At 42.9% G+C, this 257,556-nt stretch overlaps 8 protein-coding genes across 11 annotated transcripts; 5 read left to right on the plus strand and 3 right to left on the minus strand.

The window, feature by feature from the left end:
- The first annotated feature begins 419 nt into the window (after positions 1–419).
- Positions 420–18,648, plus strand: VIL1 (villin 1). The gene is made up of 19 exons (XM_068968117.1): positions 420–494; positions 804–878; positions 1,804–2,000; positions 2,600–2,708; positions 2,883–2,993; positions 4,486–4,688; positions 4,804–4,882; positions 5,061–5,159; positions 5,859–6,012; positions 6,585–6,685; positions 6,770–6,907; positions 7,490–7,648; positions 9,696–9,875; positions 10,902–11,047; positions 11,698–11,842; positions 12,294–12,482; positions 14,061–14,129; positions 15,507–15,647; positions 18,535–18,648. The coding sequence occupies exons 1-19, from the start codon at positions 420–422 to the stop codon at positions 18,646–18,648; spliced, it is 2,484 nt and encodes an 827-aa protein (XP_068824218.1).
- A 5,346-nt stretch (positions 18,649–23,994) lies between these two features.
- USP37 (ubiquitin specific peptidase 37) lies at positions 23,995–101,205 on the minus strand. The gene is made up of 23 exons (XM_068968142.1): positions 101,050–101,205; positions 97,495–97,666; positions 94,232–94,332; positions 91,515–91,693; positions 91,118–91,195; positions 81,242–81,339; positions 78,613–78,697; positions 70,855–71,016; positions 59,413–59,544; positions 59,130–59,253; positions 58,111–58,301; positions 56,524–56,641; positions 55,250–55,329; positions 51,810–51,974; positions 50,283–50,348; positions 47,408–47,549; positions 45,156–45,411; positions 34,121–34,287; positions 32,066–32,126; positions 27,416–27,531; positions 25,458–25,527; positions 24,587–24,725; positions 23,995–24,082 (listed from the first exon to the last, which is right to left on the minus strand). The coding sequence occupies exons 1-23, from the start codon at positions 101,203–101,205 to the stop codon at positions 23,995–23,997; spliced, it is 2,946 nt and encodes a 981-aa protein (XP_068824243.1).
- Positions 101,206–111,230: 10,025 nt separating this feature from the next.
- Positions 111,231–142,125, plus strand: CNOT9 (CCR4-NOT transcription complex subunit 9). Its single transcript, XM_068967897.1, has 8 exons — positions 111,231–111,255; positions 124,743–124,922; positions 126,113–126,228; positions 128,600–128,709; positions 133,223–133,332; positions 137,900–137,998; positions 138,429–138,520; positions 139,859–142,125. The coding sequence occupies exons 1-8, from the start codon at positions 111,232–111,234 to the stop codon at positions 140,025–140,027; spliced, it is 900 nt and encodes a 299-aa protein (XP_068823998.1). The 5' UTR covers position 111,231; the 3' UTR covers positions 140,028–142,125.
- Positions 142,126–153,011: 10,886 nt separating this feature from the next.
- On the plus strand, positions 153,012–175,819 carry PLCD4 (phospholipase C delta 4). Its single transcript, XM_068968585.1, has 16 exons — positions 153,012–153,114; positions 158,345–158,400; positions 158,535–158,693; positions 159,901–160,129; positions 161,232–161,367; positions 161,924–162,155; positions 167,267–167,468; positions 168,403–168,547; positions 169,358–169,510; positions 171,156–171,323; positions 172,814–172,970; positions 173,301–173,417; positions 173,653–173,825; positions 174,586–174,721; positions 175,050–175,199; positions 175,301–175,819. The coding sequence occupies exons 2-16, from the start codon at positions 158,379–158,381 to the stop codon at positions 175,405–175,407; spliced, it is 2,286 nt and encodes a 761-aa protein (XP_068824686.1). The 5' UTR covers positions 153,012–153,114; positions 158,345–158,378; the 3' UTR covers positions 175,408–175,819.
- A 1,124-nt stretch (positions 175,820–176,943) lies between these two features.
- On the minus strand, positions 176,944–192,714 carry ZNF142 (zinc finger protein 142). Of its 2 annotated transcripts, XM_068967914.1 has the most exons (8): positions 192,329–192,714; positions 189,597–190,196; positions 188,196–188,327; positions 186,237–187,061; positions 183,772–183,949; positions 179,896–182,821; positions 179,035–179,140; positions 176,944–177,645 (listed from the first exon to the last, which is right to left on the minus strand). In XM_068967914.1, exons 1-8 carry the CDS (start codon positions 192,609–192,611, stop codon positions 177,176–177,178), a joined length of 5,520 nt encoding a protein of 1,839 aa, XP_068824015.1. In that variant the 5' UTR covers positions 192,612–192,714; the 3' UTR covers positions 176,944–177,175. The 2 variants fall into 2 exon arrangements, with proteins under 2 accessions (XP_068824015.1, XP_068824016.1); XM_068967915.1 differs by lacking the exon at positions 189,597–190,196.
- A 3,551-nt stretch (positions 192,715–196,265) lies between these two features.
- BCS1L (BCS1 homolog, ubiquinol-cytochrome c reductase complex chaperone) lies at positions 196,266–199,997 on the plus strand. Its single transcript, XM_068968648.1, has 8 exons — positions 196,266–196,356; positions 197,562–197,925; positions 198,024–198,163; positions 198,376–198,570; positions 198,791–198,854; positions 199,085–199,254; positions 199,483–199,600; positions 199,745–199,997. The coding sequence occupies exons 2-8, from the start codon at positions 197,606–197,608 to the stop codon at positions 199,995–199,997; spliced, it is 1,260 nt and encodes a 419-aa protein (XP_068824749.1). The 5' UTR covers positions 196,266–196,356; positions 197,562–197,605.
- Positions 199,998–200,559: 562 nt separating this feature from the next.
- RNF25 (ring finger protein 25) lies at positions 200,560–208,674 on the minus strand. 3 transcript variants are annotated; one of them, XM_068968615.1, is made up of 10 exons: positions 208,634–208,674; positions 206,205–206,279; positions 205,879–205,981; positions 205,724–205,791; positions 205,557–205,626; positions 203,199–203,270; positions 202,957–203,100; positions 202,534–202,623; positions 201,363–201,497; positions 200,560–201,158 (listed from the first exon to the last, which is right to left on the minus strand). In XM_068968615.1, exons 1-10 carry the CDS (start codon positions 208,672–208,674, stop codon positions 200,583–200,585), a joined length of 1,374 nt encoding a protein of 457 aa, XP_068824716.1. In that variant the 3' UTR covers positions 200,560–200,582. The 3 variants fall into 3 exon arrangements, with proteins under 3 accessions (XP_068824716.1, XP_068824715.1, XP_068824717.1); XM_068968614.1 differs by having other exon boundaries at positions 202,534–202,626; XM_068968616.1 differs by lacking the exons at positions 205,724–205,791; positions 206,205–206,279; positions 208,634–208,674 and having other exon boundaries at positions 202,534–202,626; positions 205,879–205,950.
- Positions 208,675–209,627: 953 nt separating this feature from the next.
- Positions 209,628–240,155, plus strand: STK36 (serine/threonine kinase 36). The gene is made up of 26 exons (XM_068969078.1): positions 209,628–209,711; positions 210,634–210,774; positions 210,889–210,966; positions 212,104–212,234; positions 212,474–212,723; positions 215,678–215,771; positions 216,053–216,222; positions 216,388–216,575; positions 217,081–217,180; positions 223,066–223,209; positions 228,120–228,299; positions 229,124–229,221; positions 229,675–229,780; positions 231,811–231,961; positions 232,434–232,561; positions 233,400–233,504; positions 233,861–233,959; positions 234,046–234,134; positions 234,413–234,476; positions 234,661–234,771; positions 235,933–236,007; positions 236,445–236,616; positions 236,881–237,028; positions 237,222–237,369; positions 237,894–238,640; positions 240,012–240,155. Exons 1-26 carry the CDS (start codon positions 209,628–209,630, stop codon positions 240,153–240,155), a joined length of 3,945 nt encoding a protein of 1,314 aa, XP_068825179.1.
- Positions 240,156–257,556: the final 17,401 nt, after the last annotated feature.

Genomic DNA, 257,556 nt, shown 5'->3' on the forward strand with positions numbered 1-257,556 from the left:
AATTCTTTTGAGCATGTATACTTTTCAACCCTTGTTTATTCTTTGCTTAAAAAAAAAAAACTCTGTATGATATAATATATAATTTTTAGCCAGGCATGACTTTGGTCAAAACTTTTCAGGCAGAAAAATCGTTTGGGGCTGCATCAAGAAGGGCCTTGCGTGCCAGGCTTAGGAGTGGGACCTTTTTTCAGTAGGTGATAGGGAGTCAGGAAAGGTGTTTGAACAAGAGTGACAAGATCAGAGTCAGGTGGGACCACGCCTGGCCACTCAGGGCCCAGGGTGGGGACCTTCTCTCAGAGCCCTGAGCCCTGGAGAAAGAGGAGCTCTCCAGGGCTGGGCTGGCAGAGTGGCCCCTGGAAGCCAGGGTTCCCAGGTCCTCTTCTTGCTCCCACTCCACTTCTCCCCTAGGCTCATCCGCCATGACCAAACTGAGCGCCCAAGTCAAAGGCTCCCTCAACATCACCACGCCCGGAGTGCAGATATGGAGGATCGAGGTGAGGATACTGCCTGGTCACAGGGCGGGCTCTGCAGGCCGGGGATGGACTGAGGTGAGGAAGGCTGACTGTCCTCCACCCTGCCCTGCTGGCGTGCGAGCCCCTGGTGCCATCCCCGCCCCGTCCTCAGGCATCGACCCCTCCTCCTGCTCCTTCCTTTCCCCGCCCTCCTCACATCCACCCTCCTGGTCGGTTTTCTTGTGCTCTCTTCCTGGCTCTTCCTTTCCCAACTCTCCGTTTGGTTAAAGGGAGGCACAGAAGCTGGGGGTCCTGGGTGGTCAAGCCCTCTGACTTCCCTTCTCTCCTTAGGCCATGCAGATGGTGCCTGTTCCTTCCAACTCCTTCGGCAGCTTCTTTGATGGTGACTGCTATGTAATCCTGGCTGTGAGTGGGGAATGGGCAGGGGAGGGGGCGCAGCAGAGAGCAAAGCTTAGGGCAGCAGCAGGAGGAACCATGAAGCTGGGGGCAATGGGAACTGCTGCCCAGCTTCATCCCAAGATAGTGTTCAGTGGGTGTTCCCAGCCTAGCCGTAGCACCAGAGGGTCAGAGATACAAGAGCCGATTGTTGCCTTTGAACCACTGAGCTCCCAGCTGGGGTGACCCTCTGTGGATTTACAGTCTTGGGGGAGCTTCTGAACTGGTGGGATGTCACCCTACTTTGAGTCCATGTTCCCAAAATCCAGTCAACTTCATTTGACCATCTTGGTTTCTTCTGCATCCTGTGTCATTAATGCATTTGTACTTTTACTGATTCACTTTTAAAATTTAAATCTATTTATTTAAAAACTTAACTCGGTGTCATTATCACGAATGGAAAGCAGTGTCCCGTTTCACAAACAGAAAGTAGCTATAAAATATTTCCATAATCAGGGATTTCCTGGAGGACCGGTGGTTAAGACTCCACACTTCCAGTGCAGAGGACATGGGTTCTATCCCTGGTTAGGGAACTAAGGTCCCATATGCTGAGAGGGGTGGACAAAAAAAAATTTCCAAAGTCATTTCACTGTATACTACCAAGTTACCTCCTAGACCTCTGATGGTCTGTGCACATAACTTTGGAAAATGCTGCCGTAGTCCAACCAAGTTATTTCCAAGGCCCAGGGGAAGACACCTGCCCCATGTCTCAGAGGGTCTGAGAGAACTACAACACGATGCAGGGCTCCTGACCGCTCGTCCCTTGAACTTCTCCGTGCCAAGCTCCCCTGTGGTGCTGGCCCCGCACGTTCAGGAGACCATTTGAAGCAGGGAGGCGGGGAGAGGGCTGTGGGAGCCCAGGGCCTTGGGTCCACTGGACATGTTCTCTCCCTAGATCCACAAGACAGGCAGCAACCTGTCCTATGACATTCATTACTGGATCGGCCAGGCCTCGTCCCAGGATGAGCAAGGGGCAGCTGCCATCTACACCACACAGATGGATGACTTTCTGAAGGGCCGGGCCGTCCAGCACCGTGAGGTCCAGGGCAACGAGAGTGACACCTTCCGAGGCTACTTCAAGCAGGGCATTGTGTACGGAGGTGCACGCTACAGGCTCGGGAATGGAGCCAGGGCTGGGAGGGACACCTGAGGCTGGGGGGCAGACCTGGGGCTGGAAAGGGAGCCTGAAGCTGTGCAGGGAGCCCATGAAGGTAATTTTTGTTCACCTTTCCATTCCCCACCCCGATCTCTCCTGCTGCCCTGTCCTTGGTCTTCAGCCTTGAGTTTGGGAGGAGACACAATTCTGTCTTCAGCATTTCCCCTCTTCCCTTTGCTTCAGTCCTCTGTCTGTCCTTCCACATGGCCCCATTACCATGCACCCACCTTTTGCAGGCTTCTCAGCAGGGCTAGGACTAGGGTGAGGCAAGCGAGACGCCTAGGGTACAGATTCCAAGGAGGCACTCACTGCCAGGGTCATGCGAATGGAGGCGATAGAGCGACCTTGCACTTGCATGGCCCTGAGAGTGAGTGCCTTTCTGGGGTTTGTGCCCCCAAGGCCTCAGGCACCCCTTTACTCCCAGGTCCAGCCCTCAGATGGGCCCTGTGGCAACCAAATCCCCAGGATCTGGGAGGACAGGGGCCTGTCACACCTCCCAGCCCACTCCCTTGGGTCAGTTCACCTCTCTTCACAGGATACGGAAAGGGGGCGTGGCTTCTGGCATGAAGCAAGTGGAGACAAACTCCTATGACATCCAGCGGCTGCTCCACGTCAAGGGCAAGAGGAATGTGGTGGCCGGAGAGGTGGGCATCAACCAGGGCTCAGGGGGCATGGCCTCCTCGCCTCCCATCCACCGCCCTACCTGGGCGGAGGGCAGAGGCTGAGGAGGGGTGAGGGGCAGGGAAGGGGTTGGGGAGAGATTGATGGATGATGGACAAGGTCTGAGTGGGGTCTGGGCCTGCCCCATGGCTCCCCAGGTGGAGATGTCCTGGAAGAGTTTCAACCGTGGGGATGTTTTCCTCCTGGACCTTGGGAAGCTCATCATACAGTGGAATGGGCCAGAGAGTAACCGCATGGAGAGACTCAGGGTAACCCCGCCCTGTGTCCACCCCCCAAATCCCACCCTGCTCCTCCCTGCTCCTGCCTCCAGCACCTGGCCTCCCTCCCAAACTTGCCAGACTGCTGCCACACCTCCACCAGTCCCCATTTCCTCAGCGCTGCCTTCCCTGACTGTCCAGAGTGCTGTTTGAAGGTGGATCTGAGTCTCCATGTGTGTGCAGTGAGGTATGTGTGCTGGAGTCTGCATGCATGGACTGTGGTGGATCCACTAACGTCTGATGAGTCCCTCCTGTGTGGCAGACGCTGTACCCAGCACTGGGATCTGGTGGTCAATGAAATGGGCAGAGCCCTGCCCTTGCTCTGGTGTGCAGTGGGCCATCCAGGAGAGAAGACGGATGTGAAGGGAATATTGGAGAAGTGAAGGGTGGGGAGTGTGGCTCTCAGGGTTCAGAGGGGTCTAAGAAGGCTTCTGGGAGGAGGGCAGGTGGGGAGGAGAGGGCCCTAAGGCAGGAGAGAGGTGTATGGCAGGCAACATTCCAGCTCAGATGAAGCCCAAGACGGGGACTTTGGGGAGTTTGGAAAGGAGGGTGGGGGTGTCTCACAGGACCTGCTATGTGGTCAGGAAGCTGTGTGAGAGGGTTGAAGTTTGTTCTCAGTGCCTGGGATGCCGTTGAGGGGCACTCTGACTGCTGATGGGCGAGGGGAGTGGAGGGGCTGAGGGCACATGCCTAGGTGAGGAGGGGGCTGGGAAGGTGGAATCACAGGACGTATGTCAGGTTGAGGGTGACAAGAGAGGAGAGAGACAGAAGTCAAAGGTTGTGCTTTTTGTGGGGATAGGTGGGGTCCCATTTTCTGAAATGGAAAGATCAGGGAACAACAGAGTTGGGGAGAAAAGGTTGGGTTTGGGGCATCTTAAAATGGGGCTGTCTTGGGAGCTGGATAAATAGGGCTAGGTTGGAAACAGAAATTTGGGCCTGGCGAGGGTGGGGCAGTGGGGTGAAGGGAACAGTGGAGAGGGGAGGGGGCCGGAGTGGTAAGGCCGGGAACTGGATAGGAGATGCTGGGCTGAGAGAGTGAGCCAGGCTGTGTGTGTGTGTGTTTGTGCACATGTGTGTGAGCCCATGTGAGGCTTTGTGTGTGTGTGAGTATGTGAGGGTGTGTGTACATGGCTTTGGGACAAAGAGACAGGACTGTGATCTTCAGGGCTCACCTCTCATGCAAAACTTTGAAGCAAAATCACACATTTCAAACAATGTCAAAACTGAAGGCCTAGCAAGTTCCACCCCCCCCAACCAGACCCCCTCTTGCTCATGAAGAAGACTGCTCTTCCTGAGGTTTTAGCTTGGCTCCCTGACACACGTCTTAAAAGCCTGGTCCCCTCCTTGAAAGGGAAGCGCCAGCCAGGTGCCTCCCTCTTTGGGGCTGCTGGGCTACCCAGTTGTGGTTTGGGGTGGCGGATGCTGCCCTGTCCACCGCCCCCGCCCCCCGCCAGCCTTCATGCATCCCGGGGCCTCCCTGCAGGGCATGAACCTGGCCAAGGAGATCCGCGACCAGGAGCGGGGTGGGCGCACCTACGTGGGCGTGGTGGACGGGGAGGATGAGAAGGCCTCACCGCAGCTGATGGAGATCATGAACCACATGCTGGGCCAGCGGAAGGAGCTGAAGGCCGCCGTGGCCGACACGGTGGTGGAGCCGGCCCTCAAGGCTGCCCTCAAGTTGTACCAGTGAGTGCCCGGCTATGCGGGGCTCCTCCTGGCACAGGGGGTGCCTCCTGGGGGAGGAGACCCCAGGGCGAGTGTCCAGCATCGTCCTTGTCTATGCCGCATCTTTATCCTGCAGTGTGTCTGACTCAGACGGAAAGGTGGTGGTCAGGGAAATCGCCACGCGGCCACTCACACAAGACCTGCTCAGTCACGAGGTGAGAGGGTCCAGGGTGCCCCCAGCCCCAGCTCCCCATCACCCACCGCCCCCTGTCCACGCTCCACCACGGGCCTGGGGTGGTCGGGATGGGGTCGCAAGAGGCAAACGTCTGTGTCTGCAGCTCCCCCAGCCTGCGCCCTCAGGCTCTCGCCCTGTGCTTTCTCTCCCGCCTCCAGGACTGTTATATCCTGGACCAGGGAGGCCTAAAGATCTATGTGTGGAAGGGCAAGAATGCCAACACCCAGGAGAAGAAGGAAGCCATGAACCAGGCACTGGTGGGTCTGGGCGTCCAGGAGGGGAATTTGGAGGAGGGGCAGAGAAGGCCCCCCAGCAGGGAGAGGGCAGTGGGGGCCACAGGCCAGGGGTGGCTCTGGGCCTGACTTAGCTCCGGGGGGTCATCTTGGGGGTTCTATGCACCCCAGGAAGCCAACCACCCAGTGACCTCAAGAATCATCACCAAAAGGGAGCCTCCTCAGGGCTTGCATCTTGAGCTTGGCGCCAAAAAGGGAGGAAGAAACGGAGGCCAGCCTTCTTACAAGAAGCGGGGTGGGTCAGCATGGTGCTGAGGCCAAGTCAGAGTTTGGGGGTCATTGTAGGAGCTGAAGTCAGTAACCCTGAACTGGCTAGGGGTCAATGTTGGATTGGGGGTTGGGCTCAAGTTTGGAGATGGAGGCTGGGGTCAGGTTTGGGTCACATTTGACCTTGGAGTAGGGGGTCTGAAGTGGGTTTGGGGGTGTTAGATTCAGGGTGGAGGTCAGAGTTAGGTTTGAGGTGGAGTGCGGTGTGACCTGGGGTGGGAGTCAACTGGATTAGGTTTGAGGTCAGCACTGGGACAGCGATTAGAGTCTGGTTTGGGCATGGGGCCAGGGCAGGTTAGTGGTAGGTCTGATTGGGGTTTTAGCCAGGCTTCGGCTCCTGTTGCGGGGTGGAGGCTGGGGGAAGGACACACCCCAGCCTCTTCCTTCTCTTCCCAGAACTTTATCAAAGCGAAGCAGTACCCACCGAACACACAGGTGGAGCTTCAGAATGATGGGGCCGAGTCAGCTGTCTTTCAGCAGCTCTTCCAGAAGTGGACAGTACCCAACCGGACTACCGGCCTAGGCAAAATCCACACCGTGGGCTCCGTGGGTGAGGGCTGGCCTGAGGCGGGGTGGGGCTGGAAGCGGGCAATGGGGCCAGGAGAACGCTGGACCCGCCCTCTGCCCTCCTTCTCGAACACTCCTCTGTGTACACTTCACTCTGACTCTGGGCTCCCCAGGTGGAGGGGCGTGGACACAAAGGGACTTGGATAAACTCAAGAGTTGTCACAAAAAGGGAGCTGAGAACAACTCGCCTTTCATTTGGAGTACTGTTGGGTCTCCTCAGAACCCAAACCCAGACATCTCCAGTCTTCCAGACAATATTTACTAAGGACAAGCTCCATGCCATGCACCCGGGGGAGGGGAAAATGTCCCTCCCGTGGCTGCTCTGGGAGGCCCCAATGAAACATGAGTCTTACAGGAAGGAGATAGGGTTCTGTGTTATAGCTCTGCCACTGGCTAGCTGTGTGACCTGGGATAAGCTACCAAATCTCTCTAGCCTCAGCTGCCTCATCTGTAAGATGGGTCTAAGAATTGCCGCTCCCACTCAGGGCTGTTGTGAGGACCTGGGGGAACTCAGCTGGTGACACTGGGTGTCATGATGTCCCCCCCTCACTCCAGCCAAGGTGGAACAGGTGAAGTTTGATGCCACGTCCATGCATGTCCAGCCTCAGGTGGCTGCCCAGCAGAAGATGGTGGACGATGGGAGTGGGGAGGTGCAGGTATGACGGGGAGAGAGGCCCGGCCGGGGGGCGGGGTTGGTGGGGCCCGTCCTGGACCTCACGCTGGCCTGGTACCGGCCCCAGATGTGGCGCATCGAGAACCTAGAGCTGGTGCCTGTGGACTCCAAGTGGCTCGGCCACTTCTTCGGGGGCGACTGCTACCTGCTGCTCTACACCTACCTCATCGGCGAGAAGCAGCACTACTTGCTGTACATCTGGCAGGTCGGGCCCCACGCCACCCTGCTCAGAGCTGGTGCTCAGCCCCCCTTCACCACGGCCCTGCCAAGCGGCCATCGCCCTTGTGTTGAGTGCCTCTGGTGGCGGCTGTCTTACCCCCTTTCCATTTTGGAACTGCTTTGCCTGGGAGACCCCCCTGATGCTGGGTACCCCGACACACAACCCTTCCCCTTCAGCTCTCTGAGTCTCCTTTCCAACTTCCGTGGCTTCCTGTGCCTTCTCTTCACCCGCTCTGACTGTGAGTTTTCTATGTCCAGATGCGAGGGGGCGGGAGATGTTTGGGGGTGCTGGGGGGTGAATGGGGGGTAGTCACGGTGTTTCCTCAAGAAAGGTGCAGTAAGCGGGAGAGGAGGTTGGGGGTCAGGATGGGTTGGGGTGGACTGAGACTGGAGAAAGATTAGGTGTGGGGCTGGGATCACAGCTGAGGTCTGGGTTGGGGGGGTGGATTTTGGTTGTGTTCAGGGTGGGCATTGGTGGGGAAGACAGTGGGGTTTAGGGCCAGTCAGAATTGGATATGAAGTTAGAACTGAGGGCTGGCCTCACCCCTCCCACCCTGCACATACCCAGGGCAGCCAGGCCAGTCAGGATGAAGTCACAGCCTCCGCCTATCAAGCCGTCATCCTGGACCAGAAGTACAACAATGAACTGGTCCAGATCCGGGTCCCGATGGGCAAGGAGCCGCCTCACCTCATGTCCATCTTCAAGGGACGCATGGTGGTCTACCAGGTGTGGCAGTGAGGTGGGGTGGGCTCCAAGAAACAGGGGAGAGGACGTGGGGTGGGGGACAGGGCTAGGGGACGGCCCACTCTTCCTGGGAGGGAACTGTTTGAGGCTCCATCACCTATGTGCAATGGAAATAGAAACAACTATTCAATGTTTTTAAAAATTCATTTAATAAACAATTAGCATGTGTAAGACTATTACTCTCCACACCCCAACTCCTCTTTAGATGAAAAAAAGAAGTTATTTTGGATAGATTTGCCAAATGATGAACCTAAGGTGCACTGACACCTTTTTTTTTTAAACTTTTTATTTGTATCGGCATGTAGCCGATTAACAATGTTGTGATAGTTTCAGGTGAATAGCAAAGGGACTCAGCCATACATATACATGTATTCATTCTTTCCCAAATTCCCCTCCCATCCAGGCTGCCAAATAACATGGAGCAGACTTCCCTGTTGAAATAGCCATCTCTTGCATTCCTTTAGCAATAACCTATTTATTGAACACTTACTAAGTACACAGCCCTCTGCAAAGCACTGAGGGGGAGAAGAATGCCATGCTAATGCTGTTTACCATCTTGCTGAACAAGCAGTGAATCAACAGTCCAAGGCAGTGTGTGCTTCAGTTCAGTTCAGTTCAGTTCAGTTGCTCAGTCGTGTCCGACTCTTTGCTTACCCCATGGATTGCAGCACCCCAGGCCTCCCTGTCCATCACCAGATTCTGATGTTTACTCAAACTCATGTCCATTGAGTCGGTGATACCATACAACCATCTCATCCTCTGTCGTCCTCTTCTCCTCCTTCCTTCAATATTTCTCAGCATCAAGGTCTTCTTAAAGGAGTCAGTTCTTTGTATCAAGTGGCCAAAGTATTGGAGCTTCAAATTCAGCATCAGTCCTTCCAATGAATATTCAGGACTGACTTCCTTTAGGATTGATTGGTTTGATCTCCTTGCTGTCCAAGGGACTCTCAAGAGTCTTCTCCAAAACCACAGTTCAAAAGCATCAATTCTTCAGTGCTCAACCTTCTTTATAGTCCAACTCTCACATCCGTACCTGACCACTGGAAAAACCATTGCTTTGACTAGATGGACCTTAGTTGGCAAAGTAATGTCTTTGCTTTTCAATATGCTATCTAGGTTGGTCATAGCTTTTCTTCCAAGGAGCAAGCATCTTTTAATTTCATGGCTCCAGTCACCATCTGCAGTGATTTTGGAGCCCCCCAAAATAAAGTCTGACACTGTTTCCACTGTTTCCCCATCTATTTCCCATGAAGTGATGGAACTGGATGCCATGATCTTAGTTTTCTGAATGTTGAGTTTTAAGCCAGCTTTTTCACTCTTCTCTTTCACATTCATCAAGAGGCTCTTTAGTTCCTCTTCACTTTCTACCATAAGGGTGGTATCATCTGCATATCTGAGGTTATTGATATTTCTCCTGACAATCTTGATTCCAGCTTGTGCTTCATCTAGTCCAGCATTTCTGATGATGTATTCTGCATAGAAGTTAAATAAGCAGGATGACAATATACAGACTTGACGTACTCCTTTCCCAATTTGAAACCAGTCTGTTGTTCCATGTGTGCTTAAATGCCAGAAATACGTTGCATTCAAAGGGGCATGTGAATACAGTGATCAGTGAACAGGCATAGAGTCCATGGTGGAAAGAGGGTTGGGAGGAGATTTTGGCATTGGGGGGGGGGGGTCAGAGCTCAGCGGGGGTCAAATGAGGGCAATGCAGAGGCATAGCCAGGACAAAGGCCCAGGGGAAAGCCCCTGTGGGGAACCATGAGAAGCTTGGCTGAGCTAAATGGAGGGTTTGGAGAGAGCTGAGAGTGACCCTGGAAAGGCAGGTTGCCTCCTCATGTGAGGCCTCAAATGACCCTCTGAAAGCTGGGCTCTGGTCTGTAGACCTAGAATGGTTCTAGTCTGAACCAAGCTGTCAGGCAGGGGAGTGCCCGTGACCAAAGCACTGTTTTGGGAAGACTAGTCAGGTGATGGTGTATCAGACGGCCACCTTTGCTAAGTTACTCCCGCCTGTCTCTCCTTGTAGGGAGGCACATCCCGGGCCAACAACGTGGAGCCTGTGCCCTCCACCCGGCTATTCCAGGTCAGAGGAACCAGCACCAACAACACCAAGGCCTTTGAGGTCCCACCCCGGGCCACTTCCCTCAACTCCAACGATGTCTTCATCCTCAAGACTCAGTCCTGCTGCTATTTGTGGTGTGGGAAGGTGTGTGCAGAGTTGAGCGGCCTCCCCCGCCAACTCCCCCCGCCCCCCCATAGGTCCCGCCTCCTGGTTTCTCAGTTGCCTCTGGCCCCGCCTCCCGCCTCCTCAGCACTGGATCTGCCCCCGTGTCTGAGTAGGTCTTTCTCACTCTGTTTGTCTCTGGTGACTCCTGTCTGTCCTTGTGTTGGCCCGTCTTCATGTTTTTTTTAAACCCTTGCCTGAGATCACCACGCGCACCATGCTGTATTTATGTATGGCTGCGCTGGGTCTTCACTGCCGCACGCGGGCTGCTGTCTAGTTGTGGTGCACAGGCTTCCCACAGCAGTGGCGTCTTTTGCACAGGCTCTAGGTGCATGGGCTTCAGCAGTTGCAACCCTGGGGCTCAGCAGTTGTGACCTGATGGGTCTAGGGCTTGAGGGCTTCAATGGTTGTGGCACGGAGGATCATTAGTTGTGGCTCTTGGGCTCCAGAGCTCAAGCTCAGTAGTTGTGGTGCATGTGGCGTGTGGGATCTTTCTGGACCAGAATTTGAATCTGCAGTCCCTGCTTTGACAGGCAGATTCTTATCCACGATGCCACCAAGGAAGTCCATTAAAAAAATATATATTTATTTACTTGACTATGCTGGATCTTAGTTGCAACATGTGGGCTCTAGGTCCCTGATCAGGGATCAAACCCAGGCCCCCTGCATTTCAAGCAGAGTCTTAGCCACTGGACTGCCAGGGAAGTCTCCTGTCTTTATGTCTTGGGCTCTCTCTCCCCCTGTGTGTGCCTGTTGCTACCTCCCCCTTTATCTCTGTCATGAGACTCAGTCTCTTGGAGGCCTCCGCCTGTCCACTGGGAGGGCAGTCTCCCTGGTCTCCTCTGCCGTCCTTTGGAGCGTCAGGGATGCTGGGCTGTGTGCACAGGGCCTTGATCCAGGAGAGCCTCTCAGGCCCGGGAGCTCCAGGCCAGTGAATGTGGTGGAAGGAGAGGGAGGCGGGGCACTGGAGGTGGACTCCCCCAGCACAGCCACCCCCTCTTTTGCCAGGGTTGCAGCGGGGATGAGCGGGAGATGGCCAAGATGGTTGCTGACACTGTCTCCCGGACAGAGAAGCAAGTGGTGGTGGAGGGGCAGGAGCCGGCCAACTTCTGGATGGCCCTGGGTGGGAAGGCCCCCTATGCCAGCACCAAGAGGTAATTCCCAGGTCCCTCGACCTCCAGCTCACCTTCTGAGGCTGGAGAGCCTCCCAGCACCTCTACCCGCATCACCCAGAGCCTGCAGCAGGCATGGATTGAGGACTCTGTGTGTTGGGCTTACAGGGCTACCAGATGAGGAAGGGGCAGCCGGGGCTCTGGGAGCCTCTTGGCACAGGGGCTGTGTCTATGCTATTTACTGTGAAATTCCTAGGGCCTGGGGTGGATAGTTCCTGTAAAGGGAGTGCACACCCAGAGGAGGCAGCTCAAAGAGAGGGGCGGGACTCTAGGTGTGCCCTTTGGGAGGAAGATGCCAGGGTCCCATCAGCCACTGTCCTTCCATGCTGCCACAGGACCAGATGCTAAGGAACACAAGTTGTAAGCTTATTTTTCTTAAGAAGGTCCATGGTCCACCATTTCCTCAGTTCAAAAGCAAAAGGCCATGTATTATATTAGCAGCAAGAGCAATAGAAGAAAGATATTAGGAAGAACTTCCTAACAGGACTATAGAAGAGCCCACTGAAATGCTTGTCCTGGGAGAGCAGTGGGAATTTTTCCTTTGGAGGGCTCCTGGACTTGGTGTGATCAGAAGAAAGAGCATTTTTCCTAGGAGATGAGCTTTCCGACACAATTTCCTTTCCGCCTTGCAGGCTGCAGGAGGAAAGCTTGGTCATCACTCCCCGGCTCTTTGAATGTTCCAACCAGACCGGGCGCTTCCTGGCCACAGAGATCCCTGACTTCAATCAGGATGACTTGGAAGAGGATGATGTTTTCCTGCTAGATGTCTGGGACCAGGTAGTTTTGAGGCCTGGGGACCTCCCTTCCGACCACCCTAATCCCCAGGGCCAAGAAATAGTGGCTTAAAGGATAGGTAAGGTTTGATGTTTTCTTGGCTTCCATATACATTCTCTCTGAGATTGGGGTTACGAACAGCAGGAGCATAAGAGAGAAGAAGGCAGGTCGGAGAGGAGGATGCCCAGTGGGGCTGCAAGGTGTGACGTGTACTTCTCCCAAAGTCCAGTTGATTTCATGAGGCAGAGGAGTTTCTGGGGGTCTTTGGCTCTGAAGAGGCTGGGAGTCACACATCTGCAGAATATCGAAGTAGAGGGCATCTGTCCAACCCCAATTTCCTGAGGCAAAGTTAAGGCTGGATGGGGCCTGCCCAAGGTCAGGGTCCACAGCAGGATGTCTGACCCTGGGTGAGCCGAGGGAGGGCAGGGGAGACTGACTCTGGGATGCTCCACAGGTCTTTTTCTGGATTGGGAAGAATGCCAATGAGGACGAGAAGAAAGCCGCAGCCACCACAGTGCAGGAATATCTCAAGACCCACCCCAGCGGCCGGGACCTTGAGACCCCCATAATTGTGGTGAAGCAAGGGCACGAGCCCCCGACCTTCACAGGCTGGTTCCTGGCTTGGGATCCCTTCAAGTGGAATGTGAGTGGCCCCAGCCCACCTGGTCCTCCCACCCCAGCACATCCTTCATGGCACATGCAAGGAGGCCAGGGTACACTCCTGGGTTTTTCTGTTCATTGGGATTGATGACCTGTGATGTATTTGTAAAGCGGCTTGAAGAGACTTAGAATGGACAGTAAGGCTGCAGGAAGACTATGAGGCCCCCTGGTAAGGGAGAGGGAAGGAAGTCCATCAAAAATTTAGGCTAATGACAGTGTCTTGCTTGTACACTAGATTTAGCTCAAAGCTCCTGGACATAATTGGGAAGAGCGGTATTGATTATTTAAATGCAAATGAATTGAAATTAAGCAAAATCAAAGAAGTGATTTCTCACGTTTCTCACTAGTCATGTGTGGCTGGTGGTTGCCATACTGGACAGCACAGAAAAAGAACGTCCATCATCATTGCGGAAACTTCTATGAGATGGCATTGGCGGGTCCTCCAAACACATCAGTTCTACATGTCTAAATATGTGTCTTCTAGCACTAAATTCTAAGCAAAATGGGTCCTATACGTGGTCCTGACCTGAGGAACAATGAAGTAGACTTCCACAGAATTTTCCTTAACAGGCCCCAGAGAGAAGCAGAGGGCAGGTCCTCAAAATGGAAAAGGCAATGGCAACCCACTCCAGTATTATTGCCTGGAAAATCCCATGGACAGAGGAGCCTGGCAGGCTACAGTCCATGGGGTCGCAAAGAGTAGGACACGACTTAGTGACTAAACCACAAATCACAGTGAAGGTTTTCTGCAGGAAGAAGGAAAGCTAAGGTAGAATGAGTGCTGCCCTGGTGGCTTTGGGTACACAAAATTGGCACAACAGCTGAGGTTAGGGAAACTGAGAGCTTAATTTTCTCGAATGCATTGAAAAAATTCAGTGTTTGATGAGCTAAGTTAAGTCTTGATGATGGATCCCAACAAATCTCAAGTCTGCACACCTAGATGTGTCCAGAACTTCTCAAACCCAGGTCAGTGTCCCACATCGACAACTCTGGCAGCTCTTCCCCCCCTCAGATCTGTGCTGGCTTCTTTCTCAGACTCATTCATTCATTCATTTACTCACTAGTTCGTGCTATCAGCATACCTGGAACTCATAATGTGGCATGCTTGCTGCCAAGTCCTGGGATGCGGAGATGGGGCTCCCCATGGAGCCAAGGTCCCCTCTATTCCTTTCACTCCTCTGTGACAGTGTCCCCTCCAGGCTCTGAGGGGAGCTCCCCAGTTCTCCAGGACCCCTGAGTCCCCCACAGTATGGGTAGGGTTTCCAAGGCTACGTGCAGCTTCTTAAACTCAGAGGGTGGGGAAAGATCATACTCTCCATCTCCGTGGTGGGCTGAGCGAGGCAAATAGCCCCTTGCCCCAGCCAGTTACCTGTCGGCCCTTCATGCTCATCCTTACCATCCAACCTCGTTTTCCAGGGACAGCCTCCAGCCTCCCCGACTCCCCCTTCCCCTTCTCATTGCCCCTCGGCCCTAGAGCAGCCTTCTTTCAATGCCTGAAGGAAAATGGTCCTGTCTCCTCTGCTGAAACCCAGGTCTAATTTGTCATTTACTTTATCTGCAGAACTCCAAATCCTATGAGGACCTGAAGGCGGAGCTTGGAAACTCTGGGGACTGGAGCCAGATCACTGCTGTGAGTATGGGGCAGGCGGCAGGGGCCCCCACAGTGTCCACTGACGGTGGTCAGACCCATGAAAGCTGAGAAAGCTCCAGAGAAGGTGCCAGGGTCTTCTGCTTTCTTTCCATCATTTTCTCCTTCTTCTCCTGGAAGTTCTTCTTGTTATTTAACTTCAATGTCTCATGTGGATTTGTCTCCTCCATTCCCTAGTGAAATGGCCCCCAAATTTTATCATGTGTAAGAGTCTGGGTCATGGGGAACTTGGGGGTGGGGGAAGAATATTGAAATGAAGATTCTGGGACTTCCCTGGTGGTACAGTGTTTAGGACTCCGTGCTTCCACTGCAGCAGGCAGAGGTTCGATCCCTGCTCAGGAAACTAAGATCCCACAAGCTGTGTGCCCCTCATCCACAAAGAAGGAAATCCCAAAGTCCCATTTCCTGAAATTCTGGTTGTAGAATTGGGTTGAGATCTGTTAATATGTGTTTTTCACAAAGGGCCCAGGTAATTTGATCCAGTTAGTCCTCAGACCGTGCTTGGATAAGTAATGATTTCTCTGCTATCATCACCCTTCCCCAGGTAGAAAAACCTTCTTCAATCTTTCAGTTAGTTCATAGAAATATGTTCAGCCTACAGGCTTACAATGTGGAAATATGAAATCAAAGATGTTCACAGGCTTGTAGGGGAGATAAGACCAAGTAGACTCTGCAGAATTGTGGCCAGTATGTGAGAGCAATTTCCCAAGCACACCGGGGTTATCAGCAGATAACATGTGGATTCCTCGGACCCACCCACAGCCTGGGAACCCCATGGCACTCAACTAACCCTTCTTGGTTGACTGATGGTACAGGCAGGAAAGTGTAGGTAGTTAGGTCAAGGCTAAGAGAATTTATGGTTGACAGTTTCATATCAGATAAGAGAAAGAAGGTCATAAATGTCCAAGGTAGACCTCGAGCATTAGGGGTAGCCATAGAGAAGTTTATAAGTCATAGAACAAAACAGTTTTGTTTACCTGTTTTTCAAAGCTGGTCATAGAGCCAACCAGCTTTTGGCTGAATATAGACCTCCAAGCTTTAGCTTGTGGATCCTGTCCAGAATGCCGTATTCTTATGAAGAGGGTATGTATATGTATGTGGACAGTGGGAGGCAGGGGTCATGGAATGCTTATATTTTTTTGGTCACCCTGCGTAGCTTGAGGGATCATAGTTCCCTGACCAGGGATTGAATGTGGGCCCTCAGCAGCGAACGTGCTGGGTCCTCACCCCTTGACTGCCAAGGAACTCCATACAGGGCTTCTTGAAGGTTCCCTAGGGTCATTGTTGACTTCAGAGAAAAATGCAGCCTGGGAGGCAGCCACAAACCAGCTGAAGTAACGTTTTCTGTCTCTTCCCTAGGAGCTCACAAGCTCTAAACCGGATGTGTTCAATGCTAACAGCAACCTCAGCTCCGGACCTCTACCCATCTTTCCCTTGGAGCAGCTGGTGAACAAGCCCATAGAGGAGCTTCCTGAGGGCGTGGATCCCAGCCGAAGGGAGGTGGGTCAGAGCCTGATTTAGTCAAGAGATTTTTTCTTGAAAGATGAATGGGAATTATTCAGGCAGAGTGGGATATTCTTGCAGAAGGGAAAAGTATCTATGGAAGCCCAGAAGTAGGATGTAAACACAGCTTGGGTGAAAGGGCAAGGTGGCCAGAGCAAGGGGTGTGTGGAGCTGGGGAGGGGCAGCTGCTGGGTGGAGGGGGCACTGGGCAGCACCTTTTTTTGTCAGGATGGGAAGGGTGGTGTCCATCCTAGAAGTCAAGGGGAACTATTATGGGTGAAGCAAGGGAATGGCCGTCAGGTGTACATTTTCCAAAGCCCACTCTAGTTGCTTAGTGAAGAATGGATTTGCTAAGTCTCCTTTAGTCGTGTCTGACTCTTTGTGACCTTGTGGACTGTAGCCTGTCAGGCTCCTCTGTTCATGGGATTCTCTAGGCAAGAATACTGGAGTGTGTTGCCATGCCCTCCTGCAGGGGATCTTCCCAACTCAGGGATTGAACCCAGGTCTCTTATACCTCCTGCACTGGCAGGCAGGTTCTTTACCACTAGCCCCATCTGGGAAGCCCAAGAATGGGTGCGGATGGGTGGAGATGGTTTAGAGAAATATTTAGGTTAAATCAGCAACACTTGGTAATGACTGGATAAAGGTCATGAGATGGGGGGTAATTGTGTCATTTTCTGAGATTAAAAAAAACCCTGGGTCACACCCAGCTTAAGACAGGGACAATCATGAGTTTAGTGGCACCAGGGAGACATCCAGGTTGAAATATCACTATGTGTATGGTGGGCTGGCAATTCAGAGGTGTGCCAGGGAGGAGACTAGTCAGCACAGGGTCCCTCAGGTAGAGCAGCTGCTGTCTGTGTGGACCACTTGGGGGAGAGAGTTTGGCAAGCAAGAAGGGCATGTTTTAGAAAAACACGTTTCTAATATTCGTTCTCTCTTCATGAAGATCCAAAATAGACTGCAAATCTAGCTTGAGAGGGTATTGAGAGAAAATTTACCCTGTGTACAATAAACCATAAAGAAGCCTTAGAAATGAATTAAGGAACCTATAGATGTGAGTTGGCTATTTCCTCCAGGAACATCTGTTATGGGTTTGGGCCCAATATATGCATAAGGGTATTGTTTCTAGAACATTTGCATCCTCCTGTCACCTTTAGACCCCTTTATGTATTACCTGTATCTTCACTGTAATATTGGGATGATCCTAATAGCATGTATTATTCTTAATAATATTACAAATATTATTTCCCCAGCTCTTGGTACATAGGAAGTGTTCTGTATGTGTAAGCTGTTATTGTCATTGCTTGTTTTACACCTGAGAAAACTCAGATCCAGAGCAAGGAAGTGACTTTCCCAGTTAGTAGCCAAGTCAGAGCAAGACTCAGGTCTTCTGAGTCCCACTCTTACTGTCATATCACATAACACAGAGAAAGTATTTCTAAAGGGAAGGGCAGCCAATATTATTGGGCCAGGTGATTAAAAGGAGGCTAAATAATGACAATGTACTTTGTTGGCAAGGCTGTGAACAACATATATTATTTTGCTGCAAGGGCAGAATGTTATCACCCCTGTAGAGGGGAATTTTGCAATATCTAATAAAATATGCATTAGCTTTTTTTTTTTTTTTTAAGATCAGTAAATAGATCACTAATTTTGAATATAAGAAACAGAATCAAGACAACTCCACCATGGTAGAAGCGGTCAGTTGCTCAGTCATGTCCGACTCTTTGCATCCCCATGAATCACAGCACGCCAGGGCTCCCTGTCCATCACCAACTCCCAGAGTTTACCCAAACTCATGTCCACCGAGTTGGTGATGCCATGCAATTATCTCATCCTGTGGTCCCCTTCTCCTCCTGCCCCCAATCCCTCCCAGCATCAGGGTCTTTTCCAATGAGTCAACTCTTCGCATGACGTGGCTGAAGTATTGGAGTTTCAGCTTCAGCATCAGTCCTTCCAATGAACACCCAGGTCTGATCTCCTTTAGGATGGACTGAAGGGCTTAGTCTTTTAAAAATTTTGTTGTCATTGATGATTAAGTTGTGGTAGTAGTATGCATTCTTATAGAAGAGCTGAGGCTCTCTGGCTGCTCCAAACTCAGAAGGGAGGGCCAGTAACAGTGAACAGTGAGGTGGTGGGTCTCGCTGCAGGCAGTAGCAAGAAGGACAATCCGAGTACCCATAAGTAAACCACAGAGGCGGATGTGGGCATGGGTGAGGCTAGTAATCAGCTAGCAGGACCGCAGGGTTCAAGAACAGGACCAGTGGAAAGATACAAGTCCACTGGGATGGGCAGTCCCTGCTATCTTGCCTGGGGGTCAGAGTCCAGAAGTCTCAACCAAGCTGCAAAGCCAGCTTGGGTGGGACAGAGGGAACCTAAAGCATTTGCAGACCATGGACACAACCACCATAGCTGTCAGGGAGCTTCTTCCAAAACAAAGTGCTCCACCACCCTGCCTGGGGGATCAGCGAGGGCTCCCAGGAACCTTGAGCAGAAAATGCCCAGAGGTGGGAGGCAAAGGGTAACAGGTTAGAAAACCAGAGCTTCACACCCACCTGAGTTTGAACTCCACCTAAAGGTGTTTACTAAGAAGCTGTTCCGTGCAGCCTGAGCTTGAACTCCACCTACAGGTGTTAACCGTAAAGAAGCTGTTAATTCAGGGCTCTCTGCAGGAGTCAAAGAAACTTTCTCCAGGGCAATCCTACTGAGCAGAACAGCCCTAGATTGAAAAGAAATGCCACCTCCTCCCTCCCTGTCCCTTTCCTGACCCTCACCACATTGCCTCTTTTTGCTCGTCATCTATTTCTGTGCTACACCTCTGTGACTCATCAGAGCTAACTCTAAGCAAGAAGCTGACCCTCTGGTCCCTCTCCTCTTCTAGGAGCACCTGTCCATTGAGGATTTCACCCGGGCCTTGGGGATGACTCCTTCTGCCTTCTCGGCTCTGCCTCGATGGAAGCAACAAAACCTCAAGAAAGAAAAAGGACTGTTTTGAGAAGCAAAAGTAGCTTGTCGTTTAAAGCAGTACCCTACCCTGCTTGCAGAGCTTTTTTGTTATCATTGGTATCAGTGAATTGAAGTGAAAACCTGCAGTCTGTGGTGATGCCGCTTGTTTAGTAATCTACCTGTTCCTCCAGAAAGATGATTCCTCTGTAAGGAGACTGTGGTCCCAATTTCAGCTCTCAGGAAGCTGGCTGCATTGTTTTTATCCAGGGGTGTTGCATCACTTCCAAAGCATTCTGCTCTAGTGCTTTCCCTTCTGAGGAGCAACTCAGCACTCCATGGAACCTTAGTTATGGTGAGCCTCCTCCAGGCTTTTATCATGGCTCATCTTTAATCATGGCAGGTGGGCTGAAGTGTTTTTCAGTTTTACATCTTTCCCAGAGTAATGGCTTTTCCTTTTCACATGTGTTTTCTTACTGCCTTCCTCAGGTGATAAGTTAAAGGGACTTGTTCTTTGGAAGAGCTGAATGGTCCAGGTGATGGCCCTATTTAGGAGGTTCCACAACACTCACTAACCAGTACCCAGTGATAGCCACATACCCACTGGGCCTGGGGTAGGGGCCTAACAGCAAGTATGAAATGCAAACACTATTTCACCTTCTCCCTGATACCCTTAATACTAAGGCAAAGGAAGAGCACAGTTTAGGCCAATGTCAGGTTTAAAAACTGTTATGCCGAACCTCTGCAGAGCTTCACAGGCTCCTCAGATGAAATGAGAAGGTTGGTGCTGACTCAGCCATACTAGGTGTGCGGTCCCACTCCCTTTAAGGTTCAACAGTGTTGCTTCAAAGTCCAAGTCAGAAGACCAATAGAATGTGATTTTCACAACTTCAATAACTGGTTAGGTGTCTGCAAGAATGTGTCCTTCTCAGAAATAAACAGTCGAACAACACAAGGTTAATAAAGGCTTTAATTTCACACACAAAAAAACTCTATGCATAATTTAAAAGGTAAACAAAAAACAAGAAAAATCTGTAAAGGGTACAGAGGAACAGTTCTGCTAAAACACAGATAAAGTGCCGCTCCATACAAAATAACAAAGAATCAGAATCAAAAGTCACTCCGAACGCAAAGAAAATCACCTCACAATGTGGCCAAAGCTGCCAGCAAACCTGGTAGTGGCTCAACTAGGTAAAGATTAAGAAGCTTACTTCTGTTCTCTCCGTAGCATAAATAAACAACACTGAGATAGGCCAGAGAAGTTGGAGATGAAGGAAAATAGAGTGGGGGTAAAAGACGAGAGGTGTGTCTCTCTTCCACATCTGTTCTAGAGACAGACCAGTTCAGATGATTGCTCGTTTTGGCATTGGACCCAATGAACTCCAGTCCCGATCCAGACCCTCATCTACTCTATTCAGAGAGCAGTGGACATCTACTTCAAACCTCTGTACTTTTTAAGTCCAAATGACTGAAATCAACTGCTTATATCCATACTGGCACATTTTTTAAACTTCAAAACCTCAGATACATAGCACATATGGAAAGGAAAATTTACTGTGTATAAATATATGTGATATAACAAAAGAGTCTGTCTGAAGTTCAGTAATCAAAGCATGCCCATAAAGCAGTCAGTGGTCGTGGTGAGACACAGCAAAAGAAACCTGTCACAAAATTCTCAAGGCCTAACGAACTATTGTTTTCCAATAAAATATATATATATATATATGTATTTTTTCAGATGTTAATTAAGACACTGATCGAGACAAAATTAGAATTCTGAAGTAACACATCAGAAAGATGTTCGAGGGAAGAAATCTGTTTAGTTTTTGTACACAACTTAAAGAGCATTATTTGGTGTAAAGCAAGATGGGGAGAAAGAAAAAGGTGTATCTGTTTTGGGGGGGACACTTTTATGTGATTTGCATCTAGTACTGGGTTGCTGGTGACTTTTCTGAAAATCTCCATGTATATACAAGATCCACTTGGAGATCCAGCTCTGCTTCCCTGATTTAAAATAAAAGACCACTTCAGGGGAATCACTTAAACAGGGCAAAAAGTACTGACTAAGAGCATCCACTATAGTCACTCCAGAGGACAGAGAAGAAAGAGGAAGAAGGGTAATTTTTACTTAGTATAATCTCTTTTCAGTAGATCACAAATGAGTTTACAAAGTACCTTTTCTTTCCCTGTCTCCAACCCCCATGCTCTCTCTACACTCGTCATGCTCAACTACATATGAGAAACTGCCAAGAATCTCTTTAATTTAGGTGTTTCCAAATAGTTTTCATTACACAACTACATATTCAGCTGTACATGTGCAGAGCTGTATTTATATAGATAAATAATGGTAACTGCAGTATGGAAGAGTAAGTAAATTCATGAATTCACTTGCTGAGGTCTTACAAGTTTTTCTTTTAGAAGAATTTTACACTTGATCAAGAGAAATAAAGAAATATCTAGTACTTGCCTCCCAGAGTTAATGAACTGATCTTTAAGTATCACTGTATACTTCTTAAAATGTAAACATATTTACATTTGTTATTGAGTCATTAAGTTAGGTCTGAAATTAACAGACCACGGCAAGTAAACAAGTAGCTCTTGGAATCAAAATATAAATAGAAGAATAATTCATGGATTTGCTTCTTATTCTATTCTGCTGAGACAAAACTTCAGAGTTTGTGCACACATACATATTCCCGACACAACAGAATCTATCTTCCTATAGGCCTAAATTATAGTTTGGACTTCTAAAATGATAGTAACATCTGGCCACATGCAACTTTCCAATCCTTTGTAGTAATACTAGGTGGTAAGAATTAATGTTTGAATTTTAGTTTCATTTTCCCTTTCAAAATATTCCAATTAAGATGAACTGTGTGTAAAATTAAGTACTCTCAAGTTTCAATTCAAAGTCATTTAAAGTAATGTAACCGTATTTGGTATTTTCAATAGGAATATTAGTTACTGTGCAAGCTGCCTGGAACTGAAGCACTCTGTTCTTATCTACTTTGTCCCTTTCTGGCATTAACATGTCAAGTGCCCCATCTCCTGATTCTGAGCAAACTGCACAAAAAATATAATCTACTAGTAATTTTAAAATAAATACTGTCAGCTCAAAAAAATAAAAAACAAACCCCATCAATATGGTTTGGCTGAGTTTTCCACCTGCAGTCATTAACCCTTCACTGAACCAAAATGAGAAATTAACTTAGTAGTGAAAGGGGTAATAGTTGAAGGAGTGAAGGGAGAAAGGAAGGCTGACCAGGCCAAAACAGACGTATCGTCAGGAAACTTCAAGTCTCAAACATGCAAGTATATGAGCAGTGAGATAACTCATCTCCTAGTTTGATCTAGTAAGTCCTGCCCGAGACATGAAGGGCAAATCAAATTAGGTTTAAGCCAAGTGTACTTCAAAACCATACACACAAGCTACGAAAAGCAAGTCAAACAAGGATACTTCACGGGCAACCCAGGCTTACGGCATCACTCCTATTTGTTTAAATGCCCTAAATGCACCCACTCACGTCAAATCATTCCCAATCATTTTTAAAAGCACCTCTCTCAAACTCTCAAGTATAGACACAGAGAAGTAATAAATAGCTAAAGAATTTGATTACCACTTCACTCATATATGAGAAAATAGTTTTTTTTTCCCAAGGGGAAAAAAAAGGCTCCCTAGTGGAAACAGAATTTTAAAAGCTAGCTTTTTAAACAAGTACTTTCCCCTGCTCTATACTGCTCCTGCATATCCTACCACCACACCATTCTGGAACATTCACTCCATTAACAGGTAGGTAAAACAGGTAGGAGACAAAGCTTTCCTCAGTAGTTAAGCAAAAGTGCTGGGGCCACTTACAGTTGAAAGATTCAGTATTTTAGAACAGGTTACTATGTCAGAACATATCCAAGTTTCAAGAGTAGGGCTGGAGCTCTCTTAAGGCAATCTTCTAGGAAAGATGTTATATCTTCTGTGATGATGGACTTAAAAATGAAAGAAAATGTTGAAGGTTTCATTTTGCTATACTTAACTCTGTGTGATCCTAATGATTCCTGGGCTCACAAAATTATTTTAGGAAGAGAATTCTACTCTCAAACTCATTCTTTATGTGGTTTCACAAGCTGCTTAACCAAGCAGGTTATGTCAGCTGAGTGATATAACTCACTTAAATGTTGCACCCCCATTTGACCTCAACTCAAAGCACCTAGAAAGTAATAAATCTATTATGCACCTTTGTTATTTGTTAGCTTCTGGAATTACCTAAACCTATCACATTTTAATTCTCACCCTGTTTGAATAGCAAGGCAAATGATTAATGGTTAAGCTTTTCCCGCAGCTCACGTGCTTAATTTCACCTTTGCAGCAGGGCTTTCAGCTTTAGAGGTCCAGAGTTTCAGCTTGACCACAAGAATACTCCTCCTGACCTCTCTATGTTTGGGAGACAGAGATGCTAGTATTCTTCATTTTCCTTAGGTATTCTTGCTGGGGAGTCCCAACTGGGACATCACTTTCCTACCTCTTACAGTTTTTGCTTCAGTCTGTTAGGGTAATGCTTGCTCCATGGAAGAATAACACAGAAGAAAAACAAAAGATTCTATCTTCACCACAATACAGATGATACACAATGAACATACTGTGTGAAGGATTCTTTTGAAAGAAAACACAAAGTGTACAATGAATATCAAATGTGGCAACACAGCACATTCCAAAGCACCAAAAATCCATTTCTTGGGACTGCATGTAAACAGCAAAAGCATTACAAATCCATGAAATATATATATTTTTTATAAAAGCTCCTCAAGTCAGATGGCAGAAATGCCCCTCCTTTGCCAGGAGGACAAACTGTCATTAGTGTAACATGGAGAGCTGGCTTTCCAGTGAACTTTACTAATAAGAAACACACATGAAAGATCAGACTTGAGTGAAATTACTCAAGGAACATAAGAGCTAAATGCCAAATGATATGTATATCTTCATACATTTCTCAGGTGAATGGACTCTTTGACAACTTTTCTTTTCCAAACTGCTGTGCTATTAATTTTGAGCAGGCATACTCTGGTGGCCTATTCTAACTCTTTAAGGCTCCATTCATTCCACAAATATGTGTGTATGTACATATATATATATATATATTTACAACATGTATTCCTAAGACAAAAGGAAGTGCCACTCTTGTAGGAGAAAAAAAAGGATAATCAGCTACAGATGTGAGACCAGTTTCCATAAAACAATTAATATGGAGCGTTCCGCATAATTGCAGTTTTCGTCTTTTGGTTTGGCCCTGAGCTGTTTGTTGCTCCCGCATCAAGTAGAGGTCCAAATTCTTCTCAGGCAGAGGAAAGCGAAGTGGGTGGCAGTAAGAGAGAATATGCAGTGCACACTGCCAACCCAGGGGTTTGCTCATGAAACCTGACGAGTGGTCTTCCCCACTTCCAGGTTAAGTGCCTGAGAGTTCTTTTCTGTTTCCAGCAGCTCATCAAATATCTCCCTTAAAATAAAACCCCAAAAAATTAAACAGGAAATTCAGTGAGCAAATACAAGGACAGACAGAAAAATAGACATTGACAAAGCCTGCATTATCCCATTTGATGCCTAAATTGTATTAAATAAGCAGCTCATTCATTTTATTATCAACTTAACCCCATGTGCTGATTCTTGAAAATACTTAGAGGGGGAATGGCAACAGCTAGCTTTGATAGAAAGGCTATGTATTTCCCATCTATGTAACTCAGATCTTCTAGCTGATATAATAAAAGACAATAACAGGACAGCTTCCATCATAATAAGCTCTATATCTACATTTTACTGTGAGATGAGTAGTTAATGCTGAGTTAAGAGAAAAAACATTTTGGAAATATCAAGATATGAGCCCTAATAAAAATAATAAATTGTCAACCAATTTAACTGATGGGTACATTTTATCCTTAAAGAAAAAAGAAAAGAGTTTAGCAGATTTTAAGCCAAAAACTTCAGACTGGGCAATGCTTCTTACTTGTGCATATAAAAGAAGATGTAGCCACTCCGATCTCGATCGCTCTGAACAGAAGCCTCTTGGATTTTAGATACCTCTAGGTCATTATATGTAAACCATGCCTGCTTCTTAATGTCATACACATCACTAATGTAGTGACCTGAAAGAAATAAAAATTAAATTTTTAAAAATAAAATACTGAATTTTTCTCAGGTACAGGAAATGTCAGAAACACCCAACCCCATTTCACCTTACTTCCAACAATATTTGTAAAACCCATTTAAGAATTACAGAAATTTAAGGGGGGAATACTGGAGAAGGAAATGGCAACCCACTCCAGGATTCTTGCCTGGAGAATCCTACAGACAGAGGAGCCTGATGGGCTATACTCCATGGGGTCGGACAAAGTCGGACACGACTGAGCAACTGAACAGCAAGGGGCAAATATGCTATGCTAGGACAACTTTTCTGATACATATATTTTGCTTAGAGAAATCTGCGTCACTTGTGAACAGAAAAATCAGAACAGCTGCACCTATTAACACACACAATGTGATAAAAGAAAATATTTCAAAGTTTTTCTTTTTTCTCAAAAGATTCATTTATTGAGCACCTTCAAGTGACACACCTTTGCTCTGGTGCCTCATGGCACCCCAGGATGACCCTGGGCTGGGTTCACTTCTGTGGACTTGGGCCCAATCTCATAGCTGGCGTTCTTTCCTCCTCAGCAGTCTGCCTCTTGGCTAAGGCTCTGAGAAGGGGCCCCCAGGGTTCAAAGTTTTCCATGATGCATTCAACTCACACCTCACAAAGCTAGGCTCAGAGAAACTCAATAAGGAGTAAATGCTGACTGGTCCATTTATAAAATACTGAAATTCTAATGTCCATTTACCTGAAGAAGAAGTGCTACCAATGTGACTGACAACACTGATGAGCCGATAGGAATGAGGAAGATTTCCTGTCTGGAAAACAGAAGTGGGCATGACTTTCAACTCTTAATTTGTATAAAAGCAAAACACTAAATTTATTATCAGAGCTGACATGGGAAGTTTCAATGTGTGTGGGGTTAGACTCAATAAAAAACTCAGTGATTGGTACTATTCATGTCCTTTGACCCAAGAATTATACTCCCAACTAAGAATTTATTCTAAAAAAGTAATTCAAAAGAAAATGTATATATATAAAACTATTCACTGTAGTATTATCTATAATAATGAATAACTGGAACTAAAATACGGCCAGTAACAGTTAAAGGTTACAGGTATTTCAACTCAGTTCAATATTATTCAGGTATTTAAAGAAAACAAAACAAAACAAAGCATGGTTCAGCAAAATGTTAACTTGTTTTTAAAACCTACATGAGCATACACAATATAACTATAGATCTATATGAATAGATAATGTTAATGGTTAAGTACTAAAAAACAGAATGAATTTAATGAAAAGAGTTGCTATATTGTTGTAGGGATTATGGATAAACTTTTACATTTTAAATATTTTAAGGAAAAGAAAATAAAACTGAAAAGTGATACTCATGCACTTCAGGCATTACTATACAAAATAATTTTGGGAAGAAATTGGAAAGAAATATAGCTATAGGTAGTCATGTATGGATGTGACAGTTGGACTGTGAAGAAAGCTGAACACCAAAGAATTGATGCTTTTGAACTGTGGTGTTGGAGAAGACTCTTGAGAGTCCCTTGAACTGCAAGGAGATCCAACCAGTCCATTCTAAAGGAGATTAGCCCTAGGTGTTCTTGCGAAGGAATGATACTAAAGCTGAAACTCCAGTACTTTGGACACCTCCTGGGAAGAGTTGACTCATTGGAAAAGACTCTGATGCTGGGAGGGACTGGGGGCAGGAGAAGGGGACGACAGAGGATTAGATGGCTGGATGGTATCACTGACTTGATGGACATGAGTTTGGGTGAACTCTGGGAGTTGGTGATAGACAGGGAGGCCTGGCGTGCTGCGATTCATGGGGTTGCAAAGAGTTGGGCACGAATGAGCGACTGAACTGAACTGAACTGAAGCCAGAAACAATTAAAATGTTCAAATACTCTGATGCAGTAATTTATTTCTGAGGATTTCCTTAAAGAAGAAAATCCTAAATATAGAAAACATTATAATCATACACAGTTCCTTAATATTACAATGAAAAAAGAAAATTTAAATGCTCAGTGTTAGCTAAAAATTATATAAAATAAACAGAAGTTAGAACAGTGAGATCTGGGTAATTAAAATTATAAAAAAAATTGGAAAATGGGATAAAAGCAATTATTTAGGGGGAAAAAAAGGGTTAAAAAAAGATTCCAAGAGCTCTAGTTAAAAGTTATTAATTCAACAGTTTTCACTGAGTAACAATCAACTAGTTTTAGTATTTAACCTTAAAATAGTTTTGGTAAAACTGAAAGTGATTTAACATATATGTAACTTTGAGAGCTATTACTAAGTTATTACCTAAATGGCTGGATGGCATCACCGACTCAATGGACAGGAATTTGAGTGAACTTCGGGAGTTGGTGATGGACTGGGAGACCTGGCGTGCTGCAATTCACGGGGTCTCAAAGAGTCGGACATGACTGAACTGAACATGTACATAAGGCTGTCAAGGATGTATTTCTGTTTTTTTTTTTGTTTTTGTTTTTCTCTTTCATTTTGTTTTGAATATTCTGTGTAAGTAATGAGAAGTAAAGCTCAAGAGAAAAGTGAGGACCATTTGATGGCTGCCAAAGGGGCAGAAATGAACCTGCAATGGACAATGACCATGTCCTTTGAAGCTAAGGAGCGGGAGGAGGAGTATTGATAACATGACCAGTTGTTTTACAAAAGGAATATAATGTCACCCACCTCAGCATTTCTTTTCAGTTCCTCAGCTTCAGCTTCTGTGTACTCCATATCTAAAACATCTTCATTTCCAGAGTCCTCATCAGAACCCAATGAATCCAGAAAAGAGTTGTTAAACTCTGAAGAACACAAAGACAAAGTCTTGTAAAAGCTCTCAGAATAGACACAAAGAGATACAGTTGGGAAAAGGAAAAACAGCTGGAAGTACATATTTATCATCCTAAGAAACAAAAGACATATTATTATTAGGGTTCCAACTCACCCAGCCTACTCTAGGGAATAACAATTCAGGCACCAGTTATCTGTAAAAGAAATGTTTCCCTTTGTTTTAAACATATGTGTATCAAAGAGGACAACACTCTTAAGAAAGGAATGAAACTGAAAAAGAGAATATAATTTGTTCAGTTCAGTCACTCAGTTGTGTCCGACTCTTTGCGACCCCATGAATCGCACCACGCCAGGCCTCCCAGTCCATCACCAACTCCCGGAGTTCACCCAAACTCACGTGCATCGAGTCAGTGATGCCATCCAGCCATCTCATCCTCTGTCGTCCCCTTCTCCTCCTGCCCACAATCCCTCCCAGCATCAGGGTCTTTTCCAATGAGTCAACTCTTCCCATGAGGTGGCCAAAGTACTGGAGTTTCAGCTTTAGCATCAGTCCTTCTAAAGAACACCCAGGACTGATCTCCTTTAGAATAGACTGATTGGATCTCCCTGCAGTCCAAGGGACTCTCAAGAGTCTTCTCCAACACCACAGTTCAAAAGCATTAATTCTTCGGCGTTCAGCTTTCTTCACAGTCCAACTTTCACATCCGTACATGACCACTGGAAAAACCATAGCCTTGACTAGACGGATCTTTGTTGGCAAAGTAATGTCTCTGCTTTTGAATATGCTATCTAGGTTGGTCATAACTTTCCTTCCAAGGAGTAAGCGTCTTTTAATTTCATGGCTGCAGTCACCATCTGCAGTGATTCTGGAGCCTCAAAAAATAAAGTCTGATACTGTTTCCAGTGTTTCCCCAGTTATTTCCCATGAAGTGATGGGACCAGAAGCCATGATCTTCATTTTCTGAATGTTGAGCTTTAAGCCAACTTTTTCACTCTCCTCTTTCATCAAGAGGCTTTTTAGTTCCTCTTCACTTTCTGCCATAAGAGTGGTGTCATCTGCATATCTGAGATTATTGATACTTCTCCCGGTAATCTGGATTCCAGCTTGTGCTTCTTTCAGCCCAGTGTTTCTCATGATGTACTCTGCATATAAGTTAAATAAGCAGGGTGACAATATATATACAGCCTTGACGTACTCCTTTTCCTATCTGGAACCAATCTCTTGTTCCACGTCCAGTTCTGTTGCTTCCTGACCTGCATATAGGTTTCTTAAGAGGCAGGTCTGGTGGTCTGGTATTCCCATCTCTTGAAGAATTTTCCAGTTTATTGTGATCCACACAATCAACGGTTTTGGCATAGTCAATAAGGCAGAAATAGATGTTTTTTCTGGAACTCTCTTGTTTTTTCGATGATCTAGCAGATGCTGGCAATTTGATCTCTGGTTTCTCTGCCTTTTCTAAAACCAGCTTGAACATCTGGAAGTTCACAGTTCATGTATTGCTGAAGCCTGGCTTGGAGTATTTTGAGCATTACTTTATTAGCATGTGAGATGAGTGTAATTGTGCAGCAGTTTGAGCATTCTTTGGCATTGCCTTTCTTTGGGATTGGAATGAAAACTGACCTTTTCCAGTCCTGTGGCCACTGCTGAGTTTTCCAAATGTGCTGGCATATTGAGTGCAGCACTTTCACAGCATCATCATCTTCCAGAATTTGAAACAGCTCAACTGGAATTCCATCACCTCCACTAGCTTTGTTCATAGTGATGCTTTCTAAGGCCCACTTGACTTCACATTCCAGGATGTCTGGCTCTAGGTGAGTGATCACACCATCGTGATTATCTGGGTGGTGAAGATCTTTTATGTACAGTTCTTCTGTGTATTCTTGCCATCTCTTCTTAATATCTTCTGCTTCTGTTAGGTCCAGACCATTTCTGTCCTTTATCAAGCCCATCTTTGCGTGAAATCTTCCCTTGGTGTCTCTAATTTTCTTGAAGACATCTCTAGTCTTTCCCATTCTGTTGTTTTCCTCTATTTCTTTGCATTGATCGGTGAGGAAGGCTTTCTTATATCTCCTTGCTATTCTTTGGAACTCTGCATTCAGATGCTTATATCTTTCCTTTTCTCCTTTGCTTTTCGCTTCTCTTCTTTTCACAGCTATTTGTAAGGCCTCCTCAGACAGTCATTTTGCTTTTTTGCATTTCTTTTCCATGGGGATGCTCTTGATTCCTGTCTCCTGTACAATGTCATGAACCTCTGTCCATAGTTCATCAGGCACTGTATCTATCAGATCTTGTCCCTTAAATCTATTTCTCACTTCTACTGTATAATCATAAGGGATTTGATTTAGGTCATGCCTGAATGGTCTAGTGTTTTTCCTTACTTTCTTCAATTTAAGTCTCAATTTGGCAATAAGGAGTTCATGATCTGAGCCACAGTCAGCTTCCGGTCTTGTTTTTGCTGACTGTATAGAGCTTCTCCATCTTTGGCTGCAAAGAATATAATCAATCTGATTTTGGTGTTGACCATCTGGTGATGTCCATGTTTAGTGTTAGACATATATAAATTATTTGTCTAGAATATAATTTGTTCTAACATATAATAAAAATATATGTTAGATAATTCAGATTCACTGAATACCTATAAGTATATGTTAGATTTAACACATTTGGTGCATATTATAGGTGCCACCAGCAAACATAAAGTATTCCATAGAAGAGAGACCATAGAAGAGAGACATCCTTTCATTTTCTTCAATATTAAACCATACTTTGAACAAAAATAATGGAAATTCAACATTTAACTAAGTTTTACCTAAAATACACTAAACAGATAAATAAATCCAAGGTCCATTTTTTTCTTTTCCTCCTTAATGATGTGCTTGCACTGGAAGAATCCATGTATACTAATGGCTTCAAATAAAAAATCCCAGGAGCATTTGTACAGAAACAAAGACTTGTTTTATGCTTGTTTAAAAGTCATGAACACTTAAGAATGGGAAGAACAGGAAGAGATTACAGCATCAAAATTCTGGAAGGTGGAATATACAGGGGTGACAGACTTAGCAGGCCTAAGATAGTCAAAACCAAAACCTAAGTCGGTAATAGAAAAGTTGAGAACCAATCCAATTTATATCACAGGGTCTTCAAAAGACACAACTTGGAAATACCAGGTACCTCTGAACCTGGAGGCTAAGAAGAGGATAAAAATAAGGATTAGGGAAAATGTTTGAGTTACAGACTCCTAGAGCCACCCCCCAACCCTACTTTATGCTGCTGGGCAATGACAGAAGTCTAGAGCTTTGCTCTCTGGAGAGTTGGTAAAACAGTCTCTGGATTGGCAGATTCCAGGCACAAGGGACTACCATACCGAACATGGAAGGAGACCACAGTGTGCATATTCAAAGATGTGAGTAATTCCCACCCTGACCCCCAGCAGGCCAACTATTCCTATACTTGGCTTCCAAAACTCTGGCAGCCACATCTTTTACCTTTAGGCAAAGGCATAAAACTAGAACACTTTCTTTAGGAATCTTACCAGCCCAAGGGGAGGCCTAAAATATTAATACCATCCCCTAAATAGCAAAATCCTATAAAACTCAAAGTTGACAAGCTCTAGCTATTCATATACCCAGAGCCTGAATAATCTTTTTAGTCCCCTACTCTTTTTTTAATAAAAAAGATTTATTTATTTTTTGGCTGTGCTGAGTCTTCACTGCTGTGCGTGGGCTTTCTCTAGCTGCAGTGAACTGGGGCTATTCTTTGTTCTGGTGCATGGGCTTCTCATTGCAGTGGCTTTTCTTGTTCACGGCTCTCAGGCTACAATGTGGGCTGAGTAGGTGTGGCGCACAGGTTTAGTTGCTCCATAGCAAGTGGGATCTCCCTGGACCAGGGACTGAACCTGTGTCCCCTGTATTGGCAGGCGGAATCTTACCCACTGGACCACCAGGAAGTCTTCAATTCCCTACTCTTAATCATGAGTTGACAGCCAAGGATTACTAGAGACTGAGGATTACTAGATAACTGAGGAAAGGTTCTAACACGGAATATAGAGACCAAAATAAACACACAGGACAGAGCAAAATGGAGAAAAGAGAATCTACTCAGGGAGATGAAAATGTCAAATGCACACAAAAAACTATGTTTAATATCCTCAGAGTTGAGATGATATTGCTTTCATGAACCACCCTACCCCAAAATCTTATAAAAAGTAGCAATCACAAACCAGTTCTTGAAAATTAGAAGTATAATAGACATAATATACTAAGAAAAGTTTGAAGTTGGTGATAATGTTGGAGAAACTTTCCAGACAGTAGAGAAAAATAACAAAAAGATGGAAAACTAAAGAGATGAGATAATTATGTTTGAGTGTTTGGTTTCCTCTGGGAGGGAGGGAACGGGTATACAAGTAACTTTTAAGGTTCTATTTCTTTACCTGGGAGGTGTTCAAATTTGTTATTGTTATTAAAAATGATAAAAACATTTGATATACTCCTGTGTGTGATACATTTCATCATACAAAAAAAATGTAATTAAAGTAATCTCCATACCTTGAAGACTTAACTCTGTAGCTCTTTTGAGGTCATCATCTTCTTTCTGTTCCCAAGCCTCCTAAAGGAACAAGGACAAAACTAAGGTATTTAAAGAAGTATTGATTAAACTTACTTAATAAGGATAAAACCAGCTGCTCTGAACGTATTTGCTAATAATGCTTTCTATAAACTTATGAATGTTTAGAATATGACCTCTTGAGAGAGATGGAGTTCTTCACTTTTTCCAAAACTGTCTTCCTACTATGGCCAGTTTTAAACTACCAATGTAACTCTGACTGCAGATTTGGGAAGAGCTATGTATAGTGGGCTCTCCTAAGCTGACAAGGAGCTGGCTCTACCACATCACTGAGCTTATATCTATGACAAGATAAAACAAAATTTCCACAAAATACTATTCATAGATTTCTATGCTTTTCTAATATATCTGAGGTTTTCTTTAAAGAAAAAAAGTACCTCTGAAAAGTCTCAACTAGATACTAATTATAAAAAGGAATAGGAAAATGTTGGCTACAAATTTTCCCTTTCATCTTGAGAGAAAAGATAATTTACAAAGAATGCATGAATAACGAAAAAAGTATAAAACTGTTTTTATACTTTTCTCAATTCTAGACTTGTTTTTAAAGTTAAATATATAAGAAGCTTAGAATGAGCTATTCTGCATTAGAGTCCTGGGAGCAATAATGCTGTGTTCAATAAAGTCACAGAGGTGTTCTGTAAGAGGAAATATGATTACTTAAATTTATCCAAGTATATAAAGTCTACATTGAGACAAGACGGTAAAGGACTCTTTTTTAGTAATTAATAGAATGATGCAGGCTTCCCTGGTGGCTCAGCAGTAAAGAATCTGCCTGCCAACACAGGAGACATAGGTTCAACCCCTGGGTTGGGAAGATTCCCTGGGGAAGGAAATGGCAACTCATTCTAGTGTTTTAGCCTGGGATATCCCATGGACAGAGGAGCCTGGGGAGCTACAATCCAGGGGTCACAGAAAGTTGTGTCCACAACTTAGTGACTAAACAAGAAAGTGTGCCAAACTAAAGAAACCTTCATCTCATTATCCTCACATCTGAGAAAAATAAGACAATTTTAACCAGGTCAGCTGACAAGAAAAATAAATCTTTGTGAAAAGGAGGGTTGCTGAAATTTTTTCTTTTTTTTTCCCCTTCTTTTCTCTGAATTTTCTCTTTTTCTGCAAAGGGCAACCCACCCCAGTATTCTTGCCTGGGGAATCCTATGGACATAGGAGCCTAGGGGGCTACTGTCCACAGGGTTGCAGAGCTGGACATGCCTGAGCACGCATGCATGCCCTATGAGGAACTATTGCCAAGAAATAAAATTTCTTTTCCACTGAAAGTAAGTTTTCTGAAACGATTACTATAAACAATTTGTAAAACAGTTTGACATACATATATTTTTGATGACATGGCAATTAGGGAGGTACTTTTTATAAATAAAAGGATACAGAACAGCTGGTTCTGAAACAGTTTTAAAGCAGCAGTTCTCAACACTGCCTGCACATTAGAATCATTGCTGGAAGTTTAGGAAAAAAAAAGAAGAAAGAAATCTAGTTGCCCAGACCACATCTGAGATCAATTATATCAGAATTTCTGAGGGATAGAACAACCCTGGCATCAGTATTCTTTTTAAAGCTCCCTAGATAAAATGCAGTTAAAATTGAGACCCGATATTCTTTGCCTTAAAATATTAATGATAAAATCATGATTGCATATTGGCTGTTTTAACTGTTTACAAAATAAAGCTGGACTAGGAATGATCTCCAATAATCCATCTTGCTTTAGCATGCAACAAATCATGGTAATAGGAGGTAACCAACAAGGCATTTTGTTGCACTTGGATTTTTTAAAAAAAATCAATAATTGTTTTAAACCAAAGGAAAAAGCCCAAAGCAAGTTTAATTTGTTTAGGTGGCTCAATGATTTACTGTATGTAAATCACCTGGAACAATGCCTGACATAAAGTGCTTAACAAATGTTTTTTACTATTATTATTGCTCTATCTCTTGGAAAAGACAGATATGGAGATATCTCTTACTTGCTCCTGGAGGCTCTGAGCCAATGCCTGCTGAAGCTCCTGTTCCTCCCTCTCACGCTCCATATCATACTGCTGGAGCCAATCAACCTCTCCTTGAGATCCTTCTGGAGTTTTGTTCTCTTTATTTTCATCACAGTCTTTAGTTATCTCAGTAAAACTGGCAGGATCTGAGGAAGCAGAACAGAACATCACTGGGAAATCCTCTTATAAACTGAAATCTCTGCACTAGAGTGATATGTATTATTCCAAGAGTAATGTATCCTAACCCCAGACATAATTTGCTTGGGACATACAATCTCCCCTTGCTACATCTAGATCAGGGCTTCCCTATCTCAGTACTATTGGCACTTTGGGTGGGATTTTTGTTTGGACTGGGGAGAGGGCTGCCCTGTATACTGTATAATATTTAGCAATATCCTTGACCTCTACCTACTAGATGCCAGTAGCAACCCCACCCTCTACAGTTGTGACAACCAAAAGCAACATGTTAAATGTCCCCTGGGGAACAAAACTGCCCTCAGTTGAGAACCAGTGACCTACAGTAATGGTTCTGAAACTTAACCAATCATTAGAAGCACCGTGGTTAAGGATGGAGACAAAAAAATAGCCATATTCATAGGTTATGTCACATGACCAATTACTAGGAATAAACTACTGTTTAGGGTAAATAAAGTAAGAATTAGGATAGAATGATTAGGCTAATCATTGAGATTTTCCCTTACTACACCGTATATCATGAGTGTTTTTACATTAACAATCATATATGCATATTCTAAATAAAAGAGCTACATAAAATATGTAATAAACATTTCATGTACAAGTGTATGACAACATATTATGTTTAAAACATTTACCCAGGGAGATAAGATAAAGATTAACCCTTCATTTTTTTCTGTTCATTCTCAATTTCTAGATTAGAGCCTCCTAGTGCTAATGCCCGGAGAAGGCAATGGCAACCCACTTCAGTACTCTTGCCTGGAAAATCCCATGGATGGAGGAGCCTGGTAGGCTGCAGTCCATGGGGTTGTGAAGAGTCGGACACGACTGAGCAACTGCACTTTCCCTTTTCACTTTCATGCATTGGAGAAAGATATGCCAACCCACTCCAGTGTTCTTGCCTGGAGAATCCCAGGGACGGGGGAGCCTGGTGGGCTGCTGTCTATGGAGTCACACAGAGTCGGACACGACTGAAGTGACTTAGCAGCAGCAGCAGTGCTAATGCCACTGCTTCATATGTCCAAACAACGAAGCATGATGTTCCGACCATTCAGTCAGTGCATGTTCTGAGTTCTAGTAGCATATCTCCTTACACTTACATGGATTGGAGGATAGCCAGTAGAGCACCCATTCATCACCATTGGACAATTAGCATCTATTTTATATTTTCTCCTTATTCTAGTGTTAGCCAGAATAAACAGTATAGGTATAATTTTATTCTGGTTACCTGAAATTTCATTGTAATTTTTAATACAGGTAAGAGTGGGGAGAAAAGCAAGGAAACTCCTTCCTTCTTTCCCTTCTCAAACATTTTACCAAAACAAAAACTTTAACCTCAACAAGTTAAGGAAGTTCTCATAAAAAAAAAGTTTAGCCAGTCAGTAAGAATTTTGACTTTACAGGCTTGTTTCATATACACTTTTAAAATTAGTGTATGCTCTTTACCTGCCCCAATACTGCATTGGAACCACTGAAATGCTAAATACTTTTCCATAATACAGACAACTCTGACGCTTACAGCATCTTGGTTTTAGACTAAATCAGCAACTAGTCATTTTTTAGTTGAACTGACTTACTGACTGAATTGGAGAAGGAAACGGCAACCCAATCTAGCATTCTTGCCTACAGAATCTTGTGGACAGAGGAGCCTGGTGGGCTGCTGTCCACAGGGTCACACAGAGTCGGACATGACTGTAGTGACTTAGCATGCATGCACGCATTGGAGAAGGAAATGGCAACCCATTCCAGTGTTCTTGCCTGGAGAATCCCAGGGACAGAGAAGCCTTGGTGGGCTGCCGTATATGGGGTAGCACAGAGTAGGACACGACTGAAGTGACTTAGCAACAGCAGTAACTGACTGAATATTTACCATTAAAACTAATTCTGAATATTCATTAAAAGAAATTCAAGATATATTAAGTGCAAAAAGCAGTATGATTCCAATTAAAACATTTTTTTTTACTCCTCCATTTTTGGAGAAACAATCATTTCCAAAGCCTGGAAGGGGTGGCTCTGAAGCATATAAAATCCTGCCTGTCCCTTTGGCCTTAGCTTACTGGACCAGGAATGAATATCTGAGAGTTAACCAGTTAGACCACTTCTGGAAATTTGGAACCGAGACATTCAAAGTTAGTTGATGTTAAGCACTTCAAGTGGAAAAAAGATTTGGGAGTTGAGGCTGCTATTTTAGGAAATAAGGTGAACATTATTGGGGATTCCCTGGGGGCTCAGAAGGTAAAGCATCTGCCTGCAATGTGGGAGACCTGGGTTCGATTCCTGGGTTGGGAAGATCCCCTGGAGAAGGAAATGGCAATCCACTCCAGCACTCTTGCCTGGAAAATGCCATGGAGAGAGGAGCCTGATAGGCTACAGTCCATGGGGTCGCAAAGAGTCGGACACGAATGAGCGACTTTTATTACTTTTATTCAAAACATACTCATAAAAATAGGTGACAGAGGCACAATTCTTAACCAATAATTTTCAGCACTCAATGTAGCAATATATCTCATACAATCCTAGAATTACACTAGCAATTAATGCATGTGATAGCAAACAGGTGTAAGAAAGTGAGATGCTAAAAAGCTCAATATACATTTGTCTTCAAAACAAGATCATCAGATGGATACAAAAAACACTTCAGATCTAGAAACAAATAAGACTATGAGATAAAAAACACACTTTAAAGGAACTGGCACAATGGATCAAAGAGGGTCCATATGATAAAAACTCAACATTCTTATACTAAGTAGATCATCTGCTGCTTCTCCCATCCCAAATGAAAGCTGCTGCTTCTTTTCTACATTCTGTATTTCAGTCAAGGGGTAAGTGTCCACCCAGTGTTTTTTTTTTTTTTTTTAAGACAGAAATCTGGGAGTCATTCTGACTTCTCATTTACCTGCTCATATTAGATAAAGTGTTATTTCCCATCTATCTATCGAATCCATCAACTGTTTTTTTTCCCAATGCCAAATGTTGGCTCAGGGTACATTAACTTTTGGTTTGGGCTACTGTATTAACTTTCTAACAGTTCTCACAGGATACTTTGGTTCTTCTTTAAATTATGCACTACACTGCAGTGAATTATCTTTCTTAAATACAAATCTTTATCAAATACCTTTTGCTTAAAATTATTCAATAACTTCCTAATGCTTTTGAAATAAAAGTCCAAACTTCTAAACATGACTTTAGGCCAGGTAAAAACTGGAGACTGTGTAACTCTCTAGGCTCATCTTTTGCTTTTTCCCCCCTCAACACTACGTTCTAGCCATGCAGATCATTCTGAACTTTTAAGGTTCATTAATTTACCATGGCCTTTCTCACATCTGGACCTTTGCACACACACTCTTCCCCCCGTCTTTGGTTAACAGTGAAATCTTATTTAACCAGTCTTTCTTTCCCTCTTCAGTTGATTCAAGAGATGAGCAATGTGACGCGCTCCAAATATTTACTGAGAATCAAGCTATGTGCCAGGTACTGCTCAAGAAGCTGAGGATATAGTGATAATTAAGGCAAGATGACCCTTGCCCTGAAGGAGCTAAAGTGCAAAGGCTTGGAGATGAAAATGAGTTTAGCATGACAGACACAAAGAGAGAATATCAGTATGGCTAAAACAGCAGAGTGAAAGAGCGGCAAGGTGAAGACAGGCCATAGTGAGAAGCCTGGATTAAGTGTAATGGCAAATCACAGTAAGTTCTAGGCAGAACGGTAATGTATGTTTTCAGAAAGATTACGCTGGCAGCTTTGTTCATGAAAGAAGGTCTGTCGTGGGGTGAGAGTGAAGGAAGAGACATTAGGAATCAACTGTAGTGGCCCAAGTAAGAGTTGGAAGATTATAGTTATGAAGATGTTGATAAGTGATTGGATTCAGGATATATTTTGGAGGTATAGTAGACTACACCTATTGACGGACTGAATATGAGGTATAAACAAACAAACAAACAAAAAAATCAAGGGAAATATATTTTTGGCTTGAACCAAAAAACGGTGGATGGTGATACCACTTGCTGATGTGGTACAAGGTTACTGGGGTTGGGGAGTGGCGGCTAAAAATCAGTCAACCAAATGGACATTTCAAGTAGGTATTTAAATATGTAAGTTTAAAGCTTAGGGGAGAGATCCAGGCAAGGATATGAATTTGATATTCCATCAGTATGTGAGGTTATGGGAACATGAGATCACTTAGAGAGAGAGTTTTAGAAAAAAAGACAGCTAAGGATAGTGTTTTGGGAATATTCCAACAGTTACAGTTCTGATGAGGAAAACAAAATCAAAACCAAAAAAACCCTAGGATGAATGGTTGCTTTAGTAGGAAGAAAAAACCAGGCAAGAGTAGTTTATAGAAAAAAGTTTATAAAGCTTTAAATGTTAAGGAGGGAGTGGTAGATTTTATGAAATATTGCTACTATAAACTTGATAAAGACCATTTTAGTGGAGTGGTGGGGGTAAAAGCCCATTTTGAGAGCATAGACAAGAGAATGGGAGATGGTAAGAAAAAAGAGAGATTGAGTAAAACGACTCTTTCAAAGGATTTTTCCAGGAGGGGAGAAAACAAAAGGGGCAACAGCTACAGGGAAACACAAGGTCAAAATAAGATTCTTTAAAATAGCAGAGTGATTTAGAAAAATGCATAAGAAAAACAGTATAACAGTATAATTTCAAGACAGTCTTTAGAAGGCAGAAGTAGATGAGATCCTGGATATGAATGAATGAAGGGACCGCCTTAAATAAGAATAAGGACATTTCCTCCATAACAAAGATGAAGGCACAGCTTTCATCTGATTGCATCTATTTTCGTTGAAAGATCTACAGCTAAGTTGTGAGCCCAGATCATATGTGGAAGGAGAACTATGGATTTAAGACATTATGGAGACCAAGAAAAGAAATTTACTAAGGAACTATAACAGAAGTGACAAGTAGAATTTAATGCCCATGTTACAATGTGGCTGTGAATTTGAGGAAAGTATAGTCATCACAGTTGTGTGATTTTTCTCCAGCAATCTTTAGCTGCTTGGGTGAAGATATGGAGTAAAAAGATGGTTGAGCTGGGAAATGGGATTTCATTAGGCAACAGAGGAACAAACAGAGGCAAGAGAGAAGAGAATCAGACTATGGCATATAGGCTGGAGAGGGAAGTGATAAAAGGGAGGTGATGAAGAGCCAAAAAGTAGAAGACAACAGATTGGAAGTCTTAATGAGATCAAGTAATTGTTGAAATAAGTTTTTGTTGTTCAGTCATTCAGTCGTGTCCTTTGTGACACGACTTGGAGCTCTTTGTGACCTCATGGATTGCAGCATGCAAGGCTTCCTTGTCCTTCACCATCTCCCTGAGTCTGCTCAAACTCATGTCACTAGTCAGTGATGCCATCTAACCATCTCATCTTCTGTTGTCCCCTTCTCCTCCTGTGTTCAATCTTTTCCAGCATCAGGGTCTTTTCAAATAAGTCAGCTCTTCGCATCAGGTGGCCAAAGTATTGGAGTTGCAGCTTCAACATCAGTCCTTTCAGTAAATACTCAGGACTGATTTCCTTTAGGATGGACTGGCTGGATCTCCTTGCAGTCCAAGGGACTCTCAAGAGTCTTCTCCAACATGATAGTTCAAAAGCATCAATTCTTTGGCATTCAGCCTTCCTTATGGTCCAACTCTCACATCCATATATGACTAGTAGAAAAACCATACCTTTGACTACACAGACCGTTTTGGCAAAGTAGTATCTCTGCTTTTCAACATGCTATCTAGGTTTGTCATAGCTTTTCTTCCAAGGAGCAAGCATTTTTTAAACTTCATGGCTGCAGTCACCATCTGCAGCCAGTGATTTCGGAGCCCAAGAAAATAAAGTCTGTCACTGTTTCCACTGTTTCCCCGTCTATTTGCTATGAAGAGATGGGACCAGATGCCATGATCTTAGTTATCTGAATGTTGAGTTTTAAGCCAACTTTTTCACTCTCCTCTTTCACTTTCAAGGGTCTTCAGCTCCTCTTTGCCTTCTGCCATAAGGGTGTTATCACCTGCATATCTGAGGTTATTGATATTTCTCCCGGCAATCTTGATTCTAGCTTGTGCTTCACCCAGTCTGGCATTTCGCATGATGTACTCTGCATAGAAGTTAAATAAGCAAGGTGACAATATACAATACAGCCTTGATGTACTCTCCTCAATTTGGAACCAGTCCGTTGTTCCATGTCTGGTTCTAACTGCTGCTTCTTGACCTGCATGCATACAGGCTCCACAGGAGGCAGGTAAGGTAGTCTGGTATTCTCATCTCTTTAAGAATTTTCCACAGTTTGTTGTCATCCACAGTCAAAGGCTTTAGCGTAGTCAATGAAGCAGATGTTTTTCTGGAATTCTCTTGCTTTTTCTATGATTCAACAGTTGTTGGCAATTTGATCTCTGGTTCCTCTGCCGTCTCTAAATCCAGTTTGAACATCTGGAAGTTCTCAGTTCACGTACTATTGAAGCCTAGCTTGGAGAATTTTGAGCATTACTTTGCTAACATGTGAAATGACTGCAACTGTGTGGTAATTTGAACATTTTTTGGCAGGAAATAAAAAGAATAAAAGAATGACATTACTTGAGCTAGGAGGAGAAAAGGGTTAGAGAAAGATATTTGAAATTAGTATTTCAAAGGTGATAGTTACTGATGATGACAAAAATCTAGGGAGGTACTTCTCAAACTTTAGCATCAGAATCAACTGGAATCAAAAGAGAGAATGCTGAGCCTCACCATCCAGAGTTTCTCATTCATTAGGTGTGGGGTGGGGGTCAAGAATGGCATTTCCAGCAAGTTCCTACATGGTACTGATGGCCTGGAGACATACTGTGAGAACTACTGGTTTGAGTTTCATCAGTTGTTAAGATGGGGAAAAAGAAAAGTTCTTTGGAACTGAGAAACCAGGTGGTTGATAGGGACGTTTAGGAGGATGCTGAGAGCCCTAAGAATGCTGATGGGAGTGGAATGACTGGAAGGTAAAAGATAGCTATAGAAAGAGATAATATGGCAAAGTCAGAACTTACACGCTTCAAACGAGCAGGGATTTTTTTTAGGATGAAAGGAGACAAGCAGTTGGAATTGGCAATGGGCAACAAAGAGAAAAACGATCCCATCTCCATGCTCTGAAGTTTCAGGGTATGGAGTGGGGGCGGGGGTGTGGGGAGGAGTCTAAAACAGCTGTTAAAGAATAGTAGGACAATTCATAATGGGAATTTTTCAAAGAAAAATTGGCCTTGACTAGAGACTAAAGGGACCTAACAACCAAATGCAGTGGGTAAGCTTTGGGTTTGAGTTTTTTTTTAAAGTGTAAAAAATGCGTTACAGATAAATGGGAAAATGTATATGTGGGATCTCTATATATGGAATCACTCTTAACATTCTTAGGTATGCTAACTGTTACATAAGAAAATTTCCATGTACAGTCAGGTTGAAGTGTTTCAGGGTAAAGTATTATGATACTTGCAATTTCAAATAGTTCTATTAAAAAAGAAGAGTGTGTGCATGCTCATTCTCCAAAGATGGCATCCAATGAACCATGCATATAGGTGTTCTAACTCTGTGTAGTCCAACTCACAGTGAACACTTGCAGATCCTGTGAGTGCTTTAAGAAAATGTGACAGAACTGATTCTGTCCTAATTTTGAGCCTATACATTAAGGGCTTCCCTGGTGGCTTAGAGGGTAAAGGATCTGCCTGCAATGCAGGAGACTTGGGTTCAATCCTTGGGTCAGGAAGATCCCCTGGAGAAGGAAATGGCAACCCACTCCAGTACTCTTGCCTAGAAAATCCCATGGAGGGAGAAGCCTGGTAGACTACAGTCCATGGGCTTACAAAGAGTCAGACATGACTGAGAGACTTCACTTCACTTCATACATTAAGAAGACCTGGCAGATGCCCCTTTTGTGTTCTGGGGAGCCCTGAGCTATCCTTTAAGACATTTGGCTACCATACTGAAGAGACCACATGGAAAGGGAGAGTCCCTGAGATTACATGAAGAGATGGAAAAGAGGAAGAGAAGAGGCCAGGGAAAGGGGACCAGAAGAACAGAGAGGCTATTTAGGCATCCCAGCTGACCCTTCTCACCAATACCACCAAGGTGCCAAGGTGAGCCATCTTGAATGTTACTGCCCAGTCAACAATACAGGGAGCAGAAGAACTACCATCTAAGACCAGTCAATCGTAGAATTACGACATATTAAAATAGCTGTTTTAAAGCACTAATTGTGGGGTAACTGTTGCACAACTACACATATACATGGGGGCGGTGTGGAAGGGAGAGGAAAAAGAAAGTGACAAAATGTTAATGAATCTAGGTGAAGGGTATAAAAGTGTGTATTTTATTTTTCAATTTCTCTCCGGACTGAAATTTTCAAAATAAAAACCTTATGGAACCCGTGGCTGATTCATGTCAATGTATGGCAAAACCAATACAGTATTGTAAAGCAAAATAAAGTAAAAATAAAAAATTAACAACAACAACAAAACTTTATGGAGGGTTTGATCATATTTGATCATTCCTTAGAATTATTAATTTTCAACATATGATAATGATATGGAAGATATGTTATTTTGAAAAGAGTTCTTATCTTTCAGTGATACTGAAATCCTTACTGATGAAATGGCCTAGTATCTACGATTCACTTCCAAAGGCAGTGATTGTTAGTTTAGTAAGAGAAGGGGACTTCGTAAAAAAATGTTAAAAAAAGGAAACATCTATATACAAAAATCATAAGCTTTTTGTTTCCAGTTAAATTGAAGGCATACTAATTATTTTGGTTGTATATAAAATTCAAAACTGACAAGGCCCTAACAACCCCAAGAATAAAAAAATAGTTCTATCATACACTAGTATTGTCTTCACTTCCAAAATCCTAGGCTTGACATACTGACACACATTAGCTAGCTATATAGATATAGATACTAAATCCTTAGTATTTAGCACCAGCAGAAAAAAGTCAGACATAGCCAGAAGGAGAGGCAGTAAAAATTTTTTACTTAAAAATCTTAAGATACCCATAGCGCAAGGCAAGGAGGTTCAGTTCTGTTGTTTGCAGTGACAACTTGAGAAACAACAAAATGTAATAATTACCACAAAAATATTTGTATCTGTATAGCACTTAACATAATACGTATGTATTATTTAACATTTTATTCCAACCACGTGAAGTACGTCTCATAGCTATCAAGGGGTTAAATCACTTTTTTAAAAATTTATAACTAGTAGGTGGTAGAGCTAAGACCAGAACCTAAGACCTGCTCTCTTAGTTCAGTGGTCTTTCTACCGTTTTAAAGGGATGAACCCAAAGAAGAATGGAGAACTTGATTTACACATTAAAACTTGGTATACGTTCAGATATGAAAAAATAAAGAAAAGAATTACACAAATTTCTGAGAGAAGTGGTAAGAAAAAAGTGACCAAAAATTGACACAATTATTAAATGCAGGAATACCAACTTTTCTTTTGATATACACCTACATCCGCTGGATCATCGAAAAAGCAAGAGAGTTACAGAAAAACATCTATTTCTGCCTTATTGACTATGCCAAAGCCTTTGACTGTGTGGATCACAATAAACTGTGGAAAATTCTGAAAGAGATGGGAAACCTCTTGAGAAACCTGTATGCAGGTCAGGAAGCAACAGTCAGAACTGGACATGGAACAACAGACTGGTTCCAAATAGGAAAAGGAGCACATCAAAACTGTATATTGTCACCCTGCTTATTTAACGTATATGCAGAGTACATCATGAGAAACGCTGGACTGGAAGAAACACAAGCTGGAATCAAGATTGCCGGGAGAAATATCAGTAACCTCAGATAAGCAGACGACATCACCCTTATGGCAGAAAGCAAAGAAGAACTAAAGAGCCTCCTGATGAAAGTGAAAGAGGAGAGTGAAAAAGTTGGCTTAAAGCTCAACATTCAGAAAACGAAGATCATGGCATCCAGTCCCATCACTTCATGGCAAATAGATGGGGAAACAGTGGAAATAGTGGCTGACTTTATTTTCTTGGGCTCCAAAATCACTGGCTGCAGATGGTGACTGCAGCCATGAAATTAAGAGACATTTACTCCTTGGAAGCAAAGTTATGACCAACCTAGATAGCATATTAAAAAGCAGAGACATTACTTTGCCGACTAAGGTCCGCCTAGTCAAGGCTATGGTTTTTCCAGTGGTCATGTATGGATGTGAGAGTTGGACTATAAAGAAAACTGAGCACCGAAGAATTGATGCTTTTGAACTGTGGTGTTGGAGAAGACTCTTGAGAGTCCCTTGGACTGCAAGGAGATCCAACTAGTCCATCCTAAAGGAGATCAGTCCTGGGTGTTCATTGGTAGGACTGATTTTGAAGCTGCAACTCCAATACTTTGGCCACCTGATACAAAGAGCTGACTCATTTGAAAAGACCCTGATGCTGGGAAAGACTGAAGGCAGAAGGAGAAGGGGATGACAGAGGATGAGATGGTTGGATGGTATCACTGACTCAATGGACATGGGTTTGGGTGGATTCCGGGAATTGGTGATGGACAGGGAGGCCTGGCATGCTGCGGTTAATGGGGTTGCAAAGAGTCGGACACGACTGAGTAACTAAACTGATCCGAACTGACACCTAAAGGGACAAGGAATACTGTACCACTAGCCTCTGACACTAACTCACAATATTCACTTCTCATTTCTGTTAGAAAAAGAAGAGAAAGAGCACAAAAATATTATAGCTCTATTATACAGATCTATCTCGTCTCCCATTATGTAGAAGTCATTTGTTATTATATTATAAAACTTTTAAGACAGCTGTGTCTTATTTAACAGATGTTTATCTTTAAACCTACCGGGCTCTGTGATTGTCTTCGGCTTCTCAGTTTCCACAGAGTCTGGATTTTCAGGCATTTCTTGAATATCATCTTCTGCAAATCCAGTATCAGGGCTGCTGGTTGGTTTATCATCATCTTCATGACTGAGAGATGGTGAGGCTTCTCTTTTACTTATCTCTAAAACAGCTGCTAGCAGTTCCTCTTCACTCATTCCGTCAAATCCCGAGTTTTCCAATTCAGATTTATCAGGTTCTATTCTGCATGATTTTGAATCCTAAAGAATAGAACTGCTTTTAGAAGAAAACAGAATGCCTATAAATACAGCAATCTTAGAGTTTAAAGTGATATGTTTTATTTCTAAAAAGTTTCCTTTCCTTTCTCTTTTTCTGGCTGTGCCATGTGGCATGTGGGATCTTAGTTCCATGTCCTCTGTAGTGGAAGCGTGGAAACCTAACCACTCATCTGCCAGGGAATTGCCAAAGTTTCCTTTCTTTGACATTTTGGGTTAACAACTAATAACGAATAAATAAAGTCACTGGAAAGCCTAATTTTCTTTTAATTCTTTATGTATTGACTACATATAAAGATACATGTTTACTTGCTTGATTATAATAAATGTTAAGTACACTCTTTGTATACATTTGGAAAATACATAAAAATAATAAAATAAACTCATTCAAAATCCACCACTCAGAGATATGTAAGTGTTTTTGGTATATTTTTTTCAGATATACATGGATCACACTGTAAATATTATGTCGCTATACCTAACATTCTTTTTAGAATGTGGGTAGCTCTCATTCTTTTTTGAATAGATGAAAAGAATAAAAACTATCAAGATTTTATAAATATTTATAAGTTATTTTATGAATAAATTTCTCTGATTTCTGGGAGAATTTTTCACTTTGTCATTTCTCACTCAAGGTCAGCAACCACAAACTACCTCTAACTTTAGACAGGAAACAGTCTGAACAAAAAATAACTACTGAAATAATTGTTATTTTAGTGAAATGAGGTTTAAAATCAGTTTCATGAGATGATGCAAACTCCTAAAAAAGCTTGTATCTTCAAAAACGTTAATTATCATTATTGTGTGTCAAGACTGAAGATGCTGTAAGTTGTGCCTTCACACCCATCAAACTTTTAGATTACCTAGTTGGCCTGTTGATGTAAAATATTTACTATGGTTCCCTCATATTAATAATTAGTATCAAAATAATCCAAGTAATTATTTGAGGACCTGGTGGCTCAGATGGTAAAGAATCTACCTGTAATGTGGGAGACCTGGGTTCAATCCTTGGGTCTAAGATCCCCTGGAGGAGGGCATGGCAACCCACTCCAGTATTCTTGCCTGGAGATTCCCCATGGACAGAGGAGCCAGGCAGGCTACAGTCCAAGGGGTCGCAAAGAGTTGCACATGACTGAGTGATTAAGCACACACAGCAATGTAAAAGTAGCTCTGAAGATTAATATTAATAGGAGGAAGCTATTTATTTACAACCACTTTCATTTCTTAAAGTATCAATCTTGGAAGCAACCTAAGTTTCTACTGATGGATGAATGGATAAAGAAGATGTGAAATGAGTGTGTGTATAAATGCTCGCGCACACACACGATGGTACATTATTCAACCATGAAAAAACTATGAAATTTTGCCATTTGTGACATCACTGAAGGACCCTGAGGGAGAGAAAGATAAATACTGTATGATTTCACTTACATATATAATCTAAAAAAAACAAACAAAAAAACTAAGCTCACAGATACAGAGAACAGACGGTGGCTGCCAGAGGTGAGGACTAGAGAGGCAATGAAATCAGTGACGGGGCAAAAAAGTACAAATTTCCAGTTATAAAATAAGTCATGGGGATGTAATTTACAGTTAATAATATTGCATTGCATATTTGAAAGTTGCTAAGTACATCTGAAAAGTCCTCACTCACTAGAAAAAAAATTTTTTTGGTAACTAGGTATAGTCATAATGTTAAATAGATTTCTTGTGGTGATCATTTTGCAATAAATATACACAAATATATCATGTTATACAGTTGAAATTAATCTCATGTTTTATGTCAATTATACCTCAATTAAAAAAAAGCCTCAATTCACGTTTAAACACACAAGTTTTGTAGCTACAAACAGCATACTCTTAAAATTGTTTGAACAAGTGCATTAAGCTTACGATCTATTGTATGTATTTAATCTGCCGATGTTGCTTATGAAAGGCATTTGTTTCTACAGTCAAGATATTTTGATAAGAAACCACTTACCTTTTCCAGCTCCTCCTGCTGCTGTTCACTGCCTGACATTTCACAAAGCCTCTGGGTAAGGGCCACAGAGCGTTTAAGCTCATCTTCACTGTCTGAATCAAGGCATAAAGCCAAAGAGGTCTTGGATTTGAAGGAGAAATTCCTATTATTTAAGAGAAACAAACAAACAGACAAGTCTATGTAAGTGATAAGTAAATATCTGTCCTTGTTATTTCTTTGAAGTATAAATATCAAAATAAAACAAGGTTTTTCCATTATGGAGAATGATTTAACAGAGGGAAAAAAAATATCAAAAGAGGTATATTTAAGCATTACCTTTGCCCTACTCCAAAAGAACCATGCTTTGAAAATCAGACAACTCTTATGTTATTTTATATTATCAGTAAACCAATCACTTTGTGCCTTTTTTCTTTTAATGATCAACTCCAAAGAAGTTTGTTACTGTCTTTATAAAGCAAGTACTCTACTGAATGCATGCAGACATAGCAATGAATATATGTTTTTGACAACAGAGTGTATGAGGACTAACTTTTGCTCTTTAAATTAACAGTAACATTCCACTTATCCATTTATATGCACGTCCAACTTCTGGCAACCTCTACCTTCTAGAACACAGAGACTCAAAAGGTTAAAAAAAAAAAGGCTTCTGAGGAAGGCAGTAGTTTCTAAGCTCATGAACTTTACTGTTTAGACAGGGACCCTTCTTCCCCAGGAAAAGGTGAATAAAATAATGTAGCAAGTTCATCAAGAAATGAGAGCTAAGAAATGAGAGAGAATAACCACCAAAAGGACAATAAAGAACTATAAAGTAATTTAATGTAAAGGCAAACTGTCTCATAAGAATTAAAGCCTCTGAGGGCATTACCATATTAAAACACAGTGTAATAATGGATACTTACAATGCTGGTTCTAAGTCATTACAATATATTTAAATTATCGTCAGTGTGTTTCATTTAATAATATAAGGAATTCTACAAGGTTACAGAGATATAACCATCTAAAATGGTTAAAACATTTTAAAGATTAAAATTAAAAAGGCAATGTTTTAAAAGGCAAGCTTCAATCATATAAAAATTCATTTATTTGGAATATGAAATATTATTTTTCAATGATACTAGATAAGTAAGGTGTTACTGTGTTGTCTTCTAAGTGAGCCAAAAATAAACTAAAGGAAAAAGTGGTAAAGGTAAAAAAGCACAAACTTTCTTTGATGAAGGTTAACATAAATTCATATGCTATACTAAAAAAAAATGTCAAATGGAAGTTAGAAAATGCAATAATCTAAATGTGAAAACTATAAATAAACATATAGAATGATGGCATCAAGAAATAAGAGGCCACAGTGGAAACCAGGAGGATGTGTAGCAATGTAGATCAAAGAAAAGAGGCAAGTGGTCAGCGATAAGCCCAACCATGGTCTTTGGCTGAGAGCAGTCAGGGTATCACTGCATTTCAGCCTGAACACTTGAATAGCCTCCCAATATGTATTTAAAAAGAGTTTTTAATATAACTTCGAAAAAGCCAATTAGCCATCTTAATTCTTCATTTCTGATTCCATGCTCACCAAGCAAAACTGAACATACCATTTATTTATTTATCTATGTAAATACTTTGCTGAAGGAGGGTGACACCTGGCTACTAATATACCAGGGTCAAATGTGACAAAGAATATTACAGAAGAACCAATGGTATTTTGGTTCATAATTCAGCCTCTTTTAAGTTTGATCGGCATGACAGGTCTTCTAGGGCCTAGTCATCTTTATTGACCATCTCTCAAATTCTCATACCAGTAAGACCCTGGAGAACAGATTGACCATGCCAAGTATAATGATGCCCAATGAAACCATCTCTTTCTTGAAACTATAGTGATTTGGTACATAAAGAGTGCATTCCATTAATAGTTACTATATTCACAGAAGGCAGCTTGCCTGTAGTAAGGAAAAATATTCATCCTGTAAAGGCATCACTTGCTCACTTTCTAAGCAGCCAAGTGGTATTGCTCATTTGTATCTTGAGAACGGGCAAGAGTATTCATATCGGTACCATTTCAGATTTCTAGTCAGTTAGTCATCTGGTTCTAATTGCACTGAAAAATAATTAACAGGAGGAAAAGAAAACAGCAGTTCCCAAATGTCATTTTATGGTTATATAAGCACCCCAAAAGCCCTTAAACAACAAAAGTGTCTCTTTTCTAAAAGTACTTTGGGACATCAAATCTTTAGAAAAATTAGTTTTAAAGTCAAATGACAACCAAGTCATTTAGAAATGTCTAATCAGGAACTGTAATTCTAGTCAAATCATCGAGGAGGTATATTAAAAAAAATAGATTTGTCTCCTTCTTGGACAAACTTCTGGTCTGAAGCAAAAATATATAAAATATTTGTAGAATAGCTACATTCTAGCATGTATTTGTTTTCCTGTCCCTTTTCAGAATGGCTCCAGTTCAGTGTCTAAGATAAGAAGTCCCACACTAGTTAGCAACAGGTGAAAAGATATTTTGAGATCTCCATGCGTGTATTTGAAGAATGGTGCTTTTTATACCAGTAAGGGTTACTTTAACCCTTCAATCCTAAAAATTCCTTGTCATCCGTCATTTCTAGAGTTGTAGGATGGAAATATTACATACAAAAGATGATCTAAGAAGTTTTAAAGCAAAATTTTGAGAGGATCATCAGAACTTGCTTCAGTGTTAAAACTTGATATACCCTAATTACAGTTCAAAGCAGATTTAGGAAAATTCCAAAATATAGTAATGCAGAGCAGTTATCATGCAAAAAGAGAAACAATATGAAAAGGGGAGGGGATAATCCTGGAAATTAGGGTAAGCCAAATCCTTAAAAATACAAATTTTGGGTACACAAGAAATATAACTCACTTTGAAGGTGTAGAAGGGCTGGTGATGCAGGAATTCACCATTTGAGAGGCTTTCAATGGTCTAGAACTATCAGAAAATTAGAAAATATATAATGTATATAATTACATTACTAAAAAAATATACACTTAACTTATAAAATGAATTATCCTGTATTACAGTCCCTTATATATCCTCTTGAAAAGCAAACAACTATACTTTTCAACTAATAATAGAGGCCAAAAGAGAAAACAAAATACTTTCTCTAGGTTTTGCCTTATCTAATGATCTAAATAAATAATATTGGAAATGAAGTCAAATACTGATACAACAGGAAAAAGAACAACTTGGGAAATTCTCTTTGTCTCAGTTCTTTTAAGCAATAAAATAGTAACAGCTCTCATTTATTGAGGACTTACTAGATGTTAGGCACTATAAGAATTCATACATATTACCTCATTTAAAGTTCACAACTACTGTTATTTTCCCTTCAGACAGGTCAAGGAATTTGTCCAAAGTCTCAAAGGTATTAAATTGTACAGTCAGAGCGCCCAGTTTCAGGCCTGTGATCATGAAGAGCCTTGTCTACTGGTATGAAATGGTAATATTTCCAGAAAGAGTACCAGCTCTACCAGTAGAGGGCAGTTTGCATCAAGCAAAGATATCCATTCTAAAGAAAGGCCATAAGAGAATATCCAGAAACACTGACTCTCTGGGAACATGTTATTGACTCAGGGAGGCGTTCAGTGTAAACCTATATGATGTAGAATATATTTCAAATATTAATCCAAAAGGGAAATAATTTTTACAAAACTTCATCAATTCATTTTAGCAAATGTTTATCACTTAGTGTGTAAGTATAAAATGGAACTACAACATATGGCTCAAAGTAATGCAAGTATGCAGAGGCAAAAGCAACATCTTAAGAAATCTTAAGGTTTTCCTAGGATTCATGATGATAAAATAAAAAGTTACTTCTTTTCTCATGGAAAAATTCTGAGGCACCACTGAAGTTCTTTGCTCAAACTGGTAATAATACTTTTATGGAGACACAATCTATTTTAAAGGTCCCAGCATAATATTTAATATACTGTTTCTCAAGTTTGCATACTTCAAAGAGTCAGCAAAGACATTCATTAAAAATACTGATTCCCCAGTCCTATATCAGATTTGCTGAAACAGAACTTCTAGGCAAGAAACACAGGAATTGGTAATTTTAGTGTTCAGGGGACTCTTAAGACCATGCAAATTTGGTTTGTATTCCTCAAATGTATAAAACTGTCTTCCAGTGATCTAAAAGAGTAAGGAGTACTTCCCTAAAAAGTAATTTATTATGAAAGGCAATTAATGCGCATTGAAAATTGTTATTAAAGCATTTTTTCAATTACTTAAATCACAAAGTAATTTAGCACAGAATCCTCAAATAAAGCAAAATTAAAATCTTCTTGGTATGATTTTACCTGGAGTCGTGTTATCTAATTCAGTTATTCTTCTGATCAGATAGTGAAAGTCTTTCTACTTCAAAAGGGAAAGAAATTCTCAAGGACTTACACTGCCATCTGTGCACTCCAACCAAGGTTAAAGGGTGGTTTCGTATTTTCAGTGCAATGAGATGAGAGGGTCAGGTATCTTGGAATGATGACTTGCTGCCCAATCTTGTTGTTAAGTGAGAGAGCAACATTGAAGCTGTATCGTTTCAAATGAAGTATGAGGATTCTGAAAAACAGAAGATGATGACACTACTAGTTCGAATATAACAGGTAACTCTTTTACAGCTAAGAGGAGATCACTTAACTGTGTTAGACAGCTTTTGATTTGAAGACTACAATAGGCCAAACTAAAGATCTGTCAAGGAACATTTACTGAATACCTGCCATGTGCTGGGCATTGTGCTAGATACTAAGAACACAAATAAAAATAAAACACAGGCACTGGGTAGTTTATTAATTGAGAGGTTTAGGTAAAATAATGTTACTAGAAAAAAAACAAAACATCAGTTCAGTTCAGTCCCTCAGTCGTGTCCGACTCTTTGCGACCCCATGGACTGCAGCACGCCAGGCTTCCCCGTACATCACCAACCCCTGGAGTTTACTCAAACTCATGTCCATTGAGTCGGTGATGCCATCCAGCTGTCTCATCCTCTGTTGTCCCCTTCTCCTCCTGCCTTCAATCTTTCCCAGCATCAGGGTCTTTTCAAATGAGTCAGTTCTATGCATCAGGTGGCCAAAGTATTGGAGTTTCAGCTTCAGCGCCAGTCCTTCCAATGAATATTCAGGACTGATTTCCTTTAGGATGTACTGGTTGGATCTGCTTGGAGTTCAAGGGACTCTCAAGAGTCTTCTCCAACATCTCAGTTCAAAAGCATCAATTCTTTAGTGCTTTATAGTCCAACTCTCACATCCATACATAACCACTGGAAAAACCATAGCTTTGACTAGACAGACCTTTGTTGGCAAAGTAATGTCTCTGCTTTTTAATATGCTGTCTAGGTTGGTCATAACTTCTCTTCCAAGGAGCAAGCATCTTTTAAACCAAAACATATCAGACAAGAAAACTGAATTTTAAAATACTGTATTGATACTGGGTCAAATCCTTAAATTATTTATTTCAGTGTTATATAGTTTGTAAAAAAAATGGGTGTCATATAACCATAAGGGTCTACCCTATAGCTCAAATGGTAAAGAATCTGCCTGCAACACAGGAGACCTGGGTTTGATCCCTGGGTCAAGAAGATTCCCTGGAGAAGGGAATGGCAGTCCACTTCAGTATTCTTGCCTGGAGAATCCCATGGACATAGGAGCCTGGCAGGCTACAGTCCGTGGGATCGCAAAGAGTCAGACACAATTGAGTGACTAACATTACTACTATATAACCATAGATGGTAATTTAAGTGTTAAACAGCCCTTATATTTGACAGTGAAAAATTTTTTAAGATGCCTTTTGATGAGAACTATTCTTATCTCTTCTCTAAAGAAAAGAGAGAAAGAAAAAGTTTTCTCCACATTCAAAAAAAGTTCTATAAGATGTACATGCCCAGTCTGGTTTGTGGATCTGAAAAGGCTTTTAGCTCCGTGGTGTTTTTAAAATTACTACTGTAGTAACAATTTTACCTCTAATAAAGAATATAATCACTGTTTAACGGACTAAACATATTTCACAGCCCACAAGAATACTTTAAAAATTGAATTTCAGAACACCTATGGGAATAATGTTTATGGAAAACTGTTTCCTTTCTTACTGTATATACCTTCACCAAAGAAACAACAAAGTCAAAAATCTGTAAACTGAAGTTACTGACTGTATTTCTGTTAAAAAGTATGCAAGAATTCATAGCCTTCAAACTCACAACTTGAGAGAGTACAAGAATCCAACTGATGTGAAGAGACTAAGATGAATGTCAAATGTCAAATATTTGACTAAACTTTCAAATGATCCCACCAAAATAAAGGGTAATATAAAACAGTCAAATTATCACTCATCTGTAAAGCTGACGTGGACTACAAATGAACAGATTTGATAACGATATCAGGGCCTTCAAGAATAAAACAGACTGATTTAATACTGAAATGAACAAAAATAGAGCAAGTCCAGTAATTAGGATTTATGACACAAAGGCTTGACTGATTTCCTTAGTGACAGCTAGTAACAATCAATCCTTTTTAAGATTTATTCCCCTGACTCTCTTGCCTTCCCTGATGGCTTGGGCTTCCCTGGTGACTCAGACAGTAAAGAGTTGCCTGCAATGCGGGAGACGCAGGTTCAATCCCTGGGTTGGGAAGATTCCCTGAAGAAGGGAATGGCTACCCCCTCCAGCATTCTTGCCTGGAGAATTTCATGGACAGAGGAGCCTGGCAGGCTACAGTCTACAGGGTCACAGAGATTCAGACATGACTGAGTGACTAACGTTCTCTTGCCTTAAAACACTCACAAATAGGAAAGAATAAGTCTCTTAAGGAAAAAAAGACAGACTATGGTCAACATAATACTGCTATGATTTAGAAAGCCATTTCTTTAAAAGAAATTCATTTTCTAGAAAGGCACAGATACAGAATGTATAAGAACTAGTCCCTAGGGGCTGGTTCCAGAAACTCCACATTCACTCATAGAAAAGTGAAGCTTCTAAAAGAAAGTAAGGCACTCTGAAGGCAAAGTGCCACATAAATAATGTTAATAATAATCTTGTTTGTGGTTAAGATCTGTTCTTGGAAAGAACTGAAAGCTGTTCTACAATCATATGATATATTTTTAAACTAGTTTGGCTTTATGTTTGTTTGTACAGATTAATACAATATAAATTAATTTCCTTCCTAATTCAGAATTCTTGAATTTCAAAAAGCTTCAAAATCTCTTGAAGCTTTTCCTGTGGATCTTTACCCCTATTTCTTAAGGATTTTTTGTTTCAGTTTTCTCTAGGTAATGATATCTGCCCCAAACTTTGGTCCTTTTAGAGCAGTTGTTCTTAGTGGGCTGTCACCAGAAGATTGAGTTCCATTATAAGAAAGGGGTAGAGTTATACCTAACAGACCAGGAACTCCGCCAAACTTACCAACTTACCCTCTGAAAAAAAAGAAAGCACAAATTGCAAAAAAAATTACTTTTATTTTCACACGCACATGTGTATGTGTCTGTAGCATATTTTTATTGAAGGCCTGGGGTTAAGAGAGGGAAATTACAGCATGACAGATTTTAACTGAGTGTTACACATATTGAATTAAAATTTTACTTTACTATCTCATTTCTGTCATTATTCCAAAATCTCATCAGCCTCATCCTCTTGCTGCCAACTTCTTGGGGCTCTCAGGTTCCCTCTTTTTCAACATTCCAAATTCTCTTCCTTTCTTATACAAGGGAATTCTAGCTTTCCATTCTCTATCCTCTTCATGTCTTAGCTTTGCTAACCTTCTTTACCAATCCATCTGATAAGCCTCACTTATGCACTAATATTTTTCAGTACTTTAAAGAAGAAAAAATGAAGAGACAATTAATCTTACCTGGGTAGCCTGTTAAATTTGTGCCTGACAAGAGCACATTTTCCACCACATTTCTCACAGGAATACTCAAGTTCTTCTGCCTGTTAAAAAGACAAGGGGGAAAAATTCCAGTTTAAATTTTGTGTCCAGAATCACAAGCCTTACTAAATTAAGACCTAATCCTCAAAATATAATGTAACATATGCCCTGTTTCACAACTTATAATTTCCTTTTTTTAACCATGGAAACAGCTCGATTTATGATAGTAACCACAGTAGCAGATTTCCGATGGATACCTTTTCCCCATGGATACACAAGAATCACTGCTAAGAGAATATCCAGATTTTAACATTTGGCCATAGCAGAGATAAGATCACCTTCAAGGTTAGGCGGAGTTCCTGGTCTGTTACGTGTAACTCTACCCCTTTCTTATAATGGAACTCAATTTTCTGGTGACAGCCCCTAAGAACAACTGCTCTAAAAGGACCAGTTTGGGGCAGATATCATTACCTAGAGAAAACTGAAACAAGATATCCTTAAAAAATGGGGGTAAAGATACACAGAAAAAGCTTCAAATTCTATGATAACAAAAGGAATAGTAAGGAATGATTAAAAAAAAGAGAAGCAGAGTATTTATCTCTGAGTGGAGCTGAATTTTCATCATTTCAAGAACAGAGTTTTTTTTGTTTTTGAATCTCAGAGTGATAACCTTGCCTATTCAGTACAACAAAACAAGAACCACTAGTATATAGACTAAAGGTGATCCTGGCACATTTCCATCAATTATAAGGACTACTACCCAACAGTTCAATTATGTCCCAGAAAATTTCAGAATATCTATGGCAGTGAATCACATATGCAAATATTTATCTATAGCTCTACAGCTCTAAAACAAACATGACTCCCCCTTTCTGTTTCTAACAAGGCACATATAACCTAAAGAAAAGCAGAGTATTTTTTCATTCCTCAGATCTTAGTATACTAACTCAGTGCCTCCAATTTTGATTTGCATTACCCAAATTTAGCATGTATCTCTCCGTATTATTTGTTTCAAGGCTGCCTAAAACACTTGCTGTTGAGTTAGATGTATAATCCACTTGAGCAATGAATTTTCTTCTACAGTCAGTTAACAACTGTATCTATTAAGCTTTTAAAAATACTATTTATAAATATTTCTCATTTGTTTCCCCTGCAAGTGTTTTGTCAAACTCTGCCTTAAAGAAAGCAACTTCAAATACAATTATCTATGATATATAAAATTTAGTTATGTGAAAATACCAAAAGACAGTATTTACTCTAAAGAAAAGATCAAGGGAATCTTGAATTGAACGAGGAGGGAGTGGCTTTTTCCTTCGAGGAAGGTCAATGGAGAGGTCATTGAACTGTTCTCTTTTGGGAATAATCTCTCCACATCTGCAAGAATAAAAGAAGATAAATGTAAGAATTCAGAAGCCTAACTGCAATACTAAATAAAAGTATACTTCAGAAACACTGTTCCCCCAAAGAATTTCTTATGACTAGGCTTGAGAAGGGGCTTAAAGTGTGGTGCTAGTGGTAAAGAACCTACTTGCCAATGCAGGAGACATAAGAGACTGCGTTGGGAAGATCCCCTAGAGGAGGGCACAGCAACCCACTCCAGTATTCTTGCCCAGAGAATCCCATGGGCAGAGGAGCCTGGTGGCTACAGTCCACAGGATCACAAAGAGTCAGACATGATTAAAGTGACTGAGCAAGTGTATGCAGGCATGAGAGATAAATGCTGAATTTTAGATTTTTTTATTTTCCCAAACCCCACATGCCCCTAAGCCAGTGTGCCCCAACTACTGAGCCTGTGCTCTAGAGCCCGAGAGCCACAATGACTTCAGTTCTCATGCCCCAGCTACTGAAGCCCACACACTCTACAGCTCATGCTCCACAACAAGAGAAATCACTGCAATGAGAAGCCCATGCATCACAACTGGATAGTAATCCCTGCTCTCCACAATTACAAAAAAGTCTGTGTAGCAATGAAGACTGAGCACAGTCAAAAATAAATAAATAAAATTATTTTTAAAATAATTAATATAAACAGAAAGAGAGAATTTGCTCTCTCTGCCTATCTACTTGAGCTGGACATCAGTAGTCTCCTATTCTGGGATTGGTACTTACTCCACTGGCTCTCTAGTTCAGGTCTTGGAACTGTGCATGCGTGTTCAGTTGCTTCAGTCGTGTCCGACTCTTTGCGACCCTATGGACTGTAGCCCACCAGGCTCCTCTGTCCATGGGATTTTCTAGGCAAGAATACTACAGTGGGTTGCCATGCCCTCCTCCAGGGGATCTGGAGGGACTGAACCCACATCTCTTGCATTGCAGGTGGATTCTTTATTGACTGAGCCACCAGGGAAACCCCCATATATAAACAAGATTAAAAAGCATTGCAAAAATTAAAAATAATTTATATTTTAAAGTATTTTATATATAACACATTTTTAATAAAAACAGTTTGGTTCAACAAAATAAACAACAAATAGGAGGGGGTCTTTTCAGGGCATGGGCACACACAAAAAGTAGAGCAAAATTAACCAGTCAGTCAGCACTAAAGCATTTAACAAACTATTTAAGTTCGCTTTAGTTCTCACCCCATCACACATTTTCATAGAGAATAGAGATAATGAACAAAGATATTTATATTCATGTTTACCCATGACACAGGAATGAAGAATTACACTCTTCTAAAAGAGTTTGGACAGAGAAGTCTAGAGGGCTACAGTCCCAGTCCATGGGGTCGCAAAGAGTAGGACACGACTGAGCAACTAACACTCTCAGAGAAGAGTTTTAGTCACTTGCCATGAAGAATTAAAAGGGAAAAGATGTGTTTTTTTTTTTTTTAAGAGATTACTTACACTTTACAGATGATGGAGTGCTGAACTTCAAACTCCAAATTAGTAATAACAGGGCAAGTATATACTCTAGTAGCTGAAATATCTGGTGAATTTTCTTCTCCAGGAACAGGTTCAATCTTCCAAGTTTTATTTAATTTTTCCATATCTTCTTTCAGCTGGTCTAAGCACTGACTTAAAAATTCGTGAGCATCCTAAGAAGGTATAATATCCTTAATCAGATCAAACCATTTCTTGCTACAATAATAGGTTAGTAACATTGTGATCTATAAAACTAAAGCACTTGGAAGTCAGTAACATATGTGGAAAAAGGTCAGATTTACTCTAGTGCTTTAGGGTACATATTTTGTGAAAAATGACAACAAATGACAGATTTTATGTTCCTAACTATAAGTTAGATTAGCATGACTAATAAGCGAATCATTCCTTCATTTGTTTTCAAAAAGAGTGATTTTTCTAAAATGGCCTTTGTAACTAAAATAGTCTAAGGTCCTACAATGGGGCAAATTACATCATTATTATTAAAATGATAAAATACACAGAGTCATATTGAACCTTACTGGAAGTCCTCCAACCTGTAATGAACACATGTATACAAATCTCATTTTAAAATAAAATTGGGATTTCCTTGGTGATCCCGGGGTTAAGAATCTACCTGCCAATACAGGGGAGATTGGTTCAATCCCTGGCCTGGGGAACTAAGATCCCACATGCCGGGGGGCAACTTAAGTCCGTGCATCACATCTATCAAGCCCGCAATAGAGAGCCTGTGCTAGAGAGCCCGTGCTCCACAATAAGAGAAGCCATCACAATGGGAAGCCTGCGCACTTCAACTATAGAGTAGCCCCTGTTTGCCATAACTAGAGAAAGCCCACTCGCAGCAACAAAGAACTTATGCACCACAACATACACCCAACACAGCCAAAAATACATAAATAATAAGATAAACTAAATTGGGTAACACACTAAAATCATCTAAATTTTCCCGATCTCTAAGGTACTTAAAAACAATTAGTACTCACATTCTGCATATAACCAGAGAATCTCTCTGCTGTAGCTGAAATAGCATTTTTAACCTTCTTGAGTAAATCTTTTTTGGTCTCTGAATTACAGATATCTTTTTTAACAAGCAAGTGTGCAAAGCGTCTGATAAAACAAGAGAGACGAGTTTAGCAGGTTTTACAAAACACTGGAAGGTATATTTTAAGGACTGCTAACAATGGCACATAAAATTTTAAGTATCTAAAACACCATTATTCTATAATCGATAGTTAAGAGGTTACTCAGTAAGTATATAATAATTACCTGATAAGTGCATTGAGTGGAATTTTCTTCCATGGGATACCTTGCTTGAGCAAGTCATTTGCAAATGATTGGAGTGAAAATAGAGATTGTAAAATAGCATTCATATAGCAGGTATTTCCCAAATTGGAGAAGCTGAAAATGAAAGAAATGGTACTTTTGAAGACAATAGGAGTTCCTAAAACATGTTCACTTGAGCAGGGGTCCTCCACTATAATATGCATCAGAATCACCTGGAAAGCTTGTTAAACTACATACTGCTGGGGCCCAACTCCAGAATTTCTGATTCTGTAGGTCTGGACAGGAAACGTGCAAAAATGTGCGTGTCTAAAAGGGTCTCAGTTGATGCAGATGCTGCTGGTATGGAGACCACACTCAAGAGAACCACCACAGTCTAACATTATTACACTTTAGTTTCAACTCAAGGAAAATTCTGTTTTCAAATGAATGCTAAAAAGGATAGGGGACTTAGTCAGAACATACGTATGCTAAATGGGTACTGTCAAATATTATTCCAAAGTACACTGTTTAAAAGTTTGAAAAAAACGTTTATTTGTAAATATTCTCTTTCAGAAAAGTTGCACAGAAAAATATTTTTTACCAGACTAATTTGTTAACCCTTTTGTTACTATATGCTTTATCATTTAACACCTCTCCTTATATATTTTTCCTGACCCATTTAAGAATAAGTGGCATAGATCATAGCCATTTAGCTCTAAATACTTCAGGATATATCTCATAAGAATAAGAATATTCTCTTATATAGCTAGAGTACAGTTACAAACATTATAAAATTTAATGCTAACATAATACCCTTATCTAATATACTAAAAACCTCTTGATGAAAGTGAAGAGGAGAGTGAAAAAGTTGGCTTAAAGCTCAACACTCAGAAAATGAAGATCATGGCATCCGGTCCCATCACTTCATGGCAAAGAGATGGGCAAACAGTGGAAACAGTGTCAGACCTTATTTTTGGGGGCTCCAAAATCACTGCAGATGGTGATTGCAGGCATGAAATTAAAAGATGCTTACTCCTTGCAAGGAAAGTTATGACCAACCTAGAAAGCATATTAAAAAGCAGAGACATTACTGTGCCAACAAAGGTCCATCTAGTCAAAGCTATGATTTTTCAAGTAGTCATGTATGGATGTGAGAGTTGGACTGTGAAGAAAGCTGAGTGCCAAAGAATTGATGCTTTTGAACTGTGGTGTTGGAGAAGATTCTTGAGAGTCCCTTGGACTGCAAGGAGATCCAACCAGTCCATTCTAAAGATCAGTCCTGGGTGTTTTTTGGAAGGAATGATGCTAAAGCTGAAACTCCAGTACTTTGGCCACCTCACGTGAAGAGTTGACTCACTGGAAAAGACCCTGATGCTGGGAAAGATTGAAGGCAGGAGGAGAAGGGGACGACAGAGGATGAGATGGCTGGATGGCATCACCGACTCAATGGAACTGAGTCTGAGTGAACTCCGGGAGTTGGTGATGGACAGGGAGGCCTGGCGTGCTGCGATTCATGGGGTTGCAAAGAGTCGGTCACGACTGAGCGACTGAACTGAACTGAACTAAATATACTTTCTTTAATCCAATTTTCTCAATTGACCCAATGTTTCTCTATGTACTGTTTCTCCCTAAGCACAAAATTCAGTCCAGGATAACATAATGCAAAATTTAGTTTTCATGTCTCTTTAGTTTTCTTTCATCTGGAATGATTCTTCAGCTTTCACTTTCAAGACACTGACACTTGTGCAGAATGCAGCACACCCCTCTGCTCCCCACACCGTGTGCCCTATCCATCCTGGTTAATGGAATGTTTCTCATATTGGGTTTGCCATTTCCTTATGATAAGGTCAGCTCATACTGAAGTCCACATAGTGATACACAGTGCTAATGTGTCCTTCCAAGGGCATCACATTCAGAGGCACATAATATTTCTGTGTTGCTAATCAGTGATGTCAATTTTAAATACCCTTAAAAACTTGCACTTCAGACTGTGAGAAAGTATCAGGATCTGGAATATGACACAAAGAAAAACTGGACAATAGGCAGCACAGGACTGCAATCCTTAAGAGAAGTCAAGCAAATACTATCAGCCCTACCATTTATGCAGAGTTTCAGCCTGGAGGCAATTTGTAAACTAGAGTTCAGGGGAGTTCAGGGAGTGGTACCTAAACAGAACCCAGAAATCTTGCTGAGTTGAGCTGAAAGAAACTGGAGTTTGAGATGCTGAAGTTGTTAAGGTTTCTGGGACAGAGAATCTGGGAAGAAAGGAACTGTACAAAGGAGGAGCTACAGAAATCTGCACAGGGGTCTGCTTGAGCATTAGACTGAAAAACCAACTTGTGCATGCATCAGGTGAAACCCCGAGATAGCATGCAATAAGAACTTCAAGGAAAAGAATGATTACTGGGAAGCTATTAGCCAAACACTTTCCAGAGCTCATGCACAATCTAAGAGTTTTTAGGTTCCCAACAGAGTAGAGAGATGTAGATGAATTCATGGAGCATTACTAGAGACCACAGAGGGCCCATGCTTCAAGAAAGGAATTAAATCAGCCTTAGAATAAAGGCCATTTAAGATTCGACCCCAAAGAGCTTAAACACAAGTCTTGAAACAAACCCAACAGCAGACAGGGATATTAGAACAGCTATTATAAATATGCTTCAAGGATGTGAAGTATGAGATCAGGATGTATGGGATCAAGGATGGGAAGTAAAACAAAAACACTAAGGAAAAAAATGAAGATATTAAAAACTGAATTTCAAGAGATGAAAAAAATATTTGAAATGAAATTTTATTGAATGAAATTAATAACAAATTAAACACTGAAGGAAATAGTGAGTCTGAAGATACAGCAACATGAAATATCAAAAAAGAATTATCTATTTATCTTATATTTAATATAAAACATATATTAACTTTATAATTTTAAATAATTTCTATACTTAAAATACTGAATATATTGTCTAACTATATTTTATATAGTACTTAAAATCTATATATATACATACACAAGCAAAGATACATGTCTTTTCTTATTTCCCCTTCCTTCTTACACAAAGGTAGTATACTAGTGTATACTATTCAGCAATGTTTTTTTTTTAACTTACCAAAACACCCTTTGTTATTCAGGGTTTTTTTCTGTTTCTTTCTAAATTACAGCCATACTAGTGGGCATAAAGTGGTACCTCACTTTGCTTTTAATTTCATACACCTACTTCTTATTTTCTTTACATTTTTTTTCCCTACAACCTCACAATTTTCCATTCCTTATAGGAATTTGACCCTTTCATCTAGTTATCAAATTTGTTGGATATTCTCTTTTAATCCTTTTTATCTTAGTAATGCTGGTGCAATGTACTTTCATTTTTTATTTTAGTCATTTGAGTCTTCATTCTTTTTTCTTTGCCTCTTTATCTAAAGATTTGTCAATTTTGTGGATCTTTTCAAGGAAGTAACTTTTGGTTTTCTCTATTATTTTTCTACTCTCCATTCTGTTGATTCTGCTCTAATTTTTAGTATTCTCTTTCTTCAGCTAAATTTGCGCTTCATTTGTTATTCTTTCTCTAGTTCCTCAAGAGTGTAAAGTTAGGTTGTTGAGGTCATTAAAAAAAAGTCATAGTAAAATACATAAAACACAATATTTGCCAAAAAATCATTAAGAATACAGCTTACAAGGGATTAAGTACATTCACCACCATTCAGCTCCAGAATTTTTCATCTTCCCAAACTGAAATTCTGTACCTATTAAACAATAATTCTTCACTCCCCTTTCTCTGGCAACCACCATTCTATTTTCTGACCCTACAAATTTGTCCACTCTAGGTAATTCATTTAAGTGGAATCATATAGTATTTGTCCTGTGGTGATTGGTTTCACCTAGCATAATGAGTAGGTTCAAGGTTCATTCACACTGTAGCATGTGTCAGACTTTCTTTCCTATTTAAGGATGAACAGTATTCCATTGTATGCATATATTAATAACATGTTTATCTACTCATTCATTGGCAGACACTTAGGCTGCTTCCACCTTGACTATTGTTATAATGCTGTTACTATTATGGATGTACAAACATCTGTTCATGTCATGGCTCTTACTTATTCCAGATATATGTGCTGGATCATATGGTAAGTCTAGTCTTAATTCTTTGAAGAACTGTTATACTATTTTCCATAACACCTGCACTATTTTACATTCCCACTAGCAATGTACAAGGGTTCTAATTTCTCCACATTCTCATAAACACTTTTTTTTAACGTAGGCACTAGCTGCTAGAAATCTCCCTAGGAGATTTTTGTTTTACCCTCTCTCATTAGTTCTGGTATGCCATTTTATCCTTCATTTGTCTTCAAGTAATTTTTAACTTCTCTTGTGATTTTATTCTTTGACTCACTGGTTGTTTAAGAGTATGCTGTTTAATTTTCACATATTTCCAATTTTCTGTTACTGATTTCTAACTTCATTCTATTGTGACTGCAGAAGATACTTTGAATGATTTCGATCTTTTAAAATGTATTGATATTCACTGTATGGCCTAACAGGGTTTCTACTGGAAAATGTTTCATGTGCATGTAAGAAGAATGCATATTCTGCCCTTGGGTGGAGTCTTCTATTCGGTTGGTGCAAACGTAACTGCAGTTTTGGACTGTGAATTTTAAATAACTAGGCTCAAATACCTGTATTAATCAAAACAGGAACCATTACAATCAACACGTTTGCCAGTGAGAAATAAGTCTGTTTATTCCTGTAGTGTAAAAATCTGTGCTTTGGGATTCAACCACCTCTTGGAAAGCAATTTCGCCTCCTGCTTATTGTGGAAGTGTTTTCCCTGCAAGAAGTTGTTGAGATACTTGAGGAACTAGTAGTTGGTTGGTGAGACATCAGGTGAGTATGGCAGATGAGGCAAAACTTTGTAGCCCAACTTGTTCAACTTTTGAAGCATTGGCTGTGTGATGTGTGGTCGGGTATTGTCATGGAGAAGAATTGGGTCCTTCCTGTTGACCAATGATGACTGCAGGCACCGCAGTTTTCGATACATCTCATCGAATCGCTGAGCATTAATTCTCAGATGTAATGGTCTTGCCAGGATTCAGAAAGCTATAGTGGATCAGACTGGCAGCAGATCACCAAACAGTGATCATCTTTATTTTGATGCCAAGTTGGCTTTGGGAAGTGCTCTGTTTGGGTTTGGGAAGTGCTCTGGAGCTTCTCCTAGGCCTAACCACTGTGCTACTCACTGCAGGTTGTTGTATAAAACCCACTTTATATCACAAGTCACAATCCAATTGAGAAACATCTCATTGTAGGGTAGAATAAGAGAAGATGACACTTCAAAATGATTTTCTTTTGATTTTCAGTCAACTCCTGAAGTACCCCCTTACACCAAGCTTTTTCACCTTTCTAATTTGCTGCAAATGCCAAATGACTGTAGAATGGTAGTGTAGTTTTAAGAGGATCAACTGGTTGTGGTCACCTTTCGATGGCTGACCACTGCACTCCTCATCTTGAACCACCACTGCACTGTACACTCGTTAGCAGTTCCTGGGCCAAATGGATTGTTGATGTTGCGAGTTGTCTCCACTGCTTTATGACCCATTCTGAACTTGTAAGAAAACTGCTTGAATTTGCTTTTTGTCTAACATCATTTCCCTAGTCTAAAATACATAATAAACAGCAAAACATAAAACAAGAAATGTGCATTAAAATGACGTATAACATAACCACATTTAAGAATGTATTCCAATATTGAATGGCAAAGTTCAACAATGCAAAACCGCAATTACTTTTGCACCAACCAACTACATTAGTTAGGTCTAAGCAGTTCACAGTGTTGGTCAACTCCCATATTCCCTTATTGACTTTTCTGTTTATATGTTCTATATATTACTGAAGTGAAGTATTGATGTCTCCAGCTATTATTTTTACAATTCTATTTTTCCCCCTCCAGTTTTCTTAAAAATTTTGTCTTTTAAACTAATGTCTCTAATCAAAGCTATGGTTTTTCCAGTGGTCATCTATGGATGTGAGAGTTGGACTGTGAAGAAAGCTGAACGCTGAAGAATTGATGCTTTTGAACTGTGGTGTTGAAGACTCTTGAGAGTCCCTTGGACTGCAAGGAGATCCAATCAGTCCATTCTAAAGGAGATCAGTCCTGGGATTTCTTTGGAAGGAATGATGCTAAAGCTGAAACTCCTATACTCTGGCCACCTCATGCGAAGAGTTGACTCATTGGAAAAGACCCTGATGCTGGGAGGGATTGGGGGCAGGAGGGATTGGGGGCAGGAGGAGAAGGGGACGACAGAGGATGAGATGGCTGGATGGCATCACCGACTCAATGGACGTGAGCCTGAGTGAACTCCGGGAGTTGGTGATGGACAGGGAGGCCTGGTGTGCTGCAATCCATGGGGTCGCAAAGAGTCAGTCACGAATGAGCGACTGAACCGAACTGAACTATGCTTTCTCAGGGATGGTTTCTATTAATTTCTTCTATCAGTGGGAGCACCTTGATAGGCTTCTTTTTCCTTCTATGGAAACTGGTGAAAGTATTTTTTACCTTTACTGGGATCAATTTAAATAAACTACTGATATTATTTTCTAAATCATGAACTTTTTTTATACTTTGTTACTGATCAGGTGATAACTGCAGAAACAAAAATCTGTGCATGAATACGTCTCTGGTTAATAATGTGTTAATTTACTATTTTTCAGTTCTTTGTTACATGCAATTCTAACTTTTATCTTTATTATTATCTTGCTTTTGTTTCCTTTTGGATTATTTTGTTCTTCTATACTCTTTGTTCATTTTGTGCTTGGAATTCATATTTTCATCCTTTCATTTGTATTGATACAGGTGTCTAGGACTAATTTTTTTCTGATCACTGCTATAAATGTATCCCATAGATATTGATAAACACTTTTCATTATCATTCATCTTCAGAACATCTGTTATTTGTTTTTGACTCAAGGGTCACTGGGAAAAGGCAATGGCAACCCACTCCAGTACTCCTGCCTGGAAAATCCCATGGGCAGGGGAGCCTGGTAGGCTACAGTCCATGGGGTCGGGAAGAGTCGGACACGACTGAGCGACTTCACTGTCATTTTCATGCACTGGAGAAGGAAATGGCAAGCCACTCCAGTGTTCTTGCCTGGAGAATCCCAGGGATGGGGAGCCTGGTGGGCTGCCGTCTATGGGGTCGCACAGAGTTGGACACGACTGAAGCGACTTAGCAGCAGAAGCAGCAGCAGCAAGGGTCACTTAATAGGGTTTTTAGAATTTCTAGTTGGAAGTTACATTTTTTATATTTAGTTTCATGTTTATTATCCAGTTTCATTTCACTGTGATCAAAAAAAGATGGTGGCTGTCCCATTTCTACTTTATGGGGTCTCCTGATTTTTCCTTTGTGCCCTAACATGTGATTACTTTTTGTGAATGCTCTGTATGTGCTTGAAAAGGTCTATACTCTATGATCAGAGTATGGCATTTACTGTTTTCTGCAGATCTATCTGATGATGTTTTTTGATGTTTTATGTCCTTAAATATTCTATTTTATCAGCTATTAGGACCACAACCTCTGCTTTCTTAACTGTTTCTAACAGACGGCCAAATTGCTTTCCCTCCCTTTATTTTACAACTTTAAAAATCACTGTTCTAGGTATATCTCTATTATACAGCACAGAATTGATTTTGCTTTCTGAGCTAATTTGAAAATATTTTTCTATTAGATGTGTCAGACCATTCAAATTTCTTGATGTGACAAATACATTTGGACTCAACTGTGTCCCATTGCTATGTTTTACTTATTCATCTGGTGTTTTAGAAATATCTCTTGATTTTTAAAAAGGTTTTTTTAAAAAGTAGTTATATCTGTATTTGTATTTTTATAGTGCTCGTAATTCTTTTTTTTTCCTACCTAATCTGTCCATTTTAAATAGTACTTTTTGACTTGCACTTACTACTGATGACAGTCAATTTAGTTATTTTATTTTTCTTTCTCTCTCCTTCCATTTTTAGTTACAATCATACTCCCCCAGAAGAGAGAATATCTATATGTCATCCTTATATACTGGTGTTTCCACCATTGTCTTATCTCTATAACTGAATATATGAAACATTCGCCATCTATCTTTTGCCAGTATCTCCTTCATTACCTCTTGGCTAGATGAAGCTCATACCCTATAGAGACCTCAGGAAGAGCTTATGTGTACATTATTCCAAGTTCTTCCACTTTAAAACTTATTTTTTCCTAGCCCACATACCTGACAGCTTAGATTGGCATATCTGTTTATCCTTTCTTTCATCAAGTTTCTTGAAAATGATGTTCTTTTTTCATCTGCTTTTAATGATGACTGAGAAGTCTATTTCTCTTTCCCTAACAAATTATCTCATCTTTTGACTCAAGGCACTAAGGATTTTATATCATCTTTAAAGTCTTATATTTGTACTAAGATGTGTCTTGTTCATTCAATATTCCAGGTACTTGGAGGGCTCTTTGAATGTATAAATTCAGTAATTTTATTTCTGAAAATTTTATTTCAAAGTTTTCTTGGGTTATGGTTATAAATACTTGTTCTGTTTCACTGTTAGGATTTTTTTTCTTCAGAGATTCTAATTATATGTGCCATGGGACCTTCCTTGCCTGTTTTCTAATTCAACCACTTCCTCACTGACTGCTTATACTTCTTTTTTTTTTTTCCCCGCTTATACTTCTTTATCTCATTTTCCTCCTTGTTTTTTCCTTCAAAGTCCCTTATTAAATTTTCATTTGAACTTATTTTCCCTTGGGGAACTTTCATTTAGACTTAATTTTTGATATGATGTTGCCTTTCTTCCTCTCTCTCTCTTTTGTGTTCAAGCAACTGTCATTTCTTCCTGCTTGCCCATTCTGATTGTGGGTTAGAATTATTGATTTATGGTGCTTTCTTCATATCTTCAAATGCTTATTTGAGGATATTTAATTCAGTTTTGAGTACTATATAACAATTTTTTTGCAGTTCATATTGGTTTTTGGGGTAGAATTTTTACTGGACTAAATATTTTGATACATATTTTCTGTTTTTCACTTCTAGTCTGTATAGAGGTAGCCTGTTTTTTAACATTTGTATTCATTTTGTGGATCCGGTGACTAATTCAAGCACATCCTCTTCTATTACTTTAACAAAGTGCACTTTCCTTAATGGGTGGTGGTAGAAGAATTACCAGATGATCCAGCAATCTCACTCCTGGGCATATATCTAGACAAAACTATAATTAAAAAAGACACATGCAGCCCTATGTTCACAGCAGCACTATTCACAGAAGCCAAGACATGGAAACAAACCAAATGTCCACTGACAGATGAATGGATAAAGAAAGAGTGTGAGTGTGTGTGTGTGTGTGTGTATGAATGGATAAAGAAAGTGTGTGTGTGTGTACTACTCGGCCATAAAAAAGTATGAAATAATGCCATATGCAGCAACACAGATACAACTAGAGATTATCACACTAAGTGAAGTAAATCAGAAAGGGAAAGAAAAATGCCATATGATATCACTCATATGTGGAATCGAAAATATGTCACAAGTGAACCTACCTATGAAACAGAATCATGGTCATAAAAAACGTCTGGTGGTTGCCAAGGGGGAGGGATAGAGTTGGAAGTTGGGGATCAGCAGATCTAAGCTATTATATACAGAAAGGATAAACAGCAAGGTCCTACTGTATAGCACAGGGAGCTATATTCAATATCCTATGATAAAACATATGGAAAAGAACATTTTAAATATGTGTAACTGAATCATTATGCTGTATAGCAGAAATTAACACTGTAAATCAACTATACTTCAATTAAAAATCTTCTTTTTCTTTTATATTTATGTAAGATGACTGATAGTCATTAAACTTACTGTGGTAATCATTTCATGATGTATATGAGTCCAATTATTATGCTGTACAATTTAAACTTATACAGTGCTGTATGTCAATTATACTGCAATAAAGCTGGAAGGAAAAAAATGCAAGAGGGCTCCAACTACCTAGATTCACTGTTAGTGTATTACAACACCTCAAGTAAGTTAATTAATTCCTCTAAGCCTTAGTTGTGCTGCACTGTGTATAGGCGCTTGGTTACATCTGACTCTTTGTAACCCCATGGACTGTAGCCCTCCAGGCTCTTTTGTCCATGGGATTCTCCAGGTAAGAATACTGGAGAGGGTTGTCGTGCCCTCCTCCAGGGGATCTTCCAACCAACGGATCGAACTCAGGTCTCAAACCCAGGTCTCCCGCCCTGTAGGCAGATTCTTTACCATCTGAGTCACCAGGGAAGACCAAAAATACTGGAATGGGTCGCCTTTCCCTTCTCCAGGGGATTTCCCCAACCCAGTAATTGAGCCAGGGTCTCCTGCATTGCAGGTGGATTCTTTGCCAGGTGAACTACCAGGGAAGCACAAGTCTTATTCCCTTAATCTACAAAAACAGATTTTTTTAATACATCTAGCTCAGAGAGCTACTGTGAGGATTTAAAGACAAAATTCATTGAAACACAGTTTCTGGACCATAACAAACACTTCAGCTATGACTGATATTACTATTACAGCTATTATACCATGATCTCATTTTTGTATGGTTAAAAATATAAGCATGAGGCTGGTAAAGATAAAAATAAAATTAATACTGAAGTATCTAAGGAGATGGACGAAGTATAGGAGATTTAAGAATACGCATTTTCTTCTTTATGATTTTTTTTATATATATACACATTTGGAGGAGCCTGGTAGGCTGTAGTCCATGGGGTCGCTAAGAGCTGGACATGCCTGAGCGACTTCACTTTCACTTTTCACTTTCATGCATTGGAGAAGGAAATGGCAACCCACTCCAGTGTTTTTGCCTGGAGAATCCCAGGGACGGGTGAGCCTGGTGGGCTGCTGTCTATGGCGTCGCAGAGAGTCAGACATGACTGAAGCAACTTGGCAGCAGCAGCAGCAGCAGCATACATTTACACAGAAACATACACACGCGTGTTTTGTTTTCAAGGTCCAAAAATTAGAGACTAGATAATGAACGGAACTTCATGGACATGATAAATCTTTAATAAGTGAAAAAATATTTGAGAACTATAATTTATGACTCTTTTAATCATTTTTTATACCAAGTGAAAGGGCTTCCCAGGTGGTGCTAGTGGTAAAGAACTGGTCTGCCAATACAGAAGATATGAGAGACCACTATAACAGATGTAAGAGATGTGGGTTTGATCTCTGGGTCAGGAAGATCCCCTGGAGGAGGGCATGGCAAGCCATTCCAGTATTCTCGCCTGGAGAATCCCCATGGACAAAGGAGCCTGGTGGGCTACAGTCTACAGGGACACAAAGAGTCGGACACGACTGAAGAGATTTAGCATGCACACATACCAAGTAGAACATACTTCAGTTGAATCACTTTATAAAAAGAAAGCAAAATAAAATAATTTACCTACCCCTGCAGTTGCTGCTGTTGGTGAGAGGAAAGGGGCACTCTTGGCTTGTTCCACCCAGTGTAATCCTGGTTACACCTCAGTTTTTTAACAGAAAGAGGAGCTGGCTGAGGAAGAAATCCCAAACTTCTTTTGGCAGATGGAGTTTGGCTTGAAATATTAGTCCTATAAAAAAGAAAATTTAACAAAGAAACAAAACAAATTTGAATGCTGCTTTCTTCCCCTACTAGATTCAGAGAAGTCAATGTCTAGGGGGAAATAAATATCCTAAATTTGAGGAAATATCAGTAATAATGATCACTTGGGAAAAAAATTTCACAAATATAAATTAGCAAATCTGGTGATAGGGAGCTGAAGAGGCAAATAATATGGTAATGTACAATCAAAATAAGCCAAGTTAATAGCTTGAGAAAAAATATAGTTTTACTTTTTTATTCATTTTTATCCACCTGATGGCTATCATACATCAGTTTACCTAGTCTTGAAAACCTTTAGGCAGTGAACTCTTTCCACTATTATGCAACAAATATTCTTACCCAATCTCCTTGAGAACTTACTCTAATTTATAAGCTTAGCAGTGAAAATGTTAGGAATATTTTTAATTTTCATTTAAAATTTTTCTAGCTAATGACTGTTTCCCAAAAATGCTGTACCAATTTATGTTTCCACCAATAGAGAATTTCCCCCAATAGACAATTTCCCCTTTTCACATAGTCTCCATTACAATATTATCCCTCTAATGAATGGAACATGATTTCATTGTTATTTTATAATTTCCTCATTATTACCTAAGTTGAACATATCAGTCTTTCTTTATGGTTTCAATTTCTATCTTAAGAATCATTCTATAAAGTAAGAACAGAGAAATGGTTTACTATATGCTTTTAACAATTTAAAATCTTGTTTTCCCTCCTATTCAGGTCTTTAATTTGCCTGGACATTTACTTTCTGCATCCTACAAAGCAGGAATATGATACACTTTTTTATAAGGAAAAGCCAACTGTCCTCGAACAACTTACTATGTGCCAAGGACATCTGTTAGCCAGTGTTTGGTTTTTTACTTAAAAAAAAAAAATTGTGAAATAGAATAGAAAAGTATATAAAAGTCCAATGTGTAGCACTGTTGTATAAAAATAAAGTGTGGAGCTTAACATATTTTTATAAAGCAAACACATAAGTAACAACCATTAATGTCGAAAACCTCCAAGTGTCCCTTCCCAATCACAACCTTGAAGTTATCATTAGCTTTCTATCAGCTTTATTCCTTACTATGTATTCCTATACACTGTAGTTTGGACAAGACACATGTACAATTTTTCATCCTTCTGCTTCCAACCTTTCTCCATCTTTATACTGCAATTGTCTTTTAAATAGCATATAAGATTATCATTCTTCCTTTAAAATCTAGTCTTTTACTGAAACATTTAGTGTATTTATACTTAGTGTCATTACTGATTTAGGTTAATAGCCTGATACCCTTGGTCTACTAATTCTATCCTGTGTCATTTCTTTTTTTTTTTTAATTTAACTTTATTTATTTTAATTGGAGGCTAACTTTACAATATTGTATTGGTTTTGCCATACATCAACATGAATCCGCCATATGTGTCATTTCTGAGTCAGTATTTATTAATTTTTCTCTTCCTCATGAGTTGTTTTTTCTGTTTCTTTGTACACTTCATAATATTTTCTTGGAGGCCAGAAACTGTGAAATTTTATCTTGCGGGGTATTGGATAGTTTTTATTTCTATAAACATTCTCAAATTTTGTTCTGGGATGTGGTTAGGTTACCCAGAAACAGTACAATGTTGGGTTTAAGGTTTGTTATCTGGGAGCAGAGCAGCAATTCGTCTAGGGACAGTTTTTCCTCATTAATGAGGCAAGTCTTTTTGGAGGCATTCAAACGGCCATTAGGAACAGGAACTATGCCTGGCTTTATGTATACTCTAAATATCATCCATTTAGATCCTTTAGGGTGGTTCTTTCCCTGGCCTGGACCAGTCTCCTCACCTGCACATGCTGCTCAGCACTCAAAATGAATACTCAAGGGGGACTCTCTGCAGATCTCTACAATTCCTTCTTTGTGTAGCTTTCCCTTCTGGTACTCTGCTCTGTGAATTCTAGCCACCTTGCATTCCCTAGATTCCTAGCTCCACTTCCTCAACTCAGGAAGAGCCCAGGACTGGCTCTGCCTGGTTCCCCCTCCTTGTGTGGCAACCTAGAAACTTTCACTAGCAAGCAAGCTAACATAGTCATAAAGCTAATTTGTTTCCCATCTCTCAGGGATCACTGTCCTTCACTGATTCATGTCCAATGTCTTGAGATGCAATGTTTCACATAGTTTGTCCAGGTTCTTGGTTGTTTCAGGAAGGAGGATAATGTGGTCCTTGATAGTCCATCTTGGACAGAAGTGGAAGTCATCTTTAACTTTTTAATATGTCTAAGTTAATGCCAAAAATGTCCTTTTCATCATAGGGAACTGGAAAGCAAAAGAAAGAAGTCAACAGATACCTAGAGCAACGTTTGGCCTTGGAGTACAAAATGAAGCAGGGCAAAGTTTAACAGAGTTCTGCCAAGAGAATGCACTGGTCATAGAAAACAACACAAGAGACGACTCTACACATGGACACCACCAGATGGTCAATACTGAAATCAGATTGACTATATTCTTTGCAGCAGAAGATGGAGGAGCTCTATATAGTCAGCAAAACAAGAATGGGAGGTGAGTGGCTCATATCATGAACTCCTTATTGCCAAATTCAGACTTAAATTAATAAAAGTAGAGAAAACCACTAGATCATTCAGGTATGACGTAAATCAAATCCCTTACGATTATACAGTGGAAATGACAAATAGATTCCAGGGATTAGATCTGATGAACAGAGTGCCTAAAGAACTCTATAGTTTGTGACACTGTACAAGAGGTGGTGGTCAAAACCATCCCCAAGAATAGAAATGCAAAAAGGCAAAATGGTTGTCTGAGGAGGCCTTACACATAGCTGAGAAAAAAGAGAAGCGAAAGGCAAAGGAGAACAGGAAAGACATAAGCATCTGAATAGAGTTCTGAAGAACAGCAAGGAGAGGTAAGAAAGCCCTCCCAAGGAACAGTGCAAAGAAACAGAGGAAAACAACAGAATGGGAAAGACTAGAGATCTCTTCAAGAAAGTCAGAGATACCAAGGGAACATTTCATGCAAAGATGGGCATAGTAAGGGACAGAAAAGCTATGGACCTAACAGAAGCAGAATATACTAAGAAGTGGCAAGAATACACAGAACTACACAAAAAAGATCTTCATGACCCAGATAACCATGATGGTGTAATCTCTCACCTAGTGCCAGACATCTTGGAATGTGAAATCAAGTGGCCTTTAGGAAGCATCGCTACAAACAAAGCAAGTGGAGGTGACGGAATTCCAGTTGAGCTAATTCAAAATCCTAAAAGATGATGTTGTGAAAGTGCTGCACTCAATACGCCAGCAAATTTGGAAAACTCAGCAGTGGCCACAGGACTGCAAAAGGTTCGTTTTCATTAAAATCGCAAAGAAGAGCAATGCCAAAAAATGTTCAAACTACTGCACAATTGCACTCATCTCACACACTAGCCAAGTAACGCTCAAAATTCTCCAAGCCAGGCTTCAACAGTACGTGAACCGAGAACTTCCAGATGTTCAAGTTGGATGTAGAAAAGGCAGTAGAAACAGAGATCAAATTGCCAACATCCATTGGATCACTGAAAAAGCAAGAGAGTTCCAGAAAAACATCTCCTTCTGCTTCATTGATTACGCCAAAGTCTTTGACTATATGGATCACAAAAAACTGTGGAAAATTCTTCAAGAGATGAGAATACCAGACCACCTTACCTACCTCCTGAGAAATCTATATTCAGGTCAAGAAGCAACAGTCAGAACTGGACATGGAACAACAGACTGCTTCCAAATTGGGAAAGGAGTACGTCAAGGCTGTATATTGTCACCCTGCTTATTTAACATATGCAGAATACATCATGTGAAAGGCTGGGCTGGATGAAGCATAAGCTGAAATCAAGATTGCCAGGAGAAATAGCAACAACCTCAGATACACAAATGACACCACCCTTATGGCAGAAAGCGAAGAGGAACTAAAGAGCCTCTTAATAAAGGTGAAAGAGGAGCATGAAAAATCTGGCTTAAAACTCAGCATTCAAAGAACTAAGAGAATGGCATTCGGCTCCATCACCTCACAGCAAATAGATGGGGAAACAATGGAAACTGTGACAGACTTTATTTTCTTGGGCTCCAAAATCACTGCAGATGGTGAATGCAGCCATGAAATTTTAAAAGATGCTTGATTCTTGGAAGAAAAGGTATGACCAACCAAGAAAGCATATTAAAAAGCAGAGCTATTACTTTGTTGAAAAGGTCTGTGTCATCAAAGCTATGACTTTTGCAGGAAAATCAATTCTGAATATTCATCGGAAGGACTGATGCTTAAACTCCAATACTTGGGCCACCTGAGACAAGAGCCGACTCATTAGAAAAGACCCTGATGCTGGGAAAGCTTGAAGGCAGGAGGAGAAGGGGACGATAGAGGACAAGATGGTTGGATGGCATCACTGACTCAATGCACATGAGTTTGAGCAAGCTCCAGGAAATGTTGAGGGAGGCCTGGTGTGCTGCAGTCTACAGGAACTGCAGAGTTGGACACAAATGAGAGACTGAACATCAACAAAGTTAACTGTGGCCTCCTCTAAAACAAAATAAGGAACTTAAAATGTTTTAATTTCCCATACTCTTCTCTACTCATTTATTGTAACCTCTTTTGGTATAATATTCTGTTAATCTTTTGTTTTCAATCCTAATCATTTTTATAAAAACTATCAAAATATATTTAGATGCATAATAAGTCTGGAAAGATATTAATAATAGCAGTCGCCGCCTGAAAGAAAATGAACAAGTAGGAGTTAGGAGAGATTTACTTTTCACTGTATGCACTCTGTAGCTTCTGAAGTTTCTACAATATGCCCTTATTACTTCTACAAAAGAATAAATATTAAAGGTACTTAATTTTTAAAGATGCTTAAAAATTTTTTTGCTCACTGATTTTTCTTACTTTTACTCCTTTCTTTGTTTACTTTTCTTCTTGCTAAATAAATTCTGTCCTTGCATTCTTGAATTAAAATTTAACTGGATGTGTAGTTCTTTGGTATCATCTGTTCCTACTGTTGCTGATGTCAGTCTGTTTTCATTTTATAGATGATATTTTTGTTTCTGGCAGCTTTTAAAAATTTCTTTACCCATCATCTTCCACAAGGTAGATTTAAAAAAATATGTATCCGCTCTTTGGCATTTGTTGAGGCTTTTCAGTGTGGACTTCCATCATTTTCATCCAGTATTTCTTTGACAAATTCCCTTCCTTTATTTTCTTTAGTCTATTTTTTTTTTCTCCAAAATGCTATTAAGACATAGTTCAGTTCAGTCACTCAGTCGTGTCCGACTCTTTGTGACCCCATGAACCGTAGCACGCCAGGCCCCCTGTCCATCACCAACTCCTGGAGTTTACCCAAACCCATGTCCAGAGTTGGTGATGCCATCCAACCATCTCATCCTCTGTCGTCCCCTTCTCTTCCTGCCCTCAATCTTTCCCAGCATAGAGGGTTAAAATACAAAAAAATGGATGGCAGACCAAGAAGCCCTACATAAATCTCTTTTTTATAAATTCATAGATTTTTAATGAATTTGAAATAAATTTTCTATAAATCTTTTTAAATAAAATTCATTTACATTTACAATCTCCTCTTTATCTATGCTACATCCTATGATCATGGATTTTTGCTTGTTTAGTAGCTGTCTCAGTCTGGACCTCTAATCTGCATAGGACTTTATATCAGGGGTTCAGAATTTTTGCCCCTACACAGGAACATTAAAGCAGATACCAACCAATGCAAACCCCATTTTTGGGTATTTGCTTTCTATCAGGCTTCCCCAGTGGCTCAGTGGTAAAGAAACTGCCTGCAATGTAGGAGACATGGGTTTGATCCCTGGGTCGGGAAGAGCTCCTGAAGGAGGGAATGGCAACCCACTCCAGCATTTTTGCTAGGAAAATCCCATGGACAAAGGAGCCTGGTGGGCTACAGTCCATAGGGTTTGCAAAGAGCTGGACACAACTGAAGTGACTGAGCACAAGTAGAAGGAGCACCAGGTAAGCAGCATATTAAGGTTCCAAATGCAGGCAGTTACATAGAAGTGTTTGGGCTTGGTTTACTAGCACAGTGGAGAGGGAAATGACAACCCACTCCAGTATCCTTGCCTGGAGAATCTCATGGACGGGGGAGCCTGGTGGGCTGCAGTCCATGGGGTCACCAAGAGTTGGGCACGACTAAGCGACTAACACTTACTTACTAGCACAGAGGGCAGTTTGAGATATCCAGCTTCATGTATCTTCAGAAAAGAAATCAAGTTCTGATTGGGGGTCAAGTTCAGTTTCCAACCTCATGTTGGTTTTGAAGACCCAGCCCTAAATACTTGACTCCAGTCTGGGTTTTAAACGTGCTTTATGGCTTCAGCCTTTACTCAACATTATTTTTCTTACCAGTCTGAAAATTTTCATCTTATCTTTGAGGGCAGTTTTGTATTAAAAGAAATTTTTATTTCTTCAATAATTCCTATGTGCAATGAATATGTTCATTCTATTACTTTGAAAAGAAATCTGCACTGTATTTAAACAGTTGAAAACCAAGTTTAGTTTTTTTTCAACTTGGACTCCTTTAAGATTCTTCTAGTAAGCAGAAATATATTAAGCTTCCTCTCTTAAATTCAAAGAGTTAACCATTAAAGTCATAAAGTGCTCGACAGATTCCACCCAAGGCTGAGTATATCTAAATATATAATATCAAATTCTTCAACTCACCTTAATCATTTAACACAAATAATCTAGATATTTTTACCACTTTGAATTAAATTCTAGCAAAAAATAAAATATGACTTAACTGGTCATTATCTATGAGTGATCACTATGCTATATAGTAGCATATTTATACTCTCACTTTTTACAACTGCCCTTCTGTGTGGCATTCTATGAACACATATATATTCATACTCAATAAACCTCAAAAATTTAACCTACATCTCTGTGTCAGTTGCTCAGTTGTGTCCGACTCTGCGACTCCACGGACTATAGCCCACTGGGCTCCTCTGTCCATGGAATTCTACAGGCAAGAACACTGGAACGGGTTGCCACTTCCTTCTCCAGGGGACCTTCCTGACCCAGGGATTAAACCTGGGTCTCCTGCATTGCAGGCAGATTCTTTACCATCTGAGCTGTATTTCTAGAATCACCAATTAAATTTCTGACTAGCCTTTTCCAGGAAAAGATACTAAGGTGAAACGTTTTGCTCTTTTAGGAAAACACCTTAAATTCTGGTAGGTAGCTTAACAAACATGCAAGCAATAAAGGCAATTTTAAAATGTCTCAGTGGGGAATTACTTTACTTGGGATGATGGAAAATACACTGGTCTAGAATCTGATCACACTGCAAGTCACAACCTGTGGCCTCAGTACAAGTCTTCCTAGACATCAGGTTTATACACGTGTTGAAAAACATAAAAAGCAATAGTTTGAACTAAACTAGAGTACCCTGTAACTAAAATGCCATGAATCTGTAATTTTCATCTATGTTGTTAAATCAATGTATTCATTTAGAGCACAACACATAGATCCTCCCATCATTAAATATTCAGAGAAAGCTCTTCAAGTTCTTCACAAGGCATACAGTCAATGCATACCTGTCTAGGTTAGTGCTGCCAGGAGTATAGTCCTTGGCTGCAGCTCTGCTACCATAAAAAGATGACGACTGCAAAGGTAGAAGCCCTAGAAAAATGAACAGACACAGGAAAAATTCAATTCCTAAGTCAACCATTCAAGTTCATTTAATAATAAAATTACGCATTGGGCTTGTTTATATTTAACTCTATTTTCCCCTTTCTTTTCATCAAAGTAATACCTACATTGCATGTCTGAAGATCAAATACTGTGACTAGTTTGTAAGAGGTTACAAAAGAATACTCTCTAGCCCTAAAGCTCCACAAATTTTTCTTCCAATTTCTAACCAATTTTTGAAATTCAGTTTCTCTGATTTCCTCCATAACATTAGGCATAATTTATATAACATTTGTATAATTTCTCAATTTATTAATTTTAAACAGCATCAGCTGGCTCTCTCAAGAAAAATTAGAAATAATTTCTCATTTATATCACCTCTACTCCTCTTCTCTCCAACCAATTATCAGTTGTGTTATTTTATCATTTTATTTATTTTTTTGGCTGTGTCATGTGGCTTGTGAGATCTTAGTTCCTTGACCAGGGATTGAACTCCGGCCAGTGACAGTGAAAGCACCAGGTCCTGACCACTGGACTGCTTGGGAACTCCCCATCAGTTGTGTTGAGTTCTACTGATGAACTTTGCAACATTAACACACTTAAAACTCTCTACATTTTGTTCCATGAAACTTTACCAGTTGACCTCTTATACTTTCCTCTCTCTCTCCTCTTCCACATCAATACTTGTAAGATGTACCATAACTCCAACAGTATTAAATATTAATGCATCTATTAAGTATTAATACATCTTTAAATATTCTGTATTCTAACTATAGTGAAAGTGAAAGAGATGTTGCTCAGTCGTGTCCAACTCTTTGCGACCCCATAGACTGTAGCCTACCACACTCCTCCGTCCATGGGATTTTCCAGGCAAGAGTACTGGAGTGGGTTGCCATTTCCTTCTCCAGAGGATCTTCCCGACCCAGGGATTGAACCTGGGTCTCCTGCATTGTAGGCAGATGCTTTACTGTCTGAGCTACCAGGGAAGTCCTTTCTAACCACAGGTTGATTGTAAAAGCTGAAAACCAAAAAACAGCATTTATATAATGAATTATTACTTCAGAGGTGTGAATTATATTAGAGCTTTCTCTTTCTGTCAGAGTCCAATTTATATGTAAGTCTGAACCCCTAGACGGAGAAGGCAATGGCAACCCACTCCAGTACTTTTGCCTGGAAAATCCCATGGACGGAGGAGCCTGGTAGGCTGCAGTCCATGGGGTCGCTAAGAGTTCGGCACTACTGAGCAACTGCACTTCCATGCATTGGAGAAGGAAATGGCAACCCACTCCAGTATTCTTGGCTGGAGAATCCCAGGGACGGGGGAGCCTAGTGGGCTCCCGTCTATGGGGTTGCACAGAGTTGGACATGACTGAAATGACTTAGCAGCAGCAGCAGCAGCAGTCCTAAAAGGAGACTGTTTCTAGAGTTCAGATGAAATGAATTCTCTCAAACTCCCAATTTATCAAAATCATGCCGTATTTTAGCTTTCTTCTATTTCAAGTTAAACACAATATTCAAATCAATACTAGATACATGAGTCTCTAAGAAGTTCAGAGCACCAGAGTGATGCTAAGTATAGGAAGCAGCAATAAAAATTCAGGGACAATCTTTTAGTTTTTGTTAAAAACAAGGTGAGCTTATACAACTCTTTATGCGATAATTACAAGATCTTCTGGAACTTCTAATAACCAGAAACACTGATAAGTTTTAATTTCAACAACTTTAACTCCTTGGATTCATTCCATGGTCCAGGTACTTTGACAATGAAAGAACTTAATTCTAGGTAGTTGAATAGGGAGATGTAAAGCTTAAATTCCTTGTAAGCAAAATAAAAATCCCCTTATAGTTCTAATATTTTAAAAAATATTTTAGCCAAGTACCAGGATACAAATTTGGAGAAGGCAATGGCACCCCACTCCAGTACTCTTGCCTGGAAAATCCCATGGACAGAGCAGCCTGGAAGGCTGCAGTCCATTGGGTTGCTGAGAGTCGGACACGACTGAGCGACTTCACTTTTGCGCATTGGAGAAGGAAATGGCAACCCACTCCAGTGTTCTTGCTTGGAGAATTCCAGGGATGGGGGAGCCTGGTGGGCTGCCATCTATGGGGTCGCATGGAGTCGGACACGACTGAAGCGACTTAGCAGCAGCAGCAGCAGGATACAAATTAGGTAGGGCTTCCAAGGTGGCTCAATGGTAAAGTATCCACCTGCCAAGCAGGGGACATGGGTTTGATCCTTGGTTTGGGAAGATCCCCTGGAGAAGGAAACGGTAACCAACTCCAGAATTTCTGCCTGGGAAATCCCATGGACAGAGGAGCCTGGTGGGCTACAGTCCATGGGGTCACAAAGAGTTGAACACAACTGATCGACTAAACAGCAACAACAGGATATAAATTCGCATCCAATAACTAGTACAAAATTTACACAGTGTTCCTAAATATGTGAGAAATATGCCCCAGTTTACATTTCTATTTCTAGTTAATACTATATATCATATCATAAACAACTATATTATGCAAACACCAAATACTTACCTGATGTCCTATTCTCTTCTGACTGTTTCAAACTCAGTTGCTTCTCTCTACTGCTGGTTAAATACTTTCTTGAGGGATCTGTCATAGCCTTGTTGTTCCTATAGTTAATAATTTAATTCAAACATATATGTATAAAGATATGATTCTTAATTTTAAATAGTTGTCATTAGAATTTACATTTCAATTGCTGAATTAATTGACATGCTTAGAAGTTACACTACAAGGTGTTAAAACCTTACGTAAATGAGAATCATAAAAACAAGCTTTTCATTACCTAGTCAAAAGTCAATCCAATCCAAAACCCTGGTTATTAGGCAAAAATGAAGGAGCAGTTCCTTTATAAAAAAGTCAAACCAGAGACAGCAAGAATATATAGGTTTTCTTTGCCAAAAGCAAGCCCAGATGAAATGAGTCAGCTACTAAGACCAAAAGAATCAATTAAGAACTAAAGTGAAAAAATTATAATAAAAAAAATTGAAAATAAAAGAAGCAAACCATTCGATCTTGATAATGAATAGCTCTAAAAAGTAAAATAAGCAAAATCCAAAATGTTCTTATAGTCTTTGTAACTGAATTGTTATCACTAAATGTCAACAACATTTCAATTCATAGTGACTAAACTACTTTAAGTTCATGAACATAAAGTTAAAATTTCTTAAGCCCCTTTCCCCTGATCTATTATTCCCAAATACCTGAACCTATATTAAGTAGAGGGTCCATTGAGAAACATGCTCATGCTTTGATTAAAAGAGCTTATTTTAGGAGATCCATCATGGATAAAGCCTACAAGCAGACAATGTAGATGCTCCACCCAGATTCCCTCTGGTCTTATTTTTGTATCCTCTCTTTCACACCAATTAAAGATTTTTCCTCCCAATTTTTTTTCCTTTAATATTAGACTATAGGTGGTTAACAATGCTTTGTTACTTTCAGGTGTACTGCAAAGTGATTTAGTTATGCATATACATGTATCTATTCTTTTTCAAGTTCTTCTATTTGGGTTGGTTTTTAAATTTTTTTGATAGCCAGTACCTAGGGTTCCTCTTCACAAGATTGTCCTCAAGCTACTAGAGCCTTTGCCTGCACTCTCAGAGTCAAAAGTAAGGTCAGGTGCTCAAGGATAGAAGTCAAGCTCCCCTGCCTTGGATTAGAACAGTTTTAAGGTGAAATGTATATAACAGAATTTCTCTCTGGGATTAGGATGAAGCCTAAACTCTGCATTTTTCTGATCAGAGATCAGATTTTTGTCTGAGATCACACTCACTCATTTTCTCCTGCACTGCAGTATCTTGCTTCTCCCAGTCCCTTCCTGGTATCCCCTGGGAATAATTCCTAACTAAATCACTGGACACTACTCTCCATTTCAGGGTTTGTTTCTAAGAAACTTGAACAACAGTTAGTGCTAGAAAAGGTCTAGGAAGCACACTCTAAGGACAAGATTCTGGAACTGGATCAATTATTTGGCAATGGTAGCAGAAATACCATTGGCTGGTGGTAAAATCTTTGGTATCCTAAAGTGTAATACCACCAAGACTTTTCATCTGTAGTGAACTGGGCTGGGACAAAGTAGAAGAGGATATAATTCCAGCGTTTGAAAAATGTGTTAGACTGCACAATGGACCTTACTGGTGTTATAGCAATGTTCTAAAACTGGATTATGGTGATGGTTGCACAACTCAAAAAATTTAGCAAAAATACAGAATTATACATTTAAAACAGGTGAATTTTATGGTGTATAAACTGTACCTCAATAAAGCTGTTAAAAAAAATCCCAAATTATTTCCTTCCTTGTATCCAAGCCCTCTATTATGAAATGCCATCTATTTCCCTATCCCTTAATAAGGCTGGCCTTGTGATTTCCTTTTCCCAAAAGAATCTAACAGACACAACAGTACCTGAGTCCTGATTCTAAGGCTACAGGCACCATGCAAATTTTCACTCATTCTTTTGGAACCCTACCACTGCCATGTGCTTAACTTCCGGGTAACCCTACCAGGTGAAAAAAGAAAACATGGCTACTCTCCTGCATCACCCCAACCACTAGACAGCCAATCGCCAGTCATACAAGGAATGCCACTGTGGACCAGCTAATCCCGAGCCAACTTACCAAATGACCATGCATGTATGAGAAAATGAGAGAATCCAGTCACAACTGGCCAAGACAGGCCTAGATAAACAGAACCACTTAAATGACCACTGACTTATAAGCAATAATAAACAGTTACTATTTTAAGTATATTGTTATACAGCACTAGATAACTGATATAGTGATATGGGGTAAATAATCATAAAGACTATGGGTCATCAAGGAACTATGCAACCAGAGCAAGCCATCATGAGCTGGGTGCTCTCACACCAATGAAGTTGTAAGATCAGGAAGCTACAGCAGTAATCCATCATAAAATGCGAGTGGTATATCCATGTAAACAAGAATAGATAATGAAAACAGATCTATGAGCATTCTGGTGACCAGACAGAAGAAGAAATAAACCTGTGCCTGATTCATGGATGGATCATCTCGGTACACTGATACAAGCTGAAAATGAACCGTTGCTGCATTGCAGCTCCACTAAGGGACTGCCCTGGAACACAGGACTAAGACGAAATCCTCCAATGCATAGAGTTTGAGAAGTGGACCTCACTGTCCATTTCGTATGGAGAGAAACGTGGGCCAGAGGAACCTTGGATGGTGGTAAATAGTCTAGATGGATGATCAGGGGCCTAGAAGGAGTAAGCCTGGAAAATCAGGGGAAAATGATTTATGGAAGAGGTTTATGCATAGTATGAACAAAGGGTGAAGATCTGTTTCACATGTTAATGCTCACAAGAGAACTTCACTGAAGAGACATTAAACAATCACCCATGTAACCTGTCTAGTGGATGCCAGTCAATCTCTATACTCAGCCATCCAAATACTTCCACAAAGGGCCCATGAGTAATAGGCACAGTGGCAGAGGTAAAAGCTCCAAGTGCACTCTAAAATAGGGGATCCCTTTTAGTAAGTCTGATTTAGCAACTTATGCTGATCAATGTCCAATTTCTCAGCTACTCTAGAGGCTGATCCCTGGCCCTTGAATGAATACTATCCCTTAAGGATCACTCATCTAGAGCCAGACATCCTGGAATGTGAAGTCAAGTGGGCCTTAGAAAGCATCACTATGAACAAAGCTAGTGGAGGTGATGGAATTCCAGTGGAGCTGTTTCAAATCCTGAAAGATGATGCTGTCAAAGTGCTGCACTCAATATGCCAGCAAATTTGGAAAACTCAGCAGTGGCTACAGGACTGGAAAAGGTCAGCTTTCATTCCAATCCCAAAGAAAAGCAATGCCAAAGAATGCTCAAACTATTGCACAATTGCACTCATCTCACATGCTAGTAAAGTAATGTTCAAAATTCTCCAAGCCAGGCTTCAGTAATACGTGAACCGTGAACTTCCAGTTCAAGCTGGTTTTAGAAAAGGCAGAGGAACCAGAGATCAAATTGCCAACATCTGCTGGATCATCAAAAAAGCAAGAGAGTTCCAGAAAAACATCTATTTCTGCTTTATTGACTATGCCAAAGCCTTTGACTGTGTGGATCACAAGAAACTGTGGAAAATTCTGAGAGATGGGAATACCAGACCACCTAATCTGCCTCTTGAGAAATCTGTATGCAGGTCAGGAAGCAACAGTTAGAACTGGACATGGAACATCAGACTGGTTCCAAATAGGAAAAGGAGTGCGTCAAGGCTGTGTATTGTCACCCTGCTTATTTAACTTACATGAAGAGTACATCATGAGAAATGCTGGGCTGGAAGAAGCACGAGCTGGAATCAAGATTGCCGGGAAAAATATCAATAACCTCAGATATGCAGATGACACCACCCTTATGGCAGAAACTGAAGAGGAGCTAAAAAGCCTCTTGATGAAAGTGAAAGAGGAGAGTGAAAAAGTTGGCTTAAAGCTCAACATTCAGAAAACGAACATCATGGCATCCGGTCCCATCACTTCATGGGAATCAGATGGGGAAACTGGAAACAGTGTCAGACTTTATTATCTGGGGCTCCAAAATCACTGCAGATGGTGACTGCAGCCATGAAATTAAAAGACGCTTACTCCTTGGAAGAAAAGTTATGACCAACCTAGATAGTATATTCAAAAGCAGAGACATTACTTTGCCGACTAAGGTCCGTCTAGCCAAGGCTATGGTTTTTCCTGTGGTCATGTATGGATGTGAAAGTTGGACTGTGAAGAAGGCTGAGCACCAAAGAATTGATACTTTTAAACTGTGGTGTTGGAGAAGACTCTTGAGAGTCCCTTGGACTGCAAGGAGATCCAATCAGTCCATTCTGAAGGAGATCAACCCTGGGATTTCTTTGGAAGGAATGATGCTAAAGCTGAAGCTCCAGTACTTTGGCCACCTCATGCGAAGAGTTGACTCACTGGAAAAGACTCTGATGCTGGGAGGGATTGGGGGCAGGAGGAGAAGGGGACAACAGAGGATGAGATGGCTGGATGGCATCACTGACTTGATGGACGTGAATCTGAGTGAACTCCGGGAGTTGGTGATGGACAGGGAGGCCTGGCACGCTGCGAGTCATGGGGTTGCAAAGAGTCGGACATGACTGAGCGACCAAACTGAACTGAAGGAAACCAAACAGACATTTGGTGTTAAGTTGATTATATTAGACTCCTTCCATCCCAGAAAGGGTAGCAATTAATTCTGGCTGGGACTGGCATATTATTTAAGGTTTGCTTTTACCTTTCCTGCCCACAGTGCCTTGGCTACACTGCTATCTGAGGGCTTTATAAGAGTATATGATTTATTAACATGAAATCTTACATAACATCATTGTGGAATGAGGAATCCACTTTACACAAAAGAAAAGGAGGTATATACAATAAGGGCATATGGACCAAAGGATCCACTGGTCCTATCGTAGATCATATTTACCTCAAAGCTGATGGCCACAGCCTTTAAAGGTGCAGATTAGAGATGATCTCGTTAGGAACTGGGTGCCCTTCAAGATACAATATATAACACAAACCAACAGGCCATTACATTTATAGAGAATACATGGGTCTGGAAACCAAGAAGTAGGAATGCCTCCACTATCAGTCTTAATAACACACTTGGAGAATTTGTGCTTCTTGTTTCTTCAATTTAGATTTTGTGGATCTAGCAGTTCTGGTTTCCAGAGGAGGAAATTTTTCACAAGAGAGGACAAGAAGAATCCCATTTAATCTAAAGCGATGGCTGCTACTCATTTTGGGCTTCTGATCTCACACGCTAGTAATGCTCAAAAATCTCCAAGCCAGGCTTCAGCAATACGTGAACCATGAACTCCCCTGATGTTCAAGCTGGTTTTAGAAAAGGCAGAGGAACCAGAGATCAAATTGCCAACATCCGCTGGATCATCGAAAAAGCAAGAGAGTTCCAGAAAAACATCTATTTCTGCTTGATTGACTATGCCAAAGCCTTTGACTGTGTGGATCACAAGAAACTGTGGAAAATTCTGAAAGAGATGGGAATACCAGATCACCTAATCTGCCTCCTGAGACACCTGTATGCAGGTCAGGAAGCAACAGTTAGAACTGGACATGGAACATCAGACTGGTTCCAAATAGGAAAAGGAGTGCGTCAAGGCTGTATATTGTCACCCTGTTTATTTAACTTATATGCAGAGTACATCATGAGAAACGCTGGGCTGGAAGAAGCACGAGCTGGAATCAAGATTGCTGGGAAAAATATCAATAACCTCAGATATGCAGATGACACCACCCTTATGGCAGAAACTGAAGAGGAGCTAAAAAGCCTCTTGATGAAAGTGAAAGAGGAGAGTGAAAAAGTTGGCTTAAAGCTCAACATTCAGAAAACGAACATCATGGCATCCGGTCCCATCACTTCATGGGAATCAGATGGGGAAACTGGAAACAGTGTCAGACTTTATTATCTGGGGCTCCAAAATCACTGCAGATGGTGACTGCAGCCATGAAATTAAAAGACGCTTACTCCTTGGAAGAAAAGTTATGACCAACCTAGATAGTATATTCAAAAGCAGAGACATTACTTTGCCGACTAAGGCCCGTCTAGTCAAGGCTATGGTTTTTCCTGTGGTCATGTATGGATATGAGAGTTGGACTGTGAAGAAGGCTGAGCGCCGAAGAATTGATGCGTTTGAACTGTGGTGTTGGAGAAGACTCTTCAGAGTCCCTTGGACTGCAAGGAGATCCAATCAGTCCATTCTGAAGGAGATCAACCCTGGGATTTCTTTGGAAGGAATGATGCTAAAGCTGAAGCTCCAGTACTTTGGCCACCTCATGCGAAGAGCTGACTCACTGGAAAGGACTCTGATGCTGGGAGGGATTGGGGGCAGGAGGAGAAGGGGACAACAGAGGATGAGATGGCTGGATGGCATCACGGACTCAATGGACGTGAATCTGAGTGAACTCCGGGAGATGGTGATGGACAGGGAGGCCTGGCACGCTGCGAGTCATGGTGTCGCAAAGAGTTGGACACGACTGAGCGACTGAACTGAACTGAACTGAACTGATGCTGGCAGAGCAACAGGCAAGGAAAGGAGTTACCATACTGTAACTGACTTAAATTATTATAAGAGGGCAGGGTAGCTGCTACATGATAAGGGCAAGAAGAATATGTCTGGTATAAAAGGAAATTCACCAGGGAATCTCTTGGTGCTTTCAAGCTCAGTTTTAACTCTGCATGGATAATTGCAGCAACCACAGCCCGACAAGTGCACAGTGACCACTGGCTCAGATCCCCCAGGGAAGAAGATCTCAGTCATACCACCAGAAAAGTCATCAACACTATCAGAGTGTTAATGAAAAATGCAGAAAATCCAGAATGGATCCTATAAGTAGATAATATCAGTTACAGCCTCAAGGCTATTTGTAGCAGTAAGGACAAAAAGAGCCACACCTCATCCCACTAATCCTCCTTTTTAAATATTCTCACCCAGAAATTGAAAAGCATCAATGTGAAGAACCTGTAATAAGATGGTGGGGCTTTCCTGGTGGTCTTGTGGTAGAGAATCAGCCTGCCAATGCAGGTCACATGAGTTTGATCCCTGTTCTGGGAAGAACTAGCTCAGTAGTAAGACAGAGGGTAAAAACACAGATATTACTGACTGGAAAGCTGGTGAGCACTGTTATATCTCAACAAAATAGTCACAGAACTGTTATCTGTAATGTTTTAGGAGGCAGAACTCAAAGGAAAAGACTGAGACAATTAAGAACACTGGTCTGTGTTAGCACTTTTTACTGCTCTCAGCAAGGTTCTATTCAAGACAGATAAATCTGGGTTAGAACTAGCAGGTTTGCAATCAAGGTTGAAAATGAATCTCTCTCTTTGTGCCAATGTCCTAGAATTAAAATTGTGTGGTAAGTGGAGGGCATGTGGTACTAAAAAAATCCAATTGCTTCTGATTCTCAAACTAAGGCAATGCTAAGCGGTAACTGGAGAAGTAGTTTGTGAAAAACTGATGTTAATATTAGGGAAAACTGGATGAGGGGTATACAGGTACATCTCAATATTATCTTTGCAACTTTTCTGTAAATCTAAAATTATTCCAAAATTTAAAAGAATCAAAATAATAACAAAAATACTGGCCTTAATTCTTTCTCAAGCCTATAAAACCCTGCATGTTCTACCTTTAAAAAAACTTCTAAAACTTTTACATTTCTAGACTTTTCTCAACTTCCAGGACTACATCAGCATCAACTAGGCCACAAAGCTGCATGGCTCCAAAGAACACAGTCTTCAAAACCCCCTTCAGCTATGGCCTTGAAAGATAACAGACAAAGGGAATCTGTTAAAGGGCAAAGCCAAGAGTCATATGAAGTACAATGAGCAAGGGCTCCTCCCAGAAGATCGGACAGAGACTGTTACAGGGGTTAATTAAGAACTTATTCCACTGCTTTCATTGTCTTCACAATTTCTGCCTAACAAGATTTTCTCTCTACTATAGACCAGTGACTCCTCAGTTCCCAATCCTTGTCTTTTCTAAATGGGAATTTTTACTGTGGTTATCCTGTGCTTACTCCAGCAATGTATAATAAATGCTATATGTGTGGAGACAGGAGTGAGGAATGCAGATTAACTTGCTTTTTAGTTTTTAGGTACAACACCACTTTGCCAACAAAGGTTCCTATAGTCAAAGCTAGTTTTTCCAGTAGTCATGTATGGATGTGAGAGCTGGACCATAAAGAAAGCTGAGCACAGAGGAATTAATGCTTCTGAACTGTGGTGTTGGAGAAGACTCTTGAGAGACCCTTGGATGGCAAGAAGATCAAACCAGTCAATCCTAAAAGAAATCAATCCTGAATATTCATTGGAAGGACTGATGCTGAACCTGAAGCTCCAATACTATGGCCACCTGATATGAAAGAACTGACTCATTGCCAAAGTCCCTGATGCTGGGAAAGATTGAAGGCAGGAGAAAGAGACGACAGAGGATGAGATGGTTGGATGGGATCACTGACTTGATGGACATGAGTTTGAGCAAGCTCCAGGAGTTGGTGATGGACAGGCAAGCCGGGTGTGCTACAGGCAAGAGGGTTGCAAGGAGTCAGACACAAATGAGCAACTGAACTGAAGTGAACAAGACCATGAGGTGTATGGTCCAAGGCACACCTAGACCTTATGGAAAGAACTGCACATAACCCAGAGATAACCCTGGACTCTGAGCTGGATATAATGACTAAATGAGATTTAGAGGCTGTCTCCATCAGGGTGAAGGTAGGGGTACTCTGCATATGGGAAGAATGATTAACAAAGGTAAATCTTTAGCTAGAAGGGTAAACTATGGGAGACTGTTGTCCCCAAATAACCACTGTACTCCTTTGTTGTAACAGTAGAATTTGGGCTAGGCATACTTCCCAGATCTCCTAACGTGATATAACCACATGACCAAGTTTTGGCCAATGTAATATGCATAAAAGTTATGTATACAATTTTCAGCCTACACAAAAGCTGTATGCCCTCCCTTTGCTCCTTTCCTCCTTCCCAGTAGGAATACAGATATGAGAGTGGAGGCTGAAGCTATCTTGGTTCATAAAAGGGAAGATACTTATTAAGAATGGCAGATAGAAGACAAAGGAACCTGAGACTATGGTGATTGTAGTTTAAGAGAACACACCAGTCTTATCAGCTACCTAGATTTTTGTATCTGTTATAGCAATAGAATCAAGAACTCAAACTATAAAAGTTTCTTTAGCTTTTTTCCCAACTTCTTTCTGGTGACCCTTTGGCCTTCAACACCAGTTAACTGACTACCAACTGACTTCTGTTAAGGTATTCACTGGCAACTAAGTAATAAGTTTTCTCTCTCAGAAGACAGACAAAATCCACAAGTCTCCCATTAGGAGGAAGAGGATTGTGAGCTAGGGACTGTCCTACTGCAGGTATGCTCTTTTGTTCAACCCCAGAAGTAGCTCTAAAGGACTGATGCTCCTTGCCTAGAACCTATGCTGGTTTTAATACCCTTTTACCCCTAAGGTAACTTTTCACATGAATAAGGTAAAAACTGTACTTCTTTTTTTTTTACAGGTAAAGGAAAGAAGGAAGGAGGGGCATTCATACTAAAAGAGCAGCAAACAAAAAACACTTATATAGAGTTCTTCAGCTCTATCCTTATTATAACTGTTGCAAACAAATAAAGCCAAGATGGGAGAAGTGCACTAAAACGAGCAAAGCAATACTAAAGGCCAAATCCTCTCTCTATTGAGCCTACAGTGTACTGTTACCAAAATACTCTAAATCCTGTTCTGTCTCTGAGATTCCCATAAACTGAAGACCATCCCAATTTTCTCTAGTGGTTGTAATTAGTAATGGAAGAAATACTGATCAAATGTTATAAAAGTTCTTAAAGTAACTTACGATGATGAATCATTTTCCTTAGGGTAATCTTCATTCAACTCTGAGCCAGATGACAGCATTCTTTTTCTCTTTTCAGTCCTACAGAGAACAGAGAAAAACGGTTATTTCACATTACTAAAAAGCATAAACCAACATACTCAAGAACAAGAACTGTGACTACTGCTATCTAACTCTATACACCACATTTAAATACACTGTGTATCTGCAAGCTCTATACATGTCACTAACATAAATCACAAAAGACAAATATTATCTCCAAAAAATGCACTTTACAAGTTGTTCTTTTAACTAGAAGTCTCCTCCTTTTCCCCAAGTTACTGGACTTTCTAAAAGGCTTAAAAGACATTTCTAAATAGGCAGAGCTAATGACTAAGAAAGAAAAAAAAATCTTTCATACCTATTTTCTAATAACCCTGATCTAAGAGGTGTGGATGTAGATGTCAAAGGGGGAATTGTCCGGGTAGGAGTTACTCCATTTCCTGCTGCAGCCTTAATTGATCCTCTACTTGGATTACCAAGAACTTTTCGAAACGGAGTATCATCTTTAGTTTCCAAACTTCCTCTTTTTGAAGAGACCTATAAGAATAAAGTTTAACATAGCTAATTTTTCACATTAATTGGCATATGTTTAGACCAGTGATCCTCATATACGGAACTTTTAAAAAATATCCACAATTGGAGACCCATCTCCAGAGATTCTAGCCTATCTGATCTGGGGGTAAGGTCCAATCATCAATACTTCTTTTTTTAAAGAACATTAGGTGATTCTAATCAGTGTCAGATATTGAGCTTGACATGTATTTTCGTATATTACTCTTGTAAGCTTAGAAATTCCACAGCATACCTGGAAGCAGAAAAGAATTTGCTCTGAATTACTGATTTAAAAAAAAGAAAATAACCTCACAGACGTAAGAGCCACATGAAAGTAGATCTGTAAGAAAGAAAATCCAATTATGACTAATTTAAAGTGAGCTTCCCTGGTGGCTCAGCTGGTAAAGAATCTGCCTGCAATATGGGAGACCTGGGTTCAATCCCTGGGTTAGGAAGATCCCTTGTAGAAGTACATGGCAACCCACTCCAGTATTCTTGCCTGGAGAATCCCCATATACAGAGGAGCCTGGAGGGCTACAGTCCATGGAGTCACAAAGAGCTGGACACAATTGAGTGACTAAGCACAGCACATTACAGCAAAGTGACATAAATGTGAGAAAAAGGAGCAACAATGACATTTAGTTGCCACAATTTAAAAGCCAAGTCACATGTACAGCATATGATTTTTGAGGGGGTTCTAGTATGGAGAAATGAAACAAATACATAAAATGATGGGGAGATTGAAGGTGAGACAGAACCTACTGGCAGAAGATGAATCAGAGTCTACCCCAAAACACAGCAAAAATATTCCGAGAGAATACATACTTTAACTCTATGGAAGACTTCTAATTACTTTCCACAGAATTACAATCTTAGAATAAAAAAAAAAGAATCTGAGGATATCTGGATGATTTAAAAAGTTGATTTTCAAATGGATAATTGATTCTCAAGATTAAAAAAAAAAAACCAAAACACTATTATAAAAGCCATATACTGAGAAGTCTCTTTTATCACCCCAATGTCATTCACTCAGTTCTACTTCCCATCCTCCTACACACCTTGTAAGTATTCTACATTTTTAAGGAAATGAAAATCAGTATTTTATTTTTCTAGTTACATAAATGGTAGCATGCTATATGCATACTGTTTTGCATATTTTTCAACCTTTTTTGACCATGACCCCACAGTGAGAAATATTCTACATCACAACCTATTATACATACATACAAATAAAACTGAAAATTTCGAAAACCAGTACTTATCCTTACTGTGTAGAATATGTTCTCTATTATTTTCTATTCTATTTTATTTAATGGTAGTCACAACACACAAAATTGATTTTATAATCCCACTATTAATAGAAATCATTATTTGTAGAAGTATAAATATTTGCCTCTACTAGATATATTAACACTTACAGTTTAAATATTCTAACACTTTAAATTTCTACCTGTAAATGGATGAACCTCAAAGTAATTATGAGTAAAAAACCCAAACAAAAAATTATACACTGATTCCACTTATATAAAACTCTAGAAAATGCAAAGTAATCTAGAGTGACAGAGGGCAATTCACTCATGGCTTAGGGATAGGGGCCAGACAGGGAGCTGGAGAGAAGGATTACAAAATGCGATGAAGAAGCTTTCAAGGGCTATGGCTATGTTCACTAGTTTGATTATGGTAATGATTTTGCAGGTACGTACATAAATCAAAACATATCAAACCGCACACTTTAAATATGTGCAATTTACTGGATATCAATCATGCCTCAATAAAAATGTTAAAAAAAACACAACACTCAACTTGTAAAAACAAACTAACAAAAAGAAACCTTATTCACTGACTGCTTAGTGCTTTAAGTAATCAACCCATCTCCACACAGTCAAACAGAATTCATTACTTACAGGAGAGTTTCAAAGTTTCTCTATACACCTGGTTTACCTTTGTAAGACAAATTAAGAGACAAAGCACTGCTAAGGTGCAATAGGGCAAAGTAAGTCTCAGGACTGGCTGAATATTTATGAAAGAAAAATTATTAAAAAGCAAATAGAAGACCTAACAAATCAGTCTAATATCGTATAGTATAGGTAAAGTTCATAATGTAGAACAGACTCAGAAAAGTATCAAAGAAATAGCAACAGCAAATATTTACAGGGTTGTTAGTACATGGTATTGGGGGCTAAGCATTTTTATAATACGCATTATTTCACAGCAACGCTTAAAGTATTTTTGCTGTCTCAATTTTACAGATGGGTACTAAGGCTTGAGATACCTAAGGAGGAGCTTCTCCAATGGCCTACAACTAGTAAGAGGCAGCATCAAATCTCAAACCCACATCTAACTTCAAAGCTATGTTTTCAAAAACTACACTGTGATAAATTTCAGGTATGTGTAAAGTATCCTTGTGATAATGCCAGAATTATTAGACATTACAATCTAAATTCTACTTCCTGCAACTACCTTATAGAATGTCTAAGATTATCATCTTTTAAAAAAAAGCTAGAAAGATTCAAATGAACATACCTGATTGTCCGAGTAAGAAAGCTGCCTGTTGGTTTCCTTCTGTGAGGTCCTGCTGCCCAGAATAGCTCCAAAACTACCAGAACCCTGAGAAGGTTTCATGGCTGGTGGGGGGAAAAAAAAAATCCAATCAATTACTTTAACTAAGAGATTTGTCATTATTATTATTTAATACTAAGGAAACAGAAACAGGAAAAATAAAACAAATCTAAGTGCTTATCTGACAGAAAATAATTCCGATATGTACAGTAACAATTTAGAGCTAGGATCAAGCAAAAAATTAAGTAACAATGCAAAAACCTGGAAATATGTAGTAGAAGGATAAATTTTTGAATGCTAGAGATTCTCCTGTATAAACATTTGGTAATTAACACTATAGCAAAGTCAGTCAGTGAACTAACTTTGCACACTGGATGCTAAGCACGTGTCAGAACCAGTGACAGACATATTTCTAATAATGCATACCCCAAAACTTTCTAAGTTCAGCGAACAGAATAAGTGGCTTCTTCTCTAAAGAAATCAATGCTAGTTTAAAGGACATGCACGGTAATGTATAAATATGGATTTTTATATACTTTAAAAAGTATTTCAAGGGAATTTCCTGGCAATTCAGTGGTTAGGACTCCGCGCTTCCATTGCCAGTGGCCCTGGCTGGGGAACTCAAGATCTCATAAGCTGCAGGTGGCCAAAAAAACCACCCAGTAGTCTATATTTTAATTTTGTTAATTTCCCACTGAAGATCATCTGGAATGTTTTAATTTATAAACACTGCAAATAATGCCAAACATCCTTTTACATATCTTCTTGCACTAATGCAACAATTTTCATAGGGTAAAATTCCTTAGAATAAGAATTATTGGGGTAAAGGATGTACAATTTTAAACTAAATTGATATTACCACTATTCCTCAAAAAAAACAAAAATCTCCAAGCTCCTACCAAGTATATTAGAGTGTCTTGCCTCCCCTCACACTACTGCCAATGTGATAATAAGAATTTGAATTTGTTTAATTATTGGTGAAGCTGAGAATTTTTTCACATTTATGAGACACCTGTTTTTCTTCCTGAGTTTTCCTATATGTCTATTTCTCTACTGAACTGTCTTTTTCTTACTGATTTGGAAAGTCAGTATTTATATACTAGTAATATTAACTCTGTCACTGTGACTAATATTTTCATCTTTTCTTCTTTCCTTGTCACAGAGATCATTTAAATTTTTTACACAGTCCAAGTTATTAACCTTTTCCTTTATTGATTCTGGTTTTATGTCATACTCAGAAAGGTCATTCCCATCCACATAATATGTTAAAATCCATTCTACTCTTCTAATAATACTTTTATCACTTTTTTTTAAACACTGAAATCTTTGATCAGTGTAAAATCTAGTTAGATGAAGGAGTAAGATAAGGACTCAGTTTTACTGTCTTCTTAAATAGTTAGCTAGTTGTCCTATTTATAGACAACACTGTTCAGCAACCATTAGTCTTTTTCCCATTGATTACAAACACCACACATTATACTTTAAATGTTTCAAAGTGTTCTTATATTCATTAGCTTACACTTTGGGGCAGTTACGACAACTTAGAAGATTAAAACAACTTGACCAAGAGTACAGAATAAGTTAAGTCCACAGCTAGTCACTCTAAAAGCAGTAATGACTTACTGTGTACCTATCAAATACGGGTTATGACTTACATTAATGAACTCTAATTTTTTATTAAGCACTGAAATTAAGGTAAGAAAACATTCATTTTAGAGATGAGGAAACTGAAACTCTTTAATTAAAGGAACTGCCCAAAACTGCACAGGATATAAGCAGGGCTAGGATTCAAACCCAAATCTGTTTAGGTCCAAAGTGTGTTTTTCCATTACACCATGTTGTTCAGACTCAAATCTGGGCCCCAGTCTGCTGTGCTTTCCACTCTAATGCATTCAGAGACATACTTTCTTATATATGTCAATTTTTAAAACAGTGGTTCAATTAATATGGAATAAAACAAAAATATAAACAGAAAATAATAAAATAAACAGAAAATAAAAATAAAACAGAAATGTAGACATAATCCCTAACATATTCTAAAACTTTTAAATGGCACTCAACTCAATTCTAAAATTCAGTATTTAGAAAACTGACATGGTTCATTCAGATTTGGTAACATGAACACATGATGAATATGAACCAAATGGCAAATAACCATAAAAAATTTTTTTTAAACAAGAAAATAGTTTATCAAATAGCTATTAAATACAAGCAAGGAGGCACTGCTACATCTTTATTTTCTAAACGCTTTTAATGTGTTCTATTTGTTAAAAAAAAAAAACTCAGCAGTTTGTTAACTATAAAATACCAGTAATAACAAAGTACTGATGATGACAGAGCTGGAGAATAATAAAAATGAGTGAAAAACTCATTTTGAGCAACAGATTACTCCTAAAAAGATGCTTATAAATATGTATTCTTTAAAATCAAAACATTTTACATGAAAGGGGTTGGAGGAAGTAGGGGAATCTGATCACACTACTTGAATTTCTACGGTACCTTCTGTTTGTATAGAAAAATAAAACCTCAGAAAAAATTTCATATAAAAAAGCAACTATATAACATTTATATGACAAGATAAGTTTTCCCAAATGTAATTTAAATCCTACTCCTTCCTTAGACACACACTCTTTTGTGGAATCCTTAGGGTGTTCTACATAAACAATCATGTCATCTGAGAACAAACGCAAATTTACTTCTTCCTTTTCAATTTGGATGTTTTTCACTTCTTTTTCTTGCCTAAGTGCTCTGCCTAGGACTTCCAGTATTATGTTGAATAGAAGGGGTAAAAGGGGTCATCCTTGCCTTGTTTCTGATTTTGGAAAACCTTTCAGTTTTCCATCACTGAGCTATTGGCTTTTCATATAAGGCACTTATTATGTTGAGGTAAGATAGATTCCTTTAATTCCAACTTTGTTTCCATGTTTCCATCATGAAACAAAGTTAAATTTTATCAAATGCTTTTAATGCATCAAGATGATCATGTGGTTTTTGTCCATCATTCTGTTAAATTTGATGTATCACACTGCCAGATTTTTCCCATATTTTAAACTATTCTTGCATTCCAGAAATAAATCCCACTTGGTCATGGTGTATAATCCTTTCAGTGTGCTGTTGAAAGGATAAAGTGTTCAAATTTTTGCATCAATATTCAAGAGGGATACTGGACTACAATCTAGTAATATTTTTTATAACTAATGTTAGACCCTCGGATGATTAGTGCTTACCTGCATTAAGCCTGTTTTGATGGACTGCATCTAGAAACAACCTCATTTCCTCTGCATCCTTACTTGGTACTTTATCAATAGACAAGAAGCTGTTATCTTGTAGAGTTAACATTAAGCGGCTTTGCTTTGCTCCACTGGGTCGAAGCACCACATTTTTAATGTTATGACTTAGCTGATCAACACAAAAGTAAGAGTATCATTAAAAATGAGTTATAATGAAGCATAGTAAGTTGTATAATGAATACTAAACTATACGTTCTAAGATACATTTCTTACTCTTTCCCATATTAATTTAGTTTTTTTTTTTTTACCCAATCAAAAAGAGTTTCCATGTCTTGATACATTTAAATCAAAGATTTCACTTCTAGGAGAGGCAAACACTATTAAAATTTTACAGAGTAATCCTAACACTCTTGACTTTTTTGGTAGGAACTGCATATTTTCAGGTATAGTTACAAAAACAGAGAAGTTAATTTTCTAAGCTTTGATGGTTATACCATCACCAGTTTAGAAAGTCATATTGGATTAGAAGCTTTTTTCCTTTCTAAACAAAAGCTTATAAAATATCTAGCAAGTGGTGTATGTAGCTGCAATGAAAAAGGATATTCTGATCCAAACTATAATCCTGAAAAGAATTCTATTTCTCAAAAACACATCAACATAAACCTTTACCTACATTAGAACATCTTTTTTATTTTTTTAAACTATCTAAGCAGGCTCAATTAACTTTCAATCACAAAGCTCGTAAGTTCTCTGGAACTCTCTTAGCTTACTTCTCCCACTCCCCAGATCTGGTTCAATACTTCTCTTATACTCTTCCAGACTCTGGATATATGCTATTAAGTGATAACTTTTATTTTTTCTTGAATGAAATTTTTCCAAGACTAAATCAATAAATCTTGAACTTTTATCTTAATAATTCTCACAACCAGTCATCCTTATTTTCTAACATTCTCCCTCAGCAAGCATATACAGAGGTTTCTAAAGTTGCCTTTTGCTGAAGACATACCATCTGAACAGCATAAAGAAGTAAAAGCATCTCACAATTTTTTAAATTAGGGATAATTAACCTTGTGACATTACTTTGTCAACAAAGGTCCGTCTAGTCAAGGCTATGGTTTTTCCAGTGGTCATGTATGGATGTGAGAGTTGGACTATAAAGAAAGCTGAGGGCAGAAGAATTGATGCTTTTGAACTGTGGTGTTAGAGAAGACTCTTGAGGGTCCCTTGGACTCCAAGGAGATCCAACCAGTCCATCCTAAAGGAGATCAGTCCTGGGTGTTCTTTGGAAGGACTGATGTTGAAGCTGAAACTCCAATACTTTGGCCACCTGATGCGAAGAGCTGACTCACTGGAAAAGACCCTGATGCTGGGAAAGACTGAAGGAAATCACTAAGGATGAGATGTGATGGCATCTCATCACCAATTGGATGGCATCACCAATTGGATGGCATCACCAATTCAATAGACATGAATCTGGGTAAACTCCAGGAGTTGGTGATGGACGGGGAGGCCTGGAGTGCTGCAGTTCATGGGGTCGCAAAGAGTCGGACACGACTGAGCGACTGAACTACACTGAACTGACCTTATCTTGTGATAATTTTTAGATAAAGATGAAAAAACAATTTACTAGACTTAATTTATATTTCAAATTTAAATGACAGGTTTTAGACTCAAGCAGGTCTTTCCCTCACCTCCCAAATTTAATGAGTTAAATCTTGAAATCTCTTGAAATCTGTATTTGCTTCCTTTTGCTTCTTCCACTGTCTTATCCTTTGCTCAAGACTTTCACTTCTCATCTGAACTCCCACAATAACCTCTTACATGTCCTTATTCTCCCACTACCTCTTGAAAGTCATCTACCTAGCTGCCAAAGGAATTTAAACTTAAGATTCTTGGCTCCCTAGTAACTAAGTTCCCTTTAGTATGACAACGAAGATCTGGATATTTCAAGATCTGGTTTCTATGTAGCTCTTAGCCTCTACTACTGCCATTCACGCTCCAAATAATTTTCTGGTTTCCTGAATGTTTATTCACACTAGCATGTATCTGTACATTATAGAAATCATCTTTACCTTACCTTTACTGTGTCTAGCAAATTCTTACCTATCCTTTAAATTCTCAGAGCACAGAACACTTCCTTCTTTATGTTACATCAGTATCTCTGAGGTATTTTTACAGCTGAGAATGCATTTGGTTACTCTTAAGTTTGAGAGGAAAAGTGCCTCACTCAACTCTGTATTCTTAGCCCAGTACCCATCACAGTAATCTACAGGTGGTTAACAAATGAATGCTCAATGCAAAACTGATCTAGAACTGAGATGTAAAGTTTAATCACAGGTAGACTCATCATGCTTCTAAAGATCTATGTTTGCTTAAGTATTTAAATTAAAAAAAAAAAATTTACTGAGTGCTAATTTGAGTTGAGGACTCAAAGACTGAATCTCTGTTTTAAAAAAATCTTTCATTGAGATGGTCACATATATATGAATGTGGTAGAAACTATTGTTTCTACTACGCATGTCACCACCTATAATCTATTTAAGAATACTTTTGATACATAAAAATCATAATCAATTTACTTTCAAAAGTTAAAAGCAAAAACAGAAATTTTACTTCAGCTCAAGTTCTCAAGCGTTGTTTTATAAATTACTCTTCGAAAGAGTACTTTAGAATATTACACTTTTATATAATCTAATTAACAAATATAGCATTTTTAAGTGCAGAAAACGTAAGATGTTAAATTCAGCTAATATCAACATAAGTAATTCTTGGCTGTACAAGACAGAAGTGAAAACAAAATTATTTTTTATAGTGATAAAATAACGAGGTCCTTCAAAAGTTAGCAGAAGAGGGACTTCCCTGGTAGTCCAAAGGTTAAGAATCTGCCTTACAATGCAGGGGACTCGGGTTTGATCCCTGGTCAGGGAACTATTATCCCACATGCTGCAAAGCAAACTAAGTCTGCACACCAAAACTAAAGAATCTCTGCACTGCAACAAAAGATCCTGCATGATGCAATGAAGATCTTAGACCCAATGCTGCCAAATAAATAAATAATTAAAAAAAAAAAGTTAACAGAAGAAAATGGCTATAAGGATGACCCTGAATATCATCCTTGAATGGTCCATACCACAACCTTTGGCAGGATTAATTAGGAAGACGAAATTAAAAAGACACTAATGAATCCTATTAAAAGCTAATACTAAATAGTGATGAATTTATCACATATGTTGGTTCCCAGGGGGTGGGGACATAACTTCATAACTGAAGTTATCCTAATGTGGTTTTAAAAATAGCTTAGACAGTATCCAGACTCAGTTTCTCCCAGCTTCCTCTTCCCACCAGTTTCTTTTCAACAATGGTGACTACTTTCTACTCTTTATTATATACCATCAACAATTCTGCTGAATAATTTTTAACAGTATCAGCGACCTGAAAATTAAACAAATAGTAATCTAGTAGGGGTACTATGATATTTAGTGTGGCAGAGAATAGCTGTTCACTAAAGGATGTCATTTGAAGGTCTATTCCAAATCAAAATTTGGTTAATACCTGAAATATCCTTGGAATCCCTCCAGTATTGTAGTGAACTACTAGGCTGACTTTATTCTCTTTTTCCACAACTTCAAAGGATCCTTCTTTCCATTTTGTAATCCCAGTCTGCATACTTCGAATTCTGATAGGGCCATGTATCTTCAGAGGAGACATATTTTCTTTAAAAATAAATTGCTTCTAGCCAAATTAAAAAGAAAAAATACACCTTCACCTGACACAGTCTAAGGAAGAAAAATAAAATAAAAAGTTACAACTTACTAGTGATTTAAAACAAGAGTTTGAAAGAGAACACTTAATGAACCATCATACGTCTTTTTCTCCGTTTTCAATAAACTACCTTTTATTAAATATCCTCAAAGGCTCTGATTAGCTGGATAGCACTGGTAAGAACAAATGAAGCAGTCACTGATGTTCAGTGACTGAATTTACCCACCTTTTATTTTTTCTGTACATGCTCTCTCCTTAGCCATGTACCTGAGTCCATTTAGTGTCTAAATTTTGCATTTTGCAGCATTAACAACCATACTGCTGTCACTGTATGACAATCAGGAATACTAAAGATTCCATTCTCAGTGTGAGTGCCCATGGCAATATGGCCAACTTTTACCTTCCTTCATGATTCTAAAGGATCTTGAATTTCAAATATAAGTAAAAAAAAAAAAAAATTCAGTCAGCTGATTCCATTCTTTAGAATTGAGTTCCTATTGAAACATCAAATCATATCACCTAAGCATATCCACATGTATAAAACATATTATATGAATAAATAATTGTGAGAATAATCAAATTAATTTAACCTCAACAACTACATTATTTGAGAAAATCATTTATTCTCTAGGGGAAACTAACCAAAAAACCCCTCTTCCTAAGATCCACCTACTATTTATGTTTTAACTCTACCATTCCTGGAAAGAATTTTTACCAATTTTATCTTTCACAAATATTCAAATTTCCCAAGTGAACTTCTGATACTTACAGATATGACAGAATGTCTAAGACTCTTAAAACTAGCTTAACAGATATCAGCAAGTAAATACAATTAAACAGCAGAAAATGATTATCAAACAGTGTTATACATATATACACAATCAAATAAAATTAAAACAAAATTTACACTACAGCCTTCAAATCTCTAGAAACATGGCCTCTAATACAGATTCTTAATTTAATAAGTTAAAAACCATTAAACTCTGCCTCTGCCTAAACAGCTCAACTAGAAAAGCTAAAAACAGTAATATATGTACAAAGGAAAAACATACTAGATCTAAGTATCAGGAGCCAGCTCTGTCACTTACTAACTTTTAACTTATCTTTCCTCACCACTAGTTTTCTCAGCTGTAAAACAGCAATGCTATAGTGTTGCAGAATTAAATGAAATATTGCTAAAACTCACTAGGCATTCAATAGACAGCAGCTTCAATATGAATGAAATTAGTGTCCACTTTCTGAATTTATTCCTTGTCTGCAACACCTCTTTCTCCAAAAGATCCCAGACAATTTGTTAACAACAGTCACCAACCAACTGCCTATAGAGGCTAAACAGGTGACACAAACGATTTAGACAGGCAAAATATGAAAACTTCTATTCAAATCTAGCCAGCTTTGCCATGAACCCAGCATTACCAGATCATCAAATTCTTCAAGAAAATGCAATCAAATTTTTATGTCAAACTGCCCATTTTAAATTTTGGACAATGAATTCAAAGTTTCAAATCAAACAAAACCCACCTAGAGGTAAGATATAGACTGGAGAACCCTAGTTCAAGGCCCCAAGGTGCTATATATCAAACACCTAAGAATAAATTTAAAGAGGGATATGAAAACACTTTGAATTGTTTAAGGTGTTTTGCATTGTAAGTCCTCTAGTATTATTCAGTGATTGAATTTTTGAGTGCCTAATTGTGGCCAGATTTATATACTCTAATTATCTGAGTGTATGAATCCAACAGAGTAATAGAGGCCACTACTGTTCACAGACCTGTCTGTTAATGTGACATTTTGTTCCAACTAGTAACTACAAAATCAGCAATGTGTTTGTAATGCCTTTTTTTTTTTTTTTAACAATTACTAATTTAATGCTTTACTGCTTGGATATAGCCTTGAGATTTTTTCCACTCTGTCTCATTGCACTGCCAAGAATATGTGATCCCTCTTCTACTCCAGTTGTCCATGCCAAAAACATGAGTTATCTTTAACATCTCTCTTGATGATTATTAGTATTGGACTGGAAATGGAAGGTAAATTTGTCAATTTAACCTCTATATACCTTCCAGACATCTTCATAATGAACTTCAGATCAACTCACATCACTATCCACAAAAACATTCAACAGCTCCCCATGTGGGCTGCAGTCCATGGGGTCACAAAGAGTTGGACATGACTGAACAACTGAGCACAACAGAGCACATGCCCTCACAATAAAATCTACTCATTCACATGACATAAACACCCTTCATGATTCATGCCCTGCTTACCCCTCTAACCCCAATAAACTCTCCAAATTCAGCCATCTACTATTTACAATTTTCCTTAAAAAGGCATGTATTCTCATGCTACTATATCTTTGCAGACTGTGGTCTACATCTGGAGGGTTTTTTTACCTATTCTCCCCATCTTCCACAACCCCCCCTTTTAAATTATCCTGGCTATAAAATCAAAACTCAATTTAGATATTATCTTCTCTAAGATGCCCTTTCTAGCTATCTTTCGATTATTCTCTCATCCCATATACACACTGAGAGCATTTAATGCTTTGCTCTTCTGCTGTACCCTGCATTTACCACTAGTAGGGCAGTCATCACATTGTATTACCAACTATCTATTTACCTCTTTGTCTCTCTCTTCTATGTGGGATGGAAGACAGGCCCAACTGTCCTAGACTTATCAGTTGGGGTATGATGGATGTTGAGAAGCCCACACCAGTGCTCCCTACAGAGAGCCACCAAATGAAAATGGAAAACTCTATTATTTGAAGACAGGGAATATGTTCTTTGTTTTTGCATCCCCACTAGGACACTGTCTGGCACATAAGAAACCACGTCATTATTCAAGAATAATAAACCAGCACAATCAATTTTATCATTTTACAGTTAAAATATACAGCAGCAGATACTAGAACCATAAACCCCTTTTATATGGCCAGTATAGGATTATATTTATTAAGCTCTTTACAGGAACATCATTCTGTACTATATATCTCATTTTTTGAAAACTACTTCCAGTCTTTTTCTATGTGCATCTGAATTTCTCCTAAATGCAAAGCTGTCCACGTATCAATGAGAAAAACAAGAATATGCAGTTACAGAATGCATTATTAAAACAAAAAACATCAGCAAACTTGTCTAAACTAGGATTCATATAATCTACTGCTCAATGAAGAAGCTATACTTTAAGAGGCTTATCAAATTATCTCATCTTTCCTTATACATTTAGGATGCCAAATTATAAGGGAATAGTTAAAACCCCATTGTCTCAGTGTTTTCCTTACAGACCAAAAAGTAAATAAAGGACATTGACCTTGAATTCCTCCAACAAAAACATATTTTAAAAAATCAGATTATTTAACAAGATTTGGAAATAAAGATTTCAAAGTTCAATGAAGTATGTAAGAAAAAACTTTACTGGTTACTTTTGTTTCCCTCTATAATTTTCTCTACATGTAATACATGATTTCTCTACATATAATTCTCAAATATTCTGATGCAGAGTTTTGGTTAAGTGTATAAAATTTTACTTCAGATATTGAACCTTTTCTTAACAATTTCTACTAGTAATCTCTTTCTGCTAAGAGAAAAAACCTAAAAGGTACAAGACATAAAATTGGCAGAATCAATACAATTTTTTCTTAATGTCTCAATCCAGTCCATTGTCTGCTCTTGCACTAAATGAATAAGCTGCATTTTCTTTTGTACACTGATCATATTATCAGTTTGCCCTATTTGGTTAAGAGAAAAAAACACTAAGTTTCCCTTCAAGTATCTAGCATGATCCAGTAACAGTTCAACTTTCTATGAACCTAACAAAGACAAGGTTTCATTAAACTCTGTAATGCTAATTCACTGTCAAAGTGATATTAGGAAGACAAAGTACAAGAAAAACCAATTATTCTTTAGGTACATCCAAAGAGATTTGCTTTTCCCTAAATTTCTTCACCATTTTTGAAATCACTCTTCAATTCTGAGCAATCTGTGAAAGCTCAATAACATTGGCAAAAATGTTTTTATACCCTCTATAGTTATTTAAATGCTCTTATTTCAGGTACTGCTTTGAAAATATTCTTATGCAGAAGGTATTCTGTGGCTTAAGAAAGCATGCTAAAACACAAAAATTACTACTACAAAATAGAAAATGGTCAGTTCTTGCTAGTTAGCATACTCTTGGAAACATATATCCAAAATAAAAATATTACTTACTTTTCAGAGACTTTTACTGAAAAACCCTATGTAATAACAATTCACCTTTATTCTGATCCTTGTGCCAAAGGCAATGCACTCTTCTTGGGGAACTACTCATATTCTGCAGCTATGCCAGTTCTCCAGGTGCCATCAACTCAGCTAAAGGAAATATAAGTGTGCTTTTTTTTAAAAAAACATCTCATTTACAAAATTACAATTTTCAAAATGTGCTCATTTACACAATGAAGATTAACCCTCTGACTATTTAAAACTCACAAACTACTAAAAACATTTAAAGTATAATGCTCAAGATACACTTGTACACATACCACACACACACACACACACACAGACACGGGCTCAACAACTTTAGGAATATATCTGCTGTGCAAAATGAGGGACTCCCAGAGCCTGCCCCTAGATCAATTCCTATCTTGGTTTATTTATTCCTGTTACATTTTGAAACTAAAAAGGCAGTATTTCTTTTGTTAACTTTACAAACATTGTTACGTATCATGGTTTTAAATCACCACTTTCAAAAGATGCTGATACAAATTTCAAAAGGTGGGTAAACTAGGTTTTTACTTTTCTTTCAAAACTAAATTCATGGGCTTGTTTCTCAAATTTAGGCCTCTTAAAAGCCTCAATTTTCCCTGAAGTTCTTCTACCCAAACACTTCTCACTATCTTCTTGACTGTTACAACATCAACTCTAAACTCCTTTGTTCACTTGGTAAAAAATCATTTATTGAGTTACTCCAATTTGATGGTGCTATGGTAGGGACACAAATGTGAGCATGACACAGTCCATGTCCTCTTTAAGAGATTCCCCAGACTTTCCTGCATTTATCTTTCCACTGTCATTTAGGCACAAAAAATCTCTGCATCAGCTTTAGCCTTGTTGTTATTTGAAACAGTCATTCATTACTACCACCCTAATTCAGAAACACATCACTTTGCTAATCTTTCCCACCTAATATTTATTACTCAACACTTACTAAACACAGTATGAAGCACCATACATGCAATATTTCATAATCTTTACAATATCCTGAAGAACAGGGATTATTAATATCACTAATTTACAAATGAGGAAACTGAGGCTTAGATTAGGTAATTTATCCATGGTTACTTAAGAGTCAGTAAGAAACACACCAGAACTCATGTTTGTAACTGCTACCATACTGCATCCTCAAAGGTTTGCAGCAACCACTTTCCAGTCTTCATTCTCTCAAGCTTTTTCTATGCAACAAATCCTTTATCCTATAATAACCTTTTCTAAGGACTTTTAAAAAATCTCTTACCAACTCAGGTGGTGCTAGTGGTAAAGAACCCGCCTGCCAATGCAGGGGACATAACAGACGTGGGTTTGATCCCTGTGTCAAGAAGATCCCTTGGAGGAGGAAATGGCAACCCACTCTGGCATCTTTGCTTGGAAAATCCTATGGACAGAGGAGGCTGGCAGGCTACAGTCCATGGGGTGGCAAAGAGTCAGACATGACTGAATTGACTTAGCACACCAACTAAAGAGTGCACTAGTTCTCTCAACTTTCTCTCTCAAGGAAAAGGGGGAGATGGAGGGGACCTGCCTTACTTTCTTTTTTACTCCAACAAAACAACAGGTACTTAGTAAATGCTAAAATACTTGCTACTGAGGCTAATTCCCCTCCCAAGCATTAAAAATATTTTTTAATCTTATTGCGGTAAGAATATTTAACATGAGATCTACCCTCTTAACAAACATTTAAGTGTACAATATAGTATTGTTAACTATAGGTACAATGTTGTACAGCTTATCTTTAGAACTTATTCCTCTTGCTTAATTGAAACATTCTCTCAAACATTTTAACAGCTCATCACTACCTATCAAATCCAAATGCTTCTGTGTTTGGCACTCGTATTTTTAATTTCCTATTTCTCTACACAAATTTTGTTCTACACACACAAATTATTAAATTTTGGTATTCTCTTCCATAACCACCACCGGCAACTTACTTAAACATGAAATTTTTCTTTACATATTTTTGGAAACTTCTTTACTGGTCTCGCAGTTTAACCTGTTGTTAAAATATGTAAATCACTGCTTTGATTTCTAAGGGCTTTCTTTCCTAAAATGAGCCATAAAACTAATGCACAAAGAGATAAAATTGTGTGGTGGCTGAAAATAAAGAGAGAAGTTGACCTCAATGAAATTTTTCTCCAATTCAAAGAACCTAAAGTCTGAATGATTCTATGACCTAGGAATAGGTAATATTGCCCAAAGAGGGAAACTTTGTCTTTTTGCATCTTTTGTCTGTGGAGTGAAAAAAGGCGCTTGCCATCAGTTGACAAAAGTATCAGTAAGCTGGTGTTTCCCAAAGACATGATGGTTCTTCTAGCAAGCTCCAATTTACTTATTCATTTCAACAAATTCTTGAGAAATAGAAATGAAATCATTTCTAACCCATATTCAAGTAGAAGAGAGACTTTAAATCACACAAGTAAATATATAATTAAAAGTACTGAATATGGTATAAAGTTCAGGGCATGGTGAGAAATTCTCACAGGGTACCTAATTTAGGATGGGTAGGGGGATACACCGGAGAAGGCGATGGCACCCCACTCCAGTACTCTTGCCTGGAAAGTCCCATGGATGGAGGAGCCTGGCAGGCTGCAGTCCATGGGGTCTCTAAGAGTCGGACATGACTGATGGACTTCACTTTCATGCACTGGAGAAGGAAATGGCAACCCACTCCAGTGTTCTTGCCTGGAGAATCCCAGGGATGGGGGAGTCTGGTGGGCTGCTGTCTATGGGATCGCACAGAGTCAGACACGACTGAAGCGACTTAGCAGCAGCAGGGGGATACAGGTTAGAGAGTATCAACAGAAGGCTTCTCTAAGGAAGTACCACATCAGGTGAAAATTGAAGAATGAGTTAATTGAGAGATAGTCATGCTGGAACAGTCCAGAACCACACATGCAAAGGTTCTGTGGTGGGAAATAACTTGGTGTAACTAAGCAAATGAAAAACATTGTGGCTGGAGTTTAGTGAGGGAAAAGAGAATGAGGTGAAATGAAGTGGGAAAGAATCAGGTTATGCAGAATCTTACACATCATAGCAAACATTTTTAATTTTATCCTAATGTAATAAATATTTAGTCATGGGAAATCCACTGAAGGTTTTTAAGCAGACAAATGACATGTTACTGCTAAATGGAAAAGTGATATGGTTGGTTTGGGTTTGGGAAGGAGAGTGACAAAAGCAAGAATGAAAGAAATTAGAACCAGATAGGACAGTACTGAAGTGATTCAGCTTATAATAACAATTACAATAATAGTTAATACTCACTGGCTATTTAATGTAATGTGCTTACCATGGTTATTTCATTTAATCCTTATAGCAGTCCAACAAGGTGATCATTCCCATTTTACAGATGAGACTATAAGGAACATTAAGTCCAGGTGAAAAAGTGTTGTGGCTTGAATTACAAAAGTGATAATGAAAATATACAGAAATAGATCCAAGACACATAATGGAAATACAATAAATAGAACCTGAAGAGCGTATAGATACATGGGATGATGAGAAGTCAAGATTGGTTTTCAAGGTTCTAGACTACGTAAATGGAAATACCACTTAATAAAATGGGATACTGGAAAATAACATATTTAGGTATGGAGGGGAGACTGGTTTCAGATTTGTTCTTTTGAAACTCTTAAGGAAAAAAAATCAAATTAAGATGTCCAGCAGACAATTAACTATTTAGACTTTGAGTTGAAAACAGAGGAAATACACTGGAAATAAAACTTCTCAAGTCATCTATTGTTGTTAAGTCACTAAATCCGTGTCCAGCTCTTTGTGATTCCATGGACTGCAGCACACCGCACTTCCCTGTCCTTCACCATCAACATACAGGTAGAATCTAAAGCTTAGGGTGGAAGGGAACAGTAAAAGGAGAACAAGACTGCACCATTTTATTCCATCAAACATCTCTCACTATGATCATCGATTACTCTGATGTCAACAAGCTTTTCAGTCCTCATTTATCTTTACCTTTCAACAGAATTCAACATCATTGATAACTTCTTTCACCTTTTCTGCAAAACTTGTACTCCTCTATCAGGTTACTAAACACCAAGAATCCCTCAGCGCTCCATCCTAGGTCCCTTTCCTTTTTAGCAATGCACTCTCCTCAGGCAATTTCATCCACATCCATGGCTTCAATTACTATCAATTACATCAATTACTATCAACTATATATAGGTGATGTCTATATATATATACACACACACATTTATCTATACACCCAGCTTACAACTAAGCTCCAACCCCAGTATAATCCAATTGCCTACTTGACATCCTCTGTTCAGACAGCTCTTCCAGTTAGAGGCATGTCAGACACTGCCACCCCCAAGAGGCATTTACACAGCGCCTAAATTTTGAAAGGATTACAAAACCACCCACAGACCAACTTTCTAGACAGAGGATTTTGTCATAAATTATTATTTCCTTTCACAGATCATGACCTAAAATAGGGAAACCTGACAACCTGATTTGATGGCTAGAGATGGGGAACAACCAAAGGCACGAAAAAAAATATAATCCATGCCTTTGAGTGAAAGATGACTAGGAGAGAGGTGAAGAATAGCCAAGAAAGTGAAACAGTATCATATCCCAAGGCCCGATGGACATGCGGCAACGGAAGTCACCTGAAGAGATAGCAGGCCTCGCTAAAGGGCGAGTGACGGACAACAACAGCCCCCAGCAAAGAGGGGCCAGGTTCGGGTCACGGAGGGGAGCGAGTGACAGTAAAGACCCGGTCAAAGGAGAGGAAAAGCCTGGGGGAACACACAAGTGGAGTACCTGTGAGGCGACAGAGGGCGTCGCGGGAACGGGGGTGGGCTGAACCGCAGCCGGTGAACTCCAGAAGAGTGAACGCCGAGTGGGCGGACCGCACGGGGCGAGAAGTGAGGGGCGGGGGGGGGGGGCAGGGTAAAACGGCTCCGTTGAGACGCTCGCCGGGCCCGCCTTACCTGTACCTGCGAGTCGGAGCTTTGGACAGGCCTGCCGGAAGCACGGAGTCCGCGTGGAGGGGGAGGAGCTGGGGGTCGCGAAGGAAGGGACGCCGGGCACGGAGAGGGGCCGCTCAGTCCCCCAGTTAGGGAGAGCGGCTGATGGCGGGAACTGTGACCACACGCAAACACGCACGCACGCACGCACACCCGACGCGACCAGGAGTAGCGCGTGCGCGCAAGCCTAGAAACTCCGCCCTCTCTACGCTCTCTCCCCGCCCCAGTACCGGGCGAAATCACACCGAGGTAGCCCCGCCCCTGCCCGGTCCGTAGTACGCACGCGCACTCTCTACTTCACGCACTTTTCTCCTTCCTACCATTTCCCTCCTACAGAGTCCAGTTGGGCATGCGCACTGTTGTCCTCCCGGTCTGCCCGGTTTTTCCCGCCCTTCACTGGCCTCCGGAGGAAGGTCAGAGTTCACGCCCTTCTCTGGAGATACCAGCTCCAAGCTGGGGATGGGGGAGACTAGCAGGAGGCGGGTGTCCTTCCGGTCTTGAAACTTCAGGGGCAAAACAGACTCGAGGCTTAACTCCAGGAGCTGGGGGGGTGGGGGCGGGAAGAGGTTGTGTGGGCGGGGTCAGAGGTGAAAGGTCAGAGGGCTGCGGAGGGGGCGGAGCGAGCCGGAGGCGGATGGCGGCTGCGGCGTGTCATCATCTTCGGCGGCTGAGGCGCTGAGGCTGGGACGCGGCTTGGCGCGTCCGGCAGTGGGAGGAGAGCGGCGTCCTCTCCCAACATGCACAGTCTGGCGACGGCTGCGGTAAGTGACTGGGCCGCCCAGCCTGGGCCCCAAACCTCTCCTCAGCCCCGCGTTTCGGCCTTTTCTCCTAGCTCCCTGTGGCAGGCCAAGAGTCCTCCAGCCCTCGACCCGCGAGGACCCGGCCCCCCTCCTCGCTGAGCTTGGCTGTGACGGAGCCTAACCCCACTCTCCCTGCCGGCCGGCTCTCGCGGCCTCTGGCTCGGTGTAGCGCGTTCTTTTCCGGCCCCGGGGCCTGGTCGCGCGGCTGGAGCGCCTCCCTTGCGGCCCAGAGGGGCCATTCATTGATTCATTGCTCTACCAACAGTTTTAGGCCGCCGTTTGCGTGCTTGGCGTTGGCGGGGACGAGGGGACTTCCTAGGTGCATCTGACCCTCCCTGCCTAGGCACATCGCGGCGGGGAGGAAACGGCTTCTAGCTTAAACCACTTGCTCTACAGATACAAAATCCGAGACCTGAACAAGTGACTAGTTAGGATGTCTGACTTACAGTTCTCTGCGTTTAAAACCTTTTTTCATACATCTCTTTTTACCAGCGTGATCTTTGATCAAGAAAAACAGTGTAAACTCCTAATAACCATGCACTGTGGCTCAGAGGGTAGAGTCTGCCTGCAGTGCGGGAGACCTGGGTTCGATCCCTGGGTCGGGAAGGTCCCCTGGAGAAGGAGATGACAAGCCAGTCCAGTATTCTTGCCTGGAAAATCCCATGGGCGGAGGAGCCTGGCAGGCTACATACAGTCCGTGGGGTCGCACAGAGGTGGACACGACTGAGCGACAAACACACAACCTAGCTAAAGTAATCCTGAGGTTTCCCGTTTTGTTGAGGTAAAACCCAAACACTTTGCATTGCCTGCAAGGCCCTCCCTGAGCGTTAATGTTCCTTACCCCTGTTTTCAGTCTCATCACATTGCTTTGCAGGCTCCAGCTACAACTGGCTGCCGTTCCATCTTTTCTACTTAAGCTTTAACCAAGTTTTGATTCATTTATTGCTTATTTGTCCCCCTTTTGAGGTCAGGGACAGGGATCATGTAGATCCTGTTTATATGACTACTTCAGTGCGAGGACAGTTCCTGGCACCAAGTAAGGGCTCAAATATTTTTGCTGAATGCTGGGGTATTGATGAGGGCAGTGACCACTGAGAGCAAATAGCCATGATGGGCAGACAGTATCATGTGATTTGAGCATACTCTTCCGAATGCTTATCCAACTTTTTTCAGTTGCATCAAGGCAAAGTGGCTTAAAGAGAGAATAATATACTGAAGTTGCATTTCCAGGTAAAATGACATAAATCCTTAATAGAAGACAAAAGTTAAAATTTAAAAGTGAGTTGGGTGTGACTAGGTTACAGACAGCCTTGTCATTTCCAGGGCTAGTGGCGTCTCTGGCACCTTCTTTCTAAAGTGTTTGAAACTTAACGGGGTGAGGTACCTTTTATATAATCTCTTAACTAGGTGACTGCAGTTTCTCCAGCTTTTTTGTTTCTTCCACATTTTACATGTAATACAACAGTAAAGAATCTGCCTGCAATGCAGGAGACCTGGGTTTGATCCCTGGGTCAGGAAGACCCCTTGTAGAAGGGAATGGTTACCCATTCCAGTATTCTTGCCTGGATAATTCCATGGACAGAGGGTTTGCAAAGAGTTGGACAGGACTCAGTGACTAACATGAGAAGAAGCCAGTCAGAAAATGAGGTTGCTGCTGGTTGGAGGGGACAGTTTAAACAAAGAATTCTAAGGTTGGCTTGTCTATGTCTCAGAATCTGATTGTGACTTCTCTAGGTTTTGATATCAAGCTGCTGTTTGCCCTGTGCCTCCCCAGTCTCTACCTATTCAACTTTTCTTTTCAGTTGCTCCCTAATACATCTTTCAAACAGCCATTAGAGCTCTGGTTCATTACTTAAAATATTCAATGCATGTTTCTTCAATTAAATTTACAGTGACTTACCTTTATTAAGAAATTGAACTTTTGGTGTTTTTTTCACCCGTTTTGCTATTTGGACTACACAAACGCTCTAAGTTCAATTGTACTATTTATTCACGGGAATATTTGGTTAATAAAGAGACTGAAGCAAAAAAAAGTTGAGCCACCCCTTTCCCAATCCTTAGTGCCTTCCTTTAGGCTACACTGACTGTATTGTTCTCATCTGGTTAAAGGGACACTGATGGTATATCAGTTCAGTTCAGTCGCTCGGTCACGTCTGACCCCATGGACTGTGGCACACCAGGCCTCAGTGTCCATCACCAACTCCTGAGCTTACTCAAACTCATGTCCATTGAGTCAGTGATGCCATCCAGCCATCTCATCCTCTGATGGTGTATATTCCTCACTAAAAATTGTGTCAATAAGACATCCAACAGTGCCTACAATAATCTAAACTGCTTGAGAAGATGCTTACTTTCTGTCTAACAATGAAAATTTGTGTTTGTGTATACCTTTTTTTTAAAAATTGCAAATAAATAATGACTTCATCTAGGGAGGCAGTAGTATCAAAGGAGAATGTGATCACATATGAAGGCAGTATGTTATTCACTGATTGGAGGAATTGAGATCATTTGGGATATCTTAAATATTGACTCTTGATATTTTATTATGCCAATAATTTCAAGTAGGTTGGACTCTTCATTCTTTACAGAATACTTCGTCCTAATGTCTTCATTATTGCCATCACAGAATATAATTACGTTCTCAAATCTAACAAAATAAAAACAGAAGTACCACACAGGATTGTATTAAATAAGAATAAGAAAGTGCTAGCCGGTGATGGACAGGGAGGCCTGGCGTGCTGCGATTCATGGGGTTGCAGAGTCAGACACGACTGAACAACTGAACTGAAGTGGTTGACTGGGTTCATTCACTGGTTAAATGACTTGCTCCCAGAATTCAGCCTTCGGACTCTAATTCTTGCATCAGCAAAGTAACAAATCACTTGCTATGGACCTTGAAGTTTGCTTCAGCTTAACAGAACCACAAATTTTCATGTATACCATGAATCTTCTGTAACGAATGTTATGCTAGTGATCTAAAATAGCCAAAAGTAAGCCTTTAGGAGATGCACTGTGTATGCTCTTTTTTAAATTTCCAGTGGCAGTTCTAACGTTCTTAAACCCTTGTTTTTCCCTCACTATGTAACTAGCAGCTGCATTAGTCATTTCATATCTCTGTTGAAGCAGTGCTGGACTCCCAGATACCCTGTTCTTTTGCAAGTAAAAAGAACATTATGCACTCTGAAGTATCTAATTTAGACACTGTCTCCTTCTTTGTCTCCTGTTGAAGATTTAAGCAAGTTGACCGAATTGTCTTTGTTTATTCACTTCCATTTTTAAAAGTTATTTTGAAGAACATTCTGGCCCTTCTTTTATAAAGATACAAATATTAAGCTAATTTGGTATTTCCCTTTGGCGCTGTTAAGAAAGGGAGTTTTCTTATTGTATCATCATTATATAGACACCAAAAGCCATGTGTTGAGCGTTCTCCAGACTTTGGAAAATAATCTCTATTTCAGTCAGAATACAGTCTGGAATACAAAATTCCATTTTGTATTCACTGTCATATATTCATCAATAAAGAAAACCAACTGTTGTTTTTTTGGCCCTTGAACATGAAATTTTGCTGATAGATTTAGCCATTTTCCGTTTAAGAGAGCCATCAACAACTTTTTAAAATTTACTCAAGAGGAGGGATCATATTTCTTTCCCATTTATGGGTAAATGTAGGTCTCTTTTAAGTTATAAATATCTTTCTCCTTTTCACATTGTGTTAAGGTTTTTTAGAAGTGGGAGACCAACTATCAGTATAGTTAATTGGAGTTTGTGACACTTGGAGTTAACCATTAGTGACTCACTTTGGTAAATGTCTTGCCTATGTTAGGCTTCATTGAAAGAAAAAATTTACTTGAAATAACATTTTCCACATATAAACCAATGGACAGGTAAGAAGAGAATGAGTTCCTCCTGAGTTTTGATAGTATGAACTTTAAAAAAAATTTTTTTTTCCTTTTAATCTATTAAAAGAAAAGGACCACTGACTTTAAGCAGGTTATATATGAGCATATAATTAAATATAATTGATCTTGTTTCTGATCTTGAAAGTTTTGAGGATAACTAATAGTCCAAATCAGACTTCTCATAGATGACTTTGTTTCTGGGTATGTTCATTGATCCCACTGTTTACTCAAATCCAACTGCAACAGAATATCAAGCTTAAAGTTCTATATTGGGTTCTTAAATATTAAATTTCTTCAGCTTGGGATATTTGTGATTTCAGTCCTATGGACTAAGTAGGGCTCACTGATTCTAGAGACAAGTGTTAGTAGACTAGAGTTTAAATGTAATTCTGCCATATACTTGCTTATGTGAACTCCAGTAAGTTAAATCCCCTGAACCTCTTTCCTTTTAGAATTTTGAGAATAATTTGAGGTAATCCACAGTGACTGGCACCTAGTATGTTCAGTAAATATTGCCTCCTATTAAAAGTTCCTAGAAAAGTCAAACCTAGTTTATGGAGGGCTGAATGTGGGGTTTACTGAAAGAAGTATAGAGAATTTGGGGGGATAATGGAGTGTCCAGTAATGTATCTTAATTGCAGTGGTGGTTACTCTGGTATATAGATATCTCAAAATTCATTGACATGTATACTTAAATGAGTACATATAACAGTTTTATTGTATGCAAATTATGCCTCAGTAAAATTGTTTGGTAGCCATTTAGTCTCTCACTTTAAAGAAAGTTCTGAGATTTTAGAGGCAACTACGACTTAATTATTTAATATAGTTCCCTCATTTAACCAGTGAATATTGAGGCTCAGAAAAGTAAATGATTTATCGTAGGTAGCACAATTCTAGAAATGGCAAAACCGTTTTGAAACCACTTCTAGCTCCCAGTCTAGTGTGCATTCCAGTTAGGTACTTGTGTTGTTACTTGCTAATTGAGGTCTTTCTGATTTTTTTTTTTCTTTTTAACTTTTTTTGGCCACACACGAGGCTCAATCCAACCAACAATTGAACCTGGGCCCCCTGTAGTGGAAGTGCGGAGTCCTCTAACTACTGGACCACCTGGGAAGTCCCAGGGTCTTTCCTAGTCTTAAACCTGATAAATAGGTTCTTAATCCTAGGTCTATTTAATGGATTATAGGTAGACTCTATGAATTCCCTGGAATTATTTGTAAATTTTAGGTAAATGTAAATTACATGCAAGACAGTTTACAATTGTGTATTTTTCTGAGGAAATGATCTAGAAATTTCATTTGATTCAGAAATTGCTAACCTCTGCTTGTGTGGTAGTATTCTGTTGTTAGTGTGTTTAAGTTAGATAGTCTCCAAAAGGTGAAAGTGAAAGTTGCTCAGTGGTGTCCAACTCTTTGTGTTCCCATGGACTGTGTAGCCTGCCAGGCTCCCCTGTCCATGGAATTCTCCAGGCAAGAATACTGGAGTGGGTAACCATTCCCTTCTCCAGGGGATCTTCCCAACCCAGGGATTGAACCTGGGTCTCCTGCATTGCAGACAGATTCTTTACCATCTGAGCCACCAGGGAAGCCCCGGTTTCCAAAAGGTAAGTTAGATGAATTTGCTTCTTTGTCACTGGATGGTATGTGCAAGTAGATTGAGTTTGTATCAGCCACAGCCTCAGAGGTATATTAGTAAATTATAAATTAGAAGAATTGTAGCAACTGAACTAAGAATCTTTAGAGGTGATCTTTAAATAGAGAACTGGAGGAGGGCAGAAATCTGCCCACTGTTTACTTATAGTTCCATCAGCTGTAAAATGAGGGTGATACCATGATGGTGTGATCGTTCAGTGAAACCATGTTTTAAAGAGTACAATTCAGGGCTTTCCTCGTGGTTCACTGGTAAAGAATCTGCCTGCCAATGCAGAAGACACAGGTTTGATAACTGATCCAGGAGTATCTCACATGCCATGGAGCAGCTAGGCCCACAGCTAGTGTGCCACAACTGTTGAGCCTGTGCTCTAGAGCCCAGGTACCATAAGTCCTGAGCCCACCTGCTGAAACTACTGAAACCCAAGTGCCCTAGAGATTGTGTTCTGAAACAGAAGCCCCCACCCTATAACTTGAGAAAGCTCACGAGCCACCAACAAAGACCCAGCACAGCCTAAATACGTAAACTAATTTAGAAAATAAGAGTATAATACAGTTCCCTCTCTTTCCTCATCTACCCTACCTTCTCTTTTACATCCCATTCCCTTTTAGGAAGTCATCAATTTTCAGATTCGTATTTTTGTGAAAGTGAAGTCTCTCAGTTGTGTCCGACTCTTTGTGACCCCATGGCCTGTAGCCTACCAGGCTTCTCCATCCATGGGATTCTCCAGGCAAGAATACTGGAGTGGGTTACCATTTCCCTCTCCAGGGGATCTTCCCGACCCAGGGATCGAACCCGGGCCTCCACCCGGGTCTCCTGCATTGGAGGCAGACACTTTAACCTTTGAGCCACCAGGCAAGCCCTAGTCATTTTTGTGAAAGGTGTAAATAGTCTTTGGGCTTCAGAAGGAGAGGCAGATGCATCGGGCTTTTAGTTAATATTGCCATCAGGATCAAGTGAGGACTTCCCTGATGGCACAGTGGATGGGAACCTGCCAGTGCAAGGGAAATTGGTTCGATCCCTGGTCCTGAAGGATTCCGCATGCTGTGGAGGGACTGAGCCTGTGAGCCACAGCTACCAAGCCCGAATACTACAGCTACTGAAGCCCACGCACCTAGAGCTCCACAGCAAGAGAAGCCACTGCAATGAGAAGCCCGCCCACTGCAACAAAGAGTAGCCCCTGCTCACTGTAACTAGAGGAAGCCCTTCAAAGCAACAAAGACCGAGTGCAGCCAAAAATAAATAAAATTAAAGATCTAGTGAGATGTTGGAGTTGTGCCTTGGGATTTTATTCAGGGATGATGTACAAAGTATTTCATCAGTTGTCTAGTAATATAAATTAATATGGAAATCAGTGCATAGTTCAAAATGTAAAAAGTAGGGAATGCCCTGGCAGTCCAGTGGTTAGAACCCAGCGATCTCACTTCCAGGTCCTAGATTCAGTACCTGGTCAGGGAACTGAAGATCCTGCAAACCTCAGGGTAAAAAAAAGGGGGTTGTAATATTTTTATTCTCCAAAAAACTAAATTTCCTTGTATGTTACAAAATTACTTGTTGATGTGTTGGTAGAGGTAGGGTAGGAATGTGTATGTTTGTGTGTGGGTGGATGTTGGTGGCCCATTAGCACTAGCTAAATTATGCCCATTTGAACCTTGATTTGATGTAGGGAATTATGTCAAACTATAATTGACCCTTCCCATTACAATGATGGTTATTAAGTACCTCAAATCTCATTAAGAAGAAAATTTCTCTTAGTATCAATGATATTGGGTGCTGCTTGTTTATCAGATTCTGCTGAACTAACAACAGTAGTGTTTTCATTTTTGTTTGCGGTTTTTATGTATTCCGTATCTTTATTGTCACAGAGTCACAGGAAATAGTTTTTTTGGAAAGTTTTCTTTAGATTAGACCTAATGACTGCAGCCATGAAATTAAAAGATGCTTACTCCTTGGAAGGAAAGTTATGACCAACCTAGATAGCATATTGAAAAGCAGAAACATTACTTTGCCAACAAAGGTCTGTCCAGTCAAAGCTATGGTTTTTCCAGTGGTCATGTATGGATGTGAGAGTTGGACTGTGAAGAAAGCTGAGTGCCGAAGCATTGATGCTTTTGAACTGTGGTGTTGGAGAAGACTCTTGAGAATCCCTTGGACTGCAAGGAGATCCAACCAGTCCATTCTAAAGGAGATCAGCCCTGGGATTTGTTTGGAAGGAAACTCCAGTACTTTGGCCACCTCATGCGAAGAGTTGACTCGTTGGAAAAGACTTTGATGCTGGGAGGGATTGGGGGCAGGAGGAGAAGGGGATGACAGAGGATGAGATGGCTGGATGGCATCACTGACTAGATGGACGTGAGTCTGAGGGAACTCCGGGAGTTGGTGATGGACAGGGAGGCCTGGCTTGCTGGGATTCATGTGGTCACAAAGAGTCGGACACGACTGAGCGACTGAACTGAACTGAATCTTTAAAGAAATGAGAAGCAACGTTTGCAAGGCAGTTAAGAGTATGGACTTTGCTGCCCAACCACCTGAATTCAGATTCTGAGCTTTGCCACTTAACTTTTAAGTAACTTCTTAGTTTTCTCATCTAAGAAATGACTGTGATAATAAGCATTTATTTAAGATATTGCCTAATAGAGTAAGCGCTATGTATGTGAACTCCCACTTTTAAAAAAATAACTATTTATCCCATAACAAATAGGTATTCAGTGGGTTTAAACTAACTTCTGCTATTAAATCTGGGGCAGAATTCATCAGGGGTGATGAAAAGGAAGGTCCCTACCTCAGCTGTTTTCTGGTACCAAACTGCCCTCACTGCCTCCTTCTCCTTGTTAGTGTGGCTGCAGAGCTCCTCTCTAAGCTTGTACCTGAGGGCCACATTATACTGACCTGACCTCCCGAGACCTTCTAGAACTAACCCCCAAAAAAGATGTCCTTTTCATCATAGGGCACTGGAATGCAAAAGTAGGAAAGCAAGAGACACCTGGAGTAACAGGCAGATTTGACCTTGGAGTACAGAATGAAGCAGGACCAAGGCCAACAGTTTGGCCAAGAGAACGCACTGTCATAGCAAACACCCTCTTCCAACAACACAAGAGAAGATTCTACACATGGACATCTATACATGGTCAATAACGAAATCAGATTGATAATATTCTTTGCAGCCAAAGACGAAGAAGCTTTATACAGTCAGCAAAAACAAGACCTGGAGCTGACTGTGGCTCAGATCATGAACTCCTTATTGCCAAATTCAGACTTAAATTGAAGAAAGTAGGGAAAACCACTAGACCATTCAGGTATGACCTAAATCAAATCCCTTACGATTATACAATGGAAGTGAGAAATAGATTCAAGGGATTAGATCTGATAGAGTGCCTGAAGAACTGTGGACAGAGGTTTGTAACACTGTACAGGAGGCAGTGACCAAGACCACTCTCAAGAAAAAGAAATGAAAAAAGGCAAAATGGTTGTCTGAGGATACCTTACACATAGCTGAGGAAAGAAGAGAAAAAGAAAAGGAAAAGGAGAAAAGGAAAGATATACCCATTTAAAGGCAGAGTTCCAAAGAATAGCTGCTGCTGCTAAGTCACTTCAGTCGTATCCGACTCTGTGCGACCCCATAGACAACAGCCCACCAGGCTCCACCGTCCCTGGGATTCTCCAGGCAAGAACACTGGAGTGGGGTGCCATTTCATTCTCCAATGCATGAAAGTGAAAAGTGAAAGTGAAGTCACTCAGTCATGTCTGACTCTTAGCGACCCCATGAACTGCAGCCCACCAGGCTCCACCCATGGGATTTTCCAGGCAAGAGTAATGGAGTGGGGTGCCATTGCCTTCTCCCCAAAGAATAGCAAGGAGAGATAAAGCTTTCCTCAGTGATCAGTGCAAAGAAATAAAGGAGAACAATAGAATGGGAAAGACTAGAGATCTCTTCAAGAAAAATAGAGATACCAAGGGAACATTTCATGGAAAGATGGGCACAATAAAGGACAGAAATGCTGTGGACCTAACAGAAGCAGAAGATATTAAGAAGAGGTGGCAAGAATACACAGAAGAACTATACAAAAAAGATCTTCATGACCCAGATAACCACAGTGGTGTGATCACTCACCTAGAGCCAGACATCTGGAATGCAAAGTCAGGTGGGCGTTGGGAAGCATCACTACGAACATAGCTAGTGGAGGTGATGGAATTCCAGTTCAGCTATTTTCAAATCCTGAAAGATGATGCTGTCAAAGTGCTGCACTCAATATGCCAGCAAATTTGGAAAACTCAGCAGTGGCCACGGGGCTGGAAAAGGTCAGTTTTCATTCCAGTCCTGAAAAAGGGCAAAGCCAAAGAATGTTCAAACTACCACACAATTGCACTCATCTCATACACTAGCAAAGTAATGCTCAAAATTCTCCAAGCCAGGCTTCAACAGTATGTGAACTGTGCGTGAGCTTCCAGATGTTCAAGCTGAATTTAGAAAAGAGGAACCGGAGATCAAATTGCTAACATCTGCTGGATCATAGAAAAAGCAAGAGAGTTCCAGAAAAACATCTACTGCTTTATTGATTACGCCAAAGCCTTTGACTCTGTAGATTACAACAGACTGTGGAGTATTCTTCAAGAGATGGGAATACCAGACCACCTAACCTGCCTCCTGAGAAATCTATATGCAGGCCAAGAAGCAACAGTTAGAACCGGACATGGAACAACAGACTGATTCCAAATTGGGAAAGGAGTACATCAAGACTGCATATTCTCACCCTGCTTATTTAACTTATATGCAGAGTACATCATGCGAAATGCCAGGCTGGATGAAGCACAAGCTGGAATCAAGATTGCTGGGAGAAATATCAATAACCTCAGTTAAGCAGATGACCACACCTTTATGGTAGAAAGTAAAGAGGAACTAAAGAGCCTCTTGATGATAGTGACAGAAGAGAGAGAAAAAGCTGGCTTGAAACTCAACATTCAAAAAACGAAGTTCATGGCATCCAGTCACATCACTTCATGGCAAAGAGATGGGGAAACAATGAAAAGTGACAGACTTTATTTTCTTGGGCTCCAAAATCACTGCAGATGGTGACTGCAGCCATGAAATTAAGACACTTGCTCCTTGGAAGAAAAGCTATCACCAACCTAGAGAGCATATTAAAAAGCAGAGACACTACTTTGCCAACAAAGGTCCATCTAGTCAAATCTATGGTTTTTCCAGTAGTTATGTATGGATGTGAGAGCTGTACTGTGAAGAAAGCTGAGCACTGAAAAATCGGTGCTTTTTTTTTTTAATTTTTATAAAATTGATGCTTTTGAATTGTGGTGTTGGAGAGGACTCTTGAGAGTCCCTTGGACTGCAAGGAGATCCAACCCGTCCATCCTAAAGGAAATCAGTCCTGAATATTCATTGGAAAGACTGTTGCTGAAGCTGAAACTCTAATACTTTGGCCACCTGATGCAAAGAACTGACTCATTGGATAAGACTCTGATGCTGGGAGAGATTGAAGGCAGGATGAGATGGTTGGGTGACATCACCAACTTGATGGACATGAGTTTGAGCAAGCTCTGGGTATTGGTGATGTACAGGGAAGCCTGGTTTGCTGCAGTCCATGGGGTCACAAAGAGTTGACATGATGGAGCAACTGAACTGACAGATCTCCCTAGCTCTCTTAGAACCAAAGTCTCATAGAGGCTAAAATTTCCATAGTAGTTTCAAAAGGTGGAGTATTACTGGCAGCCGGTGGTTATGGCCATAGGGATTACCAGACACTGGCCCTTTAGAGTGCCAGCATCACTCCAGGGGCACAGTCTTCTATGTTGGAGTCAAACCAGCTCTGGAAATGGGAATATGTGGAGACAGGGCCTGGAGTTCCAAATCCATTATACGCTAGCTGGTACCACCATTGCAGCCTGGTGGTGTTCACCTAGAGTTCCCCAGGATGGGATAGGGTACAGGAGTGCTGGATACAAGTCATAGGTTGACTCTGGAGAGGATGGTGGAGCTTACTGATGGTAGTGTCTGGATGACAGGCCTCTAAGAGTGAGTAATGACTAATCAGGATAGATGCTATATTGCTGGAACATTGTCGTACTCCCCTCTTTAGGATTGTAGGTAGTCCAAGAGATTGTGGGCAGGAGACCCAAAGCTACAATTTTAGCCCTTGTTTTCACTGAGCTTTTAAGGTGATGTAATACTCTAAATAAATATATCCTATCTTCCGGTGGAATTACATTTCCAAAAATAATTTTTAAAGTTGAAGGCCTATCTGTGGCAGCATAGGAAAGGCAAATGCATGGACCATACTGTTATTGCTGTTGGGAATGGGGATCAGAGAACTACCCTATTCTTCTACATCATTTAGGAACCTCATGTTTTCTTGAGCATCACTGATGGGAATTACAAAACAGCTTTTAGCAGATTACTCTGAGGCACTTAAGGAGGACTTAAGTTGCAGGCTATATAGTCCATTTAGCAGAACACTTTGTGGTTCATTCTAGCACACAAGAGAAATGATAAACATTAAGCTAAAAGCTTCTAATCGAGCTTCTAATTATAGAAGGCGGTCGTTCAGCTTGAGTAGAGTAAATGTGAGTACCCCTCAGAGTCCACTTTAGACTTCATTCTGTTTTTTAGCGAAGACAGTTGTGCTTTTTGTTCCTCATCTTTATATCATGTGGGATGGGTCAATCGCTATTCTATCACACTAAGGTGTTACGGGAACAAATAAATACTGTAAGAAGCTGTGTAATACGGTTCAAGAAAGATTAGAACATGCAACTTTGTACTTGGGTGAACTAAGCAAGTTAATTCCTCTGAGCATTCGTAGTCTAATCTACAAGTGTAGATCTCTTTTCTATCTACCTACTCTGTTAATCATGGTTGGGGGATGCGGGGAATGAAGTGAAACAATATTTGGCTCGGGATAGAAATAGCCATGAATTTGTTAGGACTTCAGAGCCTGAAGTAGCAGTGGTGATCATTTTTCTAGTCTTTCATCTTACTTTTCAGGTAAGAATAATTAAGGAACTTAACCAAGCCTGTTTGAAAATGTGAAGAATTATAGAAGTCCTCAAATTTTTATTGGAATATTGAGATTCTTTATAGCACAGTAATGAAATATTCTTTATATAGTTTATATATGAGTAAATAGTGAGTAAATCTCCAAGGGATGGAGGTAGAGTCTGTATAAGAATCATTAGAGGGGGGAGCTTTTCCAAAATTATGTAAGTTTTCTCCTTAATGGAGGGGGATGCTGGAGTTACTGGGGAATGAAGAGCAGTAGGGGGTGACTTTTTCTTTCAAAAACTATGGTAGTCACGTGGTTAAAAAATTTAAACTGTATGTAAAAGAGTTTATTGTGTACAATGCAAAATAAGTCTCCCATATAGATTCTAACCTTAAAGGTAACTACTGTTCGTTTTTTATGTGTCCTTCTAGAAATGTTGTATGTAAATATATAAGAATACATGTGTGTGTTAATGGAAGCATGTAAGCTATTTTACACTCTTTGTTTTTTTTGCTTCTTATTTAGTATCAGCACAGTAGAGAGATTACTTTTTTAAAGGGCTGTGTAGTATTCCGAATAAAGATGTACCCATACATATTTAACCAGTTCTTTTTTGATAGATGTTTATAGATTTCAAGTTTTCCTCTTTTAAAATAGTACAACAGTAAACATTCTGATGTCTTCAGTACAACCCAAGTATACCTCTAGGGCAAATTTCCAAATATGGTATTATTAAGGAGTGTGTGTGTTTTATTGAATTAGTTTCCATCAAGTATATGTTTCTAAAAAAGATGCCCTGTTATTTACAAAATATATATTCCCTCTAAAGGCTATAGCAGAGTAAGACTTGGTTTGATGCTAATGAAACTCACATATTTACTTCTACTTTTCTTATTTTCACTTGAAGCCTGTGCCTACTGCACTGGCTCAGGTGGATAGAGAGAAGATCTATCAGTGGATCAACGAGCTGTCCAGTCCTGAGACGAGGGAAAATGCTTTGCTGGAGTTAAGTAAGAAGCGAGAATCTGTTCCTGACCTTGCACCCATGCTGTGGCATTCATTTGGTACTATTGCAGCACTTTTACAGGTGAGTGTATATAGCCATGAGTTGCATTTCATTCTAATTATCACAGTTGTATCTCTCTGCCTTTGTACAAATGATTTTGAAAACTTTGGTAAGTTTTTTTTTCTGTGTTAACATTTGTAAGAATCATAGAAAAATCTAAGATACTCATTAAAATGAAATTCTTGGATCTTACCCAGGAGATTTTATTTATTTAGTCTAAAATGAAAATTCTGTATTTTTAACAAGCAGCTCCCACTCCCAGATGATTTTGATGTAGGTGATGTAAGAACTGCACTTTGAGAAACACAGCTTTAGGATTACTGTAAAATAATACTGCATAACGAGGTGGAGTGGGGATGGTGGTGGAGAGAGAGGTATAAGAACTGAAAGGTATATTCTGGGTAAAGAAAATGCTAGCGTAAAAATATAACAGCCATAGGAGTAAAGGTGGGTATTCTTTTATATTAAAGAATAAATAACTAATATTTGATTCTGACTAGAACAGTCATTTCCATGGAATAAATTGATACGATATAGTCCTAAGAACCAAGATATGATCATCTTTTAAAGTATTGTCCACATTCCTAATAATTAGATTAATTTTTAAAATCTGTTGAGTAAATTCATATTCTGTCTGTACTGCATGTACCCAGGAAACTAGTCTTTCTTATGGGAACATTTTCTGTATAAAAATTTTACAGTTAAGATAAATGGAATTGTGTTCAGCAAATCATCACCTTTTGACAGAGAATACATATGTTCTCTGCTGTTTGTACATATCCCCACACATGTACATACTTTCTTATCTCCCCCTTTTTGCACTTGCTACATGACCAAACAGAAACTTCTTTATGAGTTAAAGTGGTTGATTTATTGACATTTTCTGGCCAACTGTCTCATCACTACAACCAAATAGGGTGTTGACAAAGGTGGGGGAAGGGGTGTCCCTCAAGTGAAAGCCTCAACAGATGATGCAGAATATAGGGAAAAGTGTGGGTAACCACAGTTCCCTCCTTAGAAATCTTCCTAGGGATAATATGTTTCAAATAGTCTCAGTCAGGTATATTTGTGATGAAAGGAATATTGTTTATTTCTGCTCCCTCTTTGATGGTTCTGTTCTTACAGGGTATACAAAATTAAAATTGTTGACCTTCATACCATGGGAATTAAAGTTATTCCGTGCTCATATGGTGTTGATTTCCATTTTTTAGGAAATTGTAAATATTTATCCATCTATCAATCCACCCACCTTGACAGCACACCAGTCTAACAGAGTTTGCAATGCTCTAGCATTACTGCAATGTGTGGCATCACACCCAGAAACCAGGTAAATACTTTGGATGGATGTGTGGGTAGAGGTTTGTATTGAATGTGGTCCTAAACTTCTTCTGAATGATGAGAGGAGGGGCTTGCAGGAGGGTGCACCTGTGTAGGTGTGGATCTTCAGGACTCCTACTTTTTTTTTTCCTGAAGAATTTCTGGTCTCTAATTTCACCAGATTTTGGTGTAGTGGCAATATGGTACTGTTTAACATGTTTTTTTTTTTTTAAATTGAAGGATAATTGCTTTACAATATTGTGTTGGTTTCTGCCAAACATCAACATGCATCAACCATAGTAACATGTTCTTTTATAATTGATTTTTTAAATTGTGGTAAAATATAAATAACATAAAATATATCATTTGAACCATTTTATTTTATTTATTCATTTATTTTTGGCTGTGTTGGGTTTAGTTGCAACATGCAAAATTTTCATTGTGGCTTGCAGGCTTCTCTCTAGTTGTGGCATACAGGCTCAATAGTTGTGGCACATGAGCCCAATTGTCCTGCAGCATGTGGTATCTTAGTTCCCCAACCAGGGATCGAACCCACATCCCCTGCATTACAAGGCAGATTCTTAACCACTGGACCACTAGGGAAGTCCTGATTTTAAGTGTTCAGTTCAGTAGTTTTAAATACATTAATATGGAGAAGGAAATGGCAACTCACTCCAGTACTGTTGCCTGGAAAATCCTATGGATGGAGGAGCCCAATAGGCTAGTCCATGGGGTCTGTAAAAAAAAAAAAAAAAAATTAATAATGTGCCACTGTCACCAGCATCCATTTCTGTAATTGTTCATCCTGTAAAACTGAAACTCTATACCCATTAAATAATAACTTCCCATCCCCCTGTCCCCTAGCTTCTGGTAATCACTGTTCTTCTTTCTGTCTATGATTTTGACTATTCTGAATACCTCATTATAAATGGAGTCATATAGTATTTGCTTTTTTGTGATTGGCTTATTTCACTTAACATAATGTCCTCAAGGTTCATCAGTATATTGGATATGTCAGAATTTCCTTCCTTTTTAAGGCTGAATAATATTCCGTTGTCTCATTTACTTTTTGCCTGTTGGTAGTAAGGAACTTTAAAGGAGTGGCGATCACCTCTCAGGAAAAGTCAGGTATACAGCTACTGCTTGCTCCCGAATCCATGGTAGGCATCACTATGCCATGCATGAGGCACAGTGCGTGGTATTTAGTAGGAATTCAGTAAGTGTCTGTACTCAGTACTTTTTCTCACATAGTAAGCCAGATTTGGCTTCAGAACCTTTTTGAACACAGGATTCTACTCATCGTCTGTCATAAATGAGAATTGATGTGCAAGTTGAGAAATGTTTGCCTTACTGCTGTATCTGACAAATTAAGAAAGGGGAGATTCTGTTCAGAAATCTGCTCTGTGGCTTTTATGGCCTTAAGGTGCTTAATAGTCATCTTATTAAAGCCTTTCCTCTCTTTGTCAAGTTTTCCTTATAAAATCTGAGTGCTGGATTGGCACTGACCTTTTGGAACATTAGAAACTTTGCTAAGAAAATTACTTTTAAGTACTTAAGAAAAATAAAAGAGTATTTAGTTAAAATTTTGGGATATTGACTCTCCTGTAAGGTGTAACTGTTACAAATTATATAAAGTAATAGACTGATTGCATATTAGTTGCTGAACATACTAGCTGCAGATAAAAGTGTTTTTAGGATACTTGGTTTATCTGAAAACTCTAACAAAGAAGTGTATTTAAGTGTAACAGATAAAACCTTGATAGTGGCTGCTTTATTTTGTCTTGGTTTATAAGGTTTTGTCAGCTTGTACCTGTGAATATTATTAATATTGTTATTCACTCGTAAATTAGGTAAGAGAAGACATATAGGAGAATCTCTTGTGCACTTAAGTACATTTTATGACCTATATTTAAAATTTGCAGTTGGATATTTTATCAGTTTTTAAGTACTTGGTACTGGTTTCAGGGGAAATTTTGTGTTCCTTTAACCATTGGTCTAGGCTAGGGTTTTTCAGCCTTGACACTGTTGACATTTTGGGCTGGATTAAGTCTTTGTGGTAGGAGAAGGGGGAAAACAGGGGACTGTCCTGTGCACTGTAAAATTTTTAGCAGCATCCCAGCCTCTGCCCAGTGGATGTCAGTCACTTCAGCTGTGACAACTAAAAATATCTCCAGATACTGCCACATGACCGAGGGGGTCAAAATTACCCCAGCTGAGAACCAGTGGACTAAATTAAAGACCAGTAACCGTCTTCCCTAGAGATTTCTCAGTCAAGCAATCAATGTTAAAGGCCTTACAAAATTAACCACCTGGAAATTTGAATGTTCAGAATCCTTAGAAATTAGCTCTAGGCTCAGAATGCAATTCTTTTTTTCTTTCAGGTCAGCATTTCTTGCAGCACACATCCCACTTTTTTTATACCCCTTTTTGCACACTGTCAGCAAAACACGACCCTTTGAGTATCTTCGGCTAACCAGTCTTGGAGTTATTGGTAAGTTATTAGGATCCTTCTGCAAGCCTGGAATCATCATCATTCGTAATAGTAGTTTTGGCTTAGGTGTTTTGTCTGGTCTTTTATAGCTTTTGTTTACCTATTGTTTATTTTTGTCTTTGGGGTTGAGTCTAATAAAACAGTTTTTACTAATAAATGAATATCAAGAACATGGGTTTTCTTAACAAGTACCATTCTGAGTGTAAGGCTGTGAGGCCTAACATTTGGGATTAAATTCAGTGTGTATGTAGAAATGTTTATTAATTGTAGGAAAAGTAAAGTAAAAGAGCATTAATCAACAAAGAATATAATTACAGGAATAAGAGTTTGAGTTTGTTTTTTTCATTTGATTTTTCATCTTTCTCACTTCTAGGCTGTTCTCCCCTAATTCCAGGGATTTACCTTCTGTTTTACGTTGTTGAATTTTTGCATGTTCAAGTTAATTTTTTCATATGCATTTATTATTGGACATGTATCTAAAATATTTTTTACTCAAGAAAATTATATATTAGCTATTTCACATCTCAGACTCATTGCCCTCCCTTTTTTCAGTGTCGTTTTCTCATAGTTTTTGCTTGACATAATAACCAAGTAATAAGAACATCAATTATAGAAACTTTGTTTTGTTAAATTATTATTTTTATATTGAACCTGTCTTTCGTCCTTATGATTGTAAACCATGAATTAGAAAGTATAATTTGAAAGTTTGGTATTTCTCAAAAACATTTTATTCTAATTTTAAGGAGTATCTGTTATGAATGTTATGGTTTTTTACATCTTCTCCTAAGAAGTCCTCTAATTAGAAACTTTTTTCCCAGTATATTCTTTTCTGCTTTTAAGATATAAAAACTTCTCATGTAGGCTTTGAAACATCAGCATGATTCTAGCCAAAGGAAACATTTATGTTCATTATTCTAATTCAGATCATCCTACTGCTGTGGTTGGATGATGCATTTATGTTAGGATAAACGTTGATAGTGGGGAGGTGTGAAAAAAAATAGTTGGATAGTATTAAGGTAGTTGTCTATCCTTACATATATTTTTAGAAACTCAGTTTCTCCCAAGTCATTTGAAAGAACAAGCAGAAGGTGAATGTTTGTGCCTAGACTCTTTCCTACAGTTCAAGGCTTATCAGATCAGTTTGAATATAAATGAAGTGATATATAGCATAAATTAGAAAATAGCTGAAACTGAGTAAAAATAAAAATACAAAATATCAAAATTTGTAGGATCCAGATTTAAGCAGAGCTTAGAGGAAAATTTATATCATTAAATGCTTATACTAGAAAGAAAGAAAGAGGTCTTCAATCAGTGAGCTAAGCTTTTCTTTAAGAAATTAGAAAAAGGAGCAAATTTAAGCAGAGCAAACATAAGGAAGGAAATAATAAAGACTAGATAGATATCAATAAAAATGGGAACAGAAAATCAATAGATGAAATCAGTGAAACCAATACCAGGTGTTTTTTTATTGAGACATGACAGAAACACTGTATTAGTTTTTGATATACAATATAATGATTTGGTATATGTATATATTGCAAAGTGACCACTACAGTAAGTTTAGTTAACATCCATCATGACATAGTTACACTTTTTTTCCCCTTGTGATAAGAACTTTTTAAGATCTCTAACTTAAGATTTCTCTCAGCAGCCTTCAGACATAGACTACAGTATTGTTACTGTAGTCACCATGCTATACATTATATCTCTGGATCTTACTTACCCTGTAACTGGAAGTTTATACCTTCTGACCACCTTCACCCATTTCATCCATCGCCAATTTTTTGTTGAAAAAAACAATGAAATTAATAAACCTCTAACCAGACAGATGAGAAAAAAAAAGACACAAATTGCAAGTGTGATAAATGGAAGGGGATACATTGTGTAAGACTCCTCAGACAAAAGGATAATAAGATAATACTGCTAATAACTCTCTCTCCATAAATTTGACCACCTGGGTGAAATGACTAATTCTTTGAAAAATACAGTCTGCTAAAGTGCACTTAAAAAGAAAAAATGTGTAAGACTTTTCCAGAATGTGCAGAGGGGGCTTCTCAACTCTCAATGAAGCCAGCAATACTCTGATAATGAAAGCAGAAAAAGATTATAGGCCAGCATCCCTGATGAACATAGATGCAGAAACTTGCGACAGTATGGTAGATAGTATTATTGTATAGCAGCTATACTTCAGTTAAAATTTTTTTAAAAGAAGAAAAAATAAGATTGTCTATTCATAGACAACCTGTGTTGAAGAATCGACAGAAAAAAGCTACTAGTACTGGTAAACTTAGTAAGGTTGTAGGATACAGAGTTAGTACATAAAAGTTAGTCATATTTTGGTATGCTTGAGCTAAATAGAAATTGAAATTTTACCAAAATATTTGAAAAACTTGGGTGTAAATATGTGCAAAGTCTGTAGTTACAAACTATAAAGCAATGATAAAAGAAATCGAAGAAAACCTAAATAAATTTAAACCGTGTTTATCAATTGGTATATCAATGATACAGTATTAACGATGTCATTCTGCCCACAAATGATGTATAGTTTTAGAGCAATTCTAACAAAATTCCAGTAGAAGCTTTTAATAGAAATTGGTGATCTAGTGAAAGTCTCTAAGTCGTGTCTGACTCTTTGTGAGCTGTGGAATTCTCTAGGCTGAATACTGGAACTGGGTAGCCTTTCCCTTCTCCAGGGGATTTTTCCAAACCCAGGGATCAAATCCAGGTCTCCCGCATTGCAGGCAGATTCTTTACCAGCTGAGCCACAAGAGAAGCCCTTGGTGATCCTAAGATTGTATCTGAAAAGGCAAATAAACTAGAATATCCATTTTTTAAAAAGAAGGATATAAAGTTGGAAGATACAGCCTACCTAATTTCCAGATCTACTGGAAAGCTACAAAAGTCAAGATATTGTGGTGTTGGAGAAAATAAGGACTTACAGAGCAGAGTGGAGAGTACAGAAATAGACCCACACAAATCAGGTCAATTGGATTTTTGACAAAGACACAAAGAGAGTTTAGTGAAGAAAGGATAGTCTTTTCAATAAATGGTGGTAGAACAATTGGATATTCGTATGTAAAGCAATGAACCATGACCCATATCTTGTACTCTATACAAAATTAATTCAAGATGGATTTTAGACCCATATGTAAAAAGTCTAAATGAGATAGTAATTTGACATCTGTTGTAGGCCATATTAGTTAGTTATGGTTTGTGCTGTTTAAAGATGTAGTATTTATAGATTGCCAGTTGTGGTTAAAGCAAATGATACCACTTTCTTCTGAAGTAATTGACTATAGTTATTACAGGTCCAGTTAACTAAGGCCTTTGATATAAAAGCTAGCGAAGCATTGAACCACTCAGGGAAGTAATTTGTTTAATGGGACTTTGCCTTGCTGTATACAGAATGGAGAGGATATCACTGAATTGTGTCTCATCTGGTCAGTAGTGTCAGTTTAGAAACCAGCATAGTAGAATTGGGATAATTTTGGAAATTACTTGTCTAGCTCTTGTGAATTAAAATAGCAGAGGCTTGCAAAGTGAAGGTAACTTTATCAAACTTTGGTGGAATCAGCATGAGAATCTAGGTATGTGCTTCTTGTTTAGGTATGCCCTACAATGTTTTGCTTTTTGGGGAAAGAGGGGCAATTAAATAACCAGAAAGTCATTCATACCTATTGTGAGTAGGATTCAGAGGGCATTGTTTCTTTGTACCTGAGAGTATGCTTTAATACTGATATAGAACTTTTCTCACCAGGGCTCCCCTGGTGGCTGAGACCGTAAAGAATCTTCCTGCAATGCAGGAGACCTGGGTTCAATCCCTGGGGTGGAAAAATCCCCTGGAGAAAGGAATAACAACCCACTTCAGTTTTCTTGCCTGAAGAATTCCATGGACAGAGGGGCCTAGAAGGCTGTACAGTCCACCGGGTCACAAAGGGTTGGACACAACTGAGCAACTAATACCTCACTACTTTGCCCTGGTGGCTCAGGGGCACAGAATCCACCTGCCAGTGCAGGAGATGCAGATTTGATCCCTGTATCAGGAAGATCCCCTGGAGAAGGAAGTGGCAACCCACTCCAGTATTTTTGCCTGGGAAATCACGTGGACAGAGGAGCCTGGTGGGCTATGGTCTACGGGGTCTCAGAGTCCAACATGATTAAGAAACTAAGACAACAATGACAACAAGAATTCTCTCTTACCTAAAGTACATGGAGAAGAGATGGTGATATTATTGTGTGATTGTCTACCAAAGTGATAGAACAATTATTTAAGTAGCTAAACTGATGCTAACTATGTGATGGAACAAATTTTGTACCTGATCTTTTAGTGTCAACAGTCAACCTGTGCTTTTCTTGCTCCTTTTTTTTTTAAGCCAGGGTTTGAATCTGATTCTCTGACATATAAACCACAGTTTGTGTTGTATGTTATTTAAGTTCCACAACTAGACGGATGAACAATTTTAGTTGGAAACCCTGACTCTGAAGTAATTTTGTTTGTCCATATTTTCTTTAGGGGCTCTGGTGAAAACAGATGAGCAAGAAGTAATCAACTTTCTATTGACAACAGAAATTATCCCTTTGTGTTTGCGAATTATGGAATCTGGAAGTGAACTTTCTAAAACGGTGTGTGTGTTTATCTTAATTAGATTCTATGTTGTGTTGACTGTTGGACTACTGCTTCATGGTTGAGTTATCTTTTTCTGCCTCTCTTCATGTTTTTGAAACTTTCATGAATGTTTTTTTCTCTTTTGAATAAAAATTGTTATATAATGATGATTTAAGAACCTAGAACCATCAGAAGAATATCAAGTTAAACATTAAATTTCTCCCTTTTATCTGAACCCCCTTCTGACTCCACAGGTATATTTTTCTAGACATTCTTTATACATAATCAAGTATGTATATATATACTTGAGCTTCTGCCTGCTTTGTATTTTAACCATGGATGATAATGTAACTGGTTATAGAATTCTTACCTCTGTTTTCCCTCTCAGAACTCCATTATCATAGCCATGTTGTCTTCTGGTACTGAATGTTGTGAAATCTTGAGTCAGCCTAATATTTTCCTTGTCAGATTTTTTTCTGAAAGAGCCTACTCATTGTGTCTTTTGTTGCTGTTAATGTTTATAGTTTCCCCATTGTTTTGGCCTCTTGCTTAAGCAACATCGGTTATGCTGTATTGTCTATTTTTCATGTGTCTCTTCTCACCCTCTAATTAATTTCTATCTTTAATTTCATATAATGTGATTTTTCTCAAGGCTACTTTTCCATGTTGCTATTTTTAGCAGTATCTAACCTCTGCTTCTAAAGTATATCTGGTCACATTGACTGCTCACTTTAATTTTTAATTAGGTAAGTATTGCTGAGTTGGATATAAGCAGATGTAATGATTTAAAGTTTGTTGTGAATATGCAGTACAAATAAAGTAAAAATTCATATGCTACTACAAGTGGGTATACAAGCAAATAAATGTAAGTCTTCTACCTTACCTCTCAGTTCTTCTCAGTAGTAACCAGTATTATTACTTTCTTGTAGAATCTTTCTATAAATATTTTATGTATACATGTAGCAGTTTTAATTTTGTATTAATTTTTTTCCTCTAGTCTCTGCTTCTCACTTCTCCTGTTGTTTCAGCTCTTCTTTGAATTTTGTATTTTCTTTTAACTTTTTAAAAATGTTTTTCAAAGTTCATATTTGCTTCAGTTTCCTTGAAAATGCAGATAAGTATTACTTGCTACCGTTTCTTGGGTTATGTCTCTATAAAAGTTTCCCTGTGGGAGTCTTTCTGTCCAGGATTGCTGTTTGTTTAAAAACAATGGATGGAAAGAGAGATGTTATAAGCTGAAGTTGGCTGTTTTTAAGTCAAGTGTTTTGCCTCTGAATACTTTTCCACCCAGCCTGCCAGTCTAGGGTGTGTGTTTTAGGGAGGATTTATACCTCTGCCTTCAACTTTCTACTAAACACACAAAGGATAAGTGACATGTGATCTGTGATCATGCTTTCCTTTTCTCATTTCTTCCTTAATTTATTTTGTTAATTTCAGTGGATTTCTGGGACAGGATTGGAATGGTTACAACTGTATTCTGTTGTTTTTAAATTCATAGTTGCCTGTCAACAGGTGTTTTTCAAGGTGGCTTCTTACGGCTGGGACAGAAAAAGATTCATTTCTTCTTTTTTGACATTTCTTCCAGGGGCCCCCATCCTAACGATCCCTCCCCTGTTTTCATTCCTTGCCTATTACTAAAATTAATTCATCCTTGATGTTTGGAAGTTCCCATCGACCTTTACACTTCAATTAGAATGCTTCTCCTATCCTGCCTTATTACATGGTTTGTAGTCAGTTTCTGGCATGTCTGTCTTCTTTTGCTCCATGCAAGCGAAGACCTTGTCGTGTTCACTTTTCATGTACAAATCCTTAGTCTCAGGCCTTGCCATAGTAGGCATCAGGTAAAACAGAGGTTCTCAATCAAGGCTGTGTGACATGATCACCTGTCAAGTGTTTTAAAAACATCAGTGTCCAGGTTCCATCTCTGACCTACTGAACCGTTGTCCAGAATGATAAAGTATGGACATTTGTGTGGTTTTTTTTGTTTTTTTTAAATCCCTCTGGGTAAGTGTATAGTATGTTCTTTTGGAAAGCTGTTCAGTGGTACCCACTATAAACATAAGTCTACCCTATGACTCAGCAGTCCCACTCCTGCATATATACCCAAGAAAAATGAGCTCTACAGAATTCCTTGGCAGTTAGGACTCCATGCTTTCACTGCTAAGGGCCCAGATTCGATCCCTGGTCGAGAAACTAAAGTCCCACAAGGCACATGGCGCACACACACACACCCAGAAAATGAGCTCTTACGGACATCAGAGCATGTATAGGAGTGTTTATGGCACTTTTGCTCATGAAAGGTAAACTGTAGTATATTTGCAAAATAAACTACACAGTAGTTAAGAATGAACTGTTGATATATGCAGCATAGGTGATATTACGTCAGATGAAAGAAGCCAGGCACATATGAGTTCATACTGTATGACCATTATTTTATTTTTATTGAAGTATAGTTTATAGTTGACTTATACAATATTGTGTTAGTTTCAGGTATACAGCAAAGTGATTCAAATATATATTCTTTTTTCATGTATATATATATAGAATATATAGATACATACTCTCTTCCACAGTAGATTATTACAAGATACTGAGTATAGTTCCCTGTGCTATACAATTGGTCCTTGTTGGTTATCTGTTTATATTGTTGTTGTTCAGTCACTCAGTTGTGTCTGACTCTTTGCAACTCCATGGACTGCAGCGTCCCAGACTTCCCTGACCTTCACCATCTCCCAGAGCTTGCTCACACTCATTTCCATTGAGTCGTGGTGCCATCCAACCATCTCATCCTCTGTAGTCCCCTTTTCCTCCTCCCTTCAATCTTTCCCAGCATCAGGGTCTTTTCTAATGAGTCAGCTTATAGTATTGTGTTTATGTAAATCCCAACTTCCTAATGTTCTGTATTTTAATCTGGTTGTGGTTCACAGATGTGGAATAGGTAAAAATCAAAATACACTTAAGATTAGTACACTTAACACATTTTATTGTGTATATGTTTGTTTGATTTTCTTATTGGTGCTATAAAAAATTGCCACGAGCTTGGTGGCTTAAAACACCACCAGTTTATTCTCTTATGGTTCTGGAAGCCAGAAACCGTAAATCAGTTTAACCAGCTTAAGTCAGGGTGCTGGTAAGGATGGCATTTCTTCTGGAGACTCTAGGAGTGAATCTCTTCCCTTGCTTTTTTTCAGCTTTCTTTATATATATATATGACTTTATTTGTTTATTTTTTGTTGTGCTGGGTCTTTGTTGCTACACGGGCTTTCTCTAATTGTGGCGAACGGGGGCTCCTCTTTAGTTTTAGTGTGCAGACTTCTCATTGCAGTGGTTTCTCTCGTTGCAGAGCATGGACTCTAGGGCTTAAGCTTTGATAGTTGAGGCTCCTGGACTACAGGGCACAGGCTCAGTAGTTGTACATGGGCCCAGTTGCTCTGAGAAATGTGGGATCTTCCCAGATCAAGGATCAAACCCGTGTCTCCTGCATTGGCAGGTGAACTGCCTTTTTCAGCTTTTAGGATTGCACATCTTGGCTATTCTTCCCTCTTCCGTCTTTACAGCCAACAGTGTACCATGTTCAAATCTCTGCATCTGTCACGTCACCTTTGTTATGGTCACATCTCCCTCCACTTTCCTTTTATAAGAACCCTTGCGATAATGACCTTTAGGGCCCACCTGGATCATCCAAGATGGTTAATCCCCCCAAAATTCTTAACAGTCACATCTGCAAAGTACCTTTTGCCTTATGAAGTAGCATCCCCAGTGTTTAGTGATTACTATCTGGATATGTTTGGGGACCATTATTTAGCTAACCACATTGTTATACACCAGTAAAACAGTAAAATAAAACAAATAAGTCCCACAGTTGATTCTGATGAGCAGCTAAGGAAGAGAATCATTTGTAATAATCATTTGAATTGAATTAAAACTTTTTTAACCCCATCTGTGTAAGAGTTAATGAGCTTAAATCGAGCTTAAATGGAGTGTATTCTTTATTACTGTTGGAAGTTTTTGAAGGGAGGCTTAAAAATCTTATTTTCTTAACGGTCTTTTTAAGAATAGGAAAAATCTTACCTAACTCATTTGGAAGAGATGAGGCATGGCTGCCTTTCTGAAATCATCTTGGCCCATGGAAAAGTAGGAGGCTCTGTGTTTAACTAGGTTTGGATCTCAACTCTGATTTAGTCACTTTGTTGCTTGGGATCTTAACCTGGCAAGTTATTGATTGATTAACGGTTATACCTGGCACATAGGTGTTCAGTAACTAAGAAAACCTCTCTGTTTTTAAGACTCTGATAATTACCTTCTCTTTTTAAGTAAAATAACAATGGTACCTACCTCATAGGTTTGTTGTGAAAATAAGATAAGGAATGTTACAGCTTTAGGAAAAATTCTGGCACATAATGTTGAATATGGTAATATTTATTAATTTTTTTGTACTGTACATAAGTTGTCATAATTAAGTTATCTAGAATGCAAGGATATTTTCTTAGTTTTCTGCTTCATGGTTATTCCTAGGAGAGGAGTAGACAGTTGGAAGACAAGTCTGAGCAATGTTTTAGACTCCCTAATTTTGTTTTACTCCAGGTTGCCACGTTTATCCTCCAGAAGATCCTCTTAGATGACACTGGTTTGGCTTATATATGTCAGACATATGAGCGTTTCTCCCATGTCGCCATGATCTTGGTGAGTTCTTTCCTTTACCTTTTTTATTTATTTGGCCGTGTTGGATCTTAGCTGTGGCATGGGGGATCTTCTGTTGGAGCGCGTAGGCTTCTTTCTAGTTGTGACACCTGGGCTTTAGAGCGCACAGGTTCAGTAGTTGTGTAGGCTTAGTTGCCCCAGGATATGTGGGATCTTAGTTCCCCAACCAGGGATTGATCCCGAGTCCCCCTGCATTGCAAGGAGGATTCTTAACCACTGGACCACCAGGGCTTCTGATCACACAACTTAGTTTCTTTGCAGTCAACACTGAGCTACTTCAGTCTCCCAACGGGAAACAACAACCATGAAACCTTGTATAACAGTTCTCGCAATATCTGGTCTCTGAAACCAACTAGGGTTATTCTGTGTTTTGTATGTTCTTTCCTACCCCACTTTGTTTTGGGGGAAACAGGGTAAGATGGTCCTGCAGCTATCCAAAGAACCTTCCGCCCGTTTGCTGAAGCATGTAGTAAGATGTTACCTTCGACTCTCAGATAACCCCAGGTAAACATTTATAGAATGTATAGGACTTTGGGGAAATACTCTGATAAGTGTCTGCCCCATCTCATGTCATGGCTTCTATATCTTTAGGACTGGGAAGGGATAAAACTAATTCAGCTCATCTGAGACAGACCTTGATTAATTTCTTTCAAAATCTGAAATGCTAAATTTGAAAATCCATCAGAGTGTTGTCTCCCCACCAAAACTGTGTACCCTACTCTAAAATTCCCGAGAGTTCAGACAGTGAATCTCATGATCCATTACTCCTGTGGTTTGAGCTTTCTGTTCTACTCTCGGCGGTCAGAAAGAAAAGTATATTTTCAAAGATCTCTTAAGAAAGGAGCAAGCCCAGAAAGCTGTTGAATTGTATCTCTAGTTCTCCTCTTGATTCCTGTAAAGTGCTTGAGCTAATTATTTTACCTCCCTATTTCTTTGTGCCAGAAATCATACATTGTAGGTACAGTGCATTTTAGAAAAATTTGACCTCTTTGCTTTGTAAATCCATAATTCATGCTGAAAGCCACTTGCTCATATTCTGCTAAATCACATAATGGGATGATTTCTATGTTCCTAGGAATGGGGGTAACTTGATTAATGTGAACTCCTGCCACTGAGGTTATTTAAGCCCTAAGTATTTCTTTGACCATTTTCTCCTGTTCTTTAGTGGTTCCTGACTTCACCAAGTTTGAAAATACATTTATTTAAAACTCTCCTTGTAAAAGAAACTAGGCTAAGTACAAAAGCCATAACTTTTAAAAAAAAAAAAAAGCCTTATAAATAGTTAATTTACCTTTATGAGTTTTCAGATTTGACTTTTACTGGTAATATTTTAAAGAAAATGAAATATTTGAAAGTTCATCTGATAATAACTTTACAATAGTTTTACTGCTCATCTCTTAAGAGTTTTAACGTAAAACTGAAGCTGTTTTTGGAAAGACAAATTTTTATGAATCAGGTCATATCCCCTGTTAATGTTCTGATTTTGGAATGTTTTGTTTACTGTCACCCATATATTTTTAACATGAGTATTTTGACAACTGTAATAAATCAGAAAGTAGTTTGAATTGAAGTAAATTGTTGCATCATTTTATTCTATTTGCTTTGTCACAAAGTTCAATGTAGGGAAAACATTCTGAAAATGTTTACAGACAACAGATCCTGGAGGTCTCTAAGCCTATGTCTAATATAAGCTTTAGAGAATTTTAATGGCTTCTTAAAGTACTTGACAGAGCCGTAGATTCCCAGGATTCTATATATTTATATCTAAGAAAAGGGCTCTTTCCTGTCCCCCAATGTGGGTTTATTTGTTTGGTCTCCCTGGTTGGTTTGTTTTTGATGTAGGGCACGTGAAGCACTCAGGCAGTGTCTCCCTGACCAGCTGAAGGATACAACCTTCGCCCAGGTGCTAAAAGATGACACCACCACCAAACGCTGGCTTGCACAACTGGTGAAGAACCTGCAAGAGGGTCAGGTCACTGATCCCCGGGGGATTCCCCTGCCCCCTCAGTGATCTTCCCCCATCCCCTCCCACTACTTCCCGCAAGTTGGGGGAGGGAGGGGGAACCTGCAAGGAAAACAGCTCAGGTTTTATCACCGCCGACTGGGAATAGACGACCTCAATGCTGAACTGCACTGGAGAAAAGGGGCACGGTATCCCCACTGAGGTGTATGAGCTGCCATCTCAGGCTGCCTTGAGGACCTGGGCTCCCTCTGCTACTCCCAGGAAACGGGCTCCTGACACAGCAGTCTGCCGCCACAGCCAAGGAGGGTGTCAACACCAGCAAATGCTGTATTTGCAGCAGGCCCACGATGACCCTTCTCCCTCACCTCTACTCAGCCACTGGCAGGGAGGGGAGACTGGTGGCAGCAGCAGCGCTCTAGGCACGGTGAACGCCTGGGACCAAACCATGTGGCGTTTTCTTCTTTTGCCTTCCTGGAAGACTCGAGATGTGTCACTCCATCCTCTCTCTCAGTATTTGTTTACTTTGGATTTTTGTTTTTAATCTTAGAGAGAGGTGTGTTTAGTGGACACAAGCTGTAATATTCAGCAAACCTTTGTCAGTTGGCACTGTTTACAAGTCTGTTAGCTGCATAAGCTCAATAAAAAGTTGGTCTGGGCATTACATCCCCTCTAGGAGGCCAATAGCTGCGTGAGCTGTTGGGGGAAATGGGAGGCAGGGGAAGGATATGAAGCCAAAGGACAGCAGGAACCCACCACCTATTTCCCTTCCCTTCTCCATTCTTCTACCCCCAGTTCTGGATGCCACAAGGACCTTAACCTTGCTTCTGGCTTTCGCTGCTAGCTTTTCCAAATCTCAGTGCTCTTCCCTTCTTCACTTTACTAAACTTAAAACAGGCGTCTTAATTCACCAGACTGTCCTGGAAGGATATTGTATTGAGAGGAGATGATGAATGTCACCATCAGTTCAAGTCCTCAGAGACATTTTCTGGATGACTTTTAAAAGGAAGGTTATCTGGGCTTATGATGATAGGTTCCTTGATCCTATTCTTTGTTTTGGTGTAAATCTACAATTCCAAGTGTCTTCATGATTGTACTTGAAGCAGTATTAACTGAATGAGTTAATTTTATTCAGATTTAAGATAGAGGACTGGACTCTGCTTGCTCACTCAGTATTGTTGGGTTTTTTGGTTTTTTGTTTTTTGTTTTTTGTTGTTTTTCTTTTGTTTTGGACACATTCCCTTATGGTCTGTGGGAATTGTGAGATTGTCTCTGTAATATTTTTCACTTTTTCGTACTGTGTCAGAGAATCTCCCTTTCTTCTATGGATCTTTAAATGACTCTATTCATAATCCAGAGGTTTGAATCTGCGATCCAATGTAAATTAAATTGCCTTGCTTTCCCCTAGTCTTTCCACCTGCCATTACCTACTGTCTCTCTAATCCTCATCTCTAGTCAAAGATGGAATTTATAACCCAACTAGAGAGACCAAATATTTTCAGTCCACATCTTACACAGTTGAAGGTGAGTCTGAACACATTTGAGGAGAGTTACAGGGGGCAGGCTCAGAAAAACCTTTGCAGGGGCAGTTTTGCCAACCCAAGGGCTCTTTTAAGCCGACTTTCACAAAGGGAGCCGGCCTTATTAGTTGGCTTCTGTCTCTCTAGAGCCAAGAAAGTAGTAATGAAGTAGCCTAGATGTAGGAAGGGTAGAATAAGCACTTACTCCCCAGCTTTCAAAAATGAAGAGGAGAACCAGGCCAGCTCTCACTAAGCTCAAGCCTGAGGAGAAGAGGCCTTGGAGGAAGCAGAGAACAGCATGGACTGGATAAATGTCTTGACTCCCTTCAGCCCGCAGTTTCTGCCCTGCAGAGTCCAGCTAGGGTAACCCTGATTTTTGCCAACCACCTTCCTGCCGAGCCAAAGTTTTCTCATTCCCTCTCCTTTGGGGAAGCAGCTGAGGCCCCAGGCTATGCTCCCTGAGAAATTCTCTTCTCCATCTTTCGGTGCATTGGCCATTGTACTGTGCCAATAGTGTCTTAATTCTTGTACCATCTAATCTCAGCGGGCCTTGGACCCCACGTAGGAGTTGGGGGGAGGGGTGGAAATGGGTATTGTTCCGTGTAGTTGGTCCTGATGTCGTGTGTGAATAAAGAGACCCCCTCACCTCATTTTGTGTGTTCTTTCCCTCTCACTTCTTCAACAGGACTGAAATAAAAATGCTTCTGTTTTTATAACAATAGTTTTTCCTTTAAACTGTGGAGATTGGATTTTGTCAATGTGGAGTTATCTAGGCACTTTGGTCAATGATCCTTGTCAACCTTGCCTCTCTACTTCTGTGCACCTACATACACACACTGTCCTACAAGAGGGCAGTGATGGTTACTTTGTGGATAGGTCCTTTGGGAGAGTCTTACTGATGTTTAAAAGCTGTTTGGGAGGCTGGGATGGCATCTTTTTTCTGATGAAGTATCTTGCTTAAACAGAACTTCACTCCTGGCCAGAACCTAGTACTGGTGTGGGAGAGGCTTCCCTAAATGAAGATATAAAACTTGAAACATTTTATCACCAACTTTAATGTCCATTTCCTTCCGGGGTTCAAGACTTCTATTTCCAGACTTGTTTCCATCCGTTTCTGTCTCTCAGTGTGACAGAGCCAACCTCTGTTTCCACCTTCTTTTTTGTGAGGCTTGAGAGCCTTTGTTTCAGTGGTGGAACAGGACAAGGAGAGGTACTGGTAACCTTCAGAGCATGCCTTCCTTACTAACAGTATGTATGATTCCCTTGCTAACTGTTCCTGTTGCTCAAAGGCTGGGGAAGTGTGAGGGGGAAGAGGAGTAATATGCAAGGTTACTCTATCAAAAGTCCAAGGAAAACATTTGAAATGGAAACAATAGAACAAAATGACATTTTTCTTCCCTGAATATTGCAGAATTTCATTTTTTAAAAATACATGTATTTCAAAAGCAGATAGAATAGGTTGAGTTGAACAACACAAACCTAGCTTAACTGACATACTTAAAATACTGTAACTCAACCAACAGTGCACATATTTGTAATTGCACCAAAAGCTTTCACCAAAGTTGATCATAGCTCAACTATCAGGTAAGCTATAAGTAAGGAAATTTCCCCCCCAAATTAAAATAATACAGTGTTCTCTGAACACAGAGGGATTAAGCTAGAGGGGGAAAAAACTGGAAAGTCCCTAACTTATAAAACAGTATAATTCTAAATAACCCACTCATCACAGGGAAAAAAAAAAGTACAAAGGAAATTAGAAAAAAAAAATAGTAATGAAGACACCTTATGTCAAGAAACTGGGAAAGAGGGATGTCCCTGATAGTCTAGTGGCTAGGACTTGGCAGGGGGCCCAGGTTCAATCCCTGGTCAGGGAACTGAATCACGTGCTGCAACTAAAAATACCGCAACTAAAAAAAAAACCTGTATGCTGTGGCTGGGGATCCCAAGTGCCACAGCAAGGACCTCGTCCAGCCAAATAAAACATAAACTAGGAAAGAATAGCAAATTCAAGAAGTAGAAGAAATGCCAAAAAAAAAAAGAAATAAAAAAACAGATGTATAGTAACCAAAAGTCATTCCCTCAAAAACAGTAAAACTGATAAAGCTATAGACTGATCTGGAAAAAAAGTGAATGTTAGAAATGAAATAAAAGAGACATCACTTATATCTTAGTCACCAATCTCCTGAACTTCAGAAGCTATAGTGAAAAAACAGGTCTGAATTAAAATTAAGGAGCGGTGGCTGCTCGGGCACAGGAGGGCTTAGAGGAGCTATTCCATGTTCAAGGTCGGGAGGGGCGGCGGTGAGGAGATACCCCTCACCCAAGGTAAGGAGCAGTGGCTGCGCTTTGCTGGAGCAGCCGTAAAGAGATACCCCACGTCCAAGGTAAGAGAAACCCGAGTAAGACAGTAGATGTTGCAAGAAGGCAGACACACTGTAACCATAATCACAGAAAACTAGTCAATCTAATCACACTAGGACCACAGCCTTGTCTAACTCAATGAAACTGAGCCATGCCCTGTGGGGCCACACGAGATGGTCGGGCATGGTGGAGAGGTCTGACACAATGTGGTTCACTGGAGAAGGGAATGGCAAACCATTTCAGTATTCTTGCCTTGAGAACCCCATGAACAGTATGAAAAGGCAAAATGATAGGATACTGAACGAGGAACTCCCCAGGTCAGTAGGTGCCCAATATGCTACTGGAGATCAGTGGAGAAATAACTCCAGAAAGAATGAAGGGATGGAGCCAAAGTAAAAACAATACCCAGTTGTAGATGTGACTGGTGATAGAAGCAAGGTCCGATGCTGTAAAGAGCAATATTGCATAGGAACCTGGAATGTCAGGTCCATAAGTAAGGCAAACTGGAAGTGGTCAAACAAGAGATGGCAAGAGTGAATGTCAACATTCTAGGAATCAGTGAGCTAAAATGGACTGGAATGGGTGAATTTAACTCAGATGACCATTATATCTACTACTGCGGGCAGGAATCCCTCAGAAAAAATGGAATAGCCATCATGGTCAACAAAAGAGTCTGAAATGCAGTACTTGGATGCAATCTGAAAAACGACAGAACAATCTGTTCGTCTCCAAGGCAAACCATTCAGTATCACAATAATCCAAGTCTATGCCCCAACCAGTAACACTGAAGAAGCTGAAGTTGAACGGTTCTCTGAAGACCTACAAGACCTTTCAGAACTAACACCCCAAAAAGATGTCCTTTTCATTATAGGGAACTGGAATGCAAAAGTAGGAAATCAAGAAACACCTGGGGTAACAGGCAAATTTGGCCTTGGAATACGGAATGAAGCAGGGCAATGGCTAATAGAGTTTTGCCAAGAAAATGCACTGGTCATAGCAAATGCCCTCTTCCAACAACACAAGAGAAGACTCTACACATGGATCACCAGATGGTCAACACTGAAATCAGATTGATTCTATTCTTTGCAGCCAAAGATGGAGAAGCTCTATACAGTCAGCAAAAACAAGACCAGGAGCTGAGTGTGGCTCAGATCACAAACTCCTTATTGCCAAATTCAGACTTAAATTGAAGAAAGTAGGGAAAACCACTAGACCATTCATGTATGACCTACATCAAATCCCTATTGATTATACAGTGGAAGTGAGAAATAGATTTAAGGGACTAGATCTGATAGAGTGCCTGATGAACTATGGAATGAGGTTCGTGACATTGTACAGGAGACAGGGATCAAGACCATCCCCATGGAAAAGAAATGCAAAAAAGCAAAATGACTGAGGAGGCCTTACAAATAGCTGTGAAAAGAAGAGAAGGGAAAAGCAAAGGAGAAAAGGAAAGATAGAAGCATCTGAATGCAGAATTCCAGAGAATAGCAAGAAGAGATAAGAAAGCCATCTTCAGCAATCAATGCAAAGAAATAGAGGAAAACAACAGAATGGGAAAGACTAGAGATGTCTTCAAGAAAATTAGAGACACCAAGGGAACATTTCATGCAAAGATGGACTGGATAAAGGACAGAAATGGTATGGACCTAACAGAAGCAGAAGATAATAAGAAGAGATGGCAAGAGTACACAGAAGAACTATACAAAAAAGATCTTCACGACTCAGATAATCACGATGGTGTGATCATTCATCTAGAGCCAGACATCCTGGAATGTGAAGTCAAGTGGGCCTTAAAGCATCACTATGAACAAAGCTAGTGGAGGTGATGGAATTCCAGTGGAGCTATTTCAAATCCTGAAAGATGATGCTGTGAAAGTGCTGCATTCAATATGCCAGCACATTTGGAAAACTCAGCAGTGGCCACAGGACTGGAAAAGGTCAGTTTTCATTCCAATTCCAAAGAAAGGCAATGCCAAAGAATGCTCAAACTACTGCACAGTTGCACTCATGTCACATGCTAGTAAAGTAATGCTCAAAATTCTCCAAGCCAGGCTTCAGCAATACGTGAACCGTGAACTTCCAGATGTTCAAGTTGGTTTTAGAAAAGGCAGAGGAACCAGAGATCAAATTGCCAACATCCGCTGGATCATCGAAAAGGCAAGAGAGTTCCAGAAATACATCTGTTTCTGCTTTATTGACTATGCCAAAGCCTTTGACTGTGGACCACAAGAAACTGGAAAATTCTTAAAGAGATAGGAATACCAGACCACCAGACCTGCCTCTTGAGAAACCTATATGCAGGTCAGGAAGCAACAGTTAGAACTGGACATGGAACAACAGACTGGTTCCAAACAGGAAAAGGAGTACGTCAAGGCTATATATTGTCACTCTGCTTATTTAACTTCTATGCAGAGTACATCATGAGAAACACTGAGCTGGAAGGACAAGCTGGAATCAAGATTGCCAGGAGAAATCTCAATAACCTCAGATATGCAGATGACACCACCCTTAAGGCAGAAAGTGAAGAGGAACTAAAAAGCCTCTTGATGAAAGTGAAAGAGGAGAGTGAAAAAGTTGGCTTAAAGCTCAACATTCAGAAAACGAAGATCATGGCATCCGGTCCCATCACTTCATGGGAAATAGATGGGGAAACAGTAGAGACAGTTTCAGACTTTACTTTTTTGGGCTCCAAAATCACTGCAGATGGTGACTGCAGCCATGAAATTAAAAGACGCTTACTCCTTGGAAGAAAAGTTATGACCAACCTAGATAGCATATTCAAAAGCAGAGACATTACTTTGTCAACAAAGGTCCATCTAGTCAAGGCTATGGTTTTTCCAGTGGTCATGTATGGATGTGAGAATTGGACTGTGAAGAAAGCTGAGCGCCAAAGAATTGATGCTTTTGAACTGTGGTGTTGGAGATGACTCTTAAGAGTCCCTAGGACTGCAAGGAGATCCAACAAGTCCATTCTAAAGATCAGTCCTGTATGTTCTTTGGAAGGAAAGATGCTAAAGCTGAAACTCCAGTACTTTGGACACCTCATGCGAAGAGTTGACTCATTGGAAAAGACTCTGATGCTGGGAGGGATTGGGGCCAGGAGGAGAAGGGGACGACAGAGGATGAGATGGCTGGGTGGCATCACCGACTCGATGGACATGAGTCTGAGTGAACTCTGGGAGTTGGTGATGGACAGGGAGGCCTGGTGTGCTGCGATCCATGAGGTCACTAAGAGTCTGACATGACTGAGCGACTGAACTGAACTAAATTAAATTTTGAAGCAGTATAACTCAGCCATGAAAAACTATCAAAGGTATTAGAAGCAAGGAAAACTAGCTGCTAGCCTTTCCTATGAATGTAAATGTAAAATTTCCAGTCAAGTCAAATCTAGCAACATATAGGAGAGATAATGGGTCATATCTGATTTGGGTTTACTGCAACAAAAGAAGATTGACTTGATGCTTGAATTCAATTAACAAAAAACAAGAGAAGAATCACAATCATTAAATATATGCAGGAAAGAGCACTATAAAATTCAATACCGGGACTTCCCTGTTGGTCCAGTGGCTAAGACTCCATGCTCCCAATGCTGGGGTCTAATGTTTGATCCCTGGTAAGAAAAGTAAGATCCCACGTACCAAAACTAAAGATCCTGCATGCCACAGTGAAGATTGAAGATTCCCTGTGCTGCAACTAAGACCTGATACAGCTAAATAAATATTACAGGAAAAAAAAAATTCAATACCTATTCATGAGTTTTAAAAACTTTGAAAAGCAGGAATAGAAGGGGGTATCCTTAATCTAATAAAAATCTTTATATGTGTGTGTATGTAGATATACCTATGTGTATACCTGTGTATAATTATTTTGACCTAAAAATTCAAATTCATTTATAATTTAAACATTTAAAAGAAAAAGTTTCATATTCATGAAAACACAAAATCTTAATAAAAATTCTATGGTTGGGACTTCCCTGGTGGTCCGGTGGTTATGAGTCCACCTTGGAATGCAAAGGATGCAGGTTTGATCCCTGATCAGAGAACTAATCCCAAATCGCTCAGAGCAACTGCACGCACTCATCACACCTGGAGAGTTTGCACCCCAAGGAAAGGTCCCAAGTGCCGCCAACTAAGACCCGATGCAGCCAAATAGATAAAATTCTATTTTTAAAAAACCTATAGTAAACTTCTGAGTTATAAAATACTGAAATCATTTTCCACGAGATGAAGAATAAGATAAGGATGTCCACTATCACAACTCTATATATCATTAAACTGGTCCCAGCCAGTGTGATGTCAAGAAAATAAGATAATAAAGGGAAAAAACAAAAAAACATGCTGACAACATGATTGTGTATGTAAGTAATCCAAAAGAATCTACAGATTCTTAGAATTAAGTGAATTTAGCAAGGTCACAGAATACAGTCAATATGCACCTCAAAAAAGTTCATTATGTGTTTCTAAATACAATAAATAGAAAATGACATTCAAAAATACATTGTTTATTATAGCATAATAAATTGAATAGCTCAAAATAGATATGCCAAAAGATATCCAGACTCTACATTGCAAACAACATTCTGGAAAGAAAGATTGACAGGTATGTGGTCAAGTCATATACGTCAATTCACCTAATATTTTTCTTCCTTGGTATAGGTTAGCTTATATCTGTTGGAAACAAAGTGGGAACTTGTCTATGTTCTCGAGTATTTAGAAATCTCACTATGTTTCACAATAACTTAGTTTTATTTCTTTAAATTGTATATAAGATACCATTAGAGAAACATTTTTAACCCTAATGAAATTTCAGGGATGACTTTACAATCTGACAACAACATGAGTACATTTTGAAAATTAAAAAAAATTGAAACAAATTAATTGTAAACAACAACAAAAAAAGACTGACATAGATGAAGAGATGTATCACTCCATGGACTGGAAAATAATATCGGAAGGATACCTGTTCTCTCAAATTAATCTGCCAGTGAAACTCAATTCTAAGTAAAATCCCAGCAGGTTTATTTTTGTGAAGATTGACAAGCTGATTCTAAAATTTGCATAGAACTAGAGAAAAGCCCAGCAAAGTAATGAAGACCCAGCTCAGCCAAAAATAAATAAGTGAAAAAATAAAATTAATTTTTTTTTTATTTCATGGAAATGGATAGTGCCAAAACAGTCTTGAAGAAAAAGGAGGTTGGAGTCCTTCCACACCCAGATACCCTCCTTTACCTGTCAACCCTTAAGACCCGTCTTTCTGAGACATGACTTATAAATAGCATATAGTTGTATTTTACTTCGTGAACTTTCTGAAAGTTTCATCTCTCACAGTGGTCTGTCATACCCTTTGCATTAAGATTTTATTTTTGGCTGTGCTGGGTCTTTACTGCTGCATGGGCTTTTCGTGAGTGGGGCCTACTCTCTAGTTGCAATACACTAACTTCTCGTTGCGGCTTCTCTTGTGGTGCACAGGCTTAGCTGCTCTGAGGCTTGTGGGATCTCCCTGGACCAGTGATCAAACACATGTCTCTTGCATTGGTAGGCAGATTCTTTACCACTGAGCCACTAGCGAAGCCCTGGCGTTGCATTTTAAATTCTAATCTCTATCATTTTGATCTCGATCTCTGATTTCTTTTATACCTTCTTGTCCCCCCAACCTTGATTTTTTGGGAAAGGGGGGTTATTTTGAAGGTTTTTGTGAGTGTTTTCTCTGGAATGGAAGTGTCCATGTATTCTGTTGTCTTTCAAAGTTATATATCCTGGCTTTTAAGTTAAACAGTTGTGCTTAGTCATTTCAATCGTGTCCGACTCTTCATGACCCCATGGACTGTAGCCCACCAGGCTCCTCTGTCCATAGGATTCTCCAGGCAAGAATACCGGAGTGGGTTGCCATGCTCTCCTCCAGGGGATCTTCCCAACCCAGGGATCGAACCCAAGTCTCTTGTGTGTCCTGCATTGGCAGGTGAGTTCTTTACCACTAGTGCCACCTGGGAAGCCCAAATCAACAAGTGGTCTCATAGATTATTTTTTAGGTGGAACTTAATATTTTGAGTATTCCTTTTTGACCAATGAGAAAGGGGAGCTTTATTTCAGAAGTGTGAGAAGTTAGACTGGATGGTCTGGAAAGTAAGTCTCTGAAACCCCAGCCCTGGAACAGAGAAGTTTAAGGCGTCTCCTCTGAGAGTCAGGAGGAGAGCCTAGGCTTGCCTGTGCAGCAGTGTCAGGGTACACTGTTTAGGTCTTCCTCTTTGCCAGCTGCCCCTTCATTTCAATTTAGGGCTTCTAGGCCTTTCCTGGGCATGGTTCCCAGAAAATCCCTCTGCTGCTGCTGCTGCCCTGATCAGGTTTCTGGATCTGTTAATAATAGACAAGAGTGTGGGGATGGGACAGGATCATTATGGAAAGAGGAGCAACTAAACCAGATGGACAGTTCCTGTGCTCAGGGCCCTGTCTGTCTGCTCCTGTCCTGGATCTGAAGAATATCCTGCAGTGGACCTGTCTTCTAAGCCATTCCTTGGAGCCACGGTAACCTTGTGAAGGTTTTCTAATGGCTCTCCCCAAAATCAGAATACATAATCTGGGATGCTTATAAGAACACTGAAACAATGTTTGAGATTTGAACTCCATCAGAAAATCCAGGAGGAGTGATAACACCTCTCATAGAACACCCAGAAGAGAGTGAGGTTGTGCTGCAACTAGGTGAGGCAAATAGTGACTCAGAGAGGCGAACCATATATATACTCCTGAAGTGTATGGACTTCCCTGGTGGTTCAGTGGATAAAAAACCTCCTGTCAATGCAGGGGACATGGGTTCAATCTCTGGTCTGGGAAGATCCCATCTGCCACGGGGCAACGAAGCCCCTGCACCACAGCTACTGAGCCCACGTGCTCTAGAGCCTGTGAACTGAAGCCACTGAAGCCTGCCCGCCTAGAGCCTGTGCTCCACAACAAAAGAAGCCACCACCACGAGAAGCCTGCACACCACAACCAAGAGTAGCCTCTGCTCTTTGCAACTGGAGAAAGCCCATGCACATCCACGAAGACCCAGCACAACCAAAGATAAAAATAAATAAATAATTTAAAAAAAAAAAAGAAAAAGAATTTGCCTTGCAATGCAGGGTACTTGGGTTCAGTCCTTAGTCAGGGAACTAAGATCCCACATGCTATGGAGCAACTAAGCCCATGTGCCACAACCAGAGAGTCCATGAGCTGATAATGAGCTTATGATCATGAGAATCCATGAGATATCCCACATGATGCAGCAAAGATCCCCCAGGCTGCAACTAAGACCCAAAGTAGCCAAATTGAAAAAAAAAAAAAAATCCTGGAGTGTAGAAGGGCTAGTACGGAAAAATAAGGACAGGACAATGTTGGAGGAGTGGAAACGGGAGAATAAGACAAGCATGGGAAACGGCCTCTATGAAGTGAGATATGAAATCAGCACAGTTTAAACCTTAATGCCTCCTAATCTTCCTGTTCTCCAGGAATGGCCTTCCCTCTTCTGCCTCTACTCCCTGCATATTCCTTTTCCTTTATTAAAACCTGCTGTCAGTGCAGTAAACTTGACTTAGGTATAAATTTTGAGACTCTTAAGGCTTCAGAAATTACCAGTTACTAAAACGTGAAACCCTTTTGTTGTAAAATATAACAAAGCTATAGAAAACTACGTAAAATGTATAGCTTCATAAGTTATTATGAAGACCCTTATCAGCAACCCAGGACCAGAAACAGAACTTGGCCAGCTATTTCAGAAGCCAGCTACGTGCCCCATCCCACCGCAATGCCTCGCTCCTCCCCAAAGTAACCACTATCCTGACATTTATGAGAATTACTCAGGAGGATTTTATTTTAATGGGACTAAAGGTTTAGCTATAAATAAGCACTAATGGTAGAATATTAGGCAGTTGAGCGATGTTTGGAGGAGCCACGAGAGGCAGCCAGGTCCCAGCACACTCAGAAATGACACCACTTTGTACAGTTAGTTCCCTCTGTGCCTGTGATTAAGACATAACTCCCCACAGAAGTCCAAGTACAGAGCTGTGCCCCTACCCTCAGATCCATTCTGTCATACACCCAAAAAGAACCATACCCCGCGGTCTTCCCAAGGCAGAGCAAAAGTAGGTCCCAGCTCACAGTGCTGGGGAGGGTGTAAGGGACCCTGGCTGTCTCTGCTCTGACCTGTGAGTCCGGGCCATTGCTGAAACTTCCCTGGGCCTCCATTTCTCACTGTGAACTATGGGGCCGTAATAAAGCCCTTGACAATCCCCTATTCCTCTCCTAACTTGACCCCCTTTCCTCAGTCTTGGTGTTTGTTTCCGCTGCCTATTCATACACTCTTTAAGAAGTTCATTACCTTCCTTTCCCAGCTGGATGTCTTTCTAGCCTTGTGTTCCTCTTTTTCACTTTTGATCCTTATACACTGTGAGTCTGCTTCATTTCTACATGTACCTTTATAAACACACAGATATGTCCTTGCCTGTTAGAGATGCTGAACAAACGGTTGTAGGATGAATGAATATATGAAACAAATTTTCTCCTACATTCATATATACATTCCTTCAATATTCAGCAGATATCTAATATATAGAGAGATGCCAACTTTTCCCTCTACACTCTAAAATCATTCTTCCTCCTTTTGTCACCTTTCCCCTTTTCCCACCATATCTTTTCTCCTTTCCCTGAGCCATAAAGTTAGACTGAGTGCTCAGCAAGACAGGATGCAGAGACACAGAAGCAGGCCAATGGAAACAGACACCACGGAAGGGAGCCAGATGAAATAAGGGCAAAGGCAGCTGTACAACATGCAGAGAGAAACCAACCGGAATGAAAAGCAGTGATTCATGGAGCACTGCCACTCGGATACTCCTTGGGTTTCGCTCTGAGAGCTACTGCAAGATTGAGGTCAGTGAAGGCTGGCATGGAGATGAAGGGCAGACAGGCTCCTCCCTGGAGATGCACTGCTCGTCAATCCCTCCCCTTAATCCTGTTCTGCCCACCCCACCCCCACGACTCCCTCACACTGACCAGTGTCCTGGGCCTTTAAGGGTTGGATGGGCTGGACTGAGGAAAGAACTCACACCTCTCCCCACCCCACTCCTTCCATCTGGCTGTAAATCAGCCAGCGACAGCAGCAAACTGCAGCAGAAGAGGAGAGGAAGCCAGTGAGTGCAAGAAGAGCAAAGGAGCCCCGCTGGATTTCCTTGCCCCACGGCGGAGAGCATCCCAGAGCTCAGACGTAGGACGGCTATCCTGCCCACGGTAAGGGCTGGAGGCTCTGACCAGCCTCTGCTCCTAGCTCCGACATGCCCAAGTCCTTGCCTGTGCCCTCCACATGCTTATTCCCTCTGACTAAATCATACCCTGGACTCCTTTGCCTGAACAGGTTTATGGGCCCCCAACCTGCTGGTTTTCTCTAGCTTATCCACTTGGACTTATAGTTTTCCTACTAGCTATATCAGTTACCTTTTTATATGAGGACCTCTTAGCTACCCAGGGCTGCCACTGTGTAGACAAGTGGTGAGCTCACCCCAGGAAGGGAAGAGACAGAACTGGAGCAATCATGCTTCAGCACAAATTCATTAACAGATTGTTGAGGATTACCACATGAGAGTTGGCCAAGACCCAAGGAGGATACAGAAACTCCTGATAATAGGCAGAGAGTTGTGAGACTTCCTTGGAAAGAGCCAGGGTTTGAGTTCTATGCCTCATTCTTAGCCTGCTCAATGATCCAGGGCACTTTGTCGGTGCCCATGAAAGAGAGGCCTAATGGGAAGGATTATAGAACTGAAAAACTATGATTTTCAGATAAGTTGGTGTTGAGACCAAAACAACAATTCACACTTCAGGGACTCAGTCTGACCTATTCCCAGCTGCCTCCTAGGTCTGACCAAGTGCTATCAAATAGGAGGCACTTGAGAATTTATGGGATGAGAGGAGGCATAAACGAATCTGATTGATTCACAGGCGTCCATGAGAACATTAAATTGATGTGCACAAGAGTACAACAGAATCTTTCTAGGCACAGGAAATATTCTTTCATTTTTACTGTAACTTCTTTTTAAATAAAGCTGCCTTTTTGGGGAATCATTATTTAAAAAAATATTGGGAAGAGTACCTGCTCCTAGTCCTGTCTCTGATGTTAACTAGCTCTGTGACTTTGGACCATGCCTTCCTGATCTATTGTGGGAGGGAGTAGAGGGTTCCCTAGATTTGCTTGTGTCTCAGGAGCTCTTTTTAAAAATAAATATTCCTGGGCCCCATCCTTAGAAACTCTGATCTGGTAGATTTGAGGCAGGGCTAAGAAATCTCTATTTTAAGACAGTCTACAGGAGACACTGATATAACCAGGAACCACTAGATTGATGTGCTGTATGAGTCTTCAAGCTCTAACATTCCGAGGGCTATGACCTGCGACGGGAGCCATTCTGTCCTCTTCATATGAATAAGGTTTGTCATAATCCTGCTCCAAAGAAAGAGAGTAAACAGGATGATTCTCTTCCTTCCTGCCCTCAGGGAGACTGTAGACACCTCGAATTCCACTATAAGTCACAGGCAACTCTACCAATGTCCATCTCCAGGTGATATGAAGCCACCTGTCAGTTGAGGACCAAATCTTGCTTGGCAACCCTTGACCACTTCCTGCCCTATTTGTGTGTCTATTTTCTCATCTGTATTGTAGAGGTAATTATCTGTATCCTCAGGGAGCTCCACATATGTGCCTAGGCGTAAACAGTTAAGACCCAACCTCTCTCTCAGTCATTATCCTCTGATTCTTGCCTCTTTCTCTTGCTCCCACTCCCAAATCCTTTTTTCCCTCCTCTCCAAACTGTACCTGCCTCAGTTGTGACCATCCTCCTCATTCCACCTTCAGGTGCCAGAGGAAACACCAAGACCTAGAACACCTAGGTTCTAAGTTGCATTCTCTGAGTAGTTTGTTTAGTCAGTCTCCTAGGATACAGGGGAAGATGAAGCTGAGCAGAAGGATCTGTTACTCAGGATCCCAACCCAAGAGTCCCCCTTCCTGAACCAAAGTCTCAAGCACCTTTCAGGGGACGAGAATCTGAGCCATTGCAAATTAGAAGAGAAACAAAAGAGCAAGGAGTAATGAGGAGAAGGGATGAGGAGAAGGATGAGAAGTCAAGAGCAAAGAGCGGCTGACTTAGGTAAGCAAATAGGAAGGCAAAGGGAGGGTCAGGAGAGAGAAAAGTGAACTAGGAAGAAAGGAAAAAGAAGGGGTCAGGTAGAAGAGGGAGAAGGGGAAGAAAATAAGAAGAAGGAAAAGAAAGGCTATTGAGTGGGATATGGTAGGAACAGAAAATGATGGGGTGGCGGGGAGGGAGAACAATGTCCCTCACTGAGTCCTAGCTCTGCTTTCATCGGCTTCCTAGAGAAAGCCTTTTCTAAGGGTAGTCTTGGTGAGGTCTCTGAGTTGGTCAAATGGAGACATCAGTTCTAGCCCCAGTTCTGCCACTTAATTCATTAGGTGACTGGCAGTTCAGCTAGCCTTCTGTCCCCTTTATTTTTTCTAACAAAAGGATTCCCATACTTATTACTGAGCTGCATAGACCGCTGGTGGGGAGACAGAAAGCACCGGGAGCCAAGCATTTCGTCTCCCCTGTGAGTTGTTCAGAGAGCGGTGATGTTCTGTGATCTGGTTGGTTAGCGTACAACCTTAACACAAGGTAAATGTGTGCCACTTCATAAGTGAGGCTTCTGACACAGCCATCTTGGTTCTTCTCCAGTGTCTTCTCTTGGAGTTGTATCTGATAACCTGTTTTCATTGGAATCTATTGAGGAATGGGATGATTCTGCTTTTTTTTTGTGGTCAGGAGTCGCCTGATCCTGAAAGTCTTGTGAGAAGACATGGTGAGGTGCAAACTCAATTACACGTAGGATGGCAGAGAAAAGAGCTCCTCTGTCCCTTTTCTACAAAATGAAGTCCAGCTCTGACATCCTGTGGCTCCCTGAGTTGAACCTAGCCCTCTATCAGCCACGTGTCACCTAGATACAGTTTTAAAACAGTGACTCAAGAATGGGAGCAGGGCACGCCAAGCTCTGAGGTTGAAAGAGTTTGACAAAAAAGTATAAAATCATCTTCTAAGGCTGGTTTGAGATGAAGTAGGGGTGTCCTGTGCTTGGAACTGTTCTCAGACCTCTCATGTCTCAGGCCATCGTAGTGAGGCTCCCAGACACAGGCATATGGAAGAGGCATATGGAAGGTAATTCTGTCTTCTCCCAGGGCCAAAGCCCACCCATCTCAGAAGTTCAGAGGAGACAGGAGGCAGAATGTTGGCAAAAGTGATTAGACTTCAGCCCCAGGTTGACCCCAACCTTTCTTAGAGTCTGAAACTCTTAAGACATTTAATGGAGATCTGTTACGTTTTAGTCTTCATAGAACTTTTGCAAACCTTGGATTCCAAGCTGTGGAACACCACCCAGCAAAGCAGAGATGCTTTCCTGTCTTCTTTCCTTCCTTCTTCCTTCCAGAGGTCTCTTCTGGTCTCACTCAGGCTTCTACGTTCAGCCTCAGCCAGTAAAACCTTTCCCTCTTGGGACTCAAGCTGTGTTCTTGCTCTCCTGAGAGTTGCCTTATCTCTTCTGCTTAGACTCAGATTGGTTTCCTGCACATTCCTACTCCTTTGGAAAGTCTTCTCTAGGTCCTTCAGTCAGGAGAGCTGTAATTTCAGGGACCTCTACATTATTCCTGAAGACTGTCACCCTGGGTGGCTTTATGGCTCTTCCTACTTAAGGGAGATGGGGCACTAATATGCTGTGTGACCTCAGACAAGTCACATCATGTTTCTGGACTTCTGGTCTAATGTAGGGAGTTGAACTACATGATGTTTAAATGGAGTACTAACTAAATAATTAGTTTAAGGATTCTTTTTTTTTTTTTTTAAGATGTTCACCACTGACAAATTGTTAAACTTATTCAGGGATGTTCCTGGCAGTTCAGGGGTTTAAGACTTCACACTTTCACTGCAGGGGACACAGGTTCGATCCTTGATTGGGGAATTAAGATCCCACATGCTGCAAAGGGCAGCTGGAAAGACTTTTTTTTTTAAGTTTAAACTTACTAATTAAAACCCACAATATTTCTCTTCAAGCATGGATCCTTTGCTTATACAAAAGCATAAAGCTTTATGTTCCATGGACTTTGCCAGTTTCAGCATGATTTGGTTTTAAGCACTGAGTATGTTTCTTCTAGGCACAAAGCTAGGATCAAAGTGGCCACAAATCAAATCATCTAGTTCTTTTCAAGGCAAGTTTGTTGTTAGCTTTTACAGTAACTTTAGTTCAGTTCAGTCGCTCAGTCATGTCCAACTGTTTGCAACCCCATGAATCACAGCATGCCAGGCCTCCCTGTCCATCACCAACTCCCGACGTTTACCCAGACTCATGTCCATCGAGTCAGTGATGCCATCCAGCCATCTCATCCTCTGTTGTCCCCTTCTCCTCCTGCCCCCAATCCCTCCCAGCATCAGGGTCTTTTCCAATGAGTCAACTCTTCACATGAGGTGGCCAAAGTATTGGAGTTTCAGCTTCAGCATCAGTCTTTCCAATGAACACCCAGGACTGATCTCCTTTAGGAGGGACTGGTTGGATCTCCTTGCAGTCCAAGGGACTCTCAAGAGTCTTCTCCAACACTACAGTTCAAAAGCATCAATTCTTCGGCGCTCAGCTTTCTTCACAGTCCAACTCTCACATCCATACATGACCAATGGAATAACCAGTCCTAAATGAGCACATATTTAAAGGTAGGAACTCTCTTTCAGTAGGTAGAGAAAACTTAAGCATGCAGTCCTGAGACTATGTAATTTATCTGGTCCATTAAAACTGTGAGAGTTACTATTATGAGTAAGAGTATGAGCTATACTTTATCATGTGAAGGTAGAAGTGGCTTATTTAGCAAGGTGCAGCACTAAGTGTGGTAGCAGAGACAAAAGAAATACTCTGGCCTAGCCTGTCCAGAGCTGGAGGATCCACACAGGAGCATGGAGAGGGCTCCTGGAAGGGAAGTTGAGATGATTCCACTTGGAGAAAGGAAGGCTAAGATGCAGAGAGATTCCAAGTTCTGAAAGCGGGCAGCCAGCAAGTTGGTGATTCCTAATAATGGGGAACTGAGAGAGGTGTGGTTAACGTGACCTCATGGATTGTAGGGTGTTGGGAAAGAAGAGGGTATTTGGCAGAAACCGCTGGGTTGGCCCTGTCCGGAGATGGCCGTGGGAAACAGCAGAAACTCTGAAATCAGATGCATTTGGGTTTAAATTCCGAGTCCCTGTGTGATTGAGACAAGTTTCTTAGCCTCTCTAAGCCTCAATCACTAAACTCAAATTAGAAGTGAAAAGAGCTACAAATTATGTAGATGAAGGAGCTGACACAACGCAGGCAGTCAAGGAACACTAATTTCCTTCTCTTCCTCCCTTGATCTATTACTCTAAGACCTCAAGATTAACCTGAAACCTCTTGCTGCTCCTCGCTCCTTTAGGTGACTCTGGCATCAGCTGGTGAAGCACTGGGTGATGGCATATCTGCTGCAAGGCCGTGAGTACCCCTGCAGAAGAGGGCTTGGGGAGACAACCCAGAGACAGAGAGGAGGTTGGACTTCTGTTCCAAAGCTCCTCCTGAGCCCTCCACCTTCCCTACTAGCTACTCAGTCCCTGCTTCTCCTGGCTCAGGGCTGCCCGTCAATCAAGATCTGCTGCTGATGCAGAAAGGCACACTGATGCGCAAGGTGAGGTCCAAAAGCTGGAAGAAGCTAAGATTCTTCAGACTTCAGGACGATGGCATGACAGTCTGGCATGCCCGGCAGGCCGGAGGCAGGGCCAAGCCCAGCTGTGAGTGATGTGGATAGCCAGGGGTGGACATGTGGGTGGACAGGACCTTACAGGCCCAGCAGCTTGAGGGCAGAGGAGAGACCAGTGTCTTATGATGTGGCCTGCTCTGGTCTCTCTAGTGTCTTTATCTGAGCCTGTAAAATGGAAATTATAACTGTACTAGCCTCTTCAGGGTGTTACAAGGATCAAATTGGTTATGGCATGCAAAGATCTTCCAAGAGTCTTTGCCACATAATAAGGCTCAATAAGTCATAGGTTTTATCTTATTACTATCATCATCATCATCATTATTATTATAGCATGATCTTGGGTAGCCAACTGTCTGGATTAAAGCCCTGGCTCTGCCAATTTCTAGCTGAGTGGCTTTGGACAAGTTATTTAACTTAAGCTAATATAAGTTTCCTCATCTATAAAATGAGGATTAAACAGCCTAGTACATTACAGGAGCTCAAGAAGTTAATGTATATAAACCACCTCGTATGAGGCCTGAAACCCGGATGAATTTAGTGTGTTAACTATTATAGTGAATATTTCTAAATATCGTAAATGTGTCATAACAATGTGCCTCCTATTGGCCAAAACACTTTATGATCCCTCTAAAAATGTGATCACAGGACTCACTTAAGAAAATCTACTTTAGAGACATAACCAAAGCTTACGATCCACACCAGCCCCAGGTGAAGAAGTGGGGGGAAGGATTTCTCTGGCTCCCTCCCAGACATCTGGAAAGAGGAAGCCCTCAAACCTGGAATGAGAGAACTGAATTTGGGCACGTCATGCTTTGGTGTGACTGCTTCTATCCTGCAAGTGCGCTTCCACTTGTCAGCCCCACCAGTCCTCCTGTAATTGATTACCATGTGGATTGGCCATGGAAGGGACCATTCCTTATTTAAGATTAGGACACTGAGGGGCTATGTCATTTTCGTCCTTGTCACACTGCCAGTTGGTGGCTGGAAGCCAGGTCTTGCCATTTGCAGCACAGGCCCCTTGTCATGCTGCTATGAAAACAACGACTCATGTGGCAACTGAATTCCAAGAATCTGCATCTCCCTGTACTAAGGCTTTGGGGGTTTTAGTCTGTGGAGGCTGGGGTCCCTCTTCCTGTGGTTTCAGAGAGAAGAATGGGGAGTACTGGTCCTTGGCTCTCAGCTGCTATGATTTGTCGGACCCTTTGCTCAGGGACCCCCATCCACTTCTTCCCTGGCAGTCTCAATCTCCGATGTGGACACAGTACGTGAGGGCCACGAGTCTGAGCTGCTGCGCAACCTGGCAGAGGAATTCCCCCTGGAGCAGGGCTTCACCATCGTCTTCCACGGCCGCCGCTCCAACCTGGACCTGGTGGCCAACAGTGTCCAGGAAGCCCAGACCTGGATGCACGGGCTCCAGCTGTTGGTGGGCTTTGTCACCAACATGGACCAACAGGAGAGGCTGGACCAGTATCAGCAGGATGGAGTCAGAATGGGATCCAGGGGTCACTGAAGGAGCCAACTCTGAAGGGCTAGGGACAAGTAGGAGGGGGGCACAGGGATAGAGGGGCCTGAGAGTCCAGATGGGGTGGCCAGGGACAGCTTGGGCTGATGTGAGGCTGAGATACTGAGGAAAGAATGAAGGCCTGGGATGGCACAGGCAGAGTCAAACAGAGTTTGGAGAGTAATCATGGCCCCCAGGATTGGGTAAAGGGACCGTGAGAGGCAAACTAGGTGCTGATCCTGAGAGCTGACCAGAAGATCCCAGTGGCGTTAACTCCCACAGGGATGGGGAGCAACTCCTTAGAGGGCTTTAGTGGGATCAACTCACTTCACGTTTCCTAGACTGTATTCACCTTTTATGCTGGTCCATTCATTTATTCACCATCTATTAAGCAGAATGTATGAGGCACTATGCCAGGCTTTAGGGATACAAAGATTAATGAGGCTCAGATATTGTTTTAGTCAGCAGAGAAAATAGAATTGTGTAAATAATTTAATTTACCAGCATTACAGTACTTAGCTGATATATGGGTGTTCAAAGGAAGGAGAAATACTTATTTTTAGCTGAGATGGTCATGAGAAAGCTTCAGGAGAAAGTAGCATTTGAGCTGAGCCTTGAAAATGAGAAGAATTTGAACTGAAGGGAAGAGGAGGGGAAGGCGTTCGTGTCTAAGGAAACATCAGGAAAAAAGGCCCAGAGGTAGGAAGCTGAAGAGCTGGGACATACCAAGCAGGGGCTTGCTGAATCTGTCTGAGGTACAAGGTAGTCATTTCTGTGTTGAGAAGGCTGGTTTGGGGCCAGATCACTGGGGTGAAGGAGATCTTAATTTCTATATTAGGGAAGTTGGGCTTCTTTCTGCAGGCAACAGGGAGGTCCCCAAAGGCACCTGAGCCATGCAGGGGCAAGATAGATTGGTGCTCTGGGGAAATTATTCCAGAAGCTAATGTGGAAAATGAATTGGCTTTGGGGAGGGGACTGGCAGCAAAGACAGAGCAGCAGATGTCAATGGATGAATGTGCACGCACAGCTGCACACACACACACACTCAGTGCTTTTGCCTTGACTCAGACCTGGATGGCTGAGTGATTGGTTCCAGCGTGGAGACAAAAACCAGGATGGCCGGATGAGTTTTGGAGAGGTCCAACGGCTACTGCACCTGATGAATGTGGAAATGGACCAGGAATATGCCTTTCAGCTTTTCCAGGTGAGTCTTCTGGGGAAAGGTTAGCAGAAGCCAATCAAGGCCACATTCTCCCTTAGCCAGAAGTCCTCCAACCCTCTCCAGCAACACACAGCTGTTGAATCTCTCCTACTACACCAGGTTCATTGGGAAGTGTGGGTAGGACATGGTTCTTACCCTTCAGTCTTGTTGGAAAGATGACTCATAATCTTATGAAAGGTAAATAACAACATGTTATTACATCAGACCTCAGGGACCTCTCTGTCCTTGGCCAGGATTTCACAAGTGCCTAGTACAGTGGAAAACTCCAACTGGCATGTGAGTAAATAGAAAAAGAGATCTTCTGATCTTTTAGGGACATTTAATTCTTTCTAGTTGAAATTTTTCTCCAGTAGCAAATGGTATGACTGAAATTTTGCTTTTTACTCCCTGTAGTGGCTTCTCCTATGAACACTAAATGTCAGGAATTCTGTGGAAGCCTGCCTGGCTCCATCAATAATATGACCCTTACAAGGAAAGTCAAAACTGCAACATCTGCCGTTAAAGGGTTTTTTACTCTCCTCTAAACCCTCTTCTGCAGACAGCAGACACATCCCAGTCTGGGACTCTGGAGGGAGAAGAATTTGTAGAGTTCTATAAGTCATTGACTCAGCGTCCAGAGGTGCAGGAACTGTTTGAAAAGTTTTCATCTGATGGGCAGAAACTGACCCTGTTGGAATTTGTGGATTTCCTTCAAGAGGAGCAGAAGGAAGGAGAACGGGCTTCTGATCTTGCTCTAGAACTCATTGACCGCTATGAGCCTTCAGAAAGTGGTAAGAGGACTAAGGTGGTGAGGCACCATACATGGGGGCCAGATAGGGGGACCAAGAGACAACTAGCCTTCTGCCTAACTAAGGGAAAATTCAGTCCTACCCAGACCCCCTTCTCAATCATCTTCATCTTATTCAATCACTCCTCCAAAAGGAGAAAGCCATTTCCTGCCCATATAAGACAGGAGTCTCCTCTGTAGTGCTGTTATCTCTTAGGAGGAAGAACATTCCATAAGTCCCCTTTCCTCCACCACGCTCATATTTCTCATCCTTCACTTTCACACTGTTCTTCCTGATATCACCCTTTGTCCTCAGTGGGAACAAAATCCTGCTCCTCTTATTTTTGGCTTCTTCTCTAGTGCATATGATTCCTTTCCCTTTAGGTCCCTTCATGGTTCCTGTTTGCTGTCTCTTCAAGTGCTGGCTCTCTGCCCTTTCCTGGACTTTTTCCAAGTTCCCCAGGTGGTTTTTGAGTCCTAAGTCCCTGAGCTGGGCAACTAGTCAGTCCCTGGCTGAGGGGGATGATGAGGTAGACAATCATTTAGCTCTTAACAAGCAGTTAAAATATGCCCTCTCTGCCCTCAAACCTTCTCCTTGCCCCTTTAGTAGACACATTCCTGCCCTTCATTCCCTGCAGAGCATGAAAAACTTACATTAGTAATAAAAAGAGGGCTTCCCTGATAGCTCAGTTGGTAAAGAATCCCTTTGCAATGCAGGAGACCCCAGTTTGATTCCTGGGTTGGGAAGATCCACTGGAGAAAGGATAGGCTATCCAGTCCAATATTCTTGGGCTTCCCCTGTGGCTCAGCTGATAAAGAATCCACCTGCAATGCGGGAGACCTAGGTTCAATCCCTGGGTTGGGAAGATCCCCTGGAGAAAGGAAAGGCTACCCACTCCAGTATTCTGGCCTGGAGAATTACATGGACTATATATATAGTCCATGGGGTCGCAAAGAGTCTGACACAACTGAGAGACTTTCACTTTACTTCACTTTATAGCTCTTACTTTATTTAATCTTTTCTGTGTGTGTGTGTGTGAGTGTGTGTGTGTGTGTGTGTGTGTGTGCATGTGTAAGACGCTCAGTCGTGTCCAACTCTTTGCGAACCCATGGACTGTAGCCCACCAGGCTCCTCTGTCCATGGGATTTCCCAGGCAGGAATACAGGAGTTGGTAGGCATTCCCTTCTCCAGGAGATCTTCCCAACTCAGGGATCGAACCCCAGGTCTCCTGCACTGCAGGCAGATTCTTTACCACTGAGCCACCTGGGAAGCCCCACATTTATTCTATCCACCCCACTTGGAGTTACTTCCCTTTTCACTTGACTATCAGATACAATAACACTGTGGCTGCAAAGTGTGGTATCAGTCAGGAGACAGGGGCTCAAGTCCCCACTCTGCTTCTTACGGAGTACTGAGTCGCTTAACCTATTGGAGGCTCAGTTTTCTCATTTGTAAAATAACTGGTGATCAAATGAAATAAAGCCCATGAAAAGTACCTGGTAGCTATAGATTTTAGCAATTTGCAATTTGAGTCATTACAGTCAAGAATGAAACTTTGTGGGATTTCTCTGGCAGTCCAGTGGTTAAGACTTCAAGCTTCCACTGAAGGGGGCATGGATTGGATCCCTGATTGGGGAACTAGCATCCTGCATGTCTCAAGTCATGGCCAAAATATAGAAAGAATGAAACTTTGTGCCCAACTTCTTGCCATTTTCCATCATCACCAGGCCTTGTCACACCTGGAATGAGGAAGCTGGGCATGAGAGTCAAGCTATTCTGCCTCCCCTGTAGCAAAGTTATCCTCAGTGAGACTTCACAGTCCAGCAGTGTAAGGCAGACTCTGACATCTGACTCCCTGGGTTCAAATCCCAGCTCCTTCACTTGTTAGTTATTAGTTATGTGACATAATATTATACAGGCGGTGACCAAAACCATCCTGAAGAAAAAGAAGTGCAAGAAGGCAAAGTTGTTGTCTGAGGAGGCTTTACAAATAGCTGAGAAGAGAAGAGAAGCAAAAGGCAAGGGAGAAAGGGAAAGATACCCAACTGAATGCAGAGTTTCAGAAAATAGCAAGAAGAGATATGAAAACCTTAAGAGAACAGTGCAAAGAAGTAGAGGAAAACAACAGAATAAAAAAGACTAGAGATCTCTTTAAGAAAATTGGCGATATCAAGGGAACATTTCATGCAAGAATGGGCACAATAAAGGAGAGAAACAGTGAAGACCCAACAGAAGCAGAGGAGATTAAGAAGAGGTGGCAAGAATACACACAAGAACTGCACAAAAGATCTTAGTGATCTCGATAGTCATGATGGTGTGGTCACTCACCTAGAGCAAGACATCCTGGAGAGTGAAGTCAAGTGGACCTTAGGAAGCATTACTATGAATAAAGATAGAGGAGATGATGGAATTCCAGCCGAGCTATTTAAAATCCCAAAAGATGATGCTGTGAAAGTGCTCCACTCAATATATCAGCAAATTTGAAAACTCAGCAGTGGCCACAGGACTGGAAAAGGTCAGTTTTCATTCCAACCCCAAAGAAGGGTAATGCCAAAGAATGTTCAAACTACCACACAATTGCACTCATTTCACATGTTAGCAAGTTTTTAATGCTCAAAATCCTTCAAACTAGGCTTCCAGTAGTACACAAACTGAGAACTTCTAGATATACAAGCTGGGTTTAAAAAAGGCGGAGGAACCAGAGATCAAATTGCCAACATTCGTTGGATCATAGAAAAAGCAGTAAGGGAATTCCAGAAAAACATCTACTTCTGCTTCATTGATTACGCCAAAGTCTTTGACTATGTGGATCACAATAAACTGTGGGAAATTCTTCAAGAGATGGGAATACCAGACCACCTTACCTGTCTCCTAAGAAACCAGTATGCAGGACAAAGAACAATAGTTAGAACTGTACATGGAACAAGGGACTGCTTCAGAATTGGGAAAGGAGTATGTCAAGGCTATATGTTGTCACCCTGCTTATTTAACTTATATGCAGAGTATCTTACCTGAAATGTGAGGCTGGATGAATCACAAGCTGGAATCAAGATTGCCAGGAGAAATATTAGCAACCTCAAATATGCAAATGATACCACTCTAATGGCAGAAAGTGAAGAGGAACAAAACAGCCTCTTGATGAAGGTGAAAGAGGAGAGTGAAAAAGCTGGCTTAAAACTCAACATTCAAAAAACGAAGATCATGGCATCTGGTCCCATCACTTTGTGTGAGTAGAGGGGGAAAAGTGGAAACAATGACAAATTTTATTTCCTTGGGTTCCAAAATCACTGCAGACAGTGACTGTGTGTGTGTTAAGTCATTTCAGTCATGTACGATTCTGTGCAACCCTATGGACTGTAGCCTGCCAGACTCCTCTGTGCATGGAACTCTCCAGGCAAGAATACTGGAGTGGGTTGCCATTTCCTTCTCCAGGGGATCATCTTGACCCAGGGATCAAACCAAGGTCTCTTATGTCTCCTACACTGGCAGGCAGGATCTTTACCACTAGCACCACCTGATAGTGACTGCAGCCATGAAATTAAAAGACTCTTGCTCCTTGGAAGGAAAGCTGTGACAAACCTAGACAGCATATTAAAGAGCAGAGACATCACTTTGCTGACAAATGTCTGTATAGTCAAACCTATGGTTTTTCCAGTAGTCGTGTACGGCTGTGTGAGTTGGACCATAAAGAAGGCTGAACGCCTTGAAATTGATGCTTTCAAGTTGCAGTGCTGGAGAAGCTTCTTGAAAGTCCCTTGGACAGCAAGAAGATCTAACCAGTCAATCCTAAAGGAAATCAACCCTGAATATTTACTGAAAGGACTGATGCTGAAGTTTCAATACTTTGACCACCTGATATGAAGAGCCGACTCATTAGAAAAGACCCTGATGCTGGGAAAGATTAAAGGCAGGAGGAGAAGGGGACAACAGAAGATGAGATGGTTGGATGGCATCACTGACTCAATGGACATGAGTCTGAGCAAACTCTGGCAGATAGTGAAGGACAGGGAAGCCTGGCATGCTGCAGGGCTGCAGAGTCAGACATGACTGAGCAACTGAACAACAACCACAGATGTGACCCTGGGTATGTTACCTAAACTCTTAGGGCAGATTATGTTATGTCCACCTGATTGTGTTGGTGACAGCATTAAGGGAGATGCTGCATGTTATGTCCTTGGCAGAGAGCAATGCTCAAGAAACCCTCAGGCCATAGTAGGCAGTAGCTACACAGCCCAGGGCATAACACGCAGGTACCTTGGTCTTGGGGCTTCCCAGCTGGTGCTAGTGCTGAAGAATGCCTGTGCCAATATAGGAAATGTAAGAGATGTAGTTTTGATCCCTGGGTTGGGAAGATCTCCTGGAGGAGGGCATGGCAACCCTCTCCAGTATTCTTGCCTGAAGAATCTCAAGGACAGAGGAGCCTGGCAGGGTCGCAAAAAGTCTTCAGACGTGAAGTGACTTGGCATGCATGCACGCACCTTGGTCTTGTCACTAACAAGTCTTTGACTTTGATCCTCTCTGAGCCTCGGTTGGCCCATCTATGAAATTAGTCCTTTGGACTAAATACTGTGCTGTCCTTCATGGTAACCCTAAGCTCCATGTGACTATTTAAATTTAAATTACAGTCGGCTCTCTGTATCTACAGGTACCACATCATGGATACAGAGGGTAGACTGTACCATGCGATTCTGTGTAAGGCACTTGAGCGTCCATGGATTTTGGTATCTGCTATGGGGAAAGGGGAAGTCCGGGAGCCAATCTCTTGTGAATACAAAACTGTAATTTAGTTCTGCAGTCACACAGCAACATTTCAAATGCTCGGTAGCTTTATTTATTTAGAGGCTATCGTACTGGGCTGTGCAGACCAGAGAACATTTCCATCACTGTAGAAAGTTCTGTTGGGCAGCACTGGACTAGCATGATCTTAATAATTCCTTTTGTATCTTTATGGTTCTCTGAGGATGGGGAAGCTTGAAATGACAGGCTGGAGAGGGCAGTTTTGGGGTCTGGAGGCTGGGAGTGGACACCATTTGAAAGGCCGGGCCCTGGAGAGGGATGGGGTGCTCTGAGCACTACCACTGAGAGCTTCTCACTCTAGCCACTCCACACCGCAGGCAAATTGCGGCATGTGCTGAGCTTGGACGGCTTCCTCGGCTACCTCTGCTCGAAGGACGGAGACATCTTCAATCCAACCTGCCACTCCCTCTACCAGGACATGACTCAACCCCTGAACCACTACTACATCAACTCCTCCCACAACACCTACCTGGTGGGGGACCAGCTGTGCGGCCAGAGCAGCGTGGAGGGATACATACGGTGCTGTGGGGCTGGGGGGTGAAGGGGTCCAGTTCATGAGATGGGAAGGTCTGTGGGAAGTTGGAGGGGAATTGTTAGCGGACTGCAGGAACTGAAACGCTGTTGTGGGGGGATTTGAGCTGAGGATTCCTGGGTCCCTGAGAGACTTGGAAGAGATATTGAAGACTGGTAGGAGAGTGCTGTGGAAACCCTGTGGGTAAACAGAGCTTCTCTTTCATAGGACATGAAATTACCTTGGCACCAGAGGTCCTAACAGATTTATTTTGAACAAATAAATAAACTCAATGTTAAATGGGAGGCAGTAGGGAGAGGATATAAAAACATAGGTTCTGGAGTCAGACCGTTTGAGATCAACTGCTAGCTCCCTCACTTGGTACTCTGAGGTCAAATACTTAACCTCTCTCTGCCTCAGCTTCCATATCTGAGACACAGAGATGATTACTATTCGGTCTATTCTGTCTGGCTTGTTGTGAGAATTCAATAAGGTAATTTATGTGTCAATAGGTAATAAATGGTACCTGCTTTTATTGTGATTAACCATGCATTAGATCAAATAGTCAAGGCATCTTTGTAATGCCAGCAGCTGAACTAGTCGCTTCAAGTCCAACTTCCCTAGGAAGCCTAGTAAGGAAGTAAAATGTAAATTTACCGAGAGTTTGAATAACTCGAGTGTCATATAAAGATATACAAGCAGAACACCAGAAGGCATTCTGTGATGGCTCCCTAAGGGCGGATTGTTGAGTAGGGCGGGGTGGAGATCAGTGTGAGCTGCAGGTGTGTCCCAGCAGACGGAGAGGGGTCCATGGAGATGTAAATTGACAGTCTTGATGGGTGAGTGCCGGTGAGCACTGTTTTCTCCAGAGAGGGAAGAGGGTCCCTAGGTGAAAGATCACACCTTGACCCCTCCCGTCCCTGGGGGGTGGGGTTCTTGCAGGGCCCTGAAGCGGGGGTGCCGCTGTGTGGAGGTGGATATATGGGATGGACCAAGCGGGGAACCTATTGTTTACCACGGACACACCCTGACCTCCCGCATCCCATTCAAAGATGTTGTGGCCGCTATAGGACAGTATGCCTTCCAGGTGGGAGCCTCAGGATGGAAATCCTGGAGATTAGCAAGAGGATCTGAAGGAAGAGACTCTGGGTCTGGGGTTGGGGAGGGATGCAGGGGAAAGTAAAAGTATTAGTCACTCAGTTGAGTCCAACTCTTTGTGACCCCATGGACTGTAGCCCAACAGGCTCCTTTATCCATAGATTCTCCAGGCAAGAACACTGGAGTGGGTATCCATTCCCTTCGCCAGGGGATCTTCCCGACCTAGGTGATGTCAAATGACATATACATAAAAGAGATTTTAATTGTGAAGCATCAGGCAAACATTAAGGGATTATCATGAATAAGTGTCAGATGTGTTACTAGTTAAGCAGTAGTCATAGAAGTAATTGCTAACTGTAATAATTACTTCTAAAAACTTCTGTCACCCACCTGGGAGAGGGCGGAGGAGGAAACAGACAAACTGGTGGGTAGAGCTGGGAGACAATAGCTATCTGGGGATGAAAGTCTGAAAGTGTAACGTGAACATGACTGGGGCACTGGCTTGGCTTTCCCACTCTAAGCCTGAAAACTCAAAAGTCCCAGAAGGACCTGGGTCAGACCTGGCACAGATCTGAGATTTGGGGTCCCAAGAGTGACTTTTAGATGTGGGGTGCCTAGACCCCGGCAGATCTCCTGGAGGCCTGGCATGGGGTCAGAGGACTTTTGGCAATCAGGGTACTCAGTTGAATAATTGGCAGGGGGTGGGGTGGTGGGGTGGTGGGTGGGGGTGGAGCTGGAGAAGCAAGAAGGTTATAGGCCTCAGAACTCTGGCTCCAGCGTGCCTTCCCCTCCCGACCAGACGTCAGACTATCCAGTCATCTTGTCGCTGGAGAACCACTGCAGCTGGGAGCAGCAGGAAATCATAGTGCGCCATCTGACGGAGATCCTGGGGGATCAGCTACTGATGACAGCCTTGGATGGGCAGCCTCCCACTCAGCTGCCCTCCCCTGAGGTAGGGACCCTGCCCTTCCAGCCCAGGCTTCCCTACCGGCCTTGGCTCTTCCTTCTAGGCCCATCTGTCCCCTTCTCATCCTCAGATGGACCATCTTACTCTTTAATATTCTCAGAGACAACTTTAATTTTTTAAAAATCGAATTCTGGGTGTTCCCATGTGGTCTAGTGGTTATGATTCCAAGCTTTCACTGCCAATCCCTGCTCCAGGAACTGAGATCCTGCAAGCCGAGTGGCATGGCCAAAAGAAATTTAAAAAATCTAATTCAACATAAAATGCCAGATATAGCTTTCTAAATGTAAAACCATTTGTTTACTTTATATTTCTTTTTTCAATGGAAGATCTTCATTTTTTTTCCCTGATAGTTCATTATTACAGGCTCTACAAATATAAAGGGAGATTCCCCCACCATAATCTCAACCTCTCCAATAACAGCTGCCAACATTATAGATTTTTTACACACTTATATAGACATATATATGTAAATATGGTCACATTTTTAAAAAATGTGAATGGGATCATCCTTTCTATCCCTTTTATATATATCACAAATATTTTTTCATATATATTTTCTTTTTTAACAGTTCCATAGTATTGTACTTTATGTTACTGACCATAATTTACTCAACCAGTAGGTGGTAAAAATAACCGGTAAATGGTAAACATTTAGGTTGTTTATAATTTTTCATTTGTACATAGAGGTTTGCTCATTTACTCTTTATTTGAAATGGATTCCTAGAAAAAAAATTGCTGGGCCGAAAACTGCATGTTGACATTTTTGGTTATTATTGTCAAGTTGCCCTCGGGGTGGGGGGGTGCAGAAAAAAAAACAAATTTCACTCCAACTGAAGAGTGTAAGGGGATGACTACAATTAACTCCAGTAGTGAGATTATTTGGAATGGCAAACATGAAAAAAAAAGTCAAGTTTTTAAAAAACAAAGGTCTGTTTTATTCTTTCAAATTAACTGATAATATTTACAAACTTTTTTATATGAGTTTATAATTTTTATTGATATATAACTTTAAAAATGTTAAAGATATTAATGCTTTAAAAATACTTTTTTGCAGTCTATTCGGGGGGCGGGGGGCGGGGTGGCCACACTGCACAAATTGCATGACCCCGTTCATAACCAGGGACTGAACCCAGGACACAGCCGTGTGGAGTCCTAACCACTCGACCACCAGGAAACTCCCCTAGCAGTCTATTTTTTCTTTTGTCTTCATAGCCTCTTCTGCTTTACAGGTTTTCAAGCTTTATGTAGTCACCTTTGCCAATCATTTTTTTATGTCTTCTGAGTTTTCAAAGGCTTTCCTACCTTGAGGCTATTCAGAAAGAGTCTCTATCTTCCTCTAATACTCTAATGTTCTTTACATGTAAATTTTGAATCTATGAGGAATTTTTATGTGTCAAATGTGAGGTAGGGGTTCACATGTATTTTTTTTCCTTAGAGATGTTACAGGTTGGCTTAACCATAAGAAATCCCTGTTCTATGTATCAAGTAGCCTTTCTGTGGGAATCTCCAACCACTCACTTGCTTCCTTTGCCTTTGAGGTGGTCCCATGAGAGCTGCATAGAAGCTGCACGACCCACAGGAGGGGCCCAGAGCAGACAGGTAGACAGGCCTCTCTGTTTTCGTCCCCTAGGACCTTCGGAGGAGGATCCTTGTGAAGGGGAAGAAGCTAATGCTTGAGGAAGAGGAGGAAGAGCCAGAGGCTGAACTGGAGGCGGAGCAGGAGGCTAAGCTGGACTTGGAGGCCCAGCTGGAGTCTGAGCCCCAGGAGCTGAGCCCTCGCAGTGAGGACAAAAAGAAGGTAGGCCAGGAGGGTGGTCTTTCTGCTCTGGTCTTTGATCAGTCAGTACTACAAGCTAAGACCCCATGTGTGAAGAGACTGGAGTCAGGCAGGGTGGAGAACCAAGGAGCAAAATGCTCCTTGCCTCCAATGACAAGAGGCATGAGAATCCATACACAGCATCACCATATAGATGTCATATACAGACATATGGCAGTGGCTTTCCAACTTCTTTGTGCTGTGAGATCTTTAATGAAATTTTATATGGAAGCTCAGTACACAAAATAGATATATGCAGAGTCATTCTGGTTGAAGTACCTCTTTGGCTCTCTCCTGGGTCTCCCAGGTGACTTCTGAGACATCTTTGTACTACTTCCCAGTCTCTTTAAATGATACTTCAAAAACCACTGATGTGTGTGTGTATTGTTATATTAGGTAAGTAGGGCTTACTAGAGAAGGCAATGGCAACCTACTCCAGTACTCTTGCCTGGAAAATCCCATGGACAGAGGAGCCTGGAAGGCTGCAGTCCATGGGGTTGCTAAGAGTCGGACAAGACTGAGCGACTTCACTTTCACTTTTCACTTTCCTCCATTGGAGAAGGAAATGGCAACCCACTCCAGTGTTCTTGCCTGGAGAATTCCAGGGAGGGGGGAGCCCGGTGAGCTGCCATCTATGGGGTGGCACAGAGTCAGACACGACTGAAGTGACTTAGCAGCAGCAGCAGCAGGGCTTACTAGAGTGACTGCTATGACCTCAACTAAAGTGGGTTTATTGCTAGAAAGTTTCTTGGAAAAGGTGAGTCTGAAAAGGGACCAGAAATAGCCAAAGAGGAGGAGCATGAAAGGTTGGGGAAGGGGTGCCAATGGTGGGACCATCAAGATCTTGCTTTGAAGTCTGCATTTCTCTCTCTTGTGCACTTGCTTGGCTCAGCTGAATGACTTCTAGCTTATTATCCCGTTCTCTCTGGAGCTGTGTTGTCTCACCTGCTGCCATGCCCAGGGATGGAAATGGGAATTCAGAAAAATCTATAGATGTTACTCTGGGACTCTGACATCCTTCCCGGTGTGAGTTCCATGACCATTTGCATACCTTGATGTATCTGGATTCATATACATTTTGATAAAAAATTAATTTGTTTTAAAAGATGAGAGGTAGTGAGGATGACATCTCTGTTTAGCAATACTAGGTTAAAGACCTGTTACCTGCACAGTAACCCTTTCAGCCCAGAGGCTGAAACCGATCCCTTTAGTATACGTAGACGGCTTTTATTCCCATTCCCATCCTCAGGTTGTGATGTGCCCGCTGTTGTGTCGGCCTTTGTGTTGTCAGATTATGGCCCAGGCTCCTATTTCCAAGCCTGAGCTTCTTCTCTTTCCCAAGCAGGTGAGGCAGGAGGGAGGCAGTGGGCAGAGCCTTAGGTTGGGTGGGGAAGTTCAGATCTTGGCCACTGGCTTCTTCCCTCTCGGATTGCTAATGGCTCAACTCTATCATCCTCTCTCTCCTTTTCCAGAAACCCAAGGCCATCTTGTGTCCAGCCCTCTCTGCCCTGGTTGTCTACTTGAAGGCTGTCACCTTCTACAGCTTCACTCACTCGAGGGAGCACTACCACTTCTATGAAACATCATCTTTCTCTGAAACCAAGGCCAAGAGCCTCATCAAGGAGGCTGGTCAGGACCAAGAAGGAGGGATGGAAATGGGATGGGTAAAGTCAGGTCTGATGGGCAGGAGGATGGGTTCCAAGAAAGAGGATGAGGGAGCAGAGGGACGCAGAAGTTAAGGAACCCCCCAGACCAGGTATGGGGACAGGAGGTGAACAGTGGACTCAAGGCTCTAGGGGAAAGACAGCTGGGGGAGATGGTCTGCATGGAGCAGACAGTCACAGCCTTAGGAGATGCTGGAGAGAGGAGTGAAGTAGGTGGGCGGGGGCCCTTGGGACCAAGGAAGTAGGAGAGTCCACTCCACCCACTACCATCTCGGTACCCACACCCTCTTTACAGGCGATGAGTTTGTGCAGCACAATACCTGGCAGTTAAGCAGAGTATATCCCAGTGGCCTGAGGACGGATTCATCCAACTACAACCCCCAGGAATTCTGGAATGCAGGCTGCCAGATGGGTGAGAGAGTGGTAGGGACAGGAAAGAGGGAGTGCAAGGGCAATCGATGGGAAGTCGGTCCCTGGGTGGCAGTGGGGCCAGAGTGCTTCAAGGGGAGTGCCGGGCTGAGAAAGACGTTCTCCAGTGTTGCCAGCAGCCCTTTTACAGCCAATAACTTCTCGGTCCGGTTTCCCTGAAAGATGGCTGTCTGGCCCCCAAGGTGACTCTTTTCCTGTTTTTCTCCTGGGGCCCTCAGTGGCTATGAACATGCAGACAGCCGGGCTGGAGATGGACCTGTGTGATGGGCTCTTCCGCCAGAACGCTGGCTGTGGCTATGTGCTGAAGCCAGACTTCCTGCGCGATGCCCAGAGTTCCTTCCACCCTGAGAGGCCCATCAGCCCTTTCAAAGCCCAGACCCTCATAATCCAGGTATAATGGAAAGAAAAACCACTGGGAAGAAACTGGGATAGCTGAAATAGAGCCTGCGGGGGCAGGGGCGGGTAGGTCTGACAGGAGTGTAACAGAGGGAAAGTTCCTCATGGGGCTGCATGGACTTTGGAGTCAATCGCCTAGGTTCAAACCCATTTACTAGTCATGTAATGTTTGGCAAACTTAACCTTATTCTCCTTACCTGCAAAACTGGGGTAATAATACTGCCTGATGTACAGGACTGTTGAGATTAATCTGTGTGTGTGTGTGTGCTCAGTCCGACTCTTTGTGACCCCACGGACTGTGGCCCTCCAGGCCCCTCTGTCCATGTAATTTTCCAGGCAAGAATACTGGAGTGGGTTGCCATTTCCTACTCCAGGGGATCTCCCCAGGGATTGAACCTGAGTCTCCTGCACTGGCAGGCAGATTCTTGGCCACTGAGCCACCTGGGAAGCCCCTCGTTAATCTGAAGTGCTGACAACAGTGCCCAGGGCACAGTAAGTGCTATAGAAGGGTTGCTGTCGCAACCTTCCCACCTTCAGATCCTACTAAATTTCTACTTGGATGCACTATAAATTGTAGGTGAGGTACTAGAAGAAAATATATTACCCATGAGAATTAGTTTTGCAAACCATAAGCGTATAGTGCAAGGTCCTATGTCTCCCCTTCCCCTCAGCCTTCCTCCTTCCCCCAGGGTGTGAGAGCTGGAGGGGGGCTGGGCTGAGCAGGAACTAGTGAGGTTCCAGAGCCCTGGTTGCAGGTAATCAGTGGTCAGCAACTCCCCAAAGTGGACAACACCAAAGAGCAGTCCATTGTGGACCCCTTGGTGAGAGTGGAGATCTTTGGCGTCCGCCCAGACACAACCCGGCAAGAGACCAGCTACGTGGAGAACAATGGTGAGGCGCTGGGCAGTGCAGGGGAAAGTGGGAGGAGCATGGCTGTGGCTTTCCCACTGTCCAGGTCTCTGTTAAGCACAGTCCATCACCCCTCGTGCCCCCTCCAGGGGAAGCAGTACAGACAGGACAAAGGATGAGGACTTGGGTCTGCAGCCAGGTCTCTCACTTACAGTGACCTAAGCACACTGCTTATCCACTCAGTTTCCTCACCTGTAAAGTGCTGACTGCTCTGAAAATGAAGCAAGAGAACACAGGGCAAGCAACTCACCAGCACGGTCAACAATGTCTGTTCCTTCATCCCTTCCCTCACTCACCCTCCCTGGCTCAGGTTTTAATCCATACTGGGGGCAGACACTGTGCTTTCGGATCCTGGTACCTGAACTGGCCCTGCTGCGTTTTGTGGTCAAAGACTATGACTGGAAATCCCGAAACGATTTCATTGGTCAGTACACCCTGCCGTGGAGCTGCATGCAGCAAGGTGAGATGGTCTTCCCTCTCCCGGCCCACACCCCAGCTCTGGCCTGATGCTGATCAGCTCTTTCTGATGCTGTCCTCTCCACCCCTCCAACCATCCCCCAGGTTACCGCCACATACACCTGCTCTCCAAGGATGGCCTCAGCCTTCACCCAGCTTCCATCTTCGTGCACATCTGCACACAGGAAGTGTTAGAGGAGGCTGAATCTTAAGGCAGCCACTTCACAGGCGGAGTGGATTCACTGGCTATAGATGGTGAGAAAAATGAAAAAAACCTGGAAGGATGCTCCAGAAAGCAAACAGTGGTAAAAACCCGAGCTTTGGACTGTGCCGTCTCAGGCACAAAATGACTTGGTCCTTCCTGACAAGCAAATGTAGGACCCAATTTTTCACCTTCTTTCTCTTCCCTTTCTTCGTTTTCACAAGTCTCTGGCATCATTCCTGTCTTTTCCCTCTGCAGACTCTACACTGGAATTCCTTCCTTCCTCTGGCTATAGGCTCAACACCATAGCCAGATCTAGGACAGTCCTTTCCCACCAACTCTGGCTCAAAGGCACACTGCAGCTAGAAATCCAGAGTGGGGCTTGGTGGCAGAGAAACCCAAAACCCAAACCTCCACCCCTAGCTTCCTCAAAGTCCAGAGCCAAGGGAAAGACAAATCGAGCCTGAAGTCTCCCCAGGCAAAGGCTGGGGAAGGAGATCTGATCCCCTGTATTATGACTCTCTACAGAACACTGCATGGCCCAGAGAGTCCCCACTGGACTCCTGCTCACTTGTGCCACCAGTATAAATAGAGCTTCTCTCTCAAATTGGCATGAGTGTGGTCTCTTATTGTTGGGCAAGGAGATATGAGGGTTGGGGGACATTTGGGTAAGACAGGTGGGATAGGAAAAGTAGGAAAACAGGGTTTCCCAGGCCCCCCAGCATTCACTACACAGAAAGGGTAAGAAGTATGACTTCTAAGTGGCAGGGTAAAAGGAGAGACAGAGAGTTACATGATCCCAGCCTTCCTAAAGAGTTGGCCTGGAATAGTCTTGCTTTATGTCTGGTGTCTCAGCATAATTATTAATAGTATCCTCTTTGATTTCCCCAGTGTGTCCCAGTTTAGATGATTCATGATACGGTCACTGTGAAGCATCGACAGAATTCTGGGTGAGAGATTTACCTCCCCAACTGTCTGTCGTCCACTATCCTGTGCTTTAACTCCAGTCCAGCAGCTGAGCTGGTCTGAGGATGCTGCTGAGTTAAAGCTGCTTCTACGAGAAGGCTGAGTAGGTAGCAATCCTCCATCTACTGGAAGACAAAGGGATTTGGAAATAAGGAGCAGGGCAAGGGCTAACTCAGGCTCTAGGACAGACAGAAGGCAGACCTGGTCCTCTTTCAGAACCAATCACTCAGCAAAGATGGAAGGAGACAAAGGAGTGACGGAGGCCTGAGAGGGGACAGGGCAGACTGAGAGACAGCCTGGCAGTATTAAAGTCGGGGACATGGAAGAGTCTATATAAGCTACGAATCATTTAACCATGCTTTATGGAGCAGGGGGCACAACGGCACATGCGGTTAGATACAACTGTTTTGAGGATGCTGAGGAAATAGGAACTTGACACAGTTAAGAAGGAAAGAGATGAAATGGGTAATCCACGATCTTATAGCCAGGGACTTTGGTGGGGCGATGGTGAAGAAATTAGGAACACACAGGTCAAAAACACAGTGTGCCTCAACAGAAATCAATTTGTGGTCCAGGTCTCTCTTTTATATCAACTTCCAAGTACTATGGGCCAGATTCCCAGGAGGGTTCCAGCCTCATTTATGCCCTGAAGCCAGCCCCTCCCACAGCCCTGAGCTCTTAAGGCTAGCTCTGGGTCCAGTCTGCACATGGGTCCACACCCTCCTCGTGTCTGGGAGGTGTGGGGCCTCAGCCCTCGGGTCCAGTCTGCACATGGGTCCACACCCTCCTCGTGTCTGGGAGGTGGGGGGCGCTCAGCCCTCGGGTCCAGTGGGCGGAGCAGCAGGAGCAGGCGGGCCAGGGTCTTCGAGTTGCACGTCGTGCAGATGCACTGTGGGAGTGGTGGGGTCTTTGCCCACGCCTTGGTTGGGGTCAGCCTGGTCAGGGTGGTGCCTGCGCACGTGCTTGACCACCTGGAATTTCTGCTTGGCCTTGTAGCTGCAGAGGCGGCAGAAGAAGGGGTGGCAGTCGGTGTGGGTGAGGGCGTGATGGCGCAGGCCGGCGGCCCAGCGGAAAGCCCGGTGGCACACATTGCACACGTAGGGCTTGGCCTCGCTGTGCTTGCGCAGGTGGGTGCGCAGCAGGAAGCGCGTCTTGAAGGCTTTGCCACACTGCTCGCACATGAAGGCCCGAGCTTCCCGGTGCCGTGTCTCCTGGTGCACGCGCAGCGCGTCGGCCCGGTTGGTGCAGTACTCACACTCGGGACACTGGTATGGCTTCAGTCCTGTGGGACGGGGGAAGGACAGGGAACGGGTCACCACTGAAAGAGGTGAACAGGATCCATGGACCAGAAGTGCCACTGTGATCCTGGCACGTAAGGAACACAGCCAGCCAGCTGACAAAGGACCATGTCTCTGGCATGTTCCGATCCTGTCTGATGTGCTCCCCTTCTTCCACATAATCCCTTGTAGACAGTGGGTGCTCAATGGATGCTGGTAACTAACTGGACCCCTAAGTAGCCATCTGACAGCAGTAAAGACTCAAACATACTAAGTTTTCTACAAGCGGAATTCCAACCCCCTTTTGGTCCTGGGTCTTCCTCCCAAACCCTCCCATCAAGGCCACCACGAGAAAACCACCAGAGAAATCCTAGCTGAGGGACCTTCCACAGAATCCTTGAGCAATCCTCAGAATTGTCAAGGTCATCAAAGTACAGAAGGTCTGAGAAACTGTGCGTCCCAGAGGAGCCCAAGGAGACGTGACAACTCAAGGTTGGGTGGGGTCCGGGGTCAGAGGAGGATGTCGAGGGAAAAAGCAAGACAAGTGAAATCAACTCTGGGCTTCCCTGGTGGCTCAGATGGTAGAGACTCTGCCTGCAGTGCAGAAGACTTGGGTTCGATCCCTTAGTCAATAAGATCCCCTGGAGGAGGAAATGGCAACCCACTCCAGTATTCTTGCCTGGAGAATCCTATGGACACAGTAGCCTGGCGGGCTACAGTCCGTGGGGTTGTGGAGAGTCGGACACAGCTGAGCGACTTTCACTTTGGTCCTGGAGTACTCATGGAACTGAGAATCTATTTAAATACAATTCCTTGTTCAACTCAGGAAGTAAAAGAAAATACTTAAGAGGGAAGAGGTAGAGGTAAAAAGTAGTGGTATCTATAGAGGCAGAGGGTCTTGAAATGCACCTGGTTAATTCCCTTACAGGGTGGGCCATATGCAGCAATCAAGACCCTCCATCATTAACCCATCTCTGAGAACCTGTGGTCCACGGACTCTACTCAGGAGGGAAAAAAAAGGACAAGTTAAAACAGGCGAGCCCTCTACTTTCTCCTCCTCACTCACGATAGTTCCATCCTGTTTCCACAGGAACCAGGTAGATCTGGTTCCTCATGCTCGAGTTGGGGGTTCTCAACAGGAAGGGGGTGACCGTGTGCCACAATTCCCTGGGAAGGTTTTGCAAAGCACACATGTCCAGACCACCAGGTTCACCTCTCCTGATTCTGATAGGCTTTCAGTGGGTTGGGAAGTTATTCTGGCTTTTCAGTTGATCCCTGATGTGAAAACTGATACGCACCCCAAATCTGCATAACGACATACACCACCTCGGGGAGGCTGGGTGTGCCAGGGCACAGTGGAGCCCCTCGGGCCTGTGAAAACCACGCAGACTCACCTGTGTGCTTGGTCATGTGGTACTTGAGCTGGTTGACCCACTTGCACTTGTAGCCACAGTCAGGGCACAGATACTTCCGTTCCTCCTTGTGGATCCGCATATGGTACTGGAGGAGAGAAGAGCAGAGAGCACCCAGAGAACATGCGCCTAATGGGTACTCACTGGATGTGGAAATAGGGTGAACAGGCAGAGAAACTGCTGGCAGATGATCCTGTTCCCTGCACTAAGCCCGACCCATTCCTTCTGCTGCCAATCGGGTCCCCTAGGCCAGTCACTTGGACACCACCCTGATCCATTTGGCCAACCTCAGGTATACCTGATCTCAGCTCTGCCACTCATTTAGCTGTGTCTTTGGGCAACCTAACCACTAATTCTCAAGTTTATTAATCTGTAAAATGGGAACAGTGAAAGTAACTATTTCGTATTTTCATAAGGATTAAAATTAATGCCCAACATACAGTAAGTGATCAAAAAATGTTAGCTATTATTATCTAGATTATCTACAACCTATTACATGCCTTTATCACATGCCAAGCATATATTATGGAATTCTATCTTTTTTTTGGCTACGTGGCATGGGGGATCTTAGTTCCCTGACCAGGGATTGAACCTAAGCCCCCTGCACTGGGAGCACAGAGTCTTAACCACTGGACCACCAGGAAGTCCTGGAATTCTACCTTTGTAACCACCCTATGCAATACTATCCCCTTTTCTCACAGATGAGGAACCTGAGGCTTGGAGAAGTTAAGGGACTTGACCCAAGTCACAGAGCTGATACTTGGAAGAGTCAGGATTAGAGAACCTAGGTGGTTTTAACTCTGCAGCCTGCCTTCCTCCCGCTTCCATGGCCCCTGGCCTTACCTTGAGGCGAGAGGGGTCCGCACAGGCATAGGGACAGAGGTGACAGCGGTAGGGCTTTTCCCCGGTGTGGATACGGCTGTGCCAGGTGATCTTCTGCCGGTTCTTGGTGCTGTAAGCACAGTCCGTGCACTTGTAGAGCCGGGTGCCCCCGTGCCCTTTCACATGGTGATCAAGCACCAGCTGGTGGCGGCAGGCAAAGTCACAGAAGGGGCAGCGCAGAGGGGGCTGGCCAGAGTCCCCCTCCCCGGCCGAGGCTGCAGCTGCCTCGGAAGTCTCCTCATGCTGCTCCAAGTAGTGCTTCACCAGGCCCACCCGCTCCCGGGCAGCAAAGTCACAGAGCTGGCAGCGGTGGCTGAAATGCTGCTGCCTCCGGTGCTCGTCCAGTGCCGGCCGGCTAGGGAAGGCCTCCTGGCAGGCCCCACACTCGAGCCGGGGGTGCTGCTTCCGGGTGTGCCCCCGTAGGCTGGCGGGGCTGGCGCACAGCAGCCCGCAGCGGGTGCAGTGAAGGGGGCCCTCGGCGGCCTCTGCCAGAGAGCCGGGGGTGGGCAGTGTGGGCTCTGGATGCCGGCGCAGTGCGTGCTGCTTGAGCGCTGTCTCGGAGCTGAACTGGGCTTCGCACTGAGGGCAGGCAAAGGCCGGGGTGCCCTGGTGGCAACTGTTGACATGGCGGGTGATGTCATGGCGGAGGTAGCCGCTGTAGTCACACAGAGGACAGAAGTGGGTAGGCGTTTTGTCGTGCACCCTCAGCCGGTGCAGGCGCAGTTTGGAGTTGGTACCGAACGTCTGAGGACAGGAGTTGCAGCGGATGCGGCCAACCCCTGTGTGTCGGGACTGGTGGGCCTCGAGCCGGTACCTTCGGGTGGTGGAGAAGTCACAGAAGGGGCACTGATGTGGCTTCACCCCCTCGTGCTTCAGCCGTCTGTGCTGCTGCAGGCACCGGCTCTGCTTACAGGTGAAGCCACAGTCCCCGCACTGCAGAGGGGGCCGGGGGCCTCGGGCTGGGGTGGCGGCGGGGTGCCGGCGCTTCTGGTGGAGCCTCAGGGCAGCAGCAGCGGGAGCAGTGAAGGGGCAGAGGCTGCAGCGCAGCTCTCCAGAGGGCTCCAGGGGGCAGCCCCGGGTCTGGTGAGTCCTCAGAGCCCGCTCCTGCTGACAGCTAAAGGGACACGTGGGGCAGGAGAAGCGGGCCGCCTTCTGCTTTGGCAGCAGAGCCGGCTCCCCATCCCCCAGGCTGCGCTCTGTATTCCCACTACTCAGAGGTGCAGAATCCCCGCCGCTCAGGGGGGACAGGGCAGGCTGGGTCTGGACGGCCCCGCGCTTTCCTCCCCCGCCACGTCCACCCCGGCAGCCCTCAGCCACGTGAGAGGTGATGGAGGAGAGGCGAGAGCAGAGGAACGCGCATGAGTTGCAGTGAAACTTGCCCTGCTCGAAGTGGAACTTCTCAGGGGCCTCTGAGGGCAAGGAGTCTCCCACAGGAGGGACTGTAGAGCCAGAGAGCACAGCTAGAGGCTCCCCTATCTTCTCTGGCTCCCTAGAAGGCTCAGAAGGAGGATCTCTTGGGAGCATGATCTCTTCTAATGGTGCAGCTGGGGTCTTCCCACCTTCTGCATCCTCTGAGGCCGGGGTGCTTAGGGGCAGAGGCTGCAGAGCAATGGGTGAATCTGGTCTGGGCAAGCCCTTGTTCTTTCTGAGCAGAACGGGGCACTTCTTCAGCAGGTGCGTGCTGAGGCCACGCTGCTGCTTAAAGCTAGCGCCACACTCGGGGCAGAGCAGGGGCTCTCGGCGGCCCTGGCACCCAGCCCTGGAGTGCAGACTCAGGGCCTTCTCCCGGCGGGTGATGAATGGGCAGTGTGGGCAGCGGAAAGCTCTCCCCTCTGCCTGAATCACGACCATCTGGACTCGCCCTTCCAGCACCAATGCCTCTGCCTGCTCTTTGTCCTGCCTCCTTAGGGCCTTGAGTAATGACTCGGATTCAGGGAGCTGGGGCAGGGGTGCTGTCTCAGTGGGTGGAGTTGCCTTGAAGGTTCCCACCCAGCCATCTGGGGGCTCCTCTGAGGAAGGAGGATTGGTTGGGGGCTGAGAGATTGACTTTTCCAGAATGGGCTCTTCAGCACCCAAGTCAGAAGTTCCAGCACCCTCAAAGGTAGACAGCTCTGTCAAAGTTCCCTCTGGCCCTTCCAGGCTCAGGGGCCCCGGGGGATCCAGGGGCCTGAACTCCACAGGAGCTGTCTCGGTGACTTCCTCAAGGGGTGGGTCAGCCACAGGTCCCAGCTCGACTCCCAGGGCCTCAAGGTGTAGTGTGCAGCCGCCCTCGTCTACCTCCGCTGGACTGGGGCTGCCAACCAGGTCATCCCCCTGGGGAACCTCGCTGCTGTCCTGTTTCTCAGCACTGCCCTCCTCACTGGTCTCTGGCAGGGCCTGGATGAGGGTGGGGTCCATTACAGCCCCTTGGTCGTGGTCCGGCCCCTCAGGCTGGGCAGACAGTTGACTTGCAGGCTCTGAGTCTGGTGAGGGTGTTGGGCACTGCCTGGCCCCTTCTGGCTCCTGGCTGGCACAGCGGAGCTGCCAGACCTGGTCGCCGGGCACGTAGCCATGGGCCTTGCGCTTGTGGAAGAAGAGCGTGGTGTTGCTGAAGGTGCGGTAGTCACAGAGGGCACAGCGGAACTCACGGAGGCGGGTGTGCTTGCAGTTCTCGTGGCTCAGCAGCGCCTGCTTGTGGCGGCTCTGGTAGCTGCAGTAGCGGCAGGGGTAGAGCGGCACTGGCGTCCCGGGGTGATGCTGGGAAGCCATGTGCTTCTGCAGCTCGTACTTCCGCTTGCAGGCGAAGGCACACACCTCACACATCAGGGACTTACCCTGGTGCCGCAGCTTGTGGCTGCTCAGCTGATCGGCCCGGTGGCAGCGGTAGGAGCACTGGTTGCACTGGTATCTGGCAAAGAGGGAAAGATCACAGTTACTGAGTTACTCATCGCCACTACCAGTCACTCAAAATTCATACCATGGGCCAGGTTCCACATTCACTTGTACATGTGTCATCTGATTTATTTAAAACATTTTCTTAAAAGTCTTTATTAAATTTGTTACAATATTGCTTCTGTTTTGTTTTGGTTTTTTGGCCACGAGACATGTGGGATCTTGGTTCCCCAACTAGGGATCAAACCCGTACCTGGTGCATTGGAAGGCAAAGACCACTTCACTGCCAGGGAAGTCCCTCGTCATCTAATAGAATCGTCTTTTCTGCTACCCTATGAACTAGGTATCTCCATTTTATCAGTGAGGAGACTAAGGCATAGAAGTTAATAACTTGCTTCAAGTTACAAAGGAAGTGAAGGGCAGAGACAGTCTAGCTTCAGGGCTTGTGTTCTAACTCTTAATCTATGTTTCTTCCTAAAGGGAAGATATCATGAATCAGCAAACTTCTGTAGACTTCCAGGGTGCTGACATGGCTACAGCCCCTCGGGCAGGTTTCTGCACCGACTTCCCACTCTCCACACAGGCGTGAAAGCTAAGGAGAGACTTCCTAGCCAGCAGAACCCACTGGTCAGAGGGGAACTTGTCGGGATGTGGAAGTGCCAGGATCGGGGTCACAAGCATAGCCCATCTATGTCACCAGGACTGGGCTCAGAGCTCAAATGACACCTCAGTCTCCGGGCCTCTCCTCTGGGTCTGCGCTCCCTTCCCTGAGCCCAGAGAGGTCTCACTGTGCAGCCTGGGCCACAGGCAGAGGTCAGCTGGAGGCAGTGTTACAGAAATGACAGGAGCAGAGGGGTGTGAGGAGGGGTCTCTCGGGGCCGGAAGAGAGATGGGGCTGGGAGCCAACTTTAGCCAGCTTAACCCCAGGTCACTGGGCGGGGGAGGGAGGCACACATGCGCTCATGCCTGAGGTCGCCTGCGTGTTTGCGCATGTGCACGCTGAGGTAGTGCTTCCATTTGGTGACGTAGCCGCACTCGGTACACATGTAATCCTTGGTGTTGGAGTGGGTCAGCATGTGCTTGGACAGGTAGCTCACGTCTCGGCAAGTGAAGTCGCACAGTTCACACTTGTGGGGCTTCTCACCTGTCGGGGTGGGGTGAGCAGGGAGAGGACACAGGTCAGACACAGAGCGACTGAAGGACGCCCTGATGCCCAGCAGGAGCGGAAGCTGAGGTGCTGATGGCAGAGTCAACACTGCCCCATGGCCCTCTCGGATGACCTCGCCTCCACCCTGAAACCAGGGAAGATGGGCGGAAACAAAGACCCAGCTTTTCTCAAAGTCGGTTCTAGATTTGTTATACAGCTTACTGGCACTGATGGCCAACTGCTCCACTTAGCCCAATTCACTTAGTTTTGTGGAAGAGGAAGAGGAAAAAATTAGGTAATATGACATAGTGGTTAACAACTCTGGAGTCCAACACAGTCATAAAGATATTAATAGCTGACATTTACACAGTGCTCACTATGTGCCAGGCGCCTTTCTGAGCACTTTATAAAAATGCCTCCCCTTACTGAATCCTCACAACAGCCCTGCAAGGCAGGTGTTCTGATTACCCCATTTTACAGAGGAAGAAGCTGAGGCACAGAGAAACCATAGAGTGATTAGGCAGTGGTTGAAATTCCACATTACTACTGTGTGGCCTTGGGCAGGTCATTTATCCCCTCTAAGTCTCAGTTTCCTGGTTTCCAAAAAGGTTGGGGGGGGGGGAGTGGGAGGAGGGGGCAACACAAAAATACTGACCTCACATAGTAGACATAAAGTTTAAATAAGATGCCCCAGAGGACTCAAGGATGAGCTGTCCTTGTAAGTCGGTAAAGACCTGGCGCTGACTGGTGAGGCTGGGGCCATATTCCTTTCAAGACCTTTCCCTGAGGCCCCTGCTACCCACTCAGCTCCTCCCCTGATGGTGAAAGAAAAGCAACCAGCCAGCTCTAGTTCTAATACCAGCTGTGGGATCCTGAAACAGGCCATTTAAATGTTCAGGGTCTCTCATCTTCACCTGCCTTCCTCACAAGATTGTTATGAATAATAAATATGAAAGAACTCTGTAAACTGGAAAGCGCTACACAAACATACCTCAGAGACATTGTGGGCTCAGTTCCAGACCATTGCAGTAAAGCATATACTGCAACAAGGCGAATCACACAAATTTTATGGTTTCCCAGTACACATAAAAACATTATGTTCACGTGCTGCACTGAAGTCTATCAAGTGTGTAATAGCATTCTAACAAAACAATGTGCATGCCTTGATTAAAAAATACTGCTAAAAAATGCTAACCATCACCTGGCAATGCAGGGTTGCCACAAACCTTCAATTTATAAAAAACACAGTATCTGCCAAGAATAGTAAAGTGAAGTACAATAAAAGAAAATACGCCTATATTGATGTGAGGTTTTAAGAAAGGCCCCCCAAAATGAGATTTTGTGACGAAAGCCTGTATAGAAATGAACTGTTTAATGGGAACAACAATGGCTTTGCCACAAGCTGCCTAAAAACTGTCCTCCCAAACTAAAGAATCTTTGATGAGATTTTTTAGATGTCTGGTCAATTCACTGATACTTACATAGAGATCACAAATGGGCAGATGCTATATAGCTAGGGAGCCTGAATTGGTTTTTACTCAAAGTATCAGTAATGCTGATAACCAGTTAAAAAGTCTGAGCTGAAAAGCCTGCAACTTTCTGGTCATGAGACATGATCATCTTTCAGTGTCACGGCTGGCCAAGGCTGTAACATGTGAGGGTGGCTCAGCCCCCTCAGCCCCATCTCTCACAGCACATCAGAACTTGGGTTACAAAGGCAGCCATCTGTCCTGGTTTGGGCTTCTTTGCTTTAACAGGCTGGGTAAACATGCCTGACTAGGGGTGGGCAGAACCCACCAGGGCATTAAAGGTGAGGCACAAGAGCACAGGGTCTGAGGAAAGTGAAAGTGAACTTGCTCAGTTGTGGCCGACTCTTTGCAACCCCATGGATTGTAGCCTACCAGGCTCCTCCAGCCATAGAATTTTCCATGCAAGAGTACTGGAGTGGGTTGCCATTTCCTTCCCCAGGGGATCTTCCTGACCCAGGGACCGAACCCAGGTCTCCTACATTGCAGGTAGATGCTTTACCATCTGAGCCACCAGGGAAGCCCCTGGGTCAGAAAGCCTGGATTCAAACCCTAGCTTGACCACTTTCTGAGCTGATGGACATTCAGCTTAAGGCTCATTTGTGAACTTCAGATGCTAGCTTTACCTCATGAGTCCTATGCAACATATGCCAAGCCCCACCACATGCCCGGCACACACGGAAAGCTCCCATTTGCCGCCATCATCACCATCATCGCCCCCACAACACGGAGGGAGGGAAGGGAGGAAGCCACCTCACCGGTGTGCAGCAGCATGTGGCGGATGAGCACCCTCTTGTGGGCAGTGGCAAAGCTGCACTCGGGGCACTGGTGGATCTTCTCGTGAGCGTGCATCTTGCCCACATGGTCCTGGTAGGCCACCGGGTTGAAGGTGGCAAAGGGACAGAAGGTGCAGCGCAGCTCTTCGCTGCCGGGGTGGCCCTGCTTCTTGTGTTTGCGGAACAGGTGCTTGTTGGAGCAGGCGAAGTCACAGTGAGGGCAGTGGAAGGCATAGTGGCTCTTGTGGTGGGCCTCCATGGCTTCCACCGTGGCAAAGAGCATGGGGCACGAGTGGTGGCGGCACTCCACGGCCCGCACCCCATGCGTCTCCTTCAGGTGCTTCACGAAGGCCTTGCGATCGGGTGCCGTGTGGCCGCAGCCCTCCTGGAAGCAGCGGAGGGGCAGTGGCTCGGCCGCGGCGGCCGCGGCGTGACTCTTGAGGTGCTCCTTCAGGGCCTGGCTGAGGCGGAACTCCTCCCGGCAGACGGGACAGGCGTAGGTGTCCGAGTAGAAGTTGGAGATGTCCTCGTGCATGCTGGCCATGTGGCGGTTGAGGGCGTTCCTCTCTACGGCGCTGTAGTGGCACAGCGGGCAGCGGTGGGCCTTCTGGCCCAGTTCCCGCAGCAGGTGGGTCTTGAGCTTGCTCTTACTGGTGAAGAACTTCTGGCAGTTGGGGCACTGGAGACTGGGGTCTGGGAAGTGGAGGTGTAGGTGCTCCACCAGGTGAGTTCGCTTCTTGAAGCAGCGCTTGCATTCTGGACACATGTGGGTCTTGAAGAGGGACTCGGGGCCAGAAGCCACAGTGCCTGGGACAGGGAAAAAGGAGGGGAGGGCTGACAATGAGATTCTTTGATAGGCCAGGGACTGACCGTATAATGGGAGAACCACAGTCTGCCCAGACAAAACATGCATGCCTGCATGGCCTCATTCCTTTCTCCGAGAAACCAAATAGTAGCATCTCAAACTCTGCAGGCTCAAAGAAGAGACAAGACATATTCAAGTATTTAGAGAAACAAAATCACAAGGACTTCTCAGACCATGCTGTGGCCTGTAAGAAGTGCTTCACCCAGCCACCCTCTATTCCTAAACCTCTATCCAGAGAAGCTCAAAAGAACAATCTTGATGAAACATTCTTGTTCCTCCTGCCCTCCATGGGGGCAGGGGGAAGAATCAGGAGGGCTGGTTGGAAGGAGAAGGACCTCACAGGGAGTGAGCAGACGGAAGACAAGGTAAAGTACTCTTACTTCTGAATACTCTGGTCAGAGAGCTGGTAATAAATATAATCAGATCCTTCCTGGTCATCTGTTGGTAAATATGCTCCCTGTGGGATGGGCTTCAAATGCTGTTCTACTCAGATGGAAAACTGAGAATGCAAGGGTTCAGAAATGCAGTCTTAGGGGGCTCAGTGTCAGATAAGACAGGTTGCCAGTCAATAACCTCTGGCATCTTCGTTCTATGAATATCACCCTCTCTCCTCACAGAAGAGCCTTCTGCCTGAGGAAAACCAACTCCGAGAGCAAATGCTATTTACCTTTCCCCTCCATCACCAGGGGCTTCCCAGGTGGTACCAGTGATAAAGAACCTGCCTGTCAATGCAGGTAGATGTAAGAAGCACAGGTTCAATCCCTGGGTTGGGAAGATCCCCTGGAGGAGGGCACAGCAACCCACTCCAGTATTCATGTCTGGAAAAATCCCATGGACAGAGAAGCCCGGCAGGCTAGGGGGTCTCACAGAGTCAGACTGAAGCGACTTTAGCCCAGATGCGCTGTGTCACTAGGGACTGTGCCCATCTATCACTTCCCCACTAGCTGTGTCGAACAAGAATGTTAGGAACGAAGGATCCGAACCAAAACTCAGAAAACCAAACCCCAGAGCCTCAATGCCAGACCCCCCCAGTCTGTTCCTCCCCACCGAGAGGTTCAAGCCCATCATGTCATTACCTTCCAGCTCCAGGGCTTTCTGGGAGCTCTTCCGGCTAGCACCCTCCTCTTCCTCCTCTTCCACTGACTCCTGCCCAGGTGAGGGTGCTCCTGTCTCTGAAGGCTCTCCCATTCCTGGAGGCACTTTGGGAGCTGCAAGTGCAAAGAACTGGATGACTAGAGAAGCCAGCGCAGCACTGAGTGCTCGAATTTCCCTCTTACTAGCTGGGAAGAATCACCTCTCACCGTGTAGCCTAAGAAAATCCTGAGTTCTAAGCACACACGTTTATTCCCACAGGGACAGAAAGACCAGGAGCTAAGCTGTTAGTAATGCTCCAATCTAAAGTAAGTCAAGGGCTTCACTAGTGTCTCAGACAGTAAAGATCCATCTGCAATGCGGGAGACCTGGTTTCAATCCCTGGGGTGGGGAGATCCGCTGGACATGGGAACAGCTACCCACTCTGGTATACTGGCCTGGAGAATCCCATGGACAGAGTAGCCTGCCAGGCTATAGTTCATGGGATCACAAAGAGTTGGGAATTTCACTTTCACAAAGTAAATCAAACCTCAGATAAGACCAAACTCAGACCCCTTGAAGGTAAGAGCTTTGAGGTCACTGGAGTGGGGAGAGGGGCACAGAGGTAGAGGAGGACAGACTAGACTGTACTTCCTTGACTCAGGTCCCCAGGGCTAACAGCTAGTGGCTCACTGTGGGCGAATATTCCTGACGTCTAAACTGTCTACTGCGAAATCCAACTTAGCAATTCAGGGACACACCCTGCGCTCCAAACCCATTCCTTCTATCCCTCAATAGAGGCAGCTGCCACGGTAAGGCAAGGATGTATAACTTTTTCATTCCAGGAAAGAAGAATCTTCTGTTTGCACCAGAGCACAAATCAGTGTTAGCAAGCCAAATTCTCTCATCAGAACCCTGGCTCCGCTGGTCTGATTTCTCTATTTCCTCCTGCTCCTCTACTCACCTCATGCTCTCTTTTTGAGACCAAGAGGAATAAGAATCACTGAAGCACCACCTCCACTGAAGGTTTCTTTTTGAAATACCCCAGCTTCTCCTGCCCAATTCCACTTGCTCTAACAGGAGTCCACAGGCATTCCACCAGTGGCTATAGCCACTGACGGGCAAGGCAATTTAGCTTCTGCCCTCAGAAAGTTCTGAGATGGATCAGAAGAGATGTTGGTTAAATCACTTCAGTGCAGCCTAAGCCAATCTTCAGTCACTGTCTGCCTGGTCCAGGATGTCTAGATGCCTTCCCACGTCGGTCAGTAATCCTGACCTCCTGAGCCACTACTCTGGATTCTCTTAAATTCATGCATACAATAATGGCATCTGTAACATCAGCCTCTTCTACAGACCAACTGCAGCTGTGTTCCAGGCAGGGGACTGCTGGGCCCTTGACCTCATACCTGGCAGCAACTCCTGGGAAGGAAGACCCATTACAGCAGACGGTTCTCGCTGCGTCCCAGCCCCATGACTCCGCTGATGCTGCCGGAAGAGTTTGACGTTGGAGCCCACGAAGCTGCAGCGGTTGCAGTGGAAAGGGTAATGGGTCTGCCGATGCAGCTCCATGCCCTGCTGGCTCCCAAAGAGCAGGGGGCAGCCCCGGAAGGAACAGGGCACCGGAAGCGCTCTGTGGGTCTGCCTCAGGTGCTGGTGGAGCTCCTTGCGATCTTGAGTGGAGAACACACAGCCAGATTCTGGGCAGGAGAAGGTGTCGGGGGTGCCCCAGTGCATCTTGAAGTGGCTCTTCAGGGTCTGGGGTTGGGCAAACTCTTGTCTACACACAGGGCATGGCAGGGGGCTTTCTGGCGGGCTCTGGCCCTGCAGAGGGCCGGGGAGAGTGAGGTTGCTGGAGGGCAGCTCTACAGAGCAGGGCGGGGTAGGGAGGCCCTGCACGGGCTGAATAAGGGTCTCAGTGCACTGGTGGAGGGCCAGCAGAGTGGGCTCTGCGAAGCTCTGCTCACAGCGCTCACAGAAGTACACCTCCACCACCTTTACCAGGACACCTGTAGGCAGAGGACCGACAGAGAAAGGCACAGAATCAGATAGAATGAGACTCAGAGGAGTTAGTTACCAGCAGAAAATAAAAGTGGATCTTTTCATGTCTGCGGAATGGAGATGGGCTTAAGTCTGATTCTACACCTGACTGTAAGCCCCTAAGGTCAAGGACAGTCTATCTTACACGATACTCAGCACAAAGTAGGCATTTCATAAATATTTGTGAAGTGGATGTAACAAGCATTAACCAAATCCAAAAAGCATTAAGAAAAGGTAATATATTTTGCCCAAATGAAAAATTAGAAACTCTCACAAGAAGAAAATGACAATCTGGGGGTAACGTCTGTGACATACATGACAATACATATATTTACTTTTATACGCTGTGAAAAGACTTTCAAATGCACAGTGACTCGTAAAGTGGAGGACATCCTTTCTGAAATGAGCCAAATCTCATTTACAGTAATTGCTGCCATTTCTTAAGTAATGGCAGGACCTTGACAAAGAAAGGCTTAGGAAAATACTCTTACTTGGTCCTCCAACTGCCCTATGAGAAGAGGGACCTGGGATTCTGCAAGGTTAAGGCCACCATGCTTGTTAATGGTGGAGTCCGGGTTTGTCCTGCATTCTGGTGGTCTTTTTTCTCTGTATATTTTTCTTTGTTTAAATAAAAATCCAGTGCAATAGCACATCTATGTAAGAATATCCACCTCCCAGCCTCACACACACAATTTGGTCTATATCTTTTCAGGCCTCATAGGGGTCACATTTTCATAATTTTTTTTCTTTGCTATATATCAAAGATATTTTTATCTAAAAGTAGTACATTTAGATCTATCTCATATTTTTTTTGTCCAGTTCACAATACTTCAGAGCATGGATAGAGCAAAATGAAATTACCCTTAACTGATGGATATCTGGGTTGTTTCCAAACACTGTAAAGAAAGCTGCCCTACACATCCTTATTCCTGTATCTTTGTGCATGTATGTGACACATTCTATAGAACATTCTGTATCCCTAGAAGTGGAATTACTGGGTCAGAGTACACTCATTTAAATTTTGTTATGTGGATAAACTGACCTTCAAAAGATCACACTAATTTATACTCTCCATAAACTGTAAGATAGGGTCTGCTTCCCATAGCCTCACCAACACTAGTTAAAAAAAAAAAAAAAAAAAGCTTGATTTTTGCCCAAGTGTTGCAAAATAGAAGTGGCATGTCATAGGTACTTTTAACTGGAATTTGTCTGTTAGTGAGATTATGATTAGTGACTTTTTTTTTTTAGTGAATTGTATGTAGGTTTCTTCCCCCCTCCCTTTTTTTTAAGAAAAAAAAAAAAACCTGTTTCTTTTTCTTATTGTTCAGCTCTTTGAATTTTAAAGATATTAACTCTTCTTATATATTACAAGTGTCTTTCTAGGTTCCTTCTCAATTTATTCACTATTTCTTTCACCACATTAAAGTTTAGAAATGTTATACAATCAAACCAGCTAATCCTTCCCAGTATTCTTTGCACATTGACAAGCAAAATTGGTACAATTGTAGCTGGAAGATGACAGTTAAAAAATAGGGAAGCTACCCCAAAATAAGAAGTTATAGATGTAGGAAGAATAACAGGGAGAATCTTTCTTCTAACATAAATTGTTCAATTCCCAGTCATAACGCATGCCTTGGGTGAGTTAAATATGTTATCCACAAGAAATCAGAGCAGGGAAATAGCAGATTACCTCTAGGAAGCCCTGCCAAGCCCTGGGTGGTGGAGAGAGGCTAGGCCTTTTGCTTAAACCCTGGCTACAGTCCCTGGGTGGGAGGGTCAACGTGGAGAAAAGAATCCCTGAGGACTATAGCAGTAAGAATTGGGCAGAGGTGTCAGAAAGGTCTTCCCTCCTGGATTACCGCCTAGCAGACGTGAAGCCCTCTCAGGGATAGACTGCCAAGAGCTTGGTACAAGTTGTGCACCACCTTGCCAGCCTCCAATAAACATTAACCAACTGCAAATCAAATTACAACATCTCTAAGTATAAAAATAGGATGCTATCTTGTGTCTTCATCTTGTTTATAGGCAAGGATCAAAAATAGCACAGACAAATAACTCAGGCTTGCTTATCCTACTGTCCTGCGAGCAACTGTGTTTATACCTGGAGTCTCTCCAGGAGCACCTGGGGACAGATTTCCAGCTACTGCTTCCACAATGATCTCCATGTTCCCTGTGTCCTCTTCAGTGGCTGTGGCTTCTACCAACAGGCAGCCTGGGTCAGGAGGCAAAGGTGGAGGGTTTGCAGAAGGACAGGGGCTATGGACAGGCCCTAGGACTCCATGGTTAGAGAGAGGTGGGGGGATCAGCAGTAGCTCAGGGCACAGTCCATCCATCTCCCCAGTGCTGTTGGCTGGCTGTGAGTCCAACACGGTGTCTGTCATCATCACCAGTTTCTGTGCTGTGGCCTCTTATATGCTGATAAACCAACCAGAAGAAAAATCAAACAACATATAATTAGATCTCTCACTTTCTTCCCAGTTGGGGTGGGTGCACAGCCCAATGCCTGCCCCAATTAGGCATCTCCTTGCATGGCAGCATGCCATACCTAGTTAACATAGACATTTTCAAGACAGTATTTACCTGGAGAAGGAAATGGCAACCCACTCCAGTATTCTTGCCTGGGATATCTCATGGACAGAGGAGCTTGGGGGGGCTACAGTCTAGGGCATTGCAAAGAACTAGACACAACTTAGCAACTGAACAACAACACACAATCAGACAGACTGTGATTTTTTTACTTTACAATATTGTATTGGTTTTGCCATACATTGACATGAATCCGCCATGGTGTACATGTGTTCCCCATCCTGAACCCCCCTCCCACCTCCCTCCCCATCCCATCCCTCTGGGTCATCCCAGTGCACCAGCCCCGCGCATGCTGTATCATGCATCGAACCTGGAATGGTGATTCGTTTCACATGTGATAATTTACATGTTTCAATGCCATTCTCTCAAATCATCCTGCCCTCACCCTCTCCCACAGAGTCCGAAAGACTGTTTTATACATCTGTGTCTCTTTTGCTGTCTTGCATACAGGGTTATCATTACCATCTTTCTAAATTCCATATATATGCGTTAGTATACTGCACTGGTGTTTTTCTTTCTGGCTTACTTCACTCTGTATAATAGGCTCCATTTTCAGGAAATATCTCTTGACAGAAATGTGGCATAAAATGGAAAGTGAAGTGACCTAGCAATATGGAATATAGAGTTTTGTAAGAAATTAAAATTTGTGTATAGAATAATAGTTGCAAATATTCAAACAATAAAGTCCATGGCTAAAGGAGAGAAAAAGAAGACAATGTTTAGAACAAAGGCATTAAAATGATAATAGGGGTCAATATAGGAATGAGACAAGAAATTGTGACCCATATACTAAACATTGTTTCTTGGAGCTAAGTGAGGTTTGTCATATCAGTAAGCAATTTGGGTCTCGGTTCTCTTATCTGCAACAAAATTGGATGGGGCCAAGCTATCAGGGCTTCCCTGATACCTCAGCTGGTAAAGACTCCACCTACAATGCAGGACACCCCGGTTCAATTCTTAGGTTGGGAAGATTCGCCAGAGAAGGTATAGGCTATTCAGTATTCTTGTGACTCAGCTGGTAAATAATCTGCCTGCAATGTGGGAGACCTGGGTTCGATCCCTGGGTAGGGATGATCCCCTGGAGAAGGGAAAGGCTACTCACTCCAGTATTCTGGCCTGGAGAATTCCATGGACTGTATAGTCCATGGGGTTGCAAAGAGTCGGACACAACTGAGCGACTTTCACTTTCACTGTCAAGGGATCTCAGAGGTCCCTTCCCCTCTTAACATCTTAGGATCTCACTATTCCTTAGCTCAAAGCCCTTCCTCCATGATCTGGCCCTGCTGCCCTCTCTAGATTCATCTCCCACCTCTCTCTGAGCCAGTGATTCAACTTTTCATTGATTTGCCCTTTCCCAGACTCACCACATTCTCTTCTGCTTCTATATACTATATATTTCTCAGCTTGCTGGGCCTTCTCCCCTTTGTCATCTCTCTTGTCTGGCTAACCAACTCCTAACTATCCTTTGAGAATCTGTACAGGGACTTCCCTGGTAGTCCAGTAGCTAAGACTCGCGATCCCAATGCAGGGGTCCCTGGTCAGGGAACTAGATCCCACGTACCACAACTAGGAGTTTGCAAGCCACAAGTAAGATCAAAGATAACTCAGACCTGGAGCAGCCAAATAAATAAATGTCACTTTACTATGATGGCATCCTGACACGGTTCATCTAAGTTTCTCTCTCTAGGGTCCTCATGGCACCTCGTACATAGCTCTACCAGAAACATGTCATACTGCACTGTTGTTTACTTGTCGGTCTCCCTCCCTGGACTTGGAGCTTTCTGAGTGGATTTTACTGAAGGTATCACGTCACTGAACATAAACCACAACAGCCTATGCAAGTCAGACAAGGGATTCTAATGAAGAACTGTGATGCAGTGGTAAAGAATCTCCCTGCCAATGCAGGAGACACAAGAGACACAGGTTTGATCCCTGCATCGGAAAGATCCCCTGGCGTAGGAAATGGCAACCCATTCCAGTATGCTTGCCTGGGAAATTTCAAGGACAGAGGAGCCTGACAGGCCACAGTCCATGTGGTCACAAAGAGTTGGGACACGACTAAGCACACACTCACACACAGTTAAGAACTGCAGACACAGAGATGCAAGGCTAGGCTTCTACTAAGATAACAAACCAGAGGTGCCTTATGTATAAAGTAACACACCTGGAGAAATTTCTCATTCATTGACTGTGACCTAATATTGAACACTGGAACTCAACTCAGAAGTGAATGTCAACTAAATTGCATATCCTGTTATACACTGCTAAAATTAGTTTGCGCTGAGTAATTAGGAATTAAGGATGATAGTATAATCACTCCATGAAACTGAGCCATGAAGGTCAGGTAAGGGGTGCCTAGGGCTAGAAAATCATTTTGTACATGAGAATTCTGCAACTCAAAGCCTCAGATTAGGGAAATTCAGAAGGTGGTAGAGCAGCGCACTTCCGCCCTCAGAGGGTTCTCTGGAAACCACTGACTCCACTTATCGCTGCTCTAAGGAATCTTCCAGCTCCAGTAATAATTGCCTTAACGGTGAGCCAAGGGGTGTCGTCTAGACTGAGAACCGTCAGCCGCTGGAAGGCCGAGTGAGGTGGGACACAGGTGGGCACAAGAGAAGAAATGAGGTTATCTTCGGGGCAGCGGTACCGAGGAAGAGAAAGGACACATTAAGGCAGACAGAAGGCCTGGGGAAAGGGTGAGATCGAGTCTGGGGACCAAGGCACCCGATTTCCACTCGCCTGTGGGCTCTACTCACTGCGTGGCCTTCGGCAGATTGTAGTTCCCTCGCTTCCCGGGACGTCAGCTTTCCTGTTTGTAAAGTGGAGGCGAAGACAGCCTCCACATCGTTGGGCGGGAGCGGGAATCACAATTGCCGGCAAACGGGAAAATCGTCTTGTAACCTGCAAGGCTAAGGAGGGAGCATCGTCATGCTTACTGTCCTAAGGAGAGGCAGCGTGTAACCGGGTGGGGTCCACAGCAATGACGCCGGCAGTGGTGAGCTGATGCGCCGGGGCCTCGTTCGTCGCCGCGCTCCCTTCTGCACTTCTCCCGAGCGTTCCCATCGCCCAGGCCTACCCCTCATTCTGCGGTTTGAGAAACTTTTGCCTCCGGCCTGCTCCGCCCGCACTCCCTATTAGTTCCCGCCCCGCAGCCTCCGGCTTACCTCCAGCCCTAGGCGGGCAGGAGCCTCATCTCTATGGTCGTCCAGCGGCTGGAGTGGCCTCCCGGGACTCTCTTTGTGCGACCGCCTCCGGCCCAGAAGCCTCCAGGACCGCGGCATATGGAGGCCGCTCTCTCTTTCTTTGTGAGGCTGGTGGAGTACTTTCTCTATGGTTCTTCCTGTCGTTTCCCCACCCAGCCCCCACCTCCCCTGGCCCTGAAGCCCAGAGAGTACCATCGAGAGTTGTGGAGCAGAGTGGTGTGGTCGTCTCGGTGGGTGTGACGGGAAGTAGATGAAAGAACTCGGGGGCGAAGCCAAGTGGAGAGTGCCCGAAGAGCCGAGGGGTGAGACCATCGAGAGGAAGGGCCAGAGAGTCATGGCGGTAAGGGGGAGGAGTGACCGATTGCTGCAAACCACGCTGCTGGAGGCGCGAGCTGGGGTGTGGAGGGGGTTCGGGAGGAGGCTTCTGGGCGTCCGACAAGGACCAGGAGCGGAAAGGGCTTTGTCTGTGGCCTTCCACGCATAGGAATTTTGGAATTCTGGATCCTGTTCTGAGCTTCAGCAGAGGTCACTGCTGTCAGTTCACCGCACTGCGTGCCGGCATAAAGCAATCCGGCGGGGGGTCGGGTGAAGTGTGCTAGAAATGATTTGACCTCCTACCCCTTCGGGATCTTACAGCCTAGAATCAGGCCCAATCACATTTTATTGCGAGGCGGGGAGTGGAATTCGGGGGAATCTCCGTGGAGAAGGTAGCAGATGGGCGGGATTTGAACTCTATAGAGATTGGGGGAAATAAAATGGGCATTCTGAGTCAAGGAGGAAGGAGGCTTGTTTATTTGTTCAACAGAGAATATTGGGAACTAAGCCATTAGAGGTACGTTGGCCCCGTGTTGTAGAGGCAGAGGAGTTTTCACCTAATTCAGGGACTTGTTGAGAGACAATCATTGGAGGTGTTGGTGTAGGGAAACTAATGGCATTGAAGCAGAGCCTTATGAGGGAAATTCTCGACCCCTGTATAGCAGTTTGGTGAAGCATGACCAAAGTGGAGATCCACTAAGATACCACTTCAAGAATTAAAATTAATTTCGAAGAGACAGTTTAGATGGGAGGTAATAAAAGGGTTAACAGGACATGAGCATGTGAAATAGATGAGAGGATACCTGAAAGACATGATACGTGATAGCAAGGCATGAGGATATTGACAGGTTGACAGAAGAGAGTAACTTCATCCCCTGCTCATTCTGGCCAGTGGGCCCCTATCTCAACTGGTCCCAGGAACCGCAAAAATGGTGTCCATCTTTTATCCTGAAAGTTATATCATTCAGTCAAATTTAAGGAATCTCCAGAATAGTTGTCTGGCAGGACACTGGTATGAAACAGGATAATGAAAGGCAAAATGGGACAAGTGGCTCAGAGTCTCATCCCTTGGGTCCAACACCAGCCCCACCCCACGAAGGATATTGAAGCACATTGTAATACTGACCTGTCATTCCTCTCCCAGCTTCTGTGGGGCGGGAGAGGAATTTGAGTCCTTTTTAAAAACTCATCTTATGCTTTATCCCATCTCTACTGCTTCCCATTCTCCAGGTCTTGAAAATGCCTCGGGGCCTGTGAAGTTCAGTGTTTTCAAGATGCCCCTCTCAGACTTTGTTCTGGCCCTGAAGGACAATCCCTACTTTGGGGCTGGATTTGGGCTGGTGGGTGTGGGCACTGCCCTGGCCCTGGCCCGGAAGGGCGCCCAACTGGGCTTGGTGGCATTCCGGCGCCATTACATGATCACACTGGAAGTCCCTGCTCGAGACCGGAGCTATGCCTGGTTGCTTAGCTGGCTCACCCGCCACAGTACCCGAACTCAGCACCTCAGCGTTGAGACGTCGTACCTTCAGCACGAGAGTGGCCGCATCTCCACTAAGTTTGAATTTGTCCCCAGCCCTGGAAACCACTTTATCTGGTAAGGCTGGAAGCCAGAAAGGGCTCTGAGAGTGGAAAAGAATGAGAGGAGGTGGACTTGACCTGTTTGTTCACCTCATTTTGCTCATTCTTATTCAGGTATCAGGGGAAATGGATCCGGGTGGAACGGAGCCGAGAGATGCAGATGATAGACCTGCAGACTGGGACTCCTTGGGAATCTGTCACCTTCACGGCTCTGGGCACTGACCGAAAAGTTTTCTTCAACATCCTGGAGGAAGGTGTGGGACGGCACAGACAGCCTTTCTGGGGGTTGAGGGGGAGGTGGCAGTTACAGGGATGGAGTATTTGACATCAAAGGAGAAGCTTGGAGAGGCGGAATAGGAGGCTCTGGGCCCCATGGGAGCAGGGCCTGGGGACTGTTTGGGCACAGCTCTGCCTAGTAGCATGGCAAAGGGTAATTATGGGTTTTGTCTCATCTTCCCCCTCCCAGCTCGAGAACTAGCTCTGCAGCAGGAGGAAGGGAAGACAGTGATGTACACCGCTGTGGGCTCTGAATGGCGCCCCTTTGGCTATCCACGCCGCCGCCGGCCACTGAATTCTGTGGTTCTCGAACAGGGTCTGACTGACCGAATTGTCAGAGACATCCGGGAATTCATTGATAACCCCAAGTGGTACATTGACAGAGGTGAGAAGCAGCTGAGGTCTTGGTGGCCAGATGGGGCAAATACAAAGCTCTATCCTCATTCCCATAGAAGAAGGGGAAAGAAAGGTTGCCTAAAAGGAATGATTGCATCCAATGCCAAGGCCATCAGGCCTCCAGGGAGCAGGGTTGGGGATGAATGTGGACATCTAGGACAGAGTACATGATTCATTTGTCTTGATGATCATCCTGGCTGTATTCCTAGGCATTCCCTACAGACGTGGCTACCTACTCTATGGACCCCCTGGTTGTGGAAAGAGCAGTTTTATGTGAGTAGAGTCAAACTTCTCCTAACTCGCAAACTGGAGAGAAATTGGGCTGGTGGGGTTGGAAAGGGAAATAAATGTGGGGAACATGAAAACATGAGACACGTGGAACACTAGTGTGAGGTGGTGGAAGGGTTAGGCCTCAGGTTCAAAGCCAGTCCTGGGAGGGACAGGCAGTTGGACCCAAGGACCAGTTCCCGGCTTGCCAGTTACCTACCACCCCTCCTCCATAGCACAGCCCTGGCTGGAGAACTGCAGCACAGCATCTGCCTGCTGAGTCTCACCGACTCCAGCCTCTCAGATGACCGGCTCAACCACCTGCTGAGCGTGGCCCCACAGCAGAGCCTGGTGCTCTTGGAGGATGTGGATGCTGCCTTTCTCAGTCGAGACCTGGCCGCCGAGAGTAAGTGGGGGGGGTGGTTCACGGCATGGGGGTGGAGAGGGGGTATTTCTAAATGAGGAACAGTGGAAGAAAGGAGAAATCCAGAGAGTGGGTGGAGGGCAGCTGGGTTAGCAATCAGAGTCCACTAGAGACATGGATAAGAAGTGGGGCATGGTAAGCAGGGAGCAGAGAGGGGTGCTAATTTGAAGTAGGGCTGTGATCACTCATGCTTCCTCTGTCTTCCTCCAGACCCCATAAAGTACCAAGGTCTAGGTCGGCTCACCTTCAGTGGTCTGCTCAACGCCCTGGACGGTGTGGCTTCCACCGAAGCACGCATAGTATTCATGACCACCAACCATGTCGACAGGTAAGGAGTGAGGTACTCAGACCTGGAGGCAAGAGTCCATCCCCCTCAGCGCCTCTGGAGAATCAGGAGGTTCGGAGGAACCATTTTGGGGGGGTGCCAGTGGCACTGCTGCTCACGACTGCTTTTGCTGCCTTCTCTTCTTAGGCTCGACCCTGCCCTGATACGCCCCGGGCGAGTAGACATGAAGGAGTACGTGGGCCACTGCTCACGCTGGCAGCTGACCCAGATGTTCCAGAGGTTCTACCCGGGGCAAGCAACTTCCCTGGCTGAGACCTTTGCAGACCGTGTCCTTCAAGCTACAACACAGATCAGTCCTGCCCAGGTGCAGGGCTACTTCATGCTGTATAAAAATGACCCTGCAGGGGCCATTCAGAATGCAGAATCTCTGAGGAGGTGACAACCGGGCTGTGCCTAGCTTTCTTCTCCAGGAGATCAATAAACAGCTGCCAAGCTACTCTAGTGTCTGACTTTCCTCCTACCTCCCCATGTTGGCACTTGAGTAAAATCCTGCGGCTGTAAACACAGATGCCTCCAGGGACCCTCAGGTATCCACGAATACAAATGCTAGGGACACAGCCTGCCTAAGACAAGGTGGGAAGAGAGACTGTAGTAAACAGGAAAGTACTATCCTTCACCTTAAAGGTATTCAAATACATATAGACAGAGAGATGTGGCTGCATGCACAGTGGCTTATGTAGCAGGGTGGGGCCTGCATATTCTGCTTAAATGTTGGCCTCTTCTAGTCTTCCTTGGGACCCACTATTCTAGCTGAGATGTCAGACTCTTCCTTTATCCAGACTTTGATCTCTTGGGAGAAGAGACTTCAGAACAAAATTGGGGCTACTCTGGCATGCTCGTCTTCCTAGAAATTTAGAAAGAGCCACACTTCATGGGTTAGGCACTGCTGAGTTAGGAAAGCCAAACAAGGCCAATCTCTTTATTACCCACTCCCGACCCAATTCCCTGTCCCCCCACAGTACTGCTAGGAACCATCCTCTGACTCAAGGCTCACAGGTTCTCTTCGAGTACCAGGCCGGTAGGCTCCCCGACCCCGAGGCAGGCGGGGATAGGAAGAAGCCGGTGTCCGACTCTTGGCGCGTTCCCAGTGGGCACAGTCCCGAGTCCTGCGGGGTGGGGGACCCTGCCATTCGCCAGGCCCCTTATCTTGGGGACCTTCACCCCCTTGGTTACGAGACTCTGGCTTTAGGTCCATGGACTCCTTGAGGGGCCCTTCAGGAGACTGCAGTTCCTGGGTGTCACTGGTACCTTTGAGGGTATTGCACTCCCCTCCTTTCAGGTGCCTCCGTTCAGGCTGTCTCCATGGGCCTCGACTGGCTCGGCGGGGATCAAGCACAGCTTTCTTGGTCTCACCCAGCTTTGGCAGATGTGGCCCAGCGCCTGGAGTCTTCTCACATGTGTACTGGGAGGCGATAGGCAGAGGAGCTGACAGGGCAGTGTGAGTAGCTGATGTGGTGGATGGTTCGGTGGCAAGGGTGCTGGGCTGGTGGGATCCTCTGGAGACATCTATAGCTGACTCGGGTTCCAAAGGGGCAGGAGGCTAGGAGGAAGTGAGCAGAGACAGTGACAGAGATACAGTTCCTTAGAGCAGGGAACTGCAGGACCCTTGCCCAGAGTTCAAGGCGACAGCCATCAGCCTAGACCTCCCAGGGTAGAGCAAAGCTCACCCGTGGGCCATGGCAGGGGGGGTGCTGGTTAGGAAGGTAGCTGTCATCAAAGGAGGGGAGGGAAACCCTTCTCTCACCTGCTGAAGGCTGATGAAGTACCGGTTACGCTCAGCCTCAAGGTCGATGATGCCCCCCCTCTCCTGCTGTCTCTGATACAGCCTCTTGCGCTCTTCTTGCTGGCGCAAGCTCTCTGCATCAGGCTGGTACAGCTCCTGGAGGGAAAGGAGCAGAGTGGAACGAAGGGAAGAATAAACAGAAGGCAGACCTGAAATCCCTGCTCTTCCAGACTGCCTCACGAGATGGGCTCAAGATTCTTGGTTTTATCCCTTGGATTAGGCTCATTAGAGGGCTTCCCTCATAGCTCAGTTGGTAAAGAATCAGCCTGCAACGCAGGAGACCCTGGTTCAATTCCTGGGTCGGGACGATCTGCTGGAGAAGGGATAGGTTACCCACTCCAGTATTCTGGCCTGGAGAATTCCATGGACTCTACAGTCCATGAGGTCGCAAAGAGTTGGACATGACTGAGAAGTTGTGTTGGAGAAGAGCAGCCATCAAACTAAAAGACGCTTACTCCTTGGAAGAAAAGTTTTGACCAACCTAGACAGCATATTAAAAAGCAGAGACGTTACTTTGCCAAAAAAGGTCCATCTAGTCAAGGCTATGGTTTTTCCAGTAGTCATGTATGGATGTGAGAGTTGAACTATAAAGAAAGCTCAGCGCTAAAGAACTGATGCTTTTGAACTGTGATATTGGAGGACTCTTGAGAGTCCCTTGAACTGCAAGATCGAGCCAGTCCCTCCTAAAGGAACTTGGTCCTGAGTGTTCATTGGAAGGACTGATGCTGAAGCTGAAACTCAAATACTTTGGCCACCTGATGCGAACAGCTGACTCATTTGAAAAGACCCTGATGCTGGGAAAGATTGAAGGCGGGAGGAAAAGGGGACAACAGAGGATGAGATGGTTGGATGGCATCACCAACTCAATAGACATGAATTTGGGTAAACTCCAGGAGTTGGTGATGGACAGGGAGGCCTGGCATGCTGCAGTCCATGGGGTCGCAAAGAGTCAAAAATGACTGAGCGACTGAACTGAACTGATTAGGCTCATTTGGAACAAACTTTAGATTTTTGCTGGGGGCCACGGCTTTGCAGAGGGGGCCCAGGCAGCTTAAGCCCAATTCCAGAAGTCCCATTCGAAGCAGACAAGATGCCATTGATCTTGATTTAGATTAGAAGAGAGTTCTCTTACCATGGGCTGCTGGGGTTCAGGGGCTGTTTTCAGGGAAGCAAGATCGTACACAAGTGGCTCTCTGCACACCGGGCACTGCACACCAACGGCCTTCTGAAAAGAGAGGTGAAATCACACCCCTGCTTCCCGGCCCAAGGCACTCACCAGCTGGCCAGCCTCAACTGCAGAGGGTTGGGACAAAGGGGCATGGGCCTACCCACCCAGCAGTGAGTGGGGACAGAGCAGGGGCCTGTCTGAGAGGTCTGAGAACCTTCTGAAACCACATGCAATATGATTATGTAGATATAATGATGCCCTTTTTCCTGGACAGAGGTGAACTTTTATTCAGCTCAAAGGTACCTATAACCCTGAAAAGGCTAAGAAGGCCCTGGAATGGAGGGATAGAAAGGCTGTGAGTCATGCAAACAGGGGTGAGGAGTCGACCTGTTCGGGTGCGGCGTGCTGCCGTTCCTGCTCTCGCTCCCGTCCCTGGGCCTGCAGCTCGTGCTCCATGTGCTGGATGTACCGGGCCAGGCAGTGGCAGTGGAAGTAGTGGTAACAGGGTGTTTTGGTAAAGGCCTCCATCTCCTGGAGGGAGGGTGGAGGTGGGACACTGTTAGCACTCTCTCCCCTGAGCCCCTGTGTGTGTCACCTGCAGACCCCCAGGTCCCGAGAGAGTAACCCACCTGGAAACCATAGAGGCAGATGACGCACTGGCCATGGGGGATGTTGTTATCCGTGAGAATTTCCTTCCCTTTCTGAGAGGAGAAAAAGCTGTTCAAATAGGGAGGCAGGGGCCGGAACTGTGAATGAAGCTTGTCAAGCTATTCCCAGGAGTGACTGGCAGGGCTGTCTCCCATGGGGCCAGTTTGCCTCATGGTCATGCATTTCAGTTCTGGTGATAATTTTTGCTTAGAATCAATCCTTCCCCATGCACCACCCCTCCCCCACAAAACTACCTAGCTCCAAAATCCAATTTAATTGTTTTTCCACTCATTAAGTCACTTGAAACACTGGGGATGAAAATAAAAACTTAGGAAAAAAAAGTGTTCAGTTAAAACTCATATCTTCTGGGAGGCCTTTCTTTAAGTATTTCTCCCTCAATGAGCCTGTTGTGGAGTCAGCTTTCAGAAAGAAAGTGAAGGCATGGACACCCCACATGGACAGAGAACTGGAAAGGCAGCACACTATGAAATACACATGTGCACTGTCACTTAGATAGCGACTACTCTGGAATTCCACCAAGTTCAAAGCTGCATTGTGGAGGCTGACTCAGAAATGCTACAGTGCTCCATGCCCAATCTAACTTCAGGCCACCCACCTTCATTCTTTTATGAACATTTTCCTTAAAAACTGAAAGCAGAGGAAAATAAGGCTGCATTTGTGTTTCTGATCTCAAACAAAAGTTAGCTGTGTATATTAACTTGTAGCTCTAGGCATAATTTCGTCTGGGTTGTTTCTTTCATTAGGGTAGAAATTCTGAGGAAAAGAACCAAGACTCTTTCTAGTCAGCTCCATTGGCAGACTACCAGAGATCTCTTCAAGAAAAGTAGAGATATCAAGGGAACATTTCATGGAAAGATGGGCACAATAAAGGACAGAAATGGTATGGACCTAATAGAAGCAGAAGATATTCAGAAGAGGTGGCAAGAATACACAGAACTATACAAAAAAGATCTTCATGACCCAGAAAATCACAGTGGTGTGATCACTCACCTAGAGCCAGACATCTTGGAATGTGAAGTCAAGTGGGCCTTAGGAAGCATCACTAGGAACAAAGCTAGTGGAGGTGATGGAATTCTAGTGGAGCTATTTCAAATCCTAAAACATGATGCTGTGAAAGTGCTGCACTCAATATGCCAGCAAATTTGGAAAACTCAGCAGTGGCCACAGGACTGGAAAAGGTCAGTTTTCATTTCAATCCCAAAGAAAGGCAATGCCAAAGAATGCTCAAACCACCACACAATTGTACTCATCTCACACACTAGTAAAGTAATGCTCAAAATTCTCCAAGCCAGGCTTCAACAGTACATGAACTGTGAACTTCCAGATGTTCAAGCTGGTTTTAGAAAAGGCAAAGGAACCAGAGATCAAGTTGCCAACATCTGTTGGATCATCGAAAAAGCACGAGTTCTAGAAAAACACCTTCTGCTTTATTGACTATGTCAAAGCCTCTGACTGTGTGGATCACAACGTGGATCACAACAAACTGTGGAAAATTCTTAAAGAGATGGGAATACCAGACCACCTGACCTACCCTCTGAGGAATCTGTATGCAGGTCAGGAAGCAACAGTTAGAACTGGACATGGAACAACAGACTGGTTCCAAACAGGAAAAGGAGTACGTCAAGGCTGTGTATTGTCACCCTGCTTATTTAACTTATATGCAGAGTATATCATGAGAAACGCTGGGCTGGATGAAGCACAAGCTGGATCAAGATTGCTGGGAGAAGTATCAATAATCTCAGATATGCAGAGGACACCACCCTTATGGGAGAAAGTGAAGAAGAACTAAAGTGCTTCTTGATGAAAGTGAGAAGATGTGAGATGTGTGAGATGTGACTAAGCGACTGAACTGAACTGAAATGGCAGACTACCCTTCAAATGTTCATTTATGGCTAGACCCTCCAGGCAAGATCTCTAGCTACTATCAGTTGCCAATGCCAGGAGAACAAGAAACACACTCTTGGTGAAGCACGAAAAATACAAGTTAAAGAGGAAAAATAATTTTGTCAAGATGCTGGTACACCCGTGGTGGATTCATGTCAATGTATGGCAAAACCAAAACAATACTGTAAAGTAAAAAAAAAAAAAAAAAAAGATGCTGGGATAGGCAACTTGGGGAAGCTACAGTGCTGTCTTTTGAGGAGATTTTTTGAAACAGAAGACAGTCTCATCTTTCTGGATCAGTTTAGGCCTTACCCAAACAAGAACTAAATGAATGTCTCCAAACATATTTAAGATTCTAGGCCCATAACCTCTGTTGAGAGACACTGCTGTAGCTGGAAGGGAAGGACATTTCTCCAGGCTAGCACATATCTTACCTCGATGAGTTCATAGAGCATGGCAGTACCCAGTCCAGCCTCAGCCACATGGCTCAGCGCCTGTGAGATCCTGGTGGGAGAGGGCAAAGCAAACATGAGGCCTCCCCCTTCCCTCTCCAGACTGAGTTGTTTCCCACATTTTCCCTGCTCTGACTAGCCTGACTCACTTGTGGATCTGTTCATCTGAGAGTCCTCGTGGGTTACGGATAGAAATCTGTGGCACCTCATGGGGATACTAGAGGGAGAAAATAACATATTACTGCTAAAGCCCTCTACCCCCAAGGCCTCTCCCTTCCTCCTGTTGCTGCCATAGAGGCCTCACCTGTGTTGGAACCTGAAGCACCAAAGTGAAGCAGACATACTGGGAATCCTGGTCCTCTGCAGTGGCAGGGTGCAGGGTGATGTAGATTTCCCATGGCGATGACCTACAGGTGGATGAAGTGGAGACCTGGGATATGACTGTGCAGGGGCTTGATGGGAAGAGAGTGAAGTGGGCAGAAGTGAGCATCAGGCTCTTTCTTTCGGTATGATTAAAGGAACAATGTTTGTCCACATGACAGAAACATTTTTGAATCAAGGCTCATAGATACTGCATGGAATCCTCTTATTACCAAGGGGACTCCTGCCCATCTCCAGTTGAACACGTACCTGCCATTTCCTTTAACCACCTGTAGTTCATCCAAGTAGATAGACTCTAACACTTCAACTTCGGAGGGAAGGACCCTAGAGAGACAGGGGGAGATTATCTTACTGTTACAACTCTTCATATTAAGTCCTACTAAGGTCAACAAAGGCTGGCTTTGTAGAAAAACGGTCATCTGTCTGAGTGTATTCTCTTGCTGACCTCCATAAAAATTCAGGAAATGTTTATAATTTGTCAAGTGGCCAGGTAGGAAGCACGGGAATCAGAATTTTAGAGATCATTTCTGCCAACAGATGAGGAAACAGATTCCCAAAAAGATGAAAGGCTAGCCCAAATCTCAAGGCTTAATGGAGGCAGAACTGGAACCAGAAATAGGTTTCCAGCTCCCTGTTTTAAGCTTCATTGCACTGCTGGCTGTTTGTTAGTGTCATATTTCTTATGACATTCATTGATTAGCATTAAAGTTACCAGTACCACTTCTGGCTTTCCTTACACCAGTGTTCATCATGGACCCCAGAGTCTACGCACACTGCCAATACCAGTCATTGCAAACCTCTTCAAAGGAGATACCAACTTGAACAGAACAGATCTGTGTGCTGTAAAGGCTGTGTTGCAATGGAAGAGCCATCAGCCTTGGAATGAGGAACAGGTACCAATCACTTACCAGATATGTGATCTGAGTAGTTTCTTTTATCTGTCAGGCTGAATTACCCTGTCTACCACATATAGATACTATCACCCACTCCAGGGTTATCATAAGGATGAAAAGTGATTTGTTTATGTGACGTGCCTAACAGTATTCTGACTATAGTAGTCTATGTCCCCTTTCTTTCCTGTTTGTGTATAACCTTTTCCCATAAAAGGAAAGACAGAAGGATGTAGTTAATATATTTATGATCCCTGTTGTCTGACTGATCTAGCTCAACCTGTCCAGGTCAGGATCCTGTGGTCCTGATGTAAATCAAAAGACCCACGTTTCCTTAAAAGAAACAGGAGATGTAATGCCACTGAAGATGAGTGGCTGGCTTGAGGGCACAGCTTTACCCAGATAACATGTGGAAAGATACATGTTTGGTTTGCTTTCTCATACTTATATCTTATTCCTTCTTCACAAAGAACAGAGTTGCCCTAGATACATGTGTGTGTGTGTGTACAGAGAAAGATTGATTCTCAAAACTTTAAAAGTCTTTTTAAGTCTTAAGCACACAATATATAAAATAGATAATGTAGATAACAGTTGAGTAGTTCTGTTTGGCAAGAGCGTCAGAATGTTAGAGCACCACAGACTAGCTGTACAATCAATATTGCCCTTGTCATGGCACAAAGTGTCCCCTTAGAATCTTAAAGTCCCCCTGAATAAGTTGTAAGCCACATCTAGGAGGTCTCAAAAAAGGCCAGCACCGGCTGGGCTCTGTGAACCAATGAAACACTGAGGTACAGCCTCCATCAAGAGGTCCTTCAATACTTCACACACCCTACCTGTGACTTGGGCTCTGGATGTGAGATATGGGATAAGATGGTGACAGAAAAAAAGGGGAAGGGGAACTGTAAAATGCCCTAGAACTAAGAACATAAGTTTTGGAATCAGATAACCTGGATTCCTAGTGATAACCATGTACCTTTTGGCAAATCATTTAACCTCTTCAGGTCAGGTCGTCTCAGATGCTACACCACAGAGTTGCTAATGAAAAGGAGGCTTCTGTATGTTACAAATCCATCTTGATTCTCTCAGCTATTCTGAGGTGGATGACACACCCACTTTTTTTTTAACATTTGAGGACACTGACTCACAGAAGCTAGGTGGCCTGGTCAGCATCACATAGCTAATAAAATGTGAAGTGAATCCATATTTATCTATTTCCAAACCCCTGAGTCCTTCCAGGTTCTGGTCCCCTTGTTAAGAATGCTTAAGAGAAGGAACTAGGAGAGCTTTTGTGAGGTGTAAAGCTTTATTCAGACAACAGTCTTCATTAGCGCTATCGGTAAGGGAGAAGGCTGAGGCTGAGGAAAGCCTCAGCGAAATAGTCTGATTCAAGGGGAAGGAGGAACGGGGGACTGACTGGAGGATATCAGTTCCGGGGATAAGGGATGGGGGAGAGATTTGATAAACAGGCATTCCCCCGCACTGGGACCTTGAGCAAATCCACTTCAGATGGAGAAAATGGGACGGGGCGAAGTTGGATGATCGAACCAGATAAGGCGCGGCCCGAACTGGCCAGGCCGGCGCTGATGCGGTCTCCCGGTCAGACAAGCGCCCCTCCACCACCCACCCGCTCCTCAGTCCAGAACTCTCTTAAGTAGAAATGTCAGCGTCTCTAACATCCCTCATCCCTCGCCCCGCCACACACACCCGCCGTACGGACCGTCCGCGGCTGCCGCTAGTCCCCCGAACCGGATTCAGGCGGTCAGCCAAAGCCCATGCCCCCAAAGTTACCAGTCCTCATCTCCTGCAGCTGCCGACGCAGACACCGCCATTTCTTCTGCGGCCCGCAGCCGGAACCGGAAACACTCTTCGCGCAGTCGGAGGCGGTGAGTTAAACAGCGGAGGGAGGGTGGCTAGAGGCCGTTTCTAGGCAACCGCCGAGTCCGGGTCCTTAGATGGTCCTGATGGCCAAGGGACGGTTCGGAAGCGCCCTTAGGAAGTGCCTATGGGCGGCCCACTGTCTCGCCCACACCCCTGAACCTCTCTGTTCTCCGAACCTCTGACCAGTTCTACCGAGTAAAATTGGTAGTAGTGTGAGTCTAAAGAGACCGGTAGTGGGGGGTGGAGAAGAACGCTAACTCAGGCAAAGTACGAAGGCAGCCAGAAGGGGCGGAGCTGAAGGCCAGGGCCGGCGTCCCTCGGCCTGAGGGGCTTGAAGCTCCTAGGCTAGGGGTAAGAGAGGGGCTCCTGTCCGCTGAGCGCTCGGGGTGAGGGTGCTGAGGAGGGTGGCAGTGGCAGGAACTTTGGGGGTGGCTGGAAGGGGCGGGGTCGGTGGGCGAGGCTGGACGGAGAGGGGCGGGGTCGGCGGTAGCGAGGCTGGGCTGAGGGGGCGGGGTCGGGGGGCGGTGAGGCTGAGTGGAGAGGGCGGGGCCGAGGGGAGAGGCCGAGTGAAGGGAGCTAGGGTCGGGAGGGCTAGGCTGGGTGGACGGGGAATGGGTCTCGCGGTTGGGTGGGAACGAGGTTGTGTTGGGGGGCAGCAGGAGAAAAGGAAGAACTACAGGAGGCGGTCTGCTCCAAGATATCATCTTTTCATCCACTGCACTCTACCTTGTTTATGAGACCTGGATTGTTATGAAAAAAAAAAAAGAAAAGACAAGGCGGCTAATGTTAACCTTTTTTCCGTGTCCGAGCCAGGCCTCCCAGATGTGTGGAACTGTCCCTGGAGCTGTAGCCCTTCGTCACCATCTCTGCCTCCTTCCTTCTGAGTGATCCTGAAATCTCTGTCATGGAAAAGTACCACGTATTGGAGATGATTGGAGAAGGCTCTTTTGGGAGGGTGTACAAGGGTCGAAGAAAATACAGTGCTCAGGTGGTGAACAAGGAGGGACATCTTGGGTGGGATTCCACACTCTGAACCCCAGTGGAGTAAGGGACCAGAGCAATGACCAGTGTTCCTAAGACACTGACTCCTTCATACTTACAAAATATGAGCTCTGAAATTGGCTTACTTGGGTTCAGATCATAGCTCCACCACTTTCTAGTCTTAGAACTATAGACAAGTTACTCAACCTTTCTATGTCTCAGTTTTCTCATCTATAGAATGAAATTAAGAACAGTGTCTGAGTGATGGGGTTTGAGAATCAAGTATGATGTCACACTGAATCACTTGACGCAGTGTCTGGTACCTAGCAAACAAATTATTGTTATGAGTAGTAGTAGTATCTGGGGCTTCCTGGGTGGCTCAGACTGTAAAGAATCTGTCTGTAGTGCGGGGACCCAGGATCAATCTGTGGTTTGAGAAGATCTCCTGGAGAAGGGAATGGCAACCAGTATTCCTGCCTGGGAAATCCCATGGACAGAGGAGCTTTGTGGGCCACAGTCCATGGGGTCTCAAAGAGTCAGACATGACTGAGCAACTAACACTTCCACTTACAATATAGGAAGGGATAAACCACTTGAGCTCTGTTCTACCCTCTTCATTTTTCCTTCCTTCTCTTTCTTCTAAATCCCTTAAACCTTGAGTTCTTTATCCAGATCAGAACACCTCTCCCAGAATCCACCAAAAGGATCTAACTGATAAAAGCAGTTTCCTCCTAGGGCAAGAGGCAGGGGAAGCCTGGGTAATGTCAGCTGAAGGGTACCCAGGGAGGGTACCATGGGTAAAGTGGATTGGGAGACTAGCAAAGTACAGTGATAATTGTTCTCAGACAATCTAAAGTCAGCTCTGGAGCCCTGAAGCTAATGTTTCAATAGTGCAATTAGGCCTTGACTCTTGACCTTACCACTGACAGGTGGTGGCCCTGAAGTTCATTCCAAAATTGGGACGCTCAGAGAAGGAGCTGAGGAATCTGCAACGGGAGATTGAAATCATGCGGGGTTTGAGGCACCCCAACATTGTGCATATGCTTGATAGCTTTGAGACTGACAAAGAGGTGTGCTTTGGTTTGGGGGGGGTCACTTCTCCCCAAGAGGAAGGGTCCCAGGAATTTCCCAGCCTCAAAATGCACACATTTGAAGCCATCAGCAGCACTGCCTATTCCCTGCAGGTGGTGGTGGTGACAGACTATGCTGAAGGAGAGCTCTTTCAGATCCTCGAAGATGACGGAAAACTTCCAGAAGACCAGGTATTCCCAGCTCAAGCTTCTCCCGCCCCTGACCTCTCCTCAGGTTAAGAACTGTAGGGAGAGCTGAGAGCACAGAGAGTCTCTATCCTGAAAACTCCTGAGTAAAATACAAGAGTCTATTTGTATATGGAGGCAATGTGGCATGACAGTAAGGTATGTGAAAACTGGAACCCAAGTTCTCTGAATACAGAGATTAGGTCTGACGCTTTCTAGCTTGGTCTTCTTGGGCAAATTATTTAACCTCTCTTTACTCAGTTTCCTCATTTTAAAATGGAAATAATAATAATGTCTACCTCATAAGGCATTAATGGGAAGATTAATGAATTGATTCATGTAAAGTGTTTGAAAGAGTACCTGACACACACTATTCAATAGTTAGCTATTATTTTAGGAAGCTAATATTATTCCTGTTGTTAGGCACCTTTAGGAAAGAAGTCTAGGTGTGGTGGTACCAGAGAGACAGGAAGGGATAAGAGTTGTGGTTAAGGCAGGATTCACCACCAAGACATAGTAGTTAGCAGTAGGTTGAACACATTCTCCAGCCGTATTCATTCCAGGAATTTTTGTGTACTCGGGCAAGTAGGCCCCCATCAGGACTTCCTGTCACAGCATTCTGCTTCCTTCCAAACAACCATCATTATTTGTAAGTCATCACCTTGTTTATTTTGTCTGTCTTGTTTGTTTGTCTGGCTACAGCTCTTGGGAACAGGGACTTTGTCTTATGTAATAACAGCTAATATATATGAATATATAATACATATAATATGTAAAATATATATGAATGCTTACTAAGTGCCAGGCACCATTCTGAGTGTTCCATCACTTTACATGCTTGAACTCTTTTAAATCCTCACAATGATCCTATGAGACAAGTAAAATCATTATTGTTGCCTTATCAATAGATGATGAATCTGTGAGGCACAAGAAAATTTGCCTGTGGTCATGCAGGTAGTCAGTGAGACTCAATTTATTTTCCTTAAACAAATGAAAGACAAGAACTAAGAAATATATTGTGTGATGCTCTGGAAGAAAGGGAGGGAAGAGAAGGTCATGTCTACAGTACTATTAGGGTGGAGTCCTTGGGCTCCTTCCTTTGACCTCTCCTTTCTTCCTCCCGCCTGACTGTTTGACCTGTAGGTTCAGGCCATTGCTGCTCAGTTGGTGTCAGCCCTGTACTATCTGCATTCCCACCGTATCCTCCACCGAGACATGAAGCCTCAGAACATCCTTCTTGCCAAGGGTGGTGGTATCAAGCTCTGTGACTTTGGGTGAGGAGCCTGACCTTGTGTTGCCACTTCTGGTTTTGCAGGGAGCCTTGTCCTGTATGCTTGACTTCCCTGGGCCTCCTTTTAGAACCTGGGCTAGAGAATAGGATTTCTGCTGGGTCTTTTAGAAGACATTCTCTCTGTTCAGGTTGGGGAAATCTCACACAGTAATAGTTGGCAGTGAGCACCTCTAGTTTTGACTGAATATCTTCTCTCCATTTCCATTCCATCATCTCCTGCAGGTTTGCCCGGGCTATGAGCACTAACACAATGGTGCTGACATCCATCAAAGGCACACCACTCTACATGTCCCCAGAGCTGGTGGAGGAACGACCTTATGACCACACTGCAGACCTCTGGTCGGTGGGCTGCATATTGTATGAGCTGGCAGTAGGCACGCCTCCCTTCTATACCACGAGCATCTTTCAGCTGGTCAGCCTTATTCTCAAGGACCCTGTGCGCTGGCCCCCCACCATTAGCCCTTGCTTCAAGGTAATGGATACTGACAGATTGCTTTTGCATCAGTAACCTGTCTCTGTCCTATTCCCTTTTCCACAGTTTTTTTTCCCAGAGCTAGGGTTGCACTTTGCAGTTACTGAATTAATGCAGGAGCTGGGGCAAGCTGCCTTGCTTTTGCACTGCAGGGGCTTATTCTGGGAGGGTGACCTAAGGTCTGCCAAGCCTGAGAGTCTGCCAGGTGGTCCTATATCAAAATGAAGAAGAAATTTCAAGATCCCAGAAACAGTTACTGATCCCTTTCAGTTCAGTTCAGTTCAGTTCAGTCACTCAGTCATGTCCAAGTCTTTGCGACCCCATGAAATGCAGCACTCTAGGCCTCCCTATCCATCACCAACTCCCGGAGTTCATTCAGACTCACGTCCATCGAGTCCATGATGCCATCCAGCCATCTCATCCTCTGTCGTCCCCTTCTTCTCCTGCCCCCAATCCCTCCCAGCATCAGAGTCTTTTCCAATGAGTCAACTCTTTGCATGAGGTGGCCAAAGTATTGAAGTTTCAGCTTTAGCATCAATCCCTCCAATGAACACCCAGGACTGATTTCCTTTAGAATGGACTGGTTGGATCTCCTTGCAGTCCAAGGGACTCTCAAGAGTCTTCTCCAACACCACAGTTCAAAAGCATCAATTCTTCTGCGCTCAGCTTTCTTCACAGTCCAACTCTCACATCCATACGTGACTACTGGGAAAACCATAGTCTTGACTAGACGGACCTTAGTTGGCAAAGTAATGTCTCTGCTTTTTAATATGCTATCTAGGTTGGTCATAACTTTCCTTCCAAGGAGTAAGCATCTTTTAATTTCATGGCTGCAGTCACCATCTGCAGTGATTTTGGAGCCCAAAAAGTAAAGTCTGATACTGTTTCCACTGTTTCTCCATCTATTTCCCATGAAGTGATGGGACTGGATGCCATGATCTTCGTTTTCTGAATGTTGAGCTTTAAACTTTTTCACTCTCCTCTTTCACTTTCATCAAGAGGCTTTTTAGTTCCTCTTCACTTTCTGCCATATGGGTGGTGTCATCTGCATATCTGAGGTTATTGATATTTCTCCCAGCAATCTTGATTCCAGCTTGTGCTTCTTCCAGGCCAGCATTTCTCATGATGTACTCTGCATAGAAGTTAAATAAGCAGGGTGACAATATACAGCCTTGACGTACTCCTTTTCCTATTTGGAACCAGTCTGTTGTTCCATGTCCACTTCTAACTGTTGCTTCCTGACCTGCATATAGGTTTCTCAAGAGGCAGGTCAGGTGGTCTGATATTCCCATCTCTTTCAGAATTTTCCACAGTTTATTGTGATCCACACAGTCAAAGGCTTTGGCATAGTCAATAAAGCAGAAATAGATGTTTTTCTGGAACTACTGCTTTTTCAATGATCCAGCGGATGTTGGCAATTTGATCTCTGGTTCCTCTGCCTTTCCTAAAACCAGCTTGAACATCTGGGAGTTCATGGTTCACGTATTGCTGAAGCCTGGCTTGGAGAATTTTGAGCATTACTTTGCTAGCGTGTGAGATGAGTGCAATTGTGCGGTAGTTTGAGCATTCTTTGGCATTGCCTTTCTTTGGAATTGGAATGAAAACTGACCTTTTTCAGTCCTGTGGCCACTGCTGAGTTTTCCAAATTTGCTGGCATATTGAGTGTAGCACTTTCACAGCATCATCTTTCAGGATTTGAAACAGCTCCACTGGAATTCCATCACCTCCACTAGCTTTGTTCGTAGTGATGCTTTCTAAGGCCCACTTGACTTCACATTCCAGAATGTCTGATCACTCTGTGAGTGATCACACCATCGTGATTATCTGGGTCGTGAAGCTCTTTTTTGTACAGTTCTTCTGTGTATTCTTGCCACCTCTTCTTAATATCTTCTGCTTCTGTTAGGTCCATACCATTTCTTTCCTTTATCGAGCCCATCTTTGCATGAAATGTTCCCTTGGTATCTCTAGTGTTTTTGAAGAGATCTCTAGTCTTTCCCATTCTGTTGTTTTCCTCTATTTCTTTGCATTGATCACTGAGGAAGGCTTTCTTATCTCTTCTTGCTATTCTTTGGAACTTTGCATTCAGATGCTTATTTCTTTCCTTTTCTCCTTTACACACTCTCTATTCTCCTAATTTCCTATCAGATGCAATGTCCAAATGATTTCTAGATTTGCCAACAGAGCCATCAGTCCTCTTCCTGAAAGGAACAATCTTTAGATATCCTAATGGCCAGGGCTAGTGGAGCTAGCTCACTGATTAGGAGCAGAGTATAGAGATGGTGCCTGTTCATTGCAGTTAAATCTCAGTAGGCCAGGGAGGGAGGAAAAAGAGTTAACCCTTTTTATTTCAAGGGCCTGATTTGAGCCTTCAATAAAGTCTAAAGGCAGCCTTCTCCCAGAGTAAAATCTCATTATAACTTTCCTTTATTTTAGCTAAGATGAAAAGAGACAAGTTTCTCCCAAACCTATTTAGTTAAGGAGGCCCAAATAATGACCAAAAAGAATCTGAGCAAAGGAGGGACTTCTTTGGTGGTCCAGTGGTTAAGACTTGGGCTTCCACTGTAGGGGGCATGGGTTTGATCCCTGCATGGCGAGCATGCAATAAATAAATGCGTGTGTGCTCAGCTTTTAAGACATGTCTGCTATAAGAATGCACTCTGGGGACTTCCCTGGTGGTCCATTGGTTAAGAATCTGCTTTGTGATGTAGGGGACATGGGTTGGATCCTTGGTTGGGGAACCAAGATCCCACATGCCATGGAGCAGCTAAGCCCATGTGCCGTAGCTAGAGAGTCTGTGCTCCGCAACAAAATCTCCCAAGTGTTGCAACTAACACCCAACACAGCCAAATAAATAAATAGGTATTAAAAAAAAAAAAAAGTCTCGGTTGACCAGTTCTGATGTTTGAGAGCCCATGGAGAAGTGCAGACTGATGGGGTATCCTTTCTTTCCACAGAACTTCCTTCAGGGACTGCTCACCAAGGATCCCCGGCAGCGTCTGTCCTGGCCAGACCTCTTACATCACCCCTTTATTGCTGGTCGAGTCACCAGTGAGTCCTTAGGGTTCCCAGGGCTCTCGCATTTCTACCCAATATAACCCCTGGCCCCAACATGTGGATCCAAAGTACATTCTTTACGCCTCCAGCTTGAATTTTCTTTTTAGCCTTTTGCATGACCCTTGCACTTCCCTTGCAACCCCCTTCCCTCTTTGTCACTTTGTCAAAAGGGCCTCTTTGCATAGAAGCCTGAAGATGCTGCCATTGTCTCTGGCCAGGTGGAAACAGTGGTACAGCTCCAGTATGATCATGTGTTCCCTCTTCTCTTTCTGCAGTACTAACCGAGCCAGCAGGCCCAGATTTTGGTACCCCATTCACCAGTCGCTTACCCCCAGAACTTCAAGTCCTAAAGGACCAACAGGCTCATCGGCTGGCCCCCAAGGGCAATCGATCTCACATATTGCGGCAAGCCTGTAAACGCATGGCTGAGGAGGCCAAGCAGAAGGTGAGCGGGGCAGAGGGATATGTGTGACCTAGCCAGACTAGTGACTGGGGAAGGTAGAGCAGGAGGGTGACTTTCTAGGGTTGGGAAAGGGCTTCAAATGAAATTCATAGTGTCTTATGGCAACCAGATAGTTCTGACTCAGTGTCTCCTGCCCATTTCTTGCAGAAACACCAGAACACAGGACCTCCCCTTGAGCAAGAGGATAGGACCAGCAAGGTGGCTCCTGGCACAGCCCCTCTGCCCAAACTCAAGGACACTCCTCAGGAACCAGGCCTCTTAACTGGGGTTGTAGCATCAGAAATGAAGAGCAGCTGGGCTGAGTGGGGTGCTGGAGAGGCGCCGCCTGTACCTCGGTGAGGAGGGTAGAGCCCAGGGTGTATAGGATGACATGACTTGCAGAGCTTTGGCTCCAGTCAAAGCAAATGCAGCATGGTCCTGTCACTCATCACTGCCTAAATGTGGCCAGGGCCCTGGGAGTCTAAGTTTTGGGTTCTTGAATTCTGATTCCAGATGCTTTCCTGATTTCATCAGGAAACATGGTAACTTTCCTTTCTCTATGTCTCAGTCGTACATTAACCAAAAAGGAAAAAAAAATCATCTCCAGACACACGGAAAGAGTATTTTACTTGAGAGCTACAGGGGAAAACCACCAAGGTAGATTTGAAAATAAGATTCACAGTGGGAGGGCAGTCAAGGCTATATGTGTAGTGAACATATGCTGTCCTGGCCAGATCCTAGAAGATCTCCTGCAGCCAGTCCTCTGTGGCTTTCCATTCCTATGCTGGACCTAGAGGGAGGGACAAGTTAACCCTAAGCCTCACAGGTCTGGAACTCATCCTACTCCCCGCTTCCTGTCAGGGAAAACTGGATCACTCAGGACTGTGAGCGAGCATTCCCAGAGCTGAGGCTGGAGGTGATGGGCCAGCAGAGCCTTCGTGCAGTGGATCTGGAAAATGAGGTGAGCCCTGGAAGTTCCTCTTGGCTTTGTCCCTGCCACGGTTGTTAGGTCTTGGTAGTGGTTTCCTGTAACAATGATTCCAACCATCTAAGGATGAGTCCCCTTGTGTTAAAAATTGTTTCCTTCTTATTCATAGATTTTAATTGCATAGTATGTGAACATTTAGTTATAAAAAATTGGAGTACATAAGTAAAAAGGAAAGTCCCCCTTAGCCTTATCTCAGTCCCGAGGTATCTGTCTTCTTCCAGACTTTCTGTGGTTTTGTATGTATGTATGTAGCTACGCAGAATATATAGTTTGGCTGTTTTTACATTACTGAGTCCAGACTGTAGGTATTTGTTTTCTTCATGCATCTCTTACTGTATAATCTGTTGTAAAGAATTTTCTACACCTACTTCAATCTTTTGTTTTTTTAGGGTTGAACTTTTTATTTTGGAAAGGTTTCAAATTTAAAGAATAATTGTGAAAATAGCACCAAGAATTCCTATATACCCTTTTACTTAGATTCACCAGTTGTTAAAATTCATTTTAGGGGGAGTTGCAGATATGCCCCTTCATTGCCAAAGACTTTAGTGCATATTTGGTAAGAGCTAGGTGATGCACTTGCACTACCTCAGTACAATTCATAGAAGTCAGAAATCTGACATTGATAGGATTCTGTTCCTTAATCTACAATCTATATTTTGATTTTCCCAATTGCTCCAGTAATGTTTATAGCAAAAACACAGTCCCCCCCGATCCACAATCCAGTCCCGTGTCATTCACTGCATTTAGTTGTTATACTTCTTACCTTGTTTTTCATGATTGACAGATTTTAGGTGCCCAGGTCGGTTATTGTGTAGAATGTTCCTCAGATCAATACTTCCACATGGTTAGATACGAGTCATGCGTTTTTGGTAGAAATGTTACATGAGTGATGATGCACTGTCAGTACAATCTTTTTTTTTTTTTTTTAAGATTTGCTTGTTTGTTTATTTTTGGCTGTGCTGAGTCTTTGTTGCTGAGTGCAGGCTTTTTCTAGTTGCGGCAAGGGAGGGCTGCTCTGGTTGCAGTGAGCAGTCTTCTCATAGCGTGGTGGCTTCCCTTGTGGTGCACAGGATCTAGGACACGTGGGCTCCAGTAGTTGTGGCATGTAGGCTTAGTTGCCACACAGCATGTGGGATCCAACCTGTGTCCCCTGCTCTGGCAGACGGATTCTTAACCACTGGACCACAAGGGAAATCCTAGTCTTTTTAGTAACTTCTTAGTGTCTCCTAACATAGATGTGCCATTATTTATTATTCCCTGATCAGTTCAGTTCAGTCGCTCAGTCGTGTCCGACTCTTTGCAACCCCATGAAATGCAGCACGCCAAGCCTCCCTGTCCATCACCATCTCCAGGAGTTCACTCAGACTCACGTCCATCGAGTCCGTGGTGCCATCCAGCCATCTCATCCTGGGTCGTCCCCTTCTCCTCCTGCCCCTGATCTCTCCCAGCTTCAGAGTCTTTTCCAATGAGTCACCTCTTCACATGAGGTGGCCAAAGTACTGGAGCTTCAGCTTTAGCATCTTTCCTTCCAAAGAAATCCCAGGGTTGATCTCCTTCAGAATGGACTGGTTGGATCTCCTTGCAGTCCAAGGGACCCTCAAGAGTCTTCTCCAACACCACAGTTCAAATGCATCAATTCTTCAGCGCTCAGCTTTCTTCACAGTCCAACTCTCACATCCATACATGACCACAGGAAAAACCATAGCCTTGATTAGACGGATCTTAGTCGACAAAGTAATGTCTCTGCTTTTGAATATACTATCTGGGTTGGTCATAACTTTTCTTCCAAGGAGTAAGCGTCTTTTAATTTCATGGCTGCAGTCACCATCTGCAGTGATTTTGGAGCCCCCAAAAATAAAGTCTGACACTGTCTCTACTGTTTCCCCATCTATTTCCCATGAAGTGATGGGACTGGATGCCATGATCTTCGTTTTCTGAATGTAGAGCTTTAAACCAACTTTTTCGCTCTCCTCTTTCACTTTCATCAAGAGGCTTTTTGGCTCCTTTTCACTTTCTGCCATAAGGGTGGTGTCATCTCCTTATCTGAGGTTATTGATATTTCTCCCAGCAATCTTGATTCCAGCTTGTGTTTCTTCCAGTCCAGCATTTCTCATTGTACTCTGCATAGAAGTTAAATAAGCAGGGTGACAATATACAGCCTTGACGCACTCCTTTTCCTGTTTGGAACCAGTCTGTTGTTCCATGTCCAGTTCTAACTGTTACTTCCTGACCTGCATACAGATTTCTCAAGAGGCAGGTTAGGTGGTCTGGTATTCCCATCTCTTTCAGAATTTTCCACAGTTTATTGTGATCCACACAGTCAAAGGCTTTGGCATAGTCAATCAAGCAGAAATAGATGTTTTTCTGGAACTCTCTTGCTCTTTCAATGATCCAGCGGATGTTGGCAATTTGATCTCTGGTTCTTCTGCCTTTTCTAAAACCAGCTTGAACATCAGGGAGTTCACGGTTCATGTATTGCTGAAGCCTGGCTTGGAGAATTTTGAGCATTACTTTACTAGCATGTGAGATGAGTGCAATTGTGCAGTAGTTTGAGCATCCTTTTGCATTGCCTTTCTTTGGAATTGGAATGAAAACTGACCTTTTCCAGTCCTGTGGCCACTGCTGAGTTTTCCAAACTTGCTGGCATATTGAGTGCAGCACTTTCACAGCATCATCTTTCAGGATTTGAAACAGCTCCACTGGAATTCCATCACCTCCACTAACTTTGTTCATAGTGATGGTTTCTAAGGCCCACTTGACTTCACATTCCAAGATGTCTGGCTCTAGATTAGTGATCACATTATCATGATTATCTGGGTTGTGAAGATCTTTTTGTACAGTTCTTCTGTGTATTCTTGCCACCTCTTCTTAATATCTTCTGCTTCTGTTAGGTCCAGACCATTTCTTTCCTTTATCGAGTCCATCTTTGCATGAAATGTTCCCTTGGTATCTCTAATTTTCTTGAAGAGATCTCTAGTCTTTCCCATTCTGTTGTTTTCCTCTATTTCTTTGCATTGATCGCTGAGGAAGGCTCTCTTATCTCTTCTTGCTGTTCTTTGGAACTCTGCATTCAGATGCTTATATCTTTCCTTTTCTCCTTTGCTTTTTGCCTCTCTTCTTTTCACAGCTATTTATAAGCCCTCCTCAGACAGCCATTTTGCTTTTTTGCATTTCGTTTCCATGGGGATGGTCTTGATCCCTGTCTCCTTTACAGTGTCATGAACCTCATTCCATAGTTCATCAGGCTCTCTATCTATCAGATCTAGACCCTTAAATCTATTTCTCACTTCCACTGTATAATCATAAGGGATTTGATGTAGGTCATACCTGAACAGTCTAGTGGTTTTCCCTACTTTCTTCAATTTCAGTCTGAATTTGGCAATAAGGAGTTCATGATCTGAGCCACAGTCAGCTCCCGGTCTTGTTTTTGTTGACTGTATAGAGCTTCTCCATCTTTGGCTGCAAAGAATAGAATCAATCTGATTTCGGTGTTGACCATCTGGTGATGTCCATGTGTAGAGTCTTCTCTTGTGTTGTTGGAAGAGGGTGTTTACTGTGACCAGTGCATTTTCTTGGCAAAACTCTCTTAGTCTTTGCCCTGCTTCATTCTGCATTCCAAGGCCAAATTTGCCTGTTATTCCAGGTATTCCTTGACTTCCTACTTTTGCATTCCAGTCCCCTATAATGAAAAGGACATCTTTTTTGGGTGTTAGTTCTAAAAGATCTTGTAGGTCTTCATAAAACCGTTCAACTTCAGTTTCTTCAGCGTTACTGGTTGGGGCATAGACTTGGATAACTGTGATATTGAATGGTTTGCCTTGGAGAAGAACAGAGATCATTCTGTCGTTTTTGAGATTGCATCCAAGTACTGCACTTCGGACTCTTTTGTTGACCATGATGGCTACTCCATTTCCTCTGAGGGATTCCTGCCCACAGTAGTAGATGTAATGGTCATCTGAGTTAAATTCACCCATTCCATTCCATTTTAGTTCACTGATTCCTAGAATGTCGACGTTCGCTCTTGCCATCTCTTGTTTGACCACTTCCAATTTGCCTTGATTCATGGACCTGACATTCCAGGTTCCTATGCAATATTGCTCTTTACAGCGTCGGATCTTGCTTCTATCACCAGTCACATCTACAACTGGGTATTGTTTTTGCTTTGGCTCCATCCCTTCATTCTTTCTGGAGTTATTTCTCCACTGATCTCCAGCAGCATATTGGGCACCTACTGACCTGGGGAGTTCCTTGTTCAGTATCCTATCATTTTGCCTTTTCATATTGTTCATGGGGTTCTCAAGGCAAGAATACTGAAGTGTCTTGCCATTCCCTTCTCCAGTGGACCACATTCTTTTTTTTTTTTTCTTTTGTCAATTGTGGTTATGTTTTTTTTTTTTAATTTTTATTTTTACTTTATTTTACTTTACAATACTGTATTGGTTTTGCCATACATTGACATGAATCCACCACGGGTATACATGCGTTCCCAAACATGAACCCCCCTCCCACCTCCCTCCCCATAACATCTCTCTGGGTCATCCCTGTGCACCAGCCCCAAGCATGCTGTATCCTGCATCAGAGATAGACTGGCTATTCGATTCTTACATGATAGTATACATGTTTCAATGCCATTCTCCCAAATCATCCCACCCTCTCCCTCTGCCTCTGAGTCCAAAAGTCCGCTATACACATCTGTGTCTTTTTTGCTGTCTTGCATACAGGGTCATCATTGCCATCTTTCTAAATTCCATATATATGTGTTAGTATACTGTATTGGTGTTTTTCTTTCTGGCTTACTTCACTCTGTATAATCGGCTCCAGTTTCATCCATCTCATCAGAACTGATTCAAATGTATTATTTTTAATGGGCTTGGTTTCATTGAGTTAGACAAGGCTGTGGTCCTAGTGTGATTAGATTGACTAGTTTTCTGTGAGTATGGTTTCATTGTGTCTGCCCTCTGATGCCCTCTTGTAACACTTACCATCTTACTTGGGTTTCTCTTACCTTGGTGTGGGGTATCTCTTCACGGCTGCTCCAGCAAAGCACAGCTGCTGTTCCTTACCTTGGATGAGGGGTATCTCCTTACCGCTGCCGTTCCTGACCTTCAACATGGGATAGCTCCTCTAGGCCCTGCTGTGCCTGCGCAGCCATCACTCCTCAGGTTGCTCCTCCAGGCTGCCGCCCCTGGCCTCGGGCTCAGGGTGGCCTCTCAAGGTCACTGCCCCTGGCCTCGGGCGCGAGGTGGCTTCTCCTGGCCGCCCCTGATCTCAGATGCGGGGTGTCTCCTCCCGGCCGCCACTGACCTTGGATGCAGGCTAGCTCCTCTCGGCCGCTGCCCCTGACCTTGGATGCAGGGCAGCTCCTCTATGACTAGCTTTATTATGTTGTTATTATAAACCATGCAGTGGACATTTTCCTAGGTGTCTCTTTATGTACACGTGCTAGTGTTCTCCAAGAGACTTTTCAAGACCTCTCACATACTGCTAATTGTATCTTTTTAAATTGGTGGCTGAAAAAAATACAGCTGTGCCAAAGGAGTCGCTGGCTTTTTGCAGTTACTTCATGATTCCCTGGGCTTCCCAGGTAAAGAATCTGCCTGCAATGTGGGAAACCTGGGTTCAATCCCTGGTTCGGGAAGATCCTCTGGAGAAGGGAATGGGAACCCATGCCAGTATTCTTGCCTGGAGACTCGCATGGACAGAGGAGCCCAGGGGGCTACAGTCCATGGGGTCGCAAAGAGTCCATCATGACTGAGTGACTAAAACTTTCACTTTACTTTCATGATTCCCCAGGGTGCGAGCTATTGCCTCGAACCTGACACACTCCTCCTGACCTCTTTCTCTCCCCGATGCCTCAGGAGCAAGACAGCGATGATGAGTGGCAATACCTGCTAGAGACTACCGAGCCTGTGCCCGTCCAGCTGAAGGCCCCTCTCACCCTGCTGTGCAATCCTGACTTCTGCCAGCGTATCCAGAGTCAGCTGCATGAGGCTGGAGAGCAGGTAACTGGCAGAAGGATACCATGGATGGGACTGGAGACTGTTTTCACAGATGAGGTGTTAAAAAACATTAATTAGTATAAGGAGAAAGTCCCTTTCCAATTTTCTTTCACTACTGTCTGTTTAATTCAGGGAGATTTGGTAATTTCTTTTAGTAATACAGAAAGAGCAGACCTTGGGTTTCTCTTTCTAAAGGGGAAAAGTATTCTTCAGAGCAAGGATAAGAAAGCTTTCAGCTGTATCCTTTTTAGGCATTGACTGCCAAGAGGGAAAAAAATGGAGGATATCATTTAATTGCTTCTTCTTTTTTAAAGATTTTTTAGATGTGGACCACTTTTAAAGTCTTTATTGAATTTGTTACAGTTGCTTCTGTTGTTTTATATTCTGGTTTTTTGGCCAGAGGCGTGTGGGAGCTTAGCTCCCTGACCAGGGATTGAACTCACACTCCCTGCACTGGAAGGCGAAGTCTTAACCACTGAACTTCCAGGGTAGTCCCATAACTACTTCTCTAATGAAAGAAAACACATTTCTACAAAATTTTTGACAAAATTAAAAATACAGATGTAACAATTTATTATATTTTCTAATATAGGTATACTAATGATCACCATAATTCAGTTTTAGAATATTTTCATTACTCCAAAAAGGTAATTCGTGGCTATTTACAGTTAATCATCATTCCTACTTATAGCACTTATAAGGAGATTGCTTTCTGTCTCATAGATTTGCCTTTTCTGAACATTTCACATAAATGTGATCATACAATGGATGGTCTTTGGCTTCTTTCTCTTAGCATAATGTTTTTTGAGGCTTCATTCATGTTGTAGCCTGTATCAGTACTTAGTTCCTTTTTATTGCTAATTAGTATTTTATTGTATGTATATATCACATTTTGTTTATTTGTTCTACAAATTGATGGGAATTTGGGTTGTTTCCACTTTTTGGCTTTTATAAACAATGCTACTTTGAACATCCATGAAGAAATCTTTGTGTGAACATACGTTTTCTGTTTCTTTTCTGGAAAAGGTCAGTTTTCATTCCAATCCCAAAGAAAGGCAATATTCAAACTACTGTACAATTGCACTCATCTCACAGGCTAACAAAGTAATGCTCAAAATTCTCTAAGCCAGGCTTCAACACTATGTGAACCGAGAACTTCCAGATGTTCAAGCTGAATTTAGAAAAGGCAAAGGAACTAGAGATCAAATTGCCAGCATCCGTTGGATCATAGAAAAAGTAAGAGAGTTCCAGAAAAACATCTACTTCTGCTTTATTGACTACTCCAAAGCTTTTGACTGTGTGGATCACAACAAACTGTGGAAAATTCTTAAGGAGATGGGAATACCAGACCTCCTGACCTGCCTCTTGAGAAACCTATATGCAGGTCAGGAAGTAACAGTTAGAACTGGACATGGAACAACAGACTGGTTCCAAATTGGGAAAGGAGTACGTTAAGGCTGTATGTTGTCACCCTGTTTATTTAACTTCTGTGCAGAGTACATCAGGTGAAATGCCAGGATGGATGAAGCACAAGCTAGAATCAAGAGTGCTGGAAGAAATATCAATAACCTCAGATATGTAGATGATACCACCCTTATGACAGAAAGCAAAGAGGAACTGAAGAGCCTCTTGATGAAAGTGAAAGAGGAGAGTGAAAGAGTTGGCTTAAAGCTCAACATTCAGAAAACTAATAAGATCATGGCATCTGATCCCATCACTTCATGGCATGTGGAAGGGGAAACAATGGAAACAGTGACAGGCTTAATTTTCTTGGGCTCCAAAATCACTGCAGATGGTGACTACAGCCATGAAATTAAAAGACTCTTGCTCCTTGGAAAAAAGCTGTGACCAACCTAGATAGCATATTAAAAAGCAGAGACATTACTTTGCCAACAAAGGTCCATCTAGTCAAAGCTATGGTTTTTCCAGTGGTCATGTATGGATGTGAGAGTTGGACCATAAGGAAAGCTGAGTGCCAAAGAACTGATGCTTTTGGACTGTGGTCTCAGAGAATACTCTTGAGAGTCCCTTGGACTGCAAGGAGATCCAACCAGTCCATCCTAAAGGAAATCCGTCCTGAATATTCATTGGAAGGATTGATGCTGAAGCTGAAGCTCTAATACTTTGGCTACCTGACGCGAAGACATGACTCATTGGAAAAGACCCTGATGCTGGGAAAGATAGAAGGCAGGAGGAGAAGGGGATGACAGAGGATGAGATGGTTGGATGACATGATCGACTCAATGTTTGAGTAAGATCCAGGAGTTCATGATGGACATGGAAGTCTGGTGTGCTGTAGTCCATGGGATCGCAAAGAGTTGGACACTACTGAACAACTGAACGCTTAGTTTTGAAATGAAATGATTTTTTAATTTCTCTTGGGCCTATGCATAGGAGTGGAATTGCTGAGTCAGATAGTAAATTTATGTTTAAGAAACTGCTAATCTGTTTTCCAAAGTGGCTATACTATTTTGCATTCCCAGCAATGTATGAGGGTCCTCATTTCTCTACATCTTTGCCAACATGTATTCAGTTCAGTTCAGTTTAGCTGAGTCACTCAGTCGTGTCTGACTCTTTGTGACCTCTTGAACCGCAGCACCCCAGGCCTCCCTGTCCATCACCAAATCCCGGCGTTTACCCAAACTCATGTGCATTGAGTTGGTGATGCCATCTAACCATCTCATCCTCTATCATCCCCTTCTCCTCCTGCCTTCAATCTTTCCCAATATCCCATCCCACCCAACTTCTATCTTTTCAAATGAGTGAGCTCTTCACATCAGGTGGCCAAAATATTGGAGTTTCAGCTTCAACATCAGTCCTTCCAATGAACACCCAGGACTGATATCCTTTAGAATGGACTAGTTGGATCTCCTCTCAAGAGTCTTCTCCAACACCTCAGTTCAAAAGCATCAATTCTTCGGCACTCAGCTTTCTTTATAGTCCAACTCTCACATCTATATATGACAACTGGAAAAAACATAGCCTTGACTAGATGGACCTTTGTTGGCAAAGTAATGTCTTTGCTTTTCAATATGCCATCTAGGTTGGTCATAACTTTCCTTCCAAGGAGTAAGCGTCTTTTAATTTCATGGCTGCAATCACCATCTGCAGTGATTTTGGAATCCCAAAAACTAAAGTCAGCCAACATGTATTATTATCTGTCTCTTTGAATATAGTCATCCTAGTGAGTGTAAAATAGTATCTCATTGCTATTTTAATTTGCATTTTGCTAATAACTAATGTGAGCATCTTTTCATGTGCTTACCAGCCATTTGTAGATCTTCTTTGGTGAACTACCTAATCATTTGCTTTGCTTATTTTAAAGTTGTCTTCTTATTGAGTTGTAAGAGTTCTTTATATATTCTGGATACAAGACCTTTATCAAATATGCGATTTGCAAATTTTTTCTCCCAGTCTTAATCTATCCTTTTATTCTTATAAGAATGTCTTTTGAAGCACAAATGTTTTGGATTTTGAAGTCCAGTTACCATTTTTTCCCTTTGTGGATTTTGCTTCTGATATTATATTAAGAAATCTTTTTTTAAACCCAAAGTCTTAAAGATTTTCTCCTATTTTTTTAAAAAAAACTTTCCAGAATTTCAGCTCTGACATTTAGGTCTCTGACTCATTTTGAGTTGATTTGTGTATGTATTTTGAGGTAGAGATCTAAATTCATCTTTTTGCATGTGGATATATGATCCATCCCAGCACCACTGGTTGAAACGACTCTCCTTTGACCATTGCATTGTCTTGGCACCCTGCGCCTCTTGTTTGGCCCCTACATGTCCTCCTTGTGTCAGATAATTTTTCAGTGGGAAAGGAGGTTAGCAACTCTGCCTCCAGGGTGAGACTTTCTGAGGTGGAATTCCAGCTGAACTACTGTGTGTGTTTTTTGTCTATGGCTGTGCCGGGTCTCCTGCTGCCAGGTTTTCTCTAGTTGTGGTGAGTGGCGACTACTCTCGGTGGCAGCACAAGGGTTTCTCCACAAGTGGCTCCTCTTGTGGAGCATGGGCTCTAGGGTGCATGGGCTTCAGTACTTGCGGCTCCTGGGCTCAAGAGCAAGGGCTCAGTAGTTGTGGTGCATGGACATAGTTGCTCCTCCTGGGATGTGGGATCTTCCTGGACCAGGGATCAAACCCACGTCTCCTGGATTGGCAGGAGGATTCTTTACCACTGAGCCACCAGGGAAGCCCCCTGCGTGTGATTACTGACTGTTTACTTAATCTATCTGAAAGCTTCGGTCTGCTTACCTATAAAGTTGGTAACTGTATTTACTCTACAGTAACTGAGGTTATTGTAAAGATTGAGTAAATAAATGAGCAGATTTAGAATGATGAGTGGCATATTGTAAAGTACTTAATGTAAATATTAGTCTTCTTTGAAAAATAACCTTTAAAAAAATAACCATTTAAATATAGTACTGTCCTTAGCTTATGAGCTGTATGAAAGTAAGTAGTAGGCTGGATCTGGCCTGCAGGTCGCAATTTGTTAACCCCAGAGGTAGAGCTGAATAATACTGTTTTGTCTATCTGGAGTTGAACAGCACTGTTTTGTGCCCATTGTTTTTAATTTTCAGAAATGTGTGTGTGTGTTTTCATTTCATTTTCTTTTAAGGTGAAGGGCTGGAGAAGGAAGGGAGCAGATAGGAATGGTCACTAGGTCTGTCACTGACTGAGGGGGCGATCCCACTCCCCCTTAGTCACCTCTAAGTCAGGGGTCCTGGCCACCTACAGTTCCCTTTCCTGGTGCACTTTCCCTGTTCCTCTGTTCTCCTTCTTTGGGTTTTAGATTTCCAGAAAAAGGAGTAAGAACACGGGGTCTTCTTTGTCAGCATCTTGGGGACACTTGGTGTCTGTGACTCTCTTTTATCTCTCACAACACAGTTTACTGTCTCTTTCCCTCGTGTCACCCAGATCCTAAAAGGCGTCCTGGAGGGTGCTCCCCGCATCCTTCCTGCACTCCGGGTCCTAAGCGGTCTCCTGTACAGCTGCAATGACTCTATTCCCTTGTATTCCTTCTGCCGTGAGGCCGGGCTCCCTGGGCTGCTGCTCCATCTCCTCAGACACAGCCAGGAGAGCAACAGTATCCAGCAGGTAAGTGCTGCCTCTCAGGACTGACTGGCATTTCTTCTCTTTGGATTTCTTTTCTTCGAACTGCCATCTCTATCAGCCCCTTTGCCTTTTCTTTCTCTTCTTCCTATCTACTTAGTAGATTACGAATTGCAAATTCTCATGCCTTCCAAGGCCAGGCAGATAAGTCACCAGGGGAGTAGACCATGTGTGACTGTATGAATAGCAGGAATGTGAAGAACTGAGGTCCCGTGCCCAGGCCCATCCATCTCACTGTTGCTCGGTGGAAAAATGGGCTTATGATGCCACATCCTCCAGTTTTCTGAGAGAAGCTAGAAATCCAGATTTTTCGGTGTAATTTCTCAATATTCATAGATTAGCTCACCCACGGGCACTACCCTGTAAATGGTCACAGAGACGATCAGCAGGAGAGTCCAGGTTGAGACTCAATATCCATGTGCCCATGCTGTGTCCCACCACAGCTGAACCAAGAGTCTGGAATGCAGAAGTGTTTACTGGGGCCAAGGCTCAGGTGGCTGGAAGTGCACTCTGCTGATGAGTGTTAGTCTTGAGTGTTTTTAAGGCATTTAGAAGAGAATTTGTGCTATTTTGAAAAATATAACCTGCTATACTCCAAAATGCTGTTCAGACCAAAGAGGACATGTTTTGGGCTGTTCATAGCCTGTTGGCCACCACTTGTGACCTTGAGATCTCCTCTCTTTGTCTGAAGGTTCTCTTCACTCTGTCCCTTTCTGTTTGGTCAGCCTAGCTGGATCTCTGACCCATTTTTCCCTTGCTCTTTGTTTCTGTCCCCTGAGTTGCCCTAATTCTGTCCTCTTCCCTGGCAGCAATGTTGGTATGGGGCCTTCGTACGGGACCTGGTGGCTGTGATTCAGGCCTACTTTGCCTGCACCTTCAATCTGGAGAGGAGCCAGACAGGTGACAGGTGGGATGAGAGGCAGTCTTGTGCTGTTGACCAGTTTTGCTTCAGTTTCTACCCCCATTTTTTCCCCTCCCCATTACGAAGAGGCTAAGTAAGGAGAACCCATGATTTGTGACAGGTTTAAGGGTCAGCTGAGTGACCTCTCAGAGTCCAGCAAGTCCTTTTAAGGACCTTGAGTCACCTCCAAATTTGCCCACAGAATTTCAGGCTCTAAGGGTCAGCGGTAGTTAGCATACACTGAATGGAAGGCTCAGGGTGGGAATAAGCTAGAGAAAATGGCAGAGAAGAGGCCTGGAGGTGTGTGTGAGACTCTGTGTATGTGTGAGGAGAGAGAGGGAGAGCGTTCTGATGTGTTCCTTTGCAGAGATTTTCCTATCTGCTGTGAACTGACCCATTCACCACATGTGGGCATTTAGTAGAGAGATGAGAAGAAACCAGGACTCATTTTTTCCCCAGCCTACAGGTATTTCAGGAGGCTGCCAGCCTCTTTCTGGACCTGCTGGGGAAACTGCTGGCCCAACCAGATGAGTCTGAGCAGGCTTTGCGGAGGGACAGCCTTATGGTAATCTGCTCTCCCTTCCAGATTTCTATCTCTGTTTTTCCCCATACTCCTCCCATTCTGTTTCTCATGACTGTATAGGGTTAGATTAAGTAATACAACAAATGTTTGTTGCCTGCCAACTATGTGTTGTATACGGTCTAAGTCAGAGGAAGTCCGTATCTTCAAGGGATCAGGACTAGTCTAGTAGGATAAATGTGATGAAGGACAACACTGTGTAAAGTACAGTAGAAGGACTTCCTTTGTGGTCCAGTGGCCAAGACTCCAGGGAACTAGATCCCACCTGCTGCAACCAAGATGGTACAGCCAAATAAATAAATTTTAAAATAAAATTTATAAAAGTAATAAAATAAATTAAAAACACTAGAACTTCATATAAAACACAGAAGCACCACTGAGGAAGACTCACACTACCTGGAGGGTCATAGGAAAATCCTTTTTTTTTTTTTTGGCTGCACCACACAGCAGGTGGGATCTTAGTTCCCTAGCCAGAGATCAAGCTGGGACCCCCATAGTGGAAGTGTGGAGTCCTAACCAATGGATCATCAGGGAAAGACATAGGATCATAGAAGAAACCTTGAAGAAGGAAATCATCTCTGCTAGGATTTGAAGGATGCCCAGAAATTTGCCAGGTGGATGAGGCAAGGAAGCAGGGAGGATATTCCAGGCAGAAACAGTAATTTATATTAAGGTGCAGAAGCAGTATGCAGTGTGACCTATTTTCAGTTCAGTTCAGTTCAGTCGCTCAGTCGTGTCTGACTCTTTGCGACCCGATGAATCGCAGCACGCCAGGCCTCCCTGTCCATCACCATCTCCCAGAGTTCACTCAGACTCACGTCCATCGAGTCGGTGATGCCATCCAGCCATCTCATCCTAGGTCGTCCCCTTCTCCTCCTGCCCCCAATCCCTCCCAGCATCAGAGTCTTTTCCAATGAGTCAACTCTTCACATGAGGTGGCCAAAGTACTGGAGTTTCAGCTTTAGCATCATTCCTTCCAAAGAAATCCCAGAGCTGATCTCCTTCAGAATGGACTGGTTGGATCTCCTTGCAGTCCTAGGGACCCTCAAGAGTCTTCTCCAACACCACAGGTCAAAAGCATCACCTCTTCGGCGCTCAGCCTTCTTCACAGTCCAACTCTCACATCCATACATGACCACAGGAAAAACCATAGCCTTGACTAGACGGACCTTAGTCGACAAAGTAATGTCTCTGCTTTTGAACGAGCTATCTAGGTTGGTCATAACTTTTCTTCCAAGGAGTAAGCGTCTTTTAATTTCATGGCTGCAGTCACCATCTGCAGTGATTTTGGAGCCCCAAAAAATAAAGTCTGACACTGTTTCCACTGTATTCCTATCTATTTCCCATGAAGTGACTCCTGGACTCTGCATGGGAGGGACAGGAAGGGAGGATTGAAAGAGAAAATAGCCGAATTCTGACTGGTCTCAGAAGAGACTGTTAAGAGATGAACATGTGCAAGGAAGGAAACAGTTATCTGATTAGTTTCAGACTGGCAACTGGAAGCGCAGATGTGGCTGCAGTCCTACCTCCAGCTAGCAGTCCATTCAATCTCTTCTAGTCTGGGGGCCTGTCTTAACATCCCTCATCCTTTCTGGTCAGGAAGCTGTTAATGTCTAACCTAAATTTTGGCCAGTAGTGACTCACATTATTGGTCAGCACTTCTCATATGTCACTGTGCAATGAGTAGCATGGGGCGTTTGGAATAAATTCTGAAGACCAGGTTGGGAAGGACCCACGAATCCCCAGGAATTCTTATACTCGGGGTCCACGATACTACTTCGAGAAATATCATTTAGGGAGCAGCTGATCAAAATAGGATTGACACCTAAAATTCCTGTTCCCAAACATGAAGGCAATCACTCTACACTTTCTGTGTGAGGAATACTTAGAATTCAACAACTGGTCCCCCTGGGTTTTTCCCCTCCTTTCTCAGGTTCTCCAGGAACCCTTGCTCCTTACCCTGAGTCCAGTCTGGTTTCTGATGTGCTAATGTGAACCCTGCCCGTCTCCCCTAGTGCTTTACTGTTCTGTGTGAAGCCATGGACGGGAATAGCTGGACCATCTCCAAAGCCTTCTACTCCAGCCTGCTGACTACACATCGGGCTGTGTTGGACGGGCTCCTTCATGGCTTGACAGTTCCACAGCTCCCTTTCCATAGCCCCCCAGGTAACGGGAATGGGGAGGGGAGGTTCTCTTGACTGACTTGTCAGCAGGACCAGCACTGCTGTTTATCTTGCCGGTTGCCTAGAATAGTGTCTGGCATTTAGCCTGTGTTAAGTAACTATGACGGAGAAGACAATGGCACCCCACTCCAGTACTCTTGCCTGGAAAATCCCAGGGACAGAAGAGCCTGGTAGGCTGCAGTCCATGGGGCTGTGAAGAGTCGGACACAACTGAGCAATTTCACTTTCACTTTTCACTTTCATGCATTGGAGAAGGAAATGGCAACCTACTCCAGTGTTCTTGCCTGGAGAATCCCAGGGATGAGGGAGCCTGGTGAGCTGCCATCTATGGGGTTGCACAGAGTCAGACATGATTGAAGTGACTTAGCGGCAGCAGCAAGTAACTATGAACTGAGAGAAAGAAGGGAGAATCTGAAACAACCCATGCCTTTCTGCATTCTTTGCCTTTTGCACAGGAGCCCCCCAAGTGAGCCAGCCGCTTCGGGAGCAGAGTGAGGATCTGCCTGGAGCCATTTCTTCGGCACTGGCGGCCATGTGCATGACTCCCGTGGGGCTGCCAGGCTGCTGGGAAGCCAAGGAGCAGGTCTAAGCTACAAATTTTTTTTCCATTTTTATTTTAAATTTTATTTATTTATTTATGGCTGCGCTGGGTCTTGGTTGCTGCATTCAAGCTTTCTCTAGTTTCAGAGAGTAGGGGCTACTCTAGTTGCAGTGAATGGGCTTCTCATTATGGTAGCCTCTCGTTGCAGAGCACAGGCTCTAGAGCGGAAGTTCAGTGATTATGGTGCATGGGATTAGTTGCGCTGCTGCATGTGGGATCTTCCTGAGTGAGGGAGCAAACCCGTGTCCCTTGCACTGGCAGGCAGATTCTCGATCACTGGATCACCTGGGAAGTCCTGAACTACAGTTATTTGTTCTTGTTGCTGTTGCCAGGGTTGGGGAGGTTGGCCCCAGTGTCTCAGAAAAGCAGAAAAACAAGCTTCTCTGCCTGCCTTTACTCAGTACTTCCGGAAGCAGATGCTAACCACTAGGTTTGGGCTACTTGTCAAACATGATATAGCCAGAATCCCAGGGCCCTTGGCCAGCTGATTAAAGAGCTCCATGACAAACTGCCCATGTGGTGGGGTGACTGATCTGAAGCCACAGTTGATACTTGCTCGAGGGTTCAGGGTTCAGATTTCCCGCTCCCTTTGGCCAGCAACACTTTGCTCTGTACCCGCCTGCAGTGGGACTTACCTAGGCCTTGTCTTTTGCTTTTCCACTGAGCATGAAGACTGGGGATAGAATGAGGTCTGAGGTTCCTGGTGAATCTGGGGAAGAGTAGCAAGCAAGGGGTTGAGAGCCCTGATTAGTTGGAGATATGAGAGGAATAGGATTGGAATAAAGGGAATGGAATTGAGTCTTCAGGTATGTCTCCACAGATCTCTCAGCATCTGGCTGATCAGCTCACCAAAGACAGCAACCACCTGAGGTCATCCCTCATCTCTGCCCTGCAGCATCCCATCTTGTGCCTACCCCTTCTCAAGGTACTGCCTGCCCAGCACTCTTGGCCCCTCAGATTTCTTTTTCACTTCCAGGAATGAGAAAGAGAGAGAAAGAGACACTGAGAGAAACAGAGAGAGATGAGAGACACCCCCCGCTGATGCTCCCCCACAGAGGAGGACACCTTTCTGCTTTTAAATCAGTTCAGCTGAAATAGCCCAGATGTCAGCCAGTCCTCACTAGAACTGAGACATGTCTGCATCTCAGTCTCTCAGCAAGAGGTGGACATGGCCTGAATTTCTCTGACACCTCTAGATCTGTTGAGAGGCTAGCCTGCTTTCAGCTGAGCCTTCCAGTCTAGGACCTGCCTCCCTGACCAACTCCTTCCCACACCCCTTAGGTTCTCTACTCCTGCTGCCACGTCAGTGAGCGCTTATGCCATCTTCTCGGGCAAGAACCCCTGGCCTTGGACTCACTGTTGAAGTTGGCCCAGGGCAAGGTAGGCCAGTGGCACAAGTGGGCATCTCTTAGGGGTCCCACCGTCTCAGTCAGAGGACACTCTGATGCCTTGGGTTTCCTTTATAGGTAAAGGTAGTGGATAGGGAAGAGTCTATTGAAGTGACTCTCTACCTCCTCTCTCTTCTTGTCCTTCGCCTCCAAGATCTGCCTTCTGGGTGAGTCATAAAGTAGGGTCACCCTGACATGGATACCTTCCACCCACGTAGGTCACCCTGACATGGATTATGGGGAGTGACACCATACAGCCTGTCCTTGGGAGGGACTAGGACAGAGTGAAGGTTTCCCTGCAAAGAAGAGACCTAGATTCCCACCAACTCTGTGCCCTGGAGGCGGACATGCAGCTTTGGTGGAGAGCGCCATCTAAGGGAGAGGGCAGGTCACTCAGCAGCCTCCTTTCACACAGCTGCATCCCTGATGTATCTCCTTATTCCAGAATGGAGAAGCTAGGCAGTGAGATTGCTACTGTCTTTACGCATTCGCACATCGTCTCTCTTGTGGTGAGTTCTCAGCGTTCATCTTCCTCCCCTTTTCACCCTATCATCCCACCTTCTGGGAGCAGAAGAGTTGTTTCCTAATGTGTAGCTGTTTGTGAGGCATTCTTCTGGAGACAGACACCCTCTCCGCCTGTCCTGAGTACCATTCAGATTGGGACATTCCTCCTCCTCATCTGACTCTCCACAGAGCGCGGCGGCCTGTCTGTTGGGGCAGCTTGGTCAGCAAGGTGTGACTTTTGACCTCCAGCCTGTGGAGTGGATCGCTGCAGCCACACATGCCCTGTCTGCCCCTGCAGAGGTGAGTCCTCTCAGCGCTAAATGCAGAGATGTGTTTTCTCTGAGTCAGATAAGGTCTGTGTTCAGGGAGAAAAGCCTGAAATTCCAATAAACCTGGAGGGAATCCAGGAGTCTTTCCTGTCGCCCCGACTGTCAGGGCTTTAGATTTGTTGTTAACACACAGGACCTCTGAAGGGGGAGGAAGAGGCATCATCTTTCTCCCTCCTTCCCTCCCTCTTGCTCTCTTTCTCAGGCTCTGGCCCTTGCCTCCTGAAGGATCTCTACTCTCAAGTGTTCTTCCCTGATGCCAAAGTGAGCTTTCTTAAAGGAGAACCTGCCTGATTGCTCAACCAGTCATTATTTCACACTTAAATATGTGCTGAGTACCAGGCACTAGTCTTACCTATATGGATGGAACTTGTGTAGGTCCTCAGCAGCTTCCCATGGAGTTTCTGGGTTAATGTCCACATTTGCTAGCAGGCTACACAGAGCTCATCCGTTATCCCTGGGCTCTCTAATCCTCCTCTGCCAAAGAGTTCACATTTCAAAAATTCACTGTGGCCTTTCATAACCTGTCTTTTATATAAGCTGTGCCTTCTTCCTTCCTTGTCTGCATTTGAAACTTTGAATCCCATCTGTTTCCTACCTCTAAGGGCAAAGTTAGCATCTCAGCTATTCCTCCTCCCTCTCCACAGCCCCTACCTCACAGCCTCTTGTTCAGTAAGTGTCTTCCTAAACTGTAATTGTTTCTGTGGCTGGTTACCCTACCAAACTGTGTGTCTTTAGGACAGAGATAGTTGTTGAATGAATAGGCAGGAACCAAGACACACAGTGATAAAGAATCTGCCTGCCATTGCAGGAGCTGCAGGAGATGTGGGTTTGATCCCTAGGTCAGGAAGATCCCCTGGAGGAGGAAATGGCAACCCACTCCAGTATTCTTGCCTGGAAAATTCCATGAACAGAGGAGTCTGGCAGACTGCAGTTTACGGGGTCACAAAGAGTCGGACACAATTGAGCACGCTATGCATCCATCCATCCAAGACCCCTAAGTCCAAAAGAACTCTCCCCACTACTCTGGGCTGAAGAAGAGCTCCTTCTGCCTGACTTGGAGTTGGCTGTGCAGGTCTGTGAGGTCAGCGCTCCCCTCTCAGGGATCTACTGTCTTCCTGACTCTCTCTACCAGGTCCGGCTGACTCCACCTGGTGGCTGTGGATTCTATGACGGCCTCCTCATCCTTCTGCTGCAGCTCCTTACCCAGGTACAGCTGCATCTCAGAATGCATGGGAACTAAGGAGAGAGAAACTGGGCGCTTTGGGGGGCCACTGGCCAAGAGGAAGGAAGAAGCCACACAGTCACCTCCCCTCTCAGACTACCAGTGATGGCCTAAGATCGGGCCCATCTGCCCCAGTACAGACCCTTAAAGGATAACCATTCAGCTGCATCCCTTGGGATTCGGTGGAAAGAAAGCCATAATTGCCTGGTTTCCAGTAAGCATACACATGGGTTGAGAGGTCAGGGGGGTTAAGATGTGATAAGAGAGGAAACTGAGACTACAGGGAAATCTTAGGTGGGAAAACAGAAAAAATTGTTTCTGGGACTCCCCTTCCTCATAGATCAGGAAGAAGAGTGAAAAAAAGGGCATTTTTGACTCCTGACTTGGACCTCCCCCTCTCCCCTTCTCAATTTTTGCTTTAGCAGGAGAAGGGTAATCCTATAAGGGACGTGGCCAGCTCAGAAATGTGGACCGTTCTGTGGCACCGCTTCTTCATGGCTCTGAGGCTCCCTGAGGAGGCATCTACACAGGAAGAGGTGTCACTGTCCAGTCCACAAAGCCCAGAGCCAGACTGGACGCTCATCTCACCCCAAGGTATCTCACTTCTGACAGCGTGGCTCCTCTTGTCAGGCCAGTGTACTGATCCTTCTTCAAGAGGAAACAGCCTGGAACTGGGTTGGCCCATGGAGAGGGCTGCTAGTGCTGCTGCCTTGGGAGGGGATGGCAGAGTCTGTGCAGGAGCTGCTCAAGGATGGGGAAGGGATCAGGGAACAGGTGGTGGCCCTGAGAACCGTGGGGATGCAGGGGCATCTAGGCCTCTTGCCTGCTCCACTGGGTCTCCACTGCTGGTGTTTCCAGGCATGGCAGCCCTGCTGAGCTTGGCCGTGGCCACCTTTACCCAGGAGCCCCAGTTATGCCTGAGGCACCTGTCTCAGCGTGGAAGTATCCTCATGTCCACCCTGAAGCATCTGCTTTCGCCCAGCTTCCTGAATCACCTGGGCCAGGCGTGAGTTGAAAATTTCAATTTCAATGCTATTATGGGTGAGATGGACAGGGGGGAGGCAGGAGAGAAAGAGCTGACAGCTTGAGCTGTGAGGCAAGAAATGTGATTACTGAGGTTCGGGAAGGAGAGTTGGGGGAAGAATATGGAAGGCTGGGTGAGCCAGACCGAGTCCATCCTTCCCTGCTGCCCTCCTTAGGTCACAAGGGTCTGAGTTTCTCCCCATCGTGGTGCTCTCTGTCTGCCAGCTCCTCTGCTTCCCTTTTGCCCTGGATGTGGATGCTGACCTCCTTGAAGGTGTCTTGGCTGACCTCACAGACTCAGAAGTCACCGCCCACCTACTGCAGGTACCAGGGAAGCCAGCCAGGAAGGAAAGTGGTCACCCTTGTGCCACATTCACTTCCTGACAGCGCTAGGGCTCTCCCAGGTCTCCCAGCATCTGAGACTGGAGTGGAGGAAGCATGCAAGCCTGAACAGAGGCCTGTGGTGGGAGCTGGGCTGGTGACTCCTCTCTCCAGCAGTCCCTTGTCTGGATTCTCTAGATTCTCTTATCCTGGTCTGGGCCCTGGAGACGCTGCTCCTCAGCCAGGAATTGCTTCTCTGGCGATTGTTGGCACTAAGCAGTGAGTGGGTCTCTGAAGGCAGAGAGACCGAGGCCTTGCAGACCGCAGCCTGGCCTTGGGAAGGACATGTTCTCCCAGGCTCCAGGGTGTGTCTATCTCGCGTGCAGTGCTGTGACAGGTCTTCGGCCCTCTGGTATTCTCTGCAGAACTTGGCTTCTCTCCCCCAGATTTTGGGCTCCCTGTTATTTCTCAGCAGTGCATTCTCCCTCTCCCTGAACTGTTTCGCTTGCACCCCTCCCCTTCTTCAGGTCTGCTGCCACCATCTCCCACTGACACAAGTCGAGCTGCCCATCAGTCTCCTCACACGCCTGACCCTCTCAGGTCCCGCGTTTCTCAACCAGTTCGTGAACACAGTGGCTGCCTCCCCTAGAACCACCATCTCATTCCTCTCCACTGCCCTCCTGGGTGACCAGCCTCTGCTGACGTCTGACCTTCTCTCCCTCCTGGCCCACACTGCCCGGTTACTGTCTCCTAGCCATTTGTCTTTTATCCATGAACTCCTGGCTGGCTCCGATGAATCCTATCGGCCCCTGCGCAGCCTCCTGAGCCACCCAGAGACTTCTGTGAGAGCCCGTACTTCCGGGCTCCTGGGACACTTGCTCCAACACAGCATGGCCCTGCGTGGGGCCCTGCAGAGCCAGGCAGGACTGCTCAACCTTCTGCTGCTGGGGCTCGGAGACAAGGACCCTGCTGTGCGGCGTGGAGCCAGCTTCGCTGTAGGCAATGCAGCCTACCAAGCTGGTCCCCTGGGACCTGCCCTGGCAGCTGCAGTACCTGGTATGACCCAGTTGCTTGAAGATCCTCAGGCTGGTATCCGGCGCAATGCCGTATCAGCTCTGGGCAACCTGGGGCCTGAGGGTCTGGGGGAGGAGCTGCTACAGTGCCAAGTGCCCCAGCGGCTCCTGGAGATGGCATGTGGAGACCCACAGCCAAGTGTGAAGGAAGCCGCCCTCGTTGCTCTCCGCAGCCTCCGACAGGAGCCCTGCATCCATCAGGTACATCCCAGGGGACTTGTGAATCACCACAACAGGGCTGTTTTCACATTTTTTCTGAGATAGTCTTTAAGGAGTTGGAACATCTGGAAACCCAAGCTGCCTCCTTCTCTGGGAGCAGGAAACTCAGGGGGCATGACTTGAACATGAGTTTTTCACCTAATATCTCCCACCTGGAGATGTGAAGGGCCCTGAAGAGGGCTCCATTGGGCTTGGAAATTCCTGGGTTGTCAAGGAGCAGTGTTACTCTCTTCTGGAGGCTGTGCAGGAGAAGGGGAGGGAAGACTAGAGGTGCTGAGGCATAGAGTCGTTTTTTTCTGAGGGCCATGAAGATGCTATCTTTTCTAGCGCTTTACCATATGAAAAGTACCATGCTAAGCATTTTACCTACATTATCTGGTTTAAGCTATGCTTCTCATTTGGCAGGCAATGAAACTGAGGCACAAAGAATTTAATCACTTGTCCCAGTCACATAGCTAACATGTGGGATTGGACTTTTGAACTCAAGAGTCTGAGTTCAGAGCCCGTGTTCTTTTTCGTCATGTCATTTGGAATACCAGGTCTTAGTTCCCTTCCTGATTGAACTCATGGCTCCCGAGGTAGAAGCTTAACCACTGCTTTATTCTGTTGTTGGTTTTTTTTGCTAAATTTTCAGTATATAAACAGCCCAGTTGAAAATCACACATCTACCTGTGATAAAGTTGTGTGCTGTGAGTGTTTAGTCGCTCAGTCATGTCCGACTCTTTGAGACCCCATGGATTGTTGCCCTCCAGGCTCCTCTGTCCATGTGGATTCTCCAGGCAAGAACACTGGAGTGGGTTGCCATGCCCTCCTCCAGGGGATTTTCCCAACCCAGAGATTGAACCCAGGTCTTCCACATGGTAGGCAGATTCTTTACTGTCTAAACCACCAGGGAAGCCCATGATAAAGCTAAACCCCCAAATTATAATAGCTCCATGTGGTGGCATTGGGCAGTTCTTGCAGAAGAGAAGTTTTGACAGGATGGTGATGATATATACTACAGAATTTTCTGTGGTCTGTGTGGGGAAATAATAAAAGGGATTTTTGATGGTAATTCACACTGGTCTAGATCCGCAGTTGGGAGTCTCACCTTCTGGCTGCTGCATTTATTATCTCTTCCTGGGGACAAGTTCATGGGTCCTTTGGTGCCTTGGTTTCATGGTCTGTGACCAAAGAGAATGGAAGTAGTCTGGTTCTAGTGGTTCCTGTCTCCAAAATCTTTCTTTTCCCACATAATCTATTTTGAGTCCCTGAGAGCTCATACTCTTTTGCTTTCTTTTCTAGAGCAGGAATTGCTGGGCCAAATAAGAGTACTCTGCATGTCGTGTTTTGTCATCTCTCTCTGTCCCACAGGTGCTGGTGTCCCTGGGCGCCAGTGAGAAATTAGCCTTGCTTTCTCTGGGGAATCAGTTACTGCCACACAGCAGTCCCAGGCCTGCCTCTGCCAAACACTGCAGGAAACTCATCCACCTCCTGAGGCCAACACACAGTACATGACCCCAGCTTGCTGGGGTCCAACCTTCGTTGCCCTAATTTTGCCAACCCTTCCTTCTACTCAACAAGCCACCTACTAAAGAGACTGAAACAGACAAGCCGCCAATCAGCTGATTTGAGAATGAGAACCTAGAAGAGATTTATGTATAAAGCTCCTCCTTTCCCCCAGATTCAGGATGATTTTAACCAGTAAACTTCATGATTGTTGGTACCAGAGGAGATGTGTTTCTTCTCTACGTCAAAGGGTCTTTTCTCCAATAATGTGCCTTTTAACCCCAGGGGCATGCTTCCAGGACACCTTCTACCTGAGAGGTTTTCTTCCTTTCTGGAGCTCCTGAAATTTCCCCAGCAGGTTCTTTTATTTAGACCTTATTTTCATTGCCCATTGTCTGTATTTATATTTTGGCAAAAATAACATGTTTTCTAGAGACCACCATAATTTTTTTCTATCCAGATTATTTCATTTCAATTCAACATATTTATTTGTTTTTAAATTTATTTTCAATATTTATTTATTTTTAATTTATTTATTTGGTTGTGTCGGGTCTTGGTTGCAGCACACAGGATCTTTTTTGGGGGATGCGCGCGTTTCTCTAGTTGTGGGGCATGTGGGCTCAGTAGTTGCAATGACCCAGCTCAGTTGCCCCAACACATGTGGGGTCCTAGTTCCCCAACCAGGGACTGAATTCATGTTCCTTGCATTGGAAGGCGGATTCTTAACCGCTAAACCACCAGGGAAGTCCCTAAATATATTTTTTTTATTGAAATATAGTTGAATTACCATGCTGTGTTAATTACTGCTGTATAGCAAAGTGACTCGGTTATATATATATATGTATATGTATATTCTTTTGCTGGGAAAGATTGAGGGCAGGGGGAGAAGGGGGCAACTGAGGATGAGATGGTTGGATGGCATCACTGACTCAATGAATATGAGTTTGAGCAAACTCCGGGAGACAGTGAAGGACCAGGAAGTTTGGCATGCTGCAGTCCATGGGGTCACAAAGAGTTGGAGACGACTGAACAACAGTTCTTTTTCATATTCTTTTCCATTATGGTTTATCACAGGATGTTGAAGATAGTTGCCTGTGCTCTATAGGGTAGTGAGACCTTTCTGTATATACAGTTTGCATCTGTTAAACCCAAACTCCCAACCCAACCCTTTCCCACACCCCTCCCCACTTGGCAACCACCAGTCTGTTTTCTACAACATATATTTATTGAGTCCTTTCTATATGCCAGATACTATTCTAGTCATTGGAGGTAAAACAGTGCTTGTTTGTCAGAGACTTTCCATTCTGGTCAGGGAGATAGAGAGCTTATTAAAATGAGTGAATTGTTTAGTATGTAGGAATGTGATAAAAGCTCCAGAGAAATGTAAAGCAGGAAGAAGGGGATGAGGAGAGCTGAGTTGGATAGCTAGGGTAGGCCTTACTTACAAGGTGATGTTTGAACAAAAACGTTTGAACGAAGCAGTACAGCTCTCTCAGGGGAACAACTATACAGGGAGAATGGTCTTCAAAGGCCCTGAGATGGAAGTGTGCCTGGAGTGCTGGAGGAGCTGCGAGGAGGCCGTTTTGGATGAAAGACGTGAAGAAGGGGCAGAATCGTAGGAAATGAGGACAGGAAGGTAATGGGGACCAGATGTAGGCCTTGCAGACCTTGTACTTTACACAGAGCAGGGATCTATTAGAGTGTGATCAGAGGAGTTCTAAGATCTACCTTATGTTCTAGAAGATTGCCCTTCATTCTGGCGGTATGAATGGACAGAGGAATGGGGAGGATGTGAAGTAGGGGGAGTACTTAGGAGGCTTTGTAATACTCCTCATGTGAGATAATGGTGTCCTGGACTAGGGTGGTGCCAATGGAATGGTAAAAAGTAGCCAGATTTTGAATATATTCTGAACATGGAGAAAATAAGTTTTCTGGACTGAATGGATGTGAGAATGTAACAAAAGAAAGCAGTGAAGAATGACTTTTTTGGCCTGAAAAGTTGGAAGGATGGAATTCCTGTTAACTGAAATGGGGAAGGCCATTAGTGGAGTGGTAGTGGGTAGGGAAACTCAAGTTTAATTTTGAATATATTATGTCTATTAGTTGGAAATTTTCAAAGGTACACACAAAAAGATTATTTCAGTGAATGCCATCACCACTTCAGTAGCTACCTTATCCTCTTTTTACTTGAGTATTTTAAAACAAATCCTGGACAACATATAATGCTATCCATGAATACTTTGATTACTTTGAGTACTTTTATCGCTAACAGATTAGAGCTTTTGGATTTTTGGTTTTATCAAAACCATAGTACTTCCCTAAGGCCTGTCTACATTAAGACAAATATGTAAACAGTATTGTGTCTTCAAATCTGGATATTTTTTTCCTAAAAGATAAACGAAGGGGAAATTACCTTGTAAAAGAATTGTTTGCCTTTTCCAAATAATTTGTTAAATACTAGCTTGAACTATCTTGCTTATCTGATACATAAACAATTTAATGTAGAGAAGTCACAGTTACATAAAAACTTTCTAGGCTATGTATTGTATCAAACAATAATCAGTTTAGAGGAAGCATAATAAGAAAATATTTCCCATCCCTGTGAGTTTACAATCTAGAGGATTAGAAATATGTAAACAGTTTTACACCCAGCAGTTATCACAGTGCTGAGGGGATTTGGAGTGAAGTCTGAGTGGTGCCTGGGATTTAGAGAATGTCTGGAAGGCTTGAGGATTTGTGCTTCTTTTACATGCATACATGAAGGAAATGGCAACCCACTCCAATATTCTTACCTGGAGAATCCCATGGACAGAGGAGCCTTGTGGGCTACGTCAATAGGGTCGCAAAGAGTCCGACAGGACTGAAGCGACTGAGCATACGTGCATACAAGGGTGTATGTATTTTAAGTTTTTGGGAGGGAAGAAGGAGCTTAAAGTTTTCAAACACAAAAAAGTAGAATGGCAGGTGAAACACCCATGTCCTGATCTCACAAATTCAGCCGCCGTCAACATTTTGTCACACTGGTTCTACCTGTTCCATTTTAAATTTTGTTACTGCTATTTGTTGTTGGGTCGCCGAGTCGTGTCTGATTCTTTGTGACCCCATGAACTGTAGCACACCAGGCTTCCCTGTCCTTCACTATCTCCCAGAGTTTGCTCAAATTCATGTGTATTGAGTTGGTGATACCATCTAACCATCTCATCCTTTGTCACCCACTTCCTCTCCTGCCCTCAATCTTTCCCAGCATCAGGACCTTTTCCAGTGAGTCAGCTCGTCACATCAGGTAGCCAAAGTACTGGAGTTTGACCTTCAACATCAGTCTTTCCAGTGAATATTCAGGGTTGATTTCCTTTAGGATTGACTGGTTTGATCTCTTTGCTGTCCAAGGGACGCTCAAGAGTCTTCTCCAGCACCACAATTCAAAAATATCAATTCTTTGGTGCTCAGTCTTCTTTATTGTTATTGCTATAGTTTTAAATTATTTTTTGGAAATAATAAGGACAGTGTGAAGAATTCCCATACACCCTTCACCCAGATTCACGAAATTGCCACAATTGGTTTTATCATATTTTTCTGAACCATATGAGGCTAAGCTGTAAATACCATGCTTCTTTACTGTTAGAAAACTTGCCTTTTGGGGACTTCCCTGGCATCCCAGTGGTTAAGACTGCAGTTCCAGTGCAGGGAGCACAGGTTTGATCCCTGGTTGGGGAACTTCCCTGCATGCCATGCAGTGCAGACCCCCCAAGACTTGTATTTCTTAAGATCAAGGATATTTACTTATATAATCACAGTATAAAAAATTCAACATTGATATAATACTATTTAACCTACAGCCATCATATCCCAATTTTTCCAATAATGTTCTTTATACCAGTTTTTCTCCTGGTCTAGGTTCCAACCCAAGATCATGCTTTGTGTTTGGTTATGAGATTTCTTTTGCCTCAAATCTAGAACCATTCCTCATTCCTTCCTTAATTTTATGATTGTGATTGATATTTTGAGTATGTCTGATATTTCTCTGTGGTTTGTGTAAATCTGATGTTTGGGTGTATCTGATTTTGTGTGTGTGTGATTTGATGCTGGTTATACATTTTTGGTAGAAACACTATGTAAGTGATGATGTGTCCTCTTAGTACATTGTATCTGGAGGCTGATGATATAACTTATTTCCATTATTGGTGAAGTTACACCTATGATTTGGTTAAGGTGGACTAGGCAAATTTATATTGCTAGTTTTTTGGGGTTTTTTTAGGATTATATATAAAGACTTTATATTTTAGAATAGTTTTAGATTTATAGAAAAATTGAGCAGATAACACAGAAAGTTCATATATTATACCTTGCCTCTATCTATACATAATTTCCCCTATTAGCATCTTACATTATTTTGATATATTTGTTACAATTAGTGGAATCAACATTGATACACAGTCGACCCTTGAAAAACTTAGGGCTTGTGGGGGCTGTTACCCCCACACAGTTGAAAATCTGAGTATAACTTTATAGTCAGCCCTCCATACCTGAGGGTTCAATCAACTGTGTACTATGTAGTACTGTAGTATGTATTTACTGAAAAAGATTCACAAATAAGTGAATTCATGTGGTTCAAACATTGTTTAAGGGTGAACTGTATTATCAACTAAAACCTGCATTTTATTCAGAGTTCCTTAATTGTTACCCAGTGTCCTTTTTCTGTTCCAGGATCTCATTACACATCATTTAGTTGTTTCCTTGGGCTCCTCTGGCTATAAGAGTTTCTTTAGAAATATCTAGTTTTTGATAACCTTGACAATTTTGAGAAGTACTGGTCATGCATTTTGCAGGATGCTCCTCTATTGGAATTTGCCTGATGTTTCTCACGACTGGACTGGAGTTATGAGTTTTGGGGAGGAAAATCACAAAAGCAAAATGCCATTTTCATCATCTATCAAGGGCATATACTATCTACATGATGTTGACCTTGATCACCTGGCTGAAGTGATGTTTGTCAGATTTTTCTACTGTTACTACCTTTGCCTTACGCTACCCCCCTTTCCATACTGTACTCTTTGGAAAGAAGTCACTCTGCACAGTCCAAACTTAAGGAATGTGGGTTATGCTTCCCCACTTTTAGGGCTAAATATCTACATTTTTTCCTTTAATTTTTTTTGCATAGGAGATTTGGCTCTTTATCACGTTTGTGAACACATTCAACCATTTATTTATTTTTAAATTTTATTTATTTTTGGCTTCATTGGTTCTTCATTGCTGCATGCAAACTTTCTCTAGTTGCAGTGAGTGAGTTTCTCATTGCAGTGGCTTCTCTTGTTGCAGGGCATGTGCTCTAGAGCACATGGGCTCAGCAGTTGTGGCACAAGGCCTTAGTTGCTCTGCAGCATGTGGGATCTTCCTGGACCAAGGATCAAGCCCATGTCTCCTGCCTTGGTAGGCAGATTCTTTACCACTGAGCCACCAGGGGAGTCCTCAACCATTTATTTATACCAGTGACTCATGGATATTTGTTTCATGCTTTGGGTTATAAAAGCACTGTTCCTTTAATTTTATTGCTCAAATTGTTCCAACTTGGGTCATTGGGAGTTCTTTCAGTTAGCTCCTGTTACATCTTCCCACCAGTCTGTTGTTTTGGTTTGTTTTGGTAACACTTTCTTTCTAGCACTACCAGGTGCTTCCAGCTCATTTTGTGTATTTCCTGCCCCAGTCCTAGAATCAGCCATTTCTCGGAGGAGCCCTGGTTCCTGGTGTGCTTAATCGCTCAGTCATGTCCAACTCATTGAGACCCTATGGACTGTAGCCCGCCAGGCTCCTCTGTCAATGGGATTTTCCAGGCCATAATACTGGAGTAGGTTGCCATTATCTTCTCCAGGGACTCTTCCCAACCCAGGGATTGAACCCAGGTCTCCCCATATTGCAGGTGGATTCTTTACCACTAGGGAAGCCCTGGTTCCTGGTAATGGAGTGATATTAGAAACTAAGACCTAGGTGTTAGGTGTGCTCATTGCTACTCCAGTGTTTGCTGTAGTATTTTAAAGCACACACACACACATACACAAAAGCAACTCCTTGGCATCATCACACACACACACACACACACACACAAAAGCAACTCCTTGGCATCATGACGTTTAATACCTTAAAGTATCTGGTAAAAAATAAGGATATCTTCTTAAATAATGTCACAGTATCCATCCTGTGGCTGCCAACACATTACCACAAATTTGGTGACTTAAAACAACAAATTCTCTCATGGTTCTAGAAGCCGGAATTCTGAAATCAGCCTGTCTGAAGAACCCCATTTCCTCAGAAGATTCTAAGGAAGAATCCATTCTTGTCTCTTCCACCTTCTGGTGCCCCCAGGCATTCTACTTTGCTCTGATTGCTACCTTCTTGGTCACAAGTTGCCTCTTTCTTTTTTCTTTGTCTTCTCTGTGTCTCTCTCATCTCTTTCTGCCTCACTAGGGATGGTTCTTATTGGATTTAGGGCCCATTCAGATAATCCAGGAAAATTCCTTAATCCTTTCAAGATCATCTCAAAATCATTAATCACATATTTTGCCAAATAAGGTAATATTTACAGGTTCCTAGAATTAAGGATATATTGGGGGGAGGGGGGTTGTCACCATTCAGTAAACTAACTAAAAAAACTTAATAATGATTTCTTAACGTTATCTATGTTTTTAATGTCCCCTGTCTATATTCAGATTTCTCTATTGTCTCAAAAGACAATTGCAGTTGGCTTATTTGAATCAGTATCTAAACAAGGTCCACTCATTGATGTGATTATGTCTCTTAAGTATCTTACAACATAGGAAACCTCACTCATTTTTTATACTCTAAATTTGTTGAAGAAATGAGGTCATTCCTCTATACATTGGCCTACATTCTGGATTTGTCAGATGGCCTTCTTGTGACACTGTTTCTCTTTATTTCCTATAAACTGGAAGTTGGAGCTAAAAGCTTGATTAGATTCAGATTCAACTGATTTTTAGACAAAAATATACTACTTCCTAGTGTTACTGTGTAGTTCAAATTGCATCACATCATGAGATATAATTTATAGCTGATAATGACTGTTGCCTGAATCAATTATTTATTAAGCATCTTTGCTGTGGCTCGGATTGCTTTCCTTAAATTAGTTTCATCTCTTATTGTTCCTATTATTTCTGTAGCAGACTATTTAGAAAAGCTCTTTTCGCCCTCCAGTTCTTTTGAGATCTCTGAATTCGTTAGAACCAGGGACATACGAGTCTGAGGGGGCACTATCTATCTTGCCTGGGGAGATAATTGAGTCAGTGTTTGCTAATGTTCACACTTGAAGCTCAGAAAGCAGGTGATTTTAATTGGAGCCTACTGCTTGGGTTGGGGTTAGGGGAAGGTAGGTAGAGCGAAGCATAGCGAATCTGGCGATCTCTTCTTTCCTGGGGTCAAACTCAAAGGCTTTTAATTGGAAAGTACTACAAGAAAATTATTTAATGAAGTCTGAGTTCTTTGGTTTTAGAGGAGCGAATTAAGGCACGGCCAAAGAAAGAGTCCATAGAGGTTAGGTAGAATCAAAGTATAGAGGGTCCTGGCGTGCCAGAACGTAGACTTTCAGGGCTTTAACCTCGAGACTACATCTCCCAGAATGCCGCTGTGCGAGTCCCACCCGCGTTGAAGCGGCTGCGCTTGCGCGAGCCCTGTGACCACCGCCTTTCCAAGCTCCAGAAGCCCCGAGATTCCGCGCGCCTGCTTCCCTCCCGCTGGGATCGCCCCTTCAGGCCCTCGGTGCGTCCGCTGGGGGCGCGCGCAGTGCGTGTTTGGTGGCAGCCGCGCCGGCGGCTGAGAGCGCGGGTCGCGTGGCCGTGCGTGGTTGCTAGGGGCGCCTGAGGCCGCCAGCTCGCCCGCAGGCCGAGGGAGGAAGCAGCGCGGAGCCGGCGCCCAGCCGCGGCGAAGCTGAGTCCGCTGGGTGAGTGTGGCCGCGGAGCCGGGGCAACGACCCTCTGCCGGCTCGACTCCCCCGCCCCTTCTTCTGCCCCGGGCCTTTTGACGCGGCCTCCAGCCCTCTGGCCGCTCCGGTCCAGCCCTACTTCCTGCCAGCCACCTCTCCATCACCTGGGAAGAGAGGGATCCGCGGCCTCCTACCCTGCCAGGTCTTCGCGCCTCCTCGGAACCCCTCTGCACCCTTTCTTGCCCCCTTTCCCGCCGCGCCCAGTGAACTTGGTCGCCGCTCCTCTGGTTTCCCGAACCCTGCAGCATATTTTCACCCTAGGCCTCCGCTTCCTTTCCCGCCCCGCCGTAGTTTAAATTCCCCTCGCTTTAGTGTGAGCCCAAGCTCCTCTCAGGCCTCACGGCTGAATTTAACATGAATACCCCGCTTTTAACTTCCCCATCTTCACTGTCTGTAGAGAAATACTTTCCTTAACTGTAGAGAATTTAACTCTTCATGTGTTCATCAATCCATTACTTCCTTTAATCATTCAACAATTTTTAATAAGCATCGACAAATACTTAGTGAGCCAGGGCATTATGGAAGGCACTGGGGGATACAGGCGTGCACACGGCAGGCGTGTTTGCACAGAGTTTAGGGGAAATTTTAAGCAGTAAACAGCATTTGTCATATTGTGTGGTGTGTTCTAATAGAACATTAGAAAAATATTTAACCCAAATTTATTTGGAAAACTCTATTATCTTCACATTTCCATTGTGCATCTAGGAAATGTTTTAATCCTTCCTTCCTTGGCGAGTTACTCCTACCTACTCAGATACTCCAGATTCCATCTTCCTTAACTTAATTACCTGTTGATTTAGGCAGTCAACAAGTAGCAGGGGAACCCTTTGGGAAAGTGTTCTATCTTTAGTCATTTGCAATAAATACTGAGGTACTGTTTGTATGAAAACCACCCCCCCCCTTAGTTCCCCAAAGTTACCAGCTCTTTATTGATTGGACTTAATGTAGCATTGAAAAATCATCAAATGTTTTCTGGGAATAAAGAGGTGAGAGGACCTTCCAGATACAAAGCAGCTTTAGTAAAGATACAGCAAGGCCTGAAAAGAGAACTGGAAACAGTCTGACAGACCTGAGCTGGGTTTGGAGGGAACTTTCCTGCTCAATTCTATCCCACTCTTTGCTGCCCGGTGGACTGTAGCCTGCCAGGCTCCTCTGTCCGTGGGATATTCCAGGCAAGAATACCAGAGTGGGTTGCCATTTCTTTCTTCAGGGAATCTTTCTGACCAGAAATCAAACTCGAGCCCCGTTGCAATGGAAGCTCAGTCTCAAGCACTGGAAAACAAGTGAAGCCCCACATGCAGTTTTAGAAGAATCAATTTCCAGATCCTTAGTTTCCAAATGAACTCTTCTAAAACTGACCTTACAAAAAAAGGGATAGAGAGTGTCATATCTCTTAGGCTTCCAAATATTACTATAGTGTGTTATTCTGTGTATAAAAACTTCAGGTTGGGGGCGGTCCCAATATGGCGGAGGAATAGGACAGGGAGACCACTTTCTCTCCCACAAATTCATGGAAAGATCATTTGAATGCTGAGCAACTTCCACAAAACAACTTCTGAATGCTGGCGGAGGACACCAGGCACCCAGAAAGGCAGCCCATTCTCTTCGAAAGGAGGTAGGACAAAATATAAAACACAAAAAGAGAGACAAAAGAGTTAGGGATGGAGATCTGTCCTAGGAAGGGAGTCGTGAAGGAGGAGAAGTTTCCAAACAGCAGGAAACCCTCTCATTGGCGGGTCTGTGGGCAGTTTTGGAATCTCAGAGCGTGACATAACCGGGAGGGAAAAAAAAAAAAAAAACCCACAGAATAGGTGCCTAACCGCAACTCCCAGCTGAGAGGTAGCCTAGTCGTAGGCACGCATCCGACACCAGCCACTGGGGGGCTGGACAGGGAGGCTTGGGCTGCATGCTTTAGGGTAAGGACTGGGCCAGAATGCCCTGAGGGCAATCTGAGGGAGCTAACGTGAGATAGCAATACAAACTGTGGGATAGCCAGAGAGGGAAAAAAAAAACTACCGCAAAAGGCTCTAACCTAACCCAACCTTCAGCCTGGCCGGCTCATAGAACAGAGGATTGAGCAAATACCAAAGGAGAGCTAGCTGGCTGTGTACAGGCTCCTTCCCCCACCAGAGGCAGAGAGGCAGGTGTGTGACAGCCAGAGCCAGAAGGCAAGGGGCAATCTTGGCCCCAGAGACTGGCATCCTCCACCAAACTGCGAGCAGGCTCCCAGTTGGTAACCACGTCTTCCTGGGATCCTGGATGGTTGACATCTGCCAGGAGGGTCGCAGCCTGAGATCATCTCCCCAGAGGAGACATGGCACACCTGAGATGGTGCTCTTGCTACCCACCTGGGAAACGGAACGGCTGGAATAGGGAGGTGATTAAAACACATGGCCCACCTGGGACAGTGTGCTCGCCAATCACCTGGTCACCTGAGCTGCTCGGACCTGGGAAGGGCACAAGACGCACGCCCAACTGAGTCTGTGCCCTTGCGGAGTAGCCGAGAACCTGAACCTGAGCAGCTTAGACCTGGGAAGTGCACGAAACTCAGGGCCCACTTTGGACAGTACCCCTGCAGAGCAACCTGGTGCCTGAGCAGTGTAGACCTGGAAAGCACGTGCTGCAGTGAGCTGGGGCAAACCCAGTGTGGTCCATACACTGCGAGCACTCCCCACACACGCCAGTGATATTTGTTTGTAGTGTTCCTCCCTCCCCACAATACAACTGAACAAGTGAGCCTAAATAAGTGACCACCTTTGCCCCTTTGTGTCAGAGCGGAAATTAGACACTGAAGAGACTTGCAAAAAGAGGAAGCCAAAATAAACAAGGAAACCATTCTGAAAGTGACAGGTGCAACAGATTAAAACCCTTTAGTTAACATTGACTAAGCATTGGAAGGGGCCAATTAGATCTCGAGAACAAGTACAAGCTGGAAGAAGAAACTATCTGAAACTGAACTGACGCCACACTGCCCACAACAGCTCCAGAGAAATTGCTAGATATATTTTTACTATTATCATTTTTTTGTTTTTAAATTCTCTATTACTCCTTTAATTTTCATTTTTATAACTTACTATTACCTTGCAAAAAAAGACTGCATTTTAAAGCAAATTTCATATATATATATATTATAATTTTTGTGATTGATTTTGTTTTTGTATTTTTAACATTGTATTTTTGAGAGTCTAACCTCTACTCTAGATTTTTAATCTTTGCTTTTTGGTATTTGTTATCAATTTTGTACCTTTAAGAATCTAATCTTCAGTATCTTTTTTCACTTAGGGGTGTGATTACTGGTTTGATTGCTCTCTCCCCTTTTGACTCTCCCTTTTCTCCCCCAGGTCACCTCTATCTCCTCCCTCCCCCTTCTCTTCTCTGCTTAACTCTGAATCTCTCTGGGTGTTCTGGGCTGTGGAGAACACTTAGGGAACTGATTACTGGCTAGATTGGTCTTTCCCCTTTTGACTCCCCCCTCTTCTCCACCTGATCACCTCTATCTCCTTCCTCCCTTTTCTCTTCTCTGTGCAACTCCGTGAACCTCTCTGGGTGTTCCAGACTGTGGAGAATGCATAGGGAATTGATTACTGGCTAGATTGCTCTCTTCCGTTTTGACTCCCCCTCTTCTCCTGGTAACCTCTATCTCCCTCCTCCCTCTTCTCCATGTAACTTTGTGAACCTCTCTGGGTGTTCCTCACTTTGGAGAATCTTTTCACCATTAACCTAGATGTTTTATCATTTGTGCTGTATGGATGGAGAAGTCTTGAGGCTACTGTAAGACTGAAAGCCAGAGGCAGGAGGCTTAACTCCAAAACCTGAGAACACCAGAGAACTCCTGATTCCAGGGAGCATTAATAGACAAGAGCTCATCCAAAAGCCTCCATACCTACACTGAAACCAAGCTCCACCTAAGAGCCAAGTTCCAGAGCAAGACATACCTTGCTAATTCTCCAGCAATGCAGGAACACAGCCCTGAGCGTTAAAATACAGGCTGCCCAAAGCCATGCCAAACCCATAGACACCCCAAAACTTACTACTGGACACTTTATTGCACTCCAGAGAGAAGAGATCCAGTTCACCCACCAGAACACAGACGCAAGCTCCTCTAACCAGTCAGGAAAGCTTGACAAGCCACTAGACCAACCTCACCCACAGGGAGCAAGCTCCACAAAACAGAGGAATCACAAACTTACAGCCTACAGAAAGGCCAACCCAAATACAGCAATCTAAACAAAATATAAAGGCAGAGAAATATTCAGCAGGTAAAGGAACATGATAAATGCCCACCAAACCAAATACAAGAGTAGGAGATACGGAGTCTACCAAAAAAAGAATTCAGAATAATAATAGTAGAGATGATCTTAAATCTTGAAAACAAAATGGAGTTACAGATAAATAGACTAGAGACAAGGATTAAGAACATGCAAGAAATGTTTAACAAAGACCTAGAAAAAATAAAAAAGTCAATCAGTTATGAATAATGCAATAACTGAGATCAAAAGCACTCTGGAGGGAGTCAACAGTAGAATAACTGAGGCAGAAGACAGGATAAGTGAGGTGGAAGATTGAATGGTGGAATTAAGTGAAGCAGAGAGAGGAAAAAAAAAGAAAAGAGGACAACCTCAGAGACCTTTGGGACAATGTTAAACACCCTAATGTTCAAATCATAGGAGTCCCAGAAGAAGACAGAAAGGGCATGAGAAAATACTTGAGAAGATAATAATTGAAAACTTCCCTAAAATGGGGAAGGAAATAGCCACTCAAGTTCAAGAAACCCAGAGAGTCCCAATCAGGATAAACCCAAGGTGAAACACCCCAAGACACATATTAATCAAATTAACAAAGTTCAAACACAAAGAGTAAATATTAAAAGCAGCAAGGAAAAAGCAACAAGTAACACACAAGGGGATCCCCATAGGAATTACAGCTTATCTTTCAATAGAAACTCTTTAGGCCAGGAGGGAATGGCAGGACATACTTAAAGTGATGAAAGAGAAAAACCTACAACACAGATTACTGTACCCAGCAAGGATCTCATTCAGATATGAAGGAGAAATCAAAAGCTTTACAGACAAGGAAAAGCTGAGAGAATTCAGCACCACCAAACCAGCTCTTCAACAAATGCTAAAGGATCTTCTCTAGACAGGAAACACAGAAAAGGTTTATAAACTTGAACCCAAAACAACAAAGTAAATGGCAACAGGATCATACTTATCAATAATTGCCTTAAATGTAAATGGGTTGAATGCCCCAACCAAAAGACAAAGACTGGCTGAATGGATACAAAAACAAGACAAACCTAAACCTATGGGATTCAGTAAAAGCAGTGCTCAGGAGAACGTTCATAGCAATACAAGCTTACCTCAAGAAACAAGAGAAAAATAACCTAATGTTACCCCTAAAGCAACTAGAAAAATAAATGAAGAACCCCAGGGTTGTTAGAAGGAAAGAAATCATTAAAATTAGGGCAGAAATAAATGAAAAGTAAATGAGACTATAGCAAAAGTCAACAAAGCTAAAAGCTGGTTCTTTGAGAAGATAAATAAAATAGACAAACCATTAGCCAAGGAGAAGAATCAAATCAACAAAATTAGAAATGAAAATGCAGAAATCGCAACAGACAACACAGAAATACAAAGCATCATAAGAGACAATTATCAGCAACTATATGACAATAAAATGGACAACTTGGAAGAAATGGATGAATTCTTAGAAAAGTGTAACCTTCCAAAACTGTACCAGGAAGAAATAGAAAATCTTAACAAACCCAACACAAGCATGGAAATCAAAACTGTAATAAAAAATCTTCCAGCAAACAAAAGCCCAGGACCAGATGGCTTCACAGGTGAATTCTACAAAAATTTAGAGAAGAGCTAACATCTGTGCTACTCAAACTCTTCCAGAAAATTGCAGAGGAAGGTAAACTGCCAAACTCATTCTATGAGGCCACCCTCACCCTAATACCAAAACCAGACAAAGATGCCGCAAAAAAAGAAAACTACAGACCAGTATTACCGATGAACATAGATGCATAAATCCTCAACAAAATTTTAGCAAACAGAATCCAACAACATATTAAAAAGATGATACATCATGACCAAATGGGGTTTATCCCAGGGATGCAAGGATTCTTCAGTATTTGCAAATCAATGTGATACACCACATTAACAAATTGAAAGATAAAGACCAAATGATTATCTCAATAGATGCAAAGAAAGCCTTTGACAGAATTCAACATATTTATGATAACCCTCCAGAAAGCAGGCATAGAAGGAACAAACCTAAACATAATAAAAGCCATATATGATAAACCCACAGCAAACATTATCCTCAATGGTGAAAAATTGAAAGCATTTCTCCTAAAGTCAGGAACAAGACAAGGGTGCCCACTCTCACCACTACTATTCAACATAGTTTTGGAAGGTTTAGTCACAGCAATCAGAGAAGAGAAAGAAAGAAAAGGAATCCAGATTGGAAAAGAAGTAAAACTCTCACTGTTTGCAAATGACATGATCCTCTACATAGAAAACCCTAAAGACATCACCAGAAAATTACTAGAACTAATCAATGAATATAGTAAAGTTGCAGGATATAAAACTAATACACAGAAATCCCTTGCTTTCCTATACACTAACAATGAGAAAACAGAGTAAGGAAACAATTCCATCCACCATTGCTATGAAAAGAATAAAATACTTAGGAATCAGTTCAGTTGCACAGTCGTGTCCGACTCTTTGCGACCCCATGAATTGCAGCATGCCAGGCCTCCCTGTCCATCACCAACTCCTGGAGTTCACTCAAACTCATGTCCATCGAGTCCGTGATGCCATCCAGCCATCTCATCCTCTGTTGTCCCCTTCTCCTGCCCCTAGTCCCTCCCAGCATCAGAGTCTTTTCCAATGAGTCAGCTCTTCGCATGAGATGGCCAAAGTACTGGAGTTTCATCTTTAGCATCATTCCTTCCAAAGAAATCCCAGGGTTGATCTCCTTCAGAATGGACTGGTTGGATCTCCTTGCAGTCCAAGGGACCCTCAAGAGTCTTCTCCAACACCACAGTTCAAAAGCATCAATTCTTTGGCGCTCTGCCTCCTTCAACAGTCCAACTCTCACATCCATACATGACCACAGGAAAAACCATAGCCTTGACTAGATGGACCTTAGTGGGCAAAGTAATGTCTCTGCTTTTGAATATACTATCTAGGTTGGTCATAACTTTCCTTCCAAGGAGTAAGCATCTTTTAATTTCATGGCTGCAGTCACCATCTGCAGTGATTTTGGAGCCCCAAATAATAAAGTCTGACACTGTTTCCACTGTTTCCCCATCTATTTCCCATGAAGTGATGAGTCCAGATGCCATGATCTTCGTTTTCTGAATGTTGAGCTTTAAGCCAACTTTTTCACTCTCTTCGTTCACTTTCATCAAGAGGCTTTTTAGTTCCTCTTCACTTTCTGCCATAAGGGTGGTGGTATCTGCATATCTGAGGTGGTTGATATTTCTCCCGGCAATCTTGATTCCAGCTTGTGTTTCTTCCAGTCCAGCGTTTCTCATTTTGTACTCTGCATATAAGTTAAATAAGCAGGGTGACAATATACAGCCTTGACACACTCCTTTTTCTCTTTGGAACCAGTCTGATGTTCCATGTCCAGTTCTAACTGTTGCTTCCTGACCTGCATACAGATTTCTCAAGAGGCAGGTTAGGTGGTCTGGTATTCCCATCTCTTTCAGAATTTTCCAGTTTCTTGTGATCCACACAGTCAAAGGCTTTGGCATAGTCAATCAAGCAGAAATAGATGTTTTTCTGGAACTCTCTTGCTCTTCCCATGATCCAGCGGATGTTGGCAATTTGATCTCTGGTTCCTCTGTCTTTTCTAAAACCAGCTTGAACATCAGGAAGTTCATGGTTCACGTATTGCTGAAGCCTGGCTTGGAGAATTTTGAGCATTACTTTACTAGCATGTGAGATGAGTGCAATTGTGCAGTAGTTTGAGCATTCTTTGGCATTGCTTTTCTTTGGAATTGGAATGAAAACTGACCTTTTCCAGTCCTGTGGCCACTGCTGAGTTTTCCAAATGTGCTGGCATATTGAGTGCAGCACTTTCACAGCATCATCTTTCAGGATTTGAAACAGCTCCACTGGAATTCCATCACCTCCACTAGCTTTGTTTGTAGTGATGCTTTCTAAGGCCCACTTGACTTCACATTCCAGGATGTCTGGCTCTAGATGAGTGATCACACCATCATGATTATCCGGGTCGTGAAGATCTTTTTTGTTTAGTTCTTCTGTGTATTCTTGCCACCTCTTCTTAATATCTTCTGCTTCTGTTAGGGCCATACCATTTCTGACCTTTATTGAGCCCATCTTTGTGTGAAATGTTCCCTTGGTATCTCTAATTAGTTTTTGAAGAGATCTCTAGTCTTTCCCATTCTGTTGTTTTCCTCTATTTCTTTGCATTGATCACTGAGGAAGGCTTTCTTATCTCTTCTTGCTTTTCTTCTACCTGAAGAAACCTATGTATAGAAAGAGCTATGTATAGAAAACTATAAAACACTGATGAAAGAAATCAAAGAAGACACAAATAGATGGAGAAATGTGTCCATGGATCAGAAGAATCAATATAGTGAAAATGGGTATTCTACCCAAAGTAATCTATAGATTCAATGCAATCTCTATCAAGCTACCAACAGTATTTTTCATAGAGCTAGAACAAATAATTTCACAATTTGTATGGAAATACTAAAAACCTTGAATAGCCAAAGCAGTATTGAGAAAGAAGAATGAAACTGGAACAATCAACCTGCCTGACTTCAGGCTTTACTACAAAGCCACAGTCATCAAGACATTATGGTACTGGCACAAAGACAGAAATATAGATCAATAGAACAAAACAGCCCAGAGATAAATCCACGCACCTATGGACACCTTATCTTTGACAAAGGAGGCAAGAATATGCAATGGAGAAAAGACAATCTCTTTAACAAGTGGTGCTGGAAAAACTGGTCAACCATCTGTAAAAGAATGAAACTAGAACACTTTCTAACACTATACACAGAAATAAACTCAAAATGAATTAAAGATCTAAACGTAAAACCAGAAATTATAAAACTAGAGGAAAACATAGGCAAAACACTCTGACATAAATCACAGCAGGATCCTCTGACCCACTTCCCAGAGTAATGGAAATAAAAGCAAAAATAAACAAATGGGACCTAATTAAACTTAATAACTTTTCCACAACGAAGGAAACTGTAAGCAAGGTGAAAAGATAGTTTTCAGAATGGGAGAAAGTAATAGTAAATGAAGCAACTGCAAAGAATTTCAAAAATATACAAGCAGCTCCTGCAGCTCAGTACCAGAAAAATAAATGACCCAATCAAAAAATGGGCCAAAGAACTAAGCAGACATTTCTCCAAAGAAGACATACAGA

Source organism: Capricornis sumatraensis, chromosome 3 (assembly GCF_032405125.1).
Source record: "Capricornis sumatraensis isolate serow.1 chromosome 3, serow.2, whole genome shotgun sequence".
NCBI lineage: Eukaryota > Metazoa > Chordata > Mammalia > Artiodactyla > Bovidae > Capricornis > Capricornis sumatraensis.

Coding starts and splice junctions, on each gene's coding strand:
- RNF25 (XM_068968614.1), bottom strand. CDS start 208,674: ATGGCGGTGTCTGCGTCGGCAGCTGCAGGAGATGAGGACTG. Junction 202,627..202,956: donor AGCACGCCGCACCCGAACAG/GTCGACTCCTCA, acceptor CTCTCTTTTCAG/AAGGCCGTTGGTGTGCAGTG. Junction 201,498..202,533: donor CTGAACCCCAGCAGCCCATG/GTAAGAGAACTC, acceptor CTTTCCCTCCAG/GAGCTGTACCAGCCTGATGC.
- USP37 (XM_068968142.1), bottom strand. CDS start 101,205: ATGTCTCCTCTGAAGATACATGGCCCTATCAGAATTCGAAGTATGCAG. Junction 91,196..91,514: donor TCAGGGTTATTAGAAAATAG/GTATGAAAGATT, acceptor TGTTCTCTGTAG/GACTGAAAAGAGAAAAAGAA. Junction 81,340..91,117: donor AAGGAAAATGATTCATCATC/GTAAGTTACTTT, acceptor TATTAACTATAG/GAACAACAAGGCTATGACAG.
- BCS1L (XM_068968648.1), top strand. CDS start 197,606: ATGCCCCTCTCAGACTTTGTTCTGGCCCTGAAGGACAATCCCTACTTT. Junction 197,926..198,023: donor CCTGGAAACCACTTTATCTG/GTAAGGCTGGAA, acceptor ATTCTTATTCAG/GTATCAGGGGAAATGGATCC. Junction 198,571..198,790: donor CAAGTGGTACATTGACAGAG/GTGAGAAGCAGC, acceptor CTGTATTCCTAG/GCATTCCCTACAGACGTGGC.
- ZNF142 (XM_068967914.1), bottom strand. CDS start 192,611: ATGATGACAGACACCGTGTTGGACTCACAGCCAGCCAACAGCACTGGG. Junction 187,062..188,195: donor GAAAGCCCTGGAGCTGGAAG/GTAATGACATGA, acceptor TCCCTGTCCCAG/GCACTGTGGCTTCTGGCCCC. Junction 177,646..179,034: donor CCACATGACCAAGCACACAG/GTGAGTCTGCGT, acceptor CCCGTCCCACAG/GACTGAAGCCATACCAGTGT.
- PLCD4 (XM_068968585.1), top strand. CDS start 158,379: ATGGCATATCTGCTGCAAGGCC. Junction 162,156..167,266: donor CTATGAGCCTTCAGAAAGTG/GTAAGAGGACTA, acceptor TCCACACCGCAG/GCAAATTGCGGCATGTGCTG. Junction 173,418..173,652: donor GAATGCAGGCTGCCAGATGG/GTGAGAGAGTGG, acceptor TGGGGCCCTCAG/TGGCTATGAACATGCAGACA.
- CNOT9 (XM_068967897.1), top strand. CDS start 111,232: ATGCACAGTCTGGCGACGGCTGCG. Junction 124,923..126,112: donor CTATTGCAGCACTTTTACAG/GTGAGTGTATAT, acceptor TCCATTTTTTAG/GAAATTGTAAATATTTATCC. Junction 137,999..138,428: donor CCCATGTCGCCATGATCTTG/GTGAGTTCTTTC, acceptor TGGGGGAAACAG/GGTAAGATGGTCCTGCAGCT.
- VIL1 (XM_068968117.1), top strand. CDS start 420: ATGACCAAACTGAGCGCCCAAGTCAAAGGCTCCCTCAACATCACCACG. Junction 4,689..4,803: donor GCTGCCCTCAAGTTGTACCA/GTGAGTGCCCGG, acceptor TTTATCCTGCAG/TGTGTCTGACTCAGACGGAA. Junction 5,160..5,858: donor AAGCCATGAACCAGGCACTG/GTGGGTCTGGGC, acceptor TTCTCTTCCCAG/AACTTTATCAAAGCGAAGCA.
- STK36 (XM_068969078.1), top strand. CDS start 209,628: ATGGAAAAGTACCACGTATTGGAGATGATTGGAGAAGGCTCTTTTGGG. Junction 210,967..212,103: donor GAAAACTTCCAGAAGACCAG/GTATTCCCAGCT, acceptor TTTGACCTGTAG/GTTCAGGCCATTGCTGCTCA. Junction 238,641..240,011: donor AGGAGCCCTGCATCCATCAG/GTACATCCCAGG, acceptor TCTGTCCCACAG/GTGCTGGTGTCCCTGGGCGC.